Here is a 224533-nt window from a genome sequence, read left to right on the forward strand (position 1 = left end):
TACTAGGCTGATACCGGAGTTGAGGGGGTTGAGCTATGAGGAGAGGCTGAATAAACTAGGCTTGTACTCGTTAGAGTTTAGAAGAATGAGGGGAGATCTCATTGAGACATATAAGATGATGAATGGGATGGATAGGATAGAGGTGGAGAGACTCTTCCCGCTCAAAAAAGACAGTAGGACTAGGGGGCACAGCCTCAAGATAAAGGGGGGGCGGTTTAGAACGGAGTTGAGGAGGAACTTCTTCACCCAAAGGGTGGTGAATCTCTGGAATTCTCTGCCCGTTGAAGTGGTGGAGGCTGCCTCGCTAAATATTTTTAAGACGCGGGTTGATGGGTTTTTGATAAGAGAGGGGATTAAGGATTATGGGGAGAAAGTGGGAAAGTGGAACTGAGCAGCGACAGATCAGCCATGATCTTATTGAATGGCGGGGCAGGCTCGAAGGGCTAGATGGCCTACTCCTGCTCCTATTTCTTATGTTCTTACAATGTGAGTGGAGAGAGCATTAAGCACAGGTCAAAAGGATGTGTATTGTTTCCAGACAGGAAAGTTAGTGAGATTTTGCAAGCCCAGGCAAGTTATGGGGGTTACAGACAGTGTGACATGACCCCCAAATCCTGGTTGAGGCCGTCCTCATGTGTGCGGAACTTGGCTACCAGTTTCTGCTCAGCGATTCTGCGCTGTCGTGTGTCGTGAAGGCTGCCTTGGAGAACGCTTACCCGAAGATCAGAGATTGAATGCCCGTGACCACTGAAGTGTTCCCCAACAGGAAGAGAACAGTCTTGCCTGGTGATTGTCAAGCAATGTTCATTCATCCGTTGTCATAGCGTCTGCATGGACTCCCCAGTGTACCAAGCCTCGGGACATCCTTTCTTGCAGTGTATCAGGTAGACAATGTTGGCCGAGTTGCGAGAGTATGTACCGTGTAACTGCTGGATGGTGTTCTCACGTGGATGATGGCATCCGTGTCGATGATGTGGCACATCTTACAGAGGTTGCTGTGGCATGATTGTGTGGTGTCGTGGTCACTATTCTCCTGAAGACTGGGTAGTTTGCTGTGGACAATGGTCTGTTTGAGATTGTGTGGTTGTTTGAAGGCAAGAAGTATGGGTGTAGGGATGGTCTTCAAGCGGCCTTCGCAACACACAACAGCGCAGAGTCACTGAGCAGAGACTGATAGCCAATTTCCGCACACATGAGGACGGTCTCAACCGGGATCTTGGGTTCATGTCACACATCTGTAACCTCCACAACTTGCCTGGACTTGCAAAATCTCACTAACTGTCTTGTCTGGAAACAATACACATCCTTTTAAGCTGTGCTTAATGCTCTCTCCACTCACATTGTCTGTACCTTTAAGACTTGATTATCTGCAAAAACTCACATTCCAATCATTTTTCATGTAAATTGAGTTTGTGTCTTTGTGCCCTGTTTGTGATCAGAACTCCCTCACCCACTTGATAAAGGGATAGCATGTTCTGAAAGCTTGTGGCATTTCCTACAAATAAACCTGTTGGACTTTAAGCTAGTGTTGTGAGACTTCTTTCTGTTTTACTCCAGTCCAACACCAGAATCTCCACATCACTCTCCACACAGACAGTGACCCAAGGTCAGGATTGAACCCGGGTTCCTGCACTGTGAGGCAGCGATGCCAACTGTGCCACCGTGTCACCCTCAACATGAAAGCCAACTGGAAATGATTCGGTTTCATTCTCGTATGATGTAGTGATGCCACTGTTTGAAAAAGGAGGTAGACAAAAGGCGGGTAACTATAGGCCGGTTGGCTTAACTTCTGTAGTTGGGAAAATGCTTGAATCTATCATCAAGGAAGAAATAGCGAGACTTCTGGATATAAAATGTCCCATTGCTAAGATGCAGCATGGATTCATGAAGGGAAAGTCATGTTTGACTAATTTGGTGGAATTCTTTGAGAACATTACATGTGCAGTGGACAATGGGGATCCGTGGATGTGGTGTATCTGGGTTTCCAGAAGGCATTTGATAAGGTGCTGCACCAAAGACAGTTACATAAGATACAAGTGCACAGTGTTACAGGTAATGTATTAGCATGGATAGAGGATTGGTTAACTAAGAGAAAGCAAAGAGTGGGGGAAAGGATGTTTTTCTGGTTGGCGATCAGTGACAAGTGGTGTGCCTCGGAGATCAGTGTTGGGACCACAATTGTTTACGATTTACATAGATGATTTGGAGTTGGAGACTAAATATAGTGTGCCAAAATTCACAGGTGACACTAAAATGGGTGGCAGACCAAAGTGTGCAGAGGACGCTGGAAGTCTGCAAAGGGATATAGATAATCTAAGTGAGTGGGCAAGAGTCTGGCAGATGGAGTACAATGTTGGTAAATGTGAGGTAATCCATTTTGGTAGGAATAACAGCAAAATAGATTATTTAAATGGTAAAAAATAGCAGCATGCTGCTGTGCAGAGGGACCTGGGTGTCCTTGTGCAGGAATCTCAAGGATTTGGTTTGCAGGCGTAGCAGGTAATTAAGAAGGCAAATGGAATTTTATCCTTCATTGCTGTAGATGGTGTTTAAAAACAGCGAGGTTATGTTGCAGCTGCATAAGGTGCTGGTGAGGCTACACCTGGAGTATTGTGTACAGTTTTGGTCTCCTTATTGAAAAAGGATATACTGGCATTGGAGGGGGTGCAGAGGAGATTCACTAGGTTGATTCCGGAGTTGAGAGGGTTGGCTTATGAGGATAGACTGAGTAGACTGGGGCTATACTCATTGGAATTCAGAAGAATGGGGGAGATCTTACAGAAAGAAACATATAAGATTATGAAGGGAATAGATAAGATAGAAGCAGGGAAGCTGTTTCCACTGGTGGGTGAAAATAGAACTGGGAGGCATAGCCTCAAAATTAGGGGAAGCAGGTTTAGGATTGAGTTGAAGAGGAACTTTTACACAATGGGTTGTGAATCTGCGGAATTCCCTGCCTGGTGAAGCAGTTGAGGCTATCTCATTTAACGTTTTTAAGGCAAGGATATTTAAATTTTTGAACGGTAAAGGAATTAAGAGTTATGGTGGCCAAGCAGGTAAGTCCACAAAAAGATTAGCCATGATCTCATTGAATGGCGGAGCAGGCTCGAGGGGCCAGATAGCCTACTCCTGCTCTCGTTCTTATGTTCTTATGTTTTTATGATTGCTGCTTGCTATGTGTGAGATAATGATCGCATCACAAGCTATGCAGGCAATGTTTCGAAGAGACTTTTGTCATCCATTGACCTGTCTTCCAGCAGGAGTCAAAACTGGACTGACAAGTCCATCACTCAGCTACTGAAGGCAAATTTAACAGTCTGATCACAAGGGACTGGCTAGCATACTTTAAAAAAACAATGGTAAAGCACTTAGAACCACACAGGATGCATGAAAAGATCTTTGCGGTTATAAAGAAATAACGGGCGTTAATATAGTACCTTTCATGACCTCAAAGGTCGCAAAACATTTCACAACCAATGAAGTGGAGTCACTTTTGTCAAATAGGGAAGCGGCCAATTTACTGGCAGCAAGCTCCCACAATGGCACTGAGGTCATGACCAGGTCAGAGGATCATCGAGCACAGAAGGAGGCCATTTTTAAAAAAATTCATTCACAGGACATGGGTGTCACTGGCTGGCCAGCATTTATGGCCATCTCTAGTTGCCCTTGGGGGGACAGTTGAAAGTCAACCACTTTGCTGTGGCTCTGGAGTCACATATTGGCCAGACCAGGTAAAGACAGCAGATTTCCTTCTGTAAAGGACATTAGTGAACCAGATGAGTTTTTCTGACAATAGTTTCATGGTCATCAGTAGATTCTTAATTCCAGATTTTTTTTAATTGAATTCAAATTGCACCATCTGCCGTGGCAGGATTCGAAACCAGGTCCCTAAGAGCATTAGTTGAGTTTCTGGATTAATAGTCTAGCGAAAATACCATTAGGCCATTGCCTTCCCTTGAAGGAGTTTGGTCCATTGAGCCTACACCAGCAACAATCCCACCCAGGCCCTATCCCTCTAACTCCATGCATTTACCCTGCTAGTCCCCCGACACTCAGGGGTAATTCAGCACGGTTAACCATCTAACCTGCACATTTTTGGACCATGGGAGGAAAGCAGTGCACCCGGAGGAAACCCATGCAGACACAGGGAGAACGTGCAAACTCCACACAGACAGTGAGTGACCCAAGCCGGGAAACGAACCCGGGTCGCTGGCGCTGTGAAGTAGTGGTGCTAACGACTGTGCCACTGTGCCATCCGTGGAAAATCCCCCTTATTTTAGTGAAATTGGTTGAGGCATAACTATTGGCCCAAGGAGAAAATAAACTGTCCTCCCGTATCCACAGGAGGTCCTAAAGTGTTTCACAATGATTTACTTTGCTAATTACACTATTGTTGAAGGAGGTGATGTGATCATAAACATGACGCTTATTGCAGCGGTCAGCAATTAAGAGACATTTGCCTATAAATTGGCCTGAAGTCAATACAAAATTGATTGGAAAAGCCTTCTCATTTGCTATTGTACATTAGCTGCTGTAAAACCCTAAAGCAATTTATAATCCAACGTTGCTCTTCTTGTTCCAGGAAACTGAAGATTGGAAGGATGGGTTTGGAACAAGTAGATTTTGCTTGTTTAATCTAGTTTAATTGTTTGACTATGTAACTATGAAGGTTGATCAAGGCAATGTAGTGGATTTCTGGCTTTTAGGAAAGTGTTTGAAAAAGTAATACATAAAAGTCTCCTTAACAAAGTTAAGTTTAAGTTTGTTTATTTATTATTGCCATAAGTAAGCGTATGTTAACACTGCAATTAATGTCAAAATCCCCTAATCGCCATACCCTGGTGCCTGTTCAGGTGCACTGAGGAAGAATTTAGCATGGCCAATGCATCTTTAACCAGCATGTCTTTCAGACTGTGGGAGGAAACTGAAGCGTCTGGAGGAAACCCACGCAGACATGGGGAGAACATGCAGACTCCGCACAGTCAGTGGCCCAAACCGGGAATCACTTCTGGAATAAGAGGGCCAATGTCCAATTGAAAGTAAAGTCTATTTATTAGTAACCCTTCTCCGCATGTGTTTCCTCCAGGTGCTCTGGTTTCCTCCCACAGTCCAAAGATGTGCAGGTTAGGTTGGTTGGCCATGATAAATTTCCCCTTAGTGTTAGGGGATTATCAGGGTAAATATGTGGGGTTATGGGGATAGCGCCTGGGTGGGATTTGGGTCGGTGCAGACTCAATGGACTGAATGGCCTCCTTCTGCACTGTAGGGATTCTTTGGAGCCAGCATAGAGTCTGTGGGACGAGTGGCCTCTCCAATGTGGTAAATGATTCTATCACGATGGATTTGCTCAGGAACAACTTACCTCATGAAAGATTTAGGCCCTTATTCCCCTTTTGCTTAGTTTGTGCCTTTACCATGTTTAAAAAAGCCTCTAAAATCTAATAGTCATGATTAACTTTGAATAATTCACTGACCTCTGTTTTCTCTAGCCCCTCATTGTCACTTTGAGAACCATATTGTGTGCAGGCTGCGTGAAAACCATTATATAATGGAATGGAGATATTATTGTCCAGGGTTTTCAAAGAACAAAGAGAACAAAGATTAAAGAAAATTACAGCACAAGAATAGGCCCTTCGGCCCTCCAAGCCTGCACCAACCATGCTGCCCAACTGGACTAAAATCTCCTACCCTTCCGGGGACCATTTCCCTCTATTCCCATCTTGTTCACATATTTGGCCAGATGCCTCTTAAAAGTCACTATCGTATCTGCTTCCATTATCTCCCCCGGCAGTGAATTCCAGGCACCCACCACCCTCTGTATAAAAAAACTTGCCTCATACATCTCCTTTAAACCTTGCCCCTCGCACCTTAAACCTATGCCCCCTGGTAATTGACTCTTCCACCCTGGGAAAAGGCTTCTGACTATCCTCTCTGTCCATGCCTCTCACAATCTTGTAGACTTCTATCAGGTCGCCCCTCAACCAGTGAAAACAAGCCAATTTCTCCAATCTTTCCTCATAGTTAATGCTTTCTTCGCACTCAAATATTTACCAAGTGAAAGAGCCACTTAATAATTAGCTACTTTCTAGAAATACGTTTAAAAATTTGAAGAGAATTTTTTTATCAAAAGCTGAAGACATCCCAAAGGACTTCACAACCAACATAACGACTGTCACTTGTGTACAGCTGTTGGAATATTAATCCTTGGATCTGTTGTAGTGTGACCAATGGCAGAAAACTGTAAGTGTCAGCTGACCCAATAAACTATGTAACCAGTGACAAAATAATGTGGTGGTCAACTGACTCGGTATAAATAAGAACCTGTTGGGAATTGGTAGGAGCTTGGAATGGTCCAGGATGAGGCTGCAAGTGATAGAGTAATGAATTGACTTTATTAAACCTTTTTCTTTGAGTTATAAGTTGGAGTAAGTCTTGTTTTATTTTATTGCCTACAACTAGAGTTCCTTCTGGTGGATCAACGACCAGCAAGAGATCACCAACAGCAATAAGGTGAGTGACCCGTGGTGTTACTTGAAAGATAAATGCTGATACCGTGACACTGGGAGAATGCTTAATCCTTCCAATACTCTTCAGAAATAATTACAGCGGGGGCTTTTGCATCCACATTGGACGGGCCTTGGTTTAATGTCTCATCCAAAAAGTAGCATTTTGACAGTGTCACATTGTAAGCTGAGATGATACGCTCAAATCTGTAGAGGGACAAGGGAAGTTGGTATTGCTTCCATTGGAGCAGAGAAGATTGAGGGGAGATTTAATAGAGGGAAACAAAACCATGGATGTTTTTGATAGAGTAAATAAGGAGAAACAGTTTTCAATGGCAGGAGAGTTCAGAGACCACTTAATATTATTGGGGGAGACATGGAAACATAGAAGATAGGAGCAGAAAGAGGCCATTTGGCCCTTTGAGCCTAGTCCACCATTCATCACAATCATGGCTGATCCACCCAACTCAATACTTACCCATGGAGGAGACAAAATGGGTTTTTACTTTTGTGTTTACCTGTTGTTGGGGTCCTGCCTGAAAAGGAAGCAGATTTAACAACTATTGAAAGGAATCAGAAAAATAATTACAAAGGAAGGGAACCCAAGGAAGGGAGGAAGGGTGGAATAGTGGCAGGGCAAAAGTGGAAGGGATAATGCAGACTGTTCGTGTGCCCTTTCAGTATGGTGCCCAGACATTCCAGACCATGAAGTAATGGCGGGGACGATGACTTCTTGCCTTGCTCCCTCCATCCTGTGGGAATTGGGAGCTCCTTGTGAATGCATATTTAATGAGATGACCAGCGCAGGAGCAATACACATGGTCAGCCATCTCGCAGCCCCCAATCTCCTGCTCCTGCCCCTGCCAAGGAATCACTGCCACTTCCACACCTGCCACCAAACACGGACTTCAGGATGGAGGATTCAGACCACGGAGTGGGATTCGAACACACAACCATCTGAATCCCAAAGCAGCAGCACTACCACAGAGTCACACCAACCCCTTTATAGAACCGTGTTGATTTTAAACGCAAGGGTCAATTTCTCAAGAACCGTAACCGTTGAGACGGAGGACTTCAGACAGAATATTTATAGAATATTCATAGAGTCACGGTGCAGAATCAGGCCATTCAGCCCACTGAGTCTGCAGCAACCCTCCAATAGAGCATCTCGCCCATGTCTGATCCCCATAACCCCACTTAATTATCCCACTAATCCCCCTAACCTGCACATCTTTGGACACTAAGGGGCAATTTAACATGACCAATCCACCTAACCTGCACATTTTTGGATATTTGGAATATTGGGTGTACTTTTGCCCAGAAATCATAGGTGTTGTGTCCATTGCTCTTCCAATGTCATTCCCAGTGACTAGACAGCAACATTTGATTTGATTTATTATTGTCGCATGTATTAACATACAGTGAAAAGTATCATTTCTTGCACACTATACAGATAAAGCATAGTGTTCATAGAGAAGGAAATGAGAGGTACAGAATGTAGTGTCACAGTCGTAGCTAGGGTGTAGAGAAAGATCAGCTTAGTGCGAGGTAGGTCCATTCAAAAGTCTGATGGCAACAGTGAAGAAGCTGTTCTTGAGTCGGTTGGTTCGTGACCTCAGGCTTTTGTACCTTTATCTCGACGGAAGAAGGTGGAAGAGAGAATATCTGGGGTGCGTGGGCTGCTTAATTATGCTGACTGCTTTGCCGAGGCAGGGGGAAGTGTAGGCAGAGTCTGGGAGGCTGTTTTGCTTGATGGATTGGGCTACATTCACGATTTTTTGTAGTTCCTTGCGATCTTGGGCACAGCAGGAGCCATACGAGGATACAACCTGAAAAAATGCTTTCTACGGCGCATCTGTAAAAGTTGGTAAGAGGCTTGGCTGACATGTCAAATTTCCTTCGTTGTTTTGAGAAAGTAGAGGCATTGGTGGGCTTTCTTAACTATAATGTTGGCATACGGGGACCATGACAAGTTGTTGGTGATTTGGAACCTACATCATTGATGTAGACAGGGGCATGTTCTCCATCATACTTCCTGAAGTCAATAACAATCTCTTTCATTTTGTTGACATTGAGGGAGAGATTATTGTCATCACACCAGTTCACCAGATTCTCCATCTCATTCCTGTACTCCGTCTCATCATGGTTTGAGATCAGACTCACTACGGTGGTGTCGTCAGCAAACTTGATAACTGAATTGGAGGAGAACTTGGCCACACAGCCATAGGTGTATAAGGAGTATAGGGGGGAGCTGAGAACACATCCCACCAGCAGCTTACTTTCAGAAATTTGGGAATTTAAAAGAGAGAAGCGTTATCCTCAGAACGGATGAACAAAAGGAAGATGCAGATTCCGCCAAGTACTAAATGTCTGAGGTGAATCTGAGGCTGATTTGGATCTCGAGGCCTGGCAAAGCTCTCTCATTAAACCTGAGTCACACGAAATATGTCAACCCAACGATGTAAAGGGATAAGTGCGTACGCGGATCAACAGATGCAAGTGATTATTCTGAAATAGTCTTCTTGATTAAGCAGCAATCAGATAGCCCATTATTAGCATCCACTCAATCATTAGTGCTTGATTTTGTGGAGTGAGACTCATCTGCATAATGCGAGCGTCTTCCCGGTTTGTGTACTGGGACGTGAGTTGAGAGGTGGGGGAGGAGGGTGTAAATTATGTATAATCAAGGGTGCCTGGAAAAATTAAAGGGATGCAACCACTGGAAAAAGCAGTACATCAGAACAGTTTTCTTTTATGGTTGGCCTTCTAAGTGATTCGAAAATTTTAAACGTGTCTCTCAACCTTTGGGGAAGCTAATTACGTGGTGGGAAATAAAAAACTGGAAAGAATCTATTAAAAGTACAAGAAAATGGAACAGTGCCACATTTCAACCCACTGCTTGCTGGCTGGGGAAGAGGAGGCGAGCTCAGGATACAACAGCCAGGAGATTGACTACAACTGGCGCAGCAGGGCATTTCAACAAAGGAATGGTAATTCCAGCTTTCTCGAAGGAGTTGGCAGGAGAAGACTCGAGGATTTGCTAGCTGGATAAGTCGTAAGAAAAGGAAGGAGTTACAATTAGTGTACCTCAAGCCCTTTCACAATCTCAGCATGTCCCGAAGCCCATCATGGTTTAATTAATTCTTTTGACGTTTCATCACTGTTTTCAGTGCAGGACACGCTACACGTAGGGGAAGGATTTCAAAAAGAGACCCAAGGGGGCAACTTCCTCACGCAAAGGGTGGCGCGTACATGCAGTGAGCTGCCAGAGAACGATATCGAGGCAGGTTCAATAGCAACATCTCATAGAATCCCGACAGTGAAAAAGGAAGCCATTCGGCCCATCGAGTCTGCACTGACCACAATTCCATCCTATCCTCACAACCCCATATATTTATCCTAGCTAATCTCACTGATACTAAGGGGCAATGTAGCATGGCCAATGCACCTAACCCATATATCTTTGGACTGTTGGGGGAAACTGGAACACCTGGAGGAAACCCATGCAGGTATGGAGAGAACGTGCAAACCCCACACAGACACTGCCGCAAGCCATGAATTGAACCTGGGTTCTTGATGTTTTGAGGCAGCAGTGCTAATCACTATGCCACCATACACATCATACATGAATTCATGTCGTCCATACGCGACATCAACCTGTCAGTTCAGACTGACTGAGTCTTGATTTATGATCTCACCTTGTACTCTGTGCCTCTGACAATGCAGCACTCCCTCAGCACAACACTGAAAGTGTCATCCTGGATTATCTGCTCAGGACTGCAAAGTAGGATTTGAACCCACAGCCCTCCTGGCACAGAAGGTTATGACTGAGTACAGCTGGCACCTCAGTGGGTTCCCATATTGAGGCTTCATTTATAAATTGCAGTTTGGAATCTGCATTGCAAGCATCTCTTCTCCTGACTGGATCATCAAGGATCTGACTTTAGTTCTGATGTAATGGCGGTGGCATTAATGAGTGTCAGAAAATCTACATTGAAGGCAATTTAAAGTGTCCATCAGCCATGCCCTCCACACCCATAGAGTTCCCCTGTGTCCAAATGAGTTTGTTGGATACCTCCCTACAGTACTGAATTAACGAACTCCCCAGAGTAAGGTACCTTGCTGGGCCCAAACTGAGCAGACTTTTCTTAAAATTCACTCATGGAACATATACGTCGCTGGCTGGCCAGCATTTATTGCCCATCCCTAGTTGCCCTTGGAGGCCAGTTGAGAGTCAACCACATTGCTGGGAGTCTGGAGACACATGTAGGCCAGGCCAGGTATGGATACAGATTTCCTTCCCTAAAGGATGTTAGTGAACCAGATGGGTTTTTCTGACAATGGTTTCATGATCATCAGTAGATTCCTAATTCCAGATTTTTTTTTATGGAATTAAACTTCTACCATGTGTCATAGTGGGTCCAAGGTCCCCAGAACATTAGCTGGGTTTCTGGAGTCACATGTAAGCCAGACCAGGTAAGGACAGCAGATTTCCGACCCTAAGGACATGAGTTTTTCTGACAATCGACAGATCAGTTGTTTCTTAATTCCAGATATTTTTATTGAATTCAAATCCCACCATCTGCTGTGGTGGGATTCGAAAACAGAGCGTTAGCTGAGTTTCTGGATTAAAAGTCTAGTGATAATGCCACTAGGCCATCGCCTCCCCGAATAACTTAATGTACGTTTTAACATCATCCAGCTGTTAAACAATATCTGCAATGTTCATTTGACATAATAATAAGGTGTCTCGCTGGAGAATTAGAAAACAAAATTTGATACTGAGACATAAGGAGATTTTAGAACAGTCAGCAAAGAGCTCGATTATAAGGCACATTTTTAAGAAGGAGTGAGAGTTGGAGAGGTTTAGGGTCGGAATTTCAGAGAGTAGAGCCCAGGCAGCTCAGGGCATGCCCACCAGTGATGAAGGAATGGAAACCAGGGATGCGTGAGAGGCCAGAATGAGAGGGGTCAGTGTAGCTGGAGCATTGTAAGATATGGGGAGGTTACAGAGAATGGGGGGAGGCTATGGAGGGAGTTGAACTCATGGATGAGAATGATAAAACTTGGAAGTTGTCAGCTTGTGATCCACTGTGAGCACCAGCAGTGTTGGGTGAACTGGACTGCGTGTGAGTTGAGATGAGATGAAGTTTTACAAAGGGTGCAAGATGTCAGGGTAAGGAGAGCATTGGGACAGCACTGAATCTCTATCAAAACCACATATTTAAAATATTGCTATCCTTTTCATTCCAAATTGCCTTTAACTAACCTTGTTCAGTGTTGCACTCTGTAACTTATTCCTTGTATTCCTCCTTTTTTTGGGCAGCACAGTGAACAGTAGTTAGAACTACTGCCTCACAGTGCCAGGGACCCAGTTCAATTCCGGTCTCTGGTCTGTGTGGAGCTTACACATTCTCCCCGTGTCTGCATGGGTTTCCTCCGGGTGCTCCGGTTTCCTCCCTCAGTCCAAAACTGCGCGGGCTAGATGGGTTGGCCATGCTAAATTGCCCCTTGGTGTCAGAGGGACTAGCAGGGTAAATATGTGGGCAACGGGCATAGGTGCTGGTTGGGATTGTGGTCGATGCAGACTCGATGGGCCAAATGGCCTCCTTCTAAAGGGTGGCATGGTGGCAGAATGGTTAGCCTCACAGCGCCAGAGACCAGGGTTCAATTCCAGCCACAGGTGACTGTCTGTGTAGAGTTTGCATATTTTCCCCGTGTCTGCGTGAGTTTCCTCCGGGTGCTCCAGTTTCCTCCCACATTCAAAGACATGGAGGTTGGGTTGATTGGCCATGTTAAATTGTCCCTTAGTGTCTGGGTAAAAAAGTAGGTTATGGGGATAGGGCCTGGGTGGGATTCTGGTTGGTACAGGCTCAATGGGCTAAATGGCCTCCTTCTACACTTTATGATTCAATGATTAATACTGTACCCACGTTCCAATTGGGCTTTTTTAGCAAATGCTTCATCTTCTGACCAATTGCTCTGCACACAGACAAACACACAAAGCTTTGGTTTCACTGGCTATGCGCAACCTGGGCATTGTATCAGAATTCAAACAGGTTTTCCTGTTCCCCGAAATGGTCTGACATTCAAAAGACTAATTGGAGGTGATTCATTCACTGAAGCTGTTGCTAAGGTCAACCATATCTTATGTTCTGCTGAGTCATGCCACACTGCCATCATGTGGCGAGCAGACATCATTACCGTCGTGAGTTCTGAGGCTAAACAGTGGGGTTTTGTACTTGGTATCTGACATATCCAAACAGGAAAGGGGGTTATGATGAAGTTGGTAAATATCATTCTGGAAAAATAATATCTCCAGTAAAAGAGCTATTTTTTGCTGGCTTCAGTTTATCTCATAGAATCATAGAATCCCTACAGTACAGATGGAGCCCATTCAGCCCATCGAGCCTGTACCAACCTCAAGCCCACCCAGGCTCTATTCCCCGTCAGCCTCATTTACCCTGGCTAATCCCCCTGACACTAGGGTCAATATAGCATGGCCAATCAACCTATCCTGCGCATCTTTGGACTGTAAGGGGAAACCGGAGCACCTGGAGGAAACCCACGCAGACACGGGGAGAACATGCAAACTTCACACAGACAGTGACCAAAGCCAGGAATTGAACCCGGATCCCTGGTGCTGTGAGGCAACCCAAGCAGCACAATGGCACAGCGGTTACACTGCTGCCTCACAGCGCCAGGGACCTGGTTTTCGATTCTGGCTTCGGGTGATTGTCTGTGTGACTGTCCCATTCACAAAAGGCAGGACAAATCCAATCCAGCCATTTACCGCCCCATTAATTCCCTTCTCAATCATCAGTAAATTGATGGAATGAGTCATCAACAGTGCTATCCTTCATGGGGTGTGGGTATCACTCGTTGGTATCGATCATTTGTTGGGCTGGTACTTATTATCCATCTCTAATTGCCCTTGAACTGAGTGGTTTGCTGGGCTGTTGCAGGGGGCATTTAAGAGTCAATCACACTGCTGTGGTCTGGAGTCACATGTAGGCCAGACCAGGTAAGGATGGCGGTTATCCTTCCCTAAAGGGCGTTAGTGAACCGAATGGGTTTTTATGACAGCAGACAATGGTTTCATGGCCATCATTAGACTTTTAATTCCAGATTTTTATTCAATTCAGATTTCACCATCTGCCATTGCGGGATTCGAACCCGGCTCCCCAGAGCATTACTAGTCCAATTACACTAACATTACGCCAATACCTCCCCCTGGTTCAGCAATAACCTATGATGTGGAGATGCCTGCGTTGGACTGGGGTAAACATAGTAAGATGTCTCACAACACCAGGTTCAAGTCCAACAGGTTTATTTGATAGCAAACACCAGTAGCTTTCAGGGCTCTGCCCCTTCATCTGGTGAGTGGGGATTTTTGATCACAGACAGGACATATAAAGCCACACGCTCAGTTTACAGAGTACTGATTAGAATGCAACTCTTTACAGCTGATCAACCTACACATTGATGCTCAGTTTGGGGTGTGCCAGGGCCACTCAGCTCCTGATCTCATTACAGCCTTGGTTCAAACATGGACAAAAGATCTGATCTCCAGAGGTGAGGTAAGAGTGTCTGTCCTTGACATCAAAGCCGCATTTGAACAATCAAGGGGCCCCTGGCAAAACTGGAGTCAATGTTAATCTGGGGGAAAGCTCTGGTTGAAGTCATACCAAAATCAGTTGCAGAAGGAGGCCATTCAGTGCATTGAGTCTGCACTGACCACAATCCCACCCAGGCCCTATCCCCATAATCCCAAGCATTTACCCTGACACTAGGGGGCAATTTAGCGTGGCCAATTCACCTCACCCACATATCTTTGGACTGTGGGAGGGCCCAGAGGAAACCCACACAGACACCAGGAGAATGTGCAAACTCCACACACACACACACACACACACACACACACACACACACACACACACACACACACACACACACACAGTGACCCAAGCCAGGAATTGAACCCAGGTCCCTGGCACTGTGAGGCAGCAGTGTTAACCACTCTGCCACTTGGCACAGAGGAAGATGGTTGTGGTTGTTGGAGGTCAATCATCTCAGTTCCAGGACATCACTGCAGGAGGTTTTTCAGGTAGTGTCTGAGGCCCAATCATCTTCAGTTGCTTCATCCAGGACCTTCCTTCCATTATAAGGTCAGAAGTGGGGATGATTGCACAATGTTCAGCGCCATTCGCGACTCCTCAGACACTAAAGCAGTCCAGATGCAGCAAGAGTTGGGCAACAGTCAAACACGGGCTGATAATTGACAAGTAACACTTGCGCCGCACAACCAGGCAATGACCATCTTCAACAAGAGAAAATCTAACCAACTTGCTTTGACATTCAATGGCGTTACCATCACTGACTCTCCCAATATCGTCATCCTGGGACATTATCATTGACCAGAAACTGAATTGGGCCAGCCTTATAAATACTATGGTTAAAAGAGGTCAGAGGTTGGGAATTCTGACATGAGTAACTCATCTCCTAACTCCATGAAGCCTATGCACAATCTACAAGGTAGGACTGTAAGGGATACTTCTCAGGAGATGAGGAGGAATTTCTTCTTTCAGAGGGCAGTGGATCTGTGGAATACTTGACCACAGAGGGCTGTAGAGGCTGGATTGTTCAAGGCTGAGATAGACTGATTTTTAATCAGGAAGGGAATCAAGGATTATGGGAAAAGTGGGGTTGATGATTATCAGATCAGCAATGATCTCATCGACTGGCAAAATAGACTCAATGCGCCAAATAGCCTACTTTGGCTCCTATGTCTTTAGATCTCATGGAGTGTGATGGAATACTCTCCACTCACTAGATAAGTGTAACATAAGAACATAAGAAATAGGAGCAGGAGTCGGCCATCTAGCCCTTCGAGCCTGCCCCGCCATTCAATAAGGTCATGGCTGATCTGTCGTGGCTCAGTTCCACATTCCCGCCCTCTCCCCATAACCCTTAATCCCCTCGTTTATCAAAAACCCATCAACCCGCATCTTAAAAATATTTAGCGAGGCAGCCTCCACCACTTCAACGGGCAGAGAATTCCAGAGATTCACCACCCTTTGAGTGAAGAAGTTCCTCTTCAACTCAGTTCTAAACCACCCCCCCCTTTATCTTGAGGCTGTGCCCCCTAGTCCTACTGTCCTTTCTGAGTGGGAAGAGTCTCTCCACCTCTATCCTATCCATCCCATTCATCATCTTATATCATCTCAATGAGATCTCCCCTCATTCTTCTAAACTCCAATGAGTACAAGCCTAGTTTATTCAGCCTCTCCTCATAGCTCAACCCCCTCAACTCCGGCATCAGCCTAGTAAACTCCTCTGCACTCCCTCCAAGGCCAAAATATCTTTGCGCAGGTGCAGCGACCAAAACTGCACACAGTACTCCAGCTGCGGCCTCACCAGTGCCCTATACAGCTGCAGCAAGACCTCCCTACTTTTATATTCAATCCCCCTCGCTATGAAGGCCAGCATCCCATTAGCCTTCCTGACCACCTGGCTGGGTTTTTGCGACTCATGCACAAGGACCCCAAGGTCCCTCGGCACCGTCGCCTGCTGCAGTTTTTTGCCACGTAAGTAATAGTCCTTCCTACCATTATTCCTACCAAAGTGGACCACCTCGCACTTGCCAACATTAAATTCCATTTGCCAGTTCCTGGCCCATTCGCCCAGCCTATCTAGATCCTTCTGTAGACTCTCCACACCCTCCGCGCAATTTGCCGTTCCACCAATCTTGGTGTCATCAGCAAATTTCGACACCCTACACTCGGTTCCCTCCTCCAGATCATCTATATAAATGGTAAATAGCTGAGGCCCCAGCACCGACCCCTGGGGCACTCCACTAGTCACCAACCGCCAATCCGAATAGCACCCATTGACCCCCACTCTCTGCCTCCTAATTGACAGCCAATCCTCTATCCACGCTAACACCCTACCCCCAACTCCATGCCCCCTGACCTTCTGCAATAACCTCTTGTGAGGCAGCTTGTCAAACGCCTTCTGAAAATCAAGAAAGACCACATCCACCGGCTCTCCTCTATCCACCGCTCCAATAGCACTCAGCACTCAAGATGCCGGCTGGATTGGCACCCCATCCACCACAATAAACATTCACTCCCTCAGCCACCACACACAATGTGCACCATCTACAAGATGCACTGCAGTAACGCAGCTTCAACCATATCTTCTTAACCCATGTCCTCTATCACCAGAAGGACAAGGAAGCAGAAACAGCACCAACTGATACCAAACAACACACCAGCCTGACCCGGAACTATATCACCATTCCTTCGCTGTTGCTGGATCAAAATCTTGGAACTCGCTTCCCTATCAGCACCTTGGGTGTTCCTACACCACATGGACTGTAATGATTCAAGAAGCCGGTATCTGCCACCTTCTCAATTATGGATGGGCAACGTAGATTGGTCGAGCCAATAATGTCCTTCTCCTCTGAAAGAATAATTTGAAGAAGGGCTTCTGAGTTCTCTGATCAGATCCAGCTTCCCACTAACTGGCTTTGTCTGTGATGCCCCCATGGAAGAATAAGGGAAAAGATTCCAGGACGCCACAGGTCAGAAAGAACCTGAAGACAAGGGAGGGAGTGGAGCCTGGAACGGGCGGACTTGCCTTTGTAGAGAGACTGACTGTTCTCCGCAATAACGAGTAGGTTCAAATTGAGCATAGCTATTGGTAGAGTGGATGAGGAGAGATTATTTGTTTTCAGATTTAAAATAATTGGTAAAGAAACCATGGATGAGGAGGAGAATTTTATTTACGTAAGTTTGTAAGATATAGGAGCTGAATTAGGCCATTCAGCCCATTGGATCTGCTCCGCTCCACCATTCCATCATAGCTGATATGACTGAGGATTGTCGGTCTGAGAATTCTGGATAGACCATTTAGGATGGAGGTGAGGAGGCAAGTCTTTACCCAAAGAGTGGTGAGCCTGTAGAATTCATTACCACAGGAAATAGTTGATGCCAAAACATTGGAAGTATTCAAGAGGCGGCTGGATATCGCACTTGGGGCAAATGGGATCAAAGGTTATGGGGAGAAAAAGGATTAGGCTATTTATTGAGTTGGACAATCAGCTATGATCATGAGGAATGGTGGAGCAGGCTTGAAGGGCTGAATGGCCTCCTCCTCCTCCTATCTTCCATGTTTTTATGATATGTTCCTCATCGTCATTTTCCTGCCTTCTCCCCATAACCTTTAGCTCATTACCAATTAAAAATCTAACACCTCTTTAAACTTATTCACTGTCCCAGTATCCACCGCACTTTGGGGTCTCAAATTCCACAGATTCGCAACCCTTTAGGAGAAATGGTTTCTCCTCAACTCTGTTTTAAACCTTCCACCCCTTAGCCAGCAAGCCAAAACATTCAGAAAGAGGGTTTGAAGCAAAATCAACAGTAACTTTCAGTAGGAAACTGGATCTCCACTTAAAAAGGGAAAAAAAGGAGTTGGATGAATTAGATAGTTCTTCCAGGATCAAGAACCCTGCTTGATTTTTTTATTCCTGGTCCAAGTATGAGAGGTGCTGAGGCCAATTTTAGCACCTGACTAAACCTTCCGCAGTGATCAGCTAGCTCAGCACAAACTGAGTGCTGGCAATTTCCTCTCTCTCTTTCTCTCTACGTCTAATTAAACACCAGTGGTCCAAAGACAAAGAAACAAAAAAAACATTTGTCAAGCTCGTACAGGATTAATAAGAGGATAATGCCAAGATTTCCATGTGTGGAAATTGTTACATAATCAACAACACATATCTTTAGAAATTGTGACATTTTGTCATAATGAAGGGCACTCGTTGCTAAAAGGACTTTGCAGCGAATTTTCCAAGCTGCAGTCTCAAACATCAATCAGTTACTCGATTCATCTCCATAACTTCCCAACTGTTAAGTCATAAAATGCCTGTTGCTGGCACCGCAATGTGAGAGTAATGAAGGATATTTATTCAAGAATGTCTCAGCAGCAAGGCGCTGCCTAAGCCAAGATCAGCTGAGTGGCCAAAGGAAGTCACATGGGCACTCAGTCACAGTCAGCTCAGCTTCATCCGACTAACTCTTATTCAGAAATGTGCTGTGGGGTCGTACGCACCCGCCTGCAAGAGGGTGTTGGTTCAATATCTCATCTGAAAGTCAGCGCCTCTGACAGTGCAGCACTCCCTCAGTTCCGAATGGGAATTCTCAAAAGAGATCCTGCGCTGAAACAGGATTTGAATGCCTGCTGCTCTGAGTCAGAGACAAGGATGCACTATTCACTGAGCCTTAGCTAGAACTATGCACTGATAGCTACAGAGCCGGAGAGTTGTACAGGGCATGGTGGATTTGGTAGATCTAGGGAACCGTGGTGCACTAAAAGAGTTGAGTCGATGGTTAAAAAGAAAAAGGAGGCTTATGTTCGGATGAGATTGGAGGGCTCAGATAGTGCACTAGAAAGCTTTAGATTGGCTAGGAGGGAGTTGAAGAGTGAGTTGAGAAGGGCTAAAAGAGGACATGAGAAGAATTTGGCTGATAGGATTAAGGAGAATCCTAAGGCGTTCTATAGGTATGTCAAGAACAGAAGGTTGGTCAGGGCAAGATTAGGGCCAGTTACAGACAGCAGGGGGAAGTTGTGTGTGGAACCGGAGGAGATTGGAGAAGTATTGAACCAATATTTCTCTTCGGTGTTCACGCAGGGGGACATGATTATAGCTGAGGAGGACATTGGGTTGCAGGGGTGTAAAATAGACAGTATTACGGTTGATAAAGGGGATGTGCTGGAAATTCTTGAGGGGCTGAAAATAGATAAGTCCCCTGGTCCGGATGGGATCTACCCTAGGATTCTCTGGGAGGCTAGAGAGGTGATTGCAGAGCCTCTGGCTCAGATCTTCAGGTCGTCATTGGTCTCTGGTGTAGTCCCAGAGGATTGGAGGATAGCGAATGTTGTCCCATTGTTTAAGAAGGGGAACAGAGACTTTGCCGGGAATTATAGACCGGTGAGTCTTACTTCTGTTGTGGGCAAGGTTTTAGAAAAAATTATTAGGGATAGGATTTATTGTTATTTGGAGTGTAATGAATTGATTAGAAATAGTCAGCATGGTTTTGTAGCGGGTAGGTCGTGCCTTACTAACCTTATTGAGTTTTTTGAGAAGGTGACCAAAGAGGTGGATGGGGGCAAGGCAGTTGACGTGGTATACATGGATTTTAGTAAGGCGTTCGATAAGGTTCACCATGGTAGGCTTCTGCAGAAAATGCAGATGTATGGGATTGTGGGTAATCTAGGAAGTTGGATCAGGAATTGGCTATTAGATAGGAGACAGAGGGTGGTGGTGGATGGTAAATATTCATCATGGAGTACAGTTACGAGTGGTGTGCCTCAGGGATCTGTTTTGGGGCCACTGTTGTTTGTAATTTTTATTAATGATCTGGATGAGGGTATAGTTGGGTGGATTAGTAAATTTGCTGATGACACCAAAGTTGGAGGTGTGGTAGATTGTGAGGAAGGGTGTCATAGTCTGCAGGGAGACTTAGATAGGTTGCAGAGCTGGGCCGAGAGGTGGCGGATGGAATTTAATGCGGAGAAGTGTGAGGTAATTCACTTTGGTAGGAGCAACAGATGTGTCGAGTATAGGGCTAACGGGAGGACTTTGAATAGTGTGGATGAACAGAGGGATCTAGGTGTGTGTGTACATAGATCCCTGAAAGTTGGGAATCAAGTAGATAAGGTTGTTAAGAAGGCGTACGGTGTCTTGGCGTTTATTGGTAGGGGGATTGAATTTAGGAGTCGCAGTGTAATGTTGCAACTGTACACTACTCTAGTGCGGCCGCACTTGGAGTACTGTGTGCAGTTCTGGTCCCCGCATTACAAGAAGGATGTGGAGGCGTTGGAGAGGGTGCAGAGGAGGTTTACTAGGATGTTGCCTGGTATGGTGGGGAGGTCCTATGAGGAGAGACTGAGGGATTTAGGGTTGTTTTCGTTGGAAAGAAGGCGGCTAAGAGGGGATCTTATTGAAACATATAAGATGATTAGAGGTTTAGATAGGGTGGATAGTGATAGCCTTTTTCCTCGGATGGAGAAAGCTAGCACGAGGGGGCATGGATTTAAATTAAGGGGGGGTAGCTACAGGACGGATGTCAGGGGTAGGTTCTTTACCCAGCGGGTGGTGAGGGATTGGAATGCCCTGCCTGCTGCAGTTGTAAATGCGTCTAGTTTGGGGGCGTTTAAGAGATCTCTGGATAGGTTTATGGACGAAAAGGGATTGGTATAGGCTAGTGGGTCATTGTTTTTGTAACTGGTCGGCGCAACATCGTGGGCCGAAGGGCCTGTTCTGCGCTATAATGTTCTATGTTCTATGTTCTAGGGCAGAAAAGGTTCTTCGACTCATCGAGACTGCACCGGCAATAACTACCACTAAAGTTGCACTAATCCCATTTTCATACACTCGTCCCATGTCCTTGAATGTTCCAATATTTCAAGCGCTCGTCCAAATACTTTATAAAGATTGTAATGTTTCTGGCCTCCACTACCTTCCCACGCAACGCATTCCAGCTGCAAGAGAGTGTTAGTTCAACTTCTCATCTGAAAGACAGTGCCTCTGACAGTGCAGCACTCCCTCAGTACTGCGCCAGAAGTGTCAGATGTTAGAATTAATGCTGCCACCCAGGCCTGGCCATGCCTGCAATTCTTCAGTAAAACTGATCAAAGCGTTCATGGTTTGTCAGTTTCGGGGGGATAGCACCCCCCCGCTGTGCTCACACCTTCTGCTCACTGCCAGAGAGTGTTGGTCCAACTTCTCATCTGAAAGGCAGCGCCTCTGACAGTGCAGCACTCCCTCAGTGCTGAACGGGAATTCTCAAAAGAGATCCTGTGCTGAAGCAAGACTTGAATCCCTGCTGCTCTGAGTCAGGGACAAGGATGCACTATCTACTGAACCTTAGTTAGAACCTAGCCAAGTTTTAGACATCATTGGGAAAGAGAATTTCACTCAGTTTTTTGCGCTTATTCCTATCGTTAATGGGTTGGATGTCCTTCTATCCTCAGTTGCACGGGTTCCTAACCGATTCACCAGGGAGAGATAGTAGGACAAATTACCCCAGTTTACCCTAGTCCAACACTGGCATCTCCACGAGATGGTAGGAGACAGGAACACTCCGGCATACTGGTTCGACCACATCTTATCCAATTTTCCCTCAACCCCACCATCTCCAATCCAACCTCCAACTTCCGGTGAAAATCCTTTCCACTGCCTCTACCAAAAGAACCACATTGACACAGGAATACTGTCAGAGAGTTAGCAGGACTAGACAGGGAGGAATTCAGCCCCTTGAGTGTGCTGTGCTTTTCAATTGGAGCATGACTGATCTACACCTAATCTCCATCTATCTGTGCAAGTTAGAGTTGATGGGCTGAATGGACACCTTAGCTAAACTTATTTCACAGGGATTATTTCAGGGAATTTTCACAGTAACTTAATTGCAGTTTTAATACAAGCCTATTTGTAACTCTAATAATCAATTAAAAGAAATAAAATTTTAAAAAGTTATATTTTTGAACAATTGGATCATATGACCAGCAAAACCTGCGATAATGGTAGTCATAACAATGTAAGGCCATAAGATATAGGAGCAGAATTAGGCCATTTGGCCCATCGAGTCTGCTCCGCCATTCAATCATGGCTTATATGATTCTCATTCCCATTTTCTTGCCTTCATCTTGTAACCCTTGATTCCCTTATTGATCAAAAACCTATCTATCTCTGTCTTAAAGACACCCAATGGCCTGGTCTCCACAGCCCTCTGTGGCAATGAATTCCACAGATTCACCACCCTCTAGCTGAAGAAATTCCTCCTCATCTCAGTTTTAAGGGAGTGTCCCTTCACTCTGAGGTTGTGCCCTTGAATGGCAGTCTCTCCCATTAGTGGAAACATCCTCTCCATGTCCAATCTATCTAGGCCTCTCAATATTCTACAAAGTTCATTAGATCCCTCCTCATCCTTCTAAATTGCAGCGAGTAGAGACCCAGATTCCTCAACTGCTCCTCATATGACATGCCCTCCTTTCCTGGAATCATTCTTGTGAAACTTCTCTGGACCCCCTCCAAGTCCAGAGCATCCTTCCTTAGGTACAGGGCCCAAAACTGCTCACACTATTCCAAATGGGTCTGACCAGATCCTTATCCCAGATCCTTATCCGGGAAGAGAGACTCTTCCCGCTCAAAAAAGACAGTAGGACTAGGGGGCACAGCCTCAAGATAAAGGGGAGGCAGTTTAGAACGGAGTTGAGGAGGAACTTCTTCACTCAAAGGGTGGTGAATCTCTGGAATTCTCTGCCCGTTGAAGTGGTGGAGGCTGCCTCGCTAAATATTTTTAAGAAGCGGGTTGATGGGTTCTTGATAAGAGAGGGGATTAAGGGTTATGGGGAGAGGGCGGGAAAGTGGAACTGAGCCACGACAGATCAGCCATGATCTTATTGAATGGTGGGGCAGGCTCGAAGGGCTAGATGGCCTACTCCTGCTCCTATTTCTTATGTTCTTATGTTCTTATTCATCCTCAGCAGTACACCCCTTCTCTTGTATTCTAATCCTCTAGAAATATTTATCTGTATCTCAGATTGAACCTTTAGCATTTTAAATACACTCATTGTCCCTGTAAGTTGGTCTAGTTTGTCAATATGCAACTGGTCATAAAATGACAGCTGAACTTGATTTATTAAACTGTTTATTTAATTGTTCTCCTCACATGGGGCTTACCATTTCCAGAAAGGGTGCAGTGCCAATTCTGAAGGAGTCATTTTTGGCTTTTGCAGTCTCATTAATTGAAGTGATTTGAAAATCATGGCACAACAAACCCCCAAATTTCCCTTGAGAACTCCCAGTGGCCGTGGCTCAGTGCCAGGAGAAATGTCAGAGAATAATCCTCTCCAGAACCACCGATTTCACAATCCAAAGCTCCAACCCTTCATTGAATCATACATCACAAAATGAGACTTCTTGACCCTTCATGGCTAGCTAGTTTATTGAATGTACTATACAATTAGTTCTCCCCACCCTGAGCTCATTCCCCATTGCCCTGCCAAACATTTCTCATTTCATTTAGAGACCCATTTCTCTAGGAAGTTACTGTGTTAAATTATTCAAAGGTGTTCAACACTCCAGCAATGTAAAATCAAATTGGCATTTTAGGTTCATGTCTCAGCCTTACTGTGCATTGGTCAATAAGGGTGCCCTGTGTTAAAATTTCATGGGTGGGATTACCCAGCCCTTCCTATCAGCTGGATCTTCCAGTCCTGCCAAAGGTGCTTCCCTGCGATGGGTCCCCTCAGTAGTCAAGCCATACAAAATGCCATAGACCTTGGCGGGACTGGAAAATCCCACCAGTGACCAATGCTGAGCTGTCATTGCCATCGGAAAACTCACCGTGCTGAGGGGAGTGGAGATGAATCTCAGCCTGTGGATTTTATTCCTCATCAACATTCAGTCCAAATGCTTTGGATCGACAGCATTCACAGGTCTCGACAATGAGTCTCATTTCTTTCTCATTTGTTCTGATTTAAGTAATAAGATTTCAGACCAATGGGAAGTTTGTCTGAACTTTTCATCAGTTGAGTTAATATCAGTGATTCAATGGTAACACTCTTGCCCCAAGGCAGAAGGTTTGGGCTTTACAGCCCTAGTGCAGCTTAAAGGTTTTTTTTAAGTTTATTTATTAGTGTCACAAGCAGGCTTAGATTAACACTGCAATGAAGTTGCTGTAAAAATCCCCTAGTTGTCATACTCCAGCACCTGTTCGGATACAACGAGGGAGAATTTATCATGGCTGATCAACCTAACTCACACATCTTTGGACTGTGGGAGGAAACTGGAGCACCCGGAGGAAACCCACGCAGTCACAGGTAGAATGTGCAAGTTAACTAATTGTTGCCTATATGGGGCAGTGAAAGACGAACTTGTTCATGACTGCATTGTTGTCAGACTTTGCGACATAGCGCTGACAGAATTTTTACAGACAAGAGACAGCCTCGCAGACAATCAAACGTGTCAATGCCTTAGACCGGCTGAACTTAGGGAGTGGGATAGGCCTCTCTTTCATCCGCTAACATACCGAGATTTCGGCCAAGTCCGCTATTAGCTTAGGTCCAAAGGCCGCAGCCCCGTGCACTCAACAGCTTGCCAAGAACTGCCAGCAGTCATCCAGAGTTGCTCAGACTGAGGCACAAATAAAGCAGCACCAATGTCACCTTTCCCCAGCAGGGGGTGCAGAGTTCCTCCAATGTGGAAAGACAAGAAGCTTCGGGTGGTGTTGTAAATTCCGCGAAGCGAAGAAAGCAACAGAGTAACAGATAACTCAAAACATTGCACACAAAGGCAATCACAAGATTGACTAAAGGACCACAAACAAGACCTTTGATCCGCCGCTGGAAGTTAATCTTTATGGACGAAATGGGATTGGTTTAGATTAGTGGGTTAGTGTTGTTTTTTTTAAAAGCCGGTCGGCGCAACATCGTGGGCCGAAGGGCCTGTTCTGCGCTGTAATGTTCTATGTTCTATGTTCTATGTTACCAGCCGTTCACACCACGCACCTGCTGCAGCGAGGTCGGAGAATTTGGCACCCAGCCAAATCTCTGTTCGTTGGATCGGGATCGGATAATCCCACCAGCCTGAATAGTGATAACAATCCAGCCGAAAGCTTTAAAACATTTTTTTGCAAAAATATACCTTATTCAAAAAACAACTGTCAGACCATTACAAACATTCCAAAATGACTAACACACAAAATATGATAATATTCAGATTCTTTACATACATCAAGTAACACCGTGAGATGCTTCAATGTAGTCAAAGAAAAGTTACATATGTTTTACAATATTCCTTACAAATTGCTTCATGGTGCTGTACCTGCATGTCAGTCTCAACAGCCCCCCATCCATTGACTCTGTCTACACTTCCTGCTGCCTCGGAAAAGCAGCCAGCATAATCAAGGACCCCACGCACCCTGGACATTCTCACTCCCATCGGGAAAAAGATACAAAAATCTGAGGTCACGTCCCAATCAACTCAAGAACAGCAGACTTTTGAATGGACCTACCTTGCACAAAGTTAATCCTTCTCTACACCCTAGCTATGACTGTAACACTACATTCTGCACCCTTTTGATATAAAGAGTACTCACCAGGTAAGCCCTCTCATTGTTCGTTAGAGCGAGCTGAGAGAGGGTTACACAGAGTAAAGGTAAGCGATTGCCTTTGTAAAGATTTTCGTTCTGATAGACAGGGGAATTAAGGGTTATGGGGAGAAAGCAGGAAAGTGGAACTGATTCACTTCAGATCAGCCATGATCTTATTGAATGGCGGGGCAGGCTCGAAGGGCTAGATGGCCTACTCCTGCTCCTATTTCTATGTTCTTATGTTCTTATGCACCCTCTCCTTTCCTTCTCAATGAACGGTGTGCTTTGCCTGGAGAGTGCGCAAGAATCATAGGACCATAGAATTCCTGCAAAGGAGGCCATTTGGCCCATTGAGTCTGCACCAATCACAATCCCATCCGGGCCCTATTCCCAAAACCCCATACATTTAAGCTGCTGCAATACTTGTCACTGCATACTAATCCATGTGACAATAATAAATCAAATCAAATTTTATTGCACTGTGAAACTTATTGTTTTTTTGTGTACAATACAAATAAAACAAATTGTTCGTAGAGTATGTAGGGGAGAAGGAAAGGAGAGGGTGCACAATGTAGTGTTACAGTCATAGATAGGTGCAGAGAAGAGTGTAGCTCTTGTGAGGGCGATGAATTGTATTAATAAGAATATAAGAACATAAGAACTAGGAGCAGGAGTAGGCCATCTGGCCCCTCGAGCCTGCCCCGCCATTCAATGAGATCATGGCTAATCCTTTTGTGAACTCAGCTCCAATTAACCGCCTGCTCACCATAACCCTTAATTCCTTTACTGATCAAAAATGTATCTATCCTTGCCTTAAAAACATTCAATGAGGTGGCTTCAACTGCTTCACTAGGCAGGGAATTCCACAGATTCACAACACATTGAGTGAAGAAGTTCCTCCTCAACTCAGTCCTAAATCTGCTTCCCCTTATTTTGAGGCCATGCCCCCTAGTTCTAGTTTCACCCACCAGTGGAAACAACTTCCTACTTCTATCTTATCTATTCCCTTCATAATCTTATGTGTTTCTATAATATCTCCCCTCATTCTTCTGAATTCCAATGAGTATAGCCCCAGTTACTCAGTCTGTCCTCATAAGCCAACCGTCTCAACTCCAGAATCAACCTAGTGAATCTCCTCTGCACCCCCTCCAGTGCCAGTATATCTTTTCTCAAGTAAGGAGACCAGAGCTGTACACAGTACTCCAGGTGTGGCCTCACCAGCACCTTATACAGCTGTAACATAACCTTGCTGTTCTTAAACTCCATCCCTCTAGCAATGAAGGACAAAATTCCATTTGCCTCCTTAACTTCCTGCTGCATCTACAAACCAACTCCTTGTGATTCTTGCACAAGGACACCCAGGTCCCTCTGCACAGCAGCATGCTGTAATTTGTTAGCATTTAAATAATGGTACATTTTGCTGTTATTTCTACCAAAATGGGTGGCCCCACATTTACCAACATTGTACTCCATCTGTCAGACCCTGATCCACTCATAAGAACATAAGAACATCAGAAATAGGAGCAGGAGTAGGCCAACTAGCCCTTCGAGCCTGCCCCGCCATTCAATAAGATCATGGCTGATCTGTCGTGGCTCAGTTCCACATTCCCGCCCTCTCCCCATAACCCTTAATCCCCTCTCTTATCAAAAATCCATCAACCCGCGTCTTAAAAATATTCAGCGAGGTAGCCTCCACCACCTCAACGGGCAGAGAATTCCAGAGATTCACCACCCTTTGAGTGAAGAAGTTCCTCCTCAACTCCGTTCTAAACCGCCCCCCCTTTATCTTGAGGCTGTGCCCCCTAGTCCTACTATCCTTTCTGAGCGGGAAGAGTCTCTCCACCTCTATCCTATCCATCCCATTCATCATCTTATATGTCTCAATGAGATCTCCCCTCATTCTTCTAAACTCTAACGAGTACAAGCCTAGTTTATTCAGCCTCTCCTCATAGCTCAACCCCCTCAACTCCGGCATCAGCCTAGTAAACCTCCTCTGCACTCCCTCCAAGGCCAAAATATCCTTGCGTAAGTACGGCGCCCAAAACTGCACACAGTACTCCAGCTGCGGCCTCACCAATGCCCTACACAGCTGCAGCAAGACCTCCCTACTTTTATATTCAATCCCCCTCGCTATGAAGGCCAGCATCCCATTCGCCTTCCTGACCACCTGCTGCACCTGCAAGCTGGGTTTTTGCGACTCATGCACAAGGACCCCGAGGTCCCTCTGCACTGTCGCCTGCTGCAGTTTTTCGCCTTGTAAGTAATAATCCTTCCTACCATTATTCCTACCAAAGTGGACCACCTCGCACTTGCCAACATTAAATTCCATTTGCCATTTCCTGGCCCATTCGCCCAGCCTATCTAGATCCTTCTGCAGACTCTCCCCACCCTCCGCACAATTTGCCTTTCCACCAATCTTGGTGTCATCAGCAAATTTCGACACCCTACACTCGGTTCCCTCCTCCAGATCATCTATATAAATGGTAAATAGCTGAGGCCCCAGCACCGACCCCTGGGGCACTCCACTAGTCACCATCCGCCAATCCGAATAGCACCCATTGACCCCCACTCTCTGTCTCCTATTTGACAACCAGTCCTCTATCCACGCTAACACCCTACCCCCAACTCCATGTCCTCACTTAGACTATCTATATCCCTTTGCAGACTTTCAGCCTGCTCTGCACACTTTGCTTTGCTCTTCGTGTCATCTGCGAATTTTGACACATTACGCTTGGTCCCCAACTCTAAGTTCAATTTTAATTTGGTTTTCTGGAGCAAGCAAGGATTGGATTTGGGTTTGCCCAGTCCAGTCTGCGCATTGGTTTTACAACTTTAAGAATGGAGCGAAAAAGAAAGTAATGAATGAGTGGATTTTGGGAAAACCTATTCGGGAAAAGACCACAAGGAGGTGCGCTATCTCAGTCAATATTTCCAAGGTTTTCAATTCAGCAGGAGAGGGGTGGGGGGGGGAACAGACAAAAAAGTTCAGCAACTTTTGGAGAGAGAGAGAGAGAGGAGTAAGTTGTGAAAAGGGGGAGAGGGAGGATGTTGTTTGGTGCCGGCTGCTGGCACTGAGCTGGGAGATGCAGGGATCAGGAATCACATTGCGTCACGTTGAACTTGGACCAACATTGAGTCAGTCTGGTGGAACTGGCTCTGAAAACTCACTCCAGACTCAGCGTTGTGCCAGCGACAGGGCAAGCTCACCGAGGATAACAGTGCGGATCGGTGCGGGGTTTGGGGAAAGGAGGTGAAGCTGCAGGAGGGCGAGTGTGTGGATGTTTGGTGGAGGAGGTGGGAGGGGGGGGGCGCAGAGTTAATCCCCTCCCCAACATGTTGTGCGCCTGAAGTTTGTGCGATGGGAACCTGGCGCAAGAACTGCGGGACACTGACTCCCATCGCAACAGCGGCACAGTAAGACAAGAGAGGGTGAGCTGTTTTCTTAATGCTTGTGGGGGGAGGAGAGCGGATTCTTCATTCTCTCTCCTTCCCTCTCTCCCCTGCTTCAAATCCCAGAAACTTCTTTAGATTTCACTTCTCAGTTCAGGTGACATGTAGCAGTTTCTAAACTTTCGCCTGCAGCTCAGCTCTTAAACAAAAATACTTAATTTTGCACTTCTCCAGCTTTGTATTCTCAGTACACCGCGGCTGCTGGATATCTAGAACATCCAGCATTTTCTACACTCCCTTAAGTTGACACTGTAGTCTGACTTTCTGTTGAATCAATATCTTGCCGCAAAAACTAATCACTGGTTAGTCACTAAGCAATTGATTTTTGTCCAAATTCTCATCGGAGGGATTCTTGCTCCCTAGATTTTCTCCGGTAGATTTTGCTAATTTATTTTATATATAATGTCTTATCTGGGACACTTGAAGGCACGATTCTAATTTAACGAAAGCTGGAACAAATTTAACCCTTCCTCGCCCTTACCTAACGCGAAGAGGCTGTTCCTATCAGATCCGAGTGGTAGTGGTTTGCAGGAACTCTACGTGTATTACCCACGTTACATTTTCTGTCTGCAATCCCAAGGTCTGACTGTGGCAAAGTACAGTAAACAAGTTAGGGGAAAAAAAAACAGAATGTCCTATTTTGTGTGAGATAGGATTGCTTGATTGTAAAGTGGACTTAAAGCTCCAGTGTTCAATGCCCCTTCTTCTCCCTGTTACGATGGGAAGTAAGCTCTCTTGATGGTTGAACAGGCCCTCTGTTGCAAGTTGCCTGCACACATCTTGAGCTCAGAAGTAAATACTAAAATGTCTCCAGGCATTGGGTGTGGTTGACCCTTAGCTGTCTCCCAAGTGGCCGAGCAAGCCACGCATTTTAATCAAACAACGCCAAAGAATACACAGCAGTTCAGGAAGAAGGTCTATGAATGTGATTGGGTAGCATGCTGGCACAGCTGCCTCCCAGCGCAGGGACCCAGGTTCGATTCCCAGCTTGGTGTTTGCACATTCTCCCCGTGTCTGCCTGGGTTTCCCCCGGGTGGTTCGGTTTCCTCCCACAGTCCAAAGACATGCGGGTTAGGTGGATTGGCCATGCTAAACTGCCCCTTAGTGTTAGCGGGACTAACTAGGGTAAATGCTTAGGGTTATGGGGTGAGATTGTGGTTGGTGTAGAGTTGATGGGCAGAATGGCCTTCTGCACTGCAGGGCTTCTATTCTATGAATACCATCTGGGATCAACCAAGATTATGCAATGATTTGCAGCCTTGCCAATGCCACCTCCAATCCGAGAATATAACTTTTTATTAACAAGAAAGGATGTAAACCAGGAGATGGGGTGATAGTGAGATCTGAGCTGTTTGCCCAGACCTTCCTTTAAAATCTCATTTGGTTGGGCGGCACAGTAGTTAACACTGCTGCATCGTGGCTCTGGGGACCAGAGTTCAATTCCAGCCTCAGGGGACTGTGTGTACAGAGTTTGCACATTCTCCCCATGTCTGCGTGGGTTTCCTCCACATGCTCTGGTTTCCTCCCACAGTTCAAACATGTGCAAGTTAGTTAGATTGCCCATGCTAAATTTCCCCACAGGGTCCAAAGATGTGTAGGTTAGGGAGGATTAGTGGGGTTACGGGGACAGGACCTGATGAGATGCTCAGAGTTGGTGCAGACTCGATGGGCCAAATGGCCTCCTTCTGCACTGCAAGGATTGTATAATTCTATGTGTCAGCATTGCTGAGGAGAGTAACACGCACTCTCAGTGAATAAATATTGACTGTTGATATGAGCTCCTTGCCAGGGGTTGAAAGCATTATGGAGGGTGGGACTCCCACATGCAACACTGAGGGGGGTTGCCTGAGGTGCTATCCTATAGATAGGGCTTTGTGCCAGGCTCTGATTAGACAAACAGGGTGGCAATATATTTGGCATTCAGGAAAGAGGAGACTGAAAGGATTATTTCCTGTTTCAGTGTAATATCCAACTGATTCCTTTTTTTTGTTTTAAAGAAAGGCTCTATTTCTGTTAGTTCAGAGTACTGCATGTCCTGTTAACTGGGAGAGAAATCAAACTGAGATATAAATTGCTGGCGTCCATCCAAAGTGAATTTGAGACAAGAATGCAACAGGGAGGCACAGGTAGAGAGTATTTATGTACCTGAATTAATAATTCAAAGGTAATGTTTGTAGTTGTGAGTTCAGATCCCACCATGGTAGCTGGAGAATTTCAGTTGAGTTAATTACATAAGAACATAAGAACATAAGAAATAGGAGCAGGAGTAGGCCATCTAGCCCTTTGAGCCTGCCCCGCCATTCAATAAGATCATGGCTGATCTGTCGTGGCTCAGTTCCACATTCCCGCCCTCTCCCCATAACCCTTAATCCCCTCGCTTATCAAAAACCCATCAACCCGTGTCTTAAAAATATTTAGCGAGGCAGCCTCCACCACTTCAATGGGCAGAGAATTCTAGAGATTCACCACCCTTTGAGTGAAGAAGTTCCTCCTCAACTCCGTTCTAAACCGCACCCCCTTTATCTTGAGGCTGTGCCCCCTAGTCCTACTGTCCTTTCTGAGCGGGAAGAGTCTTTCCACCTCTATCCTATCCATCCCATTCATCATCTTATATGTCTCAATGAGATCTCCCCTCATTCTTCTAAACTCTAACGAGTACAAGCCTAGTTTATTCAGCCTCTCCTCATAGCTCAACCCCCTCAACTCCGGTATCAGCCTAGTAAACCTCCTCTGCACTCCCTCCAAGGCCAAAATATCCTTGCGTAAGTGCGACGACCAAAACTGCACACAGTACTCCAGCTGCGGCCTCACCAATGCCCTATACAGCTGCAGCAAGACCTCCCTACTTTCATATTCAATCCCCCTCGCTATGAAGGCCAGCATCCCATTAGCCTTCCTGACCACCTGCTGCACCTGCAGGCTGGGTTTTTGCGACTCATGCGCAATTTTAAATACATCTGGGATTAAAACCCGCTAACAGTAATGGTGAAGGTATAGCCATGAAAGCCATTTGGCCCACTCATGGATATCTTCTCAGGAAGGAATCCTGCCATCAGATCTGATCTACAGTGACCCCAAACTCACAGCTGTGTGGTTGACTCTTCCTGCTGCCTCACAGGAATCCAGGTTTGATTCCCAGCTTGGGTCGCTGCTTGTGTGAAGGCTGCATGTTCTACCCATGTCTGTGTGGGTTTGCTCTGGTTTCCTCCCACAGTACTGGTTAGGTGCATTGACCATGCTAAATTCTCCCTCAGTGTAACCGAACAGACATTAGAGCGTAGCAGCTCGGGGATTTTCACAGTAACTTCATTGCAGTAAGCCTCCTTGTGACACAAATAAATAAACTTGCAAGTCACTCACTTGTATTCAAGATCAAGGCTGACTGTTAAGGATGGATTGTAAATGCCTGGGATTGCCACTGATACTTCACCTTGTGGATGAATGATAAGGGGCATGCACAAAAATAGAAAAACTAAACCATACAGATCCAAATTTTGTTTTTTTTTTGGGGGGTGATGGATAGAGAACTATTTCTAAAACATAAGGGACAAGTTAATGTTTCCTATACAAATGAACTGTTCTGAAAGGCTTAGACCCAAAATATTATTGATCTAATAGATAATGGCTGGAATTTTACCACCCTGCCCACCTTGGGAATCAGAGTAGGCAAGGGCGGCGCGGTAGCACAGTGGTTAGCACTGCTGCTTCGCAGCTCCAGGGGCCTGGGTTCAATTCCCGGCTTGGGTCACTGTCTGTCTGGAGTTTGCACATTCTCCTCGTGTCTGCGTGGGTTTTCTCCAGGTGCTGCGGTTTCCTCCCACAGTCCAGAGATGTGTGGGTTACGTTGATTGGCCATGTTAAAAATTGCCCCTTAGAGTCATGAGGTGTGTAGGTGAGAGGGATAAGGGGGTAGGGCCTGGGTGGGTTTATGGTTGGTGCAGACTCGATGGGCTGAATGGCCTCCTTCTGCACTGTAGGGTTTCTATTTCTAAAGGGGTGGACAATGGAAAAGTCCGTTGACAGCGGCGGGATTTTTACGGTTTTGGGACAAGCGAGCCTGTGAAATCCCACCCAGTGAATTGAACTGTAGTGTAAGGCTGGAGTAGCATGTGCACCAGAATGGATAGAATAGGCAGATTCTTCTGCTCAAAGGGCATTACATAGAAACGTAGAAGATAGGAGCAGGAAGAGGCCATTTGGGCCTTTGAGCCTGCTCCTCCATTCATCACGATCATGGCTGATCGTCAGTAGCCTAATCCTGCTTTCTCCCCATAACCTTTGATCCCGTTCACCCCAAGTGCTATATCTAGCTGCCTCTTGAATACATTCAATGTTTTGGCATCAGCTACTTCCTTAGTGAGCCCTTTGGGGTTTTGTGGCTTTCAGCATGGTTTAGTTCTGCCGGAGTACTGGTTAGTATATTTATCAAATTCATTTTCCCAACTTACCACAGCGATTTTTGAACTGCTAACTTTTGGATCACTGTTCCATGACCACAGACATGCATTGGAAATGTTTTCAGATTTTCTAACAGATTAGCCATTTTTTTAAAAACCCTTTTTTGGAATAATTTTGAAACCAGAAGGATGGAAAAAGAAATGGGATGTTATTGCACCAATATTCCCCAAGCTAACTACATCTTCCCCTTTTCTCCAGCCTTTCTGAGTTTGTGATTGCAGGCGGCACAGTGGTTAGCACTGCTGCCTCACAGCGCCAGGGACCCAGAATCGATTCCGGACTCGGGTGACTGTCTGCATGGAGTTTGCACGTTCTCCCCGTGTCTGCGTGGGTTTCCTCCAGGTGCTCTGGTTTCCTCCCACACTCCAAAGATGTGGAGGTTAGGTGGATTACATAAGAACATAAGAAATAGGAGCAGGTGTAGGCCATCTAGCCCTTCGAGCCTGCCCCACCATTCAATAAGATCATGGCTGATCTGAAGTGGATCAGTTCCACTTTCCCGCTCTCTCCCCATAACCCTTAATTCCTCAGTCTATCAGAAACCTATCTACCTGTGACTCAGAAACCTATCTACCCATGACTCAGAAACCTATCTACCCGTGACTCAGAAGCCTATCTACCCGTGACGGCCATGCTAAATTGCACCTTAGTATACAAAGATTTGTAAGTTAAAGGGATTCGCCCTGGTAAATGGGTACGGTTCCGGCAGAAGGACAGGGGACTGTCAGAGAGCCAATGCAGACTCAATGGGCTGAATGGCCTCCTTTTGCATTGTAGGGATGCTATGATTTTATGAATTGGAAATAAATAAGACTATTTATGGGGCGGCATGGTGGCCCAGTGGTTAACACTGCAGCCTCACAGCGCCAGAGACCCGGGTTCAATTCCGGCCTCAGGTCACTGTCTGTGTGGAGTTTGCAGGTTCTCCCCGTGTCTGCGTGAATTTCCTCCGGGTGCTCTGGTTTCCTCCCACACCCTAAAAATGTGCAGGTTGGGTTGATTGGCCATGCTAAATTGATCCTAGTGTTAGCAGGTGGGGTTACTGGAATAGTGCCTGGGTGGGTTTATGATTGGTGCAGACTTGATGGGCCAAATGGCCTCCTTCTGCACTGTAGGGACTCTGTGATTTCAACTAATCACATCTTTCTCCACCCTATCTGGTTTGGATCACAAGAAAATGTTGCATTTGGTGCAGTTTTGAAATCACTGTTTTTTTTTTGCCCTCCCTGTTGCTGTAAAATTCTCTGGATTTGAGCTTGATAAACTGTTTTAAACATAACTGCTTTCATTATCAGATAGTACACGTGACTCCAGCCCCACACATGAAGTCCTGAAGGAGCTATGGAGATGGCGATGTGTGGAAGGTCACCAATGTTAAGCTGATGTGGAAGGAGACAGACAGGATGGATCAGGAAAGTGAGGTTGACCTGTCTAATCTTACCATAACTCCACTGTGGAGAAAGCGAAGGCCAACTCCCAGATCGCCCAATGGCAGGTCTCTGAATCGGCCGAGGCCCAGGCCATCCTCATACCAAATCGATGGTGTCCTGGTGACGGACTTCCCAATGGACGGAAATGTCCCTGCCCGGAACGGGAATGTTCGCCCTTCTCCAGATGGCCGCCTCTTGCTCCAGAGGCAGTCCTCCACCCATTCGCTTCCGATACCCGACAAGCAGCCCCTCGTCCTGAGCACCAACAGTGCCGTTTCTCTGAAGAACGGAACGCAGCAGATCATTCCCAAAGATTTGGCGTCAGGAATTAAAATCAAGAACCACCATCAAAACAGCCAGGTCCCGGAGGCTGCGACGAGAAATCGGCGGGTTCAGAGCATGGTAGAGACCCTTAGCGCCCCGTTTATACCCAAACTGGAGCTGGACGGAGACACGGAATCTGAGCTGGAAAGCCCGGGACAGCTCCGGCGAGGGCTCAGATCCACGTCGTATCGAAGAGCGGTGGTCAGCGGGATTCACTTTGACAACACGTCGAGTGTGAAGAATAACAACCGCCGGTCCCAGCCCAATCTCAAGACCGTCTTGGAGGATAAGGAGAAGTTTTCCAGCTTGGGCAGAGGAAAAGTAAGTGTGTTTTGGATCAAAGAGTGAGTTACCCTTGTTGAAGAACTTATGCAGTGAGGATAGGGGAAATTTTCAAATTTCCTGGCCTCAGACAAGCTGCTGAGGCTGGAGGTGGAATCGAAATGTTAAAACTGGAATTAATTGAGTCTTTTTTAGCCAGAGATCTTGAAGGCATGTAGAACCAAGGCGTATTGATTAGGCAAAGACATGAGGAGAACAGAGCCGTGTAAGCTTCAATAAAAGCAAATTACTGCGGATGCTGGAATCTGAAACCAATAGAGAAAATGCTGGAAAATCTCAAAGGGTCACCTGGACTCGAAACGTCAGCACTTTTTTCTCCTTAGAGATGCTGCCAGACCTGTTGAGATTTTCCAGCGTTTTCCCTTTTGGTTGCATAAGCTTAGAGTCTGGTCATTAGTTGCTGTGAACAGGCTGTTTTAGATACATAAGCTGGGGAATATTACCATCCTGTCCACCACAGGGATAGGTGTGGGCAAGAGGCGGACAATGGGAAGGCCAGCCCATCTGCTGGCGGGATTTTACAATTTCGGGATGAGCGAAGTTGTAAAATCCCACCCACACAGTGTCATGATCTATTTGAATGGCAGAACAGGCTTGAAGGCTGAATGGCTTCTTCCTGTTTTATCCACCTTAGAATCATAGGATCCCTCCAGTGCAAAAGGAGGCCTTTGGTCCACCGAGCCTGCACCGACCACCCCCCATTCCCATAATATTTACCCTGCTAATTCCCCTGATACTAAGGGGCAATTTATCAGGGCCAGTGCACCTAACCCGTGAATTTTTAGACTGTGGGCGGAAACCGGAACACCCGGAGGAAACCCAGGCAGACATGGGGAGAACATGCAAACTCCGCACAGATAGTGACCAAGGTTGGAATTGAATCTGGATCGTTGGTGCTGTGAGGCAGCAGTGCTAACCACTGCGCCACCGTGCTGTCCCACTTGATCCAAGTGGAGCAGCACTTGGTTCAAATTGCGCATGAGTGTTAGGCTGGGCGAGGTGGATCACTGTTGGAATGGGGGTCAGTGGGCTTTATGTTTCCATGACAAATTGCCTGGCAAATTAACCGACTGCCCCAGGGGAAATGCTTCACCCACTGGGATGTTGGAGAAATCCCACATGTGCAGTTCATTATCTGGGTAGGTCAGGTTGGGAGTGAACTATATAACTTGGCATGGTAGTACAGTGGTTAGCACTGCCGCTTCACAGCTCCAGGGACCTGGGTTCGATTCCCGGCTTGGGTCACTGTCTGTGTGGAGTTTGCACATTCTCCCAGTGTCTGCGTGGGTTTCCTCCGGGTGCTCCAGTTTCCTCCCACAGTCCAAAGATGTGCGGGTTAGGTTGATTGGCCATGCTAAAAATTGCCCCTTAGAGTCATGAGATGCGTAGGTTAGAGGGATTAACAGGTAAATATGTAGGGATATAGGGATAGGGCCTGGGTGGGATTGTGGTTGGTGCAGATTTGATGGGCCGAATGGCCTCCTTCTGCACTGTGGGGTTTCTATGATAACTCCCAGTTATGGCTTCAGTAGTTAGTCCATGTCCATAATCAGGTTAATTCAGATGCATTTTGTATTGACTTTGGTGCTGGTCTAGTTGAATCAATAATAGATTTGTTTAATATATTGGTCCATTGGGCGACACAGTGGTACAGTGGTTAGCACTGCTACCTCACAGCACCAGGGACCCGGGTCCGATTCCCAGCTTGGGTCAGTCTCTGTGCAGAGTCTGCACGTTCTCCCCATGTCTGCATGAGTTTCCTTCCCCTGTCCAAAAGACGTACTGTTTGGTCATGCTAAATTCTCCCTCAGTGTAACCAGACAGGTGCCAGAATGTGGTGACTAGGGGATTCTCACAGTAACTTCATTGCAGTGTTAATGTAAGCCTACTTGTGACACTAATAAATAAAATTAAACTTTGGTCCATGGAGTGTGGCTTACTGTCCAACAGAGCATCTTTATCCTGCCCAATACCCGTTACCCCATGCATTTATCCCACTAATCCACATATCTTTGGACACTCAGGGACAATTTATCATAGCCAATCCACCTCACACCTACTTCTTTGAACGATGGGAGGAAACCAGAGCACCTGGAGGAAACCCATGCAGACATGGGGAGAATGTGCAAATTGCACACAGACAGTGACCCAAAACTGGAATTGAACCTGTGCCTCTGACGCTGTGAGGCAGCAGTGCTAACCACTGTTACATGAACAAGTTAATTTACACGCAACCAGGTTTTGCCAAGTGAGAAGCCAGTTCCTTTATTTTATTGCTGATGTTTGAGAGAGAACACTTGGAGAACTCTCTGTTCTATGCTGCTTTGATTTGGGCGGCACAGTAGCACAGTGGTTAGCAATGCAAAGGTTTACAGCACCAGGGACCTGGATTTGATTCCTGGCTTGGCTTACTGTCTGTGTGGAGTTTGTACATTCTCCCCATGTCTGCGTGGGTTTGCTCCGGTTTCTTCCCACATTCTGAAAGATGTGCTGGTTAGGTGCATTGATTTGAACAGGCGCTGGACTGTGGTGACTAGGGGAATTTCACAGTAACTTCATTGCGATGTTAATGTAAGTCTTACTTGTGACTAATAAATTAACTTTAACTTTATAATGTGGGCTTTCTTAACATCCTCCTGAAGAGACATCACAAAGAGCTCATCACCACCTTCCCAAGGGCAACTACAGATAGTGACTCCTACATCCTGCAGGTCGGGTTTAGTTTCTCATGCTAGCTTGAAATTTCCCCTTTTGGCATCAACTCCCTGCCTCTGGACAAACATTTACCGTTAAAGGAGGTCCTTGTTTGGCTGCTCCGAGTGCAGCAATCTTGGGCGAGCATCTTCCACAACTCGGAGTCAGTATCGAAACAGCCAAGCAAAGCTCCCCTAGAGTGCCCCTGCAGCAAACTCCCTTTCCCTGACTGCCATGAGACTAGCCTGCCACAGAAGTCTCCATGATTCTATCTACTATTAGCTTTACCTGTCCACCACTTCCCTCCATTTTATACAAATATAGAAACTAGAACCGGGAATAGGCCATTTGGCCCTTCAAACCTGCTCTGCCATTCATCTTGATCACGGCTGATCAACAAATGCAATTCCTTGATTCCCCACTTCCCCCCATATCCCTTGATCCCTTTAGCCCCAAGAGTTATATCTAATTTCTCCTGAAATCACACAATGTTTTGGCCTCAACTACTTTCTGTGGTAATGAATTCCACATATTCACCACTGTCTGGGTGAAGAAATTTCTCCTCACCTCAATCCTAAAAGGTTTTCCCCTTTTCCTCAAACTATGATCTGGACTCCCCCCACCATCGGAACATTCTTTCTGAATCTACTCTGTCTGATCCTGTTAGAATTTGAGAAGTTTTTATGAAATCCCCTCCCACTCTTTTAAACTCCAATGGATATCACCCTAACCAACTTAGTCTGTCCTGATATTTTGGCCTTGAAGGGAGTGCAGAGGAGGTTTACTAGGCTGATGCCGGAGTTGAGGGGGTTGAGCTATGAGAAGAGGCTGAATAAACTAGGCTTGTACTCGTTAGAGTTTAGAAGAATGAGGGGAGATCTCATTGAGACGTATAAGATGATGAATGGGATGGATAGGATAAGAGGTGGAGAGACTCTTCCCGCTCAGAAAGGACAGTAGGACTAAGGGGCACAGCCTCAAGATAAAGGGGGGGGGCGGTTTAGAACAGAGTTGAGGAAGAACTTCTTCACTCAAAGGGTGGTGAATCTCTGGAATTCTCTGCCCGTTGAAGTGGTGGAGGCTACCTCGCTAGATATTTTTAAGACGCGGGTTGATGGGTTTTTGATAAGAGAGGGGATTAAGGGTTATGGGGAGAGGGCGGGAATGTGGAACTGAGCCACGTCAGATCAGCCATGATCTTATTGAATGGCGGGGCAGGCTCGAAGGGCTAGATGGCCTACTCCTGCTCCTATTTCTTATGTTCTTATGTTCTTATGATATGACAGACCTGCCATCTCGGGGATGTTTGGTGAACCTTCACTGTACTCCCTCTGTAGCAAGGACATCCTTCCTCGGATAAGGACATCAAAACTGCACACAGTGTTCCAGGTGTGGCCTCACCAACGCCCTGTACAATGGCCCTGTCAGCAGACTAACGGCTGATGGTTCAGGAGATGAAAATGGCCATGTGCCACCATGCACTAGTGCAGCCTTCAGGCTATCTTATCTTAGACGCTTTCAGTTAACTGGCAAAAGGACCTGAAGGGGAGATGAGATTTTTATTCTTTTACGCAACAAGATTTGATGCTCTGTCGTATGTTCCTTGAAAGGGAAGCAGATTCAAAAGTAACTTTCCAAACATGAATAGGATCAGTACTTGAATAGAGTGGAACTAATTGGATCGTTCTTTCAAAGAGCTGGCACAGGTGCAATGGACTGAATGGCCACCCTTGATGCAATATGATTCTATAATTCTAAGTCAGACCAGACTGAAAGCAGTCCTTTGAAGTTACTCTGCCCCTTTTTAATCAAGGATTGACTAAGTTGTTATCTATATGTCAGTGCTGGTCCTACTAATAGGGGCAGCACAGCGGCACTGCTGTTAGCACTACTGCCTCACAGCATCAGGGACTCAGGTTCGATTCCTGGCTTGGGTCACTGTCTGTGTAGCGTCTAAACATTCTCCCCCTGTTTGCGAGTGTTTCCTCTGGATGCTCCGGTTTCCTCCCACAGTCCAAAGATGTGCAGGTTAGGTTGACTAGCCATGCTAAATTGTCCCTTAGTGCCCCAGGATGCGTCGGTTAGAGGGATTAATGGAGTAAACATGTGGCGTTATGGGTATTTGATTTGATTTATTATTGTCACAGTTATTAACATTCGGTGAAAAGTATTATTTCTTGTCTGCTGTTGCACGCAAGCAAAGCATACCGTTCGTAGAGAAGGAAATGAGAGAATGCAGAATGCAGTGATACAGTCATAGCTAAGGTGTAGAGAAAGATCAACTTAATGCAAGATAGGTCCATTCAAAAGTCTGACAGCTGCAGGGAAGAAACTGTCCTTGAATTGGTTGGTATGTAACCTCAGACTTTTGTATCTATCTCCCAAAGGAAGTAGGTGGGTGCAGTCTTGGCCAGAGCAGGAGTTGTGCCAAAGCTGTGATACGGCTAGGAGAGGGCTTAGGTGGGATTGTTGTCTCAATGGGCCGGATGACCTCCTTCTGCACTGTCGGGTTTCTGTGTTTCTACAAGCATCCACCGGCACTAACCCAAACTCGCCAACCAGGGTAGAGGGCATGATTGTGTCACTATGTTGGTCCTTCTGTTCCACAGTGCTGTCTATGTCTGGACCGTCGTCCATGGCAACAGTGCTACTAATTGAAGTCCTGGGCTGAATAATCCTCACTATTACGGATTGCTGCTCTAAAGCAGTGAATCATACCCCAACCCTTTAATGTAAAACAAGAGAATGCCGACTTTGCTCTGTAATTACTGACTCAGTAATGAAATGGTTGGAATGCGTGGCCCCTTTGTACTGGGTGAAGATCAGTTTCCCCCAGTGCTATTAGGCCCATTGACCACCATGATGTGAACAGATGCACTCAGAACATCATGCTGACAACAATCTGACAAATGTGGGGCAGAATCATTCTAGTCTACTGTTTGTAGCACTACTGTGAAGATGTCAGTGTAAATTCATAAGCACTTTACTTCCAATAAAGGCCCTTACTCAAGAGTATCACCTTGTGGAGATTTGACACCAATATGTTCCAGCTCTATACCAAGGTAGGCACTCCCCGTGTGGTACCAAAGGAGTGCTACATCGACGGAGGTGCCACCTTTTTTTTAAATGAGCTGTGGAATTCAGTCCCGGGCCCGCTAATTACATTTAAAGTACTATTTAAATACCAGCACCGCCTCCCAGCCAATTTCCAGCACCGCACAAATGCGCCTCAAGTCCAGGTCTGGGAGGCGCAATCGCGGCATGAACGCTCGCAGGAATCCCACAAACCGGCCGATACCCAATTCTCCCGGCGCGGCGGGACGGGTGAATCGCCCCTAGAATCGTTATTGTACAAACAGTGGCCATTTGGCCCATCACGTCTGCACTGGCTCTCCAAATGATCATCATGGTTTAGTGCCAACCTCCCTGCCGTTTCCCTGTAGCCCTGCACATTGCTTCTATTCAAGTAATCATCTCGTGCCCTCTTGAATGCCTCAGTTGAACCCGCCTACGTCACACTCCCAGGCAGCGCATTCCAGACCCCAACCACTCGCTGTCTGATAAAGCTTTTTCTCATTTGCTCCTTCTGCGAATCACTTTAAATCTGTGCCTTCTTGTTCTTGATTATTTTGCAAGTAGAAACGACCGCTCCCAATCTACGCTGTCCAACCTCCCTCATAATTTTGAACATCTCTATCAAATCATAGAAGCTCTACAGTGCAGAAAGAAGCCTTTTGGTCCTCGAGTCTGCACCGACCACAATCCCACCCAGGCCCGATCCCACATCCCTATATATTTACCCGCTAATCCCTCTAACTACGCATCTCAGGACACCAAGGGGCAATTTTTAGCATGGCCAATCAACCTAATCCGCACATCTTTGGACTGTGGGAGGAAGCTGGAGCACCCGGAGGAAACCCATGCCGGCATGGGGAGAACATGTTAATTTCACACAGACGGTGACCTAAGGCCGGGATTTGAACTTGGGACCCTGGCGCTGTGAGGCAGCAGTGTTAACCACTGTGCTGCCGTGCCACCCCCCTTCTCGGAGGTTTCATCACCGACTTGGCTCATGTGACAGCCCTGCCCCCTTACTCCTCTCATTGGTTGCTCATCTATCTTCCCACATCCAATCAGGTAACAAGTAGTTGCTTTGTTTCTTAATGATTGGATGGTTCATGATTATCAGTCAAATAGGGCAGCACGGTGGCATAGTGCCAGGGTCCTGGGTTCGATTCCCAGCTTAGTTCACTGTCTGTGTGGAGTTTGCACGTTCTCCCCATGTCTGCATGGGTCTCCTTCAGGTGCTCCGATTTCCTCCCACACTCCACAAAGATGTGCAAGTTAGGTACATTGGCCAAGCTAAATTGCTCCTCAGTGTCCCAAGATAATTTAAAGTTTATTTATTAGTGTCACAAGTTGGCTTACTTTAACACTGCAATGAAGTTACTTTGAAAATCCCCTAGTCGCCACACTCTGGCACCTGTTCAGGTACTCTGAGCGAGAACGGCCAATGCGCCTAACCAGCATGTCTTTCGGACTGTAGGAGGAAACTAGAGCACCCAGAGGAAACCCATGCAGACTTGGGGAGAATGTGCAAACTCCACAGAGACCCAAGCTGGAATCAAACCCCGGTCCCTGGCACTGTGAGGCAGCAGTGCTAACCACTGTGGCACCGTGCTGCCTCATGTGTAGGTTAGGGCAGTTAGCAGGTAAATGCATGGGGTTAAGGGAATGGGGCGGGGAGTGGGCCTGGGTAAGGTGCTCTTGGTCTCCTTCTGCAATGTAGGGATTCTGTGATTTATTCTATTCAGTGAAGTAACATATAGCTGTTTCCTTACAACTCATAGGTATAAGTATTCAAAGAAAATGAAATAAAAACCTATTACCCCAATCCTTCTCTCTCTTTCTCTCTCTCTCTCTCTCGAGTTGCTTGTAGCAGTGTTCTGCAGATATATTGTTCATTCCTGGGGACTCCAGAACAATTCTGAAAGATTGGCTGTATGTCCCAAACATTTATAACAGATTGTGTTCTCCAGCTCCCATTTGAAGCCATTTTTGGTCCATTGCGTGTTGGATAATAGATGACTGAGAGTGAGACTGAAGACAGTAATTGAACCAACGATGTTCTGGAGCTCTGATAAACAACAAGATGAAAGTTGGGACAATTTACAGCAAGAGGTTCCAAATTCAATTACTGCCATACATCATTTCAACTCACTTAGCATTCTTTCCAGGCCCAGTTATATTCCCTGTATAAAGCTGACATTTTTTTTGGTGTTATTGACTACTGGACTGATCTTGTTTAAAGATAAAGGTGATAACGTATTATCACACACACACACAGTCACACACACACACAGAGTCACATACTCACACACACACACAGTCTCACACACACACACACACAGTCTCACACACACATACACAGTCACACACACAGTCACGCACACGCGCGCACACACACACACACACACACACACACACAGAGTCACATCCTCACACGCACACATAGTCACTCGCACACAGAGTCACATACACACACACAGTCACACACACACACACACACACACACAGTCACACACACACAGTCACACACATACATACATGTTTGCAAACAGGCATACACACATACACTTCCATTATCACACACATATGCACATGTACATTCACACATACACAAATGCTTGTCCACTAACAAGCACATACACACTCACACACACATACCCACACACACATGTGCACAAACAGGCACACAACACATCCACTATCATGCACACGCACATGTGCACATCTATTATCACACACACATGCACAAACATATGTCCACTAACGCGAGCACACACAAACACACACACACACATGCACACACACAGACAGTTACGTGACACACATACACGCACATGCACACACACACGCACACACAGTGAACAATGTTTTGATGGTGGCCTCTCCCTATGACTCTGGCCAGCATTTAGCTCTCATTCAACATCACCGATAAGAAAGCAGATTATCTTAACACTGTCACATTGCTGTTTATGGGAGCTTGCTGTGCACAAACTGGTTGCCACATTTCCTGCATTACAACAGTAACTAGACTTCAGAAGTACTGCAGTGGCTGTATGCCACGTGCTCAGGTTGTGAAAGGCACTACTGAAATGCAGCTCCATCTGGCAGCACAGAAATATTTATCAGGGGAACTGGTTTGCCAATCAACCTCTCCCTGCCCTGATTTAAGTTTTATTGGGCGACCTAATGACACATTGGCTGAAAAACACTGTGTAATACTGGATCAGGAAGATCCCAGGTGCAATCCTTCAGCCATTGCTGATGTGGAATTTATTTGTCTTCCCAGAGAAGCTGAGAGAGTGAGTGGGAATAATCGGACTGGGTTCCTGTTCCCACTTCCTTTCCAGAGCGCAAATGTGCAGTTGACAGATAAAGTACAGTTGGCCACAGCTCTGGGCATGCCGGAGAGTTTACACTTCGCTGATACTCACTGCAGAGGGCTGACATTGGAGAGGGAGCTGGAATGAACCTTGAACGTTGCCTCAGAAGAGTCTCTCTCTCTCTTTCTTTCCCCCCTTCCCTGCGTTTCTCTCTCTCTCTCAGCCTCTCATTGCCTGTTGAACTAGACGGGACGGCGGGATTGAGGGGTGAGGAAATTAGAGTGGGCGGGACAGGGAGACAAGAGTTTTTGTAGGGGGGGGTTATGTCGGTTTAATTTTTCACAATGCTGAGTAGTTATGTGGTATGTGCTGGCTATGTTTTGGAGACATGCTGAGTTTGCTGGAACAGCTGGAGCCATGGCTGCCTCCTGCATTGGCAAATGAAGCTTGCTGCAGGTGTGGGGACGCTGAAACTTGCAACTCTTTTCATCATGTTTCGTTATGTTGCACAGGACAACACCTTCCGTGTTCTTGCTGAGCGTTCTCTCTCTCTCTTTCTGTTCCATTTCTGTCCCTCTTTTTCCATCTCCCTCCGATCCTCTTTCTCTTTTTCCGTCGCTCCCTTTTTTGTCTTTCTCTCTTTGAGAAACTAAGAGAAAGAAACAGTGACTGTGTCTCTCTCTGTTTCACTTTTTTCTCTGCCTCCTATTGTCTCTCTCTGTAACGAGACCTTGTCGACCTTCTGCTTGGGGTCGTTTCACTGCTGGAACAGGCGATGACTGTAGGAGGAAGTGTTTCTTGATATGGTGTCTGCACTGGCACCATCCGATGTATAAAATTCAGCAGAAGTGGAGGCTGTGACCAGCGGCAACATTGTTTGATGGAGAGGTTCCGAGGTGTCGCAGACGACATGTAGGATGTTAGAAAGTTGGAAGGAGCCTGCATCATAGAGCGTTTACCGATTAATGGTGAATTGATTTCTGAGAATCATGGAAACTAAAAGTAGAAATGGGACACTGGGTGGCACAGTGGAGAGCACTGCTGCCTCACAGTGCCAGGGACCTGGGTTTGATTCCTGGCTTGGGTCACTGTCTGTGCACCTTCTCCCCATGTCTGCGTGGGTTTCCTCTGGGTGCTCTGGTTTCCTCCCACAGTCCAAAGAAGAGCAGGTCAGGTGAATGCTAAATTGCCCCTTAGTGCTGGGGGATTAGCTACGGGGAATGCAGGGGGTTTTGGGGATAGGGCCTGGGAGGGATTGTGGTTGGTCAGATTTAATGGGCTGAATCAATTGGGCCAGTGTGTTGATGAATGGCAGATGGAGTTTAATTTAGACAAATGTGAGGTGGTGTATTTTGGTAGATTGAATCAGGGCAGGACTTACTCAGTTAATGGTAGGGTGTTGGCGAGAATTATAGAACAAAGAGAGCTATGAACATATCATAGCCCCTTGAAAGTCGGGTCACAGGTGGACAGAGTGGTGAAGAAGGCATTCGGCATGCTTGGTTTCATTGATCAGAACATTGAATACAGGAGTTGGGACGTCTTGTTGAAGTTGTACAAGACATTGGTAAGGCCACACTTGGAATACTGTGCGCAATTCTGGTCACTCTATTATAGAAAGGATATTATTAAACTAGAAAGAGTGCAGAGAAGATTTACTAGGATGCTACTGGGACTTGATGGATTAAATTATAAGGAGAGGCTGAGTGTCTGGGACAAGCTGCCAGAGGTATTAGTAGAGGCGGGTACAATTTTGTCTTTTAAAAAGCACTTAGATAGTTACATGGGTACAATGGGTGTAGAGGGATATGGGCCAAATGCAGGCAATTGGGATTAGCTTAGGGTTTTAAAAAAAAAGGGTAGCATGGACAAGCTGGGCCGCAGGGCCTGTATCCATGCTGTAAACCTCTATGACTCGATGAATGACTTCCTTCCTATAGGATTCTATGATCCTATGACATTTGGCCCTTTGTGCCTGCTCCACCATCTATTTTGATCTTGGCAGACCATCGAATTCAATACCCTGATACTCCTGTCCTTCTATGTCCCTTAATCCCTTTAGCCTCAAGAGCTATATCTAATTTCTTCTTGAAATCACACAACGTTTTGGCCTCAACTGCAATCTGTGGTAGTGAATTCCACACATTCACTCCCTCTGGGTGAAGAGATTTCTCCTCAGTTCTAAAAGGTTCATCCCTTACCCTCAAACTATGACCCCCTGGTTCCCCCACCGTTGGGAGAAACAGGAAGAGAGTTCCAAAGACTCTCGAGCCGCTGAGAGAAAACATTTTGCCTCATCTCCATTTGAAATGGAAACCCCTTATTTTTAAACAGTGACCCAGTTACAGATTCTCCCACAAAAAGGGGAGACATCCTCTCCCCACCCAGTTCATGTTTTAGCATCTGTGTATGGCTTTGTGGATGCCATCCATGCCTCTTACCCAGACAGTTATGGATTGAATGTTCTAATCTGCCACACGCGCTGAGGGAGCACCGCCTCACAGCGCCAGGGAGACAGGTTCAATTCCGGCCTCAGGTGGCTGCCTGTACAGAATCTGCATGTTCCCCCCATGTCTGTGTGGGTTTCCTCCGGGTGCTCCGGTTTCCTTCCATTCTCCAAAGATATGTGGGATAGGTTGATTGGCTATGCTAAATTGCCCTTTAGCGTTGGGGTAATTAGCAGGGTTAGTTACAGGGATAGGACCTGGGTGGGATTATTGTCAGTGCAGGCCAGATGGGCCTCCTTCTGCACTGTAAGGATTCCTAGTTTCTATCTTTTCAAAGAGAGGAATCAACCAAGGCTTTGTCTGCCCTTTCAGATGGATGTAACTGATCTCACAGCCAGACTTGAAGAAGAGTAGGGGAATTCTTCTCGTGACAAAGCCGTCATTTATCCCTCATCCAAAACATTCTCTGCTCATTTATTCCATTTCCAGTAGTGGGAGCTTGCTGTGCTCAAAATGCCTGCTCTGTTTCCTACATTTGTGTGGAGATGCCGGCGTTGGACTGGGGTAAACACAGTAAGAAGTCTCACAACACCAGGTTAAAGTCCAACAGGTTTATTTACTAGCAAAAGCCACTAGCTTTCGGAGCACTGCTCCTTCATCAGATAAGTGTGAGTTCTGTTCACAAAGAGGGCATATAAAGACACCAACTCAATTTACAAAATAATGGTTGGAACGCGAGTCTTTACAGGTAATCAAGCCTTAAAGGTACAGACAGTGTGAGTTAGTGAGATTTTGCAAACCCAGGCAAGTCGTGGGGGTTACAGATAACGTGACATGAACCCAAGATCCCGGTTGAGGCCATCCTCATGTGTACGGAACGCACTAACTGGCTGGAGACAATACACATCTCTTTAACCTGTGCTTAACCCTGCCTCCACTCACATTGTCTGTACCTTTAAGACTTGATTACCTGTAAAGACTCGTATTCCAACCATTATTTTGTAAATTGAGTTTGTGCCTTTTTATGCCCTGTTTGTGAACTGAACTCACACCTACCTGATGGAAGAGCAGCGCTCCAAGAGCTAGTGATTTTTGCTACCAAATAAACCTGTTGGACTTTAACCTGGTGTTGTGAGACTTCTTACTGTGTTCCTACACTTGTAACAGTGACAACACTTTAGAAGTTGTCCACTGACTGTAAGTTGCTTTGGTACATCCTAATCTCAGGAATGGAGCTATGTTAATTATTCATCCCAATGTGGACCCATCTCAGACTAATATTTAACCATTTAAGCCTGGCTCCTGAGTTTGTATTTAGACCAAGTATCCTAACATAGATAGAAACATAGAACATTACAGCACTGTACAGGCCCTTCGGCCCTTAATGTTGTGCCGAGCTATGTCCAATGCCAAGGTCAAGCTATCCCCTCCCTATAATTCTGGAGTGCTCCATGTGCCTATCCAATAACTGCTTGAAAGTTCCTAAAGTGTCCGACTCTACTATCACAGCAGGCAGTGCATTCCACACCCCAACCACTCCCTGAGTAAAGAAATGTGGCAATGTTTTGGCAATTGTCAGTTGAAATCGGAATGATGGGCATGAGAATGCTTGTTCTTCTTTGCAATGCCCAGTGCGTGATTTTACATGAATCAAAAAATCCCAACTCTTTGTTTGCGTCAAAGATAGCACTTCTGACATAGCAGGGCACCCACTGTTCTACTCTGTGGGATTAGCCTGGACTACATACTCCCCAGTCTGACGCTGGGGTCCGGATGGGGGTGGGGGTGGTGGTTGGAGGTATCATTTTGGCACAAATATGAGAACACTAACAGATGGCACAGTGGAACAGTGGTTAGTACAGCTGCCTCGCAGTGCCAGGGGACCTGAGTTTGATTCCTAGCTTGGGTCACGGTCTGTGCAGAGTTTGCATGGTTTCCTCCGGGTGCCCTGGTTTCCTCCCACAGTCTGAAAGATGCGCTGGTTAGGTGCATTGGCCATGCTAAATTTTCCCTCAGTGTACCTGAACAGGCGCCGGAGTGTGGCGACTAGGGGATTTTCACAGTAGCTTCACTGCAGTGTTAATGTAAGCCTTGCTTGTGACATAAGTAAATAAACTTAAAGCAGAGTCAAGGCCATTGGTAATGGTTAATATAAAATATTCAACAACAGCAATAACTTGCATTTATTGAACAAAACATTTTGCATTTTTAACCTAATAAACCATATCCACATAAGAACCTTACCAATAAAATGTGACATAGAACCACCAAATAAAGAGATAAAGGTCAAAGAAGTCAGTTTTAAAGAAGGTCTTGAGTATTGCTGAAAAAGACTCTTACTGTCAAAGTTTTTCACCTTTCATTTAGCAGGACAGATACATAAGAATAATATTTGGAAAAGAAACAACAATTAATACTGTATAAGAAGGGGGTACAGATTGGTTGGCAGGTGGACTCGGATTGTCGAGGTGTTGCCATGGAAAATGCACCAGAGAACAATTAATTGCCAGACTTCTGTTGAAGTGCAAAGCAGGCAAGTGGCCTCTGATTGGCCACGGTGTTGTCATTGGAGAATGCACCAGGGGACAGTTAATTGTCAAGCTTTTGTTTGAGTTCCAAACAGGATTTTGATTGGTCAACGCATAGCCATGGGGAATGTACCAGCAAATGGCTGCCTCCCCCCACCCCCCACCGCCGCCCCCCCTACCCCCCACCCCCTTTAACTTTAGTTATGAAAGTTGCAATGTGTGGACATGCTCCTCCATGGGCCAAATAGGCATCCTTCTCGATTTCATCTTTCCATGATTTTAAACACCGGAAAGAAGACATTAAGCGTCGGCATAGCACATTCAACTCCTGGCTCTACCGGGCAGCACGGTGGCACAGTGGTTCCAGGGACCCGAGTTCGATTCCCAGCTCGGGTCACTGTCTGTGCAAGAGTTCGTACGTTCTCCCCGTGCCTGCGTGGGTTTCCTCCGGGTGCTCCTGTTTCCTCCCACAGTCCGAAAGACGTGCTGGTTAGGTGCATTGGCCGTGCTAAATTCTCCCTCAGTGTAACCCGAACAGGCGCTGGAGTGTGGCGACTTCATTGCAGTGTTAACATGAGCCTACGTGTGACACCAATAAATAAACATTAAACTGATGCCGTGTGCAAAAATGCAAAGCTGTTCAGGCACTGATGTTATCAGCCATCAAAACCATATGTACGCGTCTACACAAAGCCAAAATACTTCTGTGACTCCTTTAGAGAACCTTGCTATTTTAACGAGTGCTGCTGACTGTGAATTAAACAGACGGGCTGTGGCTTTTACAAGTTTGAAGGATTCCCAGGAAGCTGGCAGTTTTTCCTCCGCCCCCGCTCCCCACCCCCAGGCACTTTGCCCAGCACAGTGTTCAAAACCATCGCAGGGTAGCACGCTGGGAGGAGGCATTCTGCTGAAATGGCGCCAACTCCCAGCATTCTCCCTGGGACCGCAGTCCTTTGCCAAATTCAGCCTCCTGTGCTCACTGGTGCCTGGCCAGTGTGGGAAATCTGCGCTGCTGGCAAATTGTCTGCCCCTTCCTGTCGCAGCATTGTGCTCCAATCACTCTTTTTCACTGAAAAGGCAGGGTTCAAAGCTCAAGGTTGCTGCCATTAGCACCATCACACAGAGAGGCTTCTGGGAGGCAAAGTCTGCGGTGCAGAGAATCACAAAAAACCCGTCAGTGCAGAAGGAGGCCATTCGGCCCATCGGGTCCGCGCTGACTCTCTGACAGAGCATCGCATCGAGGCCCCATCCCTGAAACACATAAGAACGTAAGAAAGAACATAAGAAATAGGAGCAGGAGTAGGCCATCTAGCCCCTCGAGCCTGCCCCGCTATTCAATAAGATCATGGCTGATCTGTCGCTGCTCAGTTCCACATTCTCGCCCTCTCCCCATAACCCTTAATCCCCTCGCCTATCAAAAACCTATCAACCCGCGTCTTAAAAATATTTAGCGAAGTAGCCTCCACCACTTCAACGGGCAGAGAATTCCAGAGATTCACCACCCTTTGAGTGAAGAAGTTCCTCCTCAACTCCGTTCTAAACCGCCCCCCTTTTATCTTGAGGCTGTGCCCCCTAGTCCTACTGTCCTTTCTGAGCGGGAAGAGCCTCTCCACCTCTATCCTATCCATCCCATTCATCATCTTATATGTCTCAATGAGATCTCCCCTCATTCTTCTAAACTCTAACGAGTACAAGCCTAGTTTTTTCAGCCTCTCCTCATAGTTCAACCCCCTCAACTCCAGTATCAGCCTAGTAAACCTCCTCTGCACTCCCTCCAAGGCCAAAATATCCTTGCGTAAGTGCGGCGACCAAAACTGCACACAGTACTCCAGCTGCGGCCTCACCAGTGCCCTATACAGCTGCAGCAAGACCTCCCTACTTTTATATTCAATCCCCCTCGCTATGAAGGCCAGCATCCCATTCGCCTTCCTGACCACCTGCTGCACCTGTAGGCTGGGTTTTTGCGACTCATACACAAGGACCCCGAGGTCCCTCTGCACCGTCGCATGCTGCAGTTTTTCGCCATGTAATTAATAGTCCTTCCTACCATTATTCCTACCAAAGTGGACAACCTCAGATTTGCCAACATTAAATTCCATTTGCCAGTTCCTGCCCCATTTGCCCAGCCTATCTAGATCCTTCTGCAGACTCTCCACACCCTTCGCACAATTTGCCGTTCCACCAATCTTGGTGTCATCAGCAAATTTCGACACCTTACACGCGGTTCCCTCCTCCAGATCATCTATATAAATGGTAAATAGCTGAGGCCCCAGCACCGACCCCTGGGGCACTCCACTAGTCACCACATATTTATCCCACTAATTTCCCCCTCCTCAATCTGCACACCTTTGGTCACAAAGGGGCAATTTAGCATGGCCAATCCACCTAACCTGCACATCACCGTGATTAGCACTGCTGCCTCACAGCACCAGGGACCGGGGTTCAATTCCGGCCTTGTGTGACTGTGTGGAGTTTGCAAGTTCTTCCCGTGTCTGTGTGGTTTTTCTCCAGTTTCCTCCCACAGAGCAAAGATGTGCAGGTTAGGTGGATTGACCGTGCTACATTGCCCCATAGTGTCAGGGGGATTAGCAGGGTAACTATATGGGGTCATGGGGACAGGGTCTGGTTGGGATTGTTTTCGATGCAGACTTGATGGGCCAAATGGACTCCTTCTGCACTGTACGGTTTCTATGACTCTACGATTCTATGATCTTTGGGAGGAAACTGGAGCACCCGGAGGAAACCCATGCAGAAATGGAGATAAATTCCACACAAGGCGGGAATAGAACCCGGCTCCCTGGTGCTGTGAGGCAGCGGTACTAACCATTGTGCCACCACGCCGCTCCAGAGCTATGAAATAACTCACATTTCTACAGATTAATCTGCTCCTTATGTCTCTGCTACACTAGCCGTCAGGCCGACCTTGTAGCCTTTTATTTTACTTCAGAGAGCAGTTTTTATGAGGCCCCCCCTCTCCTTTCCTGAGCAGGACACCAAACTGAGCAGCGGGATTGGGATCCTTCTGACTTTTTTTGCTTTGAATTGTCTGAAGATTGGGAGCAGCGCAGATCAGATCCACTCGCCATCTCACACCATCTCCCACATTGCACTCCCACTGAATGAAGTTCCGAGGGCCATACAGCTTATCGGGCCTCAGGTAGCTCTTTGAGAACATCACAATTAGTCCCATTTCATTTGCCCTTGCTGCACAGCCCTGCAGTGTTTCCTATTTTTCCAATTCCCTCTTCAAAAGTTATTATTTATTCTCCTTCCATTACCTGTACAGGCATCGCATTTGAGACTGTGTTATTACAAAAAAACAAATTCTTCTCATTCCCCTCTCCTTTTCATTAATTATTTTAAATCATAGAAACCCAACAGTGCTGAAAGAGGCCATTTGGCCTGTCAAATCTGCATTGACCATAATCCCATCCAGGCCCTACCCCCATATTCCCACTAACCTACACATCTCAGGGCACTAAAGGGCAATTTTACCATGGCCAATTAACCTGACCTGCACATCTTTGGACTGTGGGAGGAAACCAGAGCACCCAGAGGAAACCCACGCAAAGGAGAATGTGCAAACTCCACACAGACAGTGACCCAAGCCAGGAATGGAACCCAGGACCCTGGAGCTGTGAAGCAGCAGTGCTAACCACTGTGCCACCGTGCCACCCTGTATGCACTCTTCACCAACCCTCCTTGCCAATGCAAATGGGTCCTCCTTATTTACTGCCTGAATTTGGGGCACCTCTGTTTAATCTTCCGTCTGCCTTCCGTGCTGTGGAGAGAATAATGCCAGCTTCTCTTCTCTCTCCACATTTTTACTTTCTTCACGTTATCGAAAATCGATTCAGCCGTTTATACCGAACATACTGAGGTATCATTTATCGCAGCAAAGCCATGAATATGTATAACAGGGACAGCGAGAACGACTGCCGAAGCTGCTTGTGTTTCTCTTTGTTGACTTGTCCGTTAAGTGTTTTTTTATTTGAAATGAGAAGGTGTGTTGTAAGGAAATCCTTGGGTCCTGGCCCTTTTGCCTCTTGGGGTCAGACTGAATGAACCGGAGAGAGGACACATCCTGAGAACGGGTTTGGTTTTTAATCCAAAGCTGTGCTGCCTCGGGGAGGGCTCCAGAAACAAAGAGTTGATATGAAATGGTTAAAGCTCCTGGAACAGAGAGAGGCCATTCAGCCCCTCGAGCCTGTTCTGCCCCTCAGTCTGTGTGTAGTTGATTAGCACCTCAACTTCATTTTGCCATTGCAACATTTAGCATAGGGTGGCACAGTGGTTACCCCTGCTGCTTCACAGCACCAGGCATCCAGGTTCGATTCCGATCTGTGTGCAGAGTCTGCATGTTCCCTCCTGTGTCTGTGTGGATTTCCTCTGGGTGTGCCAGTTTCCTCCCACACTCCAAAGATGTGCAGGTTAGATGGATTGGCCATGTTAAATTGACCCTTAGTGTCCCAAGATGTGTAGGTTAGAGGGATTATTGAGGTAAATGTGTGGGGTTACAGGGATAGGGCAGGGGAGAGGGCCTGGGTAAGGCACTCTGTCAGAGAGTCAGTGCGGACTCAATGGGCTGAATGGCCTCTTCTGCACCGTAGGAGTTCTATGATTCATATTATAAGACAGTGTGACGTTGGATGTCACATCCACCAGAGAAACCAACTTGGAGGAGGATGAGGATATTATCAATCAAAGTTTTGCTGTTTCTACCTGCCTGTCCATTTATCTCTCTGTCCTGGATCTGCCTTTCTATCTATCTATCTATCTATCTACCTACCTATGTATCTATCTATCTATCTTTCTGCCTGTCTGTCTATCTATCCATCTATCTGTCTGCCTCTCTATCTGTCTCTCTGTCTGTCTATCTATCTATCTGTCTATCTGTCTGTCTCTCTGCCTGTCTGTCTATCTATCTATCTCTCTGTCTGTTTCTCTGTCTATCTATCTATCTATCCATCTCTGTCTGTCTGTCTATCTATCTATCTCTGTCTGTTTCTCTGTCTGTCTGTCTATCTATCTATCTCTCTGTCTGTCTGTATATCTAGCTATCTATCTCTCTGTCAGTCTGTATATCTAGCTATCTATCACTCTCTTTGTTTATTTATTTTTGCCTCGTCTTTCCCTTGTTTTTGACAATAAATTCACTATCTTGCATAAATACTGGACTAGCCAACACCCAGATCCCATGAATGAAGAAATGAAAAATCAGTAAACAAACTTGGTTGGATATTCCAATTTAATGTACAAATGCCAAGTGGCAGAAAGTCTGGTCATGTATACCCGATTGATTCAAATAATCATATGATGCTCTCCCAACTAAGAGTACCCTGTACTAAATCACAGAATCACTGGACTGTTGCAGCACAGGAGGAGGCCATTTGGCCCATTGTGTCTACACTAGCTCGAGCATCACAGCTTAGTGCCATTCCCCTGCCTTTTCCCCCCGTACCCCTGCACATTGTTTCTATTCACATAATCCCCTCATGCCCTCTTGAATGTCTAGATTGAATCTGCCTCCGTCAAACTTCCAGGCAGCGCATCCCAGACCCCAACCAGTCGCTGTGTGAAAAAGTCTGTCTGTCTGTCTTCCTGTCTGAAAATGTCTTTTCACCAATCACATTTGTTTCTTTTGAAAATCACCTTAAATCTCTGCTTTCTCCTTACAAACATGTATAGCGTAATAAAGACACATAAAATACCAAATTCAGCCATCCAATATTTTACCAATATATGGGGTTATAAGAGAGGGCGGTTAACAGCAATGTCCGGGGCAGTTAACCTTCCTGATGCTAGATCCCTTGGTCAGACATTGAACAAGACTGCCCCCTTCTCCTCCCCACCGATGCCCATAAGCAACCCCTGCATGGGCTTGCTTGAGAAGCCCCCTGCCAGGCATCTACCTACCCCTGCATCCTCCCTCACAGGCGTCAGCAGAATGCAGCTCTTAAGTGGGTCTTAATTTGTCAAGTACGGACCTCAGTTTGACAACAGAGCAGGAAGGCCGTTCACAGGCCTTCCATGGATTTAATAGGGTGGAGGCAGGAAAATGGAGGTAGGGAGTCGCCACTTAGCACCCCCCCCACCCCCTCAACTGATTAAATGTTCCCCGCAAACAAACTCGCCAGAGTGGAGGGCAGAGGATAGAATAATAAAAACCAATGTCTGCTGATTATCACATTGCTGTCCGCGGGAGTTTGTGGTTTGCAGAGGGATTGTTTAACTTCCTACATTACAACAGTGATTACACCTTGGAGTGTATTTCATTGACTGTGAAACCTGCCTTCAGATATCCTCAGGTTGTGACAGGTGCCTCATAAATGCAGGTTGTTGAATTGTTTTTCCACGATCCCCTCTCTCTCTGTTTGTCTTCTCTTCTCCTCCTCGTGACTTCTCTCTCCCCTACGTTTCCCCTGAAGTGCAGTGAACCACGACAGGTGGAAAAGTGATCACCGACACTAACACGCCTTTCTCTTTTTCTCTTTCCTCCTGCGGCAAGGAATACGAGAAGAAGCAGCTTCCTGCGCAGGGCCCGTTCGACGGGGAAGGTAACCACCATATTTGTGTATCTTCCTTCATGGTGTATTGTTCATCACGCTGCAAATGTTTGTGACCGAGGCCAGTTTATTGTGTACAAAGTGACTGCTCGCAATGCCAGCTTTCAGAGGCAACACTGCATCACCTCTGGAGGTACCAGGATGCAGCACTCACTTAAATTTGCTTCAAGGGAAGGTGTTGATAAACGTCAAAATCGTAAGATTAGCACACGGGGATGGTCAGACCAAAAACCCTGGAAAAGATGTCAACAATGATTTTCTCTCACCTTGTTTCAAAGTTTCTCCCCGACCATTTTTGATTTTGATTTGGTTTATTGTTGTCACGTGTATTAACGTACGGTGAAAAGTATTGTTTCTTGCGTGTTATACAGACAAAGCATACCGGACAGCACATTTCCTTTCCTAAAGGATGTTACTGAACCAGATGGGCTTTGGGTTTTTTCCAACAATCGACAATAGTTTCGCGGTCATCAGTAGATTCTTAATTTTTTATATTGGAATTTAAATTCCACCGCCTGCTATGACAAAACTTGAACCTGGGTCCCCAGAACATTAGCTGAGTTTCTGGATCAATAGTTGAGTAATAAAGTCATTAGGCTGTCACCTCCCTCTTCTCAACCTTTCCCCTTGCCTGAGGTGTGGTGATCCTCCGGATAGATCGCCACCAGTTGGCTGTCTGCCCCCTCCCTCTCTCTCTCTCTCTATCCACCCCCCCTCTCAGAGGGGAGAACAGTCTCTGGTCATCTGAGACTATGGCAGCTTTACTTTGACCCTACAAGTTAGGGTGATTGACCTCAGCATACACTTCTTATTAGCTGATCTAATTGACATCAAGATTTTGTTTGATTCATTCCTTGGATGTGGGCATTGCTGGCAAGGCCAGCTTTATAGCCCATCCCTAATTGCCCCATGTGGACTGCAGCAGCTCAGGAAGCAGCTCACCACCATGTGAACTGCCGCAGTCTGTATGGTGTAGGCACACCCAAAGTGCTGTTGGGGACAGAGTTCCAGAATCTCAACCCAGGAACAGTGATATACTTCCAAGTCGCAATGGCATATGTTTGGAAGGAACTTACTTGCAGAATGTATGTTCCCAGATATGTGCTGCCTTTGTCGTTCTAGATGGTAGAGATCCCACAGGTTTTGAAAGTGCGGTTGAAGGGGCCTTGGTGAGTTGCTACAGCGCATCTTGTAGATGGTACACACTGCTACCACAGTGCATCGGTGATGGAGGGAGTGGATGTTGAAGCTGGTGGATGGGATACAGATTAAGTGGGCTACTTTGCCCTGGATGGTGTTGTTGGAGCTGCACTTATCCAGGACAGTGGAGAGTATTTCATCATACCTCTGACTTGTGTCCAATAGATGGCAGGCCCTGGGGACTCAGGAGGTGAGCTACTGGCTGCAAACTTCCCATCCCTTACCTGCCCATGCAGCCACAGAATTTGTGTGGCTTACATAGGTATATCCTGCCTACATCCTCCAAGGTTTTGAAGAACCCAGTCTCGTTAAATAGAGAGGCAGCAAGGATAAGGAGCTGCTGTCTCTGTGATTCATTTACAGAGGATAGAAACGAGTTGTTTATGTGGCAGATTGCAGAGGATCAAGCCAAGAGCGTATGATTTATTCTCCAACAACCAATCCATGGAAAATCACTTCATACACTTCTCTCCAAAAACTTTCACTCTGTTGTTGTTCTGACAACTCCACCACCAACCGAAATCTGCTTCCCATTCTCAACAGTTTAGCCTGTGAGTCAAAGTACACAAAGGTCAAAAGAAATTTGTCAACATATTAAAAATATGCCAATTTTAGGGCAAATTTTAAATGTGTTCTAAATAGAGAAATAGTTCTGCATATATATAGCACCTTCCCCAAACTCAGGATACGTCAATGCATTTAACACTCGCCCATATAAAAGTTGACCTCTGATTTTTTTTTGTTTTAAAATTTCATAATTTCTCATTGACATTGCTGTAAAGGATGATGTACTTTTTCAGAGCTCTCCCCCCTTCTCTCCATTTCCCTGTAACCTCTTCACAAACACACCAAAAACAGGTAAGGGTGATAGATTTCCTTCCCTAAAGGACATTAGTGAACCAGATGGGTTTTTCCGACGATCGACAACGGTTTCAGTTGATTCTTAATTTTTTATATTGGAATTCAAATTCCATCATCTGCCGTGACTGAATTTGAACCCAGGTCCCCCGGAACATTAGTACGATTAGAGCGCAGGAAAGGTCTATTATCAGGCTGCTCGGACACATTCGCTACAAGCATCAGCGTGTGGACAACCCAAATCACCATGCAGCCCCGCAGAGGCACAACTGCCACTGAACAATCTGAACAATCTCACCCCACCACACGGGAGGGCTCAGAACTAAACAGGGGAACCTGCCCAACCGCAGCAGACTGGACTTTTCCAGGTACACCCATCCGCTATCCATATCATCGCAACATTGGAAACATCTAGATGACCCATCTATATACAGGATGCTGTTTGGGCCTGAATCAAAGCTGCCTCAGGGAGATGATGGCCTAGTGGTATTATGGCTAGACTATTAATTCAGGAAACTCGGCTAATGTTTTGGGGACCCAGGTTCGAATCCCGCCATGGTAGTTGGTGGAATTTAAATTCAATAAACAATATCTAGAATTAAGAATCTACTGATGACCATGAAACCATTGTCGATTGTCGGAAAAACTTAAGATCCTTTAGGGAAGGAAATCTGCCTGGTCTGGCCTACATGTGCTTCCAGGACTATGGTTGACTCTCAACTGCCCTCGGGCAGCTAGGGATGGACAATAAACTCTGGCCAGCCAGTGACACCTATTTTTAAATGTTTATTTAATATTTTACATGTGCATCACTGGCAAGGCCATTTGTTGCCCATCCTTAATTGCCCCTCGAACCAAGGAGCTTGCTGGGACAGTTCATCGGTGCAGTTAAGAGTGAGCCACAGTGCTGTGGGTGTAGGGTCACATTTAGGGTGCCAGAAATTTCTCTTCACCTCAATCCTAAAAGGTTTACCCCCTTTCCTCAAACTATGACCTCGAGTTCTTGACTCCCCCATCATCAGGAACATACTTTCTGAATCTAACCAGTCTAATCCTGTTAAAATTTTACGAGTTTCTATGAAATCCCCTCTCACTCTTCAAAACTCCAGTGAATACAATCCTAACCGAATTAGTCTCTCCTCATATGACAGACCTGCCATCCCAGGAATCAGCCTGGTAAATCTTTGCTGTGCTCCCTCCATAGTAAGAATATCCTTCCTCAGATAAGGACACCAAAACTGCACACACTATTCCAGGTGTGACCCCACCAATGCCCTATACAATTGCAGCAAAATATCCCTATCCCTGAACCCAAATCTTCTCGCTATGACGACCAACATACCATTTGCATCCTTTGCAGCCTGTTCAAATGGTAGAAATTAGGACTAGGGGGCACAGCCTCAAGATAAAGGGGGGGCGGTTTAGAACGGAGTTGAGGAGGAACTTCTTCACTCAAAGGGTGGTGAATCTCTGGAATTCTCTGCCCGTTGAAGTGGTGGAGGCTGCCTCGCTCAATATTTTTAAGATGCGGGTTGATGGGTTTTTGATAAGAGAGGGGATTAAGGGTTATGGGGAGAGGGCGGGAATGTGGAACGGAGCCACGACAGATCAGCCATGATCTTACTGAATGGCGGGGCAGGCTCGAGGGGCTAGATGGCCTACTCCTGCTCCTATTTCTTATGTTCTTAGAACTGGTGTGAAGGGCTGAATGGCCTGTTCCTGATCCTGTGCTCTTTGCTCTCCCCTCATGTGTCTGTACAAAGGGAGTTCCAACGGGTTTAACTGTTGCTTTGGAATAGAACATAAAACATTACAGCGCAGTACAGGCCCTTTGGCCCTCGATGTTGCGCCGACCAGTGGAACCAATCTAATGACCCTCTAACCTAAACTATTCCATTGTTATCCATATGTTTATCCACTGACCATTTAAACGCCCTTAAAGTTGGCGAGTCCACAACTGCTGCAGGCAGGGCATTCCATGCCCTTACTACCCTCTGAGTAAAGAACCTACCTCTGACATCCGTCCTATAATTACCACCCCTCAATTTAAAGCTATGACTCCTCGTGTTGGCCATCACTGTCAGTACAGTGCACCATGGGAAGTTAGCCAAGACAAAATGAAACTAAATAGCATAGTTTCAAAGGTTGTCAGTCCCTCACCTCGAGGTGACGTTGTGGTGATGGTGTTGACGTGACTTTTGTGCCATGAGGAAAAGGAAGATTTTGCGCTGATTTGTTTTTGGGGGTTTGCGACCTTTTTAACCGACAGGTTCTGCCCTCCATAATGCAACCCTGCGGCCAAACTGCGTGAGTCACTTAATGTAAATAATGGCTACCTGGGCTTAATCCAGCATTAGGTACACCACATTCTCTCTGGAGTTACTTTCTGTTTTGCAAAGGAACCTCAGTGATCCGTGTAATTGATATGTAGCACACAGCACACGCCATCAAATCTGATGCCAGCGCTCAAGTTCATTTGTTATCATTCCAGTGGTACAGGTTTTAAATAGTTCCCTCTTGCAAGGAACAGAGTCCTTTGTCACTCAGCAATGCTGCACCTTGTTGGCATGTTGCTGTCTTACACAAAGAAAACAAATGCTAAAAGCTAGCATGGCAGGTACAGCGAGTAATTAGGAAGGTAAATGGAATGTTGGCCTTTATTGTAAGGGGGTTGGAGTATAAAAGTTGACAGGTTTTGCTCCAACTTTACTGAGCATTGATAAGATCACACCAAGAATATTGGCCTCCTTATTTAAGGAAGGTACATTGGATTTATTGCAGAGAATAACTGGTTTGATTCCTGAGCTGAAGAGGCTGTCTGATGGGGAAAGGTTGAGCAGGTTAGGCTGATACCCCTGGAGTTTAGAAGAATGAGAAGTGATAGAATCATAGAATCCATAAAATGCAGAAAGAGGCCATTCAGCCCATTGAAGCCTGCACCAACGATCCTACCCAGGCCTTATTCCCATGTATTTACCCTGTTAATCCCCCTGACATAAAGGGGCAATTTATCATGACCAAACCACCTAACCTGCACATCTTTGGACTGTGGGAGGAAACAGGAGCACCCAGAGGAAACTCACACAGATATGGGGAGAATGTGCAAACTCCACATAGACAGACAGAGACTGGAATTGAACGCAGGTCCCTGACATTGTGAGGCAGCTAACCACTCTGGCACTGTGCTGCCCTTAGAGGGTTAATTACTTTGATTCCTGCATTGAAGGGTCTGTCTTATGAGGGAGGGTGGAGTTGGTCATTAATAAATAACAGGAAAAGCAAAGATGCCGATAAGAACATAAGGAATAGGAGCAGGAGGAGGCCATCTAGCCTCTCGAGCCTGCCCCGCCATTCAATAAGATCATGGCTGATCTGAAGTGGATCAGTTCCACTTCCCCGCTTTCTCCATAACCTTTAATTCCCTTGTCTGTCAGAAATCTGGGGCACATCAGTACAAATCTTCCTCCAGCCCGAAAAATATCAATTGACCTTTAATCTCTGGTTTCTATTATTCAGGCAATTTTGTATTCACTCTCCCCTTTATTCCATGAGCTGTAACTTTTCTCACAAGCTGAGTGCATTGTGTAGGGAATTGTGGCTACCAATGTTGGTGGATTTGGGTAACCCACCCTCCTGGTCTGGTCTCTACTGAAGATTAATTACCAGTGTACTGCCATGAGTACAAAGAAGAACAAAGAAAATTACAGCATAGGAACAGGCCCTTCGGCCCTCCAAGCCTGCACCAACCATGCTGCCTGTGTGAATTAAAACCCTTTACCCTTTCGGGGGACATATTCTTCTATTCCCATCCTATTCATGTATAGGATGAATACATCCCCTAGCAGTGAGTTCCAGGCCTCTGTGTAAAAAAACTTGCCTCATACATCTCCTTTAAACCTTGCCCCTCGCACCTTAAACCTGTGCCCCCTAGTAATTGACTCTTCCATTCTAGGAAAAAGCTTCTGACTACCCACTCTGTCCATGTCCCTCATAATCTTGTAGGCTTCTATCATGTAACCTCTCAACCTCTCAATGTTCTCATTCCAGTGAGAGCAAACCAAGTTTCTCCAACCTCTCCTCGTAGATTGGAACCTTGGAGAAAAAATGTGTTTGTAAAGTTTTCTTTGAGCACTTTGTTTTGCCACTGAATAGGGGTGGGGGTTGTGGGGGGGGGGGGGGGGAGAGAGCGGGGAAGGGGTAGGGAGTGGGGGCAGGAAGATGTTGTTTGGCGAACAGGCAGGAATCATCCAAGCATCCAGTCAGATATTGCAGAGTCCTTCTGCTCTCTGGCTGAGTATGGGGATGTGGATGTGCTGGCGTTGGACTGGGGTAAACACAGTAAAAAGTCTGACAACACCAGGTTTTAGTCCAACCGATTTATTTGATAGTAAACTCACAAGCTTTCGAGGGGACTGCCTCTTCGTCAGTAAACTGTCTGTGATTTATATGCTCTGTCCGAGGCCAGAACTCTCCATTCACCTGGCGAAGAGGCAGTCCCCTCGAAAGCTTGTGAGTTTACTATCAAATAAATCAGTTGGACTAAAACCTGGTGTTGTCAGACTTTTTACTGAGTATGGGGAGGCAGTGTGTCGGGTGTGGGAGGAATGCTAGCTGGAGGTGAGAGGTTTGTGATGAAATCTCCAGAAACACATTCGACCAGAGAGGAGATTCGATATGGTTCAGAATAGCTCCATGGCACTAAACCTTTTATTTTAGATGAGTTAAAGCCTCCAAAGAGAGAGGGTGCATTAGCTGGGAGAGATTGGAAATATCAGCCAAAGATTTCTGGCTAACAAAAGCAATGAAAACAATTCCCTGGGCTACATCTTGGTGGGAAATTGCTTTTTCTCCATTCTCGTTAAGCATTGAATGTTCCCTATGTAACGAATGACATTACTGTTGAGTGATTTATGAAACTCAGCTGTGGGTAGCGCTTACACCCTGTCAGCAATAGGGTTGTGGGTTCAATCCTCCACCAGGTTGTTGCATGCAGTGTATTACAGAGGGAGTGCTGCACTGTCAGAGCTCCCGTCTCCTCTTTGAGATGTCATATTGAGGCCAGAACAGGGGATGCTGGAAAAACTCAGCAGGTCTGGCAGCATCTGGAGGGAGAGGAAAATAGAGTTGACGTTTCGAGTTTGTCTGACTCTTCATCAGAACTGTCTGAGAAGGTGACCAAAGAGGTGGATGGGGGTAAGGCAGTTGACGTGGTATACATGGATTTTAGTAAGGCGTTCGATAAGGTTCACCATGGTAGGCTTCTGCAGAAAATGCAGATGTATGGGATTGTGGGTAATCTAGGAAGTTGGATCAGGAATTGGCTATCAGATAGGAGACAGAGGGTGGTGGTGGATGGTAAATATTCATCATGGAGTGCAGTTACGAGTGGTGTGCCTCAGGGATCTGTTTTGGGGCCACTGTTGTTTGTAATTTTTATTAATGATCTGGATGAGGGTATAGTTGGGTGGATTAGTAAATTTGCTGATGACACCAAAGTTGGAGGTGTGGTAGATTGTGAGGAAGGGTGTCATAGTCTGCAGGGAGACTTAGATAGGTTGCAGAGCTGGGCCGAGAGGTGGCGGATGGAATTTAATGCGGAGAAGTGTGAGGTAATTCACTTTGGTAGGAGCAACAGATGTGTCGAGTATAGGGCTAACGGGAGGACTTTGAATAGTGTGGATGAACAGAGGGATCTAGGTGTGTGTGTACATAGATCCCTGAAAGTTGGGAATCAAGTAGATAAGGTTGTCAAAAAGGCGTACGGTGTCTTGGCGTTTATTGGTAGGGGGATTGAATTTAGGAGTCGCAGTGTAATGTTGCAACTGTACACTACTCTAGTGCGGCCGCACTTGGAGTACTGTGTGCAGTTCTGGTCCCCGCATTACAAGAAGGATGTGGAGGCGTTGGAGAGGGTGCAGAGGAGGTTTACTAGGATGTTGCCTGGTATGGTGGGGAGGTCCTATGAGGAGAGACTGAGGGATCTAGGGTTGTTTTCGTTGGGAAGAAGGCGGCTAAGAGGGGATCTTATTGAAACATATAAGATGATTAGGGGTTTAGATAGGGTGGATAGTGATAGCCTTTTTCCTCGGATGGAGAAAGCTAGCACGAGGGGGCATGACTTTAAATTAAGGGGGGGTAGCTACAGGACGGATGTCAGGGGTAGGTTCTTTACCCAGCGGGTGGTGAGGGATTGGAATGCCCTGCCTGCTGCAGTTGTAGATGCGTCTAGTTTGGGGGCGTTTAAGAGATCTCTGGATAGGTTTATGGACGAAAAGGGATTGGTATAGGCTAGTGGGTCATTGTTTTTGTAACTGGTCGGCGCAACATCGTGGGCCGAAGGGCCTGTTCTGCGCTGTAATGTTCTATGTTCTATGTTCTATGTCTGAGGCCTTCTCCACACTTTCAGCTCGATGTAAAGATCCTCCAGCATGAGGGGTGCAAGGGCATTCTCCTCGGGTGTCCTGGCCAATGTTTATCTCTCAACCAACATCCCTGGCCATCATCACTTTGCTGTTTGTAGGTCTTGCTGTGAGTAAATTGGCTGTAAAGTGGCACAGTGATTAGCGCTGCTGCCTCCCAGCACCAGGGACCCAGGTTCAATTCCAGCTTGGGTCACTGTCTCTGTGGAATCTGCACATCCTCCCTGTGTCAGTGTGGGTTTCCTTTGGGTGCTCTGATTTCTTCCCACAGTCTGAAAGACGTGATGGTTAAGTGCATTGGCCATGCTAAATTCTCCCTCTGTTTAAAGTTTATTTATTAGTGTCACAAGTAGGGTTACATTAACACTGAAGTTACTGTGAAAATCCACCCCGAAAAATGTACCCAAACAGGCGGCTGAGTGGAGTGACCAGGGGATTTTCACGGTAAGTTCATTGCAGTGTTAATGTAAGCCTTACTTGTAACATTATTGAATAAACTAAACTAAACTGAACTTCAGTGTAATATTGAGTGTTTGCTGCATTGTTGGATGCGCTGCCTTTTGGGATGAGATTTTTAACTGAAGCCCCTCAATGTAAAACACTAGAACGTAAACTGAAAGCATAAACTTAAAACTTGAGCTTGCAGCGTAGTGGGAGTGGCTACATTTTATCAAGTACTTCATTGGTCATGAAGCACTTTGGGGACATGCTAAAGTGCTGTGGAAATGCAAGTCTTTCTATTTATAAAAGGTTTATTACTTGCAGAGAATGCAGTTCTGTATCAGAACTACAAAGAGAAGGGTCTGACGCTGAATAATGGCGACTCCGATGATGAGACGGATCCGAGTGTGCAGGCGGAGGAGCAGAAGTCAGACGATAGAATCATCGTCCAGTTCAAACCAATAAGATCCTCATGGAGCCAGCTCTCGGTGGTAAGAGATCTTTTGAGTTTAACCAGTGATGTATCAGAGTTTGTGTGCTGTCTCTGAGAATTGACGCAGTCATGCACACTTGTCCATGACTCTGTTACTCCAGACATGGCCACTGTCTAACGCTACTCCCATTAGTCTTCCACATCGTTCCCTGCAGGAAGTGGAGCACATCCACTGCCCCGTGACCTAACTCGCATCGAGTCTCGTTCACCCATAGGGTGGGATTTTCCGGCCATGCTCACCCCAAGGCTGGAAAATCCTGCAAATGGTCCATATCCCGCCCTCTGAGATTCCCGTGGTGAGCAGGATGGGAAATTTCCGCCCATAATCTCTTCCTCGCCAATGTAAATTAGCTCGTGGCCTTGTGATGTTTCCAATCTCTTTACAGCCTCACCCTTCCCGTCTCTGTAATCTCTTTCAGCTCCGCGTCCCTCTGTGATTCCTGCATTCTACCAGTTCGGGCCTTTTCCACGCCCCAGTTGTCATGGTTTGTTGCTGGCTGTGTCTTCCACTGCCTAGGCCCAAGGCTCTAAATTTCCATCATCTCGGGCAGTTGAGGGTGGCAGTTAAATGCCAGCATAGCCAAAGATGCCACATGAAAGAATAAAAAGAGGTCCCCAGTTCTCCACTCCTTTCCCCTCCTTTAGCGTGCCCTTTCAAACCTAACAGGACCTTCTAACCAACACCTTGTCCACCCTGTCCTAATGTCTCCCTTTGTGAGGGGAGTGGAACTATCTAAATATTATAGCATGAGCAAAAGGAATCTATGAACACCAGTATGTTTAACGACACTCCAACGACCCTCAAAAAGCTCAACCCCATCCAGGACAAAGCAACTCACTTGATTGGCACCCTAATCCACAAACGTTCACTCCACCCCACTCCGATGCACAGTAGCAGCAGTGTGTACCGTCTACAACTCACACAACAGGAACTCACCAAGGCTGCGCACACAGCATCTTCCAAACACACAACCGCTACCATCCAGAATGGCAAGGACACATGGAAACGTCAACACCAGGGTCAGGTGTGGCCCCTCCAGCCGTACCTGACCCTAGCTTGGGAATATATCACCGTTCCTTCACTGTTGCTGGGTCAAAATGCTGGAAATCCCTCCCGTCATCAGGGGACTTCAGCGGTTCAAGAAGGCAGCTCATCACCTTCTCAAGGGCAATTGGGAATGGACAATAAATGCCAGTGACATCTGCATGTCATGAATAAATTAAAAAATAACTGCAGTGGCTTAGTGTGCGTATGGGCTTTAGAAAGTGCACTGGAATGTCCCCCTTAAACCCTTCCACCTCTCCTTTTTAAATAATTTCTTTAAAACCTACCCCTTTGACCAACTCTTTTTGACCATCTGTTCTGATATCATAAGAACATAAGAACATAAGAACATAAGAACATAAGAAATAGGAGCAGGAGTAGGCCATCTGGCCCTTCGAGCCTGCCCCGCCATTCAATAAGATCATGGCTGATCTGTCGTGGCTCAGTTCCACTTTCCCGCCCTCTCCCCATAACCCTTAATCCCCTCTCTTATCAAAAACCCATCAACCCGCTTCTTAAAAATATTTAGCGAGGCAGCCTCCACCACTTCAACGGGCAGAGAATTCCAGAGATTCACCACCCTTTGAGTGAAGAAGCTCCTCCTCAACTCCGTTCTGAACCGCCCCCCCTTTATCTTGAGGCTGTGCCCCCTAGTCCTACTGTCTTTTTTGAGCGGGAAGAGTCTTTCCACCTCTATCCTATCCATCCCATTCATCATCTTATACGTCTCAATGAGATCTCCCCTCATTCTTCTAAACTTCCCGTGTGACTCAGTGTCAAAACATTGGATAACCATCCTGTGAAAAGCTTTAGGATGTTTCTCTCTGTTAAAGGCAGGATAATAACACAATTTGTTATTTTTGTTGTTTCTGGAGGCCACTGGTGTAATTAGTCTGTTAGAATTGTTTGTGCTGAATTGACTATTTTTAGTTCAATTGCTGCGAAGCTACGGCAAATTTTTCTTGATTCTTTCTTGTGGCAAGGTCAGCATTTATTGCCCATTTTGTTTTGCCCTTGGTTTCCCTGCCTCTGGGCTAGAAGAGGAAAGAGAGGACTTGCACCATCTCATTAGCGTTTGTCCAGCAGCAAGTGCGATCATAGCTACAGAATAAAGGGAAGGCCTCGCAATCTTGGGCTATCTCAATACGCAAATGCCAATGAAGTGTACTTTCGAAGTGTAGTCACTGTGGTAACACGGGAGCCACACCAACCAACTTATTCAAAGCAAACCATAACAAGCAGCGATGAGACGGAAATGCTTGATGTATGAGGAGCGTTTAAGACTCTGGATCTGTACTCAATGGTGTTTAGAAGGATGAGGGGGGAACTTACAGAATACTGAAAGGCCTAGATAGGTTGGACGTGGAGCGGATGTGTCCATTTGTAGGAGAGAATATGACACAAGGGCACAGCCTGAGTGAAAGGACGGCCCTTTAGAACTGAGGTGTGGAGGAATTTCTTCAGCCAGTGGTGAGTCTGTGGAATTCATTGCCACAGAAGGCTGTGGAGGCCAGGTCACTGAGTGTATCTAAGACAGATAGATTCTTGAATGGTAAGGGGATTGTTGTAGATAAAAGGACACCTCTGAGAATGTTAGTGAGTCAAAGTACAGTAGTTTTATTACAAAAGCTTTTGGGAGAGACCTGGCACCTAACAGCGGTTTACCAGGCTTCTCACTGAACACAAATAAGTGCGGGTATTTATACATCATGGTTCCCAGCAGCAGTCATGATGCAAACTCTGGTATCAGTCAGGACCCACAACGCTTCTGAATCCAGTTACGATGCAGCCTCTGGCTTCAGCCAGGACCCACAGTTCATCTGGCAGCTTCAGTCACGATGCAGTCATCGGCACAGTCACGATCCACAGCTTTTCCGGTGGCTTTGACAGCTTCTTCATTGAAGTAACTTGTGTGGTCGTGGCTTCCCAGCAGGAGTCCTGCTGTCAAATAGCCATTATCGCACTCTATCATCTGCAGCTGTTTAACTATGTTTCACTAGTTCAAACAGGTAAGGTTTGCAATGTCTGTAAAATAACATTCACATTTAACTATCTGTCCTTGTGGAAATGAAAGTTAAAAATTGAAAGACATGAACAAGTAAGGAAAACATGAATAAATAATTTATATTGATGCCAGGAGGAGTATAAGCTTGAGGAGATCAGCCATGAGGAAGGATTATAGAACATAGAACACTACAGCACAAACAGGCCCTTCGGCCCACGAGTTGCGCCGATCACATCAACACCTACCAACCTACAGACCTATCTATAACCCTCAATCTCATTAAACCCCATATACTCATCCAGAAGTCTTTTAAAAGACCCCAGCGAGTTCGCCTCCACCACCACTGATGGCCTGAATTTAGGAGGTATGGAAAAAACACCTAAACACACCATTTATCTATCTATCCCAGCGTTCTTGTAAAACACAACACATCGTTATTTTTCAAAGCAAATGGCAGTAACACTGCTAAAAATAGGCCACCTTTCATTAAAGGTCTATACAAAATTTGTTGCATTTTAGAGAAACTATATGGATACTTTCAAAAATAGTTGGAATAGGTTAAATGGCATGTTGCTTGATCTGATTCAATGGTTTAAAATACAGCCAATGCAAGCTATTTAAAAAGGGGATACCATCTCCTTAAACTAGGCTGAAGACTAACTAAAGCTTCGCACAAGGAAGCTCTGAACATTCATCAGTGTTTCCCAATAAGAGCAACTCTCATTCAATTCTTTTGTGCTGCTTCAGTAGATTCAACTCTTTAATGCAAATGCTAACCATTTAAGTAAATTGTAATGTATCTGAAGTAGAGAAAGTGTATGCCTTCTCACTCTCGCACACTCATCCCTGACCAAGAACCTCAACCTCATTATTCATGCACGAATTTCCACGTAGTACGATTACATCAGCCAGGCTGAGGATCCAATTTTCCTCCCAGCAGCAATGTCCATAATCCTTTTGAATTTATTTTCTTAAAACGCTCCCGCTGTTTGACAGAAGGGGATTTCTTTTCGTTCTTGTTGCAGGTTATGTTGGCCTCTTTTGTTTCGGCATTCAGTCCAAGATACTGCTGGATCAGGTGGTGTGATGCAAACCTCACTCACTCATTCTCACATTCTCAAACATTCAACATCCTTGCACACTCCTCACTTCTGTTCCAAAGATTTGAGAATGCCAGTGGGGCCTCAGGTGTCTTCCTTATCCCAATGCTGTCAGAAATCAAGCTTGATTTTTCAGTTTTCGAAGTTCTTTAGTTGCCCATGTAGCCAAAGTTTTAGTTTTGTTCGTTTTTGATCGTCTTCCTTCAGTCAATAATTCATGAATCATAGGTCTGGCTTCGACTAATTTCAGTACATCCTTGCCAAATGCTGTACACAAATCTCCTATCAGTCCAGCAGCACAGGCTACTACCCCATCTGTATGATCCTCATCTCGTGCAATGTGATCAATAAAGGAGAGAATGAATTCTACCCTTGGTTGCACCAACATCACATCAGGATGCACATTCTCTTGGTCACCCTTCAGACCCTGAATGATGCCAGTGTACGCCTCCAGACAGCCTTCTCTCAGTTCATTCAGGTAATCCACCATATCGTAATCTGTTTTGTCTACTTGAGCCTGTGAAGCTTGTTGAAGAGTATCCAGAACAATATCTAGATACTTCTTAAATTCTCCGGCAATAGCAAGGGCGATATCCCCAAACACAGACAGAATCTGTGGCTTAACAGACCGGTGGACATTTTCATTCCCCAGATTCTCCAGCAAGAGTTGCATCATTTCGTCACAGAAAGGTAGCATATTGGATTGCAGCGCTCTGCACAGGTCACCAACTAGGCCCACTGCTGCAAGACACACCTGATATTCTGCATAATTCTTCAGTCCAATTCCTAGGTACGGTTTGAATGCATCCATGTACTTCAAAAACTCTGAACCTAGTACTTCAACTAGAGTGCTGACAGCCATGAGGGCATCTTCCTGCACACCACCAGAACCAGCAGTGCTTTGGAACATTCTTAGCAATGATGCCATCACCACATCTGAAATTTGCAGTGCATCCTGGTGCTGGACCTTCCGCAGTACATTCTGTAAAGTAGCACACAACAGAGATTGAAGATCATTGTATTGAATTCTGTCCGAGGTACTTTGAATATGAGACTCCATTTGTAATACTTGCTGGAGCCTTTCCATGATAACCAGAGTTGTTTTCTGCACTGCAGGGTAGCAGTCTTTGGCACTGTTCTTGACTATTTCCATCAATGCCTCACATGCAGCGCTCCTCAAGTTATTCTGATGCCCATCAGGTCGGTCAGTAGTTTCTAATAGTTTTTGAACTATTAATTCAAACAATGATTATGTTTGTGATGTATGATAGGTACAAATTCATTAAATTCATTAACCCTCCTTACTTCAGGGATCAAAGGATGTGGGAGATTGTGTTTGAGAAACATATCAGCATTGATCGAATGACGGAGCAGACACGATGGGCCGAATGGTCTAATTCTGCTCTGATATCTATGGCCTTATTAATCTGGTTTTGCAATTGAGGACTACATATTGGTCAGGCCCTGCTCATCTTCGAAATTGTGCCATGGAATCCTTTACCGGATGTAAGACTGGGATCTCACTTTAATATCTCAAACGTCTGATGGCAGTAGGGAAAAATCTATTCTTGAGTCGGTTGGTAGATGACCTCAGACTTTTGCATCTTTTTCCCAAAGAAAGAAGGTGGAAGAGAGAATGTCCGGGGTGCGTGGGGTCCTTAACTATGCTGGCTGCTTTGCCGAGGCAGCGGGAAGTGTAGACAGAGTCAATGGATGGGAGGCTGGTTTGCGTAGTGGAATGTGCTTTGCTCACGACACTTTGTAGTTTATACCAAGCTGTGATACAACCAGGAAGAATGCTTTCTCTGGTGCATCTGTAAAAGTTGGTGAGAGTCGTAGCTGACGTGCCGAATTTCATTTGCCTTCTGATAAAATAGAGGCGTTGGCGGGCATTCTTAACTATAGCAATGGCACTGGGGGGACCAGGCCAGGTTGTTGGTGATTAGGACACCTAGAAACTTGCAGCTCTTGACCATTTCTACTTTGTCCCCATTGATATAGACAGGGATATGTCTTCCACTACTCTCCTGAAATTGACAGCTATCTGGTACATTTTGTTGACATTGAGGGAGAGGTTATTGTTGCCGCACCAGTTCATCAGATTCCCTATTTCATTCCTGTACTCTGCCTCGTCATTGTTTGAGATCCAACCCATTACGGTGGTGTCATCAGCAAACTTGAAAAGCGAATTGGAGGGGAGTTTGGCCGCACAGTCTAAGGAGTATAGTTTGGGGGGGGGGGAGCTGAGAACGCAGCCTTGTGGGGCACCGGTGTTGAGGATGATCGTTGTTGCCTATCCTTACTGATTGTGGTCTGTGAGTTAGGAAGTTCAGGATCCAGTAGTTGTATTTGTCTTGGCTGTTTGTCAGGCTGCCTTATGTTAGCGGGCATTAAGGTCGCCACGGCAACATAGAGGGGACGAGTAGCGAGGAACCATGGCGAAAGTGGAGCAGTGTCAACCGAGAGCTGGCTGATGCCGGAGGGGCTTGTACGAATTCAAGACGCTTACAAAGCTTGTTAATCAGGAGCCTGTGTAAATGCCAGAAAGAGTAGTTTCCGATAGCGCAGTGGATGCAAACAGTTTACAAAGCAGCTATAAAATGCTAATGGGATGTTACAATGAACAACCGCTCCGATATCGGTGCTCCTTCTCCCTCAGAGCAGGCTAGTGAGTTGGAGAACAAGCAGCAAAGCGAGATCAGGGTGAGCTTTTTGACATTTGTGTGATCTGGCAGGCAACTTGAAGGTTGAACGTTTCTGCTGCACCATTTCTGAGAGAGAGAAAATGAAAAATGAAACAGTCCGGAGGATGGAGCCGGTGCGTTTGGGACTCTGCGTGCTAATGTGAACTGGAATTTGGAGAGCGAGAGCGAGCGAGAGAAAGAGAGAGAGAGAGAGAGAGAGCAAGGAGGAGAGGGAACATGTGAAAGAGAGACTAGACAGCTGGCCCCTCTGTACTCATGCATTTTCTAAGCGCTGTCTAGTTCCCTTGATAGATAGACCCACTGACAGTTCTGAGGCTGCTCAAGATGAAGGCAGCAAAGAAGGTAATGGTTTTAATGATTCTGTGTTTCTGCTGAGTGTGCTGCTGTTGGTCAGGGCAGGGATGTAAATGTGTGTGGGATGGGGTGGGGAGGGTGGGGTATGATCCTTCAGTCACCTTCTTTGATTTAAACAGAGCAGTGGGGTGGTGGGGGGGGGGGTGGTGGGATGGTGGTGGGGTGGGGGGGGGGGTGGTGGGTTAGTGGGGGGGGGAGTTGCGGGGGCCTCCGCGCCTGCACTAATCTGTATCAGTAACCGGAGCGTCTCTGGAGCTGTTCAATGGGGACGCTCCCAAGGAGTTTCAGCTGCCGTCCCGGAAGATGTTGTGCCGTCGGGTGCAGTCCAGATGGGAGCAGTGTCCGGATTTCAGGCGCATCGCTTCTGTGTTCGGCAAGGGGAAAAGGGGGTCTTCCGAGTTGCTCTTTCTCATTTGCTAGAGGGGGGGTTGTGCTGGGGAGGGGAGGTGGGTGGGGAGTAGACGGACAGATTGGATGGTGGGGGGGGTGGGAGCTGGGGGGTGGAGTGGATGGAAAGGTCGGGAGCTGGATGCGGTGGAGGGGGGGGGGACGGGGCCAATTGGCAGGGGTGGATTGTGGGCAGGGTTGATTGGGCAGGGGTGGATGGGGGTGGCGGGGGGGGGGGGGCGTGGGTGGATGGGGAGGTGGGGTGGATTGTGGGGTGAGGGTGAGGGAGGAGCAGAGTGGGTGCAGGAGGGGGGGGTTGGATGGATCGCAGTGGATGGTGGGGTAATGATAGAAAAGAAACGTCAGCAGCGGGTGATCATTTCAGTGCCGCTCGTGGGATCTTGCTGTGCGAAAATGGCTGCCGCCTTTATCTTTGTGGCAGGAGCGATGGCGTTTGAAAGCAATGCATTGTTCGTGAAGTACTTTGGGATTGAATTGTAAAAGCAGACGGAGTTACAGGTGTTAAATAAGTGTCTATTTTACTGTTTCTGGTGTCATCTTCCAAAGAGCCCTTTTATCTCGAGTATCTCCCTGATGGGGCCAAGTCAGAGCTGAGGGGGGCCTCATTATAAAGATGCAATTCCCGTTCATGCTTTATTCCTGGATAATCTAACGCCTCACCACACGCTTGATGCCATTTAGAAAGCTGCGGCAAACCTTTCTGTGTCACCCCCTGCCCCTGCCCCCAACCCCAACCCCAACCCTAACCCCAACCACAACCCCAACCCCAACCCCAACCCTAACCCTAAAGGTTGGGACAGAAAATCATTATTCCACATGAGTTTACCGCTTTGCTTTGGTCTTGTGTTTCCCTGGAATCCAATAGCTCCGTGTCCCTGCATTCCTCTGTGTTCCAGTGGGCAGTTCAGTCTGTTGGGAAGAGAGAACAGCCCAGAATATTCCATCAAAGTGGCACATGCCAGGTGTGCCACAGTCATGGCATATTAATGTGAGCTCAGTGGTGGCACTGCTGTTATCAACTTAGGTGATGAAGATTTGGGTTCATGGATGTCCTTTTGCGTGCTACGAAATCATAGAATCCCTACAATGCAGAAGGAGACCATTCAGCCCATCAAGTCTTTCTTATGTTCTTATGTTCTTAAGTCTGCACCGACCCCAACCCCACCCACACCCTATTCCTCTAAACCCACATATTAACCCTGCTAATCCCCCTGACACCAAGGGGCAATTTATCACGGCCAATCAACTTGACCCACACATCTTTGGATGCAGACAGGAGCAGAATGTGCAAACTCCACACAGTGATGCAAGGCTGGAATTGAACCCAGGTCCCTGGCGCTGTGAGGCAGCAGTGCTAACCGCTGTGCCACCGTGCTGCCCCTGGAACTGGAGACATCAGTTGCAAGGTTGCATTCCATCTAGATGTATTTCTTGCATTGTCGGTTATTGCGTTGAAGCTGAGTTTCTCTGTTTGGGTTCTATATTGAAATGCCTTATACACGTAGCCAGACCTCATTCCCAGACAATCTGCATGGTATAATGTTTACAAATTTGCATGGTGGCACAGCACATTTTTGTATCTCTCCCCTCGCACCTTAAACCTATACCCTCTAGTTTTAGACTCCCTTACCTTTGGGAAAAGATGTTGACTATCTACCTTCTCTATGCACCTCATTATTTTATAGACCACCATAAGTTCATCCCTAATCCTCCTCCTATGCTCCAGAGAAAAACATCCCAGTCTATTCAGCCTCTCCTTATAACTCAAACCATCAAGTCCCGATGGCATCCTGGTAAATCTTTTCTGCGCGCTTTCTAGTTTAATAATATTCTTTCCATAGTAGGGTGACCAGAACTGGACACAGTATTCCAAGTGTGACCTTACCAATGTCTTGCATAGCTTCAACAAGATATGTCAACTCCTGTAAGTCCTCAATGTCCCAAGATTTGTAGGTTAGGAGGATGAAAGTTTTTTTTTAAGTTTATTTATTAGTCACAAGTAAGGCTTACGTTAACACTGCAATGAAGTTACTGTGAAATTTCCCAGTCGCCACAGTCCAGGTCAACACATCTAACCAGCACACCTTTCAGAAATTGGGAGGACACCAGAGCACCCGGAGGGGACCTACGCAGACACGGGGAGAACATGCAGACTACACACAGACAGTGACCCAAGCCAAGAATCGAACCTGGGTCTGTGGTACTGTAAAGCAGCAGTGCTAACCACTGTGCCACCATGCAGTGAGGTAAACATGGGGGGGTTATGGGGATAGGGCCTGGATGAGATGCTCTGTCGGGGAGTCGGTGCAACTTCAATGGGCCGAGCAGCCTCCCTCCTCACGGTCAGGATTCTCCGATTTCTGGCTCATCGGTTCCCACCGATAACAATTCTAGCGCCTCCAACAAAGCAGGACTTTCCTCAACATTACACCAGAATGTTCTGGGGTGTTATCTGTCCAAGCCCTCGAGTGCGGAATGAATTGATTTGGAATGTTGGATCTTGCTGTGCACAAATTAGCTGCTGAGTCTGTCTGTTTATGAATGCTGGCTGCAGTTCGAAAACATCCCAAGGGGGAATGGAGGAAAAGGAGGAGAATGGATCTGCCATGTGGCTACAGCTGTGATCTTGTCAAATGGTGGAACAGGCTCAAGGAGCTAAATGTCCAACAAGTGTCAGTGCATTTATCACACTTGGGAACTCCTGAAGGTGCGATGGATGTACCAATTGAACCAAAGACAACTATTCCTTTCTAAAACAAAATTGGGCACAGGTCTCCCATTGCAATGGGAAGGCGATGGCCTAGTGGTATTATCATTAGATTATTAATCCAGACACTCAGCTAATGTTATGGGGGCCTGGGTTCGAATCCCATCACGGCAGATGGTGGAATTTGAATTCAATTTAAAATACCTGGAATTAAGAGTCTACTGATGATCATGAAATCATTGTCAATTGCCACAAAAGCCCATCTGGTTCACTAATATCCTTTAGGAAAGGAAATCTGCCGTCCTTACCTGGTCTGGCCTACATGTGACTCCAGAGCCGTAGCAATATGGTTGACTCTCAACTCTCAGGCAACTAGGGATAGGCAATAAATGCTGGCCAATAGTGACATCCATGTCCCACGACTGAATTAAAAAAAGGATGTGGTCCAGTCATTAAGCAGGTACAGGAGCAGAAACAAGCACAGTCAATAGGTCCAGATCAAGATTGACTAAGTGGGTTGTCCGACCCAACTGTCTGCCCCTCTATTGCGGCTCCATTGCCTGGTGTCCCTGAAGAGGGTGGCATGCAGTGCCTGTCAGCACCGTTGAGGCCTCTCATACCCAGTGGGCACCACAGGGACTGGGGTGCCTTATCGTCCTCCATAATCACATTTTGGTTCAATGCTTTCGGTTTCATTTGGTTTCTCTTTGGTGCAGTATCCCTTTAAGGGACTGCCCCTTTAATTAGGCCCTCAGTTCGTTTGATTTAGTTAGATTGGTTAAAGTTTTATTTCAGAATAAGGAGTGAAGAAGCTAGAGGGTTTGCTTAAAGAAATTTGTGAAGGTGGCAGGGTGAGTTGGTGAGGCTGCAAAAAATTATAAGGAATTTTTAGCTTTATTGATGTGAATTAATGTATGTTAAGAAAGCAAATACATGGTGGTGAGCATTTATAGAGCATACATTAGACCTCATCTTGAGCATTGTGCCAATTCCAGATAATGAATTAACAAAACAAAGCAAGGGCAGCACAGTGGTACAGTGATTAGCGCTGCTGCCTCACAGCGCCAGGGACCTGGGTTCGATTCCGGCCTTGGGTCACTGTCAGTGCAGAGTTCGCACTTTCTCCCTGTGTCTGTGCGGGTTTCTCTGGGTGCACCAGTTTCGTCCCACAGTCCAAAGATATGCAGGAGTTGATTGGCCATGCTAAATTAATCCTGAGCACCCCTGGCATAATGATTTAGCACTGCTGCCTCACAGCGCCAGGGATCCAGGTTTGATTCTTGACTTGGGTCACCGTCTGTGCGGAGTTTGCATGTTCTCCCCGTGTCTGCGTGGGTTTCCTCTGAGTGCTCCGGTTTCCTCCCACAATCTGAAAGGCAAGCTGGTTAGGTGCATTGACCATGCTAAGTTCTCCCTCAGTGTACCCAAACAGGCGCCAGAGTGTGACGAATAGGGGATTTTCCCAGTAACTTCGTTGCAGTGTTAATGTAAGCCTACTTGTCACACCAATAAATAAACTTAAACATCATGAGATGTGTAGGTTAGGGGAATTAGCAGGGTAAATACACATGGGGATATGGTGACAGGGCCTGAGGAAGATGCTCTGCCAGAGCCAGTATGGACTAGATGGGCCGAATGGCTTCCTTCTGTACGACAGGGATCCTATGAAAATACTGTGGGTGCTGGAAAGCTGAGAGAAAATGTTGGATTAACTCAATAGAGAGCATCTGTTTTGATACGGTCACACAGACCGGAAACGTTAACCCTGATTCTCTCTCCACAGATGCTGCCACACTTGCTGAGTCGATCCAGCATTTTCAGTTTTTATTAAAGAAAGGAATATTTGCACTGATATAGCGCCTTTCATGTCAACCCAGAGCATTTTACATTCAATTGACAAAAGATCCAAAGGGTAGATAAGGAGATTCTTTTTTACACAGTGTGCTGTTATGGTCTAGAATAGATTGACTGGAAGGAGATTCGGAGCAGGTTGATGAAGGAATTTGATAAAGTATTTATAAATAGTGAGGTATGGGGAGAGAGCAGAGGAAGTGGGACTATTTTGGAGCTTACAAACAGCTGGCCCAAGTACAGTGGGTCAGATGGCCTTGTACGATTCTCTGATGGGACGGCACCGTGGCACAGTGGTTAGCGCTGCTGCCTCACAGCACCAGGGCCCCGGGTTCGACTACCGGTTTGGATCACTGTCTGTGTGGAGTTTGCACGTTCTCCCCGTGGGTTTCCTCCGGGTGCTCCGGTTTCCTCCCACCGTCCACAGGCATGCAGGTTAGTGGATTAGTCAATGCTAAATTGCCCCTTTGTATCAGGGGGATTAGCTGGGGTAAATGCATAGGGTTATGGGGATAGGGCCTGGGTGTGATTGAGGTCGAATGGCCTTCTGCCCTGTAGGAAATGTATGACTATCCCTCATCCCAGCTGTGGAATGTGTCAGACACTGGCAGATCGCTCTTGAAATGCTGCAATAACGTAAAAGGACAATGAATGCAGACCGAAATCTACTTAGAATGAGCAGGATTCTAAAACAGTTGTAAGAACGTCCAGCCTTCAGATAGAAGACTCCATCCATCAGTGTCACTGCTGGTGTTGACCATGCTGTAACAGTTGCTCGAGTGCATACTGATAGTTGCTTTGCTGTTTACAGCTGCAGTGTGTTACAGATTAGGAACATTCCAGACATACTTCTTAATCAGGCCATTGGGACTGCCTCAGATTCTCCGGGGTGGATGTAACACTCGAGCCTCGGTGAATCTTCCAGCAGCAACTTGCGTGTTTGTGTGTGTATTCTTCCGAAACATATTTTTAAGCTCGTGCTTCACAGATTCACCCGTGGCGTCTCGCTGGCCCGGTTATGCAGCTGCTCCAGCCCTGTGATCTAGATCCCAGCCTCCACTCCTCTGAACCCAGGCTACCTCCCCAGACCTCCGTTTTACCAGATAACCCCCAACATCTGCACTCTCCCCACCCCACTTGTTATTCCACCCCTGCAACCCTACATAAGAATCACAGAATCCCTACAGTGCAGAAGGAGGCCATTCAGCCCATCAAGCTTGCACCAACCACAATCTCATCCAGGCCCAATCCCCAAATCCCACCCATTCGTACTGCTAACCCCTGGTGCTAAGGGGCAATTTAGCATGGCAAATCAACATAACCCGCAGGTCTTTGGACTGTGGGAGGAAACCGGAACACCCGGAGGAAACCCACGCGGAGAATGTGCGAACTCCACACAGACAGTGACCCAAGCTGGGAATTGAACCCAGGTCCCTGGAGCTGTGAGGCGGCAGTGCTAACCACTGTGCCACTGTGTCGCCCAATTAAGTTTTATGTATGCACCATAGAAAGCATAATTTCCAGATGTACCACAGCTTGGTATGGGCTCCTGCTCCATCCAAGACTGCAAGAAACTACAAAGAGTTGTGAACAAAGCCCAATCCATCACACAAACCAGCCTCCCATCCATCGATTCTGCCTGCACTCCCTGCTGCCTCAGAAAAGCAGCCTTGAATTTATTCAATAATCCAGCCTCCCCTGCTCTCTGTGGAAGTGAATTCCAAGGACAAACAACCCCCCTGAGAAAAATAAATTGTCCTGATATCAGTAGTAAACTATGCTTCTTAATTCTACATTCCTCACAAGTCGAATCATCCTCAGAGCATCTACTCTCTCAGGCTCCTCAGAATGTCTCCGTCAGGCCACTTATATTCTTCTAAAGTCCAATTAATGTAGGCACAAACTGCCCATCCTTTCCTCTGGGCAGCACAGTGGCACAGTGGTTAGCACTGTTGCCTCACAGTGCCCGGGACCCAGGTTCAATGCTGGCCTCGGGTCACTGTCTGAGTGGAGTTTGCACATCCCCATGTCTGCATGATTTTGTCTCATAGTCCAAAGCTGTATGATTGACCATGCTAAATTGTGCCTCAGTGTCAGGGGATTAGCAGGGTAAATATGTGGGGTTACAGGGATAGGGCCTGGGTGGGATTGTGGTCGGTGCAGACTCGATGGGCCGAATGGCCTCTTTCTGCACTGTAGGGATTCTATGAAGACAAACCCTCAGCCCTGGAATCTGCCTCGTAAACCGCTTTCAATGCTTAAAACCACTGTACACAGCTACAATCTCAACGGTGTCTGGTACAGTTATAGCAGGACACCCGTACTTGCATCCTCATTGCAATAAGTGCCATTGTTTAATTTATTTTCCTAATCTGCATGTCAACTTTTTGTGACCCATGTCCAAGAACACCCAGCTCCCTTTCGCAGCGTTCTGCAGTCTCTCCTCATCCACTTCACGTGATATCGAGAGATGTCTGAAGCACTGAATGCTGCAAAGGCTTTGGGCCCTGAGTATACTCTGGCAATGGTACTGAAGATCTGTGCTCCAGAACCTGCTGCATCTCTAGCCAGCTGCTCCAGTCCATCTACAACACAGCATCTACCCAGCAAAGTGGGCAGCTGTCCAGGGATGTGGCACTCCCTCTATAGCAAGGACATCCTTCCTCAGATAAGGACACCAAAACTCCACACAATACTCCAGATGTGGCTTCATCAATGCCCTATACAATTTGATTTGATTTGATTTATTATTGCCACATGTATTAGGATACAGTGAAAAATATTGTTTATTGTGTGCTATATAGACAAAGCATACCGTTCATAGGGAAGGAAACAAGAAAGTGCAGAATGTAGTGTTACGGTCATAGCTAGGATGTAGAGAAAGATCAACTTAACGCGAGGTAGGTCCATTCAAAGGCAGCGGGGAAGGAGCTGTTCTTGAGTCAGTTGGTACATGACTTTTGGATCTTATTCCCGATGGAAGAAGGTGGAAGAGGATACGCCAGGGCTGCGTGGGATCATTAATTATATTGGCTGCATTTCCAAGGCTGTGGGAAGTGCAGGAAGAGTGAATAGATGGGAGGCTGGTTTGAGTGATGTGGAGTTGCCAGCGTTGGACTGGGGTAGCACAATAAGAAGTCTCACAACACCAAACTAAAGTCTATCAGGCTTATTTGGTAGCACACGTTTTTGGAGCACAGCCCCTTCGTCAGGTGAGTGAAGAGTTCGGTTCTCAAACAGGGCATATAGAGACACAAACTCAATTACAAGGTAATGGTTGGAATGCGAGTCTTAACAGATAATCAAATCCTTACAAATGCAGACAATGTGAGTGGAGAGAGGATTAAGTACAGGTTAAAGAGGTGTGAATTGTCTCCAGCCAGGACAGTTAGTGAGATTTGGCAAGCCCAGGCAAGTTGTGGGGATGACATAATGTGACATGAACCCAAGATCCTGGTCACGGCCATCCTCATGTGTGCGAACATTGGCCATCAGTTTCTGCTCAGCAATCCTGCATTGTCGTGTGTCATGAAGACCATTTTGGAGAATGCTTACCTGAAGATCAAGGGATGAATGCCCTTGACTGCTGAAGTGTTGAACGGTGTCCATTCAGCCATGCGTCTGCATGATCTCACCAATATACCATGCCTCGGGACATCCTTTCCTGCAGCATATCAGGTAGACAATGTTGGCCAAGTTGCAAGTGTATATACCATGTACCTGGTGGATGGTGTTCTCACATGAGATGATGGCATCCATGTCGATGATCCGGCATGTCTTGCAGAGATTGCTGTGGCAGGGTTGTGTGGTGTCATGGTCACTGTTCTCCTGAAGGCTGGGTAGATTGCTGCGGACAATGGTCTGTTTGAGGTTGCGCAGTTGTTTGAAGGCAAGTATTGGGGGTGTAGGGATGACCTTGAGATGTTCATCTTCATTGATGACATGTTGAAGGCTCTGGTTTGCATGATGGATTGGGCGACATTCACAACCCTTTGTACTTTCTTGAGGTCTTGGCAGAGCAGGAGCCCATACCAAGCTGTGATACAACCAGAAAGAATGTTTTCAATGGTGCATCTATGAAAGCTGGTGAGAGTCTTAGCAGACATTGCAGCAAAATATCCCTATGCTAATAGCCAAACCTTCTCGCTATGACGCCAATATTCCATTTGCCTTTGTTACTGCCTGCTGTACCTGTGTGCTTACTTTCACCGATGGCACATACTGTGCATTGGTGGTGGAGGCAGTGGGCGGATAGAGTGATGGTCAAGCAGGCTGCTTTGTCCTTGATGGTACTCAGCTTCTTGAGTGTTTTTGGATCTGTACTCACCGTGGCAACTGGATAATGACTGAACAGGTTTTTTGTGAAGTTTTCCCTTTTCCTTTTCTGACCAATGCATCGTTTAAAAATAACATCTGTCCTTTTGCCTTTCAGGTGAAGAAAAGTGGAATATTGCAGACTGTTAGCCAGGAGGAAAAAAAGCGGCAAGAGGTACACTACATCCCTTGTTTAAATGAAACCATGGTCAGATTCTGAAATAGAAACTAGGGCCATTCGCCCCTTCGAACCTGCTTCACCATCTCCAGTTTCCTCCCACAGTCCAAAGTGGAAATGTGTGGGTTGATTGGCCATGATAAATTGACCCTGGTGTCAGGGGGTGGTGTTAGCAGGATAATAGGGCCTGGGTGCAATTGTGGTTGGTGCAGACCCGATGGGCCGAATGGACTCCTTCTGCGCTGTAGGGATTCTATGATTCATCTTGATCATGGCTGATCATTGTGTTCAATATTCTGATCCCACCTTCCCCCTCCACATCCCTGATCCTTTATCCCCAAGAGCTAAATCTAATTTCCTCTTGAAATCACACAATGTTTTGGTTCAACTGCATCCTGCGGTAGCAAATTCCACACATTCACCACCTTCTGGTGAAGAAATTTCTCCTCGTCTCAGTTCTGAAAGGTTTACCCCTTCCCCTCAAGCTATGATCCCCTAGTTCTGGACTCCCCCACCATTGGGAACCATTCTTTTCAAATCTACCCTGTGTAACTCTGTTAGAACTTTATAAGTTTCTATGAAATCCCCTCTCGCTCTTCTAAACTCCAGTGAATATAATCCTAATCAACTTAGTCTCTCCTCGTATGACAGACCTGCCATCCCAGGAATCAGTCTGGTAAACCTTTCCTGTACTCCCTCACTAGTAAGGACACCTTTCCTCAAATAAGGACACCAAAACTGCACAAAATACTCCAAGTGTGGCCTTACCAATGCCCTATAGAATTGCACCCAAACATCCCTATCTCTATATTTAAATCCTCTTGCTATGAAGGCCAACATACCATTTGCCTTCTTTACTGCCTGCTGCACCTGCCACTTACATTCACACCCAGTGAGATAATTGGAAAAGAGAAGGTTGTGAGAACATAAGAACATAAGAAATAGGAGCAGGAGTAGGCCATCTAGCCCCTTGAGCCTGCCCTGCCATTCAATAAGATCATGGCTGATCTATCGTGTCTCAGTTCCACATTCCCGCCCTCTCCCCATAACCCTTAATCCCCTCGCTTATCAAAAACCCATCAACCCGCGTCCTAAAAATATTTAGCGAGGCAGCCCCCACCACTTCAACGGGCAGAGAATTCCAGAGATTCACCACCCTTTGAGTGAAGAAGTTCCTCCTCAACTCCGTTCTAAACCGCCCCCGCTTTATCTTGAGGCTGTGCCCTCTAGTCTCTAGTGAGATGTTGCGATTGCTATTTTTAGGCTGCTTAAGGGTCTGTATAATATGGGCAATAGAAGTTATTTCATGAACCACAAGAGTAGAGCCTGAGGTTTGGGCTGTGCTTGGGTGGGAAGAATTCAAATAATAATAAAGGGCGGCGTAGTGGTTAGCACCCCTGTCATTCCATAACATCTCCGTTCTATCAGTGCGCGTACGTGATGACCAGGAAGGTGAACCAAATGGATCTGTTCATCGAGCTTAACTCCCAATAATGCTTTGTGTCAACAATCTGACAGAACTATTTTCTTTCCTCACGCACAGATTCACAGCGACATCTTCTCATCACCCTGTGCTGCAAACTACTTGTTAAACTGGTGCAGCCAGGATCATAAAGCATAACGTTTAGAGACAGTGCTCTGCGCCTTTTATACTTAATGATTCTGGGCCCAGAACGAACTCCCCTTATTTTGCCTGCGACTGAGAAGGGAAACGTTAGTCCGGAGAAAGTCCTTTCAGCTGAAGACACTCTCACTTCCACAACCACCTCCTCCTCCTCTCCCCGCCCCTCCGCCCCACCTCCACCATCCCCACCCCTCACCGCCGCAACCAAAGGAGAGAAAATATTTTCAGAGAAAATGCTGGGAAATCTCAACAGGTTTGACAGCGACTGCGGAGAGAGAATACAGGCAATGTTTCAAGCCTCAATGACCCTTCGGCAGAGGCCAGAACAATCCCCGTCCGCAACCACTTTCCTCTGTCTGGCTGAACTAGTTCTAGAACATAGTTTTCTCACTCAATAATCTCTCCTTTAACTCGGCTCACTTCCTCCAAATGAAAGGTATGGCCACTGACACCCATGTGGATCCCAGTTATGCCTGTCTCTTTATGGGTTATGTGGAACATTCCCTGTCCCAGTCCAGCACAACTCCTTCATCGACGACTGTTTTGGTGCCACGTCTGCTCTCGTCTGGACCTGGAAAAAATGATAAATTTCCATCCCTCTATTCCTTTCATATAGTCCACTTCTGACACTTCCCTTCCCTTCCTTGACCTCTCTGTCTCCATTTCCGGAGCTCTGACAAAGGGTCATCTAGACTCAAAATGTTGGCTCTATTCTCTCTCCACAGATGCTGTCAAAACTGCAGAGTTTTTCCAGCGTTTTTCTGTTTTTGTTTCAGATTCCAGCATCCGCAGTATTTTGCGTTTATCTGAGCGAGCATATTTTGGTGTCTGAGGGCCCTTATGATCAAGTCATGAGTCCATCGAGTTAAACATTGCAGAAGAGGCCCTTCAGCCCATTGCGTCTGCACTGACATGTGAGAAAGACCTGAACTCCCGTCTAATCCCATCCACCAGCACTTGGCCCATGGCCCTGAACGTTTAGATGCGCCGAGTGCTCACCCAGGTACCTTTTAAAGGATGTCAGGCATCCCCCCTCCACCACCCTTCCAGGCAGCGCATTCCAGACCCTCACCATCCTTGGTAGCCCTTGGTTACAGTGAGGAGAACACACCTGCCTGAGGATAAAGGAGTCAGACTAAGTGAATGGTACAATGTGAAGAGTAAAGCTCTAGTATTCATCCAGCACAGGCCGTTGTCAAACTATTGCCCACCATGAGATTTTAACCGAATACATCCAATAGGAAATAGTAACTAGGCAGTAGTAGAGTCATGGAGGTGCACAGAACTGAAAAGGCCCTTCATTTGTGCCAGTCAAAGACAAACCACCCAACTATTTTAATCCTATTTTCCAGCCCTTGGCCCATACGTAGACTTATATGCTTTTGCATTGCAAACGCACATTTAAATATTCTTAAATGTTGTGAGGGTCTCTGCCTTCATCACCCTTTCAAGCAGACTGCCACCACTTCTTGTATTAGAAAGGCTTTCCTCAAATCCCCTCTGAACTGCCTGCCCCATACCTTAAATCTAATCCCCCCCCCCCAGTCATTGATCCCCCCACCAAGGGGAAGAATTTATTCTTGTCTACTCTATCTATGCCCTTCACAATTTTATGCATCTCAATCATCACACCCCCCCTGCTCCCAGGAAAACAATCCCAGTCTGTCCAATCTCTCTTCATAAGTAAAATTCTCCAGACCAGGCAACACACTGGTGAATCTCCTCTGCACCCTTTCCAGTGCTGTCACATCCTTCCGATAATGTGGATTCCAGAACAGCACATAATACTCTAGCTGTGGCCTAACAGTGATTAATATAGTCCCAGCGTAACCTCCCTGCTTTTAAACACTGTGCCTCAGCGAAGAAAGGCAAGTGCACCATATGCTATAGAGTCGTAGAATATACAGCACAGAAAAAGATTCAGGGCTGGACCCAGTGTAAAACCTGCTTAAAGCCAGTTTTTAAAGTTCGTTGTAAGACAGGTTGAGAGAAACTGTTGATGGAGTCCAGACAAGGAGCCGTAATCTTAAAATTCGAGCTGGACCATCCTTCATTAATATCAGCAACAATTCTTTCCAGAATGAGTAGAGGAAATCCAGAACTTTCTCTCTCAAAAGGTTGTGGGTGGGGACTCAGTCCGTTGACAGTTTCTGAGATCTATAGACTTTTGTTCGGCACGGGGTATCGAGGGTTAGGGAACCGAGGTGGCTAAATAGACTCAAGATCCACGTCACCCATGATCTAACTAAATGGCAGAACAAGTTTGATAGGCTGAATGGTCTCTTCCTGTTCCTGCCTCCTTATGGAGGGCAAAGGATGGGCTGATGGCTAGGAAGAAGTTGGGAGGATGGGAGCCCTGGCTGTATTTCTCTGAAGTGTGTGCTCTGTCTTTGTCAACAGGCTATTTTTGAAGTGATTTCATCGGAACACTCCTACATGCTCAGCCTGGAGATTCTGATCCGCATGTTCAAGAACTCTGAAGCATTGAACCTAACCATGACCAAAACTGAGAGGCACCATCTCTTTTCCAACATTGTCGACGTCTACAAGTCCAGCAACAAGTGAGTGGCACTGATTCCAGTCTCTGTCACTCAATTACCTGTCGTTTGGTTGTGCTTTTTTCTAACATAGAAACCCCGCAGTGCAGAAGGAGGCCATTTGGCCCATCGAATCTGCACCGACAACAATCCCATCCCAACCCTATCCCCTCAATTCCACATATATACCCCATTAATCTCCCTAACCTATGCATCCTGAGACACTAAGGGGCAATTTAGCATGACCAATGCATCTAGTCCGCTCATCTTTGGACTGTGGGAGGAAACCGGAACATCCAAAGGAAACCCACACAGACACGGGGAGAATGTGCATGCTCCACACAGACAGCGACCCAAGCCGGGAATCGAACCCAGGCCCGTGGAGCTGTGAGGCAGCAGTGCTAACCACTGTGCCATCTGTGTTTTGCTCCTTTTTAGCTGAGCCTTGCCCAAGCTGTAGGAATGTCGGCCCATCATCTGCCCACGTGATGGGAGAGGGGGTAAAGTGTGCAGCTGATGAAGTAGCTTGTCACTTTAGTGTCTACGGAGTGATTTATCCCGGGCGCACTGGAATTCGGAGCAGAGGGGATTGAGAAAAGAAAGTGGGCTTAGAAAAGGTAGAACTGCCATGGTTAACAAAAATGGCGGCACGGTGGCACAGTGTTTAGCACTGCTGCCTCACAGAGCCATGCACCCGGGTTGGATGACTACCTGTGAATCATAGAACCTATAGTGCAGAAAGAGGCCCTTCAAGTCTGCACCGAACACAATCCCACCCAGGCCCTATCCCCATATTATACCCACTAATCCCGCTAACCTACACATCCCTGGACACTAAGGGGCAATTTCTTAGCATGGCCAATCAACCTAACCCGCACACCTTTGGACTGGGAGGAAACCGGAGCACCCGGAGGAAACCCACGCAGACACAAGGAGAATGTACAAACTCCACACAGACAGTGACCCGAGCCAGGAATTGAACCCAGGACCCTGGAGCTACGAAGCAGCAGTGCTAACCACTGTGCTATGGTGCTGCCCTATGTTTCTATGTTGGAATGGGAAATAGTTTCTCGTACCATTGCATGAGATCAGGAATGTATATCTGAAGGTTTCGGCAGGGTGACGAGTGGTGACACAGGTGGACAGTGTTCTGGAGACAAAAAGATTACAATTTTGGCCATGCATGGCCAAGGAAAAATTTGACATTCCCATTTTGTCATAGCTACAATATTTGCTGCAGTGTTATATAGTGCTGTTCAGAGAGATACCCAACCTTATCCCGGGATTGCAAAAGTATCAGGAGCACCCACATCCCATGAAAGATTTAATAAGCTCCTGCTCGTGGAGGCCTATATGAAAAGATAGTTATCCTTCCAATAGGATGATGGAGGAGCAAAATGTTTTGTATCCTATTATCTTTGCACCAGAGCCCCAGGTTCTGAAGGTGTTGCATCTTAGAAAGTTGGGCAGGATGGAGTCTGTTGCCCAATATGTACTACTGCAAACTGCCATTATGTTGTCTTGGGGCAGCACGGTGGCACAGTGGTTAGCACTGCTGCGTCACAGTGCCAGGGACCTGGGTTCAGTTCCCGGCTTGGGTCACTCACTGCCCGTATGGAATTTGCACATTCTCCTCGTGTCTGCGTGGGTTTCTTCCAGGTGCTCCGGTTTCCTCCCACACTCCAAAGATGCTACTTAGCTTTAGATTGAATGGTCATGCTAAACTGCCCCTTGGTGTCGGGGTTAGTGAGTCGGATGTGTGGGGTTGTGGGGCCTGAGTGGGATTGTGGTCAGTGAAGACTTGGTGGGCCGAATTGCCTCCTTCTGCGCTGTGGGGATTCATACATTGATCAACCAAGTTGTCATTGTTGTGAATGTTCCAGTAATGTTACTCCAGTGTGAGGGAGTAAATGTTTTTCAGTGTTCGCAATGGCAGTGGTTGGTTAAGTGGGTTATTTGGCAGAAACTCTCTATCTGACCTTAAGATGCAAAGGGGTTCCATTAGCACTTGGCTAATGGACCTCTATCACTCTCCATTTTGAAATTTTAACCCATGGTATCCTCAGGCAATTTCTGGTATCCATCTTCTCATGTGTGATAGAAATTAGAAGCAGGACTAGGCCATTTGCCCCTTTGAGATGACTCCACCATTCATTCTGATTATGGCTGAGCATCAAATTCGATATCTTGATCCCTCCCTTCCCCCCCATATCCCTTAACCCCTTCACCCCCAGAGCTATATCTAATTCCTTCTTAAAATCACACAATGTTTTGACCTCAATTGCATTCTGTGACATGAATTCCACTCATTCACCATCCTCTGGGTGAAGAAATTTCTCCTCACCTCAGTCCTCAAACTATAACCTCTGAGTTCTGGATTCCCCCACCATCAGGAACATTCTTTCTGAATCTACCCTGTCTAATACTGTTGAATTTCTATGAGATCCCCTCATTATTCTAAACTCCAGTGAATATAATCCTAACTGACTTAGTCTCTCCTCATACGACAGACCTGCCATCCCAGGAATCAGCCTGGTAAACCTTCACTGTGCTCCCTCTATAGCAAGGACATCCTTCCTCAGATAAGGACACCAAAACTGCACACAATACTCCAGGTGTGGCCTCTCCAACGCCCTGTACAATTTATCTTAAGTTCATTCGGGGACATGGGCATCACTGGCCGGCATTTATTGTCCATCCCTAGTTGCCCGAGGGTGGTTTAGAGTCAACCATATTGCTGTGGCTCTGGAGGCCAGACCAGGTAAGGACAGCAGATTTCCTTCCCTAAGAGACTATTGCAGTAAAATATCCCTATTCCTATACTCGAATCCTCTCGCTATGAAGCCAACATACCATTTGTTTGATTTGACTTGATTTATTATTGTCGCATGTATTAGTATACAGTGCACGCTATACAGACAAAGCATACTGTACATAGAGAAGGAAAAGAGGGGGTGCAGAATGTGGTGTTACAGTCATAGCTAGGATGCAGCGAAAGATCAACGTAACGTGATCTTAGGTCCATTCAGAAGTCTGAAGGCAGCAGGGAAGAAGCTGTTCTTGAGTCGGCTGGTACGTGACCTCAGACTTTTGCGGATGACAGAAGAAGATGGAAGAGAGAATGTCCAGGGTGTGTGGGGTCCTTGATTATGCTGGCTGCTTTGCCAAGGCAGCAGGAAGTGTAGACAGAGTTATTGGATGGGAGGCCAGGGTGGCTGGGGCCCTTGATTATGCTGGCTGCTTTGCCAAGGCAGGGGGAAGTGTAGACAGAGTTAACGGACGAGAGGCTGGTTTGAGTGATGGACTTTGTCTTCTTTACTGCATGCTGTATTTGCACGCTTACGTTGAGCAACTGTGATGTACTATGGTTCTGAGGACAGGGGCATGCGGTGCCTTTGTAATTTCCTATGTTGGTTCAGGCAGTGCTATTTTACTTGGCATTTGGATTCCCCGCAGGTTGCCAGTTATATTTTCACACACTATGGAATGGGGAGGAAAAAGTGAGCCATGCCTAACAGGAAAGAAACTAAAACAATGTCAAAATTAACTGTAATTCTTTGTAACTGATTCTTGGTAACTGTGACAGTATGCGTGAAAGTGTGTCTTCAAGCCTGAGAGAGTTACAATTTGCCCTCATGGCAAGTATAAAATCCAAAAAGACGCAGCCCTGGACTATAGCAAGGATTTATTTGCTCATTGCACTCATCAATAATCCTTCTGGCTGCGACACTGGTGTGAGTAGCGGTCATTAACATTCTAGTGTGGGTCTTACAATGTTTCCCTTGTACTTGGGCCTGTGACCGTGGGTGAGGAATGACAATGAGGTCATCGGAAATATCCTCCATGATGAGTGTGGGAAAAAAGCTCCTTCCTTCAATAGGTTAAAAAGGGAAATCTTTTCGTCGAGATTCCTTATAAAATTCTGCCTCTAATTCACGTCAGTGAACCTTTCCCTACCCCTACGGATTTGGTCACACATGGAGAATGTATTATTGGGTTGATTTTATGGCTTCCCATTTCCCTAGCGGAGACTTAATGTTCACAGAGTGACAGCAAAATGGATGATTGCGAGGCAGCAGACCCATTTAGAAACGTAGAAACTAGAAGCAAGAGTAGACCATTCAGTCCTTCGAGCCAGCTCCACATTCATTTTGATCATGGCTGATCATCGAATTCAATATCCTGATCCACGCTCCCCCCCCCAACTTCCTCCCAAATCCCTTGATTCCTTTAGTCCCAAGAGCTATATCTAATTTCTTCTTGAAATCAGACAACATTTTGGCTTCAGCTACATTCTGTGGTAGTGAATTCCACACATTCACCACTCTCTGGGTGAGGATATTTCTCCTCACCTCAGTTCTAAAAGGTTTACTCCTTTTCCTCAAACTATAACACCTAGTTTTGGACTCTTCCACCTTTGGGAACTTTCTTTCTGAATCTACCCTATCTAATCCTGTTAGAATTTTGTAAGTTTTTCTGAGATCCCCTCTCACTCTTCTAAACTCCTAACCAACTTGGTCTCCCCTCATATGACAGACCGGCCATCCCCAGAATCAGCCTGGTAAACCTTCGCTGTACTCCCTCTGTTTGCATCTCGCTTCATTTTTATTTCTATGGGTGGCATGGTGGCACAGTGGTTAGCGCTGCTGCCTCACAGCGCCAGGGACTGGGGTTCAATTCCGGCCTTGGGGTGACTGTCTGTGTGGAGTTTGCACATTCCCCCTGTGTCAGCGTGGGTTTTCTCTGGGCGCTCCGATTTCCTCCAATAGTCCAAAGATCTGAGGGTTAGGTGGACTGGCCACGCTAAATTGTCCCTTAGTTTCCAAAGAAGTGTAGGCTAGATGGATTAGCCATGATACATGTGTGGGGTTACCAGCGTAGGGTAGGGGAGAGGGCCAGCGTAAGATACTCTGTCAGAGGGTCAGTGCAGACTTGATGGGCCGAATGGTCTCTTCTGCATAATAGGGATTCTAGGAATCTATGAATTCTTCCCATATGAAAAAGAGAAGACCATTCAGCCCATTGAAACTATTCCATTGTTAACTGAGATCCTAGCTGATCTGTGCCATTAACTCCATCTACCCCCATCTTGATCTGCAACCCTTGGCTAACAGAATTCTAATGCTCTTAATTTTGAAACTTTAAGTTGACCCCAAGTCCCAACAACTTTCTGGAGCAGTGAGGAGAGGGGAGCTCCAGATTTCCACCACCCTTTGTATGAAGAAGTGTTTCCTGGCATCACACCTGAACAGCCTAATTTTTTAACAGCTCCAATTATGAAATCTTGCTGCCATTGTTCTGAAATCTCCTAGCAGAGGAAATAGTTCTCTCTCTCTTTCTCTGTCTCCCTCTCTCTCTTTCTGTCCTGTCAAATCATTTTCCCACCTGAAGAGATTTCCACTTCTAATGTTCTTCGTGTTCTCACTCACTGTGGTTTGAATTGATAAAAAGTGGGTGCGGCAGAATCACTGAAGATTTTTATATCATCGTTGAAAATGATGTAGCCTTCACATCATATCTTTGTGGCTTTGTGTTTGATGTAACAGTTTGTTCTACAAATCGGAACAATCTGGCTCAAAGACCATAACAGCAAAACCATTGCACCGCAATTATTTGGGTCTCCTTGTTACATCTCTTATTGTTACATCGCGGAGAGTTTGCGTGAGATTGTTTGAAAGGAGGGTGCTCTTTAAAAGGGCAAGCTCCAGCTACCAACTAGGAGCACTCACTCTTTCATCCCAATGATGTTTCAGTGTCCTGTTGGAGTCAGAGAGAAGTACTGCTGCTGTCACTGTGTGTAGCAGCATCATAAATATGTTATTTCCCAGCAACAATTACTGTATTTACTGGTTACTGATCAAAGGGGAGGCAATGGTGCAGTGGAACTGTCGCTGGGCTAATATCCAGTCGACCCAGGGTCACGCTCTGGGGATATGGGTTAAAATCTCACCGCGGCAGACGGTGAAAATTTGAATTCAATAGAAAATCTGGAGTTAAAATTCTAACAATGACCATGAAACCATTGTCGATTGTTGTTAAAACCCATCTAATTCACTAATGTCCTTTGGGCATCACAGTGGCACAGTGATTAGCAATGTTGCTTCACAGCGCAAAGGCCCCAGGTTTGATTCCTGGCTTGGGACATTGTCACTGCGGATTTTGCACATTCTCCCCATTTCTGCGTGGGTTTCCTCCGGGAACGCCAGTTTCCTCCCGCAGTCTGAAAGATGTGCTGGTTAGGTACATTGGCCATGCTAAATTCCCCCTCCCTCAGCGTACCTGATTAGGCACCGGAGTGTCACAACTAGGGGATTTTCATAGTAACTTCATTACAATATTAATGTAAACCTACTTGTGACACTAATAAGTAAACTTTAGGGAAGGAAGTCTGCTGTCTATATCTGGTCTGGCCTACATGTGACTCCAGACCTACCGCAATGTGGTTGATTCGCAACTGCCCTTTGAAATGGTCTAGCAAGTGGAGTTGGACACTTTAGGAACCTTCAAGCAGTTATTGGATTGGCACATGGAGCACACCAGGATGATAGGAAATGGGATAGCTTGATCTTGGGTTCAGACATAGCTCAGCACAACATTGAGGGCTGAAGGGCCTTACTGTGCTGTACTGATCTATGTTCTATGTTCTGTATGTAAGAGGAGTCCAACTGTAGAATCCCTAACACAGGATTAACATAGAAACTAGAAGCAGGAATAGGCTATTCAGCTCTTCGAGCCTGTTCTGCCATTCATTTTGGTCATGGCTGATCATTGAATTCAATACCCTGATACCCCTTCCCCCCATCCCTTGATCCCTTTAGCCCCAAGAATAGAAACAAAGATTGAATGAGATCAGGTGAGGGATCCAATCTGGTTCCTGCCTGCTCTTGAATAAGACCATTTTGAATCATAGAATCCCTACCGTGCAGAAGGAGGCAATTTGGCCCATCAAGTCTGCACTGACTCTCTGACAGGATAACCCACCCAGACCCAACCCCCGCAACCCCATGTATTGGGTGGCACGGTGGCACAGTGCTTAGCACTGCTGCCTCACAGCGCCAGGGAGGCAGGTTCAATTCTGGTGACTGCACATTCTCCTTGGACAGAGCTCTACTGCCCCATCCACCACGGAATCAGTGCAGGTGAGGGTCCGACAATGGAAATCTCCGTTGACCTTGGGCGGGAGGTTCCAGTCTCGCCCGGGAAAGGCCATACAATCTCTTCCCCCGTGTTTGCATGGGTTTCCTCCGGGAGCTCCCACAGGTTTCTTCCAGTGGAATCTGTGGAACTGACCGCCACAGAGAACTATGGAGGCCAGGTCATTGAGTATCTTTAAGATGGAGGTGGATAGACAGATCAATAAGGGGATCAAGGGTTACGGGGTGAAGACAGGAGAATGGGGATGAGAATCATATCAGCCATGATTGAATGGTGGAGCAGGCTCGATGGGCCAAATGGCCCAATTCTGGTCCTATATCTTATGGCCTTATGGCCTAATGGACATACCCTCTTCCACCATCTTTTGTTGAGAAGAAGGTGCAAGAGAGTATGTCCAGGGTCTGTGATGCCTGGGATCACGTAGCAACAAACTCAAGAACAGCTTCTTCCCTGCTGCCATCAGACTTTTGAATGTACATCTATTTTGGATGACATATATTAAGCTGACCTTTCTCTACACCCTAGCTATGACTGTAACATTACATTCTACACCCTCTCCTTTCTTTATCCCCTATGTACTCTATGAACGGTATGCTTTGTCTAGCACGCAAGAAACAATACTTTTCGCTGTATACTAATACATGTAACAATGATAAATCAAACCAAATCAAAACAAATCTCAGCAGGTCTGTAGAGACAGAATGGAGCCAAGGTTTCACGTCTGGACGACCCTTCAGGCACGAAGGGTCCTATAGACTCAAAACATTGGCTCTAATCTCTCTCCACCGATGTTGTCAGACTTGCTGAGATTTTGTAGCATTTTCTCTTTTTGTTTGTGATATAAATCTGGAGTCAGGTTTAGATCAGGCCACATATGGGTGTCAAATTCTATTCCCTGATGGTAATTAATGAACTAGATTGTTTTTTAACAATAAAATGGTAGTTTTGTGTTCATTGTTGAATGACATGGTGTTTATTCAATTATTCCAGAGTTTATTCCAGATTTTATTCAATTAATTGAATTTAAGTGTTTGGGAATATTGCCATTGTTTTCTGAGATCATGGTTGCTGGACCTAATCTGCCACTTGGCGATCTCTGCTGTGCCCTTCGAGGGGCTAAATAGCTCAGTTGGCGAGACACTGAGCATGTGGCTCAGATTAAGATGAACAGTGCAGGATTCATCCCCCTTTCCAGCTGAGGTAGCCATGGGGCCTGTCTCCCCACCCTATCCGCAGTAAAAAGTTTTTTGAATTCGTTCATGGGATATGGGCGTCACTGGCTGGGCCGATGTTTATTGTTCATCCCCAACAGCAGCCACATTGCTGAGGCTCGGGAGTTACATGTAGGCCAGCCAAGATCAGGATGACAGATTTCCTTCCCGAAAGGGAAATTAGTGAACCAGATGGATTTTTGCAACAATCGACAACAGTTTCAGTAGACTTTTAATTCCAGATATTTCACTGAATTAAAATTTCACCATCTGCCGTGGTGGAATTTGAACCCAGATCTCCAAAGCATTAGGTTGGGTTTCTGGATTGCTAGTCCTGTGACAAGATCACTACACTAATTTGCCATAGTTGGGCAAATAATTAGCGCAGTCCTGCCTTTGGGCAGTGAATTCGAGAAGAAAGTTCTGTACTGCTTGTGTTTGGACTTCACATGAGGACAATAGCCAGGCTTGGGTGCAGTCGTCCAAAGTCTAATCATTCTGATTGCGTCAAGAAAGACTTTCAGTTGTAAACCTCATGACTTCTGGACATCCCAAAGCAGTTTACTTTCAATTAGGTGCAGTCACTGTTGAAATATAGCAAATGCAGCAGTATTTGTGAACAGCAAGCTGGATGAGATAGCGGCATTGTGATAATATCACTGGACATTAACACCATTGGCTAACTCTTTAGGGACATGCATTCAAATCAAACCAGAACTATGAAACCATTGTCAATTGTTGTAAAAGCCCATTTTGGTTCACTAATGTCCTTTAGGAAAGGAAATCATAGAGTCTTTAAAGTGCAGTAGGAGGCCATTTAGTCCATTCAGTCAGTGCCGACTCTCTGATAGAATATCTTACACAGGCCCTCTCCCTCTGTCCTATCCCCATAACCACACCCATTTACAGTGGCTAAACCATCTAAGAAGGTTTTTACTTGTTGTGCTTTGGAAAGAACCTTCAGTCCGAAATGGGAGAGTGTGGTGAAAGTCCATAGATTGTGGAAAATTGAGGGAAGATAGCAATGGGAATGTGCTAGTTGGACAGCTGGAAGCAGCTCTTATGCATTGTTGCCCTTCCTCCCCACCCACTCCCAGGACCCTGTCTCCAAACCCTTTCCTCTTTCTAATTCCAGAGAAGAACTGGGTGGAACATACATTAAGAAGTCTCACAACACCAGGTTAAAGTCCAACCAATTTATTTGATAGTAAACTCAGAAGCTTTTGGGGTTTGCCCCTTCGTCAGGTGAATGGAGAGTTCTGGCCTCAGACAGAGCATATAACAGCACAGACAATTTACAAATTACTGATTAGATTACTGATTACAGATAAGCATTCTCCAAGGCGGCCTTCACGACACATGACAGTGCAGAGTCGCTGAGCAGAGACTGATAGCCAAGTTCCCCACACATGAGGACGGTCTCAACAGGGATCTTGGGTTCATGTCGCACTATCTGTAACCCCCATGACTTGCCTGGGTTTGCAAAACCTCATTTACTGTACTGTCTGGAGACGATAAACATCTCTTTAACCTATGCTTAATGCTTTTTCCATACATTGTCTGCATCCTTAAGACTTGAATAGCAGGTTAGTTGTAAAGACTCACATTCTAATCAGTAATCTGTAAACTGTCTGTGCTGTTATATGCTCTGCTCTGCCTGAGGCCAGAATTCTCCATTCACCTGACGAAGGGGCAAACCCCAAAAGCTTGTGAGTTTCTTATTGGATTTATGGGTGACACGTAGTTTTATGGTTCCTTTTTTTGGACTCTGCCTTGTAACCACCCTGTTTTGTCTTTGAACTCTTATCTTTCAGAAGCCTCAGTGGGCTTTGATTGCTTTTATTTTTTGTGCTCGCTTTTAGTGATTTATATGTTTGTAGTTTGAAGGGAAGCATACAGGACAATCATGGAATGCTATTCAACTCACCTTTTCTGAACCCCACACACTTTTGTGAGATTCCTGGTGAATGTGGCATCTAGCCAGCATGAACGCGTGGGCACGATGATCGGTTTCTATAGCTTTGAGTTGGGAAGGGAGTAAAGTACAGATATTTATTAATGATTGATAAGTAGGTTGTCAGAGTTGATAGTCATGGAGTCATACAGAGCAGAAAAGGCCATTTGGCCCATCGAGGCTGCACAGACAATAACTACCACTAATGTCACGCTAATCCCATTTTCCAGCGCTTGTCCCATATCCTTGAAGGTTATGATATTTCAAGTGCCCATAAGATCATCATTTCATATGTTATGGAGCAGAATTAGGCCATTTGGCCCATCGATTCTACTCCACTATTTGATCCAGGCTGATATGCTCTATCATCCCCATTTTCCTGCCTTCTCCCCATAACCCTTCAACCCATTACCAATTAAAAACCTGTCTAACTTATCCTTAAATTTACTCACTGTCCCAGTCGACATCACACTTTGGTGTAGCGAATTCTACAGATTCACAACCCTTTGGGAGAAGTAGTTTCTCCTCAACTCTGTTTTAAATTTTCTACTCCTTATCCTAAGACTGTGACCTCTCATCCTAGAATGCCCCACAAGAGGAAGCATCTGCTTCACGTCTAATTTATCCAAACCTCTTATCATCTTATACACTTCAATTTGATCTCCCCTCATTTTTCTAAATTCCAGTGAGTTTTCCAAATATTTTTTAAAGGTTGTAAGGTTTCCAGCCTCCATTATCTTCCCAGGCAGTGTGTTCCAGATTCCCACCACACTGTGAGTGTAAAACTGTTCTCTCAAATCCCCTCTGAATCTCTTGTCCCTCACCCTAAACAATGCCCCCTCCCGATTGACCCCCCCAAAAAAGGACTGCTTTCTATTCACCCCGTCCAGTCCCCTCATAATGTCAATCATGTCCCCCCTCAGCCTTCTCTGCTCTAGAGAAAACAATCCAAACCTGCCCCAGTCTCTCCTTATAGCTCAGATGCTCCATGCCAGGCAACATCCTGGTGAATGATATCAGAATGGAAGAGAGGGCAAGCTTGCTGTGGAGACAAACTTAATCCAACAAAAGTCCAATGATGTGTGGGTTATGTGGATTGGCCATGCTAAATTGCCCCTAAGTGTCAGGGATTTAGTAGGGTAAATAAGACCCTTGTCAGGCCTCATTTGGAGTACTGTGCGCAGTTCTGGTCGCCTCACTATAGGAAAGACGTAGAAGCTATTGAAAGGGTACAGAGGAGATTTACAAGGATGTTGCCTGGACTGGGAGGCATGCCTTATGAAGTTAGGTTGAGGGAGCTGGGTCTCTTTTCCCTGGAGAGACGAAGGTTGAGAGGCGACCTGATAGAGGTTTATAAAATGTTGAGAGGAATAGATAGGGTGGATTCTCAGAGGCTATTTCCCCGGGTTGAAATGGTCGCTATGAGAGGACACAGACTTAAGGTGCGGGGAGGAAAGTACAGAAGTGATGTTAGGGGTAAGTTTTTCACTCAGAGGGTGGTGAGTGAGTGGAATCGGCTGCCGTCAGTGGTGGTAGAGGCGAACTCGCTGGGGCCTTTTAAAAGACTTCTGGATGAGTGATCGGCGCAACTCGTGGGCCGAAGGGCCTGTTTGTGCTGTAGTGTTCTATGTTCTATGTAAATAAGTAGGGTTATGGGGATAGGGCCTGGATAGGATTGTGGCCAGTGCAGGCTCGATGGGCCAAATGGCCTACTTCTGCACTGTAGTGATTCTATGATTCTATTCTATGAAAGCCTACACATAAATAGAAACTGGGGAGGGAAATGATGACTGGGATTTAAAATTAAGAATCATGAGTTCAACTTAGGGAGGTAAGGGTAGGAAGGATGTCATGTAATAAGATCATAATAAGTAGGAGCAGGAGTAGGCCATTTGGCCCCTCAAAGCCATTCCACTATTTAACAAGATGATGGCTTATCTGAATGTGGCCTTAACTTCACTTTCCTGTTGATAACATTGATCCCTTGGCAATCAAAAATCTGTCCACCTCAGCCTCCACTCACTGAGGACCAGAATTCCAAAGGCCAACTACCCTCCGAGAGAAAAGAGGATAGTCCTCGGCTCCCTCTTAAATGGATGTCCTCTTCTTTTTGAATTGTGTTTCTTAATTCCGCCCGCTGCCCCCCATCTCTATCCTGTCAAACCCACTCATAATCTTGTATAGTTCAATGTGATGGCCTTTGGAAATTTGTTTTGTATCAAGGGGCATGAGAATTGAGGAGTTTGTTCCCAGTGAGGTACATTGGAAAAGGATCTTTTAAAGTTGGCTGAAGAGATGATGGGAATGATGTTGATCACGGATCTGCTGACGATATTGGGGCTTGGTAGAGCATGGGACATTGGTTTCCGATCTGTTTTAGTGAAGGGTTCAACATCACTTAATTAATTCTTAATTAAAATTTGATAGATCAGTGACATCTTGATTTTATAATTCTCCCGTTTTCAAATCAGGCTGATCCCTGGGAGGGCAGGCCTGTTATATGAGGAGAGACTAAGTCGGTGAGGATTATATTCATTTGGAGTTCAGAGAAGTGAGAGGGGATCTCATAAAAATTTATAAAATGCTAACCAGATTAGATAGAGTAGATTCAGAAAAAATGTTCCCGATGGTGGGAGAGTCTAGAATTCGGGTCACAGTTTGACAATAAGGGGTAAATCTTTTAGAACTGAGGTGAGGAGAAATTTCTTCACCCAGACGATGGTGAATGTGTGGAATTCACTATCACAGAAAGTAGTTGAGGCCAAAATGTTGTGTGATTTTAAGAAGCGTTCCCTTATCTCTATTTACGTGGTTGACCTTCTGGTTTGCAGAGCAGCAACATCGCGGTTATGTTACTGGATTTGTTAACCAGTGCCTCAGGCTAAATGATCTGGAAACGGTGTTCAAATCCCACTGCGGCAGAGAAATTTAAATACAGTTGATAGATCAATTCATCGGTCAAGTTAACCGCGTAGCTACCAGATTTTATCCAATCGGGGAACAGAATCTTCAATCCTTACTCACTCCGGTATGCTGTGACTCCAGTTTCACAAGAATGGGATTGACTTTTAAACGGCCACTAACATTCCTGTAAGTTAACAATAGAGATGATAATCTTGATCTTAACTCCTTTGGTGGCTTCGTGTTCAATATTTTTGACAATGGTCCTGTGAATGGCCCTGGGAGGATTTACCATGTTCAAGATGCTTCGTAAATGCAAATTATTATAGAGTCAGACAATCCCTACAGGACAAGAAAGAGGCCATTCAGCTCATCACATCTGTACTGACTCGTTGACAGAGCATCCTACCCAGGCCCTATCCCCAAAACTCCACACTTTTACCCCATTAGTCCCTGCTAACCTGTGGGAGTAAAACCAGAGCACCCAGAGGAAACCCACGCAGACTTGGGAAGAACGTGCAAATTCCTCATAGACAGTGACCCAAGGCTGGAATTGAACCCAGGTCCCTGTGCCAATGGCACACTGAGGGAGCATTTAGCATGGCCAGTGTATGTAACCAGCACGTCTTTTGGACTGTGGGAGGAAACCAGAGCACCCAAACGGGTGAGGCTACAGTGCTCATCACTGTGCCACCGTGCTACCTTTCTCTTAAAAGTTTTGAATTGCTGAAATGAAAAGAGAAAATGTTGGAACCAATCAGCAAGTTAGCACTTGCAAAAAGAAACAGAGTTAATTGTAAATTCAGGATGTTGTTAACATTTTGGTCAGGGATCTTTAATCAAAAGTAGAAGTTGTACACGTTTCTTTTTAACCACAGTATGTTGTTCAGGCATGTTCCGATTAAAACATTGCTTGTTTTCATTACCCCTGCTAAAATCAGCATTTATTACCCATCGCTAATAGCCCCTGAGAATTTCATAGAATCCCTACAGTGCAGAAGGAGGCCATTCAGCCCATCGAACCTGCACCAAGACAATGATCCTACCCGGGCCCTATCCCTTTAACCCCATATATTTACCCTGCGAATCCCCTGATTCTAATGGACAATTTAGCATGGCCAATCCATCTAACTCGCACATTTTTGGACTGTGGGAGGAAACCGGAGCACCCGGAGGAAACCCACGCAAACATGGCGAGAACGTACGGATTCCGCACAGCCAGTGACCCAAGCTGGGAATCGAACCTGGGTCCTTGGTGCTTTGAGGCAGTGGTGCTAACCACTGTGCCAAGTAAGGTGGTTGAGGCAGACATGTTAGTAACATTTAAGACACATGAGCAGGTGGGGAACAGAGGAATACACGCAGTTGCTCTAGACAGGACAATGTGTTCAACGTAGGGTTGATGGGCCGAGGGGCCTGTTTCTGTGCTGTACTGTTCTTTGTTCTTTGCTCTTTGAGTGCTGCTCAGCACCAGTTCCTGAGCATGGTGGTGGTGACATCTACTCACCACTCGCGAGCTGTCTGTCACCTGGAGCATTCAACATGTCAGTTTGAAGAATTGTTTGAAGTATTTGTTGACTGGATTCTGAAATCAAATTTCTGTTGCCCTCACTTGCTCTTGGAGTGATTGTGTTCGATCCAGCGAGAAAGCCTGGTTCAGCAGCCTGTGAGTTTCACATTGGTTTTCCCATCTGAGCAAACGCATTGTGCATTTTTGAAAAGATTCCGGCCTTAGTCATTATTTCATTGCTGCTCGTGGGAGCTTGCTATGCACAAATTGGCTGCCACATTTTCAACATTACAGTCAGTGAGGGTGGAGTTGTTGCTGTAAAAAGCATTGGGGACGCGCTGAGGTCGTAACAATAGACTTAGGGCAGCACGGTAGCACAGTGGTTAGCACTGCTGCCTCACTGCACCAGGGACCTGGGTTCAATTCCCAACTTGGGTCACTGTCTGTGTAGAGTTTGCACATTCTCCCCGTGTCTGCGTGGGTTTCCTCAGGGTGCTCCGGTTTCCTCCCACAGTCCAAAGATGTGCAGGCTTGGTGGATTAACCATGATAAATTCACCCTCAGTGTACCCAAACAGGCGCCAGAGTGTGGCGACTTGGGGATTTTCACAGTAACTTCATTGCAGTGTTACTTGCGGCTAATAAATAAACTTTACAAAAACCCTTTGCTCAAGAAATATTGCCCTTGCTAAAGACTCATTGGTCCAGTGAGCAATTTGTCATGACGGCTTTTGATATTGGTTGATGCGTTGCTCCTACCGTTGATGTAAGGATTTGACTGCGAGTTTATTTGTTTGGAGGTGGGGGAGTGGGGAGGGGGGTGTTGCTCAGAAATATCCCCAGAAAGGTCAGAAGTTGCATCTCCACACTGTTTAGGCCGTTTATGCAGATTCCCTACAAAGCCGCCACTGTCTTGTGCAGAATTCAGGCAAACACATTCCAATTAGGCATTGATATAGGAGCAGGATTGTGTGTCTTGTCAGCGATGGAAAGAAATCTGAATAATGTGATTGCTGCGTTGCCCAGTTACATTGTCCTGGCTTGGGGAAGGTCAGCCGACATTTGTAAGAAATACTGGGCTCATCTCAGACAGAGCTACCATTAACATTGCCATTTTAACGTTAAATATCAGAGGGGAAATTCTCCGACTGCACACTTCTGATTCAGAGTCCCTCTGTCTGGGAGCGTCTATCAGAGTGTTAGATCCTCTCGTGTGAAATTTTGATTTGATTTGATTCATTATTGTCATATGCGGCACAGTGGTTCATATCGCTGCCTCACAGCACCAGGGACGCGGGTTCGATTCCCAGCTTGAGACACTCTCTGTGCAGAGTCTGTGCGTCTGCGTTGGTTTCCTCCCACAGTCCGAAAGATGTACTGGTTTGGTGCATTGCCCATACTAAATGCTCCCTCAGTGTACCCAAGCAGGCGCCCGAGCGTGGCGACTAGGGGATTTTCCGAGTAACTTCACTGCAATGTGAATGTAAGCCTACTTGTGACGAATAAAAAAGACTTTTAAAAAACTTTTAGTATACAGTGAAAAGTGTTGTTCCTTGCGCTATACAGAAAAGCATACCATTCGTAGAGAAGGAAAGGAGATGGTGCAGAATGTAGCGTTACAATCTTGGCTAGGGGTGTAATGAAAGATCAACTTAGTGCGAGGTAGGTCCATTCAAAAGTCTGACGGCAGCAGGGAAGAAGCTGTTCTTGAGTCTGTTTGTACATGATCTCCGACTTTTGTATCTTTTTCCTGACGGAAGAAGGTGGAAGAGAGAATGTCTGGGGCGCGTGGGATCCTTAGTTATGCTGGCTGCTTTTCCAAGGCAGCGGGAAGTGTAGACAGAGTCAATGAATAGGAGGCTGGTTTGACTGAAATTTCCTGATGTCCTGGGGGTAAATGAGGAAAATAACTCTTGTGACTCACTCCAGGGGTTTCTGGGCACTGAAACATCGCAATTGGAAAATTTATTTTCTGATTTAAGCTGCTTTCTCGTTTGGGGCAATTCCACACACGGGTTAAAAGCAAATTACTGCGGATGCTGGAATCTGAGACAAAAACTGAAAATGCTGGAAAATCCCAGCAGGTCTGACAGCACCCATGGAGAGAGAATAGAGCCAATGTTTCGAGCCAGACCCAAAACATTGGCTCTATTCTCCCCACCTTTGGGTTGAGCAGTTGGAAACCAGAGCTTGTGGACAACTTATGATCTTTCACACTATTCATTAATTTGTCTCTTACTGATGACTGTAGTCCTAAGGCACTAATGGGTAATAAATGATGAACTAGTCCCCTACGTTTGCTTGCATATCTCTATCCAATTTTTCATAGATTTGCTGCAGTGTAGAAGGAGGCCATTCGGCCAATCACATCTGTACTAGCCCTCCGACAGAGCATCAAACCCAGACCCTATCCCCGTAACCCCATGTATGTCCTACACTAATCCCCCTAATCCACACAGCGTAAATTTAGCAAGGCAAATCCACCTAACCTGCACATCTTTGTATCGTCGGAGGAGACCGGAGCACCCGGAGAAACCCATACAGTCACGGGGAGAACGTGCAGACTCCACACATACAGTGACCCAAGCCAGGAATTGAACCCGGGTCCCTGCTACTGCGAGGCAGCTGTGCTAACCACTGTGCCACCCTCCACTGTGCCATCGTGCCACCCTGGTTCTCTGGTGTCACATAAGACACCGTTGCGAGCGAGAATGGAAAATTTGGCCTTCCAGCCAAAATTCTCAGCGGCATCGGAAAATCCCGGCTGTGAAAGAGGGTGGCAGATTCCGTTCAGTATTGGGTCAAAGTTTGGCGGCTGGAGTTTAATGTGGACAAGCGTGATGTAAAAACCAGTAAGCAGAGTGGGAACCTGAACACGGTTAGAGTGCAGAAATGTTAATTTGCGGCTCTTAGGGATCATTCGGCCTTTTGGTTAAGATCAAGTGTAGTATCAACATGCTGCACTTGGTTGAAGTCATTAGGTTACATTTCAGCTTCATTTGAAGCAGCTTTTTAAAGCGGCGTCTCAGCCTTTTGGCTAAGATGCAAATTAGATCAAGCCTTGGAAGAGGAGCTACACCTACTCCAATCAGCTTGGATCATGTAGATCAAACCCAAGACAGGAGGTGAGAGCCCTGTCCTGTCAACTTGGATCGGGAATGTCCCAACTTGTTGAGACTCTGAATTGCCTTTAATTTGACTTGATTGGATTGGAGTAAAGTAATTGAACTTTAGCATTGAGTTGTTAAACGCTTCACTGGATGTTTGTCTCTGATTGAAGTCCCAAATCTTGTCGGATATGACTCTTTCTGGAAAAACCCCCTCCCCTGGGCCTAGAGGTGGGGCTGAAACATGTTGTAAAGTAAGGGAAAAAATTTAATCTTGAAATTAGTTAGGGACTTACAAAACAGGTGACAAAAGACCTCTAACACTGCTGTAAGGATTTATGTCCTGTATCCTGCCTGCAGTATAACAGCTGCCAGTCCATCAGACCCCACAGAGGCCAACAGGCTTAACAAATGATAGTTTGGCTCTGTTCCTTATTCCAAGTTCCCCCTGGTATCTCAGTACTTTAAGTGGAAGTGGTGGCATCATCATTGGACTTAATCCAGGGACCCAGGGTTTATTTATAAGTTTATTTATTTATTAGTGTCACAAGTAGGCTTACATTAATATTTCAGTGAAGTTACTGTGAAAACCCTCGAGTTGCCACACTCCGGGGCCTGTTTGGGTGCACTGATGGAGAATTTAGCATGGCCAATGCACCCTAACCAGCACGTCTTTCACACTGTGGGGGGGAAATCAGGGTACCCAGAGTAAAACCCATGCAGGTGACTTGTAGACTCCACAAAATAGTGACCTAAGCCGGGAATCAAACCCAAGTCCATGGCAGTGTGAGGCAGCAGTGCTCACTACCATGCCACCGTGCTGATGCTTCAGGTTTGAATGAACTGGATTCTAATCCCACCACAGTAGATGGTGAAATTTGAATTCAGTAAAAGTCTAACGACGACCATGAAACCATTGTGCATTGCTGTAAAAAGCCATCTGGTTCACAAATGTGCTTTAGAGAATAAAATTTGCCATCCTTACCCGGTCTGGCCATGTTTCAGAACAGCCAATGTAAGCAGGCTTTCTTGAGTTACAGATAGAGTAAAATTATTAACTACTACAAGAAGGGAAATGATGAAACATGGGTATATACATTCATACAGAGTACAAGTGAGAACTGAGTCCAAGGTAAGTAAATTGAGAAAAGGGTATACAAGAAAGTCCAGAACTTGTGAAGAGTAGATGATTGAGCATTGTGGTCATTGCAATTTGAGATTCCAGTCGTGCTGACTTCAACAGGTGAATAGTCAGTTTTGAGATCCTTGTATTCTTCAGTTCGACGGAGAAGCTTCCCTTTGTCCACTTTTCCAGGTGGCTGTTATCCCAGTCATTGATATTCCTGGAAGATGGAATCCACAAATCCGTCTGGACATTACTCACAGGATATTTCTTGGATGAGATGATACTCATCTCCCATTACCGACCATTGTCTCCACCAGAGATAGCAATTGGTGTCTGAATGCTGTGGAACTACTTTGTCTGGAAACAGATGTATCTGCACAGGCAGGCCGGTAAAGATGAAGTCAAATGTGTTTTCCCTTTTGTTTGTTTCTTTTCTACCTGTCACAGTCCCAGTCTGGCAGCTGTGACTTTTAGGACCTACCCAGCCTGGTTTGTGGTGAAACCATAGAGCCAGTCTTGGTGATGGAGATTGAAGTCCCCCACCTGGAGTACATTCTGTACCCTTGCCAACCTCAGTGCTTCCCCTAGTGGTGTTCTACATGGAGGAGCACTGATTCATCAGCTGGTGGGGGGTCAGTAACTAGGACCCTGACCTTCTCATTGCTTGCCATTCTAACACATGATCCTGCTCCCATGCCCACATGTCTGCCTTGGCCTGTTGTAATGTTCCAGTGAAGCTCAGAGCAAACTGGAGCAACAGCATCTCATCTTCCGGCTAGACACATTGCAGCCTCCCAGTCTCAACATCGAATACAACAATTTCAGATGATTAGCTGCACCTCACCTCCACCCCTTTGTTTTCATTTAATTTAATCTTTAACTGTTCTCTACCTTTTATTTCTCTATTGTCTTTCTTCATTTTTCTTCCCTCCCCCCACTCTTTCCCCCTCTTTTATCTCCACTTTTCTCCCCATCTGATCATTCACACCTTTTATTCTCCCTATGGACTGCCATTAGTAGTCTTTTCCCTTGTTTTTGTGGCTATGACTCATCTTTAATTCCCTCACCCTGCCGTATAAATATCTCCCACTTTCTATGCCTTTTAGCTTTAACAAAGGGTCATTTGGACTCGTAGCGTCAGCTCTTTTCTCTCCTCACAGATGCTGTCAAACCTGCCGAGATTTTCCGATATTTTTACTTTTGGTTCCAGATTTGAGCATCCACAGTAACTTGCAGTGGCACACAAGAACTAGGAGTAGGCCATCTAGCCCCTCGAGTCTGCTCTGCCATTCAATAAGATCCTGGCTGATCTTTTTGTGGACTCAACTCCACTTACCCGCCCGCTCCCCATAGCCCTTAATTCCTTTACTTGTTCAAAAGTTTGTCTATTCTTGCCTTAAGAACATACAATCACTTCACTGGGCAGGGAATTCCACAGATTCACAACCCTTTGTGTGACAAAGTTCCTCTTCAACTCAGTCCTAACCTTATTTTGACGCCATGCTCCCAGTTCTGCCTTCACCTGCCAGTGTAAACAACCTCCCTTCTCCTATCTTATCTATTCTTTTCATAATCTTTCATGTTTCTATAAGATCTCCTCTCATTCTTCTGAATTCCAATGAGTATACTCCCAGTCTGCTCAGTCTATCCTCATAAGCCAACCCTCTCAACTCCGGAATCAGCCTAGTGAATCTCCTGTGTAACCCCTCCAGTGCCTGTATATCCTTTCTCAAACAAGGAGACCAAAACTACACATGCACAGCATGGTGCCACAGTATTTAGCACTGCTGCCTCACAACACCAGGGACTCGGGTTCAGTTTCTGGCTTGGGTCACTGACTGTGTGGAGTCTGCATGTTCTTCCCATGTCTGCATGGGTTTCCTGCGGGTGCTCCAGTTTTCTCCCACGGTCTGAAATCTGTGCTGGTTCGGTCTATTGCTAAATCCTCCCTCACTGTACCCAAACAGGCATCAGAGTGTGGCAACTTGGAGATTTTCACAGTAATTTCATTGCAGTGTTAATATAAGCCTACTTGTGACACTAATAAATAGACCTTTAAATCTTTTATGAGGGGGATGGTACGTGGTAATCAGCAGGCAGTTTCCTTGCCCATGTTTGACCTGATGCCATTCATTTCGGGGTCAACATTGAGGACTCCCAGGGCAACTTTCTCCAAACTTTATACCACTCTGCTGCCACCACCCCCTACTGAGTCTGTCCTGCTGATGAGACAGGACATAACCAGGGAATAATGATGGTGGTGTCTGGGACATTGGCCGGAATTCTCCAGCTGTTCACACCCCGCTGCTGCTGCCAGCGCGAAATGAGAATTTGGCGCTCAACCAAATCTCCATTCACTGCAGCGGGACTGGAGAACCCCCAACTGCGGGCGGGGTTGGAGAATTCAGCCCATCATCCGTACAGTGTGGTTCTGTAGCTATGACTACGTCAGGCTCTTGCTTGACTAGCCTCTCCCAATTTTGGCACCATCCCCCAGACGTTAGTCGGGAAGACTCTTCAGGGCCAAGTTTGCTGATGGCTTTCCAGCGTTGAAAAGGTTAAAGAATGCACAGGGCTTCCCGAGCCTCCCAGGTGGCCGGGGCAGGGAAGGGAGAGGGAGGGGAAGAAGGAGAGACAGCAGGTTTCATCACCCCGAGAAACACTTGGTTGCCACGACAACTGAATGGTGAGAACTCCGTTCCTCACAGCAAGTCTCACGAGTGCGAACCAGAAGTCACCCCATCAGCCAGCGTTCTGTAGAATCTCTGCAGGCTCTGCGTTAAGTTTAGGCTTTTGGCTTATTAAATTGACAGTACAAAATAAGGAACCACCCAATAGCTGTCTGCTTGTTGCAGGAATACAATGCAGTTTTCAGCCCCGAGGGTCTCTTCATGTGCATTTTGGAAGCGATTGTCTCTGGAATAATGTCTGTTCCTGTCATGGTTGAGTTTGCTGTTGGCAGAGTTCCAGCTCTGGCTAAGTCCTCAATCCACCCAAACGACAAAGTGCAGGACAGCTCTGTTTATTAGCTGTGCTCAACATTGGCACAAGCTGCAACTGAGTCACTGTAGCTCTGGCTGCTGTTGAAGAATGCTGCTAAAGGTTTCTGGGTGTGGTATTTCGGATATGGGCTGCTCTGCTGCCGCTTGCTTTAGTGACTTCTTGCTGTGTGATAAGCACGCGCGCCTCTGATTTGGGTGTGAGTTCACGTTGAATTCCAGCAGCTTCTGAACCGACACATCGAGCGGCACAGTGGTTAGCACTGCTGCCTCACAGCGCCAGGGACCTGGGTTCGATTCCTAGCTTGACTCACTGTCTGTGCGGAGTCTCCCCACGTCTGCTTTGGTTTCCTCCGGGGTGCTCCAGTTTCCTCCCCTCGTCCGAAAGATTGTGCAGGTTAGGTGGATTGGCCATGCTAAATTGTCACTTAGTGTAGGAGGACTATCAGGTTCAATACGTAGGGTTACGGGAATAGGGACTGGATGGGATTGTGGTCGGTGCAAACTCAATGTGTGCGGAGGGTGTGGAGAGTCTGCAGAAGGATCTAGATAGGCTGGGCGAATGGGCCAGGAAATGGCAAATGGAATTTAATGTTGGCAAGTGTGAGGTGGTCCACTTTGGTAGGAAGAATGGTAGGAAGGACTATTACTTACGGGGCGAAAAACTGCAGCAGGCGACGGTGCAGAGGGACCTCGGGGTCCTTGTGCATGACTCGCAAAAACCCAGCTTGCAGGTGCAGCAGGTGGTCAGGAAGGCGAATGGGATGCTGGCCTTCATAGCGAGGGGGATTGAATATAAAAGTAGGGAGGTCTTGCTGCAGCTGTATAGGGCATTGGTGAGGCCGCAGCTGGAGTACTGTGTGCAGTTTTGGGCGCCGCACCTGCGCAAAGATATTTTGGCCTTGGAGGGAGTGCAGAGGAGGTTTACTAGGCTGATACCAGAGTTGAGGGGGTTGAGCTATGAGGAGAGGCTGAATAAACTAGGCTTGTACTCGTTAGAGTTTAGAAGAATGAGGGGAGATCTCATTAAGACGTATAAGATGATGAATGGGATGGATAGGATAGAGGTGGAGAGACTCTTCCCGCTCAATAAAGACAGTAGGACTAGGGGGCACAGCCTCAAGATAAAGGGGGGGCGGTTTAGAACGGAGTTGAGGAGGAACTTCTTCACTCAAAGGGTGGTGAATCTCTGGAATTCTCTGCCCGTTGAAGTGGTGGAGGCTGCCTTGCTAAATATTTTTAAGACGCGGGTTGATGGGTTTTTGATAAGAGAGGGGATTAAGGGTTATGGGGAGAGGGCGGGAAAGTGGAACTGAGCAGCGACAGATCAGCCATGATCTTATTGAATGGCGGGGCAGGCTTGAAGGGCTAGATGGCCTACTCCTGCTCCTATTTCTTATGTTCTTATGTTCTTATGAATAGCCTCCTTCTGCAGTGTATGAATTCTCTGATTCTGTGGGCTGTTTAGGTGCATTGGCCGTGCTGAATTCTCCCTCAATGTACCCGAACAGGCACCGGAGTGTGGCGACTAGGAGATTTTCACAGTAATTTCATTGCAGTGTCAATGTAAGCCAATTTGTGACACTAATAAATAAACTTTAAACTAAGCTTCCGCGCAATATTGAGAGAGTGCTGCATTGCTGGACGAGCTGCTTTTTGCGATGAGGTTTTCAGTCGAAGCCCCGCTTAGTGACAATTTAGCACGGCCAATCCACCTAAGCTGCACACCTTTCGGACGAGGGGAGGAAGCTGGAGCACCCGGAGGAAACCAAAGCAGACATGGGGAGACTCCACACACGGACAGTGAGCCAAGCCAGGAATCGAACCCAGGTCCCTGGCGCTGTGAGGCAAAGATGTGCGGGTTCAGTGGATTGGCCAGGCTAAATTGCCCCTTAGCATCAGGGTAAATGCATAGAGTTGGGAAAGGGCCTAGGTTGAATTGTTGTCGGTGCAGATCCGATGGGCTGAATGGCCTCCTTCTGCACTGTAGGGGTTCTGTGATTCTAAAACTCTCACTGGTGTCCTAGCCAATGTTTATGCCTCAAACCACATCCCTTCTTAAATCAGGTCATGATCGCATTACTGTTTTTTTGCAAACTTGATATGCGTATAGAGATTGTAATGTAACCCATAATAGTGACCATGCCTCACAAAGTATTTCATTGGCTATAAAACGCTTTGTTTGTTTATTAGTGTCACAAGCAGGCTTGCATTAACACTGCAATGCAGTTACTGTGCGAATCACCGCCCCCCCCTCCGTCGCCACACTCCGGCACCTGTTCAGGTACACTAAGGGAGAATTTAGCATGGCCAGTGCTCCTAACCAGCACGTCTTTCAGACTATGGGAGGAAACTGAAGCAACCGGAGGAAAACCCACACAGACACGGGGAGAACTCCGTATAGGAATTGAACCTGTGTTCCTGGCGCTGTGAGGCGGCAGTGCTAACCACTGTGCCACCTTTGGGATGTCTGGAGGTGTTGAAAGGTGCTATATAAATGAAAGTCCTTTCATGCTATTTACCATTTATATAGATGATCTGGAGGAGGGAACCGAGTGCAGGGTGTCGAAATTTGCTGATGACACCAAGATTGGGGGAACGGCAAATTGTGCGGAGGGTGTGGAGAGTCTGCAGAAGGATCTAGATAGGCTGGGCGAATGGGCCAGGAAATGGCAAATGGAATTTAATGTTGGCAAGTGTGAGGTGGTCCACTTTGGTAGGAAGAATGGTAGGAAGGACTATTACTTACGTGGCGAAAAACTGCAGCAGGCGACGGTGCAGAGGGACCTCGGGGTCCTTGTGCATGAATCGCAAAAACCCAGCTTGCAGGTGCAGCAGGTGGTCAGGAAGGCGAATGGGATGCTGGCCTTCATAGCGAGGGGGATTGAATATAAAAGTAGGGAGGTCTTGCTGCAGCTGTATAAGGCATTGGTGAGGCCGCAGCTGGAGTACTGTGTGCAGTTTTGGGCGCCGCACCTGCGCAAGGATATTTTGGCCCTGGAGGGAGTGCAGAGGAGGTTTACTAGGCTGATACCGGAGTTGAGGGGATTGAGCTATGAGGAGAGGCTGAATAAACTAGGCTTGTACTCGTTAGAGTTTAGAAGAATGAGGGGAGATCTCATTGAGACGTATAAGATGATGAATGGGATGGATAGGATAGAGGTGGAGAGACTCTTCCCGCTCAAAAAAGACAGTAGGACTAGGGGGCACAGCCTCAAGATAAAGGGGAGGCGGTTTAGAACGGAGTTGAGGAGGAACTTCTTCACTCAAAGGGTGGTGAATCTCTGGAATTCTCTGCCCGTTGAAGTGGTGGAGGCTGCCTCGCTAAATATTTTTAAGAAGCGGGTTGATGGGTTTTTGATAAGAGAGGGGATTAAGGGTTATGGGGAGAGGGCGGGAAAGTGGAACTGAGCCACGACAGATCAGCCATGATCTTATTGAATGGCGGGGCAGGCTCGAAGGGCTAGATGGCCTACTCCTGCTCCTATTTCTTATGTTCTTATCCTATCCCCAGGTATGGCTGGGGGAAATAACCCAAAGTTTGTTTTTTGCTGCTTGTGGTAGAACAAATTGATAATGAATGCTTTGTTTGTTGTGTCACATTGTACAGCAGTGTTCATTCACCTTGGCACAGTGTCAAACTACTGGAACAAATGAGCTGGACATTTTTTTGGTAATCTCACTGTTCAAACAACAACAGAAGTCAGGGCCAGGAATCTCTCAGTCTGATTTGAACTTTAGCTGCTGCCCAGAGCAGCATTTCTGCCTGTTTTTGTGTCACGTTTCAGTGGAAGTCCCTGGTTACTACCTGAGACACGGTTGACATATTAGAATATGGAGCTGCACGGCATGATGGGGAAGGGGCTAATGCCTCCTTCTCGCGCATAACAATGAGCGCAAGAGTTGGCAAGGTTCTTGTAAATGTTCCTCCTCTCCCTCCGTTACCTGGGCTTACCTGAAAGTAGTTAGAGGTGGCATGGAGACATTGAGCGGGATTCTCCGATCTCGTCCGCGCCCGCCCCACTGCCAGCGAGAGCGGAGAATTTGGCGCTCAGCCAAAATTGTGTGTGCATGATTCACGCAGCTCATAATCAGGTCAAGAAGAGGGTGCTGCAGTACATCAGGTTACGGCCTTTCGGTGTGCAACTGCCTTGAGCTCAGCTGCTGCTGCCCATTACGGATCTTTGGTACCCGGAGCATCGGCACGGTGGCACAGTGGTTAGCACTGCTGCCCCCCAACCCCCCCCCAGCTCCAGGAACCTGGGTTCGAACCCTGGCTTGGGCCACTGTGTGAAGTTCGCATGTTCTCATGTCTGCATGGGTTTTCACTGGGTGCTCCGGTTTCCTCCCACAGTCTGAAAGATGTGCTGGTTAGGTGCATTGGCCGTGCTAAATTCTCCCTAAGTGTGCTGGACTAGGGGATTTTCACAGTGGCTTCGTTGCAGCGTTAATGTAAGCCTACTCATGACTAACCAATAAACTTATTTCTGTAAGATCCTCCAGCCCTACAACACGAGGCCTCCGCGTTCCTCCAATTCATCCTCAACATCCCTGATTTTGTGCTCCTCACCATTGGTGGTCTTGCCTTCAGCTGCCAAGGCTTTAGAATTCCCTCCCTAAACCCCTCCATCTCTTTCACTTTCTACCTTCAAGTCAATTCTTAAACTTTTCAGTGCTGCTCTCCCCTTGTGCCTCAGTGTCAGATTTCGGGTCTCCTGTCTATCTTTGAGTGGTAGCTTTCACGTTCCCAGGAGCATGGGGACTCCGCTGGTGCATCCCAGCCCCAACCCCTGCAGCCTTCCGATTCCCAGGGTGAAATCAGGGCTTAAGTCAGAGCAGTCAAACATCAACTGAAACCTTTACAGACACATCTTAAAAATGTACAGTCCAGGTGAGGTTAGAACTGGAAACAGATATCGGCCAAGGTAATAAATGCCCACTGCTCTATCCCAGTCATGGCACAATGGATAGCATAAGAACACATAAGAAATAGGAGCAGGAGTCGGCCATCTAGCCCTTCGAGCCTGCCCCGCCATTCAATAAGATCATGGCTGATCTGAAGTGGATCAGTTCCACTTTCCCTCTTTCTCCCCATAACCCTTAATTCCCCTGCCTATCAGAAATCTATCTACCCGTGACTTAAACATATTCAATAAGGTGGCCTCCACCACTTCAATGGGCAGAGAATTCCAGAGATTCACCACCCTCTGAGAGAAGAAGTTCCTCCTCAACTCTGTTCTAAACTGCCCCCCCGCACCCCCCCCCCCACCCCACAGCATCCCTGCCTCTGAACCAGAATTCCAGGTTCAAATCCCACCCCAGAATTTGATATCCACGGAAGGTGCATTTGTAACGTGGTCAAACGGGTTAAGTATCTACCTGCAAATTCCTTCCAGAATACGCCATTGGCAGGTGGGATGGGAGAAGTTCCTGATCCGTTAGGACCAGTGCACGTTCCGTGGAAAGAAAATTGGAGTCTCTATCATTACTATCCATGCATGGCAAAATTCATGTAACCACCTCTACTGGGACTTCCCTCTGTGAAGTGCAACATCCACGTTGTTGTGTGGGAAGTGCTTGTTCTTTGACGGTATCACAGTGGAAGATAGTCTGCAGGCCTGGACGAACGGCCCTTGTACCTAATCTCCACCGAGTGCACTATTCCTGAACTCGATTGATCCAATGAAGTGAACAAGTGGCCCTCAGTGCTGTGACGTGTTGACATTGTGCCAGAGTAATTTCCATTGTAACCTTTCCAGGTTGTCATGGAAGGAGTCAAACATGTGAATCACAGCAGGGACAAAGAGATCGTTGTTTCGCTTTGGGAATGGTACAAAGATGACACAACATCAAGAGATAATAGGGCAACTGACTGCTCTGGGGAAGGGGAGCAGCAACCGAGTCCAACAGTTGATCATTCTACTCCCCGAATTTGACCAAGTCCCATTCATCCATTACTCCTGACCTCGCACACCCTCAGGTCTGACAATACCTAAGTTTAAAACTCTTGCCCTTCCGTTCAAATCCCCCGTAACCTTACTGCACCTGCCCCCCCACCAACCCTTCCCTTCAAAATCTCGGTGCTCCTCCAATTCAGTAGTAACAGCATTCTGGGTAACACACCATCTGCAGAACATGGGCATGTCAGAATTGGGCAAACCTGCTATGACTCTCACCAACTTTTACAGATACATCATAGAAAGCATTCTTTCTGGTTGTATCACAGCTTGGGATGGTTCCTTCTCTGTCCAAGACCACAAGAACCTCCAAAAGGTCTTGAATGTAACCCAATCCATCACGCAAACCAGCCTCCCATCCATTGACTCTGTCTACACTTCTCGCTGCCTCGGAAAAGCAGCCAGCATAATTAAGAACCCTACACACCTCGGACATTCTCTCTTCCACCTTCTTCCACTGGGAAAAAGATACAAAACTCTGAGGTCACGTACCAACCAATTCAAGAACAGTTTCTCCCCTTATTGATCTTTCTCTACACCCTAGCTATGACTGTAACACTACATTCTGCACTCTCTCATTTCCTTCCCTATGAACGGTATGCTCTGTATAGCGTGCAAGAAACAATACTTTACACTGTATGATATTACATGTGACAATAATAAATCAAATCAAATCAGACTTTTGAATAGACCTATCTCTAAGCTGATCTTTCTCTGCACCCTAGCTATGACTGTAACACTGCATTCTGCACTCTCTCGTTCCCTTCTCCATGAACAGTATGTCTTGTCTGTATAGCAAGCACAAAACAAAACTTTTTACTGTATACTAATACGTGCCAGGGAGGATCCCACCTTCGAATTCCATCCCAAAATTTTCACATTCTCTCTTCCCCCTTCTATAAGATGGCTCTCTAAACTGGCTTCTTTGACTAAACGTTTGGTCATCTGCCATATTTCATTGTAAGAAGTCTCATAACATCAGGCTAAAGTCCAATGGGTTTATTTGGTAACACGAGCTTTCGGAGCACTCAAAGGTCATGCTACCAAATAAACCCATTGGACTTTAATCTGGTGTTGTGGGACTTCTTACTGTGCCTACTCCAGTCCAACACAGGCAACTCCACATCAGAATATTTAATGACGCGGCTTTGTCAAATGTTTGCTGGGTAACACTGCTGTAGAGCACCTTGCAACCTTTCAGCATTTTCAGGATGCTATATAAATGCACATTTGTGGCTTTATAACCAGGGGAGAAGGAACGGTCAAAACGGCACGGTGGCACAATGGTTGGCACTGCTGTCTCACAGTGCCAGGGACCCGGGTTCAATTCCAGCCTCAGGTCACTGTTTGTGTGGAGTTTGCATGTTCTCCTTGTATCTCCATGGGTTTCCTCCGGGTGTTCTGGTTTTCTCCCACAGTCCAAAGGTGTGCGGGTTAGGTTGATTGGCCATGCTAAATCGCTGCATTTAAATCGGGGGGATTAGTAAGGTAAATGCGTATGGTGACAGGGATAGGGCTTGTCTGGGATTACTGTCGGTGCAGGCTCAATGGGCTGAATGGCCTCCTTCAGCACTGTAGGCATTCTATGATTCAATGATAACATTAGCCTCCTGCCTCTGTGATGTGAATTCTGCAAAGGCCTGTATAGAATTCAAGCAGCCTGAGCTCTGAATCCCGGGCTCCTGCCCAATCTGGCCTGCATTCGACCCAGTTCAACTGTAAGGAATCAAGAGTCAGCCAAGATTTCAGAATACATCGTTCCATTCAGTTTACAAGTTTGGCTGAACTCTAGGCTGCAACTAGTTTGGCAGCCAAGGGGTATACTCGAATATTTTATGAAAGGATTTGCTTCAGAGCACTTACCCATCCTTGGGCTGGTTCTATTTCACCCTCCCACATCATCTCCCTCTGGGTGTGAATGAACAATAGTTATTCTGATAGGCAAGGGTTATCAGGAGGCGGCAGGGAGATGGTGCAGAGACCACTGCCAGATCGACTATGATCTTATCAAATGGCAGAGCGCGCACAAGGGGCTCAGTGGCCTATTCTGAAGACTTGTGCCAATGGAACACCTTTCAGCTACAGCTGCCCACAGTGTTATGTGAAAACATTATCAGGCAAACATTGAACCCAAGACCATGGGAGATATCAGGATGGGTGCCCAGCCAAGTAATTAATTTTTAGAGAGGATCTTAAAGGAAGTAAAACACAAGAAGGACGTTCTGAGCCTGGGCAGCTAAGGAGATGGCCATCAGTGATGGTGCAAGGGAAGAGGAACTTGCATTCGAGGCAGAATTGGAGGTACAGTCTTCTTAGAAGGTCGTGGGGCCAGAACGGTTACAGTTATACAAAAATTTATTTACTATTGTCACAAGTAGGCTTACATTAACACTGCAATGAAGCTACTGTGACAATCCCCTGGTCACCACACTCCAGCACCTGTTTGGCTAGACTGAGGGAGAATTCAGCAGAGACAATGCACCTAACCAGCACGTCTTTCTGACTGTGGGAGGAACCCCGAGCACCCGGAGGAAACCCACGCAGATACAGGAGAATGTGCAAACTCCACACAGACAGTGATCCAAACCGGGAATTGAACCCGGGTCCCTGGCGTTGTGAGGCAGCAATGCTAACCAGTAATTTTTTTAATATTCATTTGTGGGACATGGGGCATCTCTAGCTGGCCAGCATTTATTGCCCATCCTTCGTTGCCTGAGGACAGTTGAGAATCAGCCACATTGCCTTGGTTCTGGGGTCACATATCGGCCAGACCGGGTAAGGACAGCAGATTTCCTTCCCTAAAGGCAGTTGACGTGGTATATATGGATTTTAGTAAGGCGTTCGATAAGGTTCACCATGGTAGGCTTCTGCAGAAAATGCAGATGTATGGGATTGTGGGTAATCTAGGAAGTTGGATCAGGAATTGGCTATCAGATAGGAGACAGAGGGTGGTGGTTGATGGTAAATACTCATCATGGAGTTCGGTTACGAGTGGTGTGCCTCAGGGATCTGTTTTGGGGCCACTGTTGTTTGTAATCTTTATTAATGATCTGGATGAGGGTATAGTTGGGTGGATTAGTAAATTTGCTGATGACACCAAAGTTGGAGGTGTGGTAGATTGTGAGGAAGGGTGTCATAGTCTGCAGGGAGACTTAGACAGGTTGCAGAGCTGGGCCGAGAGGTGGCGGATGGAATTTAATGCGGAGAAGTGTGAGGTAATTCACTTTGGTAGGAGCAACAGATGTGTCGAGTATAGGGCTAACGGGAGGACTTTGAATAGTGTGGATGAACAGAGGGATCTAGGTGTATGTGTACATAGATCCCTGAAAGTTGGGAATCAAGTAGATAAGGTTGTTAAGAAGGCGTGCGGTGTCTTGGCGTTTATTGGTAGGGGGATTGAATTTAGGAGTCGCAGCGTCATGTTGCAACTGTACACTACTCTGGTGCGGCCGCACTTGGAGTACTGTGTGCAGTTCTGGTCCCCACATTACAAGAAGGATGTGGAGGCTTTGGAGAGGGTGCAGAGGAGGTTTACCAGGATGTTGCCTGGTATGGAGGGGAGGTCCTATGAGGAGAGACTGAGGGATTTAGGGTTGTTTTCGTTGGAAAGAAGGCGGCTAAGAGGGGATCTTATTGAAACATATAAGATGATTAGAGGTTTAGATAGGGTGGATAGTGATAGCCTTTTTCCTCGGATGGAGAAAGCTAGCACGAGGGGGCATGGCTTTAAATTAAGGGGGGGTAGCTACAGGACGGATGTCAGGGGTAGGTTCTTTACCCAGCGGGTGGTGAGGGATTGGAATGCCCTGCCTGCTGCAGTTGTAAATGCGCCTAGTTTGGGGGCGTTTAAGAGATCTGTGGATAGGTTTATGGACGAAAAGGGATTGGTTTAGGTTAGTGGGTCATTGTTTTTGTAACTGGTCGGCGCAACATCGTGGGCCGAAGGGCCTGTTCTGCGCTGTAATGTTCTATGTTCTATGTTCTGTGTTCTAAAGGACATCAGTGAACCACATGGGTTTTTCTGATAATTGACAATTGTTTCATATTCATCACTAGATTCTCAATTCTAGATATTTATTATTGAACTCAAATTCCACCACCATTCAAACCTGGGTCCCCAGAACGTTAGTTAAGTTTCTGGATTAAAAGTCAAGTGATAATACCATCATAGAAATAGAAATGATAGAATCTCTACAGTGCAGAAAGAGGCCATTTGGCCCATCATGTCTGCACTGACCACAATCGCACCCAGGCCTTACCCCATATCCCTACCTATTTACCCACTAATCCCTCTAAACTATGCATCCCAGGACACTAAGGGCAATTTGAGTATGGCCGATCAACCTAACTTGCACATCTTTGGACTATGGGAGGAAACTGGAGCACCCGGGGGAAACCCACGCAGACACGGGGAGAATGTGCAAACTCAACACAGACAATGACCCGAAGCCGGGAATCGAACCCAGATCCCTGGAGCAGTGAAGCACAGTAAGAAGTCTGACAACACCAGGTTTGAGTCCAACCGATTTATTTGATAGTAAGCTCACAAGCTTTCGAGGTTAAACTAAGTAGCAGTGCTAACCACTGTGCTACCGTACTGCCCACATCAGCCCACTTGATAGGAGCAAGATAATAAATCCTCAGCTGACATTTTATTATTTAAGGAGGGGAGGAGTACCCCAAAAGGGAGGGGTGGTCATTTATGATTAGTGTCTTTATTTGTATACCTCTTCAAGCTATGTGGCTTGAGTCTTTCATTAATGTGTAACCCAAGTGGCTGCTTTCACACAGTGAGCTCTTGCATTTAGGATGACCAGATACCCAAAACTGCCTGACGCAATGTTCCCACCAACACAAACCGTTTTCCTTTGCAGCCCCCGAGGTGTAGCACCTTCCCCGTTTTCAATCATTGTCAGACGAGAAACAGGTCAGGTGGCCATAAATTGATGCTTTTCTACCTTTTAAAGTTGACGCAGCAAGTTTCGAGAGAACCATGTTTCTGCAGGTGTAAACAAAATCCAGGCAAGTGCTCCCGTCCCCACACTGCCCATTTTCTGTCTGTCTCACCCCGAAGTGTTATCCACACTTTGTCCGGATGCACTGTTGGGCAAAGCCGCAGATAGGGGGCATGTGCAAAGCTAAATTCAATTCGGATTCATTCCACTCCTGCCGAATAAAGGGGAAAGCTGGAAGCTGGGACATTAGAACCATATGCAACACTTAGGCAACACAGTAGTTAGCACTGCTGCCTGACAGCCCTAGGGACCCAGGTTCAATTCCCGACTCTAGTCACTGTCTGTGTGGAGTCTGCATGTTCTCCCCATGTCTGCGTGGGTTTCCTCTGGGTGCTCTGGTTTCCTCCCACACTCCAAAGGTATGAGGGTGGATTGGCCATGCTAAATTGTGCCTTAGTGTCAGGGTGAGTCGCAGGGTAAATACATGGGGTTGCGGGGATAGGGGCGGGTGGGATTGTGGTCACTGCAGACTCAATGGGTCAAATGGCCTCTTTTGCACTGTAATGGTTCTATGATTCTACCACATTTTGCACCCTCTACTTTCCTTCTCCTTTATGTACTCTATGAACGGTATGTTTTGTCTGTATTGTGCGCAAGAAATAATACTTTCCACTATATCCCAATCCATGTGATAGTAATAAATCAAATCAAAATATCAACTGGAACGCTCTCAGTAACACCTGATCACCTTAATCTTTCGGTTACATTGGATCGTGTTGCTGCCGTTTCAGTGTATTGTACATGTTGGGTTTAAAATTGAATCCAGACTATGTGAGCCACCTGTTCAGTTGGTGAAAAGCTATTAGGATTTTACGGTAAAGGGGAAGCCTGGCACATGGCCAGTTTACGACACAAAGTGTCTTTGGTACATTATTAACTCTTTCCTGTGCAGGATCTCTCCTGTGGTACAGGATTGGCCGTATCCAATCTGATCATACTGATCTGCACTGTAACTCCAGCCTCGATTCCATTGTACTGATTAGTTGATTTCAATCTAAAAATCTGAAAGTTTCACTTAGCCAGTTCTTGAGTAGACAAAAATACACTGTATATGAAAGTTGGGTTCACACACACACAGACATACACACACACACACAGACTTACACACACATACATACACACAGACAGACATACACACACACACAAACATATATACTCACACACACACAGACATACACACACACACAGACATACACACACACAAACATATATACTCACACACACACACACACACAGACATACACACACACAGACGGACATATACACACACAAACATATATACTCACACACAAGCACATGCAAACACGCACACATACATGCAACAGACACACACACGCATACTCACATGCAACAGATACATACTCGCATGCATACAGACACATACTTACATGCATACAGACACATACATGTACACATGCAATCACACACATTTTGTCTCTCCATGGCAGCACAGGACTGTAAGAAGTCTGACAACACCAGGTTTAATTCCAAGTAAGGTTGGACTTAAACCTGGTGTTGTCAGACTTCTTACTGTGTTCACCCCAGTCCAACGCCAGCATCTCCACAACAGCACAGGACTGCCCAGAGTTTCAGTTTCACAGCAAAATTCCCAAGTGTTAGTCTCATTAGCATCACAGTGAGATGGGGCCCCGAGAAACCCATTGATGTCTTGTTTGGTGTTGGGGGAGGGGTGGGTTGTATGAGTCACTAATCACAGAATGCAACAGAAAGGAATGAGTGGAATTGAAGGAAAGGAGGATCACACCATTGGCGCTAAGTATTCTTGTAAATCTGTGTAACTGCAGGAACTTGTGTAATTTTTTGACATTACACAACAAAATTCAAGGTTCAGCCAGTTCAACAGAGAATTCACTTGTTTCATACCAACAAACACACGTGAAGAAAGACTTGCAAATTGTGTGGCACCTTTTTCAGGACTTCCTAAAGTGCTTTACAGCTTTGAAGTACTTCTTGAAATGCAGTCAGTGATGTAGTATAACAACAACTTATATTTATGTAGCAGCCTTTAATGTAATGGAACATCCGGAGGCTCTTCACTGGAGCATTATGAAACAAGCGCATGATACCAAGTCAGATAAAGAGTTAACATGGAAAGTTATCATAGAACCCCTACAGTGCAGAAGGAGGCCATTCAGCCCATTGAGTCTGCACCAACCACAATGCTACCCAGACCCTATCCCTATAACCTCACATATTTACCCCACTAATCCCTCTAATATCCACATCCCGGAACCACTAAGGGGCAATTTAGCACAGCCAATCAATCTAACCTGCACATCTTTTGGACTGTGGGAGGAAACCGGAGCACCCGGAGGAAACACACGCAGACACAGGGAGACTGTGCAAGCTCCACACAGGCAGTGACCCAAGTCGGGAATCGAACCTGGGTCCCTGGAACTGTGAGGCAGCAGTGCTAACCACTGTGCCTTAGGTTTTAGGTGAGCACAACTTGCTCAAAGCAATGAGTTTTAAGGAATATCTCAAAGGGTTAAAAACAAGGTAGAGAGACAGATGGAGGTATCTCTGGAGTTTGTGCCCTGTCATCTGAAGGCGTGGCTGCCAGTAGTGGAGGGATTAAAATTCAGAATGTTCAAGGGTTCAGAATGGAGGAGCATATTCACCGTGGAGGGAAATATCAGGGGGATTTCACGTCCTGTAAGGGGCTCAGACCTAGACGCTTCTCCAATCTTTTTATCAGAATGGCAGATGTTATTGATGTTGGGCCTATCCTGTCACCAGAAAAATGATTTGATTTGATTTGATTTATTATTGTCACATGTATTAGTATACAATGAAAAGTATTGTTTCTTGCGCGCTATACAGACAAGCCATATCGTTCATAGAGAAGGAAAGGAGAGAGTGCAGAATATAGTGTTACAGTCATAGCTAGGGTGTGGAGAAAGATCATCTTAATGCAAGGTAGGTCCACTCAAAAGTCTGATGGCAGCAGGGAAGAAGCTGTTCTTGAGTCGGTTGGTATGTGAACTCAGGCTTTTGTATCTTTTTCCTGACAGAAGAAGGTGGAAGCAAGAACGTCTGGGGTGCGTGGGGTCCTTAATTATGATGGCTGCTTTTCCAAAGCAGCAGGAAGTGTAGGCAGAGTCAATGGATGGGAGGCTGATGGATTTGCGTGATGGATTGGGCTATGGTTACAACCTTTTGTACTTTCTTGTTATCCTGGGCAGAACAAGAGCCATATTAAGTGTCATAAACCAGCAAGAATGCTGTCTATGGTGCATCTGTAAAAATTGGTGAGAATCATAGCTGGCATGCCATATTTCCTTGGTCTCCTGGGAAAATAGAGAAAATACACCAGTGTTGGCGGAAGGAGTCCCATAAGTCCCTGGTAATTGTCCATTTGAAGGTTTCAGTTGGCCCATGGGCAGACAGGTAACAAACACTGATATGCTACCCAATTTTACATCCTCTAGCTTGTCAGTGGAGGCTGGGTCATCGAATATATTCATGGCTGAGCTCAGTGGATTACTTTGATCTACAAGGGATTCAAAGGGTGATGGGGTCAGGTGGGACAGTAGAGTTAAGGCCACAGTCAGGTTTGCTATAAACCTACTGGCTAGCAGAGCAGGCTTGCTGGACCGAATAACTGACTCAAGAACAGTTCTGCTATTCACTATGATTATGGCTAATCATCAAATTCAATATCCTGACCGCCCTCTTTCCCCTCTATCCTGTGACCCCTTTAGCCTCAAGAGCTGTATCTAATTTCTTCTTGAAATCAGCCAACGTTTTGGCCTCAACTACTTTGTACTTCCACACATTCATCACCCTCTGGGTGAAGAAATTTCTCCTCCCCTCAGTTCTAAAGGATTTACCTTGATCAAGGAGAACATGCTTGAGTTTGGCCATGATCCCCTCAACAGTCAACGTTCACCATCAGGGCCATGGGCAATGCATTATGGTTACCATAATTTCTGGCTCATTGGATAGGATACTGGAGGGTGATTGGAATCAATGGCTGGAATTTTACGGGAATCGGAGCGAGCGAGGGGCAGAAAAATTGGAAAGATCTGTTGACCTTGGGTGAGTCTTACGGTTTCAGGTTGAGCAAGGCTGTAAAATGCTGCCCAATGTCTCCGAGACATGGGTTGGGGAGAAGATTAAAACAGAGGAGGGAAAGGACAGTGTTAAGCAAACGCAAAGAGGATGTATACCCAAACAGTCAGCACCCAATGAGTTAAATCTGGATGAGTTCAGTTTTCCAGGCTTGGCTTGCAACTCAATGCAGTGAAAACGCAACAGCTGCCAAAAATATCCCAGGAACTGAGGGGAAGCACCAGTTGATCTCAAGTGTAAAGGAACACGAGCTGCCCGTATCAGCTCAGGGCCAAGTGGATTGTACACTGATCCCTCAAGAGTCTCCCAGCTCCACTTAAGTCAATGGGACATTGTTCAACAGATAGACGGGAAATACCCTGGCAAAGCTCCAAGCCACAACTTGCCACAAGTTGGCACCTTGAACAGGGCGATCCGAGAACCATCTTTATGAAAGGGGCTGATAGAGATAGCATAAACAAGAGGTTTTCACTTATAGAGGTGCCGGGGTGCATAACTAGAGACAATTATTATAAGGTGCTCACTAATAAATCCAATAGGCAAGTCAAGAGAAACTCTTTAACTTAGGGAATATTTAGGATATGGAACTCTCTACCACACAGAGTAGTTGAGGCAAACAGTACACATTCATTTAACAAGTCAGATAGGTACATAATGGGGAATGGGATGAGAATATACACTCATTGGATGAGGTGAAGTAGGAGGGTAATGTGGAGCATGAACATTGTCATGGACTAGTTGGGTGATTTGATTTGATTTGATTTATTATTGTCACATGTATTAGTATACAGTGAAAAGTATTATTTCTTGCACACTATACAGACAAAGCACACCATATGTAGAGGAGAGTGTAGAATATAGTGTTACAGTCATAGCTAGCCTGTGGAGAAAGATCAACTTAGTGAGAGGTAGGTTTATTCAAAAGTCCAATGGCAGCAGGGAAGAAGCTGTTCTTGAGTCGGTTGGTACATGTTCTCAGACTTTTTCCCGACGGAAGTAGTGGAAGAGAGAATGTCAAGAGTGCGTGGGATCCTTAATTATGCTGGCTGATTTGCCGAGGCAGTGTAGACAGATTCAATGGATGGGAAGCTGGTTTCAGTGATGGATTGAGGTTCATTCATGACCTTTTGTGCCTCCTTGCGGTCTTGGGCAGAGTAGGGGGCCATACCAAGCTGTGATACAATTAGAAAGAATGCTTTCTATGGTGCATCTATAGAAGTTGGTGAGCATCGTAGCTGATATGCCAAATTTCCTTAGTCTTCCAAGAAAGTAGAGGCATTGGTGGGCTTTCTTAACTATAGTGTCGGTAATTGTAGTATGGAGTGAAGTGGTCGGTGAGGAGGAGGGTCATGTGAAGCATAAACATTGGCGTGGACCAGCTGTGTGGATGGGGTTATGGGGATAGGGCCTGGGTAGGATTGTTGTCGGTGTAATCTCAATGGGTCAAATGGCCTCCTTCTGCACTGCAGGGATTCTAATGATTCCATGGATGTTCTCTGGACTTTTTATTACGTGAATGGCACCTTATAAATGTTGTTGTCATGATGCAGTTGTCTTTGTTATTTCCCAATATCAAATTGCCAGCATAGCACAAACACGCATGCCATGGTTTCATCAACCTGTTGTTTAGAAAACTGCTCGCCACAAAAATGCCCAACATTTCCTCAGTTTGGAGTGAGTTTTCAGCAACAGTCGAGACTCTCTGCGACACTGACAGTTACAATGGGCCCTTGTTATTTAAACTCACGGTCACTCAGGTTTTGTCAGGCTCCCAGACACGTCCTTCCTACCTCCCACATTCACAATGTTCACTTTCCTCTTTTTTTCCCTCGATTGAGGAATGTAACTCTGCAGTTCACTGAATTCCAGTTCCATTTCAGCGTCTCACCCAGTTGGACTTCCTTCACAGCTCAGGCACATTGAAGTTAACACATGGGACTGGTGGATTGACCCCAACTGGTGTGGGGTTGAGGTTTCTACTTCACGCACGCAAATAGCCTACATCACTTTTCCACACTCAACTTGTTTTTATTTATTCACGGGACGTGGGCATCACTGCCTGGCCAACATTTATTGCCCATTCCCAGTTACCCTTGAATTGAGTGGCTTGCTTGGATATTTCAGAGGGCAGTTGAGAGTCAACCACATTGCTGTGGCTCCGGATGCCACACCAGGGAAGGGCACCGGATTTCCTTCCTTCAAGACCATTCGTGAACCCGACCAGTTTTCCAACAGGACAAAGCAGGCCAGTTTCTCCCTGCTCCTTTCTAATCAAATCCTGAATGGTGACAAGGCCCCTGCTTCAATCACTATTCCCAGTAATCAATTCTGTTAATTTGCTACAGTGTAACCCTTTGAACAAACTTTAGATTCCAGCAAAACTTTAGATTCCAAACTTATACTTCCAGCAGTGTAAATTTGTACAGCGGCCTTCAGGTAAAAACACATCCAAAGATGTTTCACAGATCAACAGAAGGAAAATGGATACAACCCAGGTTCAGAGAGATTATTTATATTCATTTGTGGGACATGGGCATCGCTGGCTGGCCAGCACTTATTGCCCATCCCTAGTTGCCCTTGGAGGGCAGTTGAGAGTCAGCCATGTTGCTGTGGCTCTGGAGTCACACGTAGGCCAGACCAGATAAGGATGGCAGATTTCCTTCCCTCGAGGACATTAGTGAACCAGTTGGGTTTTTCCAACAATCGACAATGGTTTCACAGTCATCAGTAAATTCTTAATTCCAGATATTTTTAATTGAATTCAAATTCCACCATCTGCTTTGGCGGGATTCGAACCCAGAATATTAGCTGAGTTTCTGGATTATCACCACCAGGCCATCACCTCCCCTTAGAAAGGGTTGGTTGAAGGAATTGAACATTTTTTGAGAAGTGGAGAAGTTCAGAGAGGAGTTACAGTTGCTTTGAACTCCGGACTCTACTCTGGATCCAGGTGAGTTCAGATAAGCAACTCCAGTTGGCGGTTCTCCAGGAGGTTGGGGCACATGAGGCCACACCTTCAGCTAATGTGCTCAATAGCGTTTTGTCTCCATTCCCAATCATTTTATGGAAGAGCTGAAAATATTCCAACAAAATAAGAGTAACAAAATATTTTGCAATCCCTGATGATTTCTCAGAGCTGTGGCCTGGAGTTTAACTGTTCATCTTGGAGATTCCAGGCATGTTTCCTGGGGAGGGGTTGACAAATAATTCTCCAAGATTTGTCTCAATTTGAAGCTTAATCAGTAAACAGCTCCACTTCTGAGAGAGAAAAGAATAACATACTTCATGACTCTACATTTCAAAGCTGTCTTTTACAAGATTACTTCACCTGGGCCTTTTAAGGAGTGTCTGTGACTTTTAAGGGGCGTCTTGACAAGTACATGAATAGGATGGGAATAGAGGGATATGGGCCCTGGAAGGGTAGAGGGTTTTAGTTCAGTTGGGCAGCGTGGTCGGTGCAGGTTTGGAGGGCCGAAGGGCCTGTTCCTGTGCTGTAATTTTCTTTGTTCTTTGGTTCCCAGCAGAACAGGGTGAGGATCAGTCAGAAATACTGCGGCAGCCACTTTTTCTTGTACTTCGCAACTTGCAAAATGAAACCAATAAAATCTCTGCCGTCAAATTCAAAGATGCCAAACCCCAGTGGCAGTTTAAAAGCTAAACATGACTGTGATTAGGGGAACTGTCACCGTTTTAAGCTCTTCCGATTTAGAAATTCCTATCTGATCTGTATCTCTGAGACACATCTCTCCTTTGTCATTTGTCTCTCTCTATCTCCAAAAGATGTCCCACCCTTTCCACATGCTTTTTTCAAGAATTCTTGGACTTTGACTTGGAATTTATCCGTGCTGTGTTACATGCCCTAGTCTCTCCGTCTGCCACTGTAACAGAGAGCTCAGTGTATACATTTAAAATGTATATGAAATACTTGAACTGGGCTCTGACTGGATGCCGTTCAGCTTGATAAGTGGGGACAGCTGGACGCCACCCTCAAGCATCAAATTCCAACTCCTGCGCCCCACTGTGCTCGAATCTGTCACTCATGTGCTGTAAAACGGGTGACCCTTACAGCTGCTCCCCCTGTCGAAGGTCGATCAGTCTCTGCTTCTCCAGGCAAGTGGTTTTGTGCTGTTCCTCCCATGGACTGACAAAGGTTAGGCTGCCGCGTAGCGCGTTCCCCACCTGCCACTGGTTGAATACCAGCAACGGTGAGACCCGTAAGCGGACATTATTGACCCCACTTCAAGGCCTCAATCGGCATCTGGGCAGCAGGCTGTCCACAAGCCTTCACAACTTGAACCTAATCAGGTAGCAGTGAGATTGCCACTCTCATAGGACATAGAATCCCTATAGTGCAGAAGAAGACCATTCGGCCCATCGAGTCTGCACAGATCACAATCCCATCCAGGTCCTATTCCCGTAACCCCACACACTTAGACCATAAGACATAGGAGCAGAATTAGGCCACTCGGCCCATCAAGTCTGTTTTGCCATTCAATCATGTGATACTTTTCTCATCCCCATTCTCCTGTCTTTTCCCCATAGCCCCTAACCCCCTTATTAATCAAGAACCTATCAATCTCTTTTTTAAAGACACTAAATGACCTGGCCTCCACAGCCTTCTGTGACACAGAGTTCCACAGATTCACCATTATACAGTAAATGGCAGAACCCTTAAGAGTATTGATAAGCAAAGGAATCTGTGTGTACAGGTACACAGATCACTGAAAGTGGCAATGCAAGTAGAGAAGGTAGTCAAGGAGGCATCCGGAACGCTTGCCTTCATCAGCCGGGGTATTGAGTTCAAAAATTGGCAAGTCATGTTGCAGTTTTATAGAACCCTAGTTCGGCCGCACTTGGAATATAGTGTTCAATTCTGGTCGCCACACTTCCGGAAGGATGTGGAGGCTTTGGAGAGGGTACAGAAAAGATTTACCAGCATGTTGCCTGATATAGAGGGCAGTAGCTATGAGGAGAGGTTGGACAAACTTGGTTTGTTCTCACTGGAGCGATGGAGGTTGAGGGGAGACCTGATAGAAGTCTACAAGATTATGAGAGGTATGGACAGAGTGGACAGTCAGAAGCTTTTTCCCAGAGTGGAAGAGTTAATTACTAGGGGGCACGGGTTTAAGGCGCGAGGGGCAAGGTTTAAAAGAGATATACGAGGCAGATTTTTTACATAGAGTGCTGAGCGCCTGGAACTTGTTGCTGGGAGAGGTAATGGAAGCAGACACGGTGGTGACTTTTAAGAGGTGTCTTGACAAGTACATGAATAAGATGGGAATAGAGGGATACGGTCCCCAGAAGGGTGGGGGGTTTTAGTTAAGTTGGGAAGCATGGTTGGTGCAGGTTTGGAGAACCGAAGGGCCTGATCCTGCGCTGTAATTTTCTTTGTTCTTTGTTCTCTGGCTGAAGAAATTCCTCCTCATCTCTGTTTTAAACGATTGCTCCTTTAGCTTGAGGTTGTGCCCTCTGATTTTAGTTTTTCCTACTAGTGGAAACATCCTCTCCACATCCACTCTATCCAGGCATCGCAGTATCCTGTGAGTTTCAATAAGATCCCCCCCCGTCACCCTTTTAAACTCCAACGAGTACAAAACCAGAGCCCTCAACTGTTCCTCATATGACCAGCTCTTCATTCCAGTGAATTTACCCTGCTAAACCCCCTGAGATAAAGGGACAATTTAGCATGGCCAATCAACTAACCCGCACATCTTTGGACTGTGGGAGGAAACTGGAGCACCCGGAGGAAACCCACGCAGATATGGGGAGGATGTGCTAACTCAGGCAATGTTTTAGGGCGACACAGAGATTAGCACTGCTGCCTCACAGCGCCAGGCACCCGGGTTCGATTCCTAGCTTGGGTTGCTGTCTGTGTGGAGTTTGCACATTCTCCCTGTATCTGCATGGGTTTCCTCCAGATGATACAGTTTCCTCCCAATGTCCAAAGATGTGAGGGTTAGGTTGATTAGCCATGCTAAATTTCCCCTCAATGTCAGAGCATTAGCAGGGTAAATAAGCGGGATTATGGGGCATAGGGCCTGGGTGAGATTGTGATCGGAGCAGACTTGATGGGCTGAATGGCCTCTTTCTGCACTGTAAGGGATTCTATGATTCTATACCGACAGTAACCCGAGGCAGGAATTGATAAATGTTAGGCTGGAATTGAGTCCGGGTCCCTGGCTCAGTGCTAACCACTGAGCCACCACCACAACCATACTTGCCACAAAGCGGGGGGGCATCAAATTGTATGGAAGATTTGACATCCAGCCACATAGGAGATATTAGGGCAGGAGGAAGGGTCATAGGGGAAGGGTAAAGAGTGTGTTGTGTCAGAGGTGAGGTGGCAAGGTGGAGAGCTTCAGTGAGGGAATTCCACAGCTGAAGGCTTAGCCCTGGATGACTGAAGGCACAGCCAGTGGCGCAGTGATTATATTCAGGGATGCACATGAATCCAGGCCTGGAGGAGCGCCGAGGTCTCATAGAATCTACAGTGCAGAAGGAGGCCATTCGGTCCATTGAGCCTGCACTGACAATAATCCCACTCAGGCTCCATTTCCCCACATATTTACCCCCCCCACCAATCGCCCTTATACTAAGGGGTAATTTGACATGTCCAATCAACCTAACCCGCAAATGTTTGCACTGTGACAGGAAACTGGAGCACCCGGAAGAAACCCACGCAGGCATGGGGAGAATGCGCAGATTCCGCACAGTCACCCAAGCCTGGAATCAAACCCAAGTCCTTAACACTGTGAGAAAACACTGCTAACCACTGTGCCACCATCTCAGTTTAAGTTTATTAGTGTCACATGTAGGCTTACATTAATGCTGCAATGAAATTACTGTGAAAATCCCTTAGTTGTCACACTCTGATGCCTGTACTGAGGGAGCATTTAGCACGGCCACGCCTTTCAGACTGTGGGAGGAAACCAGAGCACCTGGAGGAAATCCATACAGATACGCAGCGAACATGCAGACCTCAGACAGTAGACTCTCACTAATTTTTACAGATGCACCATAGAAAGCATTCTTTCTGATTGTATTATAGCTTCGTATGGCTCCTGCTCTGCCCAATACCACAAGGAACTACAAAAGGTCGTGAATGTAGCCCAATCCATCACGCAAACCAGCTTCCCATCCATTGATCCTGTCTATATTTACCGCTGCCTCAGCCAAGCAGCCAGCATAACCGAGAACCCCACGCACCCCAGACATTCTCTCTTCCACTTCTTCCATCAGGAAATAGATACAAAAGTCTGAGGTCACGTACCAACCAACTCAAGAACAGCTTGTCCACTCTCCTGATGAAGGGGCAGCTCTCCGAAAGCTAGTGGCTTGTGCTACCAAATAAACCTGTTGGACTTTAACCCGGTGTTTTGAGTCTTCTCACTGTCACTGCTGCTGTCAGACTTTTGAATGGACCTACCTTGCATTAAGTTGATCTTTCGCTACACCCTAGCTATGATTGTAACACTACATTCTGCACTCTCTCATTTCCTTCTCTATGAATGCTTTGTCTGCATAGCATGCAAGAAACAATACTTCTCACTTTATGTTAATACATGTGACAATAATAAATCAAATCAAATCAAAGACAGTGACCCAAGCCAGGAATCGAACCCGGGTCCCTGACACAGTGAGGCAGCAGTGCTAACCACTGTGCCACCGTGCTGCCCAGCGGTTGTTGAGCTGGAGGGGGTTAGAGAGAGTGGAGGACTTGAAGGGATTTGAAGATTGGAAAAATCAGGAGCATTTGTTCCAAATTGATACAAGTTTCTGCATTAAACCCATTCCCCTCATCTCTCTGAAGCTTGTGTCAGTTATAGAATCACAGAACCCTACAGTGCAGAAAGAGACCCTTCGGCCCATCGAGTCTGCACCGAACACAATCCCACCCAGGCCCTACCCCCATATCCCTACATACTATACCCACTAATCCCTCTAACCTACACATCCCTGGACACTAAGGGACAATTTCTTAGCATGGCCAATCAACCTAACCAGCACATCTTTGAATTGTGGGAGGAAACCGGAGTACCCGGAGGAAACCCACACAGACACGAGGAGAATGTGCAGACTCTACACAGACAGTGACCCGAGTCAGGAATCGAACCCAGGACCCTGGAGCTGTGAAGCAGCAGTGCTAACCACTGTGCTCCCGTGCCTGTCTTCAACTTGTATCCTCTGGTTACCAAACTATCCACCCCACCCCCACTGCCTCTGCTAATCTTCCCTTGTTCTGAGGTAAATAATTCCAGTTTGTCACTCCACGCAGAGAAGATTTTTAATCACAGATTCTCTCGCATTTAACTCTGTACTCGAGACTTTCCCGTACAATGTCCGCGACGCCCAACCGTGGGTATAAATCAAGTCGCTCGGTTTCTCAGGACTTCCCACCCTTAAACTCCATAGTTACAGTTTGCAAACGGCAGGACTTTAATGACTGAACGGGCCCCTCCATTGAGCAGCGACACCCCTCTGTGTTGAAGGCACTGCCTTCACAAAACTCTTTATTCCCAGTCCTGTTTTATTGGATTGTAACTGTCTCGAAATCTGCCGGTTGCTGTGAACGTGGGGAGGAATTCGTAGTGTTTGATTGGAGGCGGAATTGTATTTATATATCAGATGGAAACCTTCCTGTGCTTTTTGACTTCACTCACACCACCTGCTGTTTCTGTAGTGCTCCTCATACAAAGGAACCCAGTCGACACCTTGCAAGTTGTAGCCCGTTTTCGGAGAATAAGCAGCGGATAACGATGTGCAGCGATCGGCGCAGTTTAACCAAATACTTTTTTAAGTTTTGGTTTGATTTATTATTGTCACGTGTATTAACGTACAGTGAAAAATATTGTTTCTTGCGCGCTATACAGACAAAGCATACGGCTCACAGAGAAGGAAAGGAGAGATTGCAAAATGTAGTGTTAGCCAGGGTGTAGAGAAAGGTCAACTTAGTGTGAGATGGCAGCAGGGAAGAAGCTCAGTGACATAAAATCACAATCATCAGTTCGCGATGTGGGGAGAGGGGGGGGTGTGGAGTTGGAAGATTGCCTTTATTTTCGGCGACTGTTGCACAGCGAGCGCCAACAGGGACAGAGAACTCAAACTCATTTCAGTTTGGTAAGGGGGGAGTAAAGTGTGTCTTAATTGAGGCATTTAAAATGATGAAAGGCTTTGATGGGGTCGATGGAAACTATTTCCTTTTGTTGGGCAGGTCCATTGCAGTCAATCTTGCTTCAAAGTTTCAAGGACGGTAAGACACCCCTCCCCGCCATCTATGTCCCAAACTAGTTTAAAACCATCCAGCACTGAAATATAACTTAACTCATCCCTGGTGCACTGTAGGAAATGCATACACCAAAGGCCAATAAACAATGACGTGTTAATGACTGGATCAGTTGTTGACCAGGACATTGGGCAAACTCCCCAGTTTTAAATTTTTATTAGTGTCACAATTAAGCTTCATAGAACATAGAACATAGAACATAGAACACTACAGCACAAACAGGCCCTTCAGCCCACAAGTTGCGCCGACCACATCACCTACCAACCTACAGACCTATCTATAACCCTCAATCTCATTAAACCCCATATACTCATCCAGAAGTCTTTTAAAAGACCCCAGCGAGTTCGCCTCCACCACCACTGACGGCAGCCGATTCCATTCACTCACCACCCTCTGAGTGAAAAACTTACCCCTAACATCACTTCTGAACCTCCCTCCCCGCACCTTAAATCTGTGTCCTCTCGTAGCGACCATTTCAAACCGGGGAAATAGCCTCTGAGAGTCCACCCTATCTATTCCTCTCAACATTTTGTAAACTTCTATCAGGTCGCCTCTCAACCTTCGTCTCTCCAGGGAAAAGAGTCCCAGCTCCCTCAACCTAACTTCATAAGGCATGCCTCCCAGTCCAGGCAACATCCTTGTAAATCTCCTCTGCACCCTTTCAATAGCTTCTACATCTTTCCTATAGTGAGGCGACCAGAACTGCGCACAATACTCCAAATGAGGCCTGACAAGGGTCTTATAAAGTTCCAGCATTACCTCCCGACTCCTAAACTCAATCCCTCGATTAATGAAGGCCAGTACACCATACGCCTTCTTGACCACCTCCTCCACCTGCGAGGCCGATTTAAGAGTCCTGTGGACCCGGACCCCAAGATCCTTCTGCTCCTCAACACTACTCAGACTTCTGCCCTTAATAGTGTACTCGTTCATCCCGTTGGTTCTGCCAAAATGGACGACAACACATTTATCCGCGTTGAAGTCCATCTGCCACTTCTCCGCCCAGTCCTGCATCCTATCTATGTCCTGCTGCAACTTTTGCCATCCTTCCAGATCATCCACAACACCACCGACCTTCGTGTCATCAGCGAACTTACTTACCCATCCCTCCACTTCCTCATCCAGGTCATTTATGAAAATGACAAACAACAAGGGTCCCAGAACAGATCCTTGAGGCACTCCGCTGGTGACTGACCTCCATTCAGAAAAAGCCCCATCCACAACCACTCTCTGCCTTCTGCAGGCAAGCCAGTTCTGGATCCACAAGGCCAAAGGCCCTTGGATCCCATGCCCTCTCACCTTCTCAAGAAGTCTTGCATGGGGGACCTTATCAAACGCCTTGCTGAAGTCCATGTACACTACGTCCACGGCACTTCCTTCGTCAGTGTGTTCAGTCACATTATCGAAGATCCATTAACACTGCAATGAAGTTACTGTGTAAACCCCCCACTCAGCACTCTCCGGCGCCAGTTCGGGTGCACTGAGGGATAATTTAGCACTTAACCAGTATACGTCTGTCAGAGAGTGGGAGGAAACCTGAGCACCCGGAAGAAACCCACACAAACACGGGGAGAATGTGCAAACTCCACACAGACAGTCAGCCAAACCGGGAATTGAACCTGGATTCCTGGTGCTGTGAGGCTAACCGCTGTGCCATCCACAATTCTTTTTCAGGTTGTTCTCTGAGAGGGGAGATGGGGCGGGTGGTAGTAGGTTTTGTTTCTTTGTTTGGCATCCCATCCAAGACACAGCACCTCTGACAATGCTGCACTCCCTCAGTGCACTGGGAATGTCCGCTGGGATATTGTGCTGAAGTCTTTGGAGAGTGGGTCGTAAATCAACAATTCCTGCTGTCTCAGAGGTGTGGAGATGCCGGCGTTGGACTGGGGTAAACACAGTAAGAAGTCTCTCAACACCAGTTAAAGTCCAACCAATTTATCTGACAGTAACTCACAAGCTTTTGGGGTTTGCCCCTTCGTCAGGTGAATGGAGAGTTCTGGCCTCAGACAGAGCATATAACAGCACACACAGTTTACAGATTACTGATTAGAACGTGAGTTGCATTCACCTGATGAAGGGGCAAACCCCGAAAGCTCGTGAGTTTACTATCAAATAAATTGGTTGGACTTTAACCTGGTGTTGTGAGATTTCTTACTGTGTTATCATCCAAGCCAGGGCTGATACTGACAGGACTAATACAACACTGTCTCAATCTCATCTCGCAGCTTTTGTTTTTTTGCAATGAGGGGCCCGTGAGCAAGAGATTTCTTTAGGCTTCACTGTTGCGTAAAGAATATTAAATAAATAACCTTTGAAATGCAACCCCTTCAATTCATTATTCAGTCAGGGTTACAGAATGTCCCTCTCACCATCCCCTCGCACTGATTGACTTTGATTTAATAGGAACCTCTGACACCAGTTCAGAAAGGTAAAGTTAGTGCGTTAAGACGTGACCTGCAGCAAGTTTCAAGGTGTAACTTCAGCCAATTCTTGTTGATTTGACCATTGCTATCAGGATGTGGAGATGCCGGCGTTGGACTGGGGTAAACACAGTAAGAAGTCTCACAACACCAGGTTAAAGTCCAACAGGTTTATTTGGTAGCACAAGCCACAAGCTTTCGGAGTGCTGCTCCTTCATCAGGTGAGTGAGAGTTGTGTTTATATGCCCTGTTTGTGAACACAACTCCCACTCACCTGATGAAGGAGCAGCGCTCCGAAAGCTTGTGGCTTGTGCTACCAAATAAACCTGTTGGACTTTAACCTGGTGTTGTGGGGCTTCTTACGTTGCTGACAGGGCCCGCCTTAACTGCCCATGCTGAATAGACGGATGAGTGGATGTTAATATGTGTTGCTGAGAGACTATTGTCACAGATAAAGAATAATTGGTGTGATTCTGCTGCTATTTTTCTAAATGTTTCAAAAAGTTTGTAAAGTTTATTTATTAATGTCACAAGTATCTTACAATAACACTGCAATGAAACTACTGTGAAAATCCCCTAGTCGCCACATTCTGAACAGAGGGAGTATTTAGCATGGTCAGTGCACCTCACCAGTATGTCTTTCCGACTGTGGGTAGAAACCGGAAAAAACCCGACTGACCGTCTGTGTGGAGTTTGCACATTCTCCCCACCTCTACGTTGGTTTTCTCCAGCTGCTCCGGTTTCCTCCCACAGTCCAAAGATCATAGATCACAGAACCCTACAGTGCAGAAGAGGCCCTTCAGTCCATCGAGTCTGCACCGAACACAATCCCACCCAGGCCCTACCCCCATATTATACCCGCTAATCCCTCTAACCTCCACTACCCTGGACACTAAGGGGCAATTTCTTAGTGTGACCAATCAACCTAACCTGCACGTCTTTGGACTGTGGGAGGAAACCGGAGTACCCGGAGGAAACCCACACAGACACGAGGAGAATGTGCAAACTCCACACAGACAGTGACCCGAGCCGAGAATCGAACCCAGGACCCAGGTGCTGTGAAGCAGCAGTGCTAACCACTGTGCCACCATGCCACCCAAGATGTGCGAGTTAGGTTGATTGGCCATGATAAATTGCCCTTTAGTGTCAAGTGGATATGCAGGGTAAATGGGTGGGATTATGGGGATAGGGCCTGGGTGGGATTGTTGTCAGTACAGGTTCAATGGGACAAAAGGTCTCCCTCTGCACTGTACAGACTCTATGATTCTATGATGATTCTAAACACTTTGCAAAAAGTGATGAAAATTTGATCATTTGGGTTAACGAACACCGTTAATTGGGACTATGTAATGCTACAGCATAGAAGGAAGCCATCTGGTCTATGGTTGCAGTATTAGCTGTTTGCAAGGATTCCCAATCAGTCCCAATCCCCGATTCTTCCTATAATCCTGCAAATTTTCCCTTCAAATACAGTATTAATCCAAGTTCCTTTTGGAAGTTACAATTGAATCTTCCATCTCTCAGGCAATCTGTTCCAGTCCACAACTCACTGAATTAAAAATGAAATCCTGATCTCTCCCTCTCTGATTCTTTAGACAGTTATTTTAAATGTAAATGAGTTATCTCAATGCCTATGCCAGCCATCCCTATGATGTCTTTGATTTGACTTGATTTGATTTATTATTGTCACGTGTATTAACGTACAGTGAAAAGTATTGTTTCTTGCACACTATACAGACAAAGCATACCATTCACAGAGAAGGAGACACGAGAGTGCAGAATATAGTGTTACATTCATAGTTTGGGGATGTCTTGGAGAAGCAGCACAGTTTTAGATTTATTCCCTGTTGCTGCCAGGGACTTCAGTCTATGAATCATATTTGGTACCAAGCCAGAAATGTTATCAGTAACTAGGGATCTTGTGACGCTGTGGTAGTACCCCTACCGCTGGATCAGAACCTCCATGTTCAAGTCCAAGGCCAGGATGGGTTGACCACGGAAAAGCGTTCAACGCAGTTCAACAGACTGGTAATGAGCTTGGGAACCCTCTGCACCCCTGCCCCCCTCCCCGCCCGCCCATCCCTGCTACACCCTGTCATTATTGCTAAATTGACCCTCAATGTCAGGGGATGAATGCATGGGGTTGTAGGGGTGGGGCCTGGGTGGGATTGTGGTTAGTGCTGACTCGATGGGCCGAATCGCCTCTTTCTGCACTGTCAGATTCCATGATTATTCCTCAAAGGATAAAAATGGATATAAAGATATGCTAATAATAAGAATCGACAACTAAAGATTTTGTATTGTTCCAATTAAGACTAGAATTGGGAAGGGGAATGGACCCTCTGCAAACGTATATTGAACATTGTTTAATGGGCTAATGGGGATTGTGCTTAATCTGATGCAGGAGTGACTGTTTAATGAGTTTACATCAGGTAAGAAAGCCTTTCGATCCCTGGATTTGAGCTCTTTGTCTGTGTTGCTTTCACAGGTTCTTCAAGGAACTTGAAGCCAGGTACCAGCAGAATGCTCTGATACCTGATATCAGTGATATTGTGGAGAAACATGCCACATCCACCTTTGACCCCTATGTAACGTACTGCTCAAATGAGGTCTACCAGCAACGCACACTTCAGAAACTCCTGTGAGTACGTCAAAAACCCTGCCTGTGTTGTGCAAAGAAAAAAATTACTCATCATTTCTTCCTCATCGGTGGGTCTGGGAGATTGCCATTACCTGGGGAATCATTTAGCACATGGAGCTTGAGGCTGCTGCAAAATAGTGGAGGAATCTTCGGTCTGTTGGGTAAAAGTGGAGGAAAGTGGAATTGGTTACGATTGTACAGTGAGAGTTGAGATCTGTTGAGTAGGATGGGCTAGTACTGGATCAGAAGGGATAAATTCACATCCACTGGGATAGAGTGGAGGAAGTTTGTGTTTATCAAATCAAGTTGAGGGAGCTTGAGTTTGGGATTGATTTGAGGGAACTCTAATCCACTGGAGTTGAGGTGAGGGAGTTTGAGTCAGTTGGGATTGAGGTGAGGGAGTTTGAGTCTGTTGGGATTGAGGTGAGGGAGTTTGATTCTGTTGGGATTGAGGTGAGGGAGTTTGAGTCAGTTGGGATTGAGTTGAAGTTTGAGTCAGTTGGGATTGAGGTGAGGGAGTTTGAATCTGTTGGGATTGAGGTGAGGGAGTTTGAATCTGTTGGGATTGAGGTGAGGGAGTTTGATTCTGTTGGGATTGAGGTGACAGAGTTTGAATCTGTTGGGATTGAGGTGAGGGAGTTTGATTCTGTTGGGATTGAGGTGAGGGAGTTTGAGTCAGTTGGGATTGAGTTGAGGAAGTTTGAGTCAGTTGGGATTGAGGTGAGGGAGTTTGAGTCAGTTGGGATTGAGGTGAGGGAGTTTGAATCTGTTGGGATTGAGGTGAGGGAGTTTGAATCTGTTGGGATTGAGGTGAGGGAGTTTGATTCTGTTGGGATTGAGGTGAGGGAGTTTGAATCTGTTGGGATTGAGGTGAGGGAGTTTGATTCTGTTGGGATTGAGGTGAGGGAGTTTGATTCTATTGGGATTGAGGTGAACTGAGGAAGTTTGAGTCTGTTGGGATTGAGGTGACATGAGGGAGTTTGGTTCTGTTGGGATTGAGGTGACATGAGGGAGTTTGGTTCTGTTGGGATTGAGGTGAGGGAGTTTGGTTCTGTTGGGATTGAGGTGAGGGAGTTTGATTCTGTTGGGATTGAGGTGAGGGAGTCTGAGTCTGTTGGGATTGAGGTGAGGGAGTTTGGTTCTGTTGGGATTGAGGTGAGGGAGTCTGAGTCTGTTGGGATTGAGGTGAGGGAGTTCGAATCTGTTGGGATTGAGGTGAGGGAGTTTGATTCTGTTGGGATTGAGGTGAGGGAGTTTGATTCTGTTGGGATTGAGGTGAGGGAGTTTGGTTCTGTTGGGATTGAGGTGAGGGAGTTTGATTCTGTTGGGATTGAGGTGAGGGAGTCTGAGTCTGTTGGGATTGAGGTGAGGGAGTTTGGTTCTGTTGGGATTGAGGTGAGGGAGTCTGAGTCTGTTGGGATTGAGGTGAGGGAGTTCGAATCTGTTGGGATTGAGGTGAGGGAGTTTGATTCTGTTGGGATTGAGATGAGGGAGTTTGCTTCTGTTGGGATTGAGGTGAGGGAGTTTGAGTCTGTTGGGAATGAGGTGAGGGAGTTTGAGTCTGTTGGGATTGAGGTGATGTTCTGAAACTGACTGGAGTTTAGCCAGGGATGGAGTGGTTTGGTATTCATGTATCCTTAAACTTTTTTCATGAGACATGATGCATTCAATTTGTGTTGCAAATGTGCCTATTTGGTGTGTGTCACTCAGGAAAGCGATTGAGTTTTCTGATCAGAGTGGGTCACCTGGAAATTTCCGACAGGAACATTGTTTGCAGGAGCCACACTGCCCGAAGGGAACCCAGTTGATGTTCAGGCCATTCATTGAATTAGGTTTCTTTACAAGTAGGCACACCCCACCCAAATGTCCTGATTTCACTGACCAAGCAACCTGACAATGTCCAGGTCCCAGATCAATTTGAATAAATCCCACCTTCTCTTGGCCACCTCATCCTGTCTAACCGTGATCAAACCATTGAGGTGGGAATATTTGCCCCCCCCACTGGGAAAAGAAAGGGGCATTGCAGAATTCTGGCAGGCAAAATGGTCAGTGATACTTTCTGTCCGTCAGCAGTGTCTCTGGCAGACCTTGCCATTGCTGGGACTATAGCAATCTCCAAAGAAGCTATTGAGCGATGCAGCCCAGGCTGAGAGATGAGTCCTGGGTCTCACTGGGGCCAGGTTGACAGACTTTGGCAGTGTGGCTGGGGAATGAGAGGGGAGAGAGGTTAAGGGATGGGGAACAGCACCATTGGGAAGCTTGACGGTTGAGCATCTAATGGACTCAGGGGGTGCAAAACTGCCCTTCCCATTCATTTAGCTGCCAGTCCAATGAGTTTTACCTGGTGGGCTGGACACCGGTGCCAGTCCCCGCTGTAAGTAAGATCCCGGTGACAGTTGGAAGAATCTTTTTAAGTGGTCACTAATTGGCTGGCATCCCGCACTCGGCTGGGGACTGGTGGATGGGGATTTCCAGCCCAGGGAATTCTAATGGCATGTGTTGACGCAGCCCAATGTACTGTGCGTAATGAATCTCATTCCTGACATAATCTCCATATGAACAGCCCTGTTTACAACGTTAACACAGTCGCAAGTCTGGGTGCAGAAACACTGTTCTATTACAGAGCAGGAAGTAAGCCTTCCAGCAATCTGTTCGATTACGAAGAAGCTCTGAGCAATGTCTTTACATTGAAATGTAATTGCGTTTGTGTCTTCATGCCCACGCTGATTTTTCTCACAACAGCAATTTCTCTTCCTCCCTCCCTTCCCCCCCACCAACCTCTCCAGAAATACCAATCCGAACTTCAAAGAAATTCTGACCAAGATTGAGGCTCACCCTGACTGCAGGAACCTGCCCATGATTTCATTTCTGATCCTCCCGATGCAGCGAGTCACGAGGCTTCCCCTACTGATGGACGTAAGAAGCAGCTGAAACATTGTCTTAATTTAAGTGGAAAACCTGCGAGGGTGAGGAGGGAGGTGGGGAGGGGGGAGGGAGGTTGAGGGGCTGGGGGGGCGGTCAACAGATTGTGACTCTGTATCATCTTGCCCCCACCATGTGAAATGCCTGAAGTGGAAGGGCGTCACGGTGGCACAGTGGTTAGCACTGCTTCCTCACAGCGCCAGGGATCTGGGTTTGATTTCCAGGCTTGATTCACTGTCTGTATGGAGTCTGCACATTCTCCCCGTGTCTGCGTGGGTTTCCTCTGGGTGCCCCAGTTTCCTCCCACAGTCCAAGATGTGCAGGTTAGGTTGGTTGGCCATGATAAATTGTCCTTTCATGTCCTGGAATGTGGTGGATTAGTGGGGTAAATCTGTGGGGCTGTGGGGTTAGGGCATGGTTGTAGGTGCAGACTCAATGGGCTGAATGGCCTCCTTGTGCAACTGTAGGGATTCTATCATTCTACACCTCGATTTGAAAATCGTAATCCTTCATTTCTAATGCTCTGTCATTTCATTGTTCTCTCTTCAAGCCATGCAACATAAGAACATAAGAAATAGGAGCAAGAGTAGGCCATCTAGCCCTTCGAGCCTGCCCCGCCATTCAATAAGATCATGGCTGATCTGTCGTGGCTCAGTTCCACATTCCCGCCCTCTCCCCTTAATACAACTATCCAAGATAATCCCCATAATGCAACTATCCAAGATCTCTGCACTCCTCCAATCCTGGCCTCTTTCCACATCCCAATTTTCATCACTCTATCATTGGTGGCAGTACCTTCAGCTCTCTGGGCCTGAATTCCTCAAATTCCCTCTGTCAATCTCTCCGTTGCTCTACCGCACTTTTACACTTGAAAAACTCCTTAAATCTTTTTGACCAAACTTTTGTCCGGTCTTTGTCTGGTTGCACAGTTGTTACGGCGCAGAAGAAGGCCATTTGGCCCATTGTGTCTATACTGGCGCTCCAAACGAGCATCGTGGCTTAGTGCCATTCTCCTGCCTTTTCTCTATACTCTGCACATTGTTTCTATTTAAATAATCATCTAATGTCATCTTGAATTCTTCAGTTGGAATTGTCCCACCACACATCCAGGCCCGAACTGAAGAACAAAGAAAATTACAGCACAGGAACAGGCCCATTGGTCCTCCAAGCCTGCACTGACCATGCTTCCCAACTGAACTAAAACCTCCTATTCCTCCAGGGATCATATACCTCTCTTCCCATTCAATTCATGTATTTGTCCAGACGTCCCTTGAAACTCATTATTGTATCTGCTCCCCCAGCAACAACTCCCAGGCACCCACCATCCTGTGTGTAAAAAACTTGTTACGTGAAAAAGTTTCTCATTTTCTAAGCGGGAACAGTTTCTCCCTACCTGCTTTGTCTAGCCACCTCATGATTTTGATTATCCCTATCAAATCTCTTCATAAAGTCATAGAACCTCTACAGTATAGAAAGAGGCCATTCAGCCCATTGAGTCTGCACTGACAACAATCCCATCCAGGCCCTATCCCATAACCGTACACATTTACCCTGCTAATCCCCCTGACACTAGGGTCAACTTAACATGTCCAATCAACCTAACCCGCATATCTTCGGTCTGTGGGAGGAAACAGGAGCACCTGGAGGAAACCCACGCAGACGTGGGGGGTGCAAACTCTGCACAGACAGTGACCCAAGGCCAGAATTGAACTCAGGCCCCTGGCACTGTGAGGCAGCAGTGCTAACCACTGTGCTACCGTGCCGCCCCAAAAACTTCTTGGCCTTCTCCTTTCCAACCCCAATCTATCCTCAATATTGAAGCTCCTCCTGAAGTGTCTCTGTATTAAATATTGTTTCTTGATCACACTCCTATGGGAGGTTTTACTCGGTTAAAGGTGCTATATAAATGCAGATGGATTTTGCTCCTTTCCCAAATCCAGGCTCACCTGCTCATGCCATTCCACCTCTCCATTATTCCCAGCCACCTTCCCTCCTCCAATCCGAACCCTCAGGAATGTGTTTTCATCATCGTTCTGGGATTGATTCACATTTAGGAAGCTCCAAGCAAAATCCTATGAAACTGTGATTGACATTAACGAGGGCCCACACAAACCAACATGAAGAACAGGCAGCAGGGTGGCACAGTGGTGAGCACTGTTGCTACACAGTGCCGGGGACCCAGTTTCAATTCCCGGCTTGGGTCACTGCCTGTGAGGAGATTGCACGTTCTCCCCATGTCTGCATGGGTTTCCTCCTGGTGCTCCGGTTTCCCCCCGCAGTCCAAAAGAGGCGCTGGTTAGGGTGCGTTGGCCATACTAAATTCTCCCTCAGTGTATCCGAACAAGCGTCGGAGTGTAGCGCCCAGGGAATCTTCACAGTGACTTCATTGCAGTGTTAATGTAAGCCTTACTTGTGACACAAATAACATCTGTATTCTGTTGCTTCATTGTTGTTGGGTCTCTCCCGTATTCTCCAAAATATTCAGTCGGTTAACTTGACCACACGGACTGCGGCAGTTCAAGAAGGTTGCTCATCACCACTTTCTCGAGAGTAGTTAAAAGATAGACAATCGTGCTGACATCCCAAGGGTTCATGCTTTTGAGGGGAAAAATATTATTTGGTCAAAAATGTTACTCATTCAGATTTTAAATCAGTTTGACATTTTATGTATGAGATATAGATAATACGATACATAGAAACATAGAAGATAGAAGCAGGAGGAGGCCATTTGCCCCTTCGAGCCTGCTCCGCCATTCAGCACCATCTGATGAATGGCGGATCATCCAACTCAATATCCTAATCCTGCTTTCTCCCCTAACCTTTGATCCCATTCACCCTAAGTGCTGTACCTAGCAGCCTCTTGAATGCATTCAATGTTTTGGCATCAACTACTTCCTGTGCTAATGAATTCCACAGGCTCACCGCTCTTTGGGTGGAGAAATGTCTCCTCGTCTCCGTCCTAAATGGTCAACCCTGAATCCTCAGACTGTGACCCCTGGTTCTGGTCTCCCCCCCTCTCGGGGATATCCTCCCTGCATCTACCCTGTCCAGTCCTGTTAGAATTTTATAAGTTTCTGTGAGATCCCCCCCTCATTTGTCTGAACCCCAGGAAAACAAATCCTAACCTAGTCAATCTCTCCTCATACATCAGTCCCCGGGATCAGCCTAGTAATCCTTCGCTGCACTCCCTCGAGAGCAAGAACATCCTTCCTCAGGAAAGGGGACCAAAACCACACACAATATTCCAGGTGTGGCCTCAACAATTACAAATAAGTAAATGTGTGGAAGAGATAAGTCTATGTGAGGAGGGCAAGATCATGAGTTCAAAACCATGAGGGGTGTGGATAAAGTGGATGAACAGAAATGTTGATAGAAGGGTCAAGACCAGGGGAGACAAGTTTAAGATGAAAGATCAAAGGATTTAAAACAACTTGTAGGCAGCATGTGGTCAGAATTTGGAATGCACTGTCCATGAGTGTGACGCAGGCAGAGTAAATTATGACTTTCAGAAGAGAATTGGATCATTATCTCAAGAGAGTTTAAGTTTATTTATTAGTGTCACAAGTAAGGCTTACATTAACACTGCAATGAAGTTACTGTGAAATTCCCCTAGTCGCCCCTGTTCGACTACACTGTGGGAGGAAACCAGCACACCCAGAGGAAACCCACGCAGACATGGGGAGAATGTGCAAACTCCACACAGACAGTGACCCAAGTCCGGGATTGAACCCAGGTCCCTGACACTGTGAAGCAGCAATGTGCCACCCCGTTTTGTCGCGATACCAGAAAGGACGGTTTTATGATGGCCACAGGGGATTATCAATAGATCTCCCCCTGAACCTCGATGAGATTATTGCAGTGGGGAAGAGGGACTGGCTGATTCATTCTTGAAGAGGGCTAGCACAAACAGGGCTGAACGATCTCCTGTGCTCTGACGATTCTGTTATTTCAAAGAGATATAGGTTTGAAAAAATAATTTAGTAAATTTTTATCTTACACAAGGAAGTTCTTCTTGATAATAGGGAAGTGGTCAACAAATGTATGGTCTCCCAAATATAGCAATGGAGACCAAAACCTGGGAGTAATTCCAAAAGCAGATCCAGGTTGTAGGAGCGGGAGCAGTAGTTTTCTCTGATGGGCTGAACAGTCTTCCAAACAAATAACAAATTTGATTTGATTTGATTTATTATTGACACATGTTCATATACAGTGAAGAGCATTGTTCCTTGCGCTGTCTGTATACATTCATAGAGAAGGAAAGGAGAGAGTGCAGAATGTAGTGTTACGGTCATAGCTAGGGTGTAGAGAAAGATCAACTTAGTGCAAGGTAAGTCCATTCAAAACTCTGACAGCAGCAGGGAAGAAAGTGTTCTTGAGTCGGTTGGTCCTCAGACTTTTGTATCTTTTTCCTGGCGGAAGAAGGTAGAAGAGAGAATGTCCGGGGTGTGCTTGGAGGGGGGGAGGTCATTGATTATGCTGGCTGTTTTTGCGAGGCAGCTGGAAGTGTAGACAGAGTCAGTGGATGGGAGGCTGGTTTGTGTGATGGACTGGGCTTCGTTCAAGACCAAATGAGCTCAGGATACACTTTTTTTTTGATTTTCTGCTATAACATTCAACTTTTGAAACACAGCGATCATTCAGAAACTCTGCCTCGTGTGTCATACCCTGCTGTTATCTTTGCAGACAATCTGCCAGAAAACGCCAAAAGAATCTCCAGAGTACGAGTGTGCAAAGAAAGCGTTGCACGCTGTCAGTAAGGTGAGGAACTTTATCCTTTCATGGTGAACCTATTACACAATTTCCGTAAGATAGGCAATTTCATTACAAAGTGGGAACATATGTATTTTATACTTGCTGTGTTCGGTGGTAATGTGCTAATTGTAGTGTTAAGGTTAAGGATAAACAGCTGGAGGATATTGATTGGTTAAGTATATTGAGTACGTATAAAAAGGGGCCAGTGGTGGTGAGGAGTGAAATTTTCCTGTCCCACCCACCACGGGAATTGTAGGGGGCAGGACTCGGACCATGTAAAAGTCCATTGATCTCATGTCAGATTTTCCAGCCTTGAGGCGAACACAGCCAGTAAATCCCACCCAGGGTCTTGATAGGTTGGAGGCAGTGATGAGTGATGCTGCATTCTGTGGATAAACCTGGCATCAAGACAAGGATCTGTGTCTAGTTTTATACTTTGCCATCTGGCTTAGATCTATCTAACATTTAGAGTAGAAAGGGTGGCACTGTGGTCAGCATTGCTGCTTCATAGCACCAGGGACCTTGGTTCAATTCCTGGTATGGGTCACTGTCTGCGTGGATTTTGCACATTCTCCCCATATCTGCGTGGGTTTCCCCGGGTGCTCCACTTTCCTCCCACAGTCCAAAGACGTGTGGGTTAGGTGGATTGGCCATACTAAATTGCCCCTTAGTGTCAGGGGGACTATTGAGGGTAAATATATGAGGTTATGAGGATAGGGTTGGGTTGGGATTGTAGTTGGTGCAGATTTGTTGGGCCAAATGGCCTCCTTCTGTATTGTAGGGATTATATGATTCTGTGAATATCTTGGTGGGATTGTGGTCAGTACAGACTTGATGGGCCAAATGGCCTCCTTCTGAATTGTAGGGATTCTATGATTTTATGAAAGCATCCTCAGAGAGAGAGTTGCCTGCCCAGTCTGTTGAAGGTGTTTCCACACCCTCACTCTGTGAACATAAGAACATAAGAAATAGGAGCAGGAGTAGGCCATCTAGCCCCTCGAGCCTGCCCTGCCATTCAATAAGACCATGGCTGATCTGTCGTGGCTCAGTTCCACATTCCCGCCCTCTCCCCATAACCCTTAATCCCCTCGCTTATCAAAAACCCATCAACCCGCGTCTTAAATATATTTAGCGAGGCAGCCTCCACCACTTCAACGGGCAGAGAATTCCAGAGATTCACCACCCTTTGAGTGAAGAAGTCCCTCCTCAACTCCGTTCTAAACCGCCCCCTCTTTATCTTGAGGCTGTGCCCTCTAGTCCTACTGTCCTTTCTGAGTGGGAAGAGCCTCTCCACCTCTATCCTATCCATCCCATTCATCATCTTATATGTCTCAATGAGATCTCCCCTCATTCTTCTAAACTCTAACGAGTACAAGCCTAGTTTATTCAGCCTCTCCTCATAGTTCAACCCCCTCAACTCCGGTGTCAGCCTAGTAAACCTCCTCTGCACTCCCTCCAAGGCCAAAATATCCTTGCGTAAGTGCGGCGACCAAAACTGCACACAGTACTCCAGCTGCGGCCTCACCAGTGCCCTGTACAGTTGCAGCAAGACCTCCCTACAACTGTGGGCTGCTGATGTGCCTATGGTAGTGTTTCGGAAACTCTGTATATAGTTTAAACAGTAAAAAGTCTGACAACACCAGGTTTTAGTCCAACCTATTTATTTGATAATATACTCACAAGTTTTCGGGTTAGCCCCTTCCACAGCTGTAGCTCAGTGGGGTTGTGGATTCAAGTCCCACGAGAGCCATGGACATGAGACCCATGCTGACACTCCAGTGCAGTACTGGGTGAACGCTGTATTGTCAGAGGGAGCCATCTTTTGATGAGCTGAGCCCCTCCCCGCCCCTTCAGTGGAACACCAAAGATCCCATGGCGTGATGTTGAAGAGGGGCAGTGTGTCTTCCTGGTGTCCTGGCCGATATTTATCCCAAAGCCAACACTAAACAGATTACGGGCTAGAACAAAGAGCAACACAGCACGGGAAACAGGCCCTTCGGCCCGACGAGCCCGCGTCGCCATTTTAACATTGTGCTTTTCCTCTTTCACCGTTGACCCATGTCTATGCTTATGGTACCCACATTGGAAACCAGATTGAGGGGAGACTAATTTAGGGACAATTTGTTACACCAATCAGCCTAAGAGCACATCTTTGGGGTGTGGGAGGAAACCGGAGCACCCGGAGAAAACCCACGCAACCACAGGGAGAATGCGCAAACTCCCACAGATACTGGCCCAAATCCATGTATCTGCACAGCTAACAGTGAGTCACTGAGCTGTCGCGGTGCCCATCTGCTGGTCCAGTTTAAGCGTACACAAACAACGCGAAGTACTAGGCTACTCTTGAAACATCCAAGAGCAGCCCACACGCGACCCACCGCGTGTATGTCCCTTATTAGACAACAAGATGAACCAACGCACTTGTGGCTAATTATTACTTTGTTTGTGGGATCTCTAAAGAGTTATGGATAAGGAGAGCTCGTGTCAAGTTGGACTCCATACACCTCACAGATGATCCTCCAGGCAGCTCCTCCTGATCTTTCACTCGATGTAGGCATATTGGTCACAGGGGGAGCTGTCAGCTGAAGGGCCTGCTTAGATTTCTCAAGTGGCATCCAGGAGAAGGATTGCTCGAGGTGTGATTAATCCTCCCAGAATGGGTGAGGTATGGTGGAATGTGACAGGGCTGTCGTCAGGAGGATTTTGTCATTTTGCCAAGTGCACGGTTCTCATTGCCCAGAGGTGATGATGCTATTTTGAGATAAGTGCTCTAAAGTTATTTCTGTAGAAAGGAATTGCGGTCTCTTCTTACAAGCCCTGGTAGGAAAGAATTTGAGATGTGGCAGGACTGGAGAAACAACTTTCAGTGGGAGATGAAACCAGAATGTCTGTCATACGTCACCTGTGCATTTATTCTTTAAATAGATTGTGTTAAAGGGAGTTGACCATCAGTTTAAATGTCAGTGTTTATGTTACTGTCTGATAGGTGAGGGGTAAATCCACCTGAGCCTTGAAACAGAAAGAAAAGTTTGTCGTGAAGGATGTTCTCAAACATTGTTAGCTAATGGCAGACCGGTACAGCGGGTTAGGGCTGGTATGGAAAGAGCTTAACCATGCGGGCATGATGTTTGCTGCAGTGTGTCACTCTGAGGAGCATTCAAAGAAGGAAGAGAGAAAGGGTTGTGCAGGAGAAATAGGATTTTACAAATGAATAAATGAGGCAAAATCCTGTCCTCCCACTAGTAGCATTTTTATATACAACTGGAGTCTCTCTCCCTTCCTCTTTCTCTACCTGTCCCTCTCTCTCCCTGTATCTCCCTCCTTCTCCCTCCCTCTCTCTCCCACCTTCTCCCTTTCTTTTCCTCTCCTCTTTACCTCTCCCCCTCCCCCTTCCTCCTCTCCCTCTCCTCCTCTCCGTCTCACCTTCTCTCTCCCTTTCTCTTTCTCTCTCTCCACTCTACCTCTCCCTCTCATTCTTCCTGTATCTCCCTCCTTCTCCTCCGTCTCTCCCTCTCTCTCTCACACACCTCCATCCTTTCTCTTTCTCTCTCTGTCTCCTCTCTACCACCCCCTTCTGTCTCTCTCTCCCTCTGTATCTTCTTCCTTCTCCCTCCCTCTCTCTCTCACACTCTCCTTCTCCCTCCCTTTCTTTTTCTCTCTCTCTTCTCTCTAGTTCTTCCCCTCGCTCTCCCTGTATCTTCCTCCTTCTCCCTCTCTCTCTCTTTCTCTCACACTCTCCTTCTCCCTCCCACTCTCTCTCCTTGCTTCTGTCTCTCCCTCTCTTTCTCCCTCTCTCTTTCACCCTTTCTCCCTTCTCTCCCTCTCTCTCTTTTTCTCCCTTGCTCTCCCACTCTGTCTCTGCCTGCAAAATATTAAGCTACTAGGAGCAGGTCAGAGCCTGGGAACTCTATGGAATGGATCCCACCTCCCAGCTTCCCAAAGCCTATCCACCATCTATAAGTGGTGATGGAATACAATACACTTGCATGGATGGGTGCAGCTCCCAACAACACTCCATGACCTTAAAGATTCATTCCATGCACTGGTCATACGGTAGCAGCCATGTGCACCGTCTACAAGAAGCGCTGCAGCAACTCACCAAGGTTCTTCAGGCAGCTTCCAAACCCGTGACCTCTACCACTTAAAAAGACAAGTGCAGAGACCACCAGCACATGAAGATTCCCCATCAAGTCACTCACCATCCTGACTTGGAAATGTACCGCCATTCCTTCACTGTCTCTGAGTTAAGGTACTGGAATTCCCTCCCTAACAGCACTGTGGGTGTACCTACACCACACAGTCTGCAGCGATTCAGGAAGGCAGCTCATCCCCACTTTCTCAAGGGGCAATAAATGCTGGCCCACCCTTCATCACTTGGAAAAATAAATTTTAAAACTAGGGCTAGCCTGAAGGAGCTCCAGTGGGGACACAGAGTTTCGTTACTCAAAAGCCTGTCCAACTGCTGTGTGGGGTGGTGGGGGGGTTTAAACCATATTTTCCTGGAAATAATCCTTTTTTCCTGTGCTTTGTGTTAGCTGGTGCGTCAGTGTAACGAAGGGGCAAGGAGAATGGAGCGGACAGAGATGATGTACACCATCAATAGTCAACTGGAGTTCAAAATCAAGGTAGGTGTTTTGCATTTCTTTAGGATGTGATTGAGGAGAGAGGATTGCCCTATAGCTTTTTTGCTTCAAATCATTTCATCCAGCATTTAATCACCTCATACAATCCCTACAGTGCAGAAGAAGGCCGTTCGGCCCATCAAGTCTGCACCGTCCACAATCTCACCCAACCCTATTTCCGTAACACCACATATTTATCCTGCTAGTTCCCCCTGACACTGGGGTCAATTTATCATGGCCAATCAACCTAACCAGCACATCTTTCGATTGAGGGAGGAAACCGGAGCACCTGGAGGAAACCCACGCAGACACGGGGAGAATGTGCAAACTGCACGCAGACAGTGACCTGAGGCGGAATTGAACCCAGGTCCCTGGCACTGTGCTAATCACTGTGCCACCTCTACATTCTACTTCCCCTTTGTCCTTCCTTCAACCCATGGCTCTCTGATTCACAGGTATCCAATTCCCCTTCTGGGTGATTCAACCAACTGGAATTAATTGCCATTGAGTAGCTGGGAGATGATCCCATTGTTCAACAATTCAAAGTTATCAGGGCATTGATATCAGATCAGGTGTAAGTGTTATCAATGGAGAAACCTTTCTACAGAAAGGGTAGAGCTTGGATTTCACTATCAGTAGAGGTTAGCATTGAAGGAGAGACCATATTGACATTCAAGAACATGTTGGATATGTGGCTAAAGGAATGGGGGAATAATGGAAACAGTATAGGTTAAGGCTGCTTTGTGTGTAAGATAGAAACTAAAACAGATTGGTCACTGTGCCTTCAGCCACCTCCGTCCCACACCTTGAATTCCGTCCCATCTCCTCACCACTCCCCTTTTCTCCTCCTTTAAGACATTCCTTAAAAATGACCTCTTTGACCAAGAAACTCACCTCCCAATTTCCCAAAGCCTGTCCAGCATCTACGAGGCCCAAGTCAGGAGTGTGATGGAACACTCTACACTTGCCTAGCTGAGTGCAGCTCCAACACTCAAGAAGGTCAATATTCTCCCAGCCTCCCATCCATTGACTCTGTCTACACTTGCCACTGCTTCGACAAAGCAGTTAGAATAATTAAGGACCCACGCACCTTGGACATTCTCTGTTCCACCATCTTCCGTCGGGAAAAAGATACAAAAATCTGAGGTCACATGATTCAAGAACAGCTTCTCCCTGTCGGACTTTTGAATGGACCTACCTTGCATTAAGTTGATCTTTCCCTACACCCTAGCTATAACTGTAACATTACATTCTGCACGCTCTCCTTTCCTTCTCTATGAACGGTATGTTTTGTCTGTATAGCGCGGAAGAAACAATACTTTTACTGTATGTTAATACATGTGACAGGTCTTAATGACATTACTGTTACTAGAGAGGTGGTGCTCGACAGACTGGAGGGGCTGATTGTGGACAAGTCCCCAGGACCGGATGGAATGCATCCGAGGGTTCTGAAAGAAATGGCGGAGGTGATAGTGGATGCCTTGGTGGTTATTTTCCAGACGTCGCTGGATTCCGGGGAAGTGCCGGAAGATTGGAAAACGGCTAATGTTACGCCGTTGTTTAAGAAGGGTGCCAGGCAAAAGGCGGGGAATTATAGGCCGGTTAGTTTAACGTCTGTGGTAGGTAAAATGTTAGAATCCGTCATTAAGGAGGAAATTGCGAGGCATCTTGAAGGGAATTGCTTGATAGGGCGGACGCAACACGGTTTCATTAAAGGGAAGTCGTGTCTGACAAATTTACTGGAGTTCTATGAGGATGTGTCTAGGGCAGTGGATAGAGGAGAGCCGGTGGATGTGGTCTTTCTGGATTTTCAGAAGGCGTTTGACAAGGTACCTCACAAGAGGTTATTGCAGAAGGTCAGGGGACATGGAGTTGGGGGTAGGGTGTTAGCGTGGATAGAGGATTGGTTGTCAAATAGGAGGCAGAGAGTGGGGGTCAATGGGTGCTATTCGGATTGGCGGTTGGTGACTAGTGGGGTGCCCCAGGGGTCGGTGCTGGGGCCTCAGCTATTTACCATTTATATAGATGATCTGGAGGAGGGAACCGAGTGCAGGGTGTCGAAATTTGCTGATGACACCAAGATTGGGGGAAAGGCAAATTGTGCGGAGGGTGTGGAGAGTCTGCAGAAGGATCTAGATAGGCTGGGCGAATGGGCCAGGAAATGGCAAATGGAATTTAATGTTGGCAAGTGTGAGGTGGTCCACTTTGGTAGGAAGAATGGTAGGAAGGACTATTACTTACGTGGCGAAAAACTGCAGCAGGCGACGGTGCAGAGGGACCTCGGGGTCCTTGTGCATGAGTCGCAAAAACCCAGCTTGCAGGTGCAGCAGGTGGTCAGGAAGGCGAATGGGATGCTGGCCTTCATAGCGAGGGGGATTGAATATAAAAGTAGGGAGGTCTTGCTGCAGCTGTATAGGGCATTGGTGAGGCCACAGCTGGAGTACTGTGTGCAGTTTTGGGCGCCGCACCTGCGCAAGGATATTTTGGCCCTGGAGGGAGTGCAGAGGAGGTTTACTAGGCTGATACCGGAGTTGAGGGGATTGAGCTATGAGGAGAGGCTGAATAAACTAGGCTTGTACTCGTTAGAGTTTAGAAGAATGAGGGGAGATCTCATTGAGACGTATAAGATGATGAATGGGATGGATAGGATAGAGGTGGAGAGACTCTTCCCGCTCAAAAAAGACAGTAGGACTAGGGGGCACAGCCTCAAGATAAAGGGGAGGCGGTTTAGAACGGAGTTGAGGAGGAACTTCTTCACTCAAAGGGTGGTGAATCTCTGGAATTCTCTGCCCGTTGAAGTGGTGGAGGCTGCCTCGCTAAATATTTTTAAGAAGCGGGTTGATGGGTTCTTGATAAGAGAAGGGATTAAGGGTTATGGGGAGAGAGCGGGAATGTGGAACTGAGCCACAACAGATCAGCCATGATCTTATTGAATGGCGGGGCAGGCTCGAAGGGCTAGATGGCCTACTCCTGCTCCTACTTCTTATGTTCTTATGTTCTAAAAATAAATCAAACCAAAACTACCCAGGACAAAAATAACCACTTCCACAAACATTCAATCCCTCCACCATCGACGCACAGTGGCAGCCGTGTGTACCATCTACAAGATGCATTGCAGGAACTCACCACGGTTCTTTAGGCAGCACCTTCCAAACCCATGCCGACTACTATCTGGAAGGATGAGGATAGCAAATACCGGGGAACATCATTACCTGGAGATTCCCCTCCAAAAATGGTGACCTGGACAAGTTGGGCCACAGGGCCTATTTCCATGCTGTAAACTTCTATGGCTCTATAACAGCTTTACATCCTTCCTCTTGCTGTCCAAAGCCATCCTGACTTGGGAATATAACGTTGTTCCTTCACTGTCACTGGGTCAAAATCCCAGAACTTCAACTTAGTAAGATAGAGGGTTATAGGCAAGCCTAGTAGGTAGGGACATGTTTGGCGCAACTTGTGGGCTGAAGGGCCTGTTTGTGCTGTAGTTTTTCTATGTTCTGATGCCTTCCTTAATAGCATGATGGATGTACCAAACCTGAGGAATTGCAGCGGTTAAAGAAGGCAGCACGCCACCCCTTCCTAATGGAAGCTAGGGATGGACAATAAATACTAGCCCAGCCAGCCCACATCCTGTAAATGAATAATATTCACCTCCAGTGCAGAAGGAGGCTATTCAGCCCATCAAGTCTGCACCAACTCTCTGACAGAGCATCTTATCCAGGCCCTATCCCCATAACTCCATGTATTTACCCTGCTAATCACCCTAGTTTACAGATACTAAGGGGCAATTTAGCATGGCCAATCCACATAACCTGCACACCTTTGGGCTGTGGGAGGAAACCGGAGCACCTGGAGGAAACCCACGCGGACATGGGGAGAATGTGCAGACAGTGACCCAAGGCTGCAATTGAAGTTGGGTCCCGAGCGCTGTAAGGCAGCAGCACTAACCACCGTGCCGCCCTGGCATCAGTAATAACAAACTGTTAAATTTTTGGGGCTGAAACTGGTTTTCCTCAGTCTTGCAGATGAGCTGCCAATTCACTGTTACCATTGACCAGTTTCGCCCCCTGGTGTCTGCACATCGCAAAGCATTTCAGACTGGTCACTGCACATGTTCAGAAACACACAAGGTGAATGACTCTCTTTATCTGATGGCATTTGCAGAATGAACCAGAGGACACAACCTCAGGCTAAAGGGATGATCCTTTAGAACAGAGAGATGAAGAGGAATTTCTTCAGCCAGAGAGTGGTGAATCTGTGGAATTCTTTGCCACAGAAGGCTGGGGTGGCCAGGTCATTGAGTGTCTTTAAGACAGAGATAGATAGGTTCTTGATTAATAAGCGGATCAGAGTTATGGGTAAAAGGCAGGAGAATGGGGATGAGAAAAATGTCAGCTATGATTGAATGGTGGAGCAGACTTGTTGGGCCGAGTGGCCTAATTCTGTTTCTATGCCTTATGAACTTAAGGTCTTATGGAATATTGGCTACAAGGATTTCTTGCTCTTCTTTCATTCATGCCAGAGAATCTTTCTGAGCAGAGTGGCACGGTAGTCCAGTGGTTAGCACTGCTGCTTCACAGCTCCAGGGACCTGGGTTCAATTCCCAGCTTGGGTCACTGTCTGTGTGGAGTTTGCACATTCTCCTCATGTCTGCATGGGTTTCCTCCGGGTGCTCCGGTTTCCTCCCACAGTCCAAAGATTTGCGGTTTAGGTTGACTGGCCATGCTTAAAAATTGCCCCTTAGTTCGTGAGATGCGTAGGTTAGAAGGATTAGTGGGTAAAATATGTAGGGATATTGGAGTAGGGCCTGGGTGGGACTGTGGTCGGTGCAGACTCGATGGGCCGAATGGCCTCCTTCTGCATTGTAGGATTTCTATGCCAATTCCCGCATAATGCCACCAGCTAACACATCTCCTCCTCACCTCCCCTGTCAGCATTCAAACATTCCATACGGACTGTTTCTTCCTGATCTATTCCTCCATCACACCCAACACTTCAACCCCTTCTCACAACACTTGTGCCTTTAGGAAGTGTAACACTTCCCAAAGGTAGGGGAGTCTAAAACTAGAGCATAGGTTTAAGGTGAGGGGGAGGGGGGAGAGATACAAAAGAGTCCAGAGGGACAATTTTTTCACACAGAGAGTGGCGAGTGTCTGGAATAAGCTGCCAGGGGTAGTATTAGAGGCGTGTACAATTTTGTCTTTTAAAAAACATTTAGATAGTTAAGGGGTACGATGGGTATAGAGGGATATGGGCCAAATGTGGGCAATTGGGATTAGTTTAGGGGTTTAAAAAAATGGCGGCATGGGCAAGTTGGGCTGAAGGGCCTGTTTCCATGCTGTAAACCTTCTTGATTCTATGACTGTATAACAACTGCCCCTTTACATCCTTTCCTTTGCCATCCACAGCCCCAAATACTACTTCCAATTGAAGCAGTGATTCACTTTTCAATTTAATCGACTAGTGAGGAGAGTAAATGCAGATTAGCTGACCACTTTGCGGAAAACCTATGCTCAGTCCACAAGTATGATTCCCCACATCCTGGTATCCATTTCAATTTACAATGTTACTCTCTTGCCCTTAGCCAATTACAATGTGCCAGTGAAGCCCAATGCATAGTAGAGGAATAGCATTTCATCTTCTGATTAGGCATTTTACAACTTTCTGGACTTAACATTGAGTTTGATAATTTCAGACCATGAACTCTGACCTCTATTTTGATGTATATTTTTCACCAAACCCCTCCCCCCATGAGGACCAGTTTATAACTTGTTCTTCTACTTTGCTTTTAGAGAATGCTGCGATGAACACATTCTGCTATCTCACCTTTATGTCACTGTTAGCACTTGCCTTTGTCTTTAATACAATAATTACCACTCCCTTTGTCTTGTGTCCATGAAATCTCTGTCAAATTCCTCCTGAGCTCCCACCTAATCCTGACCTATTTTGCTCCATCTCTTCAATAATTCTATTTATTCCCTCTCTTCAATAATATAAAACCCATAAGATATAGGAGCAGAATTAAGCCATTCGGCCCATCAAGTTTGCTACACCATTCATAAGAACATAAGAAATAGGAGCAGGAGTAGGCCATCTGGCCCTTCGAGCCTGCCCCGCCATTCAATAAGATCATGGCTGATCTGTCGTGGCTCAGTTCCACATTCCCGCCCTCTCCCCATAACCCTTAATCCCCTCTCTTATCAAAAACCCATCAACCCGTGTCTTAAAAATATTTAGCGAGGCAGCCTCCACCACCTCAACGGGCAGAGAATTCCAGAGATTCACCACCCTTTGAGTGAAAAAGTTCCTCCTCAACTCCGTTCTAAACCGCCCCCCCTTTATCTTGAGGCTGTGCCCCCTAGTCCTACTGTCTTTTTTGAGCGGGAAGAGTCTCTCCACCTCTATCCTATCCATCCCATTCATCATCTTATACGTCTCAATGAGATCTCCCCTCATTCTTCTAAACTCTAACGAGTACAAGCCTAGTTTATTCAGCCCCTCCTCATAGCTCAACCCCCTCAACTCCGGCATCAGCCTAGTAAACCTCCTCTGCACTCCCTCCAAGGCCAAAATATCCTTGCGTAAGTACGGCGACCAAAACTGCACACAGTACTCCAGCTGCGGCCTCACCAATGCCCTATACAGCCACAGCAAGACCTCCCTACTTTTATATTCAATCCTCCTCGCTATGAAGGCCAGCATCCCATTCGCCTTCCTGACCACCTGCTGCACCTGCAAGCTGGGTTTTTGCGACTCATGCACAAGGACCCCGAGGTCCCTCTGCACTGTTGCCTGCTGCGCTGATATGATTCTCACCCCCATTCTCTTGCTTTCTCCTCATAACTCTTGATCCCTTTATTGATCAAGGATCTATCTATCTCTGTCTTAAAGACTTTCAATGACCTGGCCCCCACAACCCTCTGTGGCAATGACTTCCATAGATTCACCACCCTCTGGCTGAAGAAATTCCTCCTCATCTCTGTTTTCACACTGAGGTTGCATCCTCGAGTTCTAGTCTCTCCCACTAGTGGAAAGTAGTGGGACAGAATGGTGACACAATGCTTAGCACCAGGGACCCAAGTTCGGTTCCTGGCTTGGGTCACTGTGCGGAGTTTGCACATTCTCCACGTGTCTGCGTGGGTTCCCCCGGGTGCTCCGGTTTCCTCCCACAGACCAAAGATGTGCAGGTTAGGTGGATTGGCCATGCTAAATTAGCCTTTAGTATCAGGGGGACTAGCTAAGGTAAATGCATGGGGTTATGGGATAGGACCTGGGTGGGATTGTGGTCAGTGCAGACCCGATGGGCTGAATGGCCTCCCTCTGCACTGTAGGATTCTATGATTCTTTGATCATCTCCGTATCCAGTCCATTTTGGCCTCTCAGTATTCTGTAAGTTTCAATTAGTTCCCCCCTCATCCTTGTAAACTCCATCGAGTATAGACGCAGACTCTTCAACTGCTCCTCACATGACAAACCCTTCATTCCTGGGATCATTCTTGTGAATCTCCTCTGAACTCCCTCCAAGGCAAACACATTTGTGTCCCTCTGTTTAGCTCTGAAGAGTCACATAGACTCAGAACTTTAACAGTCTCTCTCTCTCTCTCTCTCTCTGTCTCTCTCCACAGATGGTGCCGGATCTGCTGAGGTTTTCCAGCATTTTCGGTTTTTATTTCTAAATTTTTTAAATCTCTACCCCATTGTTCTGAACTCACCCACGGGGGGAAATTGTTTTTCTTTCTCTGCCTTACTAACTCCTTTAATCATCTTAAACACCGCAATTAGACCACCTCTTAATCTCACAGGATTACAAACCTCATCTGTGCAATATTTAGCACTCAGAGGCAAGCTTGTCACCAAGTGGGAGCCAAGCTGAGACTGAAAGACGGTCCTTAAAAGGGTCAGCCTGTCTTGTTGTTCAGCTGAATCTGCTTCGAGTACCTTCACTTCCAAACGGGGTGTTATTTGATCCAAACATATTTTCTCAATGGGTCAAATTCAATGTCCTTCTGTTTGTTTGAGACTGATGCTCACCACTGACTGGCCATTGATGGGGAGTGGATGGCCCCCACTGTAAGCACCGGCAGATCAGCTTGGGGGCAATGGAAAGTAAATCCCTCTGGGGCTGGCGCAGTGGTTAGCGCTGCTGCCTCACAGTGCCAGGGGACCCGTGTTCAATTCCAGCCTCGGGTGGCTGTGTGGAGTTTGCACATTCTGCCTACATCCGTGTGGATTTCCTCCACATGCTCCAGTTTCCTCCCACAGTCCAAATATGTCTAGGCTAGGTGAATTGGCTGTGCTAAATTGCCCTAAGATGTGTCAGCAAGGTGGGATTAGCCATGGGAAATGCCCGGGAGAATGGGGATGAAGGTAGGGTAGGGGAGAAGCCCTGGGTAAAATAACTTGCCAGGGTGTAGGTGCAGACTCAAATAGCATCTTCTGTTCGACTGGGATTGAATGACTCTATGATTCCATCCCTGCCCCTCCTTCACAAAATGACTGCCCCCATTGCTTTTCCCAAACCAGCCACATATTTTCTCAAAATGCATTCTTTAAAATAAAGTTTATTTACTTATTAGTCACAAGTAAGGCTTACATTAACACTGCAATGAAGTTAATGTGAAAATCCCCTAGTCGCAACATTCCAGCGCCTTTTTGAGTCAATGCACCTAACCAGCAGGTCTTTCAGACTGAGAGAAAACTGGAGCACCCAGAGGAAGCCCAGGCAGACACGGGGAGAACATGCAAACTTCACAAGGCAGTGACCAAAGCCGGGAATCAAACCCGGGTCCCTGGCTCTGTGAGGCAGCAGTGCTGAACACAGTGCCACCGTGCCGCTCTTTATAAAACTGAAATATTGTTCAGTTCTTATTTCCTTTTTGCCGAGTAGCAAGTTGACCCTAAAAGACATCCTGAGAGTTTTATAACCCTGGCTTTAGCAGACTCAGGACGTTATCAGGTGGGATTAGGTATTAGGTCACTGAGAATATTTCCTACCACTGAAATCTTGGCGTCAGATCACAAACCTAGAACTCTGTCCAAGGTCAACAGGATAACCGCACTCAAATCACTCAGAGGAATGTATAATTGAAAGGAAGGGGCTGATTAATGAGTGGACGCATGAGCCAATGCATTGCTAGAACATAGCGGAACCCCTACCACCTTGCATTAGTGAAGTTTCTCCTCAGTCATCTTGCATGTTCCTCTCTCAAGGCTGATGGGTAAACACACTCTCTTATTTAAGCCAAAGTTGATTAAAAATCTATCAATCATTAGCCATTGAGTAAACTTTACAATCTCTAGTGCAGAATGTCCCACAGATGGGTGTGCCTCTCAGGTAGCCTGGCATGGACTCAGGATGGCACACATGGCTTTCCGCTTCTTTTGAAATCCAGCTCCGTCACTATGGGACCTGTAGGAGGAATGCCAATTGATAACATACACCTTTAGACCTTTTTGATGTTTGGATAAAGGGTCTGAGTTAACCGGTCTTTTCGTTTCATAGTAAAGTTACCAGAGTCCCAGCTGCTTTCCCCTTTGAGGTGGTGGGACAGCTAACTGGTGGTGGTTTAACCTGAGGATCACCACACCTCAGTGAGGGCCAGGTTTGAGAAAGCAGGGCCTTTGTGAATAACCTCAGCCAGTACGGGATTTGAACCCACGCTGTTGGCGTCGCTCTTCATCATGAGCCACTCCAGCCAACTGAGCTAAACCAACCCCTAACCCTCCAGTAGAAGCACCTTGGGACATATTTTTATTCTAAGGGTGCAGGATAGAAAGAATCAAATTTGAATAACGCCATCCTCATCTCAAGATGTTCCAAAATGATTAACTTCAATGAAATTACTCCGCCAAGGTTGGTGTCTTGTCCCCAAATTTTGATTTATTTACATTGTCAGCAACAATCAGATAGGTACATCCTCATACTGAGCATAAACCCAGAGTGTCTGTAACCCTGACACTCCATATTATGTACACAGGTAGGAATCCCTAATTGGACAAACTGTTACTGCCTTCATCAGGGAGCTGGTTTTCTAAGTTCACATCGTGGCCTTGTTAAAGTTATTACAAAATAGTTCAGACGTATAGTCACCATTGCCATGCAGGGGAATACAACAGACAATTACACAGCATGGTGGCACAGTGGTTAGCAGTGCTGCCTCATGGGACCAGGGTTTGATTCCCGGCTTGGGTCACTCTGTGCGGAGTATGCACGCTCTCCCCGTGTCTGCGTGGGTTGTCTCCAGTTTCCTCCCATGTGCTGGTAAGGTGCATTGACTATGCTAAGTTCTCCCTCACTGTACCCAAACAGGCGTCAGAGTGTGGCGACTAGGGGATTTTTCACTGTAACTTCATTACTTGGTTAATGTAATCCTACTTGTGACAATAATAATTAAACTTAAACTTAGCAGTATCCGACAAACAACAGTGAAATGTATAAGCAGATACACTCTTCTGAGTGATGTTAGATGAGCGATAAGCGAGTTGGTCAGGGAGAATTTCCCTGTTCTTCTTCCTGGGCAGCACGGTGGCGCAGTGGTTAGTACTGTTTCTCACAGCTCCAGGGGCCTGGGTTCAATTCCTGGCTTGGGTAACTGTCTGTGTGGAGCTTGCACATTCTCTGCGTGTCTGTGTGGGCTTCCTCGGGTGCTCTAGTTTCCTCCAACAGTCCAAAGATGTGCGGGTTAGGTGAGTTGGCCGTGCTAAATTCCCCCTTAGTGTCCTGGGATGTGTAGGCTAGCGGGATTAGCGGAGTAAATGTGTGGAGTTACAGGGATAGAGCCTGGGTGGGATTGTTGTCAGTGCAGGCTCAATGGGCTGTAAGGATTCTATGATTCATATAGTGCCATGGGATCTTTCACACGCACCTGAAGGGACATTGGTTCAACATCTCATTGGAAAGAAAGTGCCTCCAATAGTGCAGGGCTCCCTCAGTACTGCATTCGGTTGGCAGCCAGGATTCTGTGTCAGAGAAGGCTATATTTCACAGTTTTCTCCCTGGGATACAAGAGCTTGTTTTACTCAATTGTTAACTTGTCTCATTTTCTGACTGAGTTGCCTCGGTTTTGGTGCATGGTCCCGTCCTTCAGGCCTTTTCAGTTTGTGCTGTGTCACACAGCCGTCACTTGACCACCTCAGGACAATACTTGCTACTTACTGGATGGATCTTTTATTAAACCGGATGGGCAGAATGGACACCAACTCTGGCAAGTCCAGTTCATTGAGAAAAAAATGAATTGTGGTCTGGTTTATAAGCAACTCGAGATGAATAACTTTGTTACATTCGTGTCACTTGATTCCACTGAGGGACGGGCCAGAAATATCGCACAGCTGACTTTGAAAATATCATCCATGGCCACAGATCCCACAGATAGATTAGAGAGAGAGAGAGATGGAGGGAAGCTTAAATAGATGGTAGAAATTAATATGATACTGTAATAACTGGACGCAACTCAATGTGGCTACAACAGCAAAGGGTTTATTAATCTGATATAACTATATGCAACATAAAAGGAAGTGATGGCCTGGTGTTAATATTGCCAGACTATTAATCCAGAAACTCTGCTTCTTATAATGTTATGAACTGAGAGGACACATGAGGCCTCAGTTTAATATTTCAGTCAAACCATTGCCCCTGCAACAGTCCCTCAGGGCCACACTGTAGCATCAGCTAAATTTTCTTTGCTCAAGTCCAGGATGGGGATTTGAATCCACAATCTGGTGGCTCAGAGGCTAGGGTGCTACCAACCAAGCCCATGGCTGAGTCTTGGGTGCATGGGGCGAGAGGAAGCTCCTCAGACAGGAGTGTGAGGCTGTAGAATTGACTACCAGAAATAGTGATTGAAGCAGGAACCATGTCACCATTCAGGATTTGATTTGGGTAGGAGCAGGGAGAAAGCGACTGCTTTGTCTTGGATGGTGTCGAGCTTCTTGTGTGTTGTTGGAGCTGCACCCTTCTAGGCAAGTATTCCATCACATCCAGTATGGCCTAGTGGTATTATCGCTGGACTATTAATCCAGGAAGTCAGCTAATTGTTTTGAGACCCGGGTTCGAATCCCATCACAGCGATGGAATTTGAATCCAATAAAAAATGTTTAGAATTAAGAATCTATTGATGACCATAAAACCATTGTCAGAAAAATCCAACTGGTTCAATAATGTCCTTTAAGGAAGGAAATCTGACCTCACCCGGTCTGGCCTATATGTGACTCCAGAGTCATAGCAGCGTGATTGAGTCTCAGCTCCTCTCCAAGGGTAACTGGGGACGGGCAGTGAATGCTGGCAAGCCAGCGACGTCCACATCCCACAAATAAATTTTTAAAAGTTGAGTGCGGAGAAATGACACAGGCTATTTGAGTTCGTGGAGTAGAAACTCCAACCCACACCAATTGGGTCAAATCCACCATTCCCATGTGCCTCAACCGTGAACAAAGTCCAACTGGGTGAGACGCTGAAATGGAACTGGAATTCAGTGAAGTGCAGAGTCACATTCCTCAATCGAGGGAAAAAAAGAGGAAAGTAAACATTGTGAATGTGGGAGGCAGAGAGGACATGTCTGGGAGCCTGACAAAACCTGAGTGACTGTGTGTTTAAATAACAAGGGCCCATTGTAACTGTCAGTGTCGCAGAGAGTCTCGACTGTTGCTGAAAACTCATTGCAAACTGAGGAAATGTTGGGCATTTTTGTGGCGTGCAGTTTTCTAAACAACACAAATGGAAAAAAAAGGAGATAAGGGTCTGACAGAACATATTCACAGGCCTCCTCCCCGGTTCCAGCTGACTGTCCTCCCCATCCCAGGACTCGCGCCCAATTAAAGTTCATTGATTAGCCACGAGTCAGGCTTACATTAACACTTCAATGAAGTTACTGAGAAGTTCCCCCAGTCCGGCTCCTTTTTGGGTCAATACCCACTAACCAGCACGTCTTTCAAACCGGAGTGCCCAGAGGAAGCCCACGCAGACACGGGGAGAACATGTAAACTCTGCACAGACCCAAGCCGGGAATCGAACCCGGGTCCCTGGAGCTGTTGAAGCAGCAGTGCTCGCCACTGTGCCACCATGCCACCCATGTTATTTTGGCTTCCCGTGTGGCCTCTCCCATAGGCTCTGACCCGGTCACGTGGCCCACAAGCAATAGTCCCCTTCAACGGGCCAAATTACTCAGGTAGCTGGGCACTTGAATAGCTAACAATATTAAATAGGTAACAAGAGAAATGGATGTGAGGAAATATCATCTTAAAAGCAGGTACGGTTAAATATATTAAATGCTGATGCTTGGCGAGTTTTTCTGGCCTAGCAAAGGCAGGCTTTTGGCACCAGCCAGCCATTTGGTCCATGACCAGGGAACTTCCTACGGTGGGAAGTGAGTGGGTGGGATTTTCAGACGGATAGACCAGAGTCCAATTAGGAGCAGATTATTTTCACATCCTGTTTGGCTGAATATTTGTATCTGTTTGATGTAGCAGTGCGCACATTTCATTAACTCATGTCTCGATGCCTGCCTCCTGAAAATAAATTATACTTTTCTTTCTAAATGTCCTCGTTCCACAAAAATTAGAAGGGTTTTAAAAATACCCATGCACCACTGATGTAGAGATATCCGCAAAGTGTATGCATAGATCTTTAAAGGCGAGAGAGCAAGTTAAGGAGGCTGTTATAGGAGATTATTGGGGTATATGGTTCCAGGGATAAGGAATTTATGTTATGAAGATAGATTCGAGAGATTGGAGTTGTTTTCCTTGGAGAAAATGAGCTTTAAGTTTACTCATTAGTGTCACAAGTAGACTTACATTAACACTGCAGTGACGTTACTGTGAAAATCCCTTAGCGAACACACTCCTGCACCTGTTTGGGTACACTGAGGGAGAATTTAACATGGCCAAAGCACCCAGCCAGCGCATCTTTCAGACTCTGGGAGGAAATCAGAGCACCTGGAGGAAAGCCACGCAGATACGGGGAGAACACGCAAACTCCACACAGTCAGTGACCCAAGCTAGGAATTGAACCCAGGTCCCCAGTGCTGTGAGGCAGCAGTGCTAACCATTGTGCCACTATGCTGCCCATAGTCAGCTGAGAGGTGATTTGACGGAGGTATTCAAAGTCATGAGGGTCAAGACAGAGTCGAGAGGGAGAAATTGTTCCTGGTCATAAAAGGATTGAGAATGAGAGGACAGAATTAATTTACAAAAGAAACAAAAGCAATACGAGAAAGATCTTGTTCCCACAGCGGGTGGTACTGGTGTGAACTGCACTGCCTGAAAGTGTGGTGGAGGCAGGTACGATTGATACATTAAAAAAGGGGACTGGACTCTGATCTGAAAAGGAAGAACGTGCAGGTTGATGGGGAGAGGGCAAGACAATGGCATGAAGTAAATTGCTCACTCGGAGAAGATGGTATCATTCACCTTCGAACAGAGACAGAGGGAATGTAGAGAAAAGTTCAAAATCAGTGAGGATAAATGATCCCCAATAATTGGAGAGTCAGCAATGAGGGGACACACATAGCGTTTCTGAATGGAGGGCTGTGACTAGTGATGTTCCTCAGGGATCAGTGCTGGGACCTTAGTTGTTTGTAATATTTATAAATAATTCAAAGAAAAACGTAACTGGTTTGATTAGTAAGTTTGCAACAAAGGTTGGTGGATTTGTTTATAGCAATGAGGACAGTCAGAGGATACAGCAGGGGGCTTGGGTGGAGAGATGGCATTTGAAGTTTAATCCAGACAAATGTGACATAATGCATTTTGGAAGATCTAATCCAGATGGGAAGCATACAGTAAATGGCAGAACTAAGAGTATTGATAGGCAGAGGGATCTGTGTGTACAGGTACACAGGTCACTGAAAGTGGCAACGTAGGTAGAAAAAGGAGTCAAGGAGACATGCTTGCTGTCATCAGCCGGGGCAGTGAGTTTAAAAATTGGCAAGTTATGTTGCAGCTTTATAGAACCTTAATTAGGCTGCACTTGGAATACAGTGTTCAATTCTGGTCGCCACACTACCAGAAGGATGTGGAGGCTTTGGAGGGGGTACAGAAAAGATTTACCAGGATATTGCCTGATATGGAGGGCAGTAGCTATGAGGAGAGGTTGGAGAAACTTAGTTTGTTCTCACTGGAACAACAGAGGTTTAGGGGCGACCTGATAGAAGTCTTCAAGATTGTGAGGTGCATGGACAGAGTGGATAGTCAGAAGTTTTTTTGTCATGCTATGCTAAGTGTATTGTTAACTCCCGGGATCGCCCTAGTCAGCAGACACACCGGCTCGGCAATCTCCCAGGGAGCACGCCCGAGCTCGCCTTCTGCGTTTGTAGTGATGCCGGACACACCGCGGTGCCATCAGTCCCGGAGTCTCGGCAACCACAGCGGGAGAACTGACCTGCCGGCATCTACTGTACAGGCTGAGCTGGGGGTCTGAGATGGGCAGTGCCAAGGTGTCCTCTAGGCATGGGCACTTTGCCCCTTGGGCAGTGCCAGGGGGCACTGGTTGGCATTGCCAGGATGCCCAAACCCTGGGGGGGGACCCTAATGTCCCTCCTCTTCACTCCAGTTCCCTGAAAGGGAGGGAGCTAGTCTGAACCCTACTGGAGTGAAATACTCCTGACAGGGTGGGAGAAGCTAGCGGGCCTGGAGAATTCAGTCCCAGGCCCACTAATAGCATTTCAGTGGTATGTTAGACACTATTGAAATACTAGCCCAGCCTCCCAGCCGATTTCCGGTGCCATGCAGACACTGGGATTCCAGGCCTGGGAGACGCAAACATGGCACAAACGCCCGCAGTAATCCCATGAACGGGCCAACAGGAAATTCTCCCGGCCCGCTGTGCTAAACAATTACACACATACACATACATACATAAACACACACGGACACATACACATGCACATGCATACAATACACACACACGCACACACATACAATACACACACACACACGCACACCCACACATACATATACACACACACTCACACATACACACACTCGCACGCACACACTCACACACACACCCACCCACCCACCCACTCACACACACACCCACATACACACACACATACACACACACACTCACACACCCTCACACACACACATACACACACACCCACACACTCACACACACACACCCTCTCACACACACACACAATCACACACACACCCTCACACACTCACACACACACACACTCACACACACACACTCAATCACACACACACACACACACCCTCACACACACACACTCACACACACACTCACACACACACACAATCACACACACACACACACACTCACACACACACACTCACACACACACACACACTCACACACACACACCCTCACACACACACATACCCACACACACACACACACCCTCACACACACACACACACCCTGTAATATGCCAATTTATAAAACTCTTTCCTGTTTGTGTTTTCTTGTCTAATGCTTCCTGTCATTGTCCACGTTACTCCTCAATATCCTCACTGCTTTCACCTCCAAGGTGACATTTCTCCTCTGTTGCTTTAGTCTGCACTCTGGTCCCCTCATCATCGCCTCAGCTGACAGCTCCACACCGGGACAGCAATGTTCCAAACTGGGGGCCAGAATTGCGTGAGCCATTTGCTCGTCGGGCTAAAATGGGGAGGAGATGGTTGGCCAGTTCCTCCCTGTCTCCGCTGAGCTGTGCGATCTTCTCGAGTGAGGTGCAAACTGCATTGCCGTTCACACAGGGAAGCCTTTCATTTGCCACATCAGAATGTCACTAGGCCTGGGGTTTCCACTGGATCCAGAGTGTGGCTTGCTGGCAATCCGGTGAGAAAGGAAAGGACAGCAAGTTCAGATTTGCTACTGGTGTAAACAACTTCAATTGAAGTGGTCACATTCTTGAGATCAGTCCAAAGACGGGTTGGAAAAAAAGTCTAATTCAAAGGACACCCTGTTCTCCGTCCTTTGTTTCTTCATGCTTTAGCCTGACTTAAATTTGACAACACACGCTGCAGAAGGAAATATGAGGCAGGAAGTGACTTCTTTGCGAGCAGTATTTGTGCCTCAAAATGCAGCTGAGTAAATGAGCGAGCGAGGACAGTGGCTGATTCTGGGGCTGGCAGGATTATCATGTGAGGACAGGTCGGGCCATGTGGGCTTGTGTTCACTGGAGTTTACAAGAATGAGTGGAGATCTTATTGAAAGGTATAAAATTCTGACAAAGCTGGACAGACTTGCTTTTAAAGTTTATCTTTAACACTGCAATGAAGTTACTGTGAAAATCCCCTAGTCGCCACACTCCGGCGCCTGTTTGGGTATACTGGGGGAGAATTTAGCATGGCCAATGCACCTAACCAGCACTTGTTTCGGACTGTGGAAGGAAACCAGAGCACCCGGAGGAAACCCATGCAGACACTGGGAGAACATGCACAGACAGTCACCCAAGCCAGGGATCGAACCTGAGTCCCTGGCACCGTGCTTGCAAAATCTCACTAACTGTCCTGACCGGAGACAGTAACATCTCTTTAATCTGTGCTTGGCTCTCTCTCCACTCACATTTTCTGTACCTTTAAGACTTGATTACCTGTAAAGACTCGCATTCCAACCATTGTCTTGTAAATTGAGTTTGTGTCTGTATATGCCCTGTTTGTGAGCACAAGTCCTCACTCACCTGATGAAGGAGTGAGACTCCGAAAGCTTGTGCTGCCAAATAAACCTTTTACAGGGGTGTCTAGAACAAGGGATTACAGTCTCAGGATTATAGGGACATTTAGGACTGAGATGAGGAGAAACGGCTTCACTCAGAAGGTGGAATATCTGTGGAATTCTCTATCACAGGAGGCCATGTCACTGAATATAATTAAGAAGTAGAGTTGTCAGTGTTGGACTGGGGTAGGCACCTGATGAAGGAACGGTGCTCCGAAAGCTCATGCTACCAAATAAACCTGTTGGACTTTAACCCCATGTTGCGAGACTACTTATGATAATTAAGAAGGAAATAAATAGATTTCTAGATTCTAAAGGCATTAAGAGGCATGGGGAGAGCACTGGACTTTGGCGTTAAGATAGAGGATCAACCATGATCACATTAAATGGTGAAGCAGGCTCGAAGGGCCAAATGGCCTCCTGCTGTCCTATTTTCTATGTTTCTATGTTATGAGTAGAATCATTGTCTTGAATTATATGGCGGGTGAACCTGATGGAGCAAACATTTCATTATAAAATGTTGTCACTTCCTTGAGTACTTGAACACAGGAGCGTTGGCGATTAGGGGATTTTCGTAGTAACTTCATTGCACTGTTAATGTCAGCCTCCTTGTGACAACAATAAATAAAGTTTAAACTTGAACTTGGCTGAAAAGCCCATTTCTGTCTCAGTCACACCATCGTGCATTGCATCCAACACAATTCTCTTCAAAAGACAATGATGGTGTTAATCTTTGCTTTTCAGCACTGCTTGGAATGCAGGGGGCATGGATTCCATCCCCACTGCACAGAGCTGAGCATTTCATATAGGTTGATAGGTTGAGGGAGTCTTTTCTCCCTAGAGAGACGAAGGATGAGAGGTGACCTGATAGAGGTTTATAAGATGTTGAGAGGTAGAGATAGGGTGGAGACTCGGAGGCTATTTCCCAGGGCTGAAATGGTCGCTATGAGAGGACACAGGGTGTTCTACATTCTATGTTTCACTGTCCAAGGGGACTCTGACATTGGGTGCTAAACCTTGGCTCTGTCTGTACTCTTTGGTGAAAATTTAAACTATCTAAAGGCCAGGAGAGGCCTTTGTTGACCTGAACAATGTTTAATATTCAGTATTCAACCAATGCTACCAAACTATTTATTGGGTCATTTATCCTGTTGTTTTGGGATCTTGCTGTGCACAAATTGCTTGTTTTTTTTTCAATTCTTTCATGGGATGTGGGAGGCACGGCAAGGGCAGAATTTGTCCCCCATCCCTAATTGCCCATTCCAGAGGGCATTTGAGAGTCAACTGCATAGCTGAGGGTCAGGAATCACATGTAGGCCAGAGCAGGTAATGATGGTGGATTTCCTTCCTTCATGTCAACCAGATACATTTCTATGACAGTCAGCAATGGTTTCATGGCCATCATTAGACTTTTAATTCCTATTGAACTCAAATTCTATCATTTGCTGTGGCGGGATTCGAACCCGGGTCCCCAGAACATTGCTCTGGGTCTCTGAATTATTAGTCCGGCAACAATACCACTAGGACACTGACTCCTCTAAATTACAACCATGCTGACACCATTGGTTGTAAAGTACTTTTTAAAATCATTCGAATTTGTGAAGCAGACTCTACAAATGAAGATATTCATAAACGCAAATTACTGTGGATGCTGGAATCTGAAACAAAAACTGAAAATGCTGGAAAATTTCAGCAAGTCTGACAGCATCTTGAGTCTGGATGAGCCTTCATCATAGCTGAGATTTTCCAGCATAGAACATAGAACATAGAACACTACAGCACAAACAGGCCCTTCGGCCCACGAGTTGCGCCGATCACATCAACACCTACCAACCTACAGACCTATCTATAACCCTCAATCTCATTAAACCCCATATACTCATCCAGAAGTCTTTTAAAAGACCCCAGCGAGTTCGCCTCCACCACCACTGACGGCAGCCGATTCCATTCACTCACCACCCTCTGAGTGAAAAACTTACCCCTAACATCACTTCTGAACTTCCCTCCTTGCACCTTAAATCTGTGTCCTCTCGTAGCAACCATTTCAACCCGGGGAAATAGCCTCTGAGAGTCCACCCTATCTATTCCTCTCAACATTTTGTAAACTTCTATCAGGTCGCCTCTCAACCTTCGTCTCTCCAGGGAAAAGAGTCCCAGCTCCCTCAACCTAACTTCATAAGGCATGCCTCCCAGTCCCAGTCCAGCATGTTCTGTTTTTGTTTGTTGTTTTATACAAGTGCAGATTGCCTTTGCTTCCTTGTCATTATATGCAGACTACTCCTTGTTTCACCCTGTCATAGAGGTTTACAGCATGGAATTAGGTCCTTCAGCCTAACTTGTCCACGCCACCCTTTCTTTATGACTAAGCTAGTCCCAATTGCCCGCAATTGGCCCATATCCCTCTATACCATGTAACAGTCTAAATGCTTTTTAAAAGATAAAATTGTACTGCGTCTACTTCTGCCTCTGGCAGCTTGTTCCAGACACTCACCACCCTCTGTGTGAAAAAATTGCCTTTCTGGATCCTTTTATATCTCTCCCCTCTTGCATCGCGGCACAGTAGCACAGTGGTTAGCACTGCTGCTTCACAGCTCCAGGGTCCTGGGTTAGATTCCCGGCTCGGGTCACTGTCTGTGCGGAGTTTGCACATTCTTCTCGTGTCTGTGTGGGTTTCCTCCAGGTACTCCGGTTTCCTCCCACAGTCCAAATATATGCGGGTTAGGTTGATTGGCCGTGCTAAGAAATTGCCCCTTAGTGTCCAGGGATGCGTAGGTTAGAGGGATTAGTGGGTATAATATATGGGGGTAGGGCCTGGGTGGGATTGTGTTCAGAGCAGACTCATAAGAACATAAGAAATGACTTGATGGGCTGAAGGGCCTCTTTCTGCACTGTAGGGTTCTATGGAAATTAAACCTATGCTCTCTAGTTTTAGACTCCCTTATCTTTGGAAAAAGATGTTGACTATCCAGCTGACCTATGCCCCCTGTCATATAAGAGGTCCTCAAAGTATTTTTCTTACGTGATATTCTTATTACCATCCATGTGGCTCTATTAAAATGACCCCATCCTACTGGAATATTGACGTGCGCACTAGCTCTCTCCACGTCTACATTTATTCCATTACAACAGACATTGGCCAGCCAAGGTAATTGCTGTCAATAAGCCAATCTTAGCCAATTATCCGCAGCCGTCCCAGATCAGGAACTGCGATGGAGGCCAGCACTGTAATTTCTGTTAACCTGTTCCATGATTTCCTTGAAGGAATTCAGCCCCCCATCACTGCATTTATTCAGTCTGCAATCCTGGGAAGCAGCTCTTTAATGTTTGGCACAGGGAGCGCATTTGATTCAGTAAAGATGTCATTGCGGGTAAGGAAAACGCTCGGGGCAGACAGGGATCCGTTTTCCAAAGGGCTTTGTTTGGGCTCTGTTGGCCAATCTTTTGTTGTCCTTGCTGAGGGATTGCGTATCCATGCCAGTGCAGGTATTGCATCAGTTTATGTCAAGAAATAATAACCGTGATTGACAATGGTGACCTTTGCAGTCTGTACAACGGTATATAAAAAAATCAGTCGGTCCAACCATCACCTACGCTGTTCCTGGAGGTGGGAGGGGCAGGGAGAGGGTGATTCTTGACAAGCAAATAGTCTCCTGGATAGAATAGTACTCTGAGCTACACAGGCAGGAGACACTATCTCCAATTTTTGATGATCTTCAGCTGTCATGTGTCAGTTTGATGCAGAACCCCCTTTACTTTTTTTAAATATTAATTTCATGGAACGTTCTGTACAATCACTGATTGTTCCCCAGAATGAGAGAGGAAATGGGAGCATAGAGCACGGTGGCATAGCGGTTAGCACTACTGCCTCCTAGCGCCATGGACCTGGGGTCGATCCACAGCTTGGGACACTGCCTGTTTGGAGTTTACACATTCTCCCCGTGTCTGCATGGGTTTCCTCCAGGTGCTCCGTTTTCCTCCCACAGTCTGAATGACGTGCTGGTTAGGTGCATTGGTCATGCTAAATTCTCCCTTAGTGTACCCGAACAAGTGCTGGAGTGTGGCGAGTAGGGAATTTTCATCATAACTTCATTGCAGTGTTAATGTAAGCCAACTTGTGACGCTAATAAATAAACTTAAATGTCATTGGCTGAGTCAACATTTAATATCCATCCCTAACTGCCCCCATTTCAGAGGGCATTTGAGAGTCAACCACATTGCTGTGGCTCTGGAGTCACATGTGGGCCAGACCAGATAAGGACGGCAGATTTCCTTCTCTAAACAACATTAATGAACCGGATGGGTTTTTCTGACAATCAACAACAGTTCCATGGTCATCAGTAGGTTCTTAATTCCAGATATTTTTTATTGAATTCAAATTCCACCATCTGCTGTGACGGGATTCGAACCCAATTGTTGATTGTTAGAAAACCCATCAGATTCGCTAATGTCCTTTGGGGAAGGAAATCTACCATCTTTACCTGGTCTGACCTACATGTAACACCAGCAACGTGGTTGACACTCAACTAGGGATGGGCAATAAATGCTGGCCAGGCTGCTATGTCCCACAAATGAATAAAAAAGAATAATAAAGTCACTCCATGAAATATACTTCCTTGACCTCCCTCTTTTACTCACTCGTCCTAACATCACCTTATGTAGCTTTGTATCAATTTCACTTTGACAATATACCCATGAAGCACTTAGGGATGATTTACTATGCTAATGACACTGTATGTATGTAAAATATTGCTAATTTCCCCTACACCTTCATGTGACAGCTCTACACTTATTGTACAACACCAGCAGTTAGTGAGGCTCTGGGACGGAGAGGGACTAACACAGCTTGTTTGAGTTACAAAATCATGAGATGCATGTTTTCTCATTAATTCTGGAGGGTATGGTCTTATTGCCAATCGCTGATTCCCCTTGAGATGGGGAAAAGCGTTCCCACAGTGCTGTTAGAAAATTCCAGAAATTTTGGCTCATGATAGGATGGCAATGTAATTTACGAGTTGAGGTGTCATTTAAAAGTTGTTAATTTATAAGTCACAAGTAGGCTTACATTAACACTGCAATGAAGTTACTGTGAAAATCCCCTAGTTGTTACATTCTGGCAAAGAACAAAGAACAAAAACAGCCCGGGAAACAGACCCTTCGGCCCAACGAGCCCGCGCCGCCATTTTAACATTACCAGTCCCCCCTCCACCCATGACCCTTATCTATTGTTTTATGGCCATCCACATTGAGGGAAAACTAATTTAGGGACAATTTATTACCTCCAATCAGCCTAATAGCACATCTTTGGGGTGTGGGAGGAAACCAGAGCACCCGGAGAAAACCCACGCAAGCACGGGGAGAATGCGCAAACTCCCACAGACACTGGCCCAAATCCATGTGTCTGCACAGCAAACAGTGATAGTCACTGAGCTGTCGTGTTGCCCAGCATCTGGTCCAGTTTAAACGTACACTAACGACATGAAGCACTGGGCTACTCTGGAACATCCAAGAGCAGCCCTTGTACGACCCATCGTGTGTATGCCCCTCGTTGGACAACAAGGTGGACCGACTTAAAACCTGTAAATTAAAAGAGAAAAACATTAGTATCATTCCACATCCTTATGCATTAAGTTTGGGTACACTGAGGGAGGATTTAGCATGGCCAATGCACCTAATCAGCACCCCTTTTGGATTGAGGGAGGAAACCCACACAGACACAGGTAGAACATGCAGACTCTACACAAACAGTGACCCAGGCTAGGAATCAAACCCAGGTCCCTGGCACGGTGAAGCAACACTGCTAACCACTGTGCCACCGTGCCATTGACTTTGAGAGGGGAGTGGAGGTAGGACCTTGGGGTGTTGTTCCTGTTGCACATGCTGTCCTTGTCCTCCTATCTGTGGGTTTACACGAAGAAAATCTAGTTAGCCCATCCAAGCTCATGCATCCAGAATGACCCTCCTGTCACCCTCCCTCCACCTTAAGAAGTCTCACAACACCAGGCTAAAGTCCAACAGGTTTATTTGTTTATTTATATCACTACCAAATAAACCTGTTGGACTTTAACCTGGTGTTGTGAGACTTTTTACTGGGTTTACCCCAGTCCAACGCTGGCATCTCCACATCATCCCCTCCACCTTATCAGAGTTCTTGTCTTCATTAATCTTTTCCCCAGTAGAATCCACATGCTGCCTACTATTCAAGCAAAGACGATTTTCTATGCGCCAGTCGTAAACATGTCTCTATCTGTGTCTTTCAGTCTTGCTTTTGAGTCAATGTGTGATCCAGATTTAACTTCTCTAAGCTGTCTGAAAATACAAATACAATTTCTCTGAAGTGGTTAGAAAGAAAAGTCAGACAAGTTAATAAACATCGATCGTTCCAATATCGCCCACTCGACATCACCAGTGAATGTTAACATATCGCGGACGCTGTGGTTGAGCCTGGATAGACTAAAGTCACCGTGGGCTTTGAAATTCAAATTTTCGAAGGTCTTGATACTGCAAATAGCAACACTTTGTTGTAACGTTAACACAAAGCAGTTTTTAATCAATTGTAAAAGTGAGACTTCCACCTCGCAAATTAATCGACCAGCGAGGAGGACAAGGGCAGCAGACACGTGGAAATACTCCCACTTGCAAGTTCCCCTCCAGCCACTCATCCCCTGACTTGGTAATATATCACGGGGAAATGCTATTTCCTGGGCTCCCCGTGGTGTATATCTCACAGAGCGAGACGGCCCCATTGACTCCAGTCCTCGCTGCGACGGAACCAGAAGATCCGGCCACCCTGAACAGCTGGAAAATTCCAGTCACCCTTCCTCCACTGCCGCTGGTCAAAATCCTGTAACTCCTTCCCAAACAGCACTGTGGGAGTTACCGTTCATCAAACAGATGAGTCTGGTTCAAAGTAAGTAACTCAGTGCGACCTTTTCAAGAGCAGCTCGAGCTAGGTAATAATAGCTGGTCTTGCCAGTGACATTTGCATGTCCCAAGAATGAATTTTTATAAAAAGTTAATTAATTATGAGACAGATACATGCAGAGTGTTTTTTTTGCATCTCAGCAGGCACGTTGAAAAAATCTATTATACAATGCTCTGTCTCTGTCCATTCTTAATAGAAAGCTCTGCAAATTCCAGCTGAGTTTAATTGGATTGATGCATGGGGAAACTGTTTGATTTTTTTATTCATTCATGGGCCATGGGTGCCAGGATTTATTGCCCATCCTTAGTTGCCCTTGAGAAGGTGGGGGTGAGCTGCCTTCTTGAACCGCTGCAGTCCATGTGCTGTGGGTTGACGCACAATACTGCTAGGGAGGGAATTCCAGGATTTGAACCCAGCGACTGTGAACGAACGGCGCTATACTTCCAAGTCAGGATGGGGGTGAGTGGTGGTGGTGGTCCCGTTTATCTGTGCCCTTGTCCTTCTAGGTAGAAGTGGTCGTGGGTTTGGAAGGTGCTGTCTAAGGATAGCACAGTGGTTAGCACTGCTGCTTCACAGCTCCAGGGACCTGCCTTCGATACCCGGCTTGGGTCACTGTCTGTGTGGAGTTTGCACACTCTCCCCGTGTCTGTGTGGGTTTCCTCCGGGTGCTCCAGTTTGCTCCACAGCCCAAAGATGTGCGGGTTAGGTTAATTGGGCATGCTAAATTGCCCCTTAGTGTCCCGGGATGCATAGGTTACAGGGATTAGTGGGTAAAATATGTAGGGATATGAGGATAGGGCCTGGGTGGGATTGTGGTCGGTGCAGACTTGATGGGCTGAATGGCCTCTTTCTGCACTGTAGGGTTTCTATGATCTTTGGTGAAATGCTGCAGTGCATCTTGTAGATGGTACACACTGTTGCGACTGGGTGTTGGTGGTGGTGGGAGTGCATGTTTGTAGATCTGGTGCCCCTCAAGTGGGGCTGCTTTGTCTTGGAAGGTGTCAAGCTTCTTGAGTCTTGTTGGAGTTGCACCCATCCAGGCAAGCGGGGAGTATTCAATCACATTCCTGGCTTGTTGTAACAATATCCCTATGTTACGTGGCAAACTGCTGGAGGTTTCTATTTTATTCATTCATGGCATGTGTGCAACACTGGCAGTAATTGCCCATCCCTAATCTTTTTTTAATTCATTTGTGGGACATGGGCATTGCTGGCTTGCCAGCATTTATTGCCCATCTCTGGTTGTCCTTGGAGGGCAGTTGAGAGTCAACCACATTGCCGTGGCTCTGGAGCCACATGTAGGCCAGACCAGGTAAGGACGGCAGATTTCCTTCCCTAAAGTGAACGAAGTGGGTTTTTCCGACAATCGATAATGGTTTCATGATCATCAGTAGACTCTTAATTCCAGATAATTTTCATTTGAATTCAAATTCTACCATCTGCCGTGACCGGATTTGAACTCGGGTCTACGGAACATTCGCTGAGATCCCTGATTAATATTCTGGCAATAATACCACTAGGCCATCGCGCTGGAGATGGTAGCGATGAGCGGCCTTCTTGAACCGCTGCAGCCCCTGTGGTGTAGGTACAGCCACGGTGCTGTTAGGGAGGGAGTTTCGGGGTTTTGACCCAGTCACAGTGAAGGAACGGTGATGTTTTCCAAGTCAGGATAGTGAGTGGCTTGGGAGGGAACCTCCGGGTGATAGTGTTCTCAGTCATCTACTGATCTTGTCCTTCTGGATGGTAGTGTGATTTATGTGGAAACCTGTGAGTGTTCCCAGAGGCAATTATTTCAAAACTAGAAGAATAAACTCTCCTGAGGATTGTTGGTTGGAACAAGTCATGGGTTTGTCTGTTCTGGAATGGAATCACAGGTACCGCCCAATGAATTAACATAGAACATAGAACATTAAGCGCAGTACAGGCCCTTCGGCCCTCGATGTTGCGCCGACCAGTGGAACCAATCTAATGACTCTCTAACCTCAACTATTCCAATGTTATCCATATGCCTATCCACTGACCATTTGAACGCCCTTAAAGTTGGCGAATCCACAACTGCTGCAGGCAGGGCATTCCACGCCCTGACTACCCTCTGAGTAAAGAACCTACCTCTGACATCCATCCTATAATTATCACCCCTTAATTTAAAGCTATGTCCCCTCATGTTAGCCATCACCATCCGAGTGATCTGAATTGTCAAGAAACACTATCATCGGCTTATGTGAACATTCAGACCCAGGTCATTTTAACGATACATTCTGTTTTTCGATCAGGTGGCGATCAGTCCCTGGCTGCCATGACCTGTCCTTTCACCGTCTCCGATCTGACAATCTGGTATCTTCTCTTCCCAGCCATTTCCCCTGGTGTCTTCCTCTCGATGGTTATCCAAGCGAGGTGAGCTGATGGGGTTTGTCGAGGACACCGGCATATTTTCCAAGCGCATGTCAAAGCAACAAGTGTATTTCTTCCTGTTCAACGATGTCCTTATTGTCACCAAGAAGAAAAGGTGAGTTGGCATTTCCTACCCCGCCCTCCCTTCTCCCCTTTCTCTTATGCATTTTCCCCATTTTTGCCTTCCCCCCCACATATTCCTGCCCCCACCAACCCCTCCACCTCCTCCTCACCTCCCCCTCTCACCGTCTCTTCTCCCCTTCCCTTTCCACTGTCTCACCTTCCCCCCCACCTCCCCACTCTCACCTTCCCCCCTCACCTTCCCCATTCCCTTCCCACTCTCTCATCTTCACCCTCTCACCTTCCCCCCCACCTTCTCCCTCTTAACTTCCCCCCTTCCCTTCCCACTTTCTCGCCTTCATCCTCTCTCCTTCCCCCTTCCCTTCCTTCTTACCTTCACCCTCTCCCTCTCATATTCCCCCCTTCCCTTCCCACTCTCTCACCTTCCCTCTTTCACCTTCACCCTCTCACCTTCCCCCCTTCCCTTCCCTCTCACCTTCCCTCTCTCCCTATCACCTTCCCTCCTGCTCTTCCCACTCTCCCACCTTCCCCCTTTCGCCTTTTCCCTCTCTCCTTCCCACCCTCTCTCTTCTCAGCTTCTTCCCTGCTGCCGTCAGACTTTTGAATGGACCTACCTTGCATTAAGTTGATCTTTCTCTACACCCGAGCTATGACTGTAACACTACATACTGCACTCTCTCCTTTCCTTCTCTATGAACAGTATGTTTTGTCTGTACTGCGCACAAGAAACAATACTTTTCATTGTATATTAATACATGTGACAATAATAAATCAAATCGAATCTCACCTTCCCGCCCTCCTCACATTCCCCCCTTCTGTCGCTCTCAATCACTCTTCCACATCTTTTGCCCTCCAATCACCACCCTCACTCTTGGGCCTTTCTCTACCTTACTTGGATTTCGTCCTATTCCAGCACACATTTTTCACAGAGTGGGATCAGGCTATTCAAACACAAATGCCAGAATTCTACCACCCCACTCTCCAGAATTGGAGCAGGTGAGGGGCAGATAATGGAAATATCTGTAGACCTCGGGTGGAAGTTTCCAGCCTCACTCAGGTGAGGTAGTAAAATCCCGCCCAAAGTGTGTTCAAGGCCTCTCGCGCTGTGTACAGCTCCAGGCACAGTCCCAAGAGAACAGCATCGGGGGAACATTAGCACCTCCAGGGTTACCCTCTGAGTTACACACCTGGACACGTGACCTCTGTCATGAAGTTATTATCGTCACATGGCTGCAGAGGTTCAAGGTGATTAAATGTGAGATGTACCACAACGTAACAGTTGCATTTATATAGCGCCTTTAGTACAGTAAATCATCACATAGGTCTTCATAGGAGCATTATCAGACAAACTGTGACATCCAGCCACTTAAAGAGCTCTTGGGGTATGTGACCAAATGAACCAAAGGAAGGGGGAAATTTCGGAAAGGAATCTTAGAGCTTAGGGCTTAGGCAGCTGCAGGCCTGACTACAAATGGTGAGGGAATAAAATTGGGGATGCACAGGAGGGAAAAATTGGACAAGTAGAAATGTTGTTTTCTTTATTCTTTCACAAGGTGTGGGTATTGCTGACTAGGCCAGTATTTATTGTCCATCTCTAATTGCCCTTTAACTGTGTGGCACAGTGGTTAGCACTGCTGTCTCATAGTGCCAGGTACCCGGGTTCAATTCAAGCCTTGGGTCACTGCACATTCTCCCCGTGTCTGCATGGGTTTCCGCCGGGTGTACTGGCTTCCTCCCACAGTCCGAAGGATATGCTGATTAGGTGCATTGGCCATGCTAAATTCTTCCTCAATGTACCCGAACAGGTGCTGGAGTGTGACGACTAGGGGACTTTCACACTCCAAAGATGTCTGGGTTAGCTTGATTGGCCATGTTAAATGGCCCCTTAGTTTCTGGGGAACGAGCAGGGTAAATGCGTGAGGTTACAGGGATGGGTCCTGGGTGGGACTGTTGTGAGTGCAGGCTCAATGGTCTGAATGGCCTCCTTCTGCACTGTAGGGACTTTATGATTCTATGAATGACTTGCTACATCAGAGAGGTAGTTATGAGTCAACCACATTGCTGTGGATGTGGAGTCACATGTAGGCCAGACCAGGTAAAGACGGCAGATTTCCTTCCCTAAAGGACATTAGTGAACCAGATGGGTTTTTACATTTTTACAACAATTGACATGTTCACCATTACCGAGACTGGCTTTCAACTTAATCGAATTGAAGTGTTGGATTGTGGTCAGTGCAGACTCGATGCACTGAATGGCCTCCTTCTGCACTGTAGGGATTCTATGATGCAATAAATTTTAAACTCCACCAGCTGCCAGGATGGGATTTGAACCCGTGTCCCCAGCGCATTAGCCTGGGGCCTCTGGATTACTAGCCCAGTGACGTTATACCACTACAACATTGTCTCCCCTCTCTGGGAAGGTTGTACCTAATGTACTGCCCAGCTGTTCACTTCCTGAGCTATCGAGGAATGCTGACTGCTTTCAGTCCTTTCACACAATCGCACTATTCATCATCACACAGAACAAAGGGTTAAACAGGACGGTGTTTGTTATCTCCACACAGCAGCATCATTGGAGCTCGGATTTCCCAGAAATATTTCTCAACCGCTGCTACTTGCAGCAAAAGAACCATCCACCTTGGCTTTAGCACATGGCCCTGCTCTCGTTTGAGGAAGTTATTGGGAATTGTTTACTAGCTGACATAGTTTCTGGAAGTCTTCATCTCTGTCTGAGAGAAGGAAGAATGTTGTGGGGAGGCAGGAGGTTAGAAGGGCCTTTGTCACTTCAGCTTTAAATAGCCAAACACATTGAGTCAGAAGAGCTGTTACTGCTCAAAACTTGCTGGCCTGCTTTCAAGAGAATGCTGTAAACACCCAGCATAGATCAGAAGCAGATGTTTCGCAAGCTGACAGATGTGTGTGTCCTGGTTGTCATTCATTGCTGTATATTGTTGCTTCCCACACTGTGATAAACATAACTGCAGTGTTGGAATGCTGAGAAGCGGGTTTCGTAATAGCTGGCGACGCTACAGCATGATGGCACACTGGTTAGCACTGCTGCCTCAAAGTATCAGGGACCCGGCTTCAATTCCTAGCTTGGGTCACTGATTGTGTAAGTTTGCATGTTCTCCCTTGTGCGTTTAGGAGCAGGAGTAGCCATCTGGCCCCTCGAGCCTGCTCCGCCATTCAATAAGATCCTGGCTGATCTTTTTGTGGACTCAGCTCCACTTACCCGCCCGCTCACCATAACCGTTGATTCCTTTACTGTTCAAAAATGTATCTATCTGTCTGAAGTTTCCTCTGGGTGCTCCGGTTTCCTGCCACAATCCGGAGATATGCAGGTGAATGCAACATGATCAATTGCCCCTTAGCATCAGGGGGCTAAACAGGGTACATGCGTGGGGTTATGGGTATAGGAACTGGGTAGGATTGTTATTGATACAGGCTTGATGGGCTGAATGGCCTCCTTCTACACTGTAAGATTTCTATATTTACTCAGAAATGTTGTGACACTGATGAGGCTGTAATGATGATCCATCTGTAGTTGCCTTCAGAAGGTGATGTTGAACTATGTCACATGTTGGTAGCACGGCCTATCGTATCTCGAGAGATTGTAGCCTGAATCAGGTTGTTCATTCAGACTGCTTTATTATACAACTTTATTTACTATATATGATTGGTTACAGAGTAGGTGTGTCCCTCATGAGTACAGACTGTTCCATCCTCTCTCACAAATGTCCAGCACGTGACTACTGATTACTATGTTAGATCAAAGTCTACTTCATTCATTACCATAACTATTCTATAACTATTCATAGCTATTACACTACAGCAAGCCTTCTACTTGTTGCCACTGCAGTCCAGCATTTATTGCCCATCTCTTGTTGCCCTTCAGAAGGTGGGGGTGAGCTGCCTTCTTGGACTGCTGCACTCCCTGTAATGTACGTAGCCCCATAGCATTGTTGGGGAGGGCGATCCTGGATTTTGACACAGTGACAGCAAAGGAATGGTTAATATATTTCCAAGTCAGGATGGTGAGTGACTTGGAGGAGAACCTCCAGGTGGTGGTGATGCCATGTGTCTGCTGCACTTGTCTTTTTCGATGGTAGTGGTCATGAGTTTGGAGTGTGCTGCCGTTTGGACCTTGGTCAGTTCCTGCAATGCATCTTGTGGGTGATAGACATTGCTGCCACTGTGTGTCAGTGGTTGAGGGAGTGAAAATTTGTGTAATGGATCGCAATCGAGCTGGTTATGCATTGGTGCAGTCTCGATGGGCTGAAGGGCTTCTTCTGCACTGTGGTAATCTGTGATTCTGGCTGCTTTGTCCTGGATGGTATTGAACTTCTTGAGAATTATTGGAGCCACACTGTAATATAAGTAGCCTCACGATACCACTTCAAGCCCAACAGGTTTATTTGATAGCAAGAGCTTTCGGAGCGCTGCTCCTTCATCAGGTGAGTGCAGGATTTGTTACACAAACGGGGCATTTATAGACACAAACTCAATTGCAAGATAATGGTTGGAATGCAAGGCTTAACAGGTAATCAAGTCTTTACAGGTGCAGGCAATGTGAGTGGAGAGAGGGTTACGCACAGGTTAAAGAGGTGTGAATTGTCTCCAGCCAGGACAGTTAGTGAGATTTTGCAAGTCATGGGGGTTACAGACAGTGTGACATGAACCCAAGATCCCAGGTGAGGCCGTCCTCATGTGTGCGGATCTTGGCTATCAGTTTCTGGTCAGCGATTCTGCATTGCTATTTGTCGTGAAGGCCTCTTACCCGAAGATCAGAGGCTGAATGCCCTTGACTGCTGCAGTATTCCTCGTCAGGAAGGGAACACTCACCGGCAACTCCACGTCATGGCATCCAGGCAAGCAGAGAGTATTCCATCACAGTCCTGAGTTGTGGATGGTGGATGGGCTTTGTGGGGTCAGGAAGTGAGTTACTCACCTCAGGATTCCTAGCCTATGACCTGCTTAGTATTTTAGTGGTAGATGGGAAATTCCAGGGTATTAGCATCAACAGAAAGCCATTGACCCTTTCAATAACCCCTAGCAGTTGGACCACGGCTGATCTCTACTTTAAGAACATAAGAAATAGGAGCAGGAGTAGGCCATCTAGCCCTTCGAGCCTGTCCCGCCATTCAATAAGATCATGGCTGATCTTAACTCCATTTAGTCACTCTAGCTCCATATTCCTTGACCAAACGCAAATGTACCAATATCAATCTCAAAACTTCCAATTGTCCTCCCACTTCCACAGATAATTTAAGGACTGAGTGTTCCAGATATCTACTGCCCTTGCTCTGAAAACAGTGCTTCCTGATTCCCCTTCCAAATGATCTAATTCTTCAGATGACATCCCCTGCGGACTGGCATCACCCAACAGAACAACTATTTCCTTGGTCAAATAGTTGCTGAAAGAGTTGAGAGATAAAAACCGTGATGGGTATAATCACAGCAGACTGAAAAGATTTACCAGGATGCTACTGGGACTTGATGGTTTGAGTTATAAGAAGAGGCTGGATTGACTGGGACCTTTTTCCCCTGGAGTGTAAGAGGCTGAGAGGTGATCTTATAGAGGTCTATAAAATAACGGGGGGCATGGGTAAGATAGTGAATATCTTTTCCCAAAGGTAGGGGAGTCTAAAACTAGAGGGCAAAGGTTTAAGGTGCAAGAGGAGAGATACAAAAGGATCCAGAGGAACAATTTTTTCACACAGAGGGTGGTGAGTGTCTGGAACAAGCTCCCAGAGGCAGTAGTAGAAGCAGGTATTTTAAAAAGCATTTTGATAGTTATATGGGTAAGATGGGTATAGAGGGATATGGGCCAAACGTGAACAATTGGGACTAGCTTAATGGTTAAAAGAAAGGGCAGCATGGATAAGTTGGGCCGAAGGGCCCTTTCCCATGCTGTAAACCTCTATGACTCCATGATTGATGGTCTGTCTGGGATGTGATTCAGTCACGTGATGGGGCTTCAAACGTCTATGTGCAGCGACGAGGAACCAGGGATATACAGACCACCAATGGAATGGGGAAGGTAGAGTGAGAGAAAGCTTCTTCTGTCCTTGTGCTTTCTGGTCTCACTAAAGTGGCGTATTTGGCTTTACCGTGTGGTGAATAAATGGCCATCATGCCACTGTGCAAAACAATGTATCGGGACTTCAGTGTGTGTTAAATGTTAGATATCGTCTGTTCTTTCTGCAAAGGAAGTCTTGAACATTTCCCATGTATTTCCCATCGGGAGCGGGCAAGCCAGCGCTCTTATACATTTGTGACCTCGGTCTCGGAATGAAGTTCAGCGAGAGTTTGGAATGCGACATAACCATTCATCAATTCTCTTTGTCTTCTTGCAAGGAGCTAGCTCAGTGGTGAAGAGCTTCCATTCATTATTTTACTCTCACTAGTTGCCTTTAATTAGTTTGAATGTTTTTGCATCTGTTTCTTATTGTGTTGGGCTGAGGTGCTTAATAAGGCTTCTTGGCTTAGCTGGACAGCATGTTTCTGTTTAAAGGTTACAGGCATTTATAACCAGTGTCAACTTGGACTCTGTGTCTCCTCTTTAAAGAGTGGCACTGCGCCACAATCCTCTAAGAAATCGTTAAATTTGAGAGAAACTTTTAAACAGGAAGAGTTTCTGATTATATAATAAGCCTTTTCTGGAGAAACAGATGTTCTGTCTTTGGCAGTGCTGGTTTGGTAGGAATGTTAGCCAACATACCAGAGTTTCCTTTTCTTCATGGGATGTCACGCCTATCCTTTAGGTCCACCTGTGAGAAAGCTGTGACAGAGCCTCGGCTTAATGACCTTGGCCTATCCATTGATTCTGTCCCCACTTCCTGCTGCCTCAGAAAAGGAGCCAGCATAAACAAGAATGCCGTGTATCCCGGAAGTTCTCTCTTCCACCTTCTTCCGCCAGGAAAAAGATCCTGAAGTCTGAGGTCACGTACCAACCGACTCAAGAACAGCTTCTCCCCTGCTGCTGTCAGACTTTTGAGTGGACCTACCTCACATTAAGTTGATCTTTCTCTACAGTCTAGCTGTGACTGTAACACCCTCCTTAGCGTGCAAGAAACAATACTTTTCATTGTATACTAATACATGCGACAATAAATCAAATCGAATCAAATTAATGTCTCCACTAAGCATCCAAACAAAACCACACTCCCTTAGGGCTGCATTGAAAGGTCAGTCAAGGATGTGTAGTCATCCTGAGATTGGGTTTAACTTCTAACACAGTGATTAAAGAGTAGCGAATTAAGCCAAACTGGGACTGTCTAAAAATGTTCCCCTTTGGCTGCGCAATCATCTCCAGGTCAGGAGATTGTGCATCTCAATCTGCAGACTTGACCACAAAATCTAGCACTGAGGGTGTGCTGTGTTGTCGGAGGTGTTGTTTTTCAGATGAGAAGTTGAGCAAAGCTCTCCGCCTTTCCCTGCACCCCTCCCGTCTCCAAACAGGCAGGTGAGAAAAGATCCCATGGCATTATCCACTAAGACAAGCAAGGGAGTTCTCCCCATTTTCCGTTCTTTCTCATTCAACCAACTTTACTAAAACAGGATATTGGGTAATTTATCGCATTGCTATTTGTGGGATCTTGCTGTGCACAATTGTCTCCCTAAACGATGCGAGTCTTTCACTCTTCAGGGGCATAGATGAGACATTCTGGATAACAAAGCAAAGCTGCGAGATGATGGAGTGCTCATCTACATACATTTAACTTAAGGCAAAATCATTCCAATGGTCAGTAACACGGGCCTTGACACTGAAAACTGGTGGAATGAAACATTGGATTCCAGTTGAAACTGCATCCCATCTGCAATCTCACTCAAATACTGTTTGAAAGCATCCTAGCAGCTTCTGCAAAACTTTGTACAGCATCTTTTCCATCTTAAAACAGAGAAACTGCTTGTTTGCAGTCTCCGAGAGTACGAAGGCCAGCATGGACAGGTTGGGCTGAATGGCCTCTTCCTGTGCTGTATATTCTCGGCAGAAGCTTAAGGAGTTCATTTTAAGTCTCGGTCGCTGAGCCAGGGCTTGCCAGGAAGCGGGGGGGCAAAAGAAATTGGCGGTAGACAAAAGGCCAAAATTGGAGGAATGTAGAGTTCTTGAAGGCTGTTAGGTCACGAATTACAGAGACACAGGGAGGGATGAGGGAAAGGAAGAATTGAAATTTCAAGGATAGGAATTTTAAATTTAAATTTGGTATTGGAGGTGTCCAGAGATGATTCACTCAGTTGATCCTGGGTATGGAGAGGTTTTTTTGGTCTGGGGAGAGGCCATAGAGTCATAGAGATTTGCAACACAGAAACAGGCCCTTTGACCCAAGATCATGCTGCCCTGTTTTTTTAAATCCCTAAGCTAATCCCAATTGCCCGCATTTGGCCCATATCCCTCTATACCCATCCTACCCATGTAACTGGCTGAATGCTTTTTAAAAGACAATATTGTACCCACCTCTACTACTACCTCTGGCAGCTTGTTCCAGACACTCACCACCCTCTGTGTGAAAAAATTGGCCCTCTGGACACTTTTGTATCTCTTCCCTCTCGCCTTAAACCCCTGTCCTCTAGGTTTATACTCCCCTACCTTTGGGAAAAGATAATGACTGTCGATCTGATCTATGCCCCTCACTATTTTATGGACCTCTCAGCCACCTACACTACAGAGAAAAAAGTTCCAGTCTATCCAACCTCTCTTTATAACTCAATCCATCAAGTCCCGGTAGCATCCTAGTAAATCTTTTTTGCACTCTTCCTGGTTTAATAATATCCTTTCTATAATAGGGTGACCAGAGTTGCACACAGTATTCCAAGTGTGGCATTACCAATGTCTTGTACAAATTCAACAAGACATTCCAACACCTGTATTCAATGTTCTGACCGATGAAACTAAGCATGCCGAATGCCTTCTTCACCACTCTGTCCACCTGTGACTTCACTTTCAAGGAGCTATGAACCTGTACCCCGAGATCTTTTTGTTCTGTAACTCTCTCCAATGCCCTACCATTAACTGAAGTGGAGTAGGTAGAGCCTGTACTCACTGAGTTTAGAAGAGGTGACCTTTTTGAGACATATAGAATTCTCAGGGGACTTGACAGGATAGGGCTGAGAGGTTGTCTCTTCTTGTGGCAGAATCTAGAACCAGTATATAGGGTTGCCCATTTAAGACAGAGATGAGGAGGAATTTCTTCCCTCGGGGGGAGTGAATCCGGAATTCTTTAGCGCAGAGGATTGTAGAGGCTAGGTCATTAAGTCTGTTCAAGGCTGATTTTTAATCAGTAAGGGAATCAAGAGTTGAAACAATTCAATCCCTACAGTGCAGAAAGAAGCCATTTGGCCCGTTGACTGTGGAATAACTCTCCGAAAAAAAGCATCCCACCCAGGCCCTCTCCTCCGCCTTATCCCTGTAAACCCCCACATTTACCATGGCTGATCCACTTAACTTACACATCTTTGGACTGTGGGAGGAAACCATAGCACGCCGAAGAAACCCACACAGATATGGGGAGAATGTGCAAACTCCACACAGATAATCACCTAAGGCCAGAATCAAATCTGGGTCCTTGGCGCTGTGAGGCAGCAATGCTAGTCACCGTGCTGCTTGTGGTTATGTGGATAAAGCAGGAAATTGGAGTTGAGGATCATCAGATCTGATCAGATCCATCATGTTCTCAGTAAACGGCAGAGCAGATTCGATGGGCCGAATGGGCTACATCTGGTCGATTACATAGGGGATGTGAGAGGGTTCTTGCTGTGGGTTAGCACATAAGCTGCAGAGTTTAGAACGAGCTCTAGTTCATTGGAGCTGGAAAGTCAAAGGGCTGAATAACAAGATATTAACCAAAGTTAAGAGACAAAAGCTTTTTTGGCTGAAGCTTGGGCAGCTGGATCAATGAAGACCTGGAATGAACACTGCAAAGAAATGTTCACTTTTATAGCCCCTTTCACCTGGACACTCCAGACCATTGATGCCAGCGAAGTAGGGCGGCATAAGATATCGGAGCCGAATTAGGCCATTCGGCCCATCATTCAATCATAGCTGATATGATTCTCATCCCCATTCTCCTGCCTTCACCCCCATTACCCTTGATTCCCTTATTGATCAAGGACCCATCCATCTCTGCCCTAAAGACACTCAGTGCCGTAACAATTCTGTGGTTTCAACAATTCTGCGATTTCAAGCTTGGGAAAAATTCATGGTCCTCACGAGAAATCGCAAACAAGACTAGACGCAGAAGGTCCCTGGTTTCAAGAGCCCATGAAGCCCATTGTTATCCTGAAACCAGACCCGCAGAAGCCCTGGCAGAGGCAGGTACTCAATGAAAAATTACTAACTCTGCTGCGTGCGACTGTGTTCACCCAGAACAGACTGTGGAACGCGTAACAAAGAACAAAGAACAGTACAGCACGGGAACAGGCCCTTTGGCCCTCCAAGCCTGTGCCGATCATGATGTCTGCTGAAACTAAAAGCGTATGCACTTACAGAGTTTGTATTCTTCCATTCCCATCCTATTCATGTATTTGTCTAGTTGCCTCTTAAATGCTACTACCGTACCTGCTCCCACCCCCTCCCAAGGGCAGTGTGTTCCAGACATTCGCCACCCTCTGTGTAAAAAACTTGCCTCTCACATCTCTAAACTTTTCCCCACGCACCTTAAACCTATGTCCCCTCGTAATTGACTTTTCTACCCTACGAAAGAGCATCTGACTATCCACTCTGTCCACGCCACTCATAATCTTGTAATTTCCTCTATCTGGTCACCCCTCAACCTCCATCGTTCCAGTGAGAACAAACCAAGTCAGTGCCCGACTCAGGAATACGAAGGAGATATTCCAGCGATACACTCCTGATACAATATTCCGCCTTGACACTTCGATGTAACATTGCAGTTGTTGCTCTATACGCAGCCGTATGAAATAAAATAATGGAGTCCGCGGAGCGTGACACCAACCAAACAGATGTGCATTGTGAAACTGCCCCAGTTGCACCAGGCGCAATGGAGCAGAGAGGTTAACAAGGCAGTGAGGAAGATTTTAATTGGAAATTGATGCCAGGAATTTCATTGAGGAATGGTATGCCTGTGTTATTTTAAACTTGCGAACTGCATTGTGCACTAAATAACCCCAGAGTCAGAGTGATGGAAGATCTTGTAGATTTTTTTTTGGACTCTGTATCGGAGCTAATGATTTCCAGCTACACTTCACAAGCCATTTCAAAATGTTGGAAAAGATTGCTCTGGTATCTGGAACAAAGTACCATAAAAATTGGTCTGCACCCCCAGCTATATGGACAAGCATATCACACGTGTTCATATGTTCTGTCTACACTTCCCATTGCCTTGAAAAAGCAGCCAGCATAATCAAGGATCCCCACGTATCCTGGACATTCTCTCTTCCACCTACTTCCATTGGGAAAAAGATATAAAAGTCTGAGGACACGTACCAACCCACTCAAAACAGCTTCTATCCTGCTGCCATCTGACTTTTGAATGGACTTACCTTGCATTAAGCTGATCTTTTTCTATATCCCAGCCGTGATTGTAACACTGCATTCTGCAATCTCTCCTTCTCCATGAATGGTATGCTCTGTCTGTATAGTGTGCAAGAAACAATACTTTTCACTGTATACTGATACATGACAATAATACAATGAAAATCAAATGAGGGTGTAGGTGAGAATTGAAGTGGTTTCTCTGAGAAGGTGATTCTGTGCATTAGAACAGTGTTGTTCACCATTCCAGCTATAGGCAAGAAGTTGGGGTTTTGCGTTCCGCTCCAGAACTTTTTATAAGCTTTTTAAATTTATTTATTGGTGTCACAAGTTGGCTTACATTAACACTGCAATGAAGTTACTGTGAAAATCCCCTGGTCGCCACACTTCTACACCTGTTCAGGTACGCTGAGAGAGAATTTAGCATGGCCAGTGCACCTAACCAGCATGTCTTTGGACTGTGGGGGGAAATCAGAGCACCCAGAGGAAACCCACACAGACACGGGGAGAATGTGCAGACTTCACACAGATAGTGACCCAAGCTGAGAATTGAACCCGCGTCCCTGGCGCTGTGAGGCTGCAATGCTAACCACTGTGCCACCATGCCACCCGTAAATCTAAGCTTACACTCCCAGTGTAGCACTGTTGGAAGAGCCGTCTTTTGGATTAGAAGTGAAGCAGGTATAACAGGAATGCCTTATGAAGTGGCAAACAAATTCTACAGCATCATTTTAACAAAGAGCAAAGGAGTTTGACCCAGTATCTTGACCAATGCTTATCACTCAACTATTGTCACTGATTATCTGGCCTGTATCATATTGCTGTTTGTGAGATCTTGCTGTGTACAAATTAGCGATCATGTTTTCCTATATTACAATAGCGATTGCAATACAGAAGTATTTCAGTGGCTGTAAAGTGCTTTTGGACGTCGCAAGTATGTGAAAGTTGGTGTGTAAATCTAGGTGTTTTCAGCCTGTCAAATCTGCCCCAACTTTCTGCTAGAGCATCTTATCCAGGCCAACACCGCCTATCCCCAAAATCCACGCATTTACCCCACTGATCCACCTAATTTACACATTTCTAGATGGTAAGGGGCAATTTAGCGTGGCCAATCCACCTAACCTACACAGACGGCACAGTGGTTCGCACTGTGGTGCCTCACAGTGCCAGAGATTCGGTTCGATTCCTGGCTTGGGTCTGTGTGGAGTTTGCACATTCTCCCCATGTCTGTGTGGGTTTTATCCAAATGCTCCAGTTTCCTCCCACTGTTTGAAAGACATGCGGGTTAGGTTGATTGGCCATGCTAAGTTGCCCCTTAGTGTCAGGGGGTTAGTAGGGAAAATAAGTAAGGCTATGGGTATAGGGCCTGGGTGGGATTGTGGTCAATGCAGACTCAATAGGCCAAATGGCCTCCTTCTGCATTGTAGGGATTCTATGAACTCTATGATCTCTGGACAATAAGGGGCAATTTAGCATGGCTAATCCTCATAACCTACACAATTTGGGACAGTGAGGGGCAATTTAGCATGGCCAGCCCCCCTAACCTGCACATCTTTGGACTGTGGGAGGAAACCAGAGCACCCGGAGGAAGCCCACACAGACACAGCTTGGAACGTACAGACAGTCGCCTAAGTGAACCGGGTCCCTGGCACTCTGAGGCAGTCCTAACCACTGTGCCACCTTGCTGCTCCAACACACCTCACCTGCCAGCGTACTTTTACGCAACTTCTAAGCTTCCCATCGGGGAATTGAACCAGTACTGCCAGGTGATAGGTAGGGAATTTCAATGTATTAAAGTTTTGTCTTCAACAAAATAATTATAAGAGCGGAAACGTTTTCTAAATCAAGGATGTGGCTGTACAGACCTCCTTAATGGCTTAAAAAAGGCCCATCACAAATGCCGAGGTGACAAAATAGAAGGAAGCCCTAAGAGGATGGGATGAAGTAAGAGTAGGAAGTAAGATGGGGTTTGTGTGGAACACAAACAATGCAATCATTGCGAAATTTGTTCTAATTCAATGCATGTCTCGTTTTGAGCGTGCTGCCGTGCTAGATCCTTCGGCACCCGAAATTGGGCCCCTTTGACCAGTTGACAATGATGTTACTAGTTCAGGCTTGCGTTGATTGAAAACAGCTTGCAGTAGGGATTGGAGTGGGTGATGGGTGGTAGGTCTGCGTGTATTGCACTCGAGGAAGTTGTTTTTGTCTCTGGGAGGTGCTGACAGCTGTCTGACATCAAGGGCAGAAGGCGAGTCAGTGATGTTGCTGAGTCCTTGCTATCTCTGAGGCAATGTTTGCCTTTAACTGTGCATTCAACAGATGCATTAACTCGGATGGTTTACACACAGGGGAGTTTCTGCAGGGTAGGAATATAGAAGCAGGAGGAGGCCATTTGGCCCTTCGAGCCTGCCCCACCATTCAATAAGATCATGGCTGATCTGAAGTGGATCAGTTCCACTTTCCTGCTTTCTCCCCATACCCCTTGTCTATCAGAAATCTATCTACCCGTGACTTAAATATATTCAACGAGGTAGCCTCCACCACTTCAATGGACAGAGACTTCCAGAGGTTCACCACCCTTTGAGTGAAGAAGTTCCTCCTCAACTCCAATCTAAACTGACTCCCCCTTATTTTGAGGCTGTGCCCTCTAGTTCTGTTTTCCTTTCTAAGCGGAAAGAATCTCTCTACCTCTACTCTATCTAGCCCCTTCATTGTCTTGTGAGTCTCTATAAGATCCCCCCTCAGCCTTCTAAACTCCAACAAGTACAGGCCCAGTCTATTTAATCTCTCCTCATAAGCTAACCCCCTCATCTCCAGTATCAAAGTATTCAATGTATTGGTCTCAACTACTTCCTGTGGTGGCAACTTCCACAGGCTGAGCACTCTGTGGGTGAACAAATTTCTCCTCATCTCTGTCCTAAATGGTTCACCCTGTATTCTGAGACTGTGAGCCTTGGTTCCGGACATCCCCACCATCAGGAACATCCTTCTTTCATCGATCCTCTCTAATTTAGAATTTTGTGGTGAATAGCTATGTGAAGGTCGCATTTTGTTTTAGAACCGTGGTGGCCTGTTTGCAACATGGTCCATGACAGTTCATGGTGAGGGTGAGAGGCACGGGGAAAGGCAGTCATAGAATCATAAAGTCCCTACAGTGCAGAAGGAAGCCATTCAGCCCATCAAGGCTACACCGACAACAATCCCACCCAGAGATGGTTTATCCCGATATGCCCACATATTTACCCTGCTCATCCCCCTGACACTAAGGAGTAATTTAGTCTAACTCGTACATCTTTGGTGTGTGGGAGGAAACCAATGTGTCACTATGCTTGGCCGTGACTTAGAGTAGAGTGTGTGGGTTTGAGAAAGGACCCTTCTTTCTGATGGGTGTGGTTTGTTTTCCACATCAGAGACAAATGTAGTGCACAAACCCAATCATTTCTCAGCCTTTTGGCTCAGATCAAACATAGGATTAACCAAAAGAGAAAATGCTGGAAAATCTCAGCAAGTCTGACAGCATCTGTCAGAGTAGAAAAGAGCTGAATTGGAGAGAAGAGCAGTACTTGTACAGGGTAGGCCCCTAGGGATAAGGCCAAGGTTGGGTGCGGTGCCTTATTTTGTCAGAACATAAGAACATAAGAAATAGGAGCAGGAGTAGGCCATCCAGCCCTTCGAGCCTGCCCCGCCATTCAATAAGATCATGGCTGATCTGTCGTGGCTCAGTTCCACATTCCCGCCCTCTCCCCATAACCCTTAATCCCCTCTCTTATCAAAAACCCATCAACCTGCGTCTTAGAAATATTTAGCGAGGCAGCCTCCACCACTTCAACGGGCAGAGAATTCCAGAGATTCACCACCCTTTGAGTGAAGAAATTCTTCCTCAACTCCGTTCTAAACCGCCCCCCCTTTATCTTGAGGCTGTGCCCCCTAGTCCTACTGTCCTTTCTGAGCGGGAAGAGTCTCTCCACCTCTATCCTATCCATCCCATTCATCATCTTATATGTCTCAATGAGATCTCCCCTCATTCTTCTAAACTCTAACGAGTACAAGCCTAGTTTATTCAGCCTCTCCTCATAGCTCAACCTCCTCAACTCCGGTATCAGCCTAGTAAACCTCCTCTGCACTCCCTCCAAGGCCAAAATATCCTTGCGTAATTGTGGCGACCAAAACTGCACACAGTACTCCAGCTGCGGCCTCACCAATGCCCTATACAGCCGCAGCAAGACCTCCCTACTTTTATATTCAATCCCCCTCGCTATGAAGGCCAGCTTGGATCTTGTTTGTCTCTCTTGTGGGGACCATGAATTGGATTCAATTTGAATTGTTTTGTTTTGGGGATGGATTAAAGATTTGCCCAGGCCACTCTGCATGATGGCTTTGTAACTCTGAGAAAGGAATAACATTTCTTTTGAAAACAGCTCCATTATCCTTTGTAGAGAGATGATGGTAATGTCACTGGAATAGTAATGCAGGCACCCAGGCCAATGTTCAAATCCCACTGTCACAACTAGTGCAATTCAGCAAATAATTCTGGAATTGTAAGCTCTTTTCAGTAATGATGACCACGAAAGCATTGTCGATTGTCACAAGAATCCTTCTGATCCTTTAGGGAAGGAAATCTGCCATCCTTACCTGGTCTGGCCTACATGTGACTCCAGACCCACAGCAATGTGGTTGATAGTTAACTGCCCTCTGAAATGACCGAGCAAGCCTCTCAGTCCTAGGGCAATTAGGGATGCGCAACAAATGTTGGCCCAGCCAGCGATGCCCCTATCCCATGAAAGAATATTTTCAGCCCACTAAGTGTTCACCAACTCTCCAACAGATTGTCTTACCAGGTACTATCCCCATAACTCCACATATTTACTCTGTTAATCTCCTTAAATTACACTTCTTGGGACACTAAGGGGCAATTTAGCTTGGCCAATCCACCTAACCTGCACGGACAACAGTCTCACCCAGGCCATATACCAGTAACACCAGGTATTTACCCCTGAAACTAAGGAGAAATTTAGCATGGCCAATCAACCTAACCCACACACCTCTGACACAGTGAGAAGTCTCACAACACCAGGTTAAAGTCCAACAGGTTTATTTGAAATAACGAGCTTTCAGAGTGCCACTCCTTCATCAGGCAAGTCACCGAGAGCTCGTAATTCCAAATAAACCTGTTGATTTGATTTTGATTTGATTTATTATTATCATATATATTAACATACACTGAAAAGTATTGTTTCTTGCGCGCAATACAGACAAAGCATACTGTTCATAGAGAAGGAAAGGAGAGAGTGCAGAATGTATTGTATCTTTTTCCCAACGGAAGAAGGTGGAAGAGAGAATGTCCGGGATGCATGGGGTTCTTAATTACGCTGGCTGCTTTGCCAAGGCAGTGGTAAGTGTAGACAGAGTCAGTGGATGGGAGGTTGGTGACCCTGGTGTTGTGAGACTTTTACTGTGCCCACCCCAGTCCAATGCCAACATCTCCACCTCATGGCACACATCTTTGGACTGTGGGAGGAAACGGGAGCACCCAGAAGGAACCCACACAGACATGGGGAGAATGTGCAAACTCCGCACAGACAGGTTGCAATCAAACCCTGGCATTGTGAGACAGCAGTGAGGACGGCGGGGGCAGGAGTAATTGTACGTTATGTTCAGCTGCCGCTTTTTGTCTCTCATGAAATTCTTTTTCATATCTTCTGGTGTTCCAGCGAGGACAGCTACATTGTGACAGACTACGCCATGAGGGACCTGCTTCAGGTGGAACCCTGCGAGGCTGAGGAACTAAACCTATCTCCCATGAAGACAACTTCTGGAATGCTGTATTCCCGGCAGAGCTCCTTCAACCACCTCTTCCGCCTCACCATGTTGAGTAACCACGCTGGAGAGAAAGTGGTGATGGTCTTCGGAGCAGAGTCACCGTGAGTAAATTCCTTTCAGTTTCCAACTTCCTTAGTGTTCATAGAAACATAGAAGATAGGAGCAGGAAGAGGCCATTCAGCCCTTCGAGCCTGCTCCACCATTTAACACGATCATGGCTGATTGTCCAACTCAATAGCCTAATCCTGCTTTCTCCGCATAACCTTTGACCCCATTGGCCCCCAAGTGCTCTATCCAGCCACCTCTTCAATACATTCAATGTTTTGGCATCAACTACTTCCTGTGGTAATGAGTTCCACAGGCTCACCGCTCTTTGGGTGAAGAAATGCCTCTTCGTCTCTGTCCTAAATGGTCTACCCCGAATCCTCAGACTGTGACCCCTGGTTCTGGACTCCCCCCACCATCGGGAATATCCTCCCTGCATCTATCCTGTCTAGTCCTGTTAGAATTTTATAAGTCTCTATGAGATCCCCTCTCATTCACCTGAACTGCAACAAAAACAATCCTAACCTAGTCAAACTCTCCTCATACATCAGTCCCGCCATCCACGGAATCAGCTTCATAAACCTTTGGTGCACTTCCTCAAGAGCAAGAACATCCTTCCTCAGAAAAGGAGACCAAAACTGCAGGCAAAATCTCAGGTGTGGCTTCACCAAGGCCCTGTATTATTGCAACAACACATCTCTGCTCCCGTACATGGAATCTCTCGCAATGAAGGCCAACATGCCATTTGCCTTATTTACCGCCTACTGCACCTGCACCCCTGCCCCCAAACCTGCCTCCTTCAGTCCCTGGGGGCTTCTTCTAAACTTTCTCTTTGACTCAGTTTTTGGTCACCTTTCCTCATACTTCCTCAATTGGCTCCGTCTTCTCAACATCAGGGGTGGGATTTTCCAGCCAGGCGCACCCCAAGACCAGAAATTCCCGTCCAAGGTGAATGGACCTTGGAACGATCCGCCAAATTTTCCTGTCCCGTCCGCTCTGATTCTCGCAATGGGCGGGACTGGAAAACCTCATCTATGTCCTGTGCAGCACCCTGGGCCAGGGCACATTTTACTGTCGGCAAAGATGCCATCGCAATAGGAGCTGTTACAAAGGCAACGCGGATGGGCTCAGTCACCCTGTGTGAGCACGGCCCCCGGCTAGTGATGGCCACCAATCCTGTCACCCAGTCATTGGGCTGGCTGGCTGTGGTAGGTACCTCACTCAACCACCCCATTAGTTGGAGCCGCAAGGCCCCTCCCCAGCAAAGGACAGAAGAAGCCTTTGGTTCCAATTGGTATTCCCGTGAATGTGGGTACAAAGGATTTGAGTCATCTTTCGACGACTTAGGATGGGTCACTGCCTTGGACAAGTCACTCAGTGAGAACCTCCCAGCAGAACAGTACTCCAGTATTCAGCTCCCACAACAGCTCAGAGTCTTATCATTTCATCTGCAGAGGAAATGAACGTTTAGTTGTGGATGCTCCCAATTTCCTGAGGGCAGCTGGCTTGGAGAGGGGTCGTCAACACCAGGCCACAATATCCAGCAGTTTGACACCACGCCACGTAACGGAGACATCCTGTTTAATTATTCCTCGCTGGAAGACAGGACACTCATTGAGACACAAGAGAAAACCCTTCATTTTTAATCTCTGGATGAAACGGTTCATTTACGAGGCAATGAAGGGATGAATTCAGGCTGTGCCCTTGGGGGTGAAGTTGAATCTTGCCGATATTAGTAATGAATTTTTGTTTGCATGAATTCCCCTCTTTTAAAACAACCTTGTTAAAGAGCGCGCAGAACAATTTTCTGAGTTTTTATTATTAATAGCGTGCAGCGCATGTTGCAATCTGTCTGCAACTGGCTTTTGATGCCACCGAACCGGAGATTAGGACTTCCCTCGACTTAGGACACAAGGAACCCAGTGGTTAGCACTGCTGCCTCACAGCGCCAGGGACCCGGGTTCGATTCCCGACCTCAGATCACTGTCTGTGCTGAGTCTACACGTTCTCCCTGTGTTTGCCTGGGTTTCCTCCGGGTAATGGTTCTATTAGAAGGATGAGGGGAGATTTGATAGAGGTGTACAAGATTTTGATGGGTATAGATAGAGTGAATGCAAGCAGGCTTTCTCCACTGAGGCTAGGGGAGAAAAAAAACCAGAGGGCATGGGTTAAGGGTGAAAGGAGAAAAGTTTAAAGGGAATATTGGGGGGGGCTTCTTCACGCAGAGAGTGGTGGGAGTGTGGAATGAGCTGCCGGATAAAGTGGTAAATGCGGGGTCACTTTTAACATTTAAGAAAAACTTGGACAGGTTCATAGATGAGAGGGGTGTGGAGGGATGTGATTCAAGTGCAGGTCAGTGGGACTAGGCAAAAAATGGTTTGGCACAGACAAGAAGGGGCAAAAGGCCTGTTTGTGAGCTGTAATTTTCTATGGTTTTCTATGGTTCTACTCCGGTTTCTTCCCACAGTCCAAAGATGTGCGGATTAGGTGGATTGGCCATGTTACATTGCCTCTTAGTATCAGGGGGACTAGCTAGGTAAAATGCATAGAGTTATGGTGATAGGGCCTGGATGGCTTTGTGTTTGGTACAGACTCGATGGCCGAATGGCCTCCGTCTGCACTGTAGCATTCTATGAACTCGAAGCTCCCTCATTAACAAATCGTTAGTCTAATGGCAGCTGATGGTTCTCTGGTATCGGCTCTCCAAGTATTAACCAGTAGGGTCAAATTTGGGTGGCATCTGAAGAGATAAGACCGAGGACCCTCCACAAATTGATCCTCAGGCCACATTTCGATGATCAGGGTGTGCGGCAGGTTGTCAGGGAGTGCCTCATATTTAGAGGCAGCGTGCCAGTGCAACAGGCTCACACACCCTCCTTTCCAGCTTCCATTGCTGACTGTAAGTTATAGAATAGAATCATACAGTACAGAAGGAGGCCATTTGGCCCATCGAGTCTGCACCAACCACAATCCCACCCATTACCCCATTTATTTGTCCCAGCTAATCCCCCTGACACTAAGGGGCAATTTAATGTGGCCAATCAATCTAACCCGCACATCTTTGGAAAGTGGGAGGAAACTTCAGAGGAAATCCATACAGACATGGGGAGAACATACAAACTCCACACAGACTGTGACCCAAGGTCGGGAATCAAACCTGGGTCCCTGGCATTGTGAGGCAGCAGTGCTAACCACTGTGCCACTACATTTACTTCCCTGTTACTTTGGTCTCTGGCAATCCCTTTAAGGTTAGATCTCTGAGTAGCTAGACTTCTTAACAAAAGACTCTGTGCCCACACGTTCGCTGCGTAGTTTCTGATGGATATTGTAGAGAAGGCCCAAATCTGGTGCAGGATTCTCCCTGCCGCGCTTTCCAGTGGCTGCCAGGGAGGCCTAAAAACAGCTAAAGACAATACACTGATAGCCACACCAGTGACCCACCTTGGCCAAATACCTCACAGCCTGAAATGGCACATGCCGACCCTGTTTTGTGTCTGGAATACCAGGTGCAAACAAATAATTTGTTCCCAGTTTGTCCTGGGTTTCAGTAGCACGCTTTTACATCAGACTTGTTGCTGTATGACTCATGAGTCTCACCTGGGATTCTGCATCGCCCAGTCTACACAACCCTGCCAGCTATAGTCAGCTTCCAGACATGGCACCTTGGGCATCACTCGCTTCTGAGTTAGGGAGCCCTGCTGAAACATATGGTGGCGCTGATACCTGCTCAACCCTGTGGGTTTGCTTGGGAATGAACACCCACAGGTCATCAACTTTTACAGATGCACCACAGAAAGCATTCTTTCTGGTTGTATCACAGCTCGGTATGGGCTCCTGCTCTGCCCAAGACCGTAAGGAATTACAAAGGGCTGTGAATGTAGCCCAATCCATGACGCAAACCAGCTTCCCATCCATTGACTCTGTTCTACACTTCCCGCTACCTTGGAAAAGCAGCCAGCATAATCAAGGATCCCATGCACCCCAGACATTCTCTCTTTTACCTTCTTTCGTTGGGAAAAAGATACAAAAGTCTGAGGTCATGTACTGACTGACTCAAGAACAGCTACTTCCCTGCTGCTGTCGGACATTTGAATGGATTTACCTTGCATTAAGTTGGTCTTTCTCTACACCCTAGCTATGATGTAACACTACACCCTGCAATCTCTCATTTCCTTCTCTATGAATGGTATGATTTGTCTGTATAGCACGCAAGAAACAATACTTTTCACTGTGTGTTAATACACGTGACAATACTAAATCAAACCAAATCAACTCGAAAACTTAGTGCAGATTGAGATGGGGAGGCTGGAACACATGGCGGAGGGGTGCGGAGTTATTAATGAGCAGTGCTTTGGCAATCCCAGGAAGAGCTGTTGTTGGTAGCTACTTTGGCAAAGTAATTTTTCTGCTAACAACGTGTCAGCTTTATTGGTGGTAGCTGCTGGGATCTGTGCAACCAATAGAGCTACACTCTACTTAGTTCGCGAGGACCTTGAAGCGCTCTTGTTGACTGGGGCTCAATGGAGCAATGATCAAGTTATTAGCCAATTCCTGTCAGTTTTGTGACAAATCTCACCACTCAGGCTCCAAAGAGATATTTCTATCCCATCACAGTCAAAGCAAATTCACATCAGAACCAGGAGCAGGAGTAGGCCATTCAGCCCCTCGAGCCTGCTCCATCATTCAATACATTCATGGCTGATCACATCTCAGCCTCATTTCCACTTTCCTGTCCGTTCTCCATAACCCTTCAACCTATTACTAGTTAAAAATCTCCTCCTTAAATTTACTCAATGTCCCAGTATCCATCGCACTCTAGGGTAGTGACTTCCACAGGTTCACCTCTCTTTGAGAGAATTAATTTCTCCTGATCTTCGTTTTAAATCTGCTATTTCTCATCCTAAATCTACGGTCTTTAGATTGGTCTGCAAGAGGAAACATCCTGTCTCCTGTCAATCCCATTCCTCATCTTATCGACCTCAATTAGACCTCCCTTCGTTCTTCTAAACTCTAGAGCGATAAGCCCAAGTTGCCCAATCTCTCTTCATAAACCATCAGATCTACAGCCATTTGGCCCATCTTGTCCTACGTCAATATCCGTGCTCTATAGATACCTCTTCCCATCCTGCTCCTCTTCATATCTTCTAATTCCTTTCTCCCCAATCTGCATATCTAACTTCCCATTAAATGATATACTGCTGTCTGCCTCAAACACTTCATGAGGTAGCAAATCCTAAATCATAACCACGCCCTGAATCCTCTGTGGGGTTTCTTGATTATCTTAATATTTATGAGCCCTGGTTTTGGTCTCCATCTGGTAATGAAAGCATCTTCTCTACGTCCAGCCTACTGAATGTTTCCACCAAATCCCTACAGTGCCCAAGGAGCCCATTCAGCCCATCGAGTCTGCACCGACTGCAATCCCACCCAGGCCCTATCTCCATAACCCCGTACATTTACCCTAGTTAGTATCCCTGACACTAACAGGCAAATTAGCATGGCCAATCCACCCAACCCGCATAGCTTTGAAATGTGGGAGGAAACCGGAGCAACCAGAGGAAACCCACGCAGACATGGGGAGAATGTGCAAACTCCACACAGGCAGTGACCCAAGCCAGGAATCGGAACGCGGGTTCCTGGTGCTGTGAGGCAGCAGCACTAACCACCGTGCCACCCCAGTGATATTTTTTAAAGTTTTCATGACCTTAATGACTTGCTCGGACCTGTCTCTTTTCTGTCCCGCCCTCGTGTGCATTTTCCTTCCGATTTGAGAGCTAATTAAACTCTCATGCACATTTCTGGGTTTCAGACTGTTGAAATGGAGTAGTCTCCAAGGGCGGTTAAATTGTGCAAACACAGATGTGACCCGATGTGGAATGATTGCTGCTTTTTAAGGAGGTCAGGCAAGCTCTTAGTTCGTACCAGCACGGAGGGTTCTGGATGCCTCTCTGCGATTTACATTCAGCATCCAGTTCAGGGTTTGGCCCAGACATTCACAGCCAGATCCTCCACGTATGATCACGGAGTGATACAGCACAGAAAGAGGCCATTCAGCCCAGTATATCTCTGCTGGCTGTTTTGGAGGGCTAGCCAGTCAGTCCTGGTCCCTGTTTGTTTCCCGGAGCCCCACAAGTGTTCTTTCAACTGAGTATTTATCCAGCTTCATTTTGGAAGCTTCTATTGAATCTCTGCCACCATCCTTTCAGGATTTAAACATTCTTCTCAGCACTTTGCGAACAGCGCAGTGGCATAGTGGTTAGCACTGCTGACTCACAGCACTCTCTCCCCACTCACCTGACGAAGGAACAGCGTTCCGAAAGCTAGTGGGGTTTACTACCGAATAAACCTGTTGGACTTTAACCTGCTGTTGTGAGACATTTTACTGTGTTTACCCCAGTCCAACGCCGGCATCTCCACATCATGACTCACAGCGCCGCAGACCTGGGTCCGATTCCTGGCTTGGGTCACTGTCTGTGTGCATTTCACACACTCTCCCCGTGTCTGCATGGGTTTCCTCTGGGTGCTCTGGTTTTCTCCCACAGTCTGAAAGACGTGCTGGTTAGTTGCTTTGGCTGTACTAAATTCTCCCTCAGTTTACCCAAACAGGTGCCAGAATGTGGCAACTAAGGGATTTTCACAGTAACTTAATTGCAGTGTTAGTGTACGGCTAATAAATGAACTTAAACTTAAACATTTCATAGGTTAGAACAGAATCATAGAATTCTTACAGTGCAGAAGGAGGCCATTTGGCCCATTGACCTAACCCGCGCATCACCTGCCAATTCCCTGAAATCAGTGTCTCCTGCCTGCCTACCCTCCTTCCATTAGAAAGTTTTTCCCCACTGATACAGTCAAAATCCTTCTTACTCCATAACTGATAATGTGGATGATAGAAATATAGAAGATCAGAGTAGGTGGAGGCCATTTGGCTCTTCGAACCTGCTCCACCATTCGTTACGATCATGATTGATTGTCCCAACTCAATAGCCTCATTCTGCTTTCTCCCCATAACCTTTGACCTCATTCATCCCAAGTGCTATATCCAGTCACCTCTTGAATACATTCAACATTCTGGCATCAACTAACTCTTGTGGTAATGAATTCCATAGGCTCACCACTCTTTGGGTGAAGAAATGTCTCCTCATCTCCATCCTAAATGGTCTATCCCAAATCCTCAGACTGTGACCCCTGGTTCTGGACTCCCCCACCATCGGGAACATCCTCCCTGCATCTACCCTGTCTAGTCCTATTAGAATTTTATAAGTCTCATTAAGATCCCTTCCCACCCCCCCCCCATTCGTCTTAAGTCCAGGGGAAACAATCCTAACCTAGTCATTATTTCTTATACATCTGTCCTGCCATCCTCTGAATCAGCCTGGTAAACTTTCACTGCACTCCCTCTACAGCAAGAACATCCTTCCTCAGAAAAGGATACCAAAACTGCACACAACACTCTGGGTCTGGTCTAGGTGTGATGTAGAAAGTAAAGTCGCCATAGTTCCAGATGACCATAGTCCCTTTGAGGGGTGGTGGAGAGAGCTAACCTGATGATGATTTAACCTGAGGGTCACCACATCTCAGGTGAGAGGTAAAGTTGAGAAGGTTGATTGACTTCAGCCAGTATAGGAATTGAACCCACGCTCTCTGCATCACTAACCAGCCCGTCCAGACAACTGAGCGAAACAACTCAATCAGAGGGTGAGAACCAATGAGAGGGTGTAGCCCAAAACATTTTCCCTGAATGCGGGGCCTGTGTCCTAACTCTACATGATAATTACTGCCCTGTTGACATTGGCTTTAGTTCCAGTTTCTGTCCCAACCCCAACAGAGCCAGTGATAAAGGACATTGAATTATTAATTTTGCATGATCTTATAGAGACATATAAGATAATGAAGGGGCTAGACAGCATAGAGGCAGAGAGATTATTTCCACGTAGAAATTAAACAAGAACTAGAGGGCATAGCCTCATAATAAGGGGGAGTCAATTTAGAACAGAGTTGAGGAGGAACTTCTTCTCTCAGAGGGTAGTGAATCTTTGGAATTCGCTGCCCATTGAAGCAGTGAAGGCTACCTCATTAAATATGCTTAACTCACAGGTAGATAGATTTCTGATCAATAAGGGGATTAAGGGTTATGGGGAGAAAGCGGGTAAGTGGAATGAACCACTATTAGATCAGCCATGATCTTATTGAATGGCGGGGCAGGCTTGAAGGGCTAGATGGCCTACTCCTGCTCCTATTTCTTATGTTTTAATGTTCTTATGATAGTTCAATTCTTGGCACAATGGCTAGCACTCTGACCTGTGAATCAGAGAATTGTAATATCAAACCCCAGACTTGTGTGTGGAAGCTAACCTCACAATCCAGTGTGGTACTGAAGGAGCACTGCACCGTTGGAAGTGCTGTCTTCTCAGTGAGATGTGAAATCCGCATACCATCTGAACACTCAGGGAGACGTCAAATACTCCATGTTTCATAGATGGGCAAGGGGAATTCACCCACCACCCAGGGGAGAATAGGTGGCAGTGGTTAGCACGCCTGCCTCACAGCGCCAAGGACACGGGTTCGATGCCAGCCTCGGGTGACTAACTGTGTGGAGTTTGCACATTCTCCCCATGTCTGTGTGGGTTTCCTCTGGGTGCTCTGGGTTTCCTCCCACAGTCCAAAGCTGTGCAGGTTAGGTGCCATGGCCAACTTGGGAAGTCATGATGTGGAGATGCCGGCAGTGGACTGGGGCAAACACAGTAAGAAGTCTGACGACACCAGGTTTAAGTCCAACCGATTTATAAACTTGGGAAGAACATGCAAACTTCTCACAGACTGGAATACCCAAGACCGGAATCAAAGCTGGGTCCCTGGCTCTGTGAGGGAGTAGTGCTAACTATTTTATAATGCATCGATGTGACAGTGCTGTTAGTAATTCATTAACAGAGAGAGGAGTCAAGGTGCTACAGCAGCCTGAAGCTCCCCAGTGAGCTCCAAGTACCAAGCACTTTCCTTTTGATACATAGCGTGACAGATTGTTCACTCAGTCCCACAGCAGGGGGAGTCTGCTATAGAAATCAGTAAATGAAAAAGATGGCTTAGAGCCCAGACATAACAGGGGAGCTCAAATCATTCATTCAGCGATCTGAGCACAATCCCTGGGCATGACAATCAGCTCTTATGTTGTTGAGCACTGAACATTCAATCCCCTCTCAGTGCATTTCTGATCAAATCACCCTGAATTAGCTTTTCCTGTTGCCTGGTGCGAGGCAGTGGTGGAGACACTGTCAAGAAAGTGCCTGCGCCTATCTGTTTGTTTTTGTGTTAATGATTGTATATTGCAGCCCAGACCTTGGGCAATGAGCTAACCACGCTGCTGTTCCCACATTTGTCTGTCTGATATGTAACCAGTCTTCCCATAAAGTGCCCACACACTGTAGGGGCCCAGCATTTCATTACACTGCTGAAGGAGGCTATTCGGTCCATCAGGCCTGCACCGTCATTCATTTTGATCATGGCTGATCATCAAATTCAATAGAACATAGAACACTACAGCACAAACAGGCCCTTCGGCCCACAAGTTGCACCAATCATATCCATGCATACCAGGCCTATCTATAACTCCCAATCCCATTAATTCCCATGTACTCATCCAGAAGTCTCTTATAAGACCCCAGCAAGTTCGCCCCTACCACCACCGACGGCAGCCGATTCCACTCACTCACCACCCTCTGAGTGAAAAACTTACCCCTGACATCTCCTCTGTACTTGCTCCCCAGCACCTTAAACCTGTGTCCTCTAGTAGCGACCATTTCAGCCCTGGGAAATAACCTCCGAGAATCCACCCTATCTATACCTCTCAACATTTTATAAACCTCCATCAGGTCACTTCTCAACCTTCGTCTCTCCAGGGAGAAGAGACCGAGCTCCCTCAACCTATTTTCATAAGGCATGCCTCCCAATCCAGGCAACATCCTTGTAAATCTCCTCTGCACCCTCTCAATGGCTTCCACATCCTTCCTGTAGTGAGGCGACCAGAACTGCGCACAGTACTCCAAGTGGGGTCTGACAAGGGTCTTATAAATATCCTGATCCCACCTTCCCCCCATACCCCTTGCTTCCTTTAGCCCCAAAAGCTATATCGAATTTCTTCTTGAAATCACACAACTACTTTCTGTGGTTCCACAGATTCACCACCATCTGGGTGAAGAAATTTCTCTTCACCTCTTTCCTAAAGGATTTACTCCTTATCCTCGATGTCCCCTAGCTCTGGAGTCTTCCATCATTGAGAACATTCTTTCTGAATCTACCCTGTCTAATCCTGATGTGGAGTTGCCGGCGTTGGACTGGGGTGGGTACAGTAAGAAGTCTCACAACACCAGCTTAAAGTCCAACAGGTTTATTTGGTAGCACAAGCCGGCCTTTTGGCCAAGATCAAGTGCAGTATCGACATGCTGTGCTTGGTTGAAGTCATTAGGTTCCATTTCAGCTTCATTTGAAGCAATTTTTTAAAGCGACATCTCGGCCTTTTGGCTAAGATGCAAATAAGATCAAGCCTTGGAGGAGGAGCTACACCTACTCCAATCAGCTTGGATCATGTAGATCAAACCCAAGACAGGAGGTGAGAGCCCTGTCTTGTCAGCTTGGATCGGGAATGTCCCAACTTGTTGAGACTCTGAATTGGACTTGATTGGATTGGAATAAAAACAAGTTTTCGGAGCTTTGCCCCTTCATCAGGTGGGTGAAGGGTTGGGTTCACAAACAGGGCATGTAGAGACACAGACTCAATTACAAGATAATGGTTGGAATGGGAGTCTTAACAAGTAATCAAGTCTTTAAGATACAGACAATGCGAATGGAGAGAGGGTTAAGCACAGGTTAAAGAGGTGTGAATTGTCTCAAGCCAGGATAGTTACTGAGATTTTGCAAGCCCAGGCAAGTTGTGGTGGTTACAGATAGTGTGATATGAACCTAAGATCCCGGTTGAGGCCGTCCTCATGTATGCGGAACTTGGCTGTCAGTTTCTGCTCGGTGATTCTGCGCTGTCGTGTGTTGTGAAGGTTGCCTTGGAGAACGCTTATCAGAAGATCAGAGACTGAATGCTCTTGACTGCTGAAGTGTTCCCCAACAAGAAGGGAACGCTCCTGCCTGGTGATTGTTGAGTGGTGTTCATTCATTCATTGTCATAGCATCCGCATGGTCTCGCCGATGTACCATACCTCCTGTTGTCTGCACCTGTAAAGACCTGATTACCTGTTAAGACTCGCACTCCAACCATTATCTTGTAATTGAGTTTGTGTCTATATATGCCCTGTTTGTGAACTAAACTCTTCACTCACCTGCTGAAGGGGCAATGCTCCAAAAGCTCATGCTACCAGATAAACCTGTTGGACTTTAACCTGGTGTTGTGAGACTTCTTACTGTTCTTAATCCTGTTAGGATTTTTTGAGTTTCTATGAGATCTCCTCACACTCTTCGAAACCCCAATGAATATAATTCTAACTATTCTCAGCTATTTATCATTTATATAGATGATCTGGAGGAGGGAACCGAGTGTATGGTGTCGAAATTTGCAGATGACACCAAGATTGGTGGAACGGCAAATTGTGCGGAGGGCGTGGAAAGTCTGCAGAAGGATCTAGATAGGCTGGGCGAATGGGCCAGGAACTGGCAAATGGAATTTAATGTTGGCAAGTGTGAAGTTGTCCACTTTGGTAGGAAGAATGGTAGGAAGGATTATTACTTACAAGGCGAAAAACTGCAGCAGGCAATGGTGCAGAGGGGCCTCGGGGTCCTTGTGCATGAGTCGCAAAAACCCGGCCTACAGGTGCAGCAGGTGGTCAGGAAGGCGAATGGGATGCTGGCCTTCATAGCGAGGGGGATTGAATATAAAAGTAGGGAGGTCTTGCTGCAGCTGTATAGGGCATTGGTGAGGCCGCAGCTGGAGTACTGTGTGCAGTTTTGGTTGCCGCACTTACGCAAGGATATTTTGGCCTTGGAGGGAGTGTAGAGGAGGTTTACTAGGCTGATACCGGAGTTGAGGGGGTTGAACTATGAGGCTGAATAAACTAGGCTTGTACTCGTTAGAGTTTCGAAGAATGAGGGGAGATCTCATTGAGACATATAAGATGATGAATGGGATGGATAGGATAGAGGTGGAGAGGCTCTTCCCACTCAGAAAGGACAGTAGGACTAGAGGGCACAGCCTCAAGATAAAGGGGGGGGCGGTTTAGAACGGAGTTGAGGAGGAACTTCTTCACTCAAAGGGTGGTGAATCTCTGGAATTCTCTGCCCGTTGAAGTGGTGGAGGCTGCCTCGCTAAATATATTTAAGACGCGGGTTGATAGGTTTTTGTTGGCGAGGGGATTAAGGGTTATGGGGAGAGGGCGGGAATGTGGAACTGAGACACGACAGATCAGCCATGATCTTATTGAATGGCGGGGCAGGCTCGAGGGGCTAGACGGCCTACTCCTGCTCCTATTTCTTATGTAACCGACTGAGGATCCAATTTTACCATTTTCATTCGAAGTGCTGATTCTAGGTGTAGTACAGATCCCATTTGGAAATCGGCTTTCAGGCGCCCCCCCCATACCCTCTCAGCCATCTCCAGTCCGATTTGTGCTGTGGGCGGGCCTTAGCGCGGCTGGGACGATCGGAGCTCTGAACCGCGCGTACGCTGTTAGAAAAAGGATCTCTGATGAGGGGGCAGATGGATCACTGAGGGGGGGGGGGTCTTCTCCCACTCTGCAGGTGAGGGAGAGGGGGGCATGGGTGGCGCTCGGTCTGGGTAGTGGGGGAGTGGATAAGGGGGGGGCAGTGATGTGTGTGGGTATGGGGGTTGAATAAGGGACACACACACACACACACACACATCACTGCCCCCCCCCCTTATCCACCCCACCCCCACTACCCAGACCGATCGCTACCCTTGTCCCCTCCGCCCCTCACCAATCACCTGAAGAGTGGCAGCGGACCCCCCTGTGATCTCACCAGAAATCCATCTGCCCCCCCCCACCACCACCAGAGATCCATGTGACAACCCCCCCCGCTCCCCCCGCTGCAAGACAGCAATTTGGCCTCACTCCCTCCCCCCCACCCCACATGACAACAAACTTGCCTCACCTCCACCCTCCCCACCCACACACACACCACCCCCCCCCCCCACCGCCGTCCCCCAGAGAATGGTCTGGCCTCACTCCCCCCCCCCCCCCCGCCTCCAGAAGGACATTGACCCGCCTCCTCCTCCTACGACCCCCCAACCGGGCAACGATGTGACCTCAGTCCCCTCCTCCCCCCACTCCAACCAGAGAATGATCTGACCCACCTCCACCCCCACCCCCGTCACTGATCTGATGTTGGAATCACTGAACTCACTCTTCAGAGACTGGAGCACCCAGCTCGGAATTTTATTCCGCAGGTCCCTAAAAGCGGGGTTCCGGATTGGTAAACGCTGTGGTAAAGGGGGAAATGCTGATAGAATTCAATTTAAATCCAAAGATGTGCGGGGTTAGGTTGATTGGCCGTGCTAAGAAATTGCCCCTTAGTGTCCAGGGATGTGTAGGTTAGAGGGATCAGTGGGTGTAATCTATGGGGATATGGGGGTAGGGCCTGGGTGGGATTGTGTTCGGTGCAGACTCGATGGGCCGAAGGGCCTCTTTCTGCACTGTAGGGTTCGATGATTCTATGATTAAATACACGCAAATGCATTCAACTCATCATTGCGCCTGATTTGGGCACAGAACGGACCCCTGCCATTCACGGGTCTCAGTAAAGTGGTGATCTGCATGGACTCGGGTGCAGATCGCGATAAAGGCCTCACACCCAACTTTACTACAATCTCACACCCAAAAACGGGAGGAAATTGTTGGTCAAATCGGGCCCTTAGTCTCCCCTCATGTGTCAGAGCTGCCATCCCAGGAATCAGCCTGGTAAACCTTCGCTGAACTCCCTCTATAGCAAGAACATCCTTCCTCAAATAAGGACACCAAAACTGCACACAATACTCCAGGTGTGACCTCATCATTATGAAGCCACAGGAGTGATAGGGAGATAGTGCTTTGGTGCGAGTATCTCTGGATTAGTGTTCCAGAGTAAGAAGTCTCACAACACCAGGTTAAAGTCCAACAGGTTTATTTGTTCCAGAAGCCAGACTGCATTCTCTGGGGTGTGCAGTTTTGGTCACCGCACTTACGCAAGGATATTTTGGCCTTGGAGGGAGTGCAGAGGAGGTTTACTAGGCTGATACCGGAGTTGAGGGGGTTGAGCTATGAGGAGAGGCTGAATAAACTAGGCTTGTACTCGTTAGAGTTTAGAAGAATGAGGGCAGGTCTCATTGAGACGTATAAGATGATGAATGGGATGGATAGGATAGAGGTGGAGAGACTCTTCCCGCTCAGAAAGGACAGTAGGACTAGGGGGCACAGCCTCAAGATAAAGGGGGGGGGGTGCGGTTTAGAACGAAGTTGAGGAGGAACTTCTTCACTCAAAGGGTGGTGAATCTCTGGAATTCTCTGCCCGTTGAAGTGGTGGAGGCTGCCTCGCTCAATATTTTTAAGACGCGGGTTGATGGGTTTTTGATAAGAGAGGGGATTAAGGGTTATGGGGAGAGGGCGGGAATGTGGAACTGAGCCACGACAGATCAGCCATGATCTTATTGAATGGCGGGGCAGGCTCGAAGGGCTAGATGGCCTACTCCTGCTCCTATTTCTTATGTTCTTATGAATAAAAATAAAATACTCTCTGAAGAAGAGTCAAATGGACTCGAAACATTAACCCTGTTTCTCCCTCCACAAACGTGCCAAATCTGCTGAGTTTTTCCTGCATCTGCTGTTCTTATTCTCTGGGGACGTGGGTTCAGTTTCTCCCACGGCAGCTGAGGGAATTTAAACCCAGCGAAGGAATTGGGAATGGAAAACGTGGCGGAATTCTCTGGTCACCCCGCTGCCAGCGAGAATGGAGAATTCGGCGCTCACTCAGCTCTCCATACACTGCAATGGGACTGGAGAATCCCAGCTGCCGGCAGGATGGGAGAACCCCGGGTGATGACCATAACAATGGTCATCGATTGTCATATTTAGAACAAAAACTTCCAGTTCGCTAATGCCCTTCAGGGAAGGAAATCTGCCGTCCTTTCCTGGTCTGGCCTACGTAAATCTCCAGAGCCACGGCAACGTGGTTGACTTGTGACTCTTCCCGAAATTTATATCAAGTTCAAATGCAATTAGGAGTAGGCAACAAATACTGACCTTCCCAAAGATGCTCACGTCCCATGAAAGCACACATTTGGGAGCAGAGAGCAAGGCCAAATGCGGGCAATTGGGGTTTTAAAAAAAGGACGGAATGGACAAGTTGGGCCAAAGGGCCTGTTTCCATTCTGTAAACCTCAATGACTCTATGAGAAGGAATGTAAAGGATAATGAGAAAAGAATCACTTGAAAAAGATACAAAAGTCTGAAAACATGTACCAAACGACTCAAAAACAGCTTCCTCCCAACCGCCATCAGATCTCTGACTGGCCCTATCACACATTAAGCTAATCCTTCTCCTCATCCTATTGGTAACTGCAACACTACATTCTGCGCTCTCTCCTTTCCTTCTGCCCTACGTACTCTATGAACAGTATGCTTTGTCGGTCTAAAGCGCGCAAGGAGCAATGGCCAGAATTCTCCAGCTGTTCACGCCAGCGGGATTATCTGATCCCGCCAGCAGCACACCCCCATCTCAGGGTGTCCCACCAGCGTGGGGTGACATCAGCAGGAATTCCAATTGGCAGCAGTGACACGGTGGCAGAGTTGTTAGAACTGCTTCCCCAGGGGCCCGGGTTCGATTCCCGGCTTGGGGCACTGTCTATGTAGAAGTTTACACATTCTCTCCGTGTCTGCGTGGGTTTCCACTGGGTGCTCTGGTTTCTTCCCATAGTCCAAAAGTGTGTGGATTAGGTGGATTGGCCATGCGAAATTGACCCTAGCTTTGGGGAGATTAGTAGGCCCAAAAATGTGGGGTTACGGGGGATAGGATGGGATTGTTGTCAATGCAGGCTCGATGGGCCGAATGGCCTCCTTCTGTACTGTAGTGATTCCATGACCAGAGAATCCCGCTGCTAGCAAACAACACACCGCCTCCTGCTGGCAGGAAACACGCGGCTGGGAGGCCGGAGAATCCCGCCGGATATTTTTCACTGCATCCCAATATATGTGAGAATAATAAAGCAATCCCATCAATTCCATCCAAAAGGAACTGAGGCAAAGGGCAGATCTTACGCGTGGTGTAAATACTGGGGGATCCGCAACTTTCTGTGAGGAAGTCAAACTGCGGTTTAAATATCATGTGGGATGTTAAATGAGCTTCATTTAGCCATAAGAATTGTACAGCTTGGTTCAAGGCCCAGGAGAAGGTTCCAGAATGCAGCCATTGGAAAGGTCACTTGGGGGAAAGTGGAATCTCATTAGTTTCTGTCGGGTTTTTTTTTGTGCAGGAGTGACCGTGCTCGCTGGTTTACGGCCTTGGGACAGAAGAGTGCTGAGAGACAACACCCAGACAGAACAAGTAAGTGTGCGGCCAGCAGTGTTGGGGTGGAGGGGAGGGGGGGGGCGGTGCGGGGGGAGAGGGTGAGGGGAGGGTGATCATAGCCAAGCAACCAGTGATTGCTGCTCCTGTACTGCCACCAGCTGGCCACTTGGCTAGGACTCGAAGAAGCCTCACGACACCGGGTTAAGCTGCTTATTGTGTTTACACCCAGCCGAACGCCGGCCTCTCCACATCATCACAAGGCTAGGAGACGGCATCGGCGTTGCTACCAGTCCCCACGCACTGTCGAAGCACGGGTGACATTCCTTCACCAGAACCGAGTGCAATCGATTAGTGAGCAAGGGACTACCTGACCCCACACAGTACTGGAGAGCAAAGCAAAAGGCTAGCAAAAATCAACGCCAGGGACCCGGAGAATTTAGCATGGCCAAATTTCCTTAGTCTTCTGAGAAAGCAGAGGTGCCAGTGGGCTTTTTTAGCTGTAGTGCTGGCATGGAGGGACTAGGACATGTTGTTGATATCGGTCTTCCGGACTCTCGTTCCGACTTTTTGACATCAGATTCCCGTTCCAACATCAGATTCCCATTCCGACATCGGACTCCGGTTCCGACATCGGATTCCCGTTCTGACACTGGTCTCCCGTCTCCGTTCAACATCAGCCCCTGAAACCCCTGCTAAAATTCCAACCATTAACTCTGCTTCTGTCTCCTTGGATGCTGAGTACCTCCAGGAGTTTTCTGCTTTTATTCCAGATTTCCAGGCTTGCTGTGTGGAGGGAAGTATCCTCTGAATTCCATATTGGATTTATTAACGGCCAATGTTATAAAAGTCCTTTCTGGGGGTGGGGGGTGTAACTTGCTGCTTCTGCTTGTTTGTATCGGAATCACAGATTAATACCCACATTCAGTCGACGTCTTTAATGAATGTCAGTAACAATGCAACAATGACGAGATCATCTGCTTTTACTGTGATGTTGATTGAGTGATGGAAGTGGACCTGGACACTGCGGATAAATCCCCTACTCCCCTTTGAAATATCGCTATTTGTGGGGAAGCAGATCAGAAATTCCACGGTTTATTATGAAGTTACCTAAACCCAATTTTTATTGCTTTTGGCATTAGGTTGAGCATAAAGTGTTTCGCTCCAGATATGATTCAAGTGACCCCCTAGGAAGCTTTTATTAAAACAAATTTTATTTAACAACAGTTAAAATATAACAAAAAGAATTAGCATAACTTCTACCAACTCAAAATACTTATACATGACAAGGTATAATTCTTAACGGCTGGCTATCTCTATTGTGATGTGGAGATGCCAGCGTTGGCCTGGGGTAAGCACAGTAAGAAAGTCTCACAACGCTAGGTCAAAGTCCAGCGTGTTTATTTGGCAGCACAAGCTTTCGGAGTCTCGGTCCTTCCTCATGGGAGGTAGTGGAAGCAGATATAATAGTGACTTTTAAGGTGCATCTGGACAAGTACATGAATAGGATGGGAATAGAGGGATATGGTCCCCGAAAGGATAGGGGGGTTTTAGTTCAGTTGGGCAGCATGGTCAGTGCAGGCTTTGAGGGCCGAAGGGCCTGTTCCTGTGCTGTAATTTTCTTTGTCCTTTGTCCTGGGTGGTGTCGGACCTTTTGAGTGTTGTTGGAGCTGCACCCACCCAGGCAAGTGCAGAGTATTCCATCAGACTCTTGACTTATGCCTTGTAGATAGACAAGGCTTTGGGGTTATTATTATGTTTATGGCATATAGTTTTTGATCCCTGCGTATATCCAGCCTACCAAATCTTAAGGCTGTCCCCAGTGTTCTCTTTGTGACAAAGAGTTCCACTCTGTACAGTCTTACTCCATCTTCACGGTTTAAATAAGTTTAAAGTTTTACAGTTTATTTATTAATGTCACAAGTAGACTTACGTTAACGCTGCAATGAAGTTACTGAGAAAATTCCCTAGTCGCCACACTGCAGCGACTGTTCGGATACACTGAGGGTGAATTTAACATGGTCAATGCACCCTAACCAGCACGTCTTGCGGAGAGTGGGAGGAAACTGGAGCACCCGGAGGAAACCCACGCAGACACAGGGAGAATGTGCAAACTCCGCACAGACACTGACCCAAGGCCGGGAATCGAACCTGGCGCTGTGAGGCAAGTGCTAACCACTGTGCCACCCCCAGAATATCCTTGTAAAATATGTCGTGGTGTGTCTATATCCTGCTTGGTTAAAGGAGATCCGAACTGCGCACAGCCCAACAACACAATCCAATCAAAAGGTTTCACGCAACTTCTCTGCTTTTGAACTCTAACCCGGTTGACCAGATTCTGTTCCCTTCGAACCGCATCAAGTATTCGAGGGGTTTGAACAGTTCACCGGCCAAGCCATAACTAACTATGGTTTTTCTCTTCATGACAGCCTTGACGCAAGTGGAAATCATCAGAACCTACCCAGCCAAACAACCTGATGAGCTGTCCCTCCAGGTAGCGGATGTGGTCCTGCTGTACCAGACTGTAGAGGATGGTGAGTATTCTACATGCCCTGCGTACAGATTAGGAGAGTGATTAAACTATGCAGCCGATGACCAAGGACCATGGTGGCGGTGGGTGCAGTTCGGGTATATGTAAATGTGAGGTCATCCATTTTGGTAGGAATAACGGCAAAATGGACTATTATTTAAATGGTAAATTATTACAGCATGCTGCTGTGCAGAGGGACCTGGGTGTCCTTGTGCAGGAATATCAAGGAATTGGTTTGCAGATGCAGCAGGTAATTAAGAAGGCAAAGTGAGGTTATGTTGCAGCTGTATAAGGTGCTGGTGAGGCCACACCTGGAGTACTGTGTACAGTTTTGGTCTCCTTACTTGAGAAAGGATATACAGGCACTGGAGGGGGTGTAGAGGAGATTCACTAGGTTGATTCTGGAGTTGAGAGGGTTGGCTTATGAGGAGAGGCTGAGTAGACTGGGGCTATACTCATTGGCATTCAGAAGAATGAGGGGAGATCTTATAGAAACAGATAAGATTATGAAAGGAATAGATAAGGTAGAAGCAGGGAAGTTGTTTCCACTGGTGGGTGAAACTGGAACTAGGGGGCATGGCCTCAAAATAAGGGGAAGCAGATTTAGGGACTGAGTTGAGGAGGGAGTTCTTCACACAAAGGGTTGTGAATCTGTGGAATTCTCTACCCAGTGAAGCAGTTGAGGCCACCTCATTGAATGTTTTTAAGGCAAGGATAGATAAATTTTTGAACAGTAAAGGTATTAAGGGTTATGGTGAGCGGGCGGGTAAGTGGAGCTGAGTCCGCAAAAAGATCAGCCATGATCTTATTGAATGGCGGAGCAGGCTTGAGGGGCTAGATGGTCAACTCCTGCTCCTAGTTCTTATGTTGTTGTAGCATTATTAACATAGTAAATTAGAGTCATGTCAAAAGTAAGCTCACATTAACACTGCAATGAAGTTACTGTGAAAAATCCCCTAGTCGCCACACTCCAATGCCTGCTCGGGTACACTGAAGGAGAATTCAGCATGGCCAGTGCATCTGAGGGTAATACACTGGCAAGAATATTCACCAAAGGCACCAGAGAAAATCGTAAACTTCCATCTTTCATCCGAAGATGTGCGGGTAAGGGGATTGGCCACGCTAAATTGCCCCTTAGTGTCAGGGGAACTAGCTAGGGTAAATGCATGGGATTATGGCGATAGGGCATGGGTGGGATTGTGGTTGGTGCAGACTTGATGGACCGAATGGCCTCCTTCTGCGCTGTATGATTCTAAAACCTTAACCACATGCCAAGGAACCTCCTACAGTGTACCACCCAGCCTGTGTCAGGGTGCCAATAATGCTTAAACCTGGGAGATCTACTGTTACATCAACTAGTTCAGATTAGAGTCTCTGTCCCTCCCAATACACAAATTACCCAGTAATACATATTAACCCTTACTTATTAGTTATCAAAGGGCAAAGCCAGACAACAAAGTTCCAAACTCACAATTACTTACTAACCATCGAATTACGGTTAGCTGCTCTGAAATTTGAACATTGACTGTCAGAATAATTATTAGAGGGAGTTAGCTGATGACATAAAGAACAGAGGCTATACCGTTATGCCACAGTAATTCAGCAATAATTATTTCCTGATTGTAAACTTCCATTGGGATGGTGTCTGAGAATGATGTATATTTTTGAGATTGGTTTAGGTTAGATGCCTGTGGTTGACGAGAAGAGTTTTCGATAGCCTGTCTGCTGAACAGATTGAAGTGTTTATTTTTGTCCCCAGAGGCTGCATGTCCTGAGAGAGGAATGAAATCAGATTCCACAGGGATGTGCCAGGGGAAATCTGATGTTTAAAGTTTATTTATTAATATCATAATTGGGCTTATATTAACACTGCAGTGAAGTTACTGTGAAAATCCCCTAGTCACCTCACTCCGGCACCTGTTTGGCTACTCGGAGGGAAAATTTAGCATGGCCAACACATCTAACCAGCACGTCTTTCGCACTGTGGGAGGAAACTCGCGCAGACACAGGGAGAATGTGCAGATTCCACATAGACAATGACCTAAGCCGGGAATTGAACCCGGGTCCCTGGCACTGTGAGGCAGCAGTGCTAACCACTGTGCCACCGTGCCGCCCTTGCAATTCAACAAGATCAAGGCGGTTGATGGGTTTTTGATAAGAGAGGGGATTAAGGGTTATGGGGAGAGGGCGGGAATGTGGAACTGAGCCACGGCAGATCAGCCATGATCTTATTGAATGGCGGGGCAGGCTCGAAGGGCTAGATGGCCTACTCCTGCTCCTATTTCTTATGTTCTTATGTTCTTAAGGCTGTTACATTTGAGCTACACCTTCCAGACTATCCCTATATCTTTCAAGTCCCCTGAAACACAAAATAGATCAGTTTAAGTTTATTTATTAGTGTCACAAGCAGGCTTGCATTCACAGTGCAATGTGAGAATCCCCTAGTCGCCACATTCTGGCACCTGTTCGGGTACACAGAGGAAGACTTTAGCACGGCCAATAGATCTAACCAGCACATCCACGCAGACAGTAACCCAAGCTGGGAATTGAACCTGGGTCCGTGGCGCTGCGAGGCAGCAGTGCTAACCACTGTGTCACCGTGCTGCCTTCACTGTGCACAGGGAAATAGTGAGGGTCGTGGTGAGAGAGCAGGAGAGTGGCAGAAATATCCAGAACCAGGAGACACAGGTTTAAGGTGATTGCCAAATAAATCAAAAGCACCATGAAGAAAAAGGTGTCTTCACTCAAAAAGCATTACAATCTTCCTTTTTAAAATTCTTTCATGGGCTGCACAGTGGTTAGCACTGCATCCTCACAGTGCTAATCCTGGTGTCAGGTCACTGTCTGTGTGGAATTGACACATCCTCTCTGTGTCTGCGTGGGTTTCCTCCGGTACTCTGGTTTCCTCTCATAATTCAAAGGTGAGCAGGTTAGGTTAATTGGCCATGCTAAATTGCTTCTTAGTGTCAGGGGGACTAGTAGATAAATATATGGGATTACAGGAACTGGGCCTGGTGGGACTGTGGTCAGAGCAGACTCGATGGGCTGAATGGCTCTTTCTGCACAGTAGGGATTCAATGATGCTATGAAAATGGGCACTAAACTGGGCACTAAAATACCTCTTGACCTTTTACAGGCTGGTACGAGGGCGAGCGTCTGCGAGACGCTGAGATAGGTTGGTTTCCGATGGAGTGTGCCAAGGTGATCACTTGCCAAGCTACTATCAGCAAGAACATGCAACGTATGGGCCGTCTGCTGGGATTGGAAACAAACGTCTAAGAGACAGAGCGAGTGAGCGAGAAAGGGAGAGAGAGAGGGAGAGCAGGTGCTGTTAGGAAAGGCTCTGCATTTCTCCCTCATCATTCCCAGGGGATCGACATTCTCCTGGCCTCACAGAGGATGTGTCCAGGCCTTTGCATCGCCTTCCTCGTCCGAGTCAAGCCTCGGGAGACAGTTGTGCGAGAGAATTCTCTTTTGAAAGGACAATTGAGGCATGACAGGGGTGGGATCAGGAGGGGGTTGTATAATTGTAATCCAGCCAAGAAAATCCCGGGTGGAGTGGCCTGCCCAATGTGGCACTTGGACCTGGACAAGATCATCGCCGCCGCTGTCCAGAGATGAATTGGGGAGCGGTTGTTCTGTTTTAACTGGACAAATAAGGAAAAGCCCCACCTCCTCCTCTCCCCCCCCCCCCGGCCCTCCCTTCAAGAACATTGGATGGAAATCCAGAATTCGAGGGTTTTATTCATGAATGAAGCAGCAATCAATTGGACTGGTATTGGAATTTCTTTGTGTAAATAATAGGTGTCTTTGAAGGAGAACTGTTTCTGTTGAACCGTTTATCAAACACACACTAAACCATGAAGTCAACTATAGGGATGACCCCACTGCGAGTTGCTCTGTAGTAACGTTAATGTGATGACCATGCACTGAATAAAGTTGCGGTTTATTAAGGAGGTGGCAGATTACTGATGTTTTCTCAACAGTCCAGTAATCAGCTCGGAATTTGTTGCCTCCTTTTCAGGTGCTTTGGCTCATTCCGGCCGGAGGGATGTGCTTTACATTCCTATTGGCTTGTTTCATATTTTTCAAACTCTGTTGTATAATTCAAAAATCCATTCCAAAACAAAAAAAAAATTTGATTTGCTTTTTCACAACTTCAGGACAAAGCAGTTTGGATCCAGTCAACACAAAACACTTTGAGGGTGATCTTATCAAAAAAAAGTCCAGAATGAGCATGAAAATGGGAAGTTTCAGATTTGTTTTTCATGGCATTGCCACCAGTTGAATCTTATGACAATCCGCGCAATAAAAAAAATCTCAATCTGTTTCTTGCCAGCAGGGGAAGTGGGCATCAAAAGCCGGCTGAGAGCAGCAGGGGAATCTTATGATAGTCTGTGCAATTAAAAAAAAGCTTTGATCTGTTTCTCACCAGCAGGGAAGTGGGTGAGGCCTAAATTGCCCAAAAGCTGGCTCATTGTAGCAGAGGGCGCCATTGCGCACGTGCAGGTTTTCCGTACTCGGGAGCTCAGAGATCTGGCAGTATCTCTGCTGCTATCAGCTGGCCTTTAGAACATAAGAACATAAGAAATGGGAGCAGGAGTAGGCCATCTAGCCCTTCGAGCCTGCCCCGCCATTCAATAAGATCATGGCTGATCTGAAGTGGCTCAGTTCCACTTTCCCGCTTTCTCCCTATAACCCTTAATCCCCTTGCCTACCAAAAACTTATCTACCCGCGTCTTAAATATATTGAGCGAGGTAGCCTCCACCACTTCAACGGGCAGAGAATTCCAGAGATTCACCACTTTTTGAGTGAAGAAGTTCCTCCTCAACTCCGTTCTAAACCGCCCTCCCCCTTATCTTGAGGCTGTGCCCTCTAGTCCTGCTGTCCTTTCTGAGCGGGAAGAACCTCCCCACCTCTACCCTATCCATCCCTTTCATCATCTTATACGTCTCAATAAGATCCCCCTCATCCTTCTAAACTCTAACGAGTACAAGCCCAGTCTATTCAGCCTCTCCTCATAGTTCAATCCCCTCAACTCCGGTATCAGCCTAGTGAACCACCTCTGCACTCCCTCCAAGGCCAATATATCCTTGCATAAGTGCGGTGACCAAAACTGCACACAGTACTCCAGCTGTGGCCTCACCAATGCCCTGTACAGTTGCAGCAAGACCTCCCTACTTTTATATTCAATCCCTCTCACTATGAAGGCCAGCATCCCATTTGCCTTCTTGGCCAAGTACCCTCACCCCCTCCAGCTACCACAGAGCTCCGCAGCCCATCATGATCACCCCTCCCCAACCTTGCCCAGGCCTCCCAACGGAGCATTAATGCCCTCCAGTTCGACTGATGAGGCCATCACTTTTGGTCACCACTGATGGGGGAACCATAGATGAGCCTCGCTGAAGTGAACCTTCCCCATCGTGGCCACAGAGACAAGTGAGCTTAGACACTAGCATCCCAGGCTCATTAATTCTACTTAAATCACCATTTAAATAGACTTAAATAATATTTTCAGCCATTGCACCCGATATCTGGTGTCAGTAAGATTGCGAGACGAAGGAAATCGAGCACAAACCTGATTTCTTGAGTCTCTCGCGATCTGTCAAACAACAGGGTGTAGTGGGCAGATCACCCCCTTTACTTCCAGTGTATTATTTGTGAAGTGTCAACACTGTTACAATATAGGAAACATGGCAACCAATTTGCACACAGCAAACTCTAGCAAACTGATATTTCCCTGGTCATTTTTTTAATGGTTTGCAAGATAAAGATTGGCCAGAACGACAGGGCAAAGTCTTTGTCAAATTAGCAATGTGGGAGCTTTGGCGTTCAACTGAGAGGGCAGATGGGGGCTTCAGGTCTAACCTTGCATCTGAAAGACAGCACCCAAGGCAGCTCAGCACTCCCTCAGTACCGCACTGAGTCAGCCTGCACTGTGAGCAGTTTTGGGTCCCATATCTAAGGAAGGATGTTCTGGCCTTGGAAAGGGTCCAGAGGAGGTTCACAAGAATGATCCCTGGAATGAAGAGCTTGTTGTATGAGGAACGGTTGAGGACTCCGGGTCTGTACTCATTGGAGTCCAGAAGGATGTGGGGGGAATCTTACTGAAACTTACAGGACACTGCGAGACCTCGATAGATTTGATGTGGAGAGGATGTTTCCACTAGTAGGAAAAATCAGAAGCGAGGGGCCCAACCTCAGGCTTAAAACAGAGACGAGGGGGAATTTCTTCAGCCAGAGAGTGGTGAATCTGTGGAACTCTTTGCTGCAGAAGGCTGTGGAGGCCAGGTCATTGAGTGTCTTTAAAAAAGAGATAGATAGGATCTTGATTGACAAGGGGGTCAGGGATTATGGGGAAAAGGCAGGAGAATGGGGATAAGAAAAGTATCATGATTGAATGGCAGAATGGACTCAGGCCAAGTGGCCTAATTCAGCTCCCATTTCTTATGGACACTGGAGAGAGACATTGACCCATGAGTTGGTTGCTAGAGTTCTGCCCCTCTTGAGCCCAAGTGTCTGACACTCCGATTTTATCTTGTTTATTGGATGATGTAGGATATCAGTGTATAGCTTTCCTGCAGTCCTGTGTCACAACTTCAGCAGTTCAACCCCTCAGTTTTTGGTATGCTTTGGTGCTGCTGCAAATCTACACTTCTTCTACAACTAAGGTTAGAACCATTATTTTTATTTTATTTATTTATTAGTGTCGCCAGTAGGCTTACATTAACACCACAGTGAAGCTACTGTGAATATCTCCTAGTCACCAAACCGGAGCACCCGGAGGAAACCCACGCAGGCATGGGGAGAATGTGCAAACTCCACACAGCCGATGACCCGAGTCGGGAATCGAAGCCAGGTCACTGGCGCTGTGAGGCAGCAGCTTAACCACTGTGCCACTGATGGAGGTGTTACAGTGCACAAAGAGGCCATTCAGCCCATTGTGTCTGCGCCAGCCAAAGGCAAGAAACTAGCTGCTCATTTTAATTCCACTTGCTGGTATCTGGTCAGTAGCCGTGCTGGTTACAATGCTTCAGATTGCGATCCTTTGAAATGAGGTGAGTATTTCAGCCTTGCCGGTCTCCTGACTGGATGGTAAAGGTAGAATGAAAAATATTTGTTTGTTATTAATTTTTTACCCCAAGTGACAAAGCCAATGCTCAGAGTGGACCCAGCGAAGCTGAATCCATTCCTTGTTAGCTCCAGAACTCAGATCCTGGGGAATATTCCATCACACTCTAGATGGTGTTGGCAGTGCATCTTTGTCACTGTACCTTGGTGATGGAGGGAGTGAACACTTTAGGAAGGGGTGCCACTCAAGCAGGGTTGCTTTGTCCTGGGTTTCCAAGGGAGGACATATACAGCAGCAAGGCAGCAAAGAGACTGTTACAGCACCGAGCTCCTCTGACTGAGAGGGTGGTGCGTTGGTTAGCACTGCTGCCGCACAGCGTCAGGAAGCTGGGTTCAACTCCCAGCTTGGGTCACTGCCTGTGTGGAATTTACACATTCTCCCCATGTCTGCGTGGGTTTCCTCCAGGTGCTCTGGTTTCCTCCCACTGTCCAAAGATGTGCGGGTTAGGTTGATTGGCCATGCTAAATTGACCCTAATGTCAGAGGGATTAGCAAGGTAAATATGTGGGGTTACAGGAATAGGGCCTGGGTGGGATTGTGGTTGGTGCAGACTCAATGGGCTGAATGGCCTCCTTCTGCACCGTAGGGAATCTATGATTCTACTTGGGTAGCAGATATACAAGATCTGCGCACGACTGAGTTCCAGCTTTTTCACAGGAAGTATATTCCAGGTCATGTTTGTGTCTATTGCTGCAAAGAGGTGTTTGTCTCATATCTGAGAAAGAAAAACACTAACACAGGATTTCTTTCCTTCACACTCAAATTTATTATAACACAAACCTGGATAGAAAGAAATGTTCGCTTGCTAAGATCAAACTTGTAATTTGCTGAAAAGAGATAGGTGCTGTCAAAACTTTTCACCCTGCACTCATCAGGACAAACACAAGAATGCCAAATGTCAAACAATCAAAGCAATTTCTTCTACTGGAGAAAAGGGTGCCACTTAATTGGCAAGTTGACTCTGATTAGAGTCATAGAGGTTTACAGCACAGAAACAGTCCCTTTGGCCCAACTTGTCCATGCCAACCCAAGCCGGGAATTGAACCCAGGTCCCTGGTGCAGTGAGGCAGCAGTGCTAACCACTGTGCCACCGTGCTGCCCCAAATTGCTTGTGGCATTGCCATGGAGACAGCAACAAGGAATGATAGGCTCGTTAAGTTACTGGGTAGTACAAGCTAGTATAAAGTAATCCAGAAATAGTGCTTTGGTATGCAACTGAGTTTTCCTTTTACAGTGTGTGGCTTACTGCGTAATCATGAAATTGAACGGGTAACAGCACTCCAAGGATAAGGAACATAGGAGCAGGAGTAGGTCATTCAGCCCAACAAGTCTGCTCCATCATTCGATGAGATTTTAGTCACTTTCCTGCACTGCACCATCCCCATATCCATTGATGTATCTAGAAGTCTATCGATTAGCTGTCTCACAGAATGAATCATAGAAACTCTGCAGTGCAGAAGGAGGCTATTCGGTCTATTGAGCCCCATCTCCGTAACTCCACGTACTTAGCCTGCTAATCCCCCAACACTAAGAGTCAATTTAGCATGGCCAATCAACCTAACACACCCATCTTTCGATTGTGGGAGGAAACCCATGCAGACACGGGGACAACGTGCAAACTCCACACGAATAGTGACCTGAGGCTGGAATTGAACCCAGGTCCCTAGCGCTGCGAGGTAGCAGTGCTAATCACTGCGCCACCGTGCTGCCCATATTGAAGATGCTCACTGAATGAGTTTTCATAGCCCTCGGGGGTACAGAATAGTGAATTCCGAAGATAAGATGCTTTGACAAGACGCATGGCAGCATCATTGGACAGTGAAGCAGTTACAGAGTACACAACTTGTAAATTAGTTTATTTATTAGTGTCACAAGTAGGCTTACATTAACACTGCAGTGGAGATACAGTGAAAATCCCCTAGTTGCCACACTCTGGCGCCTGTTCGGGTACTCTGAGGGAGAATTTAGTATGGCCAATGCATCTAACCAACACGTCTTTCAGACTCTGGGAGGAAATTGGAGCACCCGGAGGAAACCCACGCAGACACGGGGAGAACGTGCAGACTCCGCACAGACAGTGACCCAAGCCGGGAAGTGATATAATGGCGCTGAAATGATCTAATGGGAGGAGAAATGTTCTCAATCAGTGTACTTAATTCCAATGCTAAAATCAAATTTTCCATTAGCCATTTAAAAGATTCAAAAAATGAATACTTGAGAATTCAATTAACACAAGTGATAACGTTCAGATTTTCCCACAGAAACTCAAATTTCATTAATATTCCCCTACATTATTTTGTCACTCAGATTTGCTATATAAAAGATTGAATGATTTAAAATTCTCAACTGCACAGACATCAAGTCAGCTTTCTGCCACAACACACTCAGTAATTAACCAAGCAAAGCTATCTGAGAAATTAGTTTTCAAACCACTGAATATATTTCAGGGATCTTTCACTCTCTTGCACTCCAGGTTTCTGTGCTTTCCAGCATTGACTGCGTTAAGTGAGTACGAACACAGAGAATCACAGAATTGCTAGGGCGCAGAGGGAGGCCATTTGGTCCATCATGTCTGTACTAGATCTCCAAACGAGCTTCGCGGCTCAGTGCCATTCCCCTGCCCTTTTCTCCCATACCCCTGCGCATTGAGTGTCATGTTGGCACAGTGGTTAGCATTGCTACCTCGCACTGCCAGGGACCCAGGTTCAATTCCTTCCTCGGGTCACTGTCTGTATGGAATTTGCACATTCTCCCTGTGTCTGCATGGGTTTCCTCCTGGTGCTCCAGTTTCTTCCCACACACCAAAGATTTGCAGGTGAGCTGAATTGGCCATGTTAAATTGCTCCTTGGTGTCCTTAGGTGTGTAGGGTAGGAGGATCAGTGGGGTAAATGCTTGGGGTTATGGGGAGCTGGTCTGGGTGGGATTGCTCCTTAGTGCCAGGGGGATTATGTGGGGTTACAAGGATGGGGCCTGGGTGGGAATGTTGTCAGTACAGACTCAATGGGCCGAATGGCCTTCTTCTGCACTGTAGAGATTTTATGATTCTATATCCGCATGGGTTTCCTCCCACACTTCAAAGATGTGTGGGTTAGGTGGACCAGACATGCTAAATTGCTCCTTAAGGTCAGGGGAATTAGCAGGATAAATGCATAGGGTTACTGGAATGGGTGGGATTGTTGTTAGTGCAGGCTCGATGGGCTGAATGGCCTCCTGTTCTGTAGGAATTCTATATGTTTCTGTTCAAATAATCATCTAATGCCCTCCTTGAATGCCTCGATTGAACAAAATATTTCAGTGGGATTTTTGATCTCACATCTTGAGATTGTTAGTCTATATTACTGGTCCAGTCACCTAATAGCTCTGCCATCACATGCTGCTTTCACCACAGCCTCCAACTAAAATTGACAGTAAGACTGGAAATCCATAAATCTTAATAATGTTCCTCATTAGTTGGTTAAAAAAAAGAGATTTTGCACCTTTAATGACATCAGGGCACCCTGAAACATTTAGAGTCACAGAGTCATAGAGGTTTACAGCATGGAAACAGGCACTTCAGCCCAACTTGCCCATGCTGCCCCCTTTTTTAAACCCCTAAACTAATTGCCCGTGTTTGGCCTATATCCCTCTATACCTATGTTACCCATGTAACTATCAACACTTCTTAAAAGACAAAATTATACCCACCTCTACTACCTCTGGCAGCTCATTCCAGATACTCACCACCCTCTGTGTGAAAAATTGTCCCTCTGG

The 224533-nt window shown here is 46.5% G+C and overlaps 1 protein-coding gene and 1 pseudogene across 1 annotated transcript; one reads left to right on the plus strand and one right to left on the minus strand.

The window, feature by feature from the left end:
• Positions 1-28967: 28967 nt before the first annotated feature.
• On the plus strand, positions 28968-217606 carry LOC145341136 (rho guanine nucleotide exchange factor 26-like). The gene is made up of 15 exons (XM_080186023.1): positions 28968-29092; positions 34867-35646; positions 56234-56282; positions 65534-65700; positions 82310-82366; positions 86394-86554; positions 137751-137903; positions 140690-140819; positions 145509-145583; positions 150113-150202; positions 177150-177304; positions 194476-194685; positions 211089-211159; positions 213550-213654; positions 216787-217606. Exons 2-15 carry the CDS (start codon positions 34954-34956, stop codon positions 216927-216929), a joined length of 2259 nt encoding a protein of 752 aa, XP_080042149.1. The 5' UTR covers positions 28968-29092; positions 34867-34953; the 3' UTR covers positions 216930-217606.
• LOC145341137 (importin subunit beta-1 pseudogene) lies at positions 69188-71058 on the minus strand (annotated as a pseudogene).
• Positions 217607-224533: the final 6927 nt, after the last annotated feature.

This window comes from Carcharhinus amblyrhynchos, chromosome 3 (assembly GCF_965287045.1).
Source record: "Carcharhinus amblyrhynchos chromosome 3, sCarAmb.v2.hapA, whole genome shotgun sequence".
Classification (NCBI taxonomy): domain Eukaryota; kingdom Metazoa; phylum Chordata; class Chondrichthyes; order Carcharhiniformes; family Carcharhinidae; genus Carcharhinus; species Carcharhinus amblyrhynchos.

Excerpts from the sequence above, each read along its gene's own strand:
- LOC145341136 (XM_080186023.1), top strand. The coding sequence starts at position 34,954 with ATGTGGAAGGAGACAGACAGGATGGATCAGGAAAGTGAGGTTGACCTG. Across the intron at positions 35,647-56,233 it reads CCAGCTTGGGCAGAGGAAAA|GAATACGAGAAGAAGCAGCT; the intron begins GTAAGTGTGTTT and ends TCCTGCGGCAAG. Across the intron at positions 194,686-211,088 it reads GTCTTCGGAGCAGAGTCACC|GAGTGACCGTGCTCGCTGGT; the intron begins GTGAGTAAATTC and ends TTTTTTGTGCAG.